Source organism: Schistocerca nitens, chromosome 11 (assembly GCF_023898315.1).
Source record: "Schistocerca nitens isolate TAMUIC-IGC-003100 chromosome 11, iqSchNite1.1, whole genome shotgun sequence".
Taxonomy (NCBI): Eukaryota; Metazoa; Arthropoda; class Insecta; order Orthoptera; family Acrididae; genus Schistocerca; species Schistocerca nitens.
In genome coordinates, this window is record NC_064624.1 from 63,326,704 (window position 1) to 63,536,122 (window position 209,419).

At 41.1% G+C, this 209,419-nt stretch overlaps 1 protein-coding gene across 1 annotated transcript; it reads left to right on the forward strand.

Moving 5' to 3' along the window:
• Positions 1 to 74,720: 74,720 nt before the first annotated feature.
• Positions 74,721 to 185,536, forward strand: LOC126212632 (zinc finger protein 99-like). Its single transcript, XM_049940059.1, has 5 exons — positions 74,721 to 74,843; positions 76,785 to 76,871; positions 97,712 to 97,801; positions 175,891 to 175,928; positions 183,887 to 185,536. The coding sequence occupies exons 2-5, from the start codon at positions 76,803 to 76,805 to the stop codon at positions 185,292 to 185,294; spliced, it is 1,605 nt and encodes a 534-aa protein (XP_049796016.1). The 5' UTR covers positions 74,721 to 74,843; positions 76,785 to 76,802; the 3' UTR covers positions 185,295 to 185,536.
• Positions 185,537 to 209,419: the final 23,883 nt, after the last annotated feature.

A 209,419-nucleotide genomic window follows, 5' to 3' on the forward strand; every position in this document is an offset into this window, starting at 1 on the left:
AGGGCTTTACATCAGGAATGAAATGGAACCCAGCATAGTTGCAATAAGGTATGTATACGAACGACTGATGTGGATAGCTTTGACAGTGTCTAGCAAGAAAATTAGGATTGTGTCAGTATATTGGCATTGTGAAGGGACTGATCAAGATAAGATGGATAGTTTTTATGAGGCACTCAGTGATGTAGTTGTTAGAGTAAAGGACAAGGACAGTGTTCTGCTCATGGGTGATTTTAACGCCAGGATTGGAAGTAGAACAGAAGGGTATGAAAAGGTTATGGGTAAATTTGGAGAGGATATGGAGGCCAACAGGAACGGGCAGCGACTCTTGGATTTCTGTGCCAGTATGGGCTTAGTAATCACAAACTCCTTTTTTAAACATAAGAACATTCACCGGTATACTTGGGAAAGCAGGGGAACCAGATCTGTCATTGACTATATAATAACAGATCAGGAATTCAGGAAGGCTGTGAGGGACACACGTGTATTCACGGGATTCTTTGATGACACTGATCATTATCTAATCTGCAGTGAAATTGGGATTACAAGGCCGAAAGTGCAGGAGGTCAGGTCCATATGTAGGAGGATAAGAGGGGAGAAACTTCAGGATAAGGAAATCAGGCACAAGTACATAACAGCGATCTCAGAAAGGTACCAGTTAGTTGAATGTAGTCAATTACAGTCATTGGAAAAGGAATGGACAAGGTACAGGGACACAGTACTAGAAGTGGCTAAAGAATGTCTTGGAACAGTAGTGTGGAAAAGTAGGAGGAAGCAAGCAGCTTGGTGGAATGACACAGTCAAGGCAGCCTGTAAAAGGAAAAAGAAGGCATATAAAAAATGGCTACATACTAGAACTCAGGTAGACAGAGAAAGTTATGTTGAAGAAAGAAACAAAGCCAAACTGATAATTGCAGCATCCAAGAAGAAATCTTGGGAAGACTTTGGAAACAGGTTGGAGACATTGGGTTAAGCTGCTGGAAAACCATTCTGGAGTGTAATTAGCAGTCTTCGAAAGGGAGGTAAGAAGGAAATGATAAGTATTTTGGACAGGTCAGGAAAACTGCTGGTGAATCCTGTGGATGCCTTGGGCAGAGGGAGGGAATATTTTGAAGAGTTGCTCAATGTAGGTGAAAATATGATCAGTAATGTTTCAGATTTCGAGGTAGAATGGGATAGGAATGATGATGGAAATAGGATCACGTTTGAGGAAGTGGAGAAAATGGTCAATAGACTGCAGTGCAATAAAGCAGCTGGGGTGGATGAAATTAAGTTGGAACTCATCAAGTACAGTGGAATGTCAGGTCTTAAATGGCTACACAGGATAATTGAAATGGCCTGGGAGTCGGGACAGGTTCCATCAGACTGGAAAAAAGCAGTAATCACACCAATCTTTAAACATGGAAACAGAAAAGATTGTAACAACTACAGAGGTATCTCTTTAATCAGCGTTGTGGGTAAAATCTTCTCAGGTATTGTTGAAAGGAAAGTGCGAGTATTAGTTGAGGAGCAATTGGATGAAAATCAGTGTGGGTTTAGGCCTCTTAGAGGTTGTCAGGACCAGATCTTTAGCTTATGACAAATAATGGAGAAGTGTTATGAGTGGAACAGGGAATTGTATCTATGCTTTATAGATCCAGAAAAGGCATATGACCGGGTACCTAGGAGGAAGTTATTGTCTGTTCTACGAGATTATGGAATAGGAGGCAAACTTTTGCAAGCAATTAAAGGTCTTTACATGGATAGTCAGACAGCAGTTAGAGTTGACAGTAAACTGAGTTCATGGGTCAGAGTAGTTTCAGGGGTAAGACAAGGCTGCAACTTGTCTCCACTGTTGTTCATATTATTTATGGATCATATGTTGAAAACAATAGACTGGCTGGGTGAGATTAAGATATGTGAACACAAAATAAGCAGTCTTTCATATGCGGATGACTTAGTTGTCATGGCAGATTCGATTGAAAGTTTGCAGAGTAATATTTCAGAGCTAGATCAGAAATGTAAGGACCATGGTATGAAGATTAGCATCTCCAAAACGAAAGTAATGTCAGTGGGAAAGAAATATAAACGGATTGAGTGCCAAATAGGAGGAACAAAGTTAGAACAGGTGGACGGTTTCAAGTACTTAGGATGCATATTCTCACAGGATGGCAACATAGTGAAAGAACTGGAAGCGAGGTGTAGCAAGGCTAATGCAGTGAGCGCTTAGCTATGATCTACTCACTTCTGCAAGAAGGAAGTCAGTACCAAGACTAAGTTATCTGTGCACTGTTCAATCTTTCGACCAACTTTGTTGTATGGGAGCGAAAGCTGGGTGGATTCAGGTTACCTTATCAGTAAGGTTGAGGTTACGGATATGAAAGTATCTAGGATGATGCAGGTACTAGTAGATGGGAACAATGGCAGGAGGGTGTCCACAATGAGGAAATCAAAGAAAAACTGGGAATGAACTCTATAGATGTAGCAGTCAGGGCGAACAGGCTTAGATGGTGGGGTCATGTTACACGCATAGGAGAAGCAAGGTTACCCAAGAGACTCATGGGTTCAGCAGTAGAGGGTAGGAGGAGTCGGGGCAGACCAAGGAGTTTTGCAGTTCAGGATCTTCATCGTTCGTGAGGCTGAAGAAGTGTCTCATTTTGGACAGTAATCGACTCAATGAGACATTATGCTTTCCTGCCGTATGGCCGTATCACCCTACCGTGAAGAGCAAACAGACTAGTACATTTTGTAATTAAGGTAGCTCATTCATATCTGAAATAGCCGTGTCTTACAATAAAAAATATAAAACGACGAAGTACTTACCAAAAGAGTGAAGCTTTGCAGTTCAGGATCTTCATCGCTTGTAAGGCTGAAGAAGTGTCTCGTTTCAGACACTAATCGATTCAATGAGACATTATGATTCCCTGCCATATGGCCGTATCACTCTGCTGTGAAGAACAAACAGATTAGTACATTTTGTAATTAAGGTAGGTCATTCATATCTGAAATAGCTGTGTATTACAATAAAAAATATATAACAAGGAAGTGCTTACCAAGAGAGAGAAGTTTTGCAGTTCGGATACTGCATCGTTTGTATGGCTGAAGAGGTGTCTCGTTTGTTACAATAATAATTTCAATGAGACATAAAGCCTTCCTGCCATATGACAATATAACCCTGATGTGAAGAGCAAAACGATTAGTACATGTTGTAATTAAGGTAAGTGATTCATATCTGAAATAGCTGTGTCTTACTATAAAATATATACAACGAGGAAGTACCTACCAAAAGAGAGAAGTTTTGCATTTCGAAAACTTCATTGTTTGTATAGCTGAAGAGGTGTCTCGTTTGTTACAATAATAAATTCAACGAAACATTAAGCCTTCCTACCATATGACCATATCACCCTGCTGTGAAGAGCAAACAGGTTAGTACATTTCGCATTTACGTAGGTCATTCAAATGTGAAATAGCTGTGTCTTTCAATAAAAAATATATGACGAGGAAGTACTTAGCAAAAGAGAGAAGTATTGCAGGTTGGGAACTTCATCGTTTGTATGGCTGAAGAGGTGTCTCGTTTGTTACAATAATAAATTCAATGAGACATTAAGCCATCCTGCCATATGACCATATCACTCTGCTATGAAGAGCCCACAGGTTAGTACATTTTGGCATTTAGGTAGGTCATTAATATGTGAAATAGCTGTGTCTTACAATAAAAAATATAAGACGAGGAAGTACTTATCAAAAGAGAGAAGTTTTGCAGTTTGGATACTGCATCGTTTGTATGGCTGAAGAGGTGTCTCGTTTGATACAATAATAAATTCAATGAGACATTAAGCCTTCCTGCCATATACCCAAATTACCCTGCTGTAAGAGCAAACAAATTAGTAAATTTTGTAATTTAGGTAGGTCATTCATATCTGAAATAGCTGTGTCTTACAATAAAAAATAAAAAATGAAGAAGTACTTACCAAAAGAGAGAAGTTATGCAGTTCGGGTACCTCATTGTTTGTGTGGCTGAAGAGGTGTCTCATTTGTTACAATAATAAATTCAATGAGACATTAAGCCTTCCTGCCATATAAGCATATCACCCTGCTGTGAAGAGCAAACAGATTATTATATTTTGTAATTAAGGTAGATAATTCATATCTGAAATAGCTGTGTCTAACAATAAAAAATATAAAACGAGGAAATACTTACCAAAACAGAGAAATTTTGCAGTTCGGATACTTCATCGTTTTTATGGTTGAAGAGGTGTCTCGTTTGTTAGAATAATAAATTCAATGAGGTTGGTTGGTTTGGGTAAGGAGACCAGACAGAGTGGTCATCGGTCTCATCGGATTAGGGAAGGATTGGGATGGAAGTCGGCCGTGCAATTTCAGAGGAACCATCCCGGCATTTGCCTGGAGTGGTTTAGAGAACTCACGGAAAATCTAAATCAGGATGGCCGGACGCAGGATTGAACGGTCGTCCTCCCGGTTGCGAGTCCAGTGTTTAACCACTGCGCCAACCCGCTCGGTAAATTCAATGAGACATAAAGCCTTCCTGCCATATGACAATATAGCCCTGCTGTAAAGAGCAAACACATTAGTACATTTTGTAATTAAGGTAGGTCATTCATATCTGAAATAGCTCTGTCTTGCAATAAAAGATATAAAACGAGGAAGTACTTACCAAAAGAGAGAAATTTTGCAGTTCGGATACTTCATCGTTTGTATGGCTGAAGAGGTGTCTCGTTTGTTACAATAATAAATTCAATGAGACATTAAGCCTTCCTGCCATATGACCATATCACTCTGCTGTGAAGAGCAAACAGGTTAGTACATTTTGTAATTAAGGTAGGTCATTCATATCTGAAATAGCTGTGTCTTACAATAAAATATATAAAACAAGTAAGTGCTTACCAAAAGTGAGAAGTTTTGCAGTTGAGAATCTTCATCGTTCCTAAGGCTGAAGAAATGTCTCATTTCCTACAGTAATCTATTCAATGAGACATTATGCTTTCCTGCCATATGACCATATCACCCTGCTGTGAAGAGCAAATTGATTAGTACATTTCTTATTTAAGGTAGATCATTCAAATCTGAACTAGCAATATCTTATAGTTAATAATAAAAACCGAAGAAGGACTTACCAAAAGAGAGAAGTTTAGCAGTTCGGATACTTCATTTTTGTATGGCTGAAGAGGTGTCCCATTTCTTACATTAATAAATTCAATGAGACATTAAGCCTTCCTGCCATATGCCCATATCAACCTGCTGTAAGAGCAGACAGATTAGTACATTTTGTAATTAAGGTAGGTCATTGATATCTGAAAGAGCTGTGACTTACAATGGGAAATATAAAATGCGGAAGTACTCACCAAAAGAGAGAAGTTTTGCAGTTCGGATAGTTCATGGTTTGTATAGCTGAAGAGTTGTGTCGTTGTTACAATAATAACTTCAACGAAACATTAAGCCTTCCTACCATATGAGCATATCACCCTGCTGTGAAGAGCAAACAGGTTAGTACATTTCGCTTTTAGGTAGGTCATTCATATGTGAAATAGCTGTGTCTTACAATAAAAAATATAAGACGAGGAAGTACTTACCAAAAGAGAGAAGTTTTGCAGTTTGGATACTTCATCGTTTGTATGGCTGAAGAGGTGTGTCGTTTGTTACAATATTAAATTCAATGAGACATAAAGCCTTCCTGACATATGACAATATAACCCTGCTGTGAAGAGCAAACAGATTAGTACATTTTGTAATTAAGGTAAGTCATTCATATCTGAAATAGCTGTGTCTTACTATAAAAAATATACAGCGAGGAAGTACTTACCAAAAGAGAGAAGTTTTGCATATCGAATACTTCATTGTTTGAATAGCTGAAGAGGTGTCTTGTTTGTTAGAATAATAAATTCAATGAGACATTAAGCCTTCCTGCCATATGACCATATCACCCTGCTGAGAAGAGCAAATAAATTAGTACATTTTGTAATTTAGGTAGGTCATTCCAATCTGAACTAGCAATATCTTACAGTTAATAATATAAAACGAAGAAGGAATTACCAAAAGAGAGAAGTTTTGCAGTTCAGAATCTTCATCATTTTCATGGCTGAGGATTTGTCTCATTTCGTACATTAATCCATTCAATGCCATACAACCATAGCAACCTTTTGGGGAGAACTAACAGTTTGGTTCATTTTGTATCTAACGTAAGTCATTCAAATCTGAAATAGCAGTATCTTACAGTTAAAAATATAAATCAATGATGGGCTTAGCAAAAGAAAGAAATTTTGCAGTTCTGAAATTTCATCGTTAGTATGGCTGACGAGGCATCTCTTTTCATATAGTAATTGATTCGGTGAGACATTAAGCATTGCTACTATACAAACAGATCACCCTGCTGGAAAGGACAAACAATTTAGTTCAGTTCGTAAATCACATTTGTCATTCATATTTGATTTTGCTATATCTAGTATCTTAAAACATAAAACACCCGAAGCAGTTACCAAAGGGAAGAAATTTTTAAATTCTGAAACTGCTTGTTTAGTACTGTGAATGATTTGTTTCCATTTGAACAATAATCCAGTCTATGATGGAATAAGCATTGCTATCATACATTGAGACCTTCATGCTGGGAAGAACTTAAAATTTACTACCCTTTGTAAGTAATGTAAGCAATCCATATCTGATTTTTCATGGTCTTACCTTTAAATAAGAAAATAGTAAGAACTTAATAAATGAAGGATTTTTTGAAGTTCTGGAATTTCATGGTTAGTCTGGTTCGTGAGGTGTCTCATTTCGAACACTAATCCAGTTGATGGAAGAATAAGCATTACTGCCTCACAACAAGATCACCCTGCTGGGAAGTAAAAACAATTTACCACATTTTGTAAATCACGTTAGTGATTACATATATGAACTTGCTGTATCTTATACTTAGAAATATAAAATGGAGAATGGATTTACTTAAAAAATGTGTTTTTATGAAGTTTTGAAATTTCATGGCTGGTACAGTGCATAAAGTGTCTCATTTTGAACAATAATCCAGTTGATGGGGGTGTAAGCACTTCTGCCACAGAACTAGACCACCTTGCTGAATACAACAAAAAATTTACTACATTTTGTAAATGATGTAGCTCATTCTTATCTTAACTTTCAGGATGTAATTTTAAAATTTGTAACTGAAGGAAGTACTTACGAAAAGAAAGAAAATGTAGTAATTTCTACACTCTCAATGTTACATACAGTGCAGGTGATGACACATTTGCTGCAGAAACTCTGTCTGGGGGGAATTAATTTTTGGAAACACATACCCATGTCAATGTGGTTATAAATATACCTTTTTGTGCTACTGAGTGCTAATATAGACAAGTGAATCATGTGACTTAGCCGGCCAGGGAGGCCGAGCAGTTCTACGTGCTACAGTCTGGAACCGCGCGACTGCTACACTCACAGGTTCGAATCCTGCCTCAGGCATGGATGTGTGTGATGTCTTTACGTTAGTTAGGATTAAATAGTTGTAAGTTCTAGGGGACTCATGACCTCAGAAGTTAAGTTCCATAGTGCTCAGAGCCATTTGAACCATGTGACTTGAAGCTTAATTATCCCTTCATTTCATTTTTCCGTGAGTGTTTTCTTTTGCCAAACTTGCTAAATAATTGGTTAACATTAAAAAGAGTAGTTGACAGTGGCTTGTTGAATAGCCTTGGAATGTAGTTGCAATTAAATAATTGGGAGTATAGTAACACTGGCAACAGTCTTACGGTTCAGCTTGTTTGTGAAAATCCAATCTTTTTTGAGTATTATGTCCTTATGATTTGTTTATAAATACTTATTGTCCATTAGCTAATCAATAAGTAATGTTGTTATGAGTGACAGGTAATAATTAACTGTTACTTACTTGTAGACAACAGTGGATCCCCATGACCTCGAAGACGAGGAAAAATGCCTCAGGGCTTCGACAGAGGAGGATACTGGCTGGTGGCCTTAAAGGAAGGCAATTGTCTAACACTGACCGAGAAGGACAGTGAGGCCTTGGGAAGATCTGCAACAATGTAGATTGTACTGATACCGGTATAGCCACCTTAGTCATATCCTTCCACATTGAACAGTTTCTTAAGAGCAGTTAGGGTGTTACCCCTACCCATGACGAACACCTTCAAACAGTAACATGCCCTCCTCTGATTTCACAGTTGTCACTTCAGGCATTTTCCAAACCCAGAGCCTTCCATCAGATTGCCACTGTCTGTAGCATTCTATATCACAGCAAATCACTCCTTTCCAATAGTTCACTGTCCAGTGGCATCTGCCCTTTACACAATCTTAAAAGTCACTTAGTACTGATAACACAAAATGTGTGGCTTATGATGCCCCGGATCTACGATATTTCAGAAATAAGTCATGGGTTTGATCTCAAGCGTTTGAGATAGGACATTAAAAATTCAAAAATATATTCATTTTGTAACATACATCTTTCTGAAGAGTTTGACATGTAAAACATATATGTTGAAGGAAATGTAAGACATGTTATTAGGTCCAAAGTGTTCCAAAGTGCATCGCCATGCTTCTTTACACAGCATTCTTCTACAGCACGTCACTGTGTTGCTCCCTATGGAACTCAGACGTATATATTTTGTAATGGAGGCCATCAAACCTATAGTGAGGACAGTGGAAATTAAAATGTTCTGCAGTGTCTCTTCTGCTCCTAGTTGGTCGATTTGACATCCTACCCCCTTAAAAGAAACTCACAATTAATACTGAGAGGGACAATACACATTTCTCCAGTCCTTTGGTTCCAGCATTCTTTTCTCTCTAATCTTGCTGCAGATTTACATGACATTCTTTTCTGTCTGTAAAAGAATCTATTACCTCATCAAAGTTCGTCAAACATTTTGCTTCATGAAAAATCAAAATGTTGTTGTCTGATACTGAAAAAGTTGTTAATACGAATAGTACCCAAGACTGGTGTGGTTTCTCAATTTCATTACATCTATTTCATCACTGTCTGCTAGATAAAATGACAGACACCTTTCTAATATTGCAGAAACTGTTACACTCACCAAATAAGCGAGACTGTTTTGGTACAAATGGTCATCTTTATCTGTCTCATCTACATAAATAATGTGACACAATATAATTCACAATCTACTAATATCAAATGCCTATTAGGCCTACCATAAGCAAAAAGTTTAATGTTAGGAAATAGTTTCGCATTTCATTCATGTGCTACAATTTCTCAAGCATGAAATGGAAAAGCAGCAGTAGTACGAAATTTTTATGTAAATCTGGAATCATATTCTTCAATATAATTTCTGTGATGTCCCCTGTTTCTTCTCGTTCTAACAAACAAGCTCATCATCACTAATCCTGTAACTATTCCTGCCACTGCAAAACTGCACTAACCCTGCCAGGATCATCAGTTTGGTATCCTGCATTTATTCTCCCATTAGGAATTACCATGTGTTCGTACAATGTGTTTTTTGTTCCATCCTGAGAACAAAATTTAAGCAGCTGCTAACCTGGGACTTTACAACTGGCCCTTAGTAATATAGCGATCAGGCAAAAATTTTCTGTGAAAATTTCATTTTCTTGGATACACCGAGAAGATAATATGTGATCTAAGCCTGTTATTCCTATTAGTCATTTACTTCCACTCTAGTAGTCTGAATCTATGGACTTTGCTAGTAATTATAACAATGCTGATCATTCACCCACCCATTCGACCACATAAACAAACAGCAATTGGCATTCACCCTTTCAGGTTTATTAGGCTCAGCTCATGTAGCTTTCCATGAGAAAGTTTTTATTTCTAAAAGTGATGACGATTTGCCTGGCAGACACATCGCGTAGGCCTACACTGTGCTTGTATTAAAAAATCAGCTTATGATTCGTTCACAAATCAACTTAGAATGTGTTGAAAATGTTTAAATCATACGAATAATCAACAGTCCAATGTGTGCTGGATGCTATGCGCTTTGTGAAATGAGGTTTTTTTCTTCAAAGTGAGGCACAGTCAACACTGGAGTGGCTCAAGGCTCGGTATTGGAACCCTAATTGTTTCTTATATTTATAAAGGACCTCCCACACTGCACCATGTCAGTGAGCAAATTCACCATATTAGCTGACGATTCTTATCTTCTAGTTGGTAACACGACAGGAAACAACCAGGAAACATCTGCGAGCAATGCATTTGATGACATTCTGAAATGGACTCTTTCTCAATATCAAAAAAACTCATTACGTACAGTTTTGGGTTCAAATGGCTCTGACCACTATGGGACTTAACTTCGGAGGTCATGAGTCCCCTAGAACTTAGAACTACTTAAACCTAACTAACCTAAGGACATCACACACAGCCATGCCCGAGGCAGGATCCGAACCTGCAACCATAGCGGTTATACGGTTCGAGACTGTAGCGCCTAGAACCGCTCGGCCACTCCGGCCGGCACGTGCAGTTTTATGTGGCATATAAAGAACTGGGGGATACAAATGTAGAATGTAATGGGCAACAAATAAAGCAAGTCGACTGTGTTCCTGGGTGTGTACATAGACTATAAACTAAATTGGTCCAGTCATATCTTAGATCTATAAAAAAGGCTACATTCTGCAAACTTTGCCTTACGAATAACTACATCATCCACACATAAGGATGCCATAAGAGCTGCTTAATTCGGATATTTCTGTGCACTTTTGTTTTACGGAATCATCTTTTGGGGTAACCAGCCCTTGGCAAAAAAAGCTTTTGTTGCTCAGAAGAGAGCTGTATGCATCATGAGTGGTGCAAAACCAAGCCACTCATGTAGGAATCTGTTTAGGAAACTACAGGTATTTACAGTGTCATCTGAGTACATATACTCCCTTGAATGTTTCATTGATAAAAACCACTCTCCCTTCAAAACCAATAGTGAATATCACGGTCACAACACACGGTCAAAAAAGGACTTCCATGGCAACCAGTCAAACTATACCCTTGTACAGAAAGGAGTAAATTATATCAGCATAAAGATTTACACTGCTCTACCCAGTATCATCAAAAGTCTTGCTCCTGAGACACCAAAGTCCAAGAGCAAACTGAACGAATACCTAATACAAAAGTCATTCTATCCAGAATGAAATTTTCACTCTACAGCGGAGTTTGCGCTGATATGAAACTTCCTGGCAGATTGAAACTGTGTGCCAGACCGAGACTCGATCTCAGGACCTTTGCCTTTCACGGGCAAGCGCTCTACCGACTGAGCTTCCCAAGCACGACTCACGCCCCGTCCTCACAGCCGTACTTCCGCCAGTACCACGGCTCCTACCTTCCAAACTTCACAGAAGCTGTGAGGACGGGGCGTGAGTTGTGCTTGGGTAGCTCAGTCGGTAGAGCGCTTGCCTGCGAAAGGCGAAGGTCCCGAGCTCGAGTCTTGGTCCGGCACACAGTTTTAATCTGCCAGGAAGTTTCATTCTATCCAGTTAGTGAATTTTTTAGTGCATGGGAGCAAGTTTAGTTTTTATTATACAACTGAGTTAGCCATTTACAGTAAGCACAAATGTAAACTATTTGTTGCTGTAGCATTATATTGTAGCTCAAATACTTTGATATTGTTAATATGAATGTGTATGCATAGGTATTAATTCTGACATCTGTAATATTGTCATGAATTAACTATATTGGGTGCTGCTGTATTGTTAACGTTGAAAAAATACTGACTTGTTTCATATGCTAGCAACTCTATTGCTATCAGTATTAACGGAACTTGCAATAAACTAAAATAATATACACTACTGGCCATTAAAACTGTTACACCAGGAAGAAATGCACATGATAACAAGGTATTCATTGGACAAATATATTATACTAGAACTGACATGTGATTACATTTGCACGCAATTTGGGTGCATAGATCCTGAGAAATCAGTACCCAGAACCACCACCTCTGGGCGTAATAATGGCCTTGATAAGACTAGGCATTGAGTCAAACAGAGCTCGGATGGTGTGTACAGGTACAGATGCCCATGCTGCTTCAACATGATACCACAGTTCATCAAGAGTAGTGACTGGCGTATTGTGACGAGCCAGTTGCTCGGCCACCATTGACCAGACGTTTTCAATTGGTGAGAGATGTGGAGAAGGTGCTGGCCAGGGCAGCAGTCGAACATTTTCTGTATCCAGAAAGGCCCGTACAGGACTTGCAACATGCAGTCCTGCATTATCCTGCTGAAATGTAGGGTTTCGCAGGGATCGAATGAAGGGTAGAGGCACAGGTCGTAACACATCTGAAATGTAACGTCCACTGTTCAAAGCGCCATCAATACGAAGAAGAGGTGACCGAGACGTGTAACCAATGGCACCCCATACCATCAAGATGGGTGATACGCCAGTATGGCGATGACGAATACACGCTTCCAATGTGCGTTCACCGCGATGTCGCCAAACACCGATGTGACCATCATGATGCTGTAAACAGAACATGGATTCATCCGAAAAGGTTTTGCCATTTGTGCACCCAGGTTCATCGTCGAGTACACCATCGCAGGCACTCCTGTCTGTGATGCAGCGTCAAGGGTAACCGCAGCCACGATCTCCGAGCTGATAGTCCGTGCTGCTGCGAACGTTGTCGAACTGTTCATTCAGATGGTTGTTGTCTTGCAAACGACCCCATCTGTTGACTTAGGGATCGAGGCTTGGCTGCACGATCCGTTACAGCCATGTGGATAAGGTGCCTGTCATCTCGACTGCTAGTGATACGAGGCCATTGGGATCCCGCACGGCGTTCCGTATTACCCTCCTGAACCCACCGATTCCATATTCTGCTAACAGTCATCGGATCTCGACCAACGCAAGCAGCAATGTCACAATACGATAAACCTCTATCGCGATAGGCTACTATCCGATCTTTATCAAAGTCGGAAATGTGATGGTACGCATTTCTCCTCCTTACATGAGGCATCACAACAACATTTCACATGGCAACGCCAGTCAACTGCTGTTTGTGTATGAGAAATCGGTTGGAAACTTTCCTCATGTCAGCACATTGTAGGTGGCGCCACCGGCGCCAACCTTGTGTGAATGCTCTGAAAGCTAATCATTTGCTTATCACAGCATCTTCTCCCTGTCGGTTAAATTTCGTGTCTGTAGCACGTCATCTTCGTGGTGTAGCAATTTTAATGACCAGTAGTGTAATAAAAATGAATTTGGCACCCCTGAAATTGTCACCCAAGGCAGATACCCCGGTTCCCCCACCCCCCTCACTTCCCGTCCCCCCTTAGATCCGGGCCCAGCTTATGAGGAGCACCTAGGCAATTACATGTCATCATTTTTCATTCTCTATGCGCAGTTGTTTTGCTATCTGGACTGCTGTCAGCACTTTGAAGCTCACGAGTGGTTCCTTTCACTGACTTCATGCGATTTTCTACAACCCCCTCCACAGTGCTCGACAGTCCCCGTCCGTCACTACGTGTGGTCTGCTCGGTCTCGGTTTAGCTGAGATCGTTCCTTCACATTTCCACTTCACAGTCGCACCACCATCAGTCGACTCAGGGTGCTTGTGAAGGGTGACATCTAATTGATTAGCCGACAATGGAAGTCAGGGAGCTCTTCCGACTGACCCACTCTGCAGTTACTGCTTCCCTACTGACAACATAATATTCTATGGCTTCTTTCGCATTGGTGGTCCCGCCTTTTGTAACATCTATTGTTTGATTCGTCATTACACTGTGTTTTCTGGATACTTCAGACGAGGTCATTTATACATGTACACTACGTGATCAAACGTATCCGGACACCTGGTTGAAAATTACTTACAAGTTCGTGGCGCCCTCCATCGGTAGTGTTGGAATTCAGTATGGTGTTGGCCCACCCTTAGCCTTGATGACAGCTTCCACTCTCTCAGGCATACGTTCAATCAGGTGCTGGAAGGTTTCTTGGGGAATTGCAGCCCATTCTTCACGGAGTGCTGCACTGAGGAGAGGTATCGATGTCGGTTCGTGAGGCCTGGCACGAACTCGGCGTTCCTAAACATTCCAGAGGTGTTCTGTAGGGTCCAGGTCAAGACTCTGTGCAAGCCAGTCCATTACAGGGATGTTATTGGCGTGGAACCACTCCGCCACAGGCCGTGCATTATGAACAGGTGCTCGATAGTGTTGAAAGGTGCAATCGCCATCCTCGAATTCCTCTTCAACAGTGGGAAGCCATGAGGTGCTTAAAACATCAATGTAGGCCTGTGCTGTGATAGTGCCATGTAAAACAACAAGGGGTGCAAATAACAAGGGGTGAAAAACATGAACATACCATAACACCATTGCCTCCTAATTTTACTGTCGGCACTACACTTGATGGCAGATGACATTCGCCATACCAACACCCTGTCATCGAATCACCACATTGTCTACTGTGATTCGTCACTTCACACATTTTTCCACTGTTCAATTGTCCAGTGTTTACGCTCCTTACACCAAGCGAGGCACTGTTTGGCATTTACCGGCGTGATGTGTGGCTTATGAGCAGCCGCTTGACCGTAAAATCCAAGTTTTCTCACCTGCCCCCTGACTGTCATAGTACTAGCAGTGGATCCTGATGCAGTTTGTAATTCCTGTGTGATGGTCCGGATAGATTTCCGCCTATAACACATTATGACCCCCTTCAACTGTCAGCGGTCTCTGTCAATCAACAGACGAGGTCGGCCTGTACGCTTTTGTGCTGTACGTGTCCTCTTCACTATCACATTGGAAACAGTGGATCTAGGCTTGTTTAGGAGATGAAAATCTCACGTACAGACATATGACACAAGTGGCAAACAATCACCTGTCACGTTTGAAGCCTGTGAGTTCCACGGAGCGCCCCATTCTGCTCTCTCACGATCTCTAATGACTATCGTGGTCGCTGATATGGAGTACCTGGCAATATGTGGCAGCACAATGCACCTAATGTGAAAAACGTCTGTTTTTGGGGGTATCCGGATACTTTTGACCACATAGTGTATACTCTATATTATATTATACCTAAATTCAATTTAGATAGTGTACAACCGATTTCAGTGTTTCCAGTTATACCTATCTTATTATTTCATTAGAGTACGAACTGTTCATAAAATACGATGCTTACGAGAATTACTCACTAGGTAATGTTATAAAATGTCCCTTGTTACTAATATTTATTACTAGGCCCAGATATCTACGCAGTGATGTTTGATGGAGTTTTCTTTTCTTTTTTTTCCAACTTTCGGAAAGCGTTTTCGGCAGCATAAAGAGAGTGACGACATTCATTAAAGGACTTGTGACGCTAACACGCCAAGTTCCTTGCATTATATTTGTTCCATGCCGGCTTAATCATATTTGGGTTTCACTGAACTTTGTTCCTGTAAGCATTATATGCAATGCTGTTTTTCTGGGGAACGCTGGGGGATGCGTACCCCTAAACATTTTCGTCGACAAAGTAATTTTTTTACGATGTTGAGAACTTGGAAGAGTGCCAAAAATTTATTTCACGGACGTAAATTTTTTATTTCTTTTTGTCGTGTTGGCAATTGCAATACGAACGATACCAGTGCAGTTTTTGGTGGGAAAATCGATGTCATTGACTATTTCAAGCATTTCGAAGCTGCGGCAACCGTTTTCGGCAGCTGAATCGCTGGCAGCCAGTTGGACAAGCACGTAGTGCCTTCGCCCGTTAATAGTGGGCGATGGTAGTGCTAAACGGATATGCGTACGCTCAAATCGCATGCTTCACTTGAGGTGATGTAAACTGAAGTGTTCGATACCACTTTCTCTTGAATGTTTCTAGGCATCGCCTGCTTCATTTGAGCTGTTATGTCAACTTAAGAGTCCGATACCAATTGTTGTTTTCGTAGTTCGACATGTTGATGATGTCATGGCTAAAAGCTGACGGTGGTATCCCATGCTTCAATTATAACTATTTTTCGCTGCATTATATCCCATGTCGGAGTACCCTCAAACTTTTATTTTTTTAAAAAAAGCACTGATTATATGTAATTCGAAATTAGTGTCGAACAGAGTTGCAATCTAGCGTATAGGTTCATCAGGTTACTAAAAATAAACTGACGGAAAAAAACTGCAACACCAAAAAATAATTAATGTAGAGTAATGAAATTTTGTGAATACACTTGTCTAGTAATATATGTAAGTGATTAAGATTGCGAGATCACACGTTAATGTAAGTGCGAGATAAGCCATTGCAATTGTGAAATGCTAGGACATTAATGACCAGTGTGTCCGCCCCGACAGTCAGCGTGACAGACTGCGATCATAAGGGGCCCTGGTTCGATTCCCGGGTGGGTCGAGGATTTCCTCCGCTCAGGGACTGGGTGTTGTGTTGTCTTCATGATCATTTCATCCCCATTCGGGACGCAGGTCGCCCAATGTGGCGTCGAATGTAATAAGACCTGCACCGAGGCGGCCGGACCTGCCCCGTAAGGGGTTTGGGGTCAGTGGGATGCACGTTACAGGGTGTCTGGCTCGGAGCTGTAATTTAAGTAACCGATTTGTAGCGGTTCACTGTGTCACTGTGGTGCCGACCGCTGCTCAGACTGCTGCAACGGATGCAGAGCGATGCGACGGAGCCACGTCTGAACGCGACGGTCTTCGCTCTCCGTAGTGCCGCGTGGGCGTCCGGAGCCCAGACTCCTTTCCACCGTACATCCGCGTGTCCGACGCTGCCCGCCGTCATGTACGATGTCTGCATTCCTGCCGAGTATTTCTGCAATGCCGTAGAAGGAACATCCGGCTTCTCGTAGCCCAATTACGCGACCTCGTTCAAATTGGTCGGTCGGCTTGCGGGATTGAAGGGACCAGACTACTAGGGCCATCGGTCCCTTTTCCCACGAAACACCCACAAAGAATAACAACAAACAATGGAGATGAAAAGAGACGACACAGGACAAGAAAGACACAGACAGAGACCAGAAAAAAGGAATTACACTACTGGCCATTAAAATTGCTACACCACGAAGATGACGTGCTACAAACGCGAAATTTACCCGACAGGAAGAAGATGTTGTGATATGCAAATGATTAACTTTGCAGGGCATTCACACAAGGTTGGCGCCGGTGGCGACACCTACAACGTGCTGACATCAGAAAAGTTTCCAACCGATTTCTCATACACAAACAGCAGTTAACCGGCGTTGCCTGGTGAAACGTTGTTGTGATGCCTCGTGTAAGCATGATAAATACGTACCATCACGTTTCCGACTTTGATAAAGGTCGGACTGTAGCCTATCGAGATTGCGGTTTATCGTATCGCGGCATTGCTGCTCGCGTTGGTCGAGATCCAATGACTGTTAGCAGAATATGGAATCGGTGGGTTCAGGAGGGTAATACGGAACGCCGTGTTGGATCCCAACGGCCTTGTAACACTAGCAGTCGAGATGACAGGCATCTTATGCGCATGGCTGTAAACGATCGTGCAGCCGAGTCTCGATACCTGAGTCAACAGATGGGGATGTTTGCAAGACAACAACCATCTGGACGAACAGTTCGATGACGTTTGCAGCAGCCCGGACTATCAGCTCGGAGACCGTGGCTGCGGTTACCCTTGACGCTGCGTCACAGTGCTGGTGTTCTCGACGACGAACTTAGGTGCACGAATGGCAAAACGTCATTTTTTCGGATGAATCCAGGTTGTGTTTACAGCATGGTCACATCGTGTTTGGCGACATCGCGGTGAACGCACATTGGAAGTGTGTATTCGTCATCGCCATACTGGCGTATCACCTGGCGTAATGGTATGGGGTGCCATTGGTTACACGTCTCAGTCACCTCTTTTTCGCATTGATGGCACTTTGAACAGTAGACTTTACATTTCAGACGTGTTACGAGCCGTGGCTCTACCCTTCATTCGATCCCTGCGAAACCCTACTTTTCAGCAGGATGATGCACGACCGCATGTTGCAGGTCCTGTACGGGCCTTTCTGCATACAGAAAATGTTCGACTGCGGCCCTGGCCAGCACATTCTCCAGATCTCTCACCAATTGAAAACATCTGGTCAATGGTGGCCGAACAACTGGCTGGTCTCAATATTCCAATCACTACTCTTGATGAACTGTGGTATTGTGTTGAAGCTGCACGGGCAGCTGTACCTGTACACGCCATCCAAACACGGTTTGACTGAGTGCCCAGGCATACCAGGGCCGCGATTACGGCCGGAGGTGGTTGTTCTGGGTACTGATTTCACAGGATCTATGCAACCAAATTGCGTCAAAATGTAATCACATGTCAGTTGTACTATAATATATTTGTCCAATGAATACCCGTTTATCATCGGCATTTCTTCTTGGTGTAGAAATTCTAATAGCCAGTAGTGTAAAATCACACTGAGTGTAACATTGGACGGAAAGGAAAAGCCAACCACCAAGTAACGCACTAAAAAACCCTGTCTAAAACCGTAGGCCAAAGGCCAGACTCGACACAAAAAAAGGGACAAACGCTTAGATCAAGCGATAAAAACCCCCTGCACGAATAAAACTCAAAACTAAATCTGCCATTGCAACATCGTCCGATAAAAGTGCAGGAAGCGCACCGGGCAGCGCAAACGTCAGCCCGAGCGGAGTTAAAAGCGGGCAGTCCGACAAGATGTGGACCACCACCGAAGCTGACCCGCAGAAGCATAAAGGCGGATCCTCGCGGTTCAATAAATAGTTGTGTGTCATCCTGGTGTGGCCAATGCAGAGCCGGCAGAGGACAACAGAGTCCTGGCGGGTCTCTCGCCTCGCACCGGTAGCCTCCTCGGTGGCCCGAAGTTTGACGGGTGAAGGAAGGGCGCGCCATTCTTCACCCCAGCTGCGAAGTACCTTCTGCCGCAAAACTGACCCGAGGTCACTCTCCAAGAGGCTGATCTCCGAGGCCGGTGCACCGACAGCCCGTTTGGCCGGCGCGTCGACACGTCCGTTTCAAGGGATGTCGACAGGACCCGGGATCCACGCAGAGACCACACAGTGGCAGCAATGGACAAGAGTATGGAGGGTCTCCTGGACAGGCATCACCAGTTGATAATGGCGTCGTTCTCGCCTTAAAGGCACTCTCGACTAACATCAACTCGTCACGTCCAATCTCAAAGGTAACCAACGCTCACGACCGTTACAGCGCGTATTTAGAGCAAACCTGATTTGCTGTCTCGTAGTGGCGCAGCTGTCGCCACTCCTATGCGACTGGCAAGAAATTGGAACATACATCATTTTTCAGATGTATGAGACAGGCGAAGTACCCTCAGCCTTCAAGAAGAATATAATAATTCCAGTCCCAAAGAAAGCAGGTGTTGACAGATGTGAAAATTACCGAACTATCAGTTTAATAAGCCACGGCTGCAAAATACTAACACGAATTCCTTACAGACGAATGGAAAAGCTGGAAGAAGCCGACCTCGGAGGAGATCAGTTTGGATTCCGTAGAAATGTTGGAACACGTGAGGCAATACTGACCCTACGACTTATATTAGGGAATAGATTAAGGAAAGGCAAGCCTACGTTTCTAGCATTTGTAGACTTAAGAGAAAGCTTTTGACAATGTTTCATATTCTGAAGGTGGCAGGGGTAAAATACAGGGAGCCAAAGGCTATTTACAATTTGTACAGAATCCAGATGGCAGTTATAAGGGTTGAGGGAAATGAAAGGGAAGCAGTCGTCGGGAAGGGAGTGAGACAAGGTTGAAGCCTGTGCCCGATGTTATTTAATCTGTGTACTGAGCAAGCAGTAAAGGAAACAAAAGAAAAATTTGGAGTAGGAATTAAAATCCATGGACAAGAAATAAAAACTTTGAGGTTCGCCAATAACATTGTAATTCTGTCAGAGACAGCAAAGGACCTGGAAGAGCAGTTGAACGGAATGGACAATGTCTTGAAAAGAGGATATAAGATGAACATCAACAAAAGCAAAACGAGAATAATGCAATGTAGTAGAATTAAATCGGGGGATTCTGAGGGTATTAGGCTAGGAAATGAGACGCTTAAAGTAGTAAAGGAGTTTTTTCTATTTGGGGAACAAAATAACTGAGGATTGTCGAAGTAGACAGGAAATAAAATGTAGACTGGCAATGGCAAGGAAAGCGTTTCTGAAGAAGAGAAATTTGTTAACATCGAGTATAGATTTAAGTGCCAGGAAGTCGTTTCTGGAAGTATTTGTATGGAGTGTAGCCAGGTATGGAAGTGAAACGTGGACGAAAAATAGTTTAGAAAAGAAGAGAATAGAAGCTTTAGAGATGTGGTGGTACAGAAGAATGCTGAAGATTAGGTGGGATATCACATAACTAATGACGAGGTATTGAATAGAATTGGGGAGAAGAGGAGTTTGTGGCACAACTTGGCTAGAAGACGGGATCAGTTGGTAGGACATATTCTGAGCATCAAGGGATCACCAATTTAGTTTTGGAGCGCAGCGTGGAGAGTAAAAATCGTAGAGGGAGACCAAGAGATGAATACACTAAACAGATTCAGAAGGATGTAGGTTGCAGTAGGTACTGGGAGATGAAGAAGCTTGCACAGGATACAGTAGCATGGAGAGCTGCATCAAACCAGTCTCTGGACTGAAGACCACAACAACAACAACCTTTTTTCAGATGTAGTGCGATTTTTTTCAGTCAGTATGTTTAGCTAGTTGAAGTTTGTGATATCGTAACTCTGTAATTTCGATCACGTATTCGTTGATTACGCAGACATTGAGTTAAGCGCCTTGGCTGCACAGAAAAGAAAAAGATGGTCTATGACCTTATCTGATGTATGTATGATCAACACAGAAACTCTGTTGCAATATTATTGCTGAATTATATTGGTGGATTAAATTGATAAATATGTCTCACTTTCGTATGAAATGCTGTAGTTTAAGGTTAATTAGTCCCTGTCATAAATTTTCCCTTTCTCAATAGGACGATGATCATAGTTAGTGATCCTGACGTTACTCGTAATGATCCTGACAGACTGCCCAAAATCTGCGTGAATTCTGACACTCAGACTTCTGGGCTGCCTTAGTCGAGGAGAAAACATGTATATGATGTTTGTGCACGAATTCAGCAATTTTGTGACTTGGAATGCACGCACATACGCTATGTCATCAAAAATATACGGACACACCCAAAACATACGTTTTTCATATTAGGTGCATTCTGCTGCCACCTACTTCCAGATACTCCATATCAGCGACCTCAGTAGTCATTAGACATCGTGAGAGACCAGAAAGGGGTGCTCTGCGGAACTCACGGACTTCGAACGTGGTCAGGTGATTGGGTGTCATTTGTGTCCTAAGTCTGTACGCGAGATCGCCACACTCCTAAACATCCATAGGTCCACTGTTTCCGATGTGATAGTGAAGTGGAAATGCGAAGGGACACATACAGCATAAAAGCGTACAGGCCGACCTCGTCTGTTGACTGACAGACACTGCCGACAGTCGAACAGTGCCGTAATGTGTAATAGGCAGCCATCTATTCAGACCATCACACAGGAATTCCAAACTCCATCAGGCTCCACTGCAAGCGCTATGACAGTTAGGCGGGAGGTGAGAAAACTTGGATTTCATGGTCGACCAGCTGCTTGTAAGCCACACATCACGCCGGTAAATACTAAACAAAGCCTCGCTTGGTGTAAGGAGTGTAAACATTGATGGATCAAACAGTGGAAAAACTTTGTGTGGAGTGACGAATCACGGTACACAATGTGGCGATCTGATGGCAGGGTGTGGGTATGGAGAATGCCCGGTGAATGACATCTGCCAGCGTGTTTACTGCCAACAGTAAAATTCGGAAGCAGTGGTGTTGTGATGAGTCGTGTTTTTCACGGAGGGGGCTTACACCCCTTGTTGTTATGCGTGGCACTATCACAGCACAGGCCTACATTGATGTTTTAAGGACCTTCTTGCTTCCCATTGTTGAAGAGAAATTTGGGGATGGTGACTGTATCTTTCAACACGATAGAACTTCTGTTCATAATGCACGCCATGTGGCGGAGTGGTTCCACGACAATAACGTCCCTGTAATGGACTGGCCTGCATAGAGTCCTGACCTGAATCCTACAGAACACCTTTGGGATGTTTTGGAACGCCGTGTCAGGTCTTTCCAAATGACATCGATACCTCTCCTCAGTACAGCACTCCGTGAAGAATGGGCTGCCATTCCCCAAGATACCTTCCAGCACCTGATTGAACGTGTGCATGCGACAGTGGAAGCTGTCATCAGGGCTAAGGGTGGGCCAACACCATATTGAATTCCAGCATTACTGATGGAGGGTGCCACGTGCTTGTAAGTCATTTTCAGCCAGGTGCCCGGATACTTTTGATCACATAGTGTACATGGTGTAGAGACGTTTCGCCCCATGGGTACTTGTAGCACAAAAGACAAAATAGGGCGGGTATTCCGTGATGACCTACACGAGACAGACGTTCGATTATCAAACGAAGTTCACTCACCGAATGCGTCGCACACCCGCCTCCTCAAAAGTGCTTGGAGGCCATACATCCATGCCCAAGGCAGGTTTCGAACCTGCGACCGTAGCGGTCGCGCGGTTCTAGACTGTAGCGCCTATAAACGCTCGGCCACACCGGCCGGCTCGACCCTTAGACAATGTGTCTAATAGTGTATTTTAAATAAGAGAGTATGCCATCTTAGGCACTGTATAACACTTAAAACACTTGATAATGGCACTTTGAAGCCGAAATTTATCTTGTAAGTGTAAATGTAACACCAGATAAACAACAGTCTAATATCGGTACTGACTTTAAAGAAAGGTTTAACAGATTTCAGCTCTTGTTTTTTTTTTTTTTTTTTACAAGCAATGGCGACTATGGCGTTTGGCAAATAGCGCACAGTACGACCTGAATGCGAAATGAATCACCTATCAGCAGCTGGAATTTGAGCGAACGCTACCACTTCATTACAAAAGAGACGAGAAGCCAAGGAAATGTGGGAGCACTAAACTGTTATTAACGATGCGAACTGCACTAGCACAAAGGCGATAAAGCACCCCCACCTTAGTTAACGACACTTAAGGGACCATACCGTGGTTCAGGTCGAAAAAAGGCGATTTTCGGTTTTCATCATATTTCGATGGATTTAGGTTTTATTTAAATAATCTGAAAAGGATTGTGCTGAAAATAATTTTTTTCGAAGATTTTCCTACCACGTGTGTTCATGCGCCACGCCCACTTTTCTGTCACCCACTTTTCTGAATTTATTTTAGATTTTTATATCCCCTACATTGCACGTTAGGATTTTTTTTTACTTCCGGTGTGTTGGCTATCCTTGGAATGCAACGGTCGCTGTTTTTTTTGTTTCTGCTGTTTGTAAACAACACACTTTCAAAAACGCGGTTAGTTTTGTTAAGTGTGATTGCGAGTAGTTGTTACAGAAAACTTGCAGGTATACTATGGGCAGGCAATTAGGAGAAATAAAGAAAATCTGTAGGCAATGAAGAGAGAAGTTTGGGCCACATTCTTCCGTAAGTCCTCTACTGATGATAGGCCATGTCATGGATTGTGTCCATCAGGAGAAAATTCGTGGTGCAAGTACAATAGGGCTCAGGCAACTGGAGAATCTTATTCTCCCCAGCATTTTCTTCCTGCTACTGTTATTACAGCAATTAAACCTATTTTCAGAGACTTGGCTCATCCTGACCTTCTAATGAAATGTCTGCAGGGGCAGACACAGAACCCAAATGAATGTTTCAATAGCATAACTTGGAACCACCTTCCTAAAACTGTATTTGTAGGCATGCATACAATGAAACTAGGAGTTCATGATGCTGTTATTACATTCAGTTAGGGTAATATTGGAAAGTGTTGAATACTGAAATAGCTGGGAATTAATGCTGGTGAAAATATGATCACTGGGCTGCAACACTGCGATAAAATGATACCCGATGCAGACAGGTCTGCATCTAATATGGCCAAGAAAGCTAGACAGACATCCAGCAAGGTGAAAAAGAAGCTGGAAGACCTGCTAGAGGCCAAAGAAGGGCCATCATATGCAGCAGGACAGTTTTAATTAACTGTAAATAACAAATTTCAAAAGTTTTTTCTTTAAAGTCAATTTTCCACAAACTAAAATTTTCAGTACATATGCCCCTTATATCTGAAACTCTCATAGATAAATGAATGAAATTTTCATAGACTCTGCATAACATAAAATGCCACCTCTGGTACTACATTCATTAATATTTCCCCATTAGAAAGTTAACAAAAAAATATTTTCTGCTGAAAAAACTTAATATTTTTTATTAATAAATTTAAAAAGTATGTCTTGAAGACAGTAAAATGGAAAAAGTAATTTTAGTACAGTTGACTCTATTAGCATCATGTAACATACAGTAAAAATATTAACGTCTTGCATCAAATAATTTATTTCAGAAATGGGTCAAATACTTGCCTAAATTAACATGGGTTAGATAGGCAGGGTGTGGTCCCCTTGAACAGAAAAACATTATCGAAAGGCATTTCGTTCCATGAACTAGACAGCTATGATTGAAATGGCAAATAAGCGTTCTGTCGAAAATAGAGGATAAATTCTCGCTTCCGTTTCCAACTGTCGGCTTCCACCAATGACGTCATACCTAAGTCAAGGTTGCTACTTACAACGTTAAGTGCCCACCGCACCCCCGTCATATTTAGTGGTAAGATGGCCCAGTGGATAGGATAGCCCGTCAAAAACTGAACACAGACCAAGCACGAAAACAGGAAGACGCTGTACTGGACTGTGGAAAAAAAAGCAAAATACAAAGAGTGAACGGTTGAAGAACAAGAAGTGAAATATAGGCCAGCCTGAAACATTGTCGGCGCCGTGCGAAGTGGTCATAGTGTATGACTGTATGGCGCGAAAACTGGCAATTCACCCTGAATAACGGAAAGTGTGACGTCATTCACATGAGTGCTAAAGGAAAACCGTTAAACTTCGGTTACACGATAGATCAGTCGAGTCCAAGGGCCGTAAATTCAACAAAATACCTAGGAATTACAATCACAAACAACTTAAATTGGAAGGAATACACACAAAATGTTGCGGGGAAGGCTAACCAAAGACTGCGTTTTATTGGCAGGACACAAAATGTAACAGATCTACTAAAGAGACTGCCTACACTACGCTTGTCCGCCGTCTTTTAGAATAGTGTTGCCCGGTGTGGGATCCTTACCAGAGAGAATTGACGGAGTACAGGTAAGTCCTAAAAGAACTAGGGACTCACGCCTCCTGAAAATGACGTAATAAAGGAACGTGGAGTCAATAATTAGAGCGACACCAACTTGAAAATTCTAAAAGAGTGCATAGCCGGAGTGTGCAATGGTTTGTTATACGATACCAGTCTTTGAACTGTAGACCACAACATCTGTTTTGGTGTTGCTTTCAGTACTACTATTGTTGCTGTAGCTGTGTACTGTCCATTCTTTGAGTATTGCCATGTATGGTATCACTCCATTTGTTGATTCCACGTTCTATTATTATTCATGATTTTTATTGGCTGTTAATTATTTCGTCAAGGGTTTAACTTTTTCGTATCGCTTGCTATGCTCTTGGAAGCACGAAAAACATTACTAACTTTGGAATCGACAACTACACTTAACCTAGCTTATTTCAGACAATAAATAAGTAAAAAATCCTAGAAGAAACAACAAACACTTTTGAAAAACCACGAAAAATAACGAACCGAGGGATGGAGAACTAGAATTAACCTATGTAACTGTCGTCTTTGGTTGCTGCCACACCTCACCCTCGGCAATCGTGGCACATTCGGAAAAAAACGGCCAAATATTTGTGAGAAGCAAGATTATAGATACAACTGAGGATCGCCTCACACGCAGCAATTTCAGTTACACTCTTTAAGTTCCTGTCCAACCCCGCCTTCGTAAATCATGGCGTATTAGGAAAAAATAGCCATATATATTTACGAGAATACGATTATAAATACGATTGCTACTTCATTGACACGCAGCAACTTAAGCTGTGCACTTAGGTTCTTGACTAACCACAACCTGGAAAATTGAGATATGTTTGTAATAAACAGCGTAGTTTACGTCAGACACAAAGACAACCACAGATAAAATTTAATAACAAGCCACTTGAACATCGTAAACTCGTGGCGTCCTTCACTCGGGATGTCATTGGTCAAAGCTGACAGGTAGAAACGGACACTAGATTTGTTTCAACATAGAACTTAATGCCTGAAATTCATTTAAAATAAGTTAGAAAGTGTTTAAAATACGTTACTTCTTACGATATTGCCCTGGAAAATGTGTGTTTCACGGCAGCACGCTGATGTACTGAACATGTCACGTTGTCTACGCGAGCGAATACAGCAAGCACTTCGCATGGGCATTTTCGTAGCACCATGTATAATTTGTAGTAAGTCCGAGCTTACTCTAATTACAAGATGTATGAAGTTAACGGTTTTCCAACACAAACTGCTTTAGACGAACCGTAATAAACAGTCCGGACGCCTGTTTTGCAAAACTAAATTACCTCGAATATAACTGCTCCGTCGAAGACAGTATTCACTCAACATACGTGATGTGAGAATTAATGTTATGCGTTCGCAGAATGGTGCAACGATTTAACGCCTGTGTTTTGGCTGCCAAGGATTGGCGGAAAACATTTGCTGGTTCAAGACTTACCAGAGACGGCTATCGTTGCCCGTACCGCTACAGCATTTCACGGTTTTTTAAGGTTTTGTTGAGCGCGGACAGGACCATTCGTGTTGCTCGCCATTCGACTCGTCTCAGACTGTTGCTAAGACACGACACGGGACGTCGAAGAGGCTCCTGTATTGTTGAAAACTGCGTCACGTCGCGATTGCTGTTGTTTACTCTAAGAGTGTATGAGGACAATTGGTTCAAATGGCTCTGAGCACTATGGGACTTAATATCTGAGGTCATCAGTCCCCCAGAACTTAGAACTACTGAAACCTAACTGACCTAAGGACATCACACACATCCATACCCAAGGCAGGATTCGAACCTGCGACCGTAGCGGTCGCGCGGTTCCAGACTGTAGCGCCTAGAACCGCTCGGCCACCCCGGCCGGCTATTAGGACAATTACCGCTGTGTAATTACAGGAGGCGTATATGGGCAATTTCGCCGAAAACAACGGCCGCACAGCCTTACTTCCTGCCTCGTCTAATACTTTCCGAACATCACAGAACCTCTCCTGCGAAACATGCAAGACCGGCAGTCCTGAAAGAAAGGACACTACGGAGACACGGCGTAGCTCCAGGCTGAAGCCAAGCAACGCTTCCGCAAATTTCTTTCTTCCAGGAGTGCCGGTCTTGCACGTTTCGCAGGAGAGCTTCTGTGAAGTTTGGAAGGTAGGAGCCGAGGTACTGGCGGAAGTACGGCTGTGAGGGCGGGGCGTGAGTCCTACTTGGGTAGTTCAGCTGGTAGACCACTCGCCCGCAAACGGGAAAGGTGCCGAGTTCGATTCTCGGTCCAGCACACAGTTTTCATCTGCCAGGAATTTCACATCAACGCTCGCTCTGCTCAGAGTAAAAATTTCATTCTGGAAAGTAGTTTATTTATTTTTTTATTTTACATGTCTTGCTCATTAGGACCAAGTCTACGAGCAAATCTCCTTGGTCATGAGTGCATGAAATTAACATCAGAAACGTTGACAACAGATAACATCTACACGATGATGAACAAAAACTAGCATAATCAACAATATAACACACGAATTTTCTTTCTTTTATCCAGGAACTCCCTGACTCACTAGAAGGAGTGAGCTGTTTTCTTCGTGGCAGCTTACCGAAAATGGATGCACCGGAGTACAGTAGTAAATGAGGTGCGGGCCAAGTGCAGACTGGATTCCTGCCTGGTATTAACCGAGCGGAAAGCTGCTGCTTCTCCGAAGTAGGCTCATGTTGTTAACAGCGAACGGAACTGAAGAAAATGCCTGTTGAGAGGCCAGTGTCAGAATTCCAGAGGTCGACAAGAGGTTCACGATCGTGTACCACGTTTTGCTCGAACTTCCCATTTCTGAGCCAAAAATACGCTTTGAGAACGGGTGGAGTTAGCCCAGAGAAAGTAATAACATATGGCATAAATGAATGAAAATAAACAAAGTAGACTAATTTCCACGTTCGACTACCACTTACTGCAGATACTGTACTAATAGTAAATACAGCAACATCACGTTTTTGAAGACGGGCTTTCCATCACAACTTATCTCTTAGGAATTTGGAGTGTTCAGATTCCCTAATCATTTGCCCATTCTGTGTAAATCAGAACGACAGTTTTGATTAAACTGAGTGATAGAAACTGTAAAATTTGAGTTTTAATGTAATTTAGCATAAATTTTATTTCTACAAGTCTTGAACTGCACCATTTTATACTTTACTTATGTTGCACTCAACAAACTTCTCTATGAAGTTAGTGTCATCAGTAAACAGAAATATCTCATAATCACCTGTCATATATAAACATATATCATTCACATAATATAAGAAACGGGAACGGTCCCAGCACCGCCCTCTCAACCCCCCCCCCCCCTCCACCACCACTTTACATAACCGTCCCCCAGTCAGAGTCCGTGTTATGCCCGTTCTTATTTACTATGGACACATCATCTTTCGCTGTATGTTCTTAAGATACGAGTGAACCAGTTGGGTTTTATTCATATTATTTCATAATGGCCCTACTTCTGTAATAACATTTTGTGACCGTCCGCCCCCGGTAGCTGAGTGGTCAGAGCGACGAAATGTCATACCTAACGGCCTGGGTTCGGTTCCCGGCTAGGTCGGAGATTTCCTCCGCTCAGGGACTGGGTGTTGTCGAAATGACTACTGGCGACTCTGTGTCAAAAGAAGAAAAGTGATAACGTATCACTACCAACGCGTTCCGCCATTTTGCCGTTTTCATCACTTTCTGCCAGAGATTAAGTGCACTGGACTCCTGAGAATTCGACCAACATTTCGTCGTCTGGCAAGTGCAGGGTGCGGAAACACAATTTGACCAGAAGTGTAGGGGCACAAGGACAGCGTCAAATGAAGGAATCTCAGTACAGAAGCTAGAGGTCGCAAATGAATACCCAAGGCTCTACGCCAGTATGAAAACGATGGTCAGTTTGAACATTTGTTATACATGACTTTGTGAATTGATTGGTGGCTCATACTCCATTTACTTTGCCCCTTTTAAGAAATATTCAAAAATGAAACATGAACATGTTATTGTCTTCATTTCTGAAAAAGTACAGTGTGGTGCGTCAGCTCATACAGATATACGTGTAAGTGATACTTGAAATTTATCTTGTTCTCATCGTGACGGTTGGTCCCGTTTATGTATACATATTCCGTATATTACCCATCATGTTGAGTAAAGTCATCTCTATGTCAGATTTGAGTTATGTTCCTGTGGCGCTGCAAGTATGCAGTTGTTTGAAACCAAATGGATTAGACAGTTACAGTATCTGTAGCTGGAATCGAGCACTTATTTTTACAACTGAAGCCCTCGTTGTGCCAGTATCACACACGTTGTAATTCAGTTAACCTAACTTTCCCAAGACTCACACTGTTAGTGCGATAATTATCCCTGTTCATTTGGCAAGGTGGAATAACAGCAAACGTTTCAAACACTGTCCCGACAATTCCATATTTTGAAGAGCGACAGAATTACAGTCATTTGCAGTCATTCCCCTATATTCTCTACGCGTCGCGGCAGGCCTCGTTTCGTGACACACAAATACTGTCGTCGTGACATGGACACTCGCGTCGTCCTCTGCAACGCCACATAATGCAGCCCCTACAATCGACAGAGCTTGGCCTTACACTCTTGTACCTAAGCTGATACGTTCAGTATTCCCAAATATTCGTCCTGTTATCTAGTTTATCTTTTTAAGGGAGTGCCTTTCTGTTCTGCTACAGCTTTAAACACTCTTAGAAAACATCAGTGGCGTACAACTAACCAATCGTTTGGCACACAGCGAGTTACAAGTGCCAAACGCACAAATTTCCGTCGCTTTATTTTCTGACCCCACAATCAAATTCCACAACCTCTGTTGCCAAAGTATTAACGTTGTAGTTCCATCATCCTGTAAGAAGTAGTGCTGTGATTTTTTACACATTCCGGACAAGTATCAAACTGGTATCATAGTTGCTTTGATAATGACAGAGAAGCGATTTGTCACTAGTAGCTTCTCGTGCGAAATTTGGCGTCCGCTCTCCGACGTGTCTGAATAGTCCATAGAAGAAATCTGTATTAGAATTTTGAGGGAATCGACTATGTACCTAATTTTTGGAAACCAATCCACAATTAGGGCAAACGAAGTTGCTAAGCTAAAGGTACTGTGTACTAGTGGCGTCTTTAATTTCTCTCTAGTAGACTGACTTTACGTAGGAAAGGCTCTCCGGTACTCAGAATATTTCTGTGAACGACGCATTCTACTTTTGTTTGGTTCAGACCGATGCTTCGATGTGAATATTGAATGTTGCAGCTGCTGGTTTGGAGACTATCCTCATACCGTTCTGGAGGCGATATTTAGCAGCTTCCAGTTTACTCAGTATTGGTAACAAATGATGCTACGTTGTTATAAGTTCGCAAGGAACTGAGCACCCTATAACACTCACTAGGACAATTATTTTTCAGTTCAAGAGGCTTTAATTAATAAAATCACTCTAGGCTCCAATGTACTTTCAGTAAGGACACTCGGTAATCAGTATAGTCCAAACGGTGAGGATCCTAAGAGGTTATGATGAGGAGAAAAGTCAAGGTAGATACACAAATTCAGATTTAAATTACCTTATATTTCAGCACATTAGCACATCCTTTAAGCTGATCCTTCACCGTACATCATAATGTCACTATGAAGCAATGATTGCGCAATGTGGTGGCAACTGCATGCAGGTAGGTGGAATTGCAGGCCGATTTCTTGATGGCGATGATAGAGACAAATTCCAGAATATTTCCAACTATTCGAGCCCTTGGAGAGAAGCATGAAAATCCTCTCTCGGAAATCAGCACAATATGCGTCTTTCCCATGGAATAGCACGGACTCGTAACTCGTGTCCGTCTGGTGGCTCGTCTCCGACGGCTTCCGTCTCCGTCTCCGTGTGCCTTCCGACTGACTTCCTCGTCTACTTCCGTGTCCGTCTCCGACCGGTGGCTACCAGTCCCACCTTTTTCCGCAAGGCCAAACACAATTTGCGCATTCTGATGCAATACCGTTCCCGTGGGGAACCACTACACCTTATGGTGCAATAATTGCTAAGATTCCTAAGTGAGGATCAGCAGTTTACATAACAACAAACAAACGCATTGGATAACACAGAACTTTTGCACATATTAACAAATAAAGAAATATACAGTTATGTGTTACCCATTTAATCACACACATTTACAGAAGTAACATTAAATAAATAAAAGCAAGATAAATCAGTAGATCATTAGAGCTATGGTGTTACAACCCATTTGTTGCGACAGGTTATGTTTAACCTTTTCTCCACGTAGAACACAACGTCATCGAAATTACGTTACTGTTGTGCCGTAGATATACATTGAGACCAGGAAAAAAATGATAGAATCACTGTAGTAACTTCGTCACATTTATTATTGTGTACGTTATTCAGCTCTCGCTGTGTGTACTGCTGTATCTGGGAAGTAAGGGCGCGCCTCTAGTTGGTAATGGCCGCAGACTTTTGCCCACGGCTGAATCTCTCTTTCCAAACCAGAGACGCTATCAAACCGTGTCGCCCTTACTTGCGAGGCGATGAAGTGATTCCACCAACTCGTCAAATGATTTGCGTTTCACTTTCATTCATCATAAAGCGGTTACTGCATCGATGATTTCAGCCGTAAATAGAAATATTAAAAAAGGTAGGAAGATTTTCCTGTTTAGCAAAAGTGACAAAAAGCAGATTTCAGAGTACCTGACGGCTCAACAGAAAAGTTTTGTCTCAAGTACAGATAGTGCTGAGGATCAGTGGACAAATTTCAAAACCATTGTACAATATGCGTTAGATGAGTATGTGCCAAGCAAGATCGTAAGATGGAATAGAGCCACCGTGGTACAACAACCGAGTTAGAAAACCGCCGCAGAAGCAAAGGGAAATTCACAGCAAACATAAACATAGCCAAAGCCTTGCACACAAACACAAATTACGCGAAGCGAAATGTAGTGTGAGGAGGGCTATGCGAGAGGCGTTCAATGAATTTGAAAGTAAAGTTCTAGGTACTGACTCGGCAGAAAATCCTAAGAAATTTTGGTTTTATCTCAAAGCGGCAGGTGGATCAAAACAAAATGTCCAGACACTTTGCGACCAAAATGGTACTGAAACAGAGGATGACAAACTAAAGGCCGAAATACTAAATGTCTTTTTCCAAAGCTGTTTCGCAGAGGAAGACTGCACTGTAGTTCCTTCTCTAGATTGTCACACAGATGACAAAATGGTAGATATCGAAATAGACGACAGAGGGATAGAGAAACAATTAAAATCGCTCAAAAGAGGAAAGGCCGCTGGACCTGATGGGATACCAGTTCGATTTTACACAGAGTACGCGATGGAACTTGGCCCCCTTCTTGCGGCGGTGTACCGTAGGTCTCTAGAAGAGCGTAGCGTTCCAAAGGATTGGAAAAGGGCACAGGTCATCCCCGTTTTCAAGAAGGGACGTCGAACAGATGTGCAGAACTATAAACTATATCTCTAACGTCGATCAGTTGTAGAATTTTGGAACACGTATTATGTTCAAATATAATGACTTTTCTGGAGACTAGAAATCTACTCTGTAGGAATCAGCATGGGTTTCGAAAAAGACGGTCGTGTGAAACCCAGCTCGCGCTATTCGTCCACGAGACTCAGAGGGCCATAGACACGGGTTCACAGGTAGATGCCGTGTTTCTTGTCTTCTGCAAGGCGTTCGATACAGTTCCCCACAGTCGTTTAATGAACAAAGTAAGAGCATATGGACTATCAGACCAATTGTGTGATTGGATTGAAGAGTTCCTAGATAACAGAACGCAGCATGTCATTCTCAATGGAGAGAAGTCTTCCGAAGTAAGAGTGATATCAGGTGTGCCGCAGGGGAGTGTTGTAGGACCGTTGCTATTCACAATATACATAAATGACCTTGTGGATGACATCGGAAGTTCACTGAGGCTTTCTGCGGATGATGCTGTGGTATATCAAGAGGTTGTAACAATGGAAAATTGTGCTGAAATGCAAGAGGATCTGCAACGAATTGCCGCATGGTGCAGGGAATGGCAATTGAATCTCAATGTAGACAAGTGTAATGTGCTACGAATACATAGAAAGAAAGATCCCTTATCATTTAGGTACAATATTGTCGCGTCCCGGCACAGGTCCCGGATACCAATATAGAGTTGGTCGAGCCTGCGTGGCGCAATCAGGACGTTGACGACAATTATGGGTTTGTGGTTCCCTTTAACTGGTCTTTATTACGGAGGTGAGAGGGAGTAGAATCTCCTGGACTGGCTAAGGGCGTGTAGGAGGTGTAGATACCTTATACAATACTTCCAATAGGTAGCGGGTACAAAGGGGAATTGTCAGCACTGAAAACACAGTAAGGTGAGATTTCTCCTTTAACTTAATTTATTAAATTAATATCACAAAGAACATGTGAGGTGTCAGACCCTTCCCCTTACTTTGTATACTTCTATAGATTCAGCCAGAATCTCCACTTTACTCTTCGTTCAAATAAAGGACCTTTATACTATCCACAGGAGACAAGCCCCAGCCAGTGACTTGTTCCTATTATTGCTGAAACTAGCTGTAGAGGCTACTTGAGACAGAGACAAACTGTCCCTGTTCAAAACTATTCCACGGTAACAACTTCTACTTAACTGACAGTTGTAGTTGATTCCACCAGAGCATCACCGTCTTCTCGTAGTTGCAGTTACTATGAACTCATTAGTAGCGGCTGCTACCTTCCCGAAGCTGCCGGGCTGCTTGTGCCCTCTTCGACTTCTGCGACGACTCTGCTTCTTGCTGCTCGTGGATGCCCTTAAATACTCATTGTGAAGGTCTGCCCTGCTCGGACGCAGCCCTCGCATCCGCTTTCTCTAACTTATTTTTCGGTCTTCTCGGACATTTCGTTGCTGTGGACCTACATTGGTTTGGATATGTCGAGCCGAGTCCCTGACGGAAAGTTCCTTCTCACCCTCCAAGGTCTGGGAGACGCGCTGTTCATCCCCTCGACGTGTTTACTAGCTCCGGCTATTTGTACTGTGTGACACTTTCCCTTCCGTGCCCGCGGTACTGCGTGGCGTCCGCGTAAGAAATACTGGCTGAACCTTTACATTATGAATAGCTATGTCATTTGGTTAATTAAATCCTCTGGGGACCTGACACCTCCCCCCAAAAGTACATTAATGCGCACTATTCAAAGTGCCGTTAATACATCAAATTATTACAATTCTTTGTTTTTCCTGAAAGAGAAACAACTTTACATCGTAATATCACAAAAATATTCCTTATATTACCCTGAAAGAAAATGACTACTTGCTAGGTTCTATCGTCTATTCTTTATGAATACTCTGTCGTCCGCATCTCGTGGATGCCTTTCATAAATTACTACTTCTTCGTCTCTCTCTCCTGGTCTTACAGGTAGTCTGGATGTTTCAGTTGCGTTAACTACCGTTGTTCTTACACAAATCGAGCGACAACAGCTCCCTCCTCCATTCTCGTCAAACAACTTCTTGTATAAGTACTTACAACAATTACACTTCGCACAACACAGAAATACAATGACTATGACAATTAAACTTATGCTGATATACGTAGTAATTGAATATGTTTGGACTTTTTTCTCTCTCTCTAATTCAATTTGTTCCTTGTCTATGAATTTACTAATTTCGTCCAGTCTTTTACCTGCTACTCTTAAATCATCTAGATTGGAAGTGACGTGCTTCAAAGGTAAATCAAATCTTATTTCCGACTCATTAATTTTCGTTTTACTCCCTCACAACAATCTAAATTAATATCTACGTCAGGTATAATATCTTTCCTAGTATAGTTGCTTTGAATCACTTTATCTGATTGAATATATATTTGTGTCCCATATCCTTTACAATTCTTTTTGAATTTTATTATTCCTCTCCCAAGAAGTTTCACGTCCTGTGGCGGATGTGAACTGCATAAGATCGTCATGTCCTCCTCCTTCGGTACTATATATAACCATTCATTGGTACTCAAACGAGTCCATAAACTACGTTCCAAGGAAATCATTTTCTTAACACAATTATTTGGGATCTGTGACTCTTGTAGTAACTTTACTTCACAGTCCTCTTGGTCTGTTTACATATTTTTCTATTCTTATCTATTTCTTTACATTCTAAATGCTCATAGGATACCTTAGCATATAACTTTTTAGAGCGATCTAACAGTAAATATTCCTTTTCCGGCTGTATGTATGTAAACTGTCCTGTGCCAGCCGTTACTTCCACTGGTAGTGGTAACATCTTATATAGATTAAATTCATTATTTTCAATTAGGGGTATATTAATAACATAACCTAATACTTCCTTGGTTACAAATACATCAAGATCCATAACTTTTAAAAGTATATACCCATATTCTTCTACTAGAGGGATGGGAAATCTTACATCTCTTAAATCGTTTTGCATTAATCTTAAATTCTGAACAATCTGTAGTGGATTCACAATATGAGGTGCAAGGATACCCTTCTGTGCATGAACTATGGCACTTACTAGTTGTTCATATTGCGTACCTATCTCATTAAACAAGCTTTGTAACTGCAGGAGCTGCTCATTGATCGTCATGAATGCTGCCATCCGTTTCAAACCGTGATCGGTTGTTTTCAACGAATACGTGATAAACTGTTCTAGCTTGGCCATTCCGTTCTTGAGCAATAGCTCATTTGAACTGATTGATTCTACCGTTCTGTTTAGACCAGTCAGCGTGGCTCTGACTACAGCCACTTGCTCTTTTGATAACTTCAATAACTGCTCGGATCTTGCTTCCATCCGATCGATATTCGTCTTATAATATGCGGCATCTGCCTCGTCCAAAGTGCCGAACAATATTTTACTGAGTTCTCCTACAAAGTTAAAAATACCTCTTTTCTGACGTCTTCCGCCTAGTTAATTGATTTATAAGTGATTTTGTTTCTTGTAACCTTTCTACACTCTGTTCGACTCCCTTACTTAATACGTTACACTCAGTTCCGCTAATATTTAAACGCGCTAATTTTTCCCTACATTGTTGCACCGCCATTGTTCCCATCCTTGCAGCAGCATAGAATTTCTCATCTAATGTTTTAAGGTTAACATATGTTACCAGTTTCCACGTTGTACTAGTAATTTCTACTTCTCCTTCATGGTGGTAGTACAGACCTGGAGATGCCTTTATCGGGTGAATTTCCACGACATTGTCCGTTTCACCAGGTGCTTGAAAACAGTATGACCACCCCATGAAGATAACAATCCAAATCCAAAATGTCGCGCGTCTGGGCACCATGCTGGGCCTGTAAGCGAAATTTCATAGCCTAATAGTATGGCTTCAGCCCGTTAGCATGTACTTTTAATTGTTGCTTCCTATGCGTTTTCAGTACTGCATTAGGCAAATCTACTTCCACTACTTCGTAGGGACCTCTAAATTGGGAATCTAGTTTCTTCGATCTCCCGCGTCTCACGGTCTCGTCATGTACCAGCACTCTGTCACCTATCTTAAAGTTTCGGGAATTCTCTGTCTTGTCATAGTAAGCCTTGTTGGTTAATTTTGCCTCTTTTATTTTCTTTCGTGCTACCCAATGTGCTTCCTGCATTCTTGTTTTGAACTGGTCTACATAACCGTCATAATTGTACCCTATTGTGGCTGTCTCTTTCTGTAAGACTCCTGGTACATTCACAATTCTCCCAAACAGTAACTCGAATGGGGTATACCCGGTGCTGCTATGAGGGGTAGTATTAAAAACAAACGTACTGTAAGGAACCCACTTATCCCAATTGCTGTGGTCCTCGTTTATAAAATGCCTCAAATATTCCACTAGCGTTCGATGCGTCCTTTCTAACGCTCCATTCGTCTGGGGGTGAAAAGCAGTGGTCTGGATCTTTTTGATTCTCAATATTTTACATAATCTCTTAAACACTTGACTCAGAAAGTTTGATCCTTGGTCCGTTAACAATACTGATGGAATTCCGTATCGTAATATAATTTCTTCGACGAATTTCTCGGCTATTGTATCTGCGTCTTGCCTCTCAACTGGAATAGCTACCGTGAACTTACTCAAATCATCCTGAAATGTTAAAATATATCTATTACCTCCTGTTGTTATGTCTAGAGGACCAACTATGTCCATGTAACACTTCTCAAACACAGTTTCTGCCGTGTCTGTAACCACTAATGGCATCTTTATCTTACTCTGTGTAAACTTATTTCGCTGACATTTATCACATGTTCTAATGTATTGCTCTACGTCACCTTTCATCCCTTTCCATGAACCGTATCTCTTTAAACGTTCTAGAGTTCGGTGAATACCTTGGTGTCCTCCTAGAGGATTATCATGTACCTCCTTCAAAATTTCGGCTTTCTGTTCCTCACTTAGCTCTGCCTCCTCTTCCTCTAACTCATTAGTCTCGGTTATCATTCGTATTGGCTCTTGGCTTTCCTTCGCCTGTGCCTCTTCGTCACTTTGTCTCATTCGGCTTAATGCATCTGCATTGGCGTTCAGTCGCCCTGGTTTATATATAACTTCGTATGAATATTCTTCTAGTTTTAGCCTCCATTTTAATAAACGCGATGATGGGTCTTTTACACTGAAAATCCAAGTTAGTGGCTTATGGTCTGTGACAATTGTAAATTTCCTCCCATATACATATGGTCTGAATTGTTTTGTTGCCCATACTAACGCTAAACACTCTAGCTCAGTTGCTGAGTAATTCCTCTCTGCTTTGTTTAATGATCTTGAAGCATATGCTATTGGCAAATCGCTTCCAATCTTCCCCTGAGATAAAACTGCTCCAATCGCTTCCCCACTAGCATCTGTGGTAATAACGAACGGTTTCTCAAAATCGGGATATTGTAATATGGGGGGATTGATTAACTTCTCTTTTAACTGTTCAAATGCCTCTTGCTGCTGTCCTCCCCATTCATAATTTTCATTTCCCTTCAGCAATTTGTGCAAGGGTGCTGCAATCTTACTGAAGTCCTTCAGGAATTTTCTATAGTAGCCGATTAATCCTAGGAATCCTTTTAACTCTTTTTTGGTTTCCGGTACTGGGAACTTCTTCACCTTTTCTACGTTCCTCTCGTCCGGCTGTACCCCTCTATCTGTGATTTTATGTCCAAGAAATACTACTTCTTTACGCAGAAATTCACACTTATCTGGCTGCAACTTTAAGCTGTGTTCCCTTAGTCGATCGAAAATTTCCCTCAATTTTTCATTGTGTTCCACCAATGAGCTTCCATAACAAATTATATCGTCTAAATACACCAAGCACTTGGTTCCTTGTAACCCCGTTAGTGCAACATTCATTAATCTCTGGAATGTACTGGGTGCTCCTTTTAATCCCATTGGCATTCTCTTGTACTCATAGTGCTGATAATTGGCACTGAAGGCTGTTTTCTCTCTGTCCTTAGGGTCCATTAATATCTGATGGTAGCCACTTGCTAAGTCTAACGTGGAAAAATACTTAGCCTTTCCTAACTGGTCCAGTATTTCCGATATGTTCGGTATAGGGAACGCTTCCCCTACTGAAATCTCATTCAACTTCCTGTAATCCGTCACCAACCTGTACTTCATTTGCCCACTAGCATCAATCTTCTTTGGAACTAACAAAACGGGTGCGTTCCAGGGACTCTGACTTTCCACAATAATATCATCATCCAGCATTTTCTCTATATGTTCCCTCAATATCTGTTTTTGTGCTTCTGGAATCCGATATGGTCGAACATTGATAACCTTGCCTTTATGCTCAGGCAGTATCGGAAGGGTATGCTTTACTGTTTCTGTAAAGGATAACCTGTCCCCCTTTAAATAAAACACATCGCAATATACACTACACAATTTCTGCAACTCATGCTTTTCTTCGTCATTTAACTGCTCCGTTCGTAAAGCTTCTCGGACCTGTAAACTGCGATCCCTATAACTTTTTGCCTGTTCCGGCGCATCTTGCACTCTTCGTATTGTGGCTTCATTGCATATCTTTTCTGCCATTAATTGTATGGAAGTTAAATCACATTCTTCCTCCCTTGTATTCAGTACACTAATGATACACTTCCCTTTTACGTTTCGTACTATCGCTTCTGGAACATAAATGCCCTGTGTTATCTCTTGTTTTGGTACAATAACCTCTTCGCCCTCTGAAATAGCTTCGTGTCCCTTGACGCAAATTCGCATAACTTTCTCCTCCCTTGGTCCGATCGTTCCACTTCTGTCGCTACTTTCGTGTTCCTGGCTGTGAATCATCCCACCTGATGGCTGTCTCGGTCCGTTACTTTCACCGACGACACTCTGGTCCTTTAAATTTTCGTGGTGCGGCCTATAACATCGTTTCTTCCTACATTTTCCATTTGTCGGGTCCTTACCCTTCTGATGCGCATTTATCTCTCTCATGCTTTGTACCTCGCTTGTTTCCCTTGTTGCTTCCTCTTCGGGCACTGCTAATAATGGCGTTGTCCACCCATTTATTTCTAACTTTCTATTTCGGTAATCAATGACTGCCCTTTGCTTTTGTAGAAAATCTCTGCCTACCAAACCATTATACGGGACATCTGTTCCCTTGCTTAACACGTGAAATGTGTGTTTCCCCAACACAGTTCCGCCTATTCTCAAAGTTAATATCACAGTACCCAGCGTACTTACTGTACCATTTGTTACCCCTTTTAACCTCCGCACTTGTGCTCTGTTAACTGGTAACCCTGGGATCATATCTTCTTCCTTAATTAGACTAATATGTGCTCCTGTATCTATTAAAAACTTCAATCTTCTACCGATTTCTTGGCAATGAGTCGTCATAACATCATTTTCTGCCTCGCAGTCTAATACCCTAACCTTGGGCCATTTGATGGTGGTAACACGAGACTGCTCCGTATCCCACCTCCTTAGGTTCCCGAAACCACTTTCTTCTTTCCTGAGGTTACTCCTACTTTTTCCCGACATTGGTATGCGGTGTGCCCGTATTTATTACATATAAAACACTTTGGGGTTCGGCATTCCGTCGCCTTATGCCCACGTCTCTGACATTTCTCACAAATTATAATTTTACTACACATAGCATCTGTATGCCCTGATTCATCACAATTATAACAAAACTTCTGGAACCTCCTAGCTTCCTCTGCCCTAGTGGGTGTCTTTACCCATCGTACTTTACTAATCATCTTTGGTTTCCGACATTCTCTAGCAATGTGGCCCTTTCTCCCACAATTATAGCATTTTTCTCCCCAGTTATTTCTAGTTTCCGTCTCTCTACGAGCCCCTTTATGAAATTGTCCCTTTTCTTTCATCGATAGCAGTGCGCTTTCCTCCTGCTGTGCTATTTCTACTGCATCCCCAAGACTTATTTCTTCCCCTCTGCTGCGCACAATCGTCTGTATTCTATCATTTACTAGCCCCTGAATAAAGCATGCACGACCTAGTGCGTAAACCAATTCTAATGCGCCTTTCAGCTGCGCCTTCTCTGTTACTCGTGTTACGGCAACTCTGAACGATTTGGATAGCTCGTCTATCCTATTACCCCAAGATGCTACAGATTCTCCCTGATATTGCCTTGCTTGGAACATGCGACATGCGTAGAAATCTATGGTTCTCTTATCCGAATAATTCTCTTCCAGTATGCTTCGAACCTCAGGCCTATCATTTGTTCGATCCCGCACTAATAGCTTCGCCCTGGCCTCCCCTGTTATTTTGGACTTTACATATTGGAACAATAACTTCTCGTCCTTACTTTTAACAACCTCGAATGCAGCATTCACATTCTCAATAAACTCTTGTAATTCCCTTCGGTTACCCTCGAAAACCTTAGGAACTAAAACTAACGCATCTTTCGCGCTTATGCCACTCTTATCAGTACTGGAGGACGTCATTGTTTACAATTACAAAGGACCTTATTACTACTTCGACGCGCTGTCTTGCCTGAGTCTGCTGCTTGATGTACTCGCTGGGCTGCTGGACTCCTCTGGTCGCTGTCTACTGTTGCGCTGCTCGTCCCGTCCGCTGGGCTCTGCTGGGCCTTCCTACTGCGGGCTCTGCTGCTCGATCTCTCGTTGGGCTGCTGGGCTCCTCTGGTCTGTCGAGTCTTGGGCACGACTCCTCGTACTGGCCTCTTCTTCTTGCGGTGATACTCGGTGGTACAACTGTCTGCTGCTACTTATCTTTCCTCCACCTTGGTATTACGGATCTACACATACACGGCACCAACACACCACCACATCTGACACCAAAAATTTTATGTCGCGTCCCGGCACAGGTCCCGGATACCAATATAGAGTTGGTCGAGCCTGCGTGGCGCAATCAGGACGTTGACGACAATTATGGGTTTGTGGTTCCCTTTAACTGGTCTTTATTACGGAGGTGAGAGGGAGTAGAATCTCCTGGACTGGCTAAGGGCGTGTAGGAGGTGTAGATACCTTATACAATACTTCCAATAGGTAGCGGGTACAAAGGGGAATTGTCAGCACTGAAAACACAGTAAGGTGAGATTTCTCCTTTAACTTAATTTATTAAATTAATATCACAAAGAACATGTGAGGTGTCAGACCCTTCCCCTTACTTTGTATACTTCTATAGATTCAGCCAGAATCTCCACTTTACTCTTCGTTCAAATAAAGGACCTTTATACTATCCACAGGAGACAAGCCCCAGCCAGTGACTTGTTCCTATTATTGCTGAAACTAGCTGTAGAGGCTACTTGAGACAGAGACAAACTGTCCCTGTTCAAAACTATTCCACGGTAACAACTTCTACTTAACTGACAGTTGTAGTTGATTCCACCAGAGCATCACCGTCTTCTCGTAGTTGCAGTTACTATGAACTCATTAGTAGCGGCTGCTACCTTCCCGAGGCTGCCGGGCTGCTTGTGCCCTCTTCGACTTCTGCGACGACTCTGCTTCTTGCTGCTCGTGGATGCCCTTAAATACTCATTGTGAAGGTCTGCCCTGCTCGGACGCAGCCCTCGCATCCGCTTTCTCTAACTTATTTTTCGGTCTTCTCGGACATTTCGTTGCTGTGGACCTACATTGGTTTCGATATGTCGAGCCGAGTCCCTGACGGAAAGTTCCTTCTCACCCTCCAAGGTCTGGGAGACGCGCTGTTCGTCCCCTCGACGTGTTTACTAGCTCCGGCTATTTGTACTGTGTGACACTTTCCCTTCCGTGCCCGCGGTACTGCGCGGCGTCCGCGTAAGAAATACTGGCTGAACCTTTACATTATGAATAGCTATGTCATTTGGTTAATTAAATCCTCTGGGGACCTGACAATATAGCAGGTCAACAACTGGAAGCAGTTGATGCCATAAATTATCTGGGAGTACGCATTAGGACTGATTTAAAATAGAATGAACATATAAAGTTGATCGTCGGTAAAGCAGATGCCAGACTGAGATTCATTGGAAGAATCCTAAGGAAATGCAATCCGAAAACAAAGGAAGTACGTTACAGTACGCTTGTTCGACCGCTGCTTGAATACTACTCAGCAGTGTGGGATCCGTACCAGATAGAGGTGATAGAAGAAATAGAGAAGATCCAACGGGGAGCAGCGCGCTTAATTACAGGATCATTTAGTAATCGCGAAAGTGTTACGGAGATGATAGATAAACTCCAGTGGAAGACTCTGCAGGAGAGACGCTCAGTAGCTCAGTACGGGCTTTTGTTGAAGTTTCGAGAACATACCTTCACCGAATAGTCAAGCAGTATATTGCTCCCTCCTACGTATATCTCGCGAAGAGACCATGAGGTTAAAATCAGAGAGATTAGAGCCCACACAGAGGCATACCGACAATCCTCCTTTCCACGAACAATACGAGACTGGAATAGAAGGAAGAACCGATAGAGGTACTCAAGGTACCCTCCCCCACACACCGTCAGGTGGCTTGCGGAGTATGGATGTAGATGTAGATGTAGATGTTCATCGCTTAGGGGAACAGACGGAAAGTGCATAGTGTTGCCTCCCTTAATCCACAGAAAAGACAATAAACTATAGCTAAGAAATGGCCTCCATCTCATCACCATCACGTTTCTTTCCAGTTCACTGCTCTGTAATTCGTCAGCATCAAATAGACCGGCAATTAAAATGACGCGGTGTTTATAAATTGCCGCGAAAACAGCTGTAGGCCGAAATTTCCGTTACAACCGGGAACGGAGTTGTTGGCGACGGCTTTCTTGCGTCAGACATTATCCGTATTCTTGCCCCCAAACTTGAGTAACAAATCAAGATAATTTCAAAAATGATCATCGCCTTTTTTTCCGGGACCCTATCAGTGGTGGCGTGCTATCACATAAGGTGTCGATGTCTGCGACGCTGTTTCCCCACATGGATACCAAATAAACTCTACCAATTGCTCTGTGGTCACTCGACGTTAAGACAATAGCCGCCGTCCAGGTTGAATTTATTGTTGCGAAATATGGTCCTCACATGACAGAAAATGTAAAGCCTCTTTATGATATAAAAAAATATCTGTATCCCTCGGTTTTGCGTTGATAACAGTAATGTAAATATTTTCGCCTAAAACACTAGTTTGAAATATTATACTTAGATAAGCCAAGTAGAAAACGACGGAAAATGTTGGAAATATGGCGAGCCTCCCAGGATTAACTGTTCACTTCGCTTCAGTATATTCTGGTCTCGGGGGACGTCTCTTGCTGATACACTATGATGACGTCATAACATCGACACTCGCGACTCATTCATTATTAACGATCCTGCACTGGCGCATATGCTACCCCTGTAATCGAATGTGTCTGCCCTGACATTCTGCTCCTTAAAGTAATACAATGACTACTCTGAAAGTTCCGTGCGTTTATGGAAAAACTTTTTTTTTTATTTTACTTTCCAGTGTGTCTCATTTTTGTTTTAATGTAGGCCCGATACATCTTGAAAAAGCAAACGGCGGAAATGTTTCCGATCGGTTTTGTTAAAAAATGTTCAGATGTGTGTGAAAACTTATCGGACTTAACTGCCAAGGTCATCAGTCCCTCAGCTTACACACTACTTAACCTGAGACCGCTCGGCTAATCCCGCGCGGCCCGATCGGTTTCAACTCTCCTGGTTACAGCTGCCAACTATACAATTATCAGTCGCTCTGTCTTCTGATTCAGCAAAAGGATCACGCGAACCCTGTAGACGACATGTTTACACTGCTGTGACAGCCGGCCACGGTGGCCGTGCGGTTCTAGGCGCTTCAGTCCGGAACCCCGTGACTGTTACGGTCGCAGGTTCGAATCCTGCCTCGAGCATGGATGTGTGTCATGTCCTTCGGTTAGTTAGGTTTCAGTACTTCTAAGTTCTAGGAGACTGATGACCTCAGATGTTAAGTCCCATAGTGCTCAGAGCCATTTTTTTGAACTGCTGTGACATTTAAATTTCCTGTACGGAAATGGTGCGGTGATCTCTTCAACAGTTCTGTCGTATGTAGCAACAGACCCAAACTCGTCTTGTTGACATTGCGAAACAAGAAAAGTTATCATTATTATAACCTCTTGTCAAGTATAATGTCGATCCTCAATCGCGTTTGATAGTCGATAGCACAAAGCCGTAACAGATAGAGGTATCTGCCATTATTTCAAAACCATGTCCCAGTAAGAGCCAAACACGTCTCTTATCCTAGAATTATTTGTTACCATTTGAATCCTTAACTTCTCAGGAAGACACTCACGTACCTAAGTGTATGTAATCCAGAAATCGTTTCTGTGAATGACGCACAGTACGATTTGTTTAGTGCGTCCTACGACGGGCCATCAAAGGCGGATTCCATAGATCTATCTCACAAAACAGCTACTTGTTGTTCATGTGGACACTGTTATATCGATTCTGGAAATGCGGTTACCGATGAAATACATCAGGTTCCACAATCGATATTTGCTCGCACAGAGACGCTCAACCGCGTTAAGAAATGCCCACATTGTCACGTTCCCTCTTGCTTCCAAAAATGTTGGTTAATGTGGACAAAGTTATTTGATGCGGTGTGAAGATGTATGACTACTGCAATGGGTGAGATATTACGAGGGTTGGAACTTAATAATGGCAACTGGTTATTCACAACCGATACAAAAGAGTTACATGTTTGCACCTGTTATTGTCCTTCAAAGTAGTCACCAGCGTTGTGTAGAACCCGTTGCCAGCGATGTGGAAGGCGTAGTATACCGTCAGCAGAGCCTCTTCTGTTGATGATGCGAGTGGAGCGGTCTACTGCCTGTCGAATCTCTGGAACAGTTCTGAAGCGAATGTCATGAAGTGGTTCCTTCATCTTCGGAATCAAATCAAAGTCACAAGGACTTAAGTCTGGGGAGTCTCATGGACCGAACAGAGCAGCCACAGCTTGCATTGTATGCGCCCGCGCATTGTCGTGCAAAATGATGTGTGGGTTGCGCAGAAAGTGTCGCCGCTTCTTTCGCAAAGCTGGTCGCAGGTGATGCTCCAAAAACGAACAATAATACCGTGCATTGACGGTCTGCCGAGGAGAAACGTAATGCGTTAGGACAACACCCTCAGAGTCGAACACGAGAATCACCATATCTTCAGTCCACTCCATTTGTACCACCAACAGAACAGGCTCTGCTACGCCTTGCACATTGCTGGCAACGGGTTCTACACACGGCTGGTGACTATTTTGGAGGACAGTAATAGGTGAAAACATGTAATTCTTTTGTATCGGTTGTGAATAAATAGTTGACTCAATTTAAGTTCCAACTCTCGTATTTATTGCATTTAACTGAAAATATTGCACTTAATTTTTATTTAATTGGAAGATACTGAAATTGTTATACTTTTGCTGCACCACAGAAATCGATCTGACACGTAGCAGTTCCGAGTCGTCCACCGCTGGCTGATTTCTAACCTGCCGCGACCACAGCCAACGCCTCACTCAGTGGCAGAGGCTCTCGTACGCATCTGGTGGCTGGTGACATCGCAGATGCCAGCCGAATGTACAGGAGTGTTTATGTGCCTCTCCTCAGTCGGAGGTTTTGCAGCGATTCGTGGACTCGGAAACCTTGCGTCGAATAATCTTCCACCAGCGACTACTTCATTTGTTTACAGAACGCTCGTAATCAGGGCGCGGTGGTGCTGTGGGGGTTAATAAGGCGGCTTCGAACGCATAGACTGATGTATTTTTTAGTTTTGGACACCCCTCTTGTGCTCCACCTCCGTAAGATTCCACTGTTGACCTACTCTCAAAAAAATTATTATGACATTACTGCAAAGTTCGATTCAACCAGGGTAAATGTCATTCAGAGACCAAGGGTGTAAAAGTAACACCAATATAAAAAAATTCATGCGTGCCTAACAAGTTTATAAAAATTTTCACCTTGCTAGTTTTGTGGATCATTTAAACTTTGTGTTTGTTTTATTGTCCACACTGGTGCCTCAATATGAACATGGAAACTTTCAGCGGGTACCTTATTAAATTCTTCTAGTTGACCTACGTTGAGACGTGAGGCAGTGTAGTTAAAACTGTAAATATATGTCATAAAGTTAGACTCTGGCCAGGAGAAATAGATGACGTGTGTTTGTTTCCGTATAGTATTATTCTTGTGCCGTAGGTATGTAAGAGGATAGCAAGAGGACTTCATGTCTCCGTATTTTTGTCTCTCTGACTCAGATTCATCTACAGGGGCGTGCTGTAAAGTAATGCCTGCGATTTTTTTGTATGGAAGTTGTTAAAAGTCTGTAAATGAAACAAACGTTATTAATATTCCACGTCTGTATTCTTCGAGTCCACGCGGTGTGTGAGAAACTGTTCAGGAAACCGGAAGCTACGACCGCAGCCACCCACCGACTCGGCGGCAGAGGCTGCCGCACACCAGCAGTGGCCGACGACACGGCGTCCCGTGACTCTGGGCACAGCAGTACGGATGGGTCCTTACTCGATCAGATGTATTCTGGCCATCCCTAAACGCCTAAAGTTTTGTTCTTACACCAGCGATCGCCTTACTCTTCTTCCCACAACGAGCGTAATTTCGGTCGCTCAATAAAGCAGCTGCCAACGCTTTAACGCACGTGGGTAATACACTCCTGGAAATTGAAATAAGAACACCGTGAATTCATTGTCCCAGGAAGGGGAAACTTTATTGACACATTCCTGGGGTCAGATACATCACATGATCACACTGACAGAACCACAGGCACATACACACAGGCAACAGAGCATGCACAATGTCGGCACTAGTACAGTGTATATCCACCTTTCGCAGCAATGCAGGCTGCTATTCTCCCATGGAGACGATCTTAGAGATGCTGGATGTAGTCCTGTGGAACGGCTTGCCATGCCATTTCCACCTGGTGCCTCAGTTGGACCAGCGTTCGTGCTGGACGTGCAGACCGCGTGAGACGACGCTTCATCCAGTCCCAAACATGCTCAATGGGGGACAGATCCGGAGATCTTGCTGGCCAGGGTAGTTGACTTACACCTTCTAGAGCACGTTGGGTGGCACGGGATACATGCGGACGTGCATTGTCCTGTTGGAACAGCAAGTTCCCTTGCCGGTCTAGGAACGGTAGAACGATGGGTTCGATGACGGTTTGGATGTACTGTGCACTATTCAGTGTCCCCTCGTCGATCACCAGTGGTGTAAGGCCAGTGTAGGAGATCGCTCCCCACACCATGATGCCGGGTGTTGGCCCTGTGTGCCTCGCTCGTATGCAGTCCTGATTGTGGCGCTCACCTGCACGGCGCCAAACACGCATACGACCATCATTGGCACCAAGGCAGAAGCGACTCTCATCGCTGAAGACGACACGTCTCCATTCGTCCCTCCATTCACGCCTGTCGCGACACCACTGGAGGCGGGCTGCACGATGTTGGGGCGTGAGCGGAAGACGGCCTAACGGTGTGCGGGACCGTAGCCCAGCTTCATGGAGACGGTTGCGAATGGTCCTCGCCGATACCCCAGGAGCAACTGTGTCCCTAATTTGCTGGGAAGTGGCGGTGCGGTCCCCTACGGCACTGCGTAGGATCCTACGGTCTTGGCGTGCATCCGTGCGTCGCTGCGGTCCGGTCCCAGGTCGACGGGCACGTGCACCTTCCGCCGACCACTGGCGACAACATCGATGTACTGTGGAGACCTCACGCCCCACGTGTTGAGCAATTCGGCGGTACGTCCACCCGGCCTCCCACATGCCCACTATACGCTCTCGCTCAAAGTCCGTCAACTGCACATACGGTTCACATCCACGCTGTCGCGGCATGCTACCAGTGTTAAAGACTGCGATGGAGCTCCGTATGCCACGGCAAACTGGCTGACACTGACGGCGGCAGTGTACAAATGCTGCGCAGCTAGCGCCATTCGACGGCCAACACCGCGGTTCCTGGTGTGTCCGCTGTGCCGTGCGTGTGATCATTGCTTGTACAGCCCTCTCGCAGTGTCCGGAGCAAGTATGGTGGGTCTGACACACCGGTGTCAATGTGTTCTTTTTTCCATTTCCATGAGTGTACTTTTGTACATCCCCTTATGTGGAACCTCATCATCATCATCATCATCATCATCATCATCATCGTTACTACTAGGGAAAGGTTCGTTGCAGCCCACTCTCCATTGTTGCCAAATTTATTCAAGATGGCGGCGCTGATGTCATCCAAGATGGCGGCATGTAGACTTCGTAACAGCCCATGACGTCATCCAAGATGGCGGATTTTGGTGGGAAAATAGGCCAATTGTGCTTTGTCCACTAACCTAACCTCCAGCAAAAAATGACGGGAAATTTGAATTTTGGCGGTAAAATAGACCAATTGTGCTATGTCCACTAACCTAAGCCTACAGAAGAAAAAATGTCGGCAAGTTTGAATTCCAACAGGATAATGCATGCAAAACCGTACTTGTCTTTATTATTATTATTGATTATTGTTTATTAACATTCATAATCATTTATTGTCATTTAACTAGACCAATTGTGCTACGTCCACTAACCTAAGCCCCCAGAAAAAATAGGCCCCAAATTCAAATTCCAACAGGAAAATGCACACAAAACCGTACTTGTCTTTATTATTATTCATTATTATTGATTATCATTCATTATCATTTATTATCATTCATTGTCATTTATTATCATTTATTGTCATTTATTATTATTTATTATTATTGACCTGCCTCCACTAGAAAATTCCCTCCAAATTCAAATTCCAACACGATAATGGCTGCAAAACCTTACTTTTGTTTATTATTATTCATTATTATTCATTATCATTTATTAACATTCGTTATCATTCACTGTCATTTATTACAATTCATTATCACTTATTATCATTTATTATTATTATTATTTATTATTACAGGACTACCTCCGCTAGAAAATTGCGCCAAATTCAAATTCCAACACTATAATGTTGAAACGGAACTTGTTGTACCGTTCCAATGTTTTATTAAATTGCTAGCACGCAGAAATTATTAGCAAGAGTTTCTTCTCTTGCAGGTAATACCTCAGCTGGTGTCCAAAAGGAGAGAATGGACTAAACAGGGTTATTTATTGAAATTTTTCTGTTGTGTACCACGTTTCCCATTTTCCTTTCCCTTGTGCGGCCTGGATGGTATAAATGAGTGAGTGGGTGAACTAGTAGAAAGCTTTAGGCACAGATTGTAACACTGCATGAATGGTCGTTCTGGGGTAGGATAGTACCAACCATCCAAAGCGTGAACAAGTTTAGCAGAGACCAAGTTTGCATGTCAGGGCAAAGATGACACGCAGGCGCGCGTATTGGCTCTGTCAGTTTGGTGCACCACCCCCACCACGTTTGTAAGCGGAACGGTTAGGCGAATTCGGTTGGAAGAGCACTTGTTCCTGGGTCGTGGTGCTGGACAGACATGGAGACGCAGCTCACGTCTTGGTAATGTTAACATAGGTATTAGATTGTCCGAAATCTGCTCTGTAATATAGTCCAGATGTTGAAATCAGGCGCGAAATAACCACTGAACCCCATAAGGGAATGGATTTTCTTAATTTACTCGAATTTCAGTAGACCTTGCATTAGTGCCTTGCTCAGGCAACGCACCATGTGCCTTAAGCTCACTGTCACGTTATTGCTCTGTGCTTAACGGAAATTCACTCATTCAATGTATTTTAATCAGCTCTTCCATTTACAGTAATATTTTGGGGATTTTTATTTATTTTCCATATGTTTTCTTTGTGAACTTGCTTTCGCGCCACGTGGTCGGTTGGAGCAACCGCCGCAGTGATAAATTATAGTTTCGGTCTGAGAATATGTTGTACACGATGTGAGCGAGTGTAAAATAGGGAAGGAATAATCGTGTGGGTCCATATTTTTCTGGGTTTCTGTTGGCTACTGAAACTTGGCCATGTGGGTTGAACAGCATTGAAGTGATGTTTCTTGTGCACCCCAATAACGAGTTGATTTGTTGGCGATGTTGTGCGTTAAGTAAAATACACGTACCACTAGGAAAAGTATCGGATTTTAATGCCCACTGATTTGATAAAGATTTGCGAAATACTCTTCCACCGTGACCTAGTTTTGCTTGTATTGTCTTTGCGGAACTTGTTCTGAGTAATCTATAGTAACTGAATGTAATAACCAAGGGTATAGGTATAATTGTGCGGTTGTATAGAACTACATTGGAGGCAGGTCTGCGCTCCTCTGTCCCATTCCATAATTACGTGGCGAAACTGAACCATGTTAGCTAGAGACCGGTTATGATGATGTACGTTGCAAGAGAAACACGACTAGTTGTTGAAATACCATCGGTACTTAATAAATATCAATTAATCTCTATCCTCGACTGATTATTTACTCCTTCCATCATAAAGAATAGGAAGCAGTTAGTACCACAGTCGAATTCTGGGTAATGAAAGCAAATAAAAGCTATATAATGCCTATTACGCCCCGTATAGGTGCCTTCTGTAGTGGTTCAATAAACGCGTTACCCGTTGCGTTCAAATTTCTACCGGTTCGTTAAAACCTTCCGCTAGAAATTACTAATACCCAGCAATAACTCGCAGTGGCCAGTAATTTCGTGGATCACACGAATTTAAGAAACCATTTACTGCAGACGGTAGCTTGCAGGAGCGGTAGGACATGTCAAAAGCGACGGTAATGTACCTACTTAGGTGGACTTATACAACCACCAGTACTGGAAGGTTACGTTGCAATTTGTACATACTTGTGTATTACTCGTACGTAAACTCATACTGGCCATTACTATGTACTTGGTTTTCATTTTAGCAATCCACTATCACCAATAAAGTGATGCATAAAAATGAATAAAAATACACACGAATGAAGAAATTCGAAAAGATGTACATAGAAACACATATGTGCTCATTAGAGAGCCACCTTCCCACTGTAAATTCATTTTATTGAATAACTTTGCTTGTAAAAAGAAAAATAGGTACCTTTGGTTTCAATAGTATGAACAATTTATAGTGCCTAAAACTGAAAAACTATATGCTTTTGTAACATGAAATTTCATGTTCTACAACTTTGATTACGTTTTCCATTTGGAGTAGGCATTTTTGAGTTACAGGAGTTGAAGACGATTTTTTAGACAAGTTGCTGAAAATGAACGAACTTTGACAACTTACTGCAGCCAGATGGCTACACCGATATTGGCATTTACGTAATAATTCGATGCAAAATTTAATGCTCCTTCATTTTGCTAGTAGTGAAATTCCGAGTAGGATGCATTGTGACCGAGCAGTAGGTGAAAACCCGAGAAAAGTACCCAAATTTTGTGGTTTTCTGTCCACAAAAATTGTCCTGAGGGTTTTGGATTCTACATGCTCTCAACTATATGCAAAAGATGAAAAAAATTAAATATTCTATCTCAGCTTTTGCAAGCAAACAAACCCCGTTACGGACTAATACAGTTGAAATTGCAGCTGAATAATGAACAATTGGATTATTAAACTAAAAACTATGTGCAAGTCAGGTCAATAGTTTGTGAAACAGCCGAGTCTCAGTATAGAAATAAACTTGTAAATACTTTACATGTACTGTTACAAAACCTACAACATTTCACAAGACATCTATGGTCCTCAATAATTACATTATTTCATTCAAAAATCCTGGAGTCGCTTGAATATCGAGGCAGACATTGAATTTTACATATTAATCATATGCCAAAACACTCTCGTGCTATCATTTGCCAAAATCTTGTTTCGATATCTCAGACCATTAATGACGTACGAGGAAATTTTGAATATGTCGTTCTAGTTTTTCACTGACACACGAGTTCGTGATGGAGCGCTTTACATACATTCTATTATCTCGAGATTGGAAACAGACAGCGATATACTTCCAAGTTTAAAGAATGATTCAATATATTATCTACATTTAATACACAGCAACATGTAATCTGACACGAACCAAACACAGATTCATAGCGGTACCTATTTTTCACTGCAAACTAAGAATTTCTTGAATAGTTTACCTACTAGCGAAATATCACAATAAATATAACAATTAACGAAATGCTAGATGGTTCATCATGAAGCTGACGAATTAAGCTATGAGATGCGCGAGAATGAGCATTTACTACCGAATAGTTTCATTAAAATCGTTTCAGAAAGATCGCAGATTGGCCGGCTTCAGCGGCAGTTAAGTGAGCCTGACTGGTTCTGCGCCGAGTAGGTCCGTACTGGCATTACACTGTGGTCACCTGCTCACCCACCCAGCACACACTGGTAAACTGCACTTCCCTCCACTCGCTCTGTAGTCAAGTGTCGAGAGTCGCCACTTATTTTAAACGCACTTAAGCTTCAGGTTACCATAGTGTAAATTTACCACAGTTTTCAGTGATTAAATTTTCATAAATGTAATAACTAAACAAAAGCGATATTTTGCCAACAAACTTTCTTGTAGACAAATTGTTTCAGGAAATTAGTCTTTGTACAGATTGTTTCGTATCCTACAAATAGAAAGAAATAAATGAGCATTTAGCGGTATAAATCATGTGTTTGGTGAAGAATCTTGTCTGTATGGTCATCACAACCCACTGTATCATATTAAAGTCGTCGGCAAACGTTTAGTTCTGAGTAATTAAATGTATAACATTATATCTGTACTTTAGATTTCTATATGTAGTGCCATAATTGCTCCATGTGCATAATGCTGTAACAGTGCAGTTCAGACAGACATATTCATGTGATGCCATATGTCATAAATTAAAACAAACAGTTTAGCCCATAATTCAGAACAGAAATAATATACACTCCTGGAAATTGAAATAAGAACACCGTGAATTCATTGTCCCGGGAAGGGGAAACTTTATTGACACATTCCTGGGGTCAGATACATCACATGATCACACTGACAGAACCACAGGCACATAGACACAGGGAACAGAGCATGCACAATGTCGGCACTAGTACAGTGTATATCCACCTTTCGCAGCAATGCAGGCTGCTATTCTCCCATGGAGACGATCGTAGAGATGCTGGATGTAGTCCTGTGGAACGGCTTGCCATGCCATTTCCACCTGGCGCCTCAGTTGGACCAGCGTTCGTGCTGGACGTGCAGACCGCGTGAGACGACGCTTCATCCAGTCGCAAACATGCTCAATGGGGGACAGATCCGGAGATCTTGCTGGCCAGGGTAGTTGACTTACACCTTCTAGAGCACGTTGGGTGGCACGGGATACATGCGGACGTGCATTGTCCTGTTGGAACAGCAAGTTCCCTTGCCGGTCTAGGAATGGTAGAACGATGGGTTCGATGACGGTTTGGATGTACCGTGCACTATTCAGTGTCCCCTCGACGATCACCAGTGGTGTACGGCCAGTGTAGGAGATCGCTCCCCACACCATGATGCCGGGTGTTGGCCCTGTGTGCCTCGGTCGTATGCAGTCCTGATTGTGGCGCTCACCTGCACGGCGCCAAACACGCATACGACCATCATTGGCACCAAGGCAGAAGCGACTCTCATCGCTGAAGACGACACGTCTCCATTCGTCCCTCCATTCACGCCTGTCGCGACACCACTGGAGGCGGGCTGCACGATGTTGGGGCGTGAGCGGAAGACGGCCTAACGGTGTGCGGGACCGTAGCCCAGCTTCATGGAGACGGTTGCGAATGGTCCTCGCCGATACCCCAGGAGCAACAGTGTCCCTAATTTGCTGGGAAGTGGCGGTGCGGTCCCCTACGGCACTGCGTAGGATCCTACGGTCTTGGCGTGCATCCGTGCGTCGCTGCGGTCCGGTCCCAGGTCGACGGGCACGTGCACCATCCGCCGACCACTGGCGACAACATCGATGTACTGTGGAGACCTCACGCCCCACGTGTTGAGCAATTCGGCGGTACGTCCACCCAGCCTCCCCCATGCCCACTATACGCCCTCGCTCAAAGTCCGTCAACTGCACATACGGTTCACGTCCACGCTGTCGCGGCATGCTACCAGTGTTAAAGACTGCGATGGAGCTCCGTATGCCACGGCAAACTGGCTGACACTGACGGCGGCGGTGCACAAATGCTGCGCAGCTAGCGCCATTCGACGGCCAACACCGCGGTTCCTGGTGTGTCCGCTGTGCCGTGCGTGTGATCATTGCTTGTACAGCCCTCGCGCAGTGTCCGGAGCAAGTATGGTGGGTCTGACACACCGGTGTCAATGTGTTCTTTTTTCCATTTCCAGGAGTGTAGTTCCATGATAGTTACATAAGAGAACAACAGTTACTTAATAAATATTAATAACAAGAAATGCAAACAATTACTTAATAAATAGAAACTTCGAGTTCTCAGACATTTTTAATTTGAATGAACACCTTTACAAGAAATCAGACAGCCCACCTCAAGATTTGCACATAATTACCATCTAGTGTGAGTGCCTGGACTTACACTAGGACTATTCTGTCTGCATCATGTAATTAAGTGACGTTAACCAGTGTGCAGTTCCAAGCATGTACGCTTGGGACTCTGCTGCATAGGCTTAGTACTACATATTAGGTACATCATGTAATACAGGCTTAAAACCATACCACCTACAGAAGACGACTTTAAGCGACTACAAGTGGAAGACATTTTCTGACAATGTTGGTTTTCAGTGATGAAGCCACATTTTGTGTGTCACAAAAGGTGAATCATCCAAACGACATTATAGAAGAATTTCGTGGTTCACTTAACATCAGCATCTTTTGAGCCATGTCCTCTTCAAAAGTTTACAGGTTACTTTTCTTCCTGGAGAAAACTGTGGTTTCATGTACCTACACACACTGCTTATGCCCTGAAGTACAGCAAGCAAGTGAAGAGTTCATTTTGCAACAAGACAATGCTCTACCTTACTTTCTTCCAGACATTTATGGTTATCTCGATGCCGAACTGCCTCAGTGTCGAAATGCATATGGTTCCCATCGTGACTCTCTTCTCCAGTGGCCCCCAGGGTCACCTCTCTTAGCTTAAGTTGATTTCTTCTTATGGGGTTAAGTCAAAGATCACCACATTCCTGCTTCCATTGCCACTTAATTTGGAAGAGTTGAAAGGAACGACTAATGTGGTCCCTGACAATGTAAAACTGCCTTGGACAGAGAAACGGCCTTGGACAGATTTAGAAGCATAGAGAACATAACATTATGGCATAAAATAGAAAATTCAGTTTCCAGTTCTTCAGAAGGATGAGAAATGCACTGAACTCTTCCTATGACTGACATGAAAGAACATGAGAAACCAATTTAAAAAATGGATTGGGCTTGTATGCTGCACAGTGATAAAAATTTCTCTTTATTCCTATCTGATAGTAAATACATGGCAGATGATGTGTATATCTGACACTGAAAAATTTCACTTGAGTACTAGTCACGAGCAGCATGACACCAGTAAATGATGTACTCGAGAACTTGACAACCTTAGGGTACTGCTAATTATTTTGAGCAGCTCGAGCTAATATGAAGAGACTAACACATTTTTATTCTTTCATTTTTTTAAAGTGCGTTTGCGGAGAAAGACGTGTTCCCCTGAGTGGCATGTGGCAGATACCAAGTGAACTAGTTGTGACATGTTTACCACAAGCAGCCAGAGATGCTAAACAGATCTATGTATTTCGAGTCAAAAGGTTCCAACATGTCCTTCACTCTTTACGTAAATGTAAACAGTGGCATAAATGTGCACTTTTTCTAAACGTTATCGATTTTAACAACTCAAAAAGCAGCCAACGAGTGCTGTGTAGACAAGTTCCACAAGGTGCATTTTAGTTGTGTATGTTTTTACTTGTGGTAAATCTATCTGCAATGAACTTTTTGTCAAGCCTCTGTGGAATGTGCAATCCGATCTCCACTCAAATGTGAATATCACATGAGTGATGAATGCACAGTGGAACATGATGTAGACCCAAACAAGTTTTTAATGATCTGAAATTGACAAACTTAGCTGTTGAAACTGGTAAATAAAAAACAGTTTAGATCGAAATCTTGCCTATAGACTATTTCGTTAAAGTACGTAGAGATCTATGATTCTCATTTCTCATTATAAGAAACTTCAGAGAAGTAATGTGCCAGTTTAAGCTTAGGGAACAGATGTATAATGAGCAGGTTGCTGGAAATATGGGGTGAAGTATCACAAAAGTGCCATCAGAAAACAAATTTTGTGAACAAACAAAACAAAAATTTTGTACACCTGCTTCATATGTATTTACATAGAAATCGATAACTGGCTGTAGTACCTTTTCAATATAAGGAAACTTTTGAAAGTGGAGTTTTCTTAATTGAAATTAACAAATTAGAATAAAAAGTGATTGACGAACTTTTGTCATAGACTTTCTTCTACCAGTATAAAGCTTACAGTAAACGCACAATTTAACAAAACACACAGACTCAGAGAGGAACAAAGCACAAACTGAGTGTGACTTTATCTTCCGGTTTCCTTCCTGGGCTTTATTTCTAAACTAATTTGAAGTGAAAATGTGAAAATGGGCAGTTAAATATTCATTTAATGCACTTTGCACATTTCTTTAACATAATTTTTTTCTTTCAACATTCTAGCGTTTCTTGTCATTGTTAGCACTTTTTTAAAAGAGGACATTTAAGCTTCATTTGTCTTCTTATTTTTTTCCTGAGGATCGCAGTTCCATGTGACTTTTCAATGTAAATACGTACATTACTTGTAACAATTATTAACAAAAGATTTACATGAAGTAATTGTATTTTGAATGCTATTAATCGCTTACTGGAGCAAAATTAAATCAATCCCAGAAAAATAATAATTACCAACAGTTGAAACTGCATACAGTTTCTGTTATTCCACTTGCTGTGACATCACATTGGTTGCAAGTCACTCCTGCACCCCACAGCAGTTAAATAGGAGCAAATATTAAAGTTACTCTATAACGAATTTGGAATTATGCTTTGTGCAGGTGCACTTAAATACACTCTAATACAATTCATTTGCATTGTTAAAAACTACACTTAATCTCTCTAATATCATTGATTTCCTTTATTAAAAAGTATACTTGATCTGAAGTTATACTGTCACCAGAAACCTCTTTACTTCCTTCCTCAAATCCACTAGGTCAGTGTCTAACGCTTTGTACTCTGTAATGGAGACATAGGGCATCTGTGTACACTCATATTTAAATCGCCATCACCTGGTGGCGAGTGTGCCACAGAGAATTGCACTCTTTGTAGAAACAATAAGGGCACTGACCAACAATTAGGATATACATTAAAACAAGAAGTGCACTTTCTTGCAAGCATATTTACATAAGCATTACAATCCAAAACTTTTCATTGTGTGATATTTTTTGAATCTCTTCAGGGTGGTCTGTTTCCACTATCATTTTACTCGAATCGTTCACAGATGAATCACTGTCATTATATAGACTATTGTCATGGAAATCGTTGTTGTTCTAGTTTTCACTTTAAGATTTCTGTAAAAGCTCTACAATCTTTACCTCAGAAAGGAATGTATATGAAGAACTAGCCATTTCACACCTACTTACTTGAACATGGTAATTACAACTTTTCTCCCAACATTGTGGCTATAGTTCGACACTGAGCTGACACAGACTTCCCTCAATAGCAAGCAATCAGGTTCGAGAATGGCGCGTGTAAGAGCTATGAAAAGCAATATTTGGAATATCGAGTGCCACTGGCCATTGGAGTGGGAAGGATTGAGAGCATTGAAGCTGCCAAACCTAAAATCCGAATTTACTGCCAGTTCTGTATTTAGTTTCACCATTTGAAGAAATGAGTGCGCTAATGTGCAACTACAAACTACATTCCATTAATTATACAATAATGCTTACTTACCCAGACAGAAATCTTAACTGTGCATCATATAATGGAACATCATAAACAGTATAAATTAACAATGACATGCCCACAACTGCAGTGGCCAAACGTTTCATTGCTAGCAACTCCAAATGTAGAAAGTGAATATTATATTGCTGTTAAAATACACACCATATAGTCACAGTCAGGGCACATGCTGTTCGGAATAAAAGCACCCATGATGTTGTCAAAGTTACTAGGTACTCACCAATAATGAAATCATACTCCACATCTCGTTTTCTTTTTTTTTTTTTTTGCTTAAATACGGGAACATTATTATTGTGATCAAACTTTCACAACTATCTCTCTGCATTTCAAAGAATATGTAGGATATTTTTCTAAATGCACATAAAATTAACTAGTACTTTCTTTAAGTAGGCTATAATATAACTTATTTGCAACTATACAGTTGCAACATAATGTTTAGAAATCAGTCCTTATAAGTGCCAGTTGGACTGGCAGACACACCACTTCCTGTGGCTGTAGCACAAGAAACAGTACTAAAACTGACACTTTTTGTAGAGATCTTTGGTATGGTGTAAAACTGAATCTGCATATTATCCGAATACACTGGTATAAATATCAAAGCTACCAATACTGCATACTAGCTTCAGAATCACTGAAACCATAATGGCAATTGCTCGATTTACTTCTGACACTAATTAGTGTGGGTGAAGGAAAGTAGTGCCAAATAGTTAAAACGACTTTGTCTTTTATGACATAGTTAAAAGTGGCTTCACTTAAGTGATGCCACAGTAATCGGGGTGCTACAATTTCTGCATAATTACACAGTTTTCTATATAGCATCAGTGTCAACTGAAATTATTGAGGCAGGTATTATGTAGTAGTATAGAGCGTGGCATTCGAATTGATTGAGTCAATAATTAATTGCACATGAAAGAATATGCAAAGGATACCAAAACAGATTTCAGACAGGAATTAAATGTAAATTACAAATTCACCTTTAAAAGTATTACCATTCAAACATGAAAACTGTTTTATAAATCATTTCTGAACTACAAAAACAAATTTTGAGTACTTCTTGAATCACGTATCAAGCTCCATTTAAAGATGAGGAACACAAATTTTGGATGCAAACCCAGTTTGCCTGAAACTGCAGGTGATAGATACTGGCATGTCAGCGTTATAGTGCATCTACAGTGTCCTCAAAAATACAGTTTTAGGGTACTTATATGAGATGAAGGATGCTGTTTACAGATGTAGCAATCATAATAAAATTTCCATCTGTGAAACAATTTCGAATAACAAGAACAAATGTTGCATAGTTGTTGAGCTGCATATTGGACACTATTTAAAAATCAGATACTCATATTAAAGATGCATTATAAGTTCGAGTGAAACTGCAACTGACACTTCGATATTTCACATGTGGCATTTACCTGTCATCTCCACAATATTTATTTCATGTCCCCAAACACAAGTTTTTGAATTCCGGCATGTTCTGTTGGATGCTGTTTACTATGACCAGAAGACACATTTGAAAGCTAATATTTTTGCATCCTTGCACCCAATGTCAGTTAAAAATGACAAAACATTAATGTTACTCTATAATAAATTTTGGAGTTATGCTTTGTTTAAGTGCACTATAATATAATCGAACATTGAATATCCATGTTGCTGTATTAAAAGCTAGAGTCAAGTTGAAAGTATATTGCCATCAGTAACCTTTGTTACTTCCTTTCTGAAATTCACTGGATAGATGCTCAAATGTATGTCGTCAGTACTATGATCTGAATACATTTTCCAATATTGCATTGATTTTCAACATTTGTAGAATTCAATGAGCTGCAGTAAAACTACAAATCGCCTCCCACTAATTACTCAATTACACATGTTTACAGACAACCAGAACCTACCCATGTACCAGAGAGCATGGATACGATACATTTCCACCACATATATTAACCATTTGTGCTCATATCTGCTATCTCAAAAACTTTGACTATGAACAGCTTCGAAAGTAGGAAATTGATATATGCTTCTATTGAAATAATTTAACTAAAAACAAACAGATCATGTAAGAATTGCAGCGTACTCACCTTGTACCCCACCTACAGAATGATACTACACTTCATATCTTCTTGTTGTCACACCGGCTAAGTAGAGTAATAACAGTATTTCTACTCAACTTTTGCCAATTATCACAACATATTTTAAAGGAAATACAGATTGTTTTTCTAACACAAAGAACAAACAAACACCATCCAAACAGGCCTTGAAGGTTCAATAGTACTGACTGGCCGCTGTGTCATTCTCAATCCTTAGGCATCGTCAGATGCAGAAATGGACAGGCATGTGGTAAATACATCATTCTCCCAGCCATTGTCAATTTCCGTGAGCAGCTTTTGTAAACACACATAAAATAAAATAACAGGTTTCTAAAGTATAATTTTTTTCATGTAGTGCCAAACATTTTCAGAAAAGAATTTTTTTAAGTGTCAGATAAATCTGTACACACGCCACTCTTCTGAGATTTTAACAATTTCTTATGTTCATTGATTTAGACATAGTGATTAATTCTTATTTTAGCTTTTGCCACAACTAAATGACAACTGTATACAGTTCCTGTGTACTTACATCTACATCCATGCTCTGTAAGGCAGCCTGAAGTCAATGGCACAGGGTATGTCCAAATACCAGTTATTAGTGTTTCTTCTCATTTCATTCCCATGGATCATGGGAAGCATGACTGTTTGAACGCCTCTGCATGTGCTGTAATTATTGTAATCTTGCCCTCAGTATACCTATGTGAACGATGCATGAGGGGTTGTAATATATTCACAGAGTCATCATTCAAAGTCGGTTCATGACACTTTGTTAGTAGCCTTTCTCAGGACAGTTTATGTCTATCTTCAAATTGTGCCGTTCAGCTTCTTCAGTATTTCTGTGAAACTCTCACAAAGTTCAAACAAACCTGTGACCATTTGTGCTACCGTTTCCTGTGTACTTTCAATATCTCCGTTTAGTCCTATCTGGTATGGGTCCCACACACTTGACCAATATGCTAGAACCAATCACATGACTGATTTGTAAGCAATTTCCTTTGTAGACTGATTGCACTTCCCCAGTATTCTACCAATAAACTGTAGTCTACCCTCTGATTTCCCAACGACTAAGCCATCTCATATCGCTACAAAGTGTTACACCCAGGTATTTTTATGGTTTGCCTTTTCTAACTGTGACTCATTGGTATTATAGTCATAGGATATTACGATTTTTCATGTAGAAGTGCACAGTTTTATGTTTCTGATCATTTAAAGCAAGTTGTCAGTTATTACGTGCCTTTGAAATCTTATGACGATCTGACTGAAAATTTACACGGCTTCTTTCAGGCAGTACTTCATTATGGATAACTGCATCATCTGCAAAAAGTCTGAAGTTACTGTTAATATTGTCTGCAAGGTCATTAATATACGCTATGAACAGCAAGATCCTAACACACTTCCCTGGGGCACATGTGGAGTTATTACTACACGTAACGACGGCTCTCCATCCAAATAACATGCGGCACGGTCCCTACCAAAACTTCCTCAATCCGGTTGCAAAATTCAATTAATACCCCATACAAACGCACTTCTGATAACAAGCACAGGTGCGGTACTGAGTCAGATGCTTTTCGAAAATCAATAAATACTGCATCTACCTGACTGCCTTGATTCAATAATTTTAGTATGTCATGTGAGAAAAGAATGAGTTGGGTTTCACATGACTGATATTTTAGGAATCGTTGCTGGCTGGCATGGAGGAGGTAATTCTGTTCGAGCTCAAAATATGTTCTAAGATTCTACAACAAATCGATGACAAGGATACTGGAGACTGTAATTTTGTGGTTCACTTCTACCACCCTCTTATAGATGGGTGTGTCCTGTGCTTTCTTCCAACTATTAAGCACCATGTTCTGTTTGAGGCATCTGCAACAGATTTTAGTTAGCTGTAAATTCGGTATAGAATCTGGCAGGGATTCCGTTGGGCCCTCGAGCTTTATTCAAGTATAACTATTTCAGTTGTTTATCAGCACCACTGACACTACTACTTATTCCTTATTATTATCTTTCCAGTGTTATGAGGAGTAAATTGGGGGATTTCTCCTTGGTTTTTCTTTGCAATGGAAAATCTGAAAACAAAGTTAAGCATTTCAGATTTTGCTTTGCTACTCTCTGTTTCAGTTCCTGTTTCATTCACTAGGGACTGGACACTAACTTTTGTGCCACTAAAAGCCTTTACATACCACCAGAATTGCTTTGGTTTTTGTGAAATATTATTTGACAACAATGTCCGGCAATTCCTGTCCATCAGTACGTGAGGTCTGCCTGGTCTATGTTCAGCTATGTTTATTCCTTCACAGCTCCACTTCAGAGTCACAGCATCGATATTCGACGTGGGCAGCTGACAGACCACTTGACAATGTTCTGCTACGGGAGCCATTGAAAGCCTCACACATTGATCTCTTGACAGACAAATGTGTTTTATTCAGCAGTTCTTTAGCTACAGCTCTATGCTTTGTTTTACATCTATTACGCAGCAGTCTCGATTTGTTTAGCAGTTTCTTTACAGTAACTGTATACTGTAGAGAGTGCCTCCTATTATGAATTGTTCTATTGGGTACATATCTATCCAGTGCATATTCAGCTATTCTTTCAAACTTGGGCCAGCGTTCCTCTACATGCTGCTGCCCTGTGCTTAAACTTTCAGTTCCTCATTGAGATATGACACTATTGACTTTTTATCTAGTTTACTGAACACACACACACACACACACACACACACACACACACACACACACACACACATATATATATATATATATATATATATATATATATATATATATATATATACACACTCCTGGAAATGGAAAAAAGAACACATTAACACCGGTGTGTCAGACCCACCATACTTGCTCCGGACACTGCGAGAGGGCTGTACAAGCAATGATCACACGCACGGCACAGCGGACACACCAGGAACCGCGGTGTTGGCCGTCGAATGGCGCTAGCTGCGCAGCATTTGTGCACCGCCGCCGTCAGTGTCAGCCAGTTTGCCGTGGCATACGGAGCTCCATCGCAGTCTTTAACACTGGTAGCATGCCACGACAGCGTGGACGTGAACCGTATGTGCAGTTGACGGACTTTGAGCGAGGGCGTATAGTGGGCATGTGGGAGGCCGGGTGGACGTACCGCCGAATTGCTCAACACGTGGGGCGTGAGGTCTCCACAGTACATCGATGTTGTCGCCAGTGGTCGGCGGAAGGTGCACGTGCCCGTCGACCTGGGACCGGACCGCAGCGACGCACGGATGCACGCCAAGACCGTAGGATCCTACGCAGTGCCGTAGGGGACCGCACCGCCACTTCCCAGCAAATTAGGGACACTGTTGCTCCTGGGGTATCGGCGAGGACCATTCGCAACCGTCTCCATGAAGCTGGGCTACGGTCCCGCACACCGTTAGGCCGTCTTCCGCTCACGCCCCAACATCGTGCAGCCCGCCTCCAGTGGTGTCGCGACAGGCGTGAATGGAGGGACGAATGGAGACGTGTCGTCTTCAGCGATGAGAGTCGCTTCTGCCTTGGTGCCAATGATGGTCGTATGCGTGTTTGGCGCCGTGCAGGTGAGCGCCACAATCAGGACTGCATACGACCGAGGCACACAGGGCCAACACCCGGCATCATGGTGTGGGGAGCGATCTCCTACACTGGCCGTACACCACTGGTGATCGTCGAGGGGACACTGAATAGTGCACGGTACATCCAAACCGTCATCGAACCCATCGTTCTACCATTCCTAGACCGGCAAGGGAACTTGCTGTTCCAACAGGACAATGCACGTCCGCATGTATCCCGTGCCACCCAACGTGCTCTAGAAGGTGTAAGTCAACTACCCTGGCCAGCAAGATCTCCGGATCTGTCCCCCATTGAGCATGTTTGCGACTGGATGAAGCGTCGTCTCACGCGGTCTGCACGTCCAGCACGAACGCTGGTCCAACTGAGGCGCCAGGTGGAAATGGCATGGCAAGCCGTTCCACAGGACTACATCCAGCATCTCTACGATCGTCTCCATGGGAGAATAGCAGCCTGCATTGCTGCGAAAGGTGGATATACACTGTACTAGTGCCGACATTGTGCATGCTCTGTTGCCTGTGTCTATGTGCCTGTGGTTCTGTCAGTGTGATCATGTGATGTATCTGACCCCAGGAATGTGTCAATAAAGTTTCCCCTTCCTGGGACAATGTATTCACGGTGTTCTTATTTCAATTTCCAGGAGTGTATATAAAAATGATGAAAGTGCTGGCAAGTCGACAGACACACAAACAAACACAAACATACACACAAAATTCTAGCTTTCGCAACCAACGGTTGCCTCGTCAGGAAAGAGGGAAGGAGAGGGAAAGACGAAAGGATTTGGGTTTTAAGGGAGAGGGTAAGGAGTCATTCCAATCCCGGGAGCGGAAAGACTTACCTTAGGGGGAAAAAAGGACGGGTATACACTCACACACACACACATATCCATCCACACATATACAGACACAAGCAGACATCTTTAAAAACAAAGGGTTTGGGCAGAGATGTCAGTCGAGGCAGAAGTGCAGAGGCAAAGATGTTGTTGAATGACAGGTGAGGTATGAGTGGCGGCAACTTGAAATTAGCGGAGATTGAGGCCTGGTGGATAACGGGAAGAGAGGATATACTGAAGAGCAAGTTCCCATCTCCGGAGTTCGGATAGGTTGGTGTTAGTGGGAAGTATCCAGATAACCCGGACGGTGTAACACTGCGCCAAGATGTGCTGGCCGTGCACCAAGGCATGTTTCGCCACAGGGTGATCCTCATTACCAACAAACACTGTCTGCCTGTGTCCATTCATGCGAATGGACAGTTTGTTGCTGGTCATTCCCACATAGAATGCGTCACAGTGTAGGCAGGTCAGTTGGTAGATCATGTGGGTGCTTTCACACGTGGCTCTGCCTTTGATCGTGTACACCTTCCGGGTTACAGGACTGGAGTAGGTGGTGGTGGGAGGGTGCATGGGACAGGTTTTACAACGGGGGCGGTTACAAGGGTAGGAGCCAGAGGGTAGGGAAGGTGGTTTGGGGATTTCATAGGGATGAACTAAGAGGTTACGAAGGTTAGGTGGACGGCGGAAAGACACTCTTGGTGGAGTGGGGAGGATTTCACGAAGGATGGATCTCATTTCAGGGCAGGATTTGAGGAAGTCGTATCCCTGCTGGAGAGCCACATTCAGAATCTGATCCAGTCCTGGAAAGTATCCTGTCACAAGTGGGGCACTTTTGTGGTTCTTCTGTGGGAGGTTCTGGGTTTGAGAGGATGATGAGGAAGTGGCTCTAGTTATTTGCTTCTGTACCAGGTCGGGAGGGTAGTTGCGGGATGCGAAAGCTGTTGTCAGGTTGTTGGTGTAATGGTTCAGGGATTCCGGACTGGAGCAGATTCGTTTGCCACGAAGACCTAGGCTGTAGGGAAGGGACCGTTTGATGTGGAATGGGTGGCAGCTGTCGTAATGGAGGTACTGTTGCTTGTTGGTGGGTTTGATGTGGACGGACGTGTGAAGCTGGCCATTGGACAGGTGGAGGTCAACATCAAGGAAAGTGGCATGGGATTTGGAGTAGGACCAGGTGAATCTGATGGAACCAAAGGAGTTGAGGTTGGAGAGGAAATTCTGGAGATCTTCTTCACTGTGAGTCCAGATCATGAAGATGTCATCAATAAATCTGTACCAAACTTTGGGTTGGCAGGCCTGGATAACCAAGAAGGCTTCCTCTAAGCGACCCATGAATAGGTTGGCGTACGAAGGGGCCATCCTGGTACCCATGGCTGTTCCCTTTAATTGTTGGTATGTGTGGCCTTCAAAAGTGAAGAAGTTGTGGGTCAGGATGAAGCTGGCTAAGGTAATGAGGAAAGAGGTTTTAGGTAGGGTGGCAGGTGATCGGCGTGAAAGGAAGTGCTCCATCGCAGCGAGGCCCTGGACGTGTGGGATATTTGTGTATAAGGAAGTGGCATCAATGGTTACAAGGATGGTTTCTGGGGGTAACGGATTGGGTAAGGATTCCAGGCGTTCGAGAAAGTGGTTGGTTTCTTTGATGAAGGATGGGAGACTGCATGTAATGGGTTGAAGGTGTTGATCTACGTAGGCAGAGATCCGTTCTGAGGGGGCTTGGTAACCAGCTACAATGGGGCGGCCGGGATGATTAGGTTTGTGAATTTTAGGAAGAAGGTAGAAGGTAGGGGTGCGGGGTGTCGGTGGGGTCAGGAGGTTGATGGAGTCAGGTGAAAGGTTTTGCAGGGGGCCTAAGGTTCTGAGGATTCCTTGAAGCTGCGCCTGGACATCAGGAATGGGATTACCTTGGCAAACTTTGTATGTGGTGTTGTCTGAAAGCTGACGCAGTCCCTCAGCCACATACTCCCGATGGTCAAGTACCACGGTCGTGGAACCCTTGTCCGCCGGAAGAATGACGATGGACCGGTCAGCCTTCAGATCACGGATAGCCTGGGCTTCAGCAGTGGTGATGTTGGGAGTAGGATTAAGGTTTTTAAGAAGGATTGAGATGCAAGGCTGGAAGTCAGAAATTCCTGGAAGGTTTGGAGAGGGTGATTTTGAGGAAGAGGAGGTGGGTCCCACTGTGACGGAGGACGGAACTGTTCCAGGCAGGGTTCAATTTGGATAGTGTCTTGGGGAGTTAGGTCATTAGGGGTAGGATTAGGATCATTTTTCTTCGTGGCAAAGTGATACTTCCAGCAGAGAGTACGAGTGTAGGACAGTAAATCTTTGACGAGGGCTGTTTGGTTGAATCTGGGAGTGGGGCTGAAGGTGAAGCCTTTAGATAGGACCGAGGTTTCGGATTGGGAGAGAGGTTTGGAGGAAAGGTTAACTACTGAATTAGGGTGTTGAGGTACCAGATTGTGTTGATTGGAATTTTGAGGTTTTGGAGGGAGTGGAGCTGGAAGTGGGAGACTGAGTAGATGGGAGAGACTGGGTTTGTGTGCAATGAGAGGTGGTTGAGGTTTGCTGGAAAGGTTGTGAAGGGTGAGTGAGTTGCCTTTCCGGAGGTGGGAAACCAGGAGATTGGATAGTTTTTTGAGGTGAAGGGTGGCATGCTGTTCTAATTTGCGGTTGGCCTGTAGGAGGATGCTCTGAATAGCCGGTGTGGATGTGGGAGAGGAAAGATTGAGGACTTTTATTAAGGAAAGGAGTTGACGGGTGTGTTTATGGTCTGAGTTGATGTGTAGGTGAAGGATTAGGTGGGTGAGGGCAATGGATTGTTCAGTTTGGAACTGGTATAGGGACTGATGGAAAGAAGGGTTGCAGCCAGAGATGGGAACTTTAAGTGTGAGGCCTTTGGGGATTATGCCAAATGTCAGACAAGCCTGGGAAAATAAAATATGCGAGCGTAATCTGGCTAGGGCGAAGGCATTTTTGCGGAGGGAATGTAAATAAAACTTAATGGGGTCGTTGTGGGGGTGTTGTGAGGGTGACATGGTATTAGAAGGTGGAAAGTGTAACATGAGGTTGAAATGAAAATGAAAGATAAAAATATATGGGGAGAGATAACGGCGAACTAGAAAGGAACTGGATATCTGGAATGAAAAAAGGCGAAAAAGTGTTGGTTAAGTTGATCCTGTGGTGAACTTGGGTTGGTAGAAGCGATGTGCACAAAGGTTAGGTGGTTGTGTTGCCGCTAAAACACGTTAAAGGATAGAGAAATTCGGGAAAATTTCGAAAAAACGTGTAAATGTATTAAAAGGAGTGGTGTTGTGGTGAAAGATTACGAAAATGGGGCTAACAATTGTCTGACGGAGAAATAATGGCGTTAAAACCTGTGGGGAGCGGCTAAAAATGATCAGTGATGTGCGAAAAACGGAAGTGGAAATAAAGTGAAAGTTATTAGAACTAGCCGGAATGCTTGTTTAATACGTGAAAGCAGCTGTTATTGAACTAGAAACGGTGGATTTTAAAGCAGCGGTAATGTTTAAAGCGGAAAATAAAAATTTTTTTGGTTATGGTTTGGAAGTGGGTTACCTATTGTTGAGTATATATAGGCGGGATAAAATCGTATTACGGTAAAAAGGGGAAGGTGAATACAAAGTGAGACTACTGTTAAAAACAGAAAGAGAAAATAAAGAGAAAATAAGACGACAGGAAAGATCTCGAAATGCAATAGCGACAATAACAAACGTAATTGTTGGGTTCAAATTAATGATATGGTTATAATAGAGGGAAACATTCCACGTAGGAAAAATTATTCTAAAAACAAAGATGATGTGACTTACCAAATGAAAGTGCTGGCAGGTCGACAGACACACAAACAAACACAAACATACACACAAAATTCTAGCTTTCGCAACCAACGGTTGCCTCGTCAGGAAAGAGGGAAGGAGAGGGAAAGACGAAAGGATTTGGGTTTTGAGGGAGAGGGTAAGGAGTCATTCCAATCCCGGGAGCGGAAAGACTTACCTTAGGGGGAAAAAAGGACGGGTATACACTCACACACACACACATATCCATCCACACATATACAGACACAAGCAGACATCTTTAAAAACAAAGGGTTTGGGCAGAGATGTCAGTCGAGGCAGAAGTGCAGAGGCAAAGATGTTGTTGAATGACAGGTGAGGTATGAGTGGCGGCAACTTGAAATTAGCGGAGATTGAGGCCTGGTGGATAACGGGAAGAGAGGATATACTGAAGAGCAAGTTCCCATCTCCGGAGTTCGGATAGGTTGGTGTTAGTGGGAAGTATCCAGATAACCTGGACGGTGTAACACTGCGCCAAGATGTGCTGGCCGTGCACCAAGGCATGTTTCGCCACAGGGTGATCCTCATTACCAACAAAAACTGTCTGCCTGTGTCCATTCATGCGAATGGACAGTTTGTTGCTGGTCATTCCCACATAGAATGCGTCACAGTGTAGGCAGGTCAGTTGGTAGATCACGTGGGTGCTTTCACACGTGGCTCTGCCTTTGATCGTGTACACCTTCCGGGTTACAGGACTGGAGTAGGTGGTGGTGGGAGGGTGCATGGGACAGGTTTTACAACGGGGGCGGTTACAAGGGTAGGAGCCAGAGGGTAGGGAAGGTGGTTTGGGGATTTCATAGGGATGAACTAAGAGGTTACGAAGGTTAGGTGGACGGCGGAAAGACACTCTTGGTGGAGTGGGGAGGATTTCACGAAGGATGGATCTCATTTCAGGGCAGGATTTGAGGAAGTCGTATCCCTGCTGGAGAGCCACGTTCAGAATCTGATCCAGTCCTGGAAAGTATCCTGTCACAAGTGGGGCACTTTTGTGGTTCATCTGTGGGAGGTTCTGGGTTTGAGAGGATGATGAGGAAGTGGCTCTAGTTATTTGCTTCTGTACCAGGTCGGGAGGGTAGTTGCGGGATGCGAAAGCTGTTGTCAGGTTGTTGGTGTAATGGTTCAGGGATTCTGGACTGGAGCAGATTCGTTTGCCACGAAGACCTAGGCTGTAGGGAAGGGACCGTTTGATGTGGAATGGGTGGCAGCTGTCGTAATGGAGGTACTGTTGCTTGTTGGTGGGTTTGATGTGGATGGACGTGTGAAGCTGGCCATTGGACAGGTGGAGGTCAACATCAAGGAAAGTGGCATGGGATTTGGAGTAGGACCAGGTGAATCTGATGGAACCAAAGGAGTTGAGGTTGGAGAGGAAATTCTGGAGTTCTTCTTCACTGTGAGTCCAGATCATGAAGATGTCATCAATAAACCTGTACCAAACTTTGGGTTGGCAGGCCTGCGTAACCAAGAAGGCTTCCTCTAAGCGACCCATGAATAGGTTGGCGTACGAAGGGGCCATCCTGGTACCCATGGCTGTTCCCTTTAATTGTTGGTATGTGTGGCCTTCAAAAGTGAAGAAGTTGTGGGTCAGGATGAAGCTGGCTAAGGTAATGAGGAAAGAGGTTTTAGGTAGGGTGGCAGGTGATCGGCGTGAAAGGAAGTGCTCCATCGCAGTGAGGCCCTGGACGTGCGGGATATTTGTGTATAAGGAAGTGGCAGCAACAGTACCTCCATTACGACAGCTGCCACCCATTCCACATCAAACGGTCCCTTCCCTACAGCCTAGGTCTTCGTGGCAAACGAATCTGCTCCAGTCCGGAATCCCTGAACCATTACACCAACAACCTGACAACAGCTTTCGCATCCCGCAACTACCCTCCCGACCTGGTACAGAAGCAAATAACTAGAGCCACTTCCTCATCATCCTCTCAAACCCAGAACCTCCCACAGAAGAACCACAATAGTGCCCCACTTGTGACAGGATACTTTCCAGGACTGGATCAGATTCTGAATGTGGCTCTCCAGCGGGGATACGACTTCCTCAAATCCTGCCCTGAAATGAGATCCATCCTTCGTGAAATCCTCCCCACTCCACCAAGAGTGTCTTTCCGCCGTCCACCTAACCTTCGTAACCTCTTAGTTCATCCCTATGAAATCCCCAAACCACCTTCCCTACCCTCTGGCTCCTACCCTTGTAACCGCCCCCGTTGTAAAACCTGTCCCATGCACCCTCCCACCACCACCTACTCCAGTCCTGTAACCCGGAAGGTGTACACGATCAAAGGCAGAGCCACGTGTGAAAGCACCCACGTGATCTACCAACTGACCTGCCTACACTGTGACGCATTCTATGTGGGAATGACCAGCAACAAACTGTCCATTCGCATGAATGGACACAGGCAGACAGTGTTTGTTGGTAATGAGGATCACCCTGTGGCGAAACATGCCTTGGTGCACGGCCAGCACATCTTGGCGCAGTGTTACACCGTCCGGGTTATCTGGATACTTCCCACTAACACCAACCTATCCGAACTCCGGAGATGGGAACTTGCTCTTCAGTATATCCTCTCTTCCCGTTATCCACCAGGCCTCAATCTCCGCTAATTTCAAGTTGCCGCCACTCATACCTCACCTGTCATTCAACAACATCTTTGCCTCTGCACTTCTGCCTCGACTGACATCTCTGCCCAAACCCTTTGTTTTTAAAGATGTCTGCTTGTGTCTGTATATGTGTGGATGGATATGTGTGTGTGTGTGAGTGTATACCCGTCCTTTTTTCCCCCTAAGGTAAGTCTTTCCGCTCCCGGGATTGGAATGACTCCTTACCCTCTCCCTTAAAACCCAAATCCTTTCGTCTTTCCCTCTCCTTCCCTCTTTCCTGACGAGGCAACCGTTGGTTGCGAAAGCTAGAATTTTGTGTGTATGTTTGTGTTTGTTTGTGTGTCTGTCGACCTGCCAGCACTTTCATTTGGTAAGTCACACCATCTTTGTTTTTAGAATAATTTTTCCTACGTGGAATGTTTCCCTCTATTATAACTATATATATATGTTTTTGTTGTTGTGGTCTTCATTCCTGAGACTGGTTTGATGCAGCTCTCCATGCTAATCTATCCTGTGCAAGCTTCTTCATCTCCCAGTACCTACTGCAACCTACATCCTTTTGAATCTGCTTAGTGTATTCATCTCTTGGTCTCCCTCTACGATTTTTACCCTCCATGGTGCCCTCCAATGCTAAATTTGTGATCCCTCGATGCCTCAGAACATGTCCTACCAACCGATCCCTTCTTCTAGTCAAGTTGTGCCACAAACTTCTCTTCTCCCCAATCCTATTAAATACCTCCTCATTAGTTACGTGATCTACCCACCTTATCTTCAGCATTCTTCTGTAGCACCACATTTCGAAAGCTTCTATTCTCTTCTTGTCCAAACTAGTTATCGTCCATATTTCACTTCCATACATGGCTACACTCCATACAAATACTTTCAGAAACGACTTCCTGACACTTAAATCTATACTCGATGTTAACAAATTTCTCTTCTTGAGAAACGCTTTCCTTGCCATTGCCAGTCTACATTTTATATCCTCTCTACTTCGACCATCATCGGTTATTTTACTCCCTAAATAGCAAAACTCATTTACTACTTTAAGTGTGTCTTTTCCTAATCTAATTCCCTCAGCATCACCCGACTTAATTTGACTACATTCCATTATCCTCGTTTTGCATTTGTTGATGTTCATTTTATATCATCCTTTCAAGACATGTCCATTCCGTTCAACTGCTCTTCCTAGTCCTTTGCTGTCTCTGACAGAATTACAATGTCATCGGCAAACCTCAAAGTTTTTATTTCTTCTCCATGTATTTTAATACCTACTCCGAATTTTTCTTTTGTTTCCTTCACTACTTGCTCAATATACAGATTGAATAACATCGGGGAGAGGCCACAACCCTGTCTCACTCCTTTCCCAACCACTGCTTCGCTTTCATGCCCCTCGACTCTTATAACTGCCCTCCCTTCAAGAATTAAGTGTTTGGTAGATGATCTCTTGTTCAAAAAACCTTAAGGCAGTTCCTATTGCAAGGATCAGTTTATACAATAGAAGATTCATTGAACTACAGTGTTTATCATTTGTTGTATTGTAAATTGCAAATGTATGCCCAAATTTGTATTTGTAATACCGAATATTTTTATTGCAATCATATATTTTGTAATATCTATTTCTCTGTAACACTTATTATTTTGTAATCTTTATCTGTCTCTAAAATGTATTTTTTTGTAGTGGGACTTAAGTTACTGTTTACTGTTTTTGTTTTGTAATCTCTGTCTATCTCTAAAATGTATTTTTTGTAGTGGGACCTAAGTTACTGTTTACTCTTTTTGTTTTGTTTTGTGTATTACTATAAATTCTGGCCAAAAGCTTATACACTTTCCATGTCCTGTGATAGTGTCACAACATGGATCACTGGAACAACAGATAAATTAAAAAATAATAATGAATAAAAAAAGTCATTGCTGTCACAACCATATCATGTTCACTGATGTGGACATCCTCAAAGAGGTCAGGTCTGTTTCTTGTTGCCATTAGAAACAATATATTTTCATCATGAGAGAGGTTCCAACCTGTCTGTTCTAGGTAGTTTTCGGAGAAGCCATTTAGTAATGTCTCACAGGGTGTCTTACCACACCCATCACTAACAAAACTGTAATTTTCCTAATTGATTGTTGAATTACTAAAGTTCCCCCAATGAGTACAGTATGATTTCGAAACTCTCGTTCAAGCGAAACATTCTCACATGCAGCTTCAATTGCCATCATGGTGGCTTTGAGTTTTTTGTCTATTGCAACGAATTTCTCGTTAGCCTATTCTTTCGATATACTCTTAAATTTTCCCCAGACATCTCAATGCCATTATTTTCAGGCTCAGCCATCTATAATTTAAGCAACCTTTATGTCTAAAGTTCTGTATTTTTGGTGATGGTTCTTGTACTTCCAGAAAAAGAACGTTCCCTACAGGTAAGGATCTGTAATAAAGCTGCTAACAACAGGTCTTTAAACGTTTTTGGTACTCCAGAACGCGCATCACACACAAGACAAATTTATGAAATGAAAACCAAATTACAGCGATGGTGCTTTGAAATTCAGTCAAAAGGACGCAGCCAAATGACGCAATTCACTGGTGGGAATGGTAAGTGCAGTCATAAAGTAGAATGGAGTTGAACTTTATGTTGCAAGATAAATGTTGCTTAATTTTTGTCATGCAACTGAAAACTGTGTCTTTACTCATTTAACTGTGGTGTCACTCCAGTATTCCATCATCTGGGGTGTCATATTAGTTGCACATGTGCACTGGGCTTAAATCATGAACGAAGATTTACTACAAACTATTTCACGTACAGCACTATTAACTTAAGAAAACTCTCAGACATCCACATTTGTTCATGTTGATATGGTCTGAAGTTAGGGATGAGGGATTCTCTGAATGCTAAAATTGTATAAAGCATTGCTTTATTTAAATTTGTTTAAAATCTGGTAGATGGTTCCTTAAGACAGTATTAAGCTGACATATCATACATTCCACATTACACTTCAAGCCATGAGAGTCTCTGTTTTCGTTAGTAGTATTATTTTTAAAATTTAGTAAGTATAGCATATATTTTTCGCAATATTGTTTTAGTTGAAGCTTTGTTATATAGCCGATTGGGTGAATATTTTTTTTTTTTAATTTATGTGACCATAGTATCCATAAATACTGTAGAATTATTTGTAGATTTCGAAACCATACTTGCAACTATGAAAAAAACTAATAAAAAACACATAGTTTCCCGTACGACTTTCATGTAACAGCGAGGTGGTGGAGTTATAGCACAATGAACTCGCATTCCGGAGGACCACGGTTCAAACCCGAGTCCAGGCTTCCTGATTGTGTTTTCAGTGACTTCCCTAAATCGCTTCACGCAAATGCCAAGACAGTTCTTTTGAAAAGGCACGGCCGACTTCCTTCAGCAACGGGACCGATGACCTCACTGTTTGGTCCTCTCCCCCAAATTAACCAACAAACGACCTTAATTTTTTTCCTAGCAGATATGCAGCTCTAATTCCAAGAACGTTAGAACGACCTACGTGGTAGGTCCTTTCTTCCGCATTGATTGACTTTGACCACACAGCAGATGACTAGAGTTTAGTATTTCGTGCCACGCCTTTGTACGGTATTGTGTTGCGTTTTCTGTGTAATATGTAAGTGATTTGATGGTGGAGACAGGAAATCACGGAAAGACACATATTGAGTGTGGTATTAAGACAATATTTAATTTTTATTATCATTACAGCTAACTGCCTCGAATGAAGTAGTTTGCCAATGCCTTGTAATGATGCTATAGTAACTGTTCGTACAATTATTGTATTAGTTTAATTTCATTTATTGGACATATTTGAACGATAAGTTTGTTCCACATTTAATTTTTGTATCATCCTTGGCGCTTCTGGTTATGGTTTGAGATAGCCTTAGAACTTCGTAAGTAATTATTTCAGGTTATGTGTATCAGAACCAAACACTTGTTATTTTCAGTGAGCTTGTGTTTCCGCATTGCGAGCAGGAGGTGACTAGCGTTTAGACAAACATATTAGCGCACATTACATACCTGTGCTGTTCGGCAATTACGAAAAATACCAGATCGACGCGTGGGTATGTAATGTGCTTGCTGTTTTCGTTCTGTCCGATAAAATTGCTAAATGTTTCCCGTGATTTAGCAAAAGAACCGCCAGATATTTTGATGTGTTGTCTGTAATTACCGGAAAAGTGTCTATATGCTGTGGTGGTTAGAGTAAGTGAAGGTCAATGTGAAATACTTTGTGATTGACGAAAAAAGACCCTCACGAAGTTCACACACACGCTGCATTCATATTGTCATATTTACTTGTGTTGTGCATGCGAAGTTCGGTAACAATATTTGTGAATGAAGGAATAGGGACAGTAAGAGTTCACTGTAATCTGATCTGTAGTTCGCCCGGGTTGTAGCGCAAGCAGTTGTACTGCCGATACATCAGATTCTTTAGCACACGTTAATACAGAGTATCAGGGATTGGTTATGTTGGTATGAAAGAGAATGCTGTAGAGGGAATTCATTGTGTAGCGTTTTCCATGGATTTTCAATGTGCTTATGTGCTCCATAGTTTAGTAAATAGTGTTAACTGCTGTTTGTAGTAATGTGCACGTTTCAATCTATGGAAGGATATGGGAAATGTAATTGACTCTGTAAGGCCTAATGGGTATGTGTAATTGCCACTGACAAAAGCCTCCAAAAACACAGAACATTGTCATGGGACGCTTATGAGAAAGTAATTTCACTAAGTCTTGTTAGAGGAATTTACTCGTTGTTAAATCTTGACAGTCAAGAATCATTTATTTTTCTATGCAACGTGCAGGCAGCAGTGTGTGTTTTTTAGGGACTGGGTAATGATTGCAGCATTGCTCTATATTGAGTTGATAATGTTGAATATAGATGACTGTATAAGGAAACAGTTGTTAAAAATACATACTAAACTGACTGAAAAAAAGAGAGTTCTGTCTGCATGGGTGGATTTTCATGTTCTGCTTTTCTGAATACCATGAGCAAATATGGGTTTATAGATTGATTGAAAATGCAGCCAGTATGATTGAGAAATAATTCTTTTCTGTTCTTGCATACGTTGCTAAGAACATAATTATAAACCTCTTACATTATTCTATATATTAAGGAATTGGCAGGATACATTGACAGGCTTCGATATAGCTCGAGACACATTTTAATCTTTTCTTCTTCTTACGTAAAATTGTCTACAGTAAATAGATTTGTCTGGTAAACTCACTTTATCTTAGTTGCTTCACATGACAGTTAGAAATTTATGTGGAAAAAGAAAGATAAGTCAGCTACCATATTCAGAAAAAGACTGATTACCACAAGCAAATGCTACTAAGTAACAGCAGTATCTGAAAGTCATTTGTTTCCATTGTGTGGGGGGTTTTTGTTTTCTCTCAAATTGAGTTGTGTTTACCATTAATGACACTGAGGCTTCAGAGTCCTCATAACCAGCAAGTTGTAAATCAGTTCATTTTGTCAGGTTCTTTGTCCCTCAGCCATTTTTAAATTTTTCATATGCATCGACTCATTTGCTGCAGCCAGAAAATACTGCCTCTGCACTATGTCGAATAATGACACTGTAAACATATCACTTTTGCTTTCTTGTTTTTCAGTGGCTTAGGAGGGCAATCATGGACTGCAAGGGAACTAGTTGGGTGAAAAAAGAGAAGAATGAAATATATGCTGAACCAGAATCCTTGGTAAATAGCTTCTTGTATTTTTTACCATTGTTTCATTAATTTCTTTGTACAATGTGTTGTGTAAACAAGCAGATTACATGTCCTGTTCGTCAGATGAAAAATATGGTATTGGCTGTTGGTTTTGCTTCTTGACCAAACGAAGTTGTGACTGTTGGCTGTGCAACATATTTGCAATGGATGGTGTCTTGTAGTATATGATGCTGCTCTCTAATATTTAATGTTTCAAATTTTCTGCAGCTTATTGTCAGTGTGATGTTGGCATCCCAGTAGTCAATGATCACATGTTTGCTGTCTACTAGGAAATTGTCAAATGCTCTTGAGTTGTGACGTTACCAATCACTTGTTACAAATTAATTTCCTGCTTTGAGATTTAGTTCGGTGTGTTGTTAATGTCTAGATTTGTTCCTTTTTTTTAGAAAGAGGTATTGTTAATGGATATGATAAAGTAATATACGAGTGGACTCCACTTGCTAGAGTGCAGATGATTTAGCTACTACTGTAGATCAGTTGTATGGTTTGCTGGACGAATTGATCATAAGCTATATTTGTGGTCAATTTTTAAGTTGACCAGAGTTGCTTTCTCAGACAAGAGGGATAAATATGTGGATTTATTGCAAAGACAATATTTGGCAGTCTATTCGTCATGGTGCCTGATGGAGAAATCTAAACTCATGACCTACAATATTTCTTTCCTGGTGTATAATTTTTGCTATTGTTCATCTAATTGGTTTTATATCCTCAAAGTTATTGTTAGCAATATTACCGTACTTGATCTGTTTTTGTTTTGTCAGTAGGTATTCAGAATTATTAAATATCGGGAAGTGGTAGGGGACCAAGAGTTGTTGATGAAATCCTTTGAGGAGCTTAAATACTATTAAATGAAAGAGCAGTTGGTAGTGTAATGTACAATCCTAAAAAGGAAATGGTGGTAATGCTGATACTAAAAGGAAAAGAGGAGTGTTACAGTTCTAACTGCAGAATGTTGGAATGTTTGCAGTGCTCTTTAACCAGTAGATCTTCACATTACCACTCTAAATATTTAGTATCAAATAAATTACTTTAATGTTAATATAATCACAGAGTTAAACTGTGTGGGCTCAAGTATGACACGTCTGTAACATACAACATACGCTTACAGGTTTGGTGATCATAAAAGAAGTAATTATAGCAGAATGTCACTGTCAGCTTCAGGCAAATTAAAACATGCTGAAGTTACTGTTAGAGCTTACTCCTTGATTCAGTTTTTCTGATATTAGCAGGATTTTGAGTTTTCCAGTGTGTGGCCATCAACATTTTATGGAAAACTCACTCCTCATCGAGCTTGTTTTGAAAATATATCCTTCATTTCTTTCTTCATCAAAGCGCTGTAATTTGTTTTATGTAGCTAGATCAAAACACTCCTGTGACACTGTAAAAATGTCATTTGCTCTGAATTGTTCATCTTGAGAGTTTCTCTAGAAGCAGTGAAAACACAAATGTACACTCGCGCTAGACAATGTCATGTTATAAAAGTAGCCTTGTCAGGTTTTTGTTAGCGTCAGCTGCCAAAGTCTGCGTCGAGTAGGACCTTCCTCCCCCTCCCCCCCCCTCCCCAAAAGAAGAAAACCTTTGTGCTTTGAATTTCTCACTTACCTTTCTTTCTATGAACTTGGTGTATGTAGTGTCGTGCTCATATTCAGGATGTTCATTCTTCTAGTGGTATTGTAGTTCGTGCATTGATATCAAAATGTCAGCAGTTGGTAAAGGCAAGTAGTTGCAGATATAGCACACATGCCTTTGCTGTACCAGTCACTTCTTTTTGGGACACCTACGGAAGTGAGGACTATATTGCACCTTCATATCATGTGTTACATCTGTATTGTAAATGTATCTGTTTTTCCATTAGCTCAAAGTTGTGTAACTGAGCAATTGCTGTTCAAGCTTTTCATGTGAGGTTGTATCTGAACTTGTCCAATGGTGACAAGCAAAACTCAGTTGCCTTAGTTGTGTTTTCCAAAGAACAGAGAAATTAAAATCAAACACGGGAAATGACAGGATAGAGTAATGGTATACAAAGCATGCATTCCAACTCAACACATTGAGGAGACCTTAGGTTGCAGGTAGGTAGAATGAATGGACTGCTAAATATTTAAGCTTTTGGACAAAGTAATTCATATGAAATACAGAACAACACTAGGCCATGAACACATCTAATGTGAGTAGAAATCTGTTGGAGTGAGAGTTGAAGAGGTGCTGTGGGGTGGGAAGTGAAGGATAGCAGGGTAGGGGTGGAGGTGATGCTGTGCTATTTGTGGTATTTGTCAAGGACATGGGGGGGGGGGAGGGGGGGACAGAATAGGGCTGCTAGGTGCAGTGTTGGGAGGCTGTGTGTGGAGGGGGGGGGGTGGAGTTGTGGGATAGGTCTGTGCAGTGCTAGAATGAGGGCAGGGTAGGGAATAGGTGGGGTGGAGCATACAGACTAGTTAACGTTGAGGCTTATGGGGATGACTGATACGTTGTACGAAGAGCTTCCATTTGCACAGTTTAGAAAAGCTTGTTATGTGTGTGCGTTTTTTTTTTTTAAATGTGCTTCCAAAGATGGAATCTTTGCTCATCTTCAACCTACCCTGCCACAAAAGACACCAATCATTTCCTTCACTGAGCCTAACAGTTCCTGCTACTTTACCATTTGGCACCCTGCTCATCATTGGCAGTGCTATCACCCTCTATGATGACATCCCCCAACACCCATGGCTTTCTGTTACTGAACAGTACCTTTCCCAGTGTCTGACTCTCTCCTAACCTACAGCCCCTTCCTGGTCGCCATGACCAATTAGATTCTAACCCACAATTCTCCATTGAAGGCACCGCCTACAAACAAATCTACAGCACATCAAAGGGCATTTGTATGGCACCATGTTCTGCCAGTTCATTCATATGCCACCTAGAGGATTCCTTTCTAACCACCCAGAATCACAAACCCTTCACCAGATCAAGATTTGTTGATGACATTTTAATGATCTTATTGGTTTGTTTATTGAACCTGATCTGATTAGGTCCATCAGGCCCTCTATTAAACTGGACCATGGTTCCACAAATACTGTACCCTTTTCGTATCATATTTTCCCGAAACTAAGTTTTAATATGACAAATAGTATTACAATGATTTGGGTGTCTCAATTAGCAATGTCAGTGAATAATACTATGAACTAAAAGTTAATACTGGTAGTACTTCTACTGCTGCAGTTGATACCACTAGTGGTGGTGATGAAAGAATTTGAAAGAGTGCAAGGTAGATTTTATTCTGATACAGTGTGTTATGGGGAAAGGAAATGTAAGGAGACTCCACCAGCTAAGAATATTGGGAAACAATGTGGTTGCAAGGAATATACTAATGGTCACACTGAGGCCTGCACAGCCTAAAATTTCCTTTCGAGCGTTTTCCCAGAAACAGATCTCCCATGCCTTGTCTTGTCAGTCACAAATACAGAAGTATCCAATTCCACCCATCTACTTTGTTCCATGACGTCACAAATATGGCAGAAGCAACCATACACTAAGACTCCAATGTGGCGCCTATGTAAACATGACCACTAACACGAAAATACAATTAAAAACCAAAACACACACACACACACACACACACACACACACACACACACACTCACTCACTCACTCACTCCCAGTGCACTTACTATTTTCGCTTTCTCTATTTCTCTCCTCCCCTTCCCCTCCCACAGTACAGCTTCCCAAAACTGCCATTAGCAACCCATACTGTCTCTGCCACATCCTTGCGTGGTGTCACAGAGAACACATTATCTTCCCCCCACCCTTCCTCCCACCTTTACATTGCTATCCTTCTCTCCTTGCCCTGTGCCGCCTCATACCGCACAACCCACCCTAACAGATTGTTGCTCATGCCAAAAGCAGATGGTCATGTCTCAGTTCTTGGAGACAGTGGCTGTGTGTGTGTGTGTGTGTGTTTGTGTTTGTTTTCTATTTCAGAAGCTGGGCTTTGTCCAGAATCTCAATTTTTAACACTCTCTCATTGTACATGTCTGAGTCAGTATAGAAAGTAAACGTGCCAAATTTCATGTTGATGGGAAAGTGAACTGGGAAAAACACAACAACCAAATCTGGAAGTAAAGGCCTCAAGATTGTTCTACCTTATGTGTAAACTGAGAGTAGTGTTTGGTTGTAACACGCTTTGTATGTCATATTTTGGTTTCTTTGTCAGATACATGTTTATTCCGCTGATATCAGTGACATAAAAAAATCTGTGGAATATGCTAGGCAGAACATATAGTGCTGCCTGTATATGTTTACCAGGCTTAGAATACTAGTAGTTTTTGATACATCTATGACTCTGCTGTTGGCATCAGGAAGAATGGTAAGGAATGTGTTGCCAGAATGCAGTTTACAAACAAGATACTGTAAGTAATGCAAACTTCCACATCCCAAGGCATGGGCTAGCAAGAACAGGAAACTCTCACAAAGTGAATGACCTCAAAAGTTTTATTTATTATTCCCCCCCCCCCCCCCCCTGCTTCATCCACATCATTTTAAAATTTCAAAATAAAACTGTGTGATTGGCTAATATAAAATCCATGTTACAATTAGTTGTATGGTGTGGGTATTGTTGATTTCAATATTAAAGATTCTGGCTGTACCCACTGATTTCACTACACTATTGTTTTTTTTTATATGATGAAGCGCATTTCGTATAAAATAGTTACCGATAAGTAAATAAAGATTATGGGAGTCGGAAGTATGATTCAAAGTAGCAGCATAGGAAAATGAAGTGCAAGATGCTAATAAATTTTCAAATTTCTTGTCACTGATCATTTATATAACTTTTAGATCACTACCGTTGAAATGCACCTTACTGACTGTCACTGAGAAGGCCACTCTGAAAAGAATGGGTCATTTATTCTTTGGAAGTGTCATACACTTAAAATATGTGATAATTTTTGTAATATATCTAAAATTGTCTTCTTCAAGGAACTCCTGGCAGATTTTTTAAATGGATGAGCAAGTGAACCAACAGGTAATTCTAGAATTGGTGTGCTGTATGAAATGAAGCAGTGTTATGTTATGACTCAATTTTGGTGAATATAATATAGATTGGCTTGATGCACTTGCCCATGCTAGAATACCCTCCACTAACCTCTTAATCTCTGATGACTTTCACCTCCTACATCCGTTTGAACTTGCTTCTTGTCTTCAAGCCATAGTATCCCTCTACACTTTTTACCTTCACATATTCCTCCATTACCAACTTGACTATCCCTAAAAGCCTCAGAATTTGTGCTATTAACAGGTTCCTTGTGTTAGTGAAATAGGTCCCTATGTTCCTCCCTCATTTGTTGTTTCATTTACCCATCAAATCTTCAGCATTCTTCTGTATGACATTTCAGATGCTTCCATTCTCATCTTGTCTGAATTGCCTATCATTTATGTTTGACTTCCATACAGGGCTGCACTGCAAATATCTTCAGAAAAGACTTCCTAACACTTAAATCTATATTAGATGTGAACAGTCCTCTTTATTAGGCACATGTTCATTGATATTGCTAGTCTTCACTTTATTTCTTTCTTACTTCGGCCATTGTCAGTTACTTTGATGCCCAATTAGCAAAAGTTATCTACTACTTTTACTGTCTCATTTTCTAGTCAAAACTCAACATTGCCTGGTTTATTTCAGCTAGATTCCATTGCTTTTATTGATGTTTGTCACACAATCTCCTTTAGTGATGATATCCAATTTTGCTCTTCTGAGTTTTACCTCCCACACATCCCTTCATTGACAGTTTCAAGATGTCTGTTTTGTGTGATAGAATTACATTGTCATTGGTAAACACACAGTTTGCTTTACTTTCTTCCAGATTTCCTTCATGTCTTCGTCGTACAGAGTGCATATCAGATGTAGGCTACAAGCCTGTCTCAGTTCCTACTCAATGCTTCCCTTTCATGTCTTTCAAGTCTTACAACTGGTGCCTGGTTTCTGTGAAAGTTGCAAGCAAACTTTTGCTTCCTGTCTATTTATTCTGCTGCTGCCCAAATTCCAAAGAGTGCAGTCAACTCCACATTCTCAAAAGCATTTCAGTAAATCTGCAAAAGCTGTAAATACAATTTTGTTTTCATTTAACTCATCTTCTAAGGTAAGCCATAGTATCAGTATTGCCTTGTGTTACATGTTCCTAGTACCCAAAGTGATCTTATGCAAGGTTAACCCTCTAAAAGCTTTTCCTTTCTTGCAAGCATGTCATATTAATCTGATAATATTCACACCTGTTAGCACCTGCCTTTCTTCAAATTTGAATTATTACATTATGGTTGATGTATGACTGTACGTCAACTATCTCATATCTTGCACAAAAGTGGAATAATTTTGTCATGGATGGCTTTCCCATGTATCCCAATAATTCTGAGGGAATGTCACCAACTGCAATGGCCTTGGTACTACTTCGCTCTTTCAGTGCTGTATCAAATTCTGGTCATGTTATGATATCTCCAGTCTTGCCTGCAACTACTTCCTTTTCCCATTTTGGAGCAAGTTTGTTCCCCTTTGCCCTACAACCATTCTTGTTTAGCCATATTGCGTCTTCTGTCAACATCATTCCAGTAATGTCTGTATTCCCTTTTGTCTGCATAAATAGCTAGATGTTTGTATTTGCTCTTTGCATCAATTAAATTCAGTATCTCATGAGTTGTGAAGGTATTCCTACTAGGCCTTACTTTTTACCTATGTTTCCTCCTGCTTCACTGTTTCATCTCAAAGCTGCCTATTCATCACCCAGTGTATACTTACCCTCTATTTATCACTTTTTGCCTAATGCTCATTTTCAAACCATCAGTGAGTTTTGGTTCATTCAAGTTTATCCAAATGCCATGTACTTAAATTCTACTTTTACCATTTCTTCCAAATTACTCTGCAGTTAATAAAAACAACTCTAGCCAGAGTCCACATCTATCACTGGAAATGTTTTGTAGTTTAGAATCCTGTTTTGAAATCTTTGTTTTTGACATTACATAATCTGTTTGAAACCTTTTGGTTTCTCCATGTTATTCCACATACACAAGCTTCTTTCATGATACTTGAAATAAGTGTTTGCAGTGACTAATTCATGCCATGTGCAAAATTCTACCAGGTGGCTTCCGCCTTTGTCATTTGTGCCATTGGATGTTCTCGTAACTATTTTGCATCCTGTTCCTACTACTGAATTTCATTACCTTCTAGAATTGGTTTTCATCTTCCTTAGATATTGAATAATTACTCATCAAACTTTTTCCTATTTTATTATTCTGCTGGTCTGGTTGCCATACAAATTTCTACCATTGTTGTATTTTATTCATGCCTATTTCAGCTATGGTAATTCAGTGACATTGCTGTTGATAATAGCTTACTCATGTTACTATTTTCTTGCTCACTACTAGGGCTCTCCCTGCGTGATCCCTATTTGATTTTTTGTTGATAATCTTGTACTGATCTGACCAGAACTCCTGTCCTTTCTGCCACTGCACTTCAGTTCGTACTACAACTGAATACAACCTATCCATTTTTGCTATTTAGTGTGTGTGTGTGGGGGGGGGGGTGGAGGGGGTTTGAGGTTTTCGGGTGCTAAACAGCGTGGTCATCAGCGCCCAACTGGTTTCGTGCCACTCTCCATACTACCCTATCCTGTGCAAGTTTCTTCATCTCAAAGTATGTACTGCAGTCTACATCCTTCTGAATCTGCTTAGTGTATTCATCTCTTGGTCTCCCTCTTTGACTTTTACCCTCCACACTGCCCTCCTATACTAAACTGGGGATCCATTGATGCCTCAGAACATGTCCTACCAACCGATCCCTTCTTCTAGTCAAGTTGTGCCACAAATTCATCATCTCCCTATTCTATTCAGTACCTCCTCATTAGTTACATGACCTACCCATCTAATCTTCAGCATTCTTCTGTAGCACCACATTTCAAAAGCTTCTGTTCTCTTACACACACACACACACACACACACACACACACACACACACACACACACACACACACACGTGCAGAGAGCTGAGACCACACTGCCAAGCTGTGGTCTCAGCTCTCTGAGACCGCAATCATGCGAGGGTGCACGTGTCTACTGCTGACAAAGGCCTTAATGGCCGAAAGCCTTAATTGTGTGAATCTTTTTATTGTGCCTATCGCGACTCAGCATCTCCGCTATATGGTGAGTAGCATCTTTCCTTCTCTGGTATTGTTACATTCCATCCTGGGTTTTCCATTGTTTGATGTTTGCTTCTATTCTATTTTTGCTTAAACTGTTAGTCGTCTGTGTTGTCCACTTCCATACAAGACTACACTCCATACAAATACTTTCAGAAATGACTTCCTGACACTTAAATCTATACTTGATGTTAACAAATTTGTCTTCTCGAGAAAAGCTTTACTTGCCATTGCCACCCTACATTTTATAATCCTGTCTACTTTGACCATCATCAGTTATTTTGCTCCTCAAATAGGAAAACTCATGTACTACTTTGTGTCTCATTTTCTAATCTAAATCCCTCAGCATCACTGATTTAACTCAACTACATTCCATTATCCTCATTTTGCTTTTGTTGATGTTCATCTTCTATTCTCCTTTCAAGACACTGTCTCTGACAAAATTACAATGTCATTGGCGAACCTCAAAGTTTTTATTTCTTCTCCATGGATTTTAATTTCTGCTTCAAATTTTTCTTTTGTTTTCTGAACTGCTTGCTCAGTATACAGATTAAATACCATCAGGGATAGGCTACAACCCTGTCTCACTCCCTTCCCAACCGCTCTTTCCCTTTCATGCCCCTTGACTCTTATAACTGCCATCAGGTTACTGTACATATTGTAAACAGTCTTTTGTTCCCTGGGTTTGACCTCTGCAACCTTCATAATTTGAGAGAGAGTATTAAAGTCAACATTATAAAAAGGTTTCCCTAAGCCTACAAATGCTAGAAATATATGTCTGCCTTTCCTTAATCTGTATTCTAAGACAAGTTGTAGGGTCAGTATTGCCTTATGTTTTCAAACATTTCTATGGAATCCAAACTGGTTTTTCCCAAGGTCAGCTTCTACCAGTTTTTCAATTCATCTGTAATGTATTCGTGTTAGTATTTTGCAGCCATGACTTACCAAACTGATGGTTTGGCAATTTTCATGTCTAGTTTGGTAATTTTTACGTCTGTCAACACCTTCTTTTTTTGGGATTGGAATTATTATATTCTTCTTGAAGTCTGAGGGTATTTCACCTATCTCCTACATCCTACTCACCACATGGTAGAGTTCTGTCAGGTCTGGCTCTTCGAAGGCTATCAGTAGTTCTAATGGAATGTTGTATACTTGCAGGGCCTTGTTTCAACTCGGGTCTTTCATGGCTTTGTCAAACTTGTCACACAGTATCATTTCTCCCATTTCATCTTCATCTACATCATGTTCTATTTCCATATATTGCACTCCAATACATCGCCCTTCTATAGACACTCTATATAATTCTTCCACATTTCTGCTTTCTCTTCTTTGCTTAGAACTGGTTTTCTGCCTGAGCTCTTGATATTCATCCAAGTGCTTCTCTTTCTCTAAAGGTCTCTCTAATTTTCCTGTAGGCAGTATCTATCTTACCCCGTAGTGATATATACTAAACCTACTAAGGTATGTAATACTCCACACTCACATATAGAGTGCCTGTCCTGCTTTTCCTGATAACATCCTCCTGTGTAGCCTCTGCCTGGAGATCTGTATGGGGGATTATTTTACCTCCAGAATATTTTGCCTAAGATAATTTTGTACAGTAGAGCTGCATGCTCTTGGGAAGAAAAAAACAAACACAGCTGCAGTTTCCCTTTGCTTTCATCCACTTGCAGTATTGGCACAGGAAGTTGGTTAATGCTACAAGGCCAGGTCAGTTGATCATACAGACCATTGCTCCTGCAACTGCTGAAAAGGCTTTTGCCTCTCTTGAGGAACCATGTGTTAGCTTGATTTCTCCTCAGATAATACGTATTTGTGTTTGCACTTACTGTTTTCAGTATCGCTCACATTCCAGGAACCCTACCTTGGCAGTGTCCATGGTTCGTTTTGGTGTGGGGGCTGTGCACTATTGTTTAAAGTGCTGTCTTGGAGCAGAAGAAATAGTTTTAGCATGTATATTTGTAGAATTACTTAGTTATCTGTATGAACATAAATAACAATTCTGTGATACTGTATTGGTACACATACAAACAAACAGATGAAAACTGTTGCTATGTCTCAGATTTGAGGCTGTAACTTCTGGTTTCAGGATCAGTTACTTTAACAATTACCCTAACCAAGCATGCCTCCAGGGCTGCCAAGGGGATGTCACTTGTGTGTCCTCATAGATTTTCATCGTAGGTTCAGGATTTTAAGGTCAGCGACCAGCCAATAGTTTTGTAAAGCTGTATGACACAGTTCTCCATAGAAGTAGAAACAAGAAATGCATTTGGCAGTTGGGTGATTTGTGTGTGCTGGTAAGTATAAAAAATTTATTATACAGTTGTCTGTAGATGAGTACATATGATAACAATATAATAATCATAAAATTGGTGGTTCAGATAACACTGATTGCTACAAGTTCTTTTAGTTTTATTTACATTCCATATGTAAAACAAATGGTAATTTTAATTCATGCTGAACCATACTTTATTAAAAAGTTATTTTTAATTATAAGTTACATAAAATGCAAGTATTGTAGAAAAATTACAATTTGGTACGAAAATGGAGAGCATCAAATTGAAAATAAAGAAATCTCGCAGAAATGTATCAAAATTTTTGTTTTAATAAGTCGAATGTTGAAAAAAATGTAATTTTTACTAAACTGTTACAATTCAGTATTTGTTAAATTTGCGAGTTGTTAGTAGACATGGAAGTTTCCAAAAATTAGTATTTCTTACTAGAAGATTCGAACCAGCAGCTTTTTCATTAAGGTACTTTTGTGCTATAGTCTCAATTACCAGCAGTTGTGTTAATAATTAGGAAATATTTTGTAGTTGACAGCACTCAGAAATCTTCTGATCTTCAATGTCAAATTTTTGTCATTGTTTGGTATCTGCATAGTGCTGGTTTAGGGATTTGATGTTCCAGCACAACTCCAAATACTCTAAATCTGAAGGAAATTAAAGAGGATGATCTGAAAGATACCCTTTTCAGTCAAGTTCTTATTCTTGCAGGGATGTGCCCATAATGATTAAGGTGATAGCCCATAAAATGCAAGAAATCCAGGTTTAACTCATCAGTGCAACCAAAATTAATTTTTACATCTGCTGTTACATAGATGATTCTCTAATATTAGGTAGTCATTGGATCAAATTGTGAATGTTTCTGATCAGCTTAAATCATCTGTTATTCAAAATTGTATTGGCTGACGGCATTACAGCAGAATTGTGAGTGAATAGAGCAACTGATTTTAATTAATCAGTGACTGTAGGATCCATTTTTATTCTTGCAGAGGAACTGCTTTCTTTCCAAAATCATATAGGAGAACAAAATCATCTGGTGTTCAGGCCTTCAGCTCCAAACATGTTTCCTGTGCCTCTTCTTACAAACTGAAATGACCTGTGCATTTTTATGTTCCCATGAAAAGCCACTGTTCCATAAAGTAACACTTCAATTGCCAGAGGTTTTTCTGCAAGATCCACTTGTTTTATTTAATCTGATGGCTGCCACTTCAGGTCTAGTGGTCTACTGTGTAAAAAAGTTTGGTTTTTCCTTCTCCCTCCTGTCCCCACCTTAGTCAATTTTGTATCTGTCATTTTAGTATCCATGCTGCAGCCAGAAATGTGAAATGCATTTTTATGTTCTTTAGTGGAGAAACTTTGTAAGGCAAAGCATTGTAATTGACTTTTGTGTTAATGTCTTCTGTTTTGCTGCCATGTGCATCATTGTCAACTTGGCTTTGTAGAGTTGTCTTTGATCCATTTTCTAACATTTTTGTTCAGAAGTTTTGGGGTTTTCATTTTTGTTTCATGTTTTGCAAGATATGATCTTGCTTGTAAATTAATGGAAGGCTGCTTATATAGGCTGTCTTGGTGGTTCTCATATGTTCAACTTCTGGTTGGCCATGGAGATTCAGAGGATTTAGCTTCATTTGTATTTGCTGTACAGATCTCTCCTGTCATGTAACTATGTAATGTTGTTAACATTTGCAGGTCCTCACTGTATTCCACAACATTCCCCATGCTGGGTGTATTGGCTGTTACATGATGTTTGATCACCTTACCAGGTTTGTTAGGCAGAAGTATGTTCCTGTCTTTCAGAATTTGTTTTTAACAGTAGCAATCTGTGATGCTTCAGTAGTCCAGTGCTCATGTTCCAGTCTCTGTATTTAGAGAATTTATTATTTTGGGCATGTTTATTGCTAACAGAATAAATATTTTCCTGTTTGTGTGTGTTTTCTAAACAGTTACACAGGCTAATTTTTGGAAAAAAAGTGTTTTGTAGTTTTTCACAGGAATTTTTGTTCACAGCTGTGCTAATGTCATAGGATGTGATTTTGAGATGAATGAGTTCAGATTGTCCTCTGGAAATTTAGATCTATGTTTTCCATGGATTCTCTAAATCTCTTCAAGGAAATGGATGGACAGCTCCTGATAAAATGGCATGGCTCATGTTGCTTATATTTGCTCAACCTCATGTCATGTTGTACTTCATTGATGTAATTTTCCTCATCTTTCTCCCCATCTGAAGGCATGCATCTTCAGTTATGTAGCTGACAAGTATATATAATCTCCTGTCTCTGCAGTATGATGGAGAAATTCGATTTGTATACAATATTTACCAGAGTATATCTTAAGAATTAATCTACTATGATGGGTGGATGTTGGAACTCAAATGTTTTTTTTTTTTTTTTTTCCACATCACATTTGACACTTTAAAATTATTTTTTCCTCTCATTTGATACTTATCTGCATGCAGATTTCAAATTTCAGTAACATGCAATGAGATAAATGCAGATTTATCTCATTGTACAGTACTGATTTGTCAAGATAATAAATGTATTACTGCCTGTGTTCTGTGGTGCATCTTTCTAATGGGTCCTCTGTATGGAATATCAGATTTTGTAGCTAATCATTTCTAGTTTTCCTTCCAGTATTGTGTGTATAATGCCACTGTTAGTTAATGAAACTCTGGATCTGGTCTTGAGTGCTTACACACTTTTCTAAGAGTAAGAGGATTGCTTCTTGAATGGGTGTGAGGCTACAAATTCAAGTGTTTTGGGTTCAGTCCCAAGCATCATCTGTCACTTTTTCACATGCAAATTGTCTATGTGGAAAATAAGTTTCCATTCCAGTGTGAAGCTCTAGGTCCTCATGTAACTTACTATGTCAGTGAGTTCAGAAGTTGGAGGAAGCCAGTGGCATACCACATCTAGTAAGACAATGCCTAATAGAGCAGTAAAATGTTAATAACTAACTCCAGGTTGTTGAAAGCTTTTTTTTACTTTGGGTTTGCATTTGTTTTTGTGACATTTGACATGTATTTTCCTCAGTACCAAAATTAGGTGACACACACTTAGATCTGCATTTACCTGCTTATTATCTTTACAGGGGGTTTTCTAACCTAAAAAATGCATTCTGCATGTAACCTGCTCAAGATATCAGCTGTGTAGAAGTGCCCTTAAGAAGACAATCTGAACCCTCATCTTTACTGCACAGGGTTAGCAAAAATAGTCTTCTGTTCTTACGTATTAATATACAGTCTTTAAGAAAGAAGTTGGAAGAATTGCAGTACTGGTTAGAAACTTCGAACTGTGGTATAATTAGTGTAAATGAGCACTGGCTATATTCATCAGAAATTGACCTCAATATTCCATTTGGTTACTCCTTAGCTAGTAGTTACTGCAGATCAACAATTGGACTTGGGGGTGTTGCAATATATATTAAGAATAGACTAAATCTAAAATACTTTGCTATTGATGTCACAGACCTGTGTATAGACACCATCTTTGAGGCTGCAGTTGTACATATACCTAAACATAATATTATTGTTGCATCTGTATATCGCACACCATCTTCTAGTGAATATGAATTTATGGCAAATTTAAAAAAACTGTTAGTCTTACTAACTAAGCCTAAATATAAATACCAAAGAATCTTAATATTTGGTGATATTAATATGGATATTAGGGTACAGAGTCATATCATATTGGAATTCTTGGATAGCCTAAGAGCTTTTGATTGTTATTGTCTAAATGATAAGCCTACAAGATATAATACATGCTTAGACAATATAATAAGTAATATCCATGAAAATAATGTTGAAATTGGAGTAGTGAAGTTAGGCCTAGCTGACCATGATGGCCTATGGATCACAATTCCAGTCAGCATTCCAGATGAACAACACAAAACTGTTAGACCTATGAATGAATGCAACATAAGAGAGTTTAGAACTAGATTAAGGTCAGGTAACTGGAATGACATCTTATACAAAGATATGTGTGTGAATAACACAAGCAAATTATTTATAGAGGAAATTGCAAGAATATTTGATGAGTGTTGTCCCAGATTAGTAAAAAGACAGAATAATAACCGAGCTCATATACCACAGAGACTAAATAATTGGTTTACGCCATACCTCAACAGCATCAGGATTATGCTTCTTATGTTTAAGGACAGATCTCATAACAGCAACGAGTACAAAGAGATGTACATTAGAATAAGAAAAATTTATAGATCTGAAATAAGTTTGGCAAAATGTAGGGCGAATGATAACTATATTCTTAAATCCAGAAACAGCTGTAAAGCTGCCTGGGAAGTAATTAAAAGTGGAAATAAATAGACCAACAACTCAACTAGCTATACCCATAGCCCCAGATATCTTAAATCACACTTTGTTAACTTCAGTTTACAACAAGATTTGTCTCCCCTCAACGCCATGCTTGATGCTAAAACTCTTTTAGGTTCAAATAAGTATGTAGTCCATAAATTCTGCTGGGCAACAGTAACTGAAAATGATGTTAGCAAAGCAATAGGCAAACTAAGTAGTCCCAGAGCAGAGGACTTCTATGGTCTGTCAAACTATGTCATAAAGAAGATATCAAGTGATCTTCTGCCCCCTCTAACCACTCTCATTAACCATATATTACAGCAAGGTATTTTCCCCAACTGTTTGAAAATAGCAGTAACTATTCCCATATTTAAGAAAGGAGATAAATCAAATCCAAGTAACTATCGCCCTATCTCATTAATCCCAATAATATCTAAAATAATCGAAGACTGTGTTCACCAACACATGAATCACTATTTTGAGAGGAATAATTTGTTAAGTAACTCAGTATGGATTCAGGTCTAAACTATCCACAGTTAAAGCAGTTGAAAATATTGTTAGTGATATATATGATGGCTTTGAAAATAAATTAATCTCATGTGCTACTCTCCTAGACCTGAGTAAAGCATTTGACACTGTATCTCATAGTACTTTGATCATGAAATTAAGACACTACGGCATGGAAGAGGACACCCTGAAATTATTAGAATCCTACTTAAGCAACAGAGTACAATTTGTTTGTGTAAATGGGCAGCTGTCAAACCCACAAACAATAAAAAGAGGTGTGCCACAGGGCTCCATACTTGCGCCCTTCCTGTTTGTAATGTATGTTAATGATGTGCCACAGTATTTACCCTGTAAAACAGTCCTGTATGCAGATGATACAACTTTTATCAATTCAGGACAGACTCTTGAATCTGTACGAGGAAAAAATAATACAATATTTGAAAAATCTGTTCATTGGTTTAGTGCAAACTCCCTATTCATAAATGAAACAAAAACTGAGGAAATATTCTTGAATTTGAAGGTATCAAACAAAGAAAATAAGTCTGTTAAACTGCTAGGAATGATGATTGACCAGAAACTTAGCTGGGATAAACATATCACATACGTCTGTTCTAAACTTGCACGTGCTATGTTCCTACTTTATAAGCTTAGGAGTAATGTCAGCCAAAACTTACTGCTGCATTAATATTTTGCTTATATCCACCCCCATCTTTCTTATGGTATTCTGCTCTGGGGAAATTCTCCCAGTTCAATATAAATTTTCAGATGGCAAAAAAAAGCTCTTCGATGTGTAGTGGGTTTATCTCCTAGGGATACATGCAGGGAACATTTCAAAAAACTTAACATCATGAGAGTTCCTTGTTTGTACATCTATTATTGCTTACTACACGTAAAATAAAACATAGCTCAATATCCCCTTAGGTCATCTGTCCACACCCACAATACAAGACGAAACCACACAATTGATCTGCCATACTCTAGACTGTCTAAGATACATAATAGTTATAAATATGTAGGCCTCGAACTGTTTAATATGCTCCCTAAAATTGTACAAACAGTATCTAAAAGTAAATTTAAGACAACATTGGGTCAATGGCTCAAAAGTAAAGCATTTTACTCAGTTGATGAATTTAAAGATTGTAATATGACAGATTTGCTGTTTTAACATTGAGAAAGGTACCTCTGCCTGTAGTAGGACCTAAATTTGTATCAATAGCTTAGGATAATGACATAGTTTTATCAACATGTATATGATAATGACATAGTGTCATCAACATGAATATTCCCTGCTTAATATAAATCTGTATAATGTTTTCCTTTTTATTGTAAAATTAATAATATATAAAATTCCAAATGTGTGCTATTGTACTACACTAAATTTCACATGATTTATATATACATTGTTAAGAGAATATAACCATCTTTATACTGTAATTGAACTTATTGACGAAGCCCATTGTATAAGAAAATACTGAACGGCTAATAAAGATTCTTATTCTTATTCCTTCTTGACCATAGTGCCCTCATGGGCTTTGCAGAGGTATCCTATCATCTTCCACTGAATAACACAGGTCAGAAAATAGGGAGCCTTCACTGTGGCACAGGCAGAGGAGAGAGAGAGAAGTTCCAACTTAGTGTCAAACCCAAGTGATCATAAATAGTGATTGACACAGGAATATAAACATTGCTTTCAGTAAAGAAAAGAATTATAGCTTGTGAGTGGAGTTCTACGAAATGGACATGAAATTTTGTGGTGCAACAAAATTGCTTCATAGGTAGGGATTTGGTGATTAGCCAGCCAAACTCACAGGAACATAATTTAGTTGCAGATGATAATCTATCAGTACGTAGAAAGATATAGAGGATCATATATAAACTAGAAATGTAGAAAAATTGGGTAATAGTGAAAAGACGTAAACTGTTATGAGATCTAATTTTGTTAGGCTCATTATTACTTGAAACATGTAGCTGAATAAAAGTACTCACTGATGATGGCAGAAAAATGCTGAAACATTTTTGGGCATTTATAAACAAAAAGTTGCCATAACAGGTGGATCATAAATTCCAGCAATTGTAGTATACATTACTCAAACTCACCATTGGAATACCACATCTCAGATGGAACCTTGGCGAATGCAAGATGTTGACATGCTTCTTATGCCCTGTACTTCTATACTCAACACATTATTTTATTTTTCTAATCTTGTTACATAAATAACTCAAGAGTTGCTAGTATCATTTGTTGGAAAGATGATGTAGGGATATGCATCACTTCTCCACAGTGGCATGTGTCACCACATTTCATCATAGTGGTGTGTATCACTACACAAGGGTGCTGTGTGTCTGAGTCTCACTCTTCTGACACTGAAGAATTTCACAGTGAAGAGCAACCCCTCACTTCTTGGTTGGATGCTGCAGTGAGGCATTCTTGAGGTCCAAATAAGTGAGTTGCATTGGTTTGGGTGTCCAATCAACAGTAATCTGCTCATCATGCAGCCAGTACCCTCCCTTTCCTTTTGACTCGAGACAAACCAGCAAGGTCAAGAACACTGGAAAGCTTATGGGCCTGTGCGATCTTGACGGGAACCAGGGGCCTCTGTCATTCCTTAGTCCTAGCCATGGAGACCTGGTAAGTTCAGGTACTTTAGATGGACATATGTTACCTTCAAATGGCTTTTGTGTGCCCCCATTAATAATAGTTCCTCAAGTCAACAACTCCTGTGGAGAGGTTTATTAGCTAAACTTCACAAACAGTGGTCCACATACTGCACTAGTTTATGGTACAAAGTAGATACTTCTAACATGTCTCTGGACCAGATTGTTGGCAGCCAATGGGAGGATATTACATCATAGACAATGAATAGCTGTTAACCAGCTCAGTCCTGCCATTAATATACAAACTAATCATTTTGTGGATGGCCTTTACTTCACAGCATGCTTTTGATACATGTTGACAATTCTGACAATGTAATATAATCATATATGTGTCTATACAGAACACATGTGCAACTTTGATTTTGAAATTTTATTAATTTTATCTGATATACAACCCTGGTTTTGGTCAGTGGTATTGTCTGCATAGTTGTATCTTCATGTTCTTCTGCTGCTTACAAGAGGTTCTTGTATTGGGGTGTAGAGCAGTGTTTCACTGCCTCTCTTCAAATAATATTAACAGCCTTCTCTCAGAGATGGATCTATGTTGTGACAGGCTTGATATATAGCCTTCTCTGAGGTTTAGGTTAGGCTCAAAACTGACACTTTTCCCTTATTTCCTGTTTTTGTCCACAGTCCTGCTGGATACAAATTAATATCGGAAAGAAAAGTGCAAAAATAATTGATGAAAACCCAGTTACTTTTTTTTGTTTGGCCACTGCAAACAGGCTTTTTCCCTGAAAATTCACTTTGATCCCACACTAACATCTGATACGTCAAGGTAGTTGTTAGATTAAACACTGTGTTTGTCTTTCCATTGAATTAAAAATATGTTATTGGCTACACAAATCGGCTGTTCAGCCGTCATAATTTCCCATTACAGGCTGCAACAGGTGTTACCAATATGCACTTAAGGGTTGGAGAGGGGATGGCCCATGAAAAAGTTGTACCAACTTATCTTGGATTGTCATATTTTCCTCCAGGGTTGCAGATGCATAACTTCATTTCCTGTCATATAAATAAAAAGAACTTTGCAAAGAACTTATATGGCTTCCATGTGCAAAATAGTAGTGAGATGCATTGAACTAGCTTGCTGCATCAGTGCCTCCACATTCACACTGGGCAAAAACAAAGTGCCATCTTCAAACTAGCAGCTGTCAAGACATGTACTTGACGCAGTCAAGACATTGTGCCATGACTCACCCCACAATACTGTCAACAGTAGTTTCCTTATTGTGGTGGTTTGTGACATTCCATGGTGTCAAAAGACCTCTGTGTCATAATTATAATGTGTCATATGAACCAAATTACGTTTCATGTAATTGAAAGTTCTGCTGTCAGCCGATTGTAATCGATACATTCAAATGCCCAAATGATATTTGGAGTTTCTCATAAATGGCCAGTTCTGTTTTCTTGCAGATTCTATTTATAATATATTGATTGAAATAGGCTGAAAGGGGGCTGGAAAGACTGGAACCACCCCAAAATAAAATTAACTTAAATTCCAGAATAAAAATCAAGAAATGCTATTGTGATGTCAAGTGATTCGATGTGAATTCCATTTTAACAAGTCATAGTTCTGACTTCCAATAAATATTATTAATATCAGGTCCAATGTCTAAAACGGAAACAAAGTGAATATTAGCATTATACAGTAAGAGCTTACACAGTAAAAGAAAGTTAAATAGCAGGGTAGAGGAATAGAATTTAAAGCTAATCAAATACTATAACAGAAAGCTTAGGTTACATAAAACTAACTTTTGTTTTGTAAAATTTTATGTTTTACTTTATAAAGGAGTTAGCATCTGAACCAGTATTTTACATGTAATAAGAGAGCTTGCAGTTGATCTTGGACTTATGAAAAGAGTGGAGAGCTCAATAGAATTGTATTACAAGCTTGAAGCCATTGACCACATAACACTTCACCAAGCATTTTGCAGACAATTGGCCAGTTTCTCCTGCTCCTGCACACTTCAAACACGAAAGATTCTCTATTTGGCTTCATTCATACAGCACACAGTTCAGTTTAGTAATGTTACTGGAGTTTCTCAGTCATGCAATTGCAAATATCGTAATAGTAATTCATGTTGGCACCTACATAAACACTGTGAGTATTCAACATCTTCCATTCATTAGCAAATACAGTGCATTCCTGTGCAGATAAATTTATTCAATTCCTCACAATAATGAATAAATGATGCATTAAAACAGTAGAAATTCTAAGGTTTGTCATAGTATAATTTGCTTAATGATACACAGAAATGTCTGCCTGCTTACGCAAATCCTGACGTGCTCAGTGCCTTGCGTCAATGCTGGTGACTGGGACCATCCCTGGCAGAGTTGCCTCAAATTAAATTACAACGGTGGCACACTATTTAAATGTTCAAATAATGCATGAAATGGGATGACAGTGGTACTGGTGAAAAGGAGAAAATTACCATGATATTTTACATGGCGTGTGTAATTTTTTCCATGAAATGAAATGGTATTACATTAGTGCAATTTTCTTTATGAGCCAACTATCCACAATAACATGTCTCCCTTGCAAAATGAGCAAAATTTTAATTGAGAAAAATAACATCGTTTGTGTGTGTGTGTGTGTGTGTGTGTGTGTGTGTGTGTGTGTGTGTGTGTGTAATAGCAGTAGCTGCTTGGCAAGGATGGAATAATTTCTGTTGTTTGGTTGATGTCTGATGTGTCTGTCTCCAAATTAGAGTCTGGGTTTCAAATGTATGGATCAATTGGAATGAAAGTAAATCTGATTTAATGTGACACATTTTCTGGTTACCAAATGCCAGTAAGTGAATACATGTGACCAATAGCTTTTGAGCCCCACATGATGTGTAACCACCAATCAAGTGCAAGGGACAGAAGCTTTGAATATGCCATTCTTTCATTTTTCAGTTTCTTGAAGGTCCGCTAAAGATTGTAACATCTAGTCTTCATATAAAGCAAGACCTAGAACTGAAACAGGAGGATGGCATTGAGCGTGATGTAAGTTTTCACATTGGTGATGCATTGTGCATGAAGTACTGTATGGATATTATGAAATGCATTGGGTGCAGTAAATTTCAGTGATCATAAATGATGAAACATTAAAACCTAGGATATTAGCACTCCTCCAGAATGTTCATAGAATTTAAATTGACTGTAGGTATATTGTTCGGTTGTGTGTAATGGTATTTGAATGAAACTTCTAGGAAACATAAGTTTATTAACTGTAACCCATGGTAATTTCATTTTAAATATAAATAATGAATGCCTCAAATTCGTTCTTGGAACAAATGTACCAAAGATGACTGCCTTGCAGCAGCTGTCAATTTATTTGTCTCTGTCAGAGTTCTATAATAGAAAAGATGTAAGAGGTAAAGCAATCGACTGTAAGCAGTATGTTATCAGATAAGTATTGTATTTGTCATACTATTTCTTTTCGCTGAAGTATTTAATGAAAAACAAATTGCATTACTGGAATTGTTTGCTCTGTGTAAAGACAATGGGTTTATCCAGTATGCATGGCATAAATTTACAGTGTAATGGAACATTGCTTATCCCAAACTGCTTGCAAAGAGAAAACATTGTGATAGCAAGAATTTTTGTGAACAGCATTAAATTTAGTAAAATTTTTGTGAACAGCATTAAATTTAGTACATTATGGTGATAGTCTGTGGAATTCCATTTTAGTTTAACTATCACCATAGTGTATTAAATTTAATGCTGATGGTTTGTCAGGTCTCCAGCCACATGGTAGCATTGATATCACATGATGTTTCAGGAAGTGTCATATTACCCATCTTCTGGCATAGTGTAAAGGTTTGTGGGGAGTGTGCTATTTATATGTGCCATCACCCCCCTCCACTAGACCTCGGGTGGCTGCGGTGGTGGGGATGGTGGCCGCATTCTGTTCTCGGTGTAAGCATTATGTCTGTGTCCACAGCAGAGGGCGTTGACGGTCATGCCCCCGATGGATTGCTGCTATCGCAGGGTTCCATGCTGCGCTGAGTTGGTATCCATCATATCTGTTCATGAGATTGTCATGAATCCTTATTTCTGTGGATTGTTTGATAATGCTTTCCCAGAAGCCAGATGCTCAGCACAGTACTTTCGTGTTTTCGAAGTTGGAGGTGTGTTCTTGATTTATGCTGTGTTCTGCTGTGGCTGATTTTTCTGTGTGGTCTAGTTGCACACATCTGATATGATCTCTGCAGCATTTAGATATACAGTGCTGTGTTTGCCCAATGTATTGTTTTCCGCATTCGCATGCTGTGCTATATATACTCCTGGTGTGTTAAGGTTCAGCGGATCTTTGGTAGAACCTAGGAGCTCCCTGGTCTTTGATGGTGGTCGGAGAGTGGTTTTGATATTGTATTTGCCCAGAAGTTAGGCAATTTTGACCAGGAGCGGAACCATGTACGGAAGGAATGCAAGACGTTCGTCTCCTTCTCCATCATCTTTTTCTGGGGTTCTCTCTGCTTCCTTCTTTTAAGTGCCCTGTTGATCTGCGTTTCACTGTAGCCATTTTGGTGGAAGACTTCCCTCAGGTGTTAATGCTCGGATGGTAGGCTGTCTTTGTCACAAATGGCATGCACCCTATGTACCAGGATGGTCAGTACTGTTTGTCTCTGTGCTGGATGGTGGCAGCTTGTTGTATGAAGGTATAGGTCTGTGTGTCTTCTTCCAATGTACTGCATGGCCTAGTGAACCATCTGCCTTCCTCTTAATTAAAATATCAAGGATGGGGAGCCAGCCATTTTCCTCCATTTTCATTGTAAATTTGATGTTCGGATGGATGTTGTTCAGGTATTCCAGAAAATCATCTAGCACCTGTTTGCCATGTCCACATATGACAGAAGTGTCATTGACATAGTGGAAGAAGTGCTTTGGTTTCTGTCTGGCAGTTTGAAGGGCCACCTCCTCGAAATGTTCCATATAGAGGTTTGCAATCACAGGAGCCTGTGGGGAGCCCATGGCCACACCATAGATCTGTTCGAAGAATTCCCCGTGGCACTGAAAGTAGGTAGTTTTTAGTGCATGTTTGAAGAGCCTGACTGTTTGTGTTCCAAAGTGCTGGGCTAAAAGTGCCAAGGAGTATTGAAGGGGCACTTTTGTGAAAAGCAATGTCACGTTGAAGCTCACGAGTAGGTCTTCCATATATAGTCACATGTCCCTGAGTATTTCTACGAATTTGGCCGAGTTTCTCACATGGTGGCTGCAGGCCCCCACAAGGGGTTTGAGCAGTGTTTCTAGGCATTTAGCAAGTCCGTAACAGTGAGAGTTGATGGAGTCTACAATTGGTCCAGAGGTACCCCTTCCTTATGGATCTTAGGGAGTCCATAGAGGCTTGGTGTTGCTGGTGGTCTGGGGTACAGGTGCTTCTTCATTGGTTCAGGTAAGTCGGATTTCTTCAGCAGAGCTATCGTCTTTCTACTTAACGTCGGGGTTGGATCCTTCTTCAGCCTCTTGTAGGCCTCATCTTGTAGCAGCAGGTTTTCTGCTGGTACTCGGAAGTGCTTAATAGCATTGTAGCATTCCCTTGGTCTGCTAGTAGAATAGTTATATCATGGTCATCTCTAAGGGAGCAAAGAGCTGCTCGTCCTTCTGCAGATATGTTTTTGGCAATTGAAATCTGTCGATTATTCTGGAAGTTTCCCATCTGACTTCCTCTTCCTTGGGAAGCCCTAGTACTGCTTCTTCCACGCCACTGATAATGTCTCATTTTGAGTTTGTTCTGGGGATGGGGGCAAAACTCAGTCCTTTCTTGAGGACTGCGATCGTGGCAGCATCTAGTTCTTTTCCAGTCAAATTGACCATGGCTCTGGTGTCATTCATCTTCTTTTTTGTCAAAAACATTGCAAGATATCAATGCTACCACCCAGCTGGAGACCCGAGAAACCTTCATGAACAGTTTACACTGGGAAAGCCAACAGTTAAATTTAATGCTATTTACAAAAATTTGTAATACTTAGTAGAAATCTATTTTTTGTAACGGTATCCAGCTCTGTGGACTAAGATCAGTTGTGGTGAGTATTAGAATTTTTACTGGGTAGACGTGATTGGAAAATGAAAAAGAACAGAACTCACACATTTCAGATGTGGGATTAGAGAATGCTGCTGAAAATTAAGTGAACTTACAAGGAATGTGGAGTCCTCAGCAGAACAGTCGAGGAAAGAAATGTACGGAACATGTTGACAAAAAGAAGGGGCAGGATGATAGGATAAGTGTTAAGACATAAGGTAGTGAACTAGTCAGATGTGTTTCCATCTCACTTGGGGAAAAATGCTACTATTACACAAATCGTATAGGAACTTTAAATGGAGTGTAGTTAATCTTTATGTTTGTTATGTAGTCAATTGTGGAACCTCATCAAGTGCTGGCAACTCTAAACTAGTAGATGAAGAAGTGCTTTTTTGATGGGTATATCTTGCAAAGTAATTTTGGCGACAAAATAGGAGGCATTAGAGCTAATATAGATGCTTCCTGGCAATTGTTCTCCCCAAACGCCACCTTCAAATAGAATAGGAAATGGTAAAGTAATGGATGTAGTGGTATCAGAAGTACCCTATGGCATGCACCATTAGGTGACTAGTCTAGTGTAGATGTAGGTGTACAAAGAATCAGATATTAATAGTCAGGGATATGGACTATAATCACACATTTATTATGAGACACATTTGGGAGAGATTATGAGAGAATAAGAAACCCATTTCTTAAAGATCACAGTACTCACAGACAATGATTGCACAGCACTGCGAGTGTGTTGAAAACCATCGTTGTCATTGTCCAAGTGCATTCAACATAATACTTGAGAAATTAACAGTGATATATTGAATGGGAGAATCTGTGCTTGGCACAGTCATGGCAAATTCCAGAGCTAAGAAGGTTGTCTGTAGCATGTATGAAAGTTAGTCTGTAGAGCATTATCCGAGGAAACAGATGTGGTGGTTCTTCCTTCCGGAGTAATGCAGTGTGTGCCACTTCATACTGAATTTCATGTTTGCCACCATTGAGAACTGTTGACACATGGGTACAAGCAACAGCTGAATGTAAACCACTATAGCATTAGTACATCAGTAACTTTGAAATTTGGAAAATGATTGTGTGTAAAATCACAATCTCCAGTAAAATTAAAACTGAGGCATGTGATGTATACTCTCCTCACAATTACTTTGGGATTGACACTAGAGCAGGAACACATGGAGATGCAAAACGAAGTTGCTTCATTCTTCCCTGACTGTTTGCATGATCTGACATTTCATTGAACACACTCAAATTTGCATACTAATCAGTGTACAAAGGTGGAAGTGGGATCAATAGATTCTGGAAGAGTTTCACTACATTCTCATTTTAGATGTGTTTGTGGCAATAAATTTTTAATTTTATATGCAGTATATTTTCGAAAATGCATTGTTCAATGTTCCTGAAAATTTGACTTACAGGGAAATTTTGTTACTGAGTTTAAATGACCAAATTGTGTTAACAAAATATTTAGAATATATCTTATTTTCAACAGCTCCAACATAAGATTAATTTAAATTAAACATTATGTGTGATGCTCTGCTCATGTGATAAGGTATCAGTCATCTGTTTTGTTGAGAGAAACACAGCACAGCATTTACGGTTAACATGACATTACATTTTCTGATCAAACATTACAAATCTTTGTGGCAAGAAAGTTACCCATTTTGGTAGAGGTATGGAAATTTAAGTATGAAAGTAAGAAGAGTAGTGATAACATCATTCACTACCATCCAATTGCAACTAATATGATGGAAACAATGAAGATTTTGTTAGTGTCATTAGTGCTGAATTCCTGAGGTGCACTTCATTTGATTGTAGTTGCCAATAACAGCCTTCTTAGTAACAATTAAAATTTATGAAAATTGTGGACGTCCTCTTCATGAGGGACAAACATGCACCCCATCACCTCAGTGCGTCAATTGTCCTGGCCTCCACTCGCCTAGATCTTTCGACTGCCCTGTCTATGAGAAGGAGAAGAAGATACAAGAATTGAAAACCTTGGACCGTCTGTCCTATTCTGAGGCCAGGAAGGAATATGACCACTTCCATCCCGTGATGTTGGCAGCGTCGTTTGCTTCGGCCGTGTCCACTCCTTCCGCAGTATCCTCACCCCACTCCATCTCCTCACCACATCCAGGGTCTATGCCTCCGCCTCCCAAATCCCTCTCTTCCAAATCGTCCTCCTTCGTGACCCCTGCCCCCTCTGCCCCAGGGGCCATCCCTCCTCCTCCTCCTCCGCCGCCGCCTGAGAAGCAATCCTCTTCTCAGGCATCCATCAGGGAAACGTTACAGACCCCGGCTTCCGACCTCCCAGGGGGTCCACAACTCTTTTGTGGATACGTGCGTGGTGAGCACAGGGCCCTGAGCTATTGCAGCCTTCTTTCTCTCCAGGGATTCATTTCCTTCCCCTTCCCCTCCTTTCCCCTCCTTGCTCCTCCTTGCTCCTCTCCTCTCCCCCTCGTGGTGTCCTTGCTTATGTTGGCCCCCGCTATCCTCCTGGTTCTGTTGGTTTTACAATTCGGCTTTGTTGCATAATCATCTCCTCCTTTTGGCATTCCCTGGTCCCCCTCTGGGGTTTGACCTCCATTACAAAATTTCTCCTCTGTAGTGTGAGCCATTTGGGGAAGAGCACCTTACCTAGTGTCTCCGACGTGCACCCTCCTAGTAAATTCCACCTTTTCTTTCACGTTGTTGTCTGATGCTAGGGTGCATAGCCAGCACGGTAGCCTGCCCATGTGGTGGGGTCACTATGTACCCTTTTGGTTGAGCCCCCTGAACACACAGGGATCACACTTCTGATACCTGAGCTGTGACCACCCCATGCATGCCTTGGAGTGCTTGCTCGTCATCCTGGAGCATCGGAACTCCCGGCAATGGCCACCGTGCCAGATGGCCCTTGCTGTGGCTAGGTGGCGCCCGTGAGGAGAGCCCCTGATCGGAGTGGGTGGTATCAGGGCGGACGCTATGCAAATGAAACGCATGTGGGTCCAGAACTCTGGCCACTCTTCTGCGGCTGTCTCTGTGTGGAACTGAGTCTTCAAGTGCTGCTTCTCTTGCCCCTTCAACCTTCCCTTCCATGGCTACCCCCTGGGAAGAGGGTCAGGCCCGTCGTCTAGGGGCAAAACCTTTCCCCCGTTATCTAGTTTGCACCATGACTGATGGAGATACTTTCACCAATACCAAACCTTTATTCTTTGTGGAACACATTGAAGACATGTTTGGTTAAGTGGACTCCCTGAGCAAGATGCAGTCAAGTTCGGTGCTGATCAAAATTGCTTCAGCTGTCCCATCTGTGGCTCTTTGTGCCTGTACCCATCTTGGCACAATTCCTATGTCCATTATCCCCCACCAGCCTCTAAATATGGTTCAAGGTGTGATTTCAAACCAATGAGGAACTTCGGGACAATCTCAGACGGCGGGGTGTTCACTTTGTTCGGCGTGTTCAGAAGGGTCCTAAATACAATCACATTGATACTGGTGCCTTTTCCTGGCCTTTGAAGGGGATACCCTCCCTGAGAAAGTTAATATTATGGTTTATCGATGTGATGTGAAGCCATACATCCCACCTCCTATGAGGTGTTTTAAGTGCTTGCGTTTTGGACACACATCTTCCTGCTGTTCTCAGGCCCCTCTGTGTGGTGACTGTGGACGTCCACTCCATGACGGGAGTCTGTGTTCCCCCTCCTGTGTGTGTAAATTGTCATGGCAGTCATTCTCCACGTTCACCAGATTGCCAAGTATATAAGAAGGAAAAGAAGATACAGGAGTATAAGTCCCTCGATCATTTAACCCACACATAGGCCTGTAAGAAGTATACACGTCTTCACCCTGTGTCCATGACATCTAGTTACGCTTCGGTTACATCTTCACCCCTTCCTCCCCCTTCCTTACCCCCATCCTGGACCCCTCTCCTCTCCCTCTCCTCCCCCCCACCCCTGCGGCTCCCACACCTTCTCCTCTGGGCGCTGCTGCCCCTCCCCAGCTGGATAAATGTCCCACTCCTTCGGCGTATGCCGTTCAAGGGCGCCTCTCCCGGGATGCCCCTTCCCGGCTCCTTCCAGGCCAAAGGTCTTCTGCCACGCGACGACCGCGAGAGGCGCGGTCCGTCGGCCCCCATGTCGCCCGGTCTCTTTCTGTTCCTGATGTTGCTGCAGCTGACTCCTTTATGCCACACAGCCCTCCTCAATCTCAGCCTGAAAAGAAGAAGAAACATAAGTCCCGGGACAAAGAGCCTCTGGTGTCACCGGAGGTCCCATCCCTGACTTCACAACCGGATTCTGCCTGCCGTTCATGGATGTCGCCCCCTCCTTGTCAGTGATGGGTGGGGACTCGGCTGTATGACTGGCTTTAGCTTGTTCAGCCCCCATTTAAATCATCGTTCTGTGGTTCCCCAATGGAATTGTAATGGATACTATCGTCACCTTCCAGAATTGAAATCCCTTCTTTCGTCTTACTCTGCAGCTTGCGTGGTTCTCCAGGAATCTCATTTTACTGATAGTCACTCACCGACCCTCTGTGGGTTCTGTGTTTTCTGTTGAAATCGGGTCGGACCCCTGCGGGCTTCTGGTGGCGTTTGTACGTTGGTCCATACAGAATTTGCTAGCACGTGGGTTCCTCTTTAAACTACATTGGAAGCGGTTGCTGTTAGGGTCCACCTAGACTCTGAGGTCACGGTTTGCAATCTTTCTCTCGCCTGACAGGACTCTTACACCTGCTGCCTTAACTGCCCTTCATCAACTTCCTCTTCCCTTCCTCCTCCTTGGGGATTTTAAAGCTCATCATCCCCTGTGGGGCAGTGCCTTTCCATCTAGATGAGGTCTTCTCATAGACCAGTTTATTGCAGACCACGACTTGTGCCTTCTTAATGATGGCTGCCCTACTCATTTCAGTGCCGGTCATGGTACCTTCTCTGCCATTGATCTTTCTCTTTCTTCTCCCTCTCTTCTCCCTTCATTACACTGGTCGCCACACGACGACCTTTGTGATAGTGACGATTCCCCATTGATTATCTCGTTCCCTTCCCGCTCCCTGATGGACAGGTTACCTCGTTGGTCTTTCCAACGCGCCGATTGGCCTCTATACACTGCACAGGTCGTTTTTTCTCCCTCTTTGTTGGGTTGTATTGATGACGTCCTACGTGACGTGTTTGACGCGATTGTTCGCGCTGCTAGCCTTGCTGTCCCACGCTCATCTGGACCATTTCGTCGCCGGCAAGTCCGGTGGTGGAGTACGGCCATTGCCATTGCCATCCATGATCGCCGTCGAGCTTTGCAACACAGAGGCACCCGTCTGTAGCCAGCCTTGCTACCTTTAAACGCCTCCGTGCTAAAGCCCGTTATTTAATCAAACAGAGCAAGCGGATATGTTGGGAACGATTCGTTTCTTCCCTTGGTTCTACTGTCCCTCTGTCACGGGTATGGGCTACACTTTGCTCTCTCCAAGGTTGCCATCGGCAGTCCACCCTCCCAGGCCTTCACCTCCGAGATGGCCTTTGTACGGACCCATTAGTTCTTGCAGAACATCTTGCGACCCATTTTGCAGTGGCATCAGCATCAGCCTCCTATCCAGCTGCTTTCCTTTACCAGAAACAGCAGGTTGAAGCTTCCACCTTATGTTTTACCCCTTGTGAGTGAGAATCTTACGACATACCTTTTACTGAGTGGGAATTTCTTTCTGCTATATCTTCTTCTCATGATATGGCCCCTGGCCCAGATTCCATTCATAACCAACTGCTTCAACATCTCAGTGCTCCACAATCTTCGGGTGTTTAACCGTATCTGGCTCCAGGGTGACTTCCTTCTCAGTGGAGGGATAGCATCGTGGTTCCTGTCCTTAAGCCTGGTAAGAACCCCCTATCTATTGACAGCTATCGGCCAATTAGTGTGACCAATGTTGTTTGTAAGTTACTTGAACGGATGGTAGCCCGTCGACTCAATTGGGTCCTCGAATCTCGGGATCTATTGTCCCCTTACCAGTGTGGCTTTCGAGAGGTCTCCAATCGCTCATTAACTTCGCTTGGAATCTGCAGTTTTCCCAGCGCCGCCATTTGGTTGCAGTGATTTTGGACCTTCGCATGGCCTATGACACGGCCTGGCGGCATCACATCTTACTTACCCTTCATCAGTGGGGTCTTTGGGGCGCACTCCCGATTTTTATCCGCCAGTTCCTGTTCCATCGGTCATTCAGAGTTAGAGTTGGTACTGTTTTTAGTACTCCACGGACCCTGGAGACGGGCATCCCACAGGGTTCTGTCTTGAGTGTCCTTTACCTCATTGCTATCGATGGACTTGTGGCCTCTGTCGGTCCTTTGGTCGCCTCTGCCCTGTATGTGGATGATTTCTGCATTTGGGTTAGTTCCTCTTCGATGGCATCTGCAGAACGGCAGCTCCAGGGAGCTATATGGCGTGCCTGTGCATGGACCCTCTCACACGGGTTTCAATTCTCTCCTTCAAAATCGGGGGTGGTCCACTTCTGTCGCCATACTACGATCCACCCTGATCCAGAGCTCTATCTCGATGCACAACGATTGCCTGTGGTCCCACAGTTTCGTTTCCTGGGTCTTCTTTTCGACAACAAGCTTACTTGACTGCCCCATATCAGACTTCTGAAGGTAGGATGTTTCCGTAAACTCAATGTCCTTCGCTTCCTTGCCCACTACTCTTGGGGTGTGGACCGTTCCCTCCTTCTCCATCTTTATCGTGCTCTAGTTCTGTCTTGCTTGGACTATGGTTGTTAAGTTTATGGTGCTCCTTCCACACTGTACGTGCTGGATCCAGTCCACCATCGTGGTATCCGTTTGGCCACTAGTGCCTTCCCTACTAGCCCTGTTGATAGTCTCCTGGTTGAAGCTGGGATCCCCCCCGCCCCCCGCCCCCTTTCTGTTCGGCGGTCCCAGCTTCTGGTGTCTTATGAACTCAATATCCGTTCCTCTCCCACTCATCCTTCCTATTCTATCCTGTTCCCAGACCATGGACGTCGCCCACCCGACTCCTGCCTTCGGGCGGGTTTACCGGTTGGGCTCCGCCGTGCGTCTCTTTGCCGTGGTTTTCAGCTACCTTCTTTGTCCTGTCTTCCTCGCTCCCCCCTCCCCCCCCCCCCTTGGTTAGTCCTCGGCCTCGAATTCGGATGGATCTCCGCCGAGGTCCGAAAGATTCCATCCCCCCGATGATGTTCCGTTCCTTTTTCCGCAAAATTTTATGGGAGTTTTGGGATGCTGTTGCTTTTTACACTGATGGCTCTGAATCTGCTGATCATGTGGGGTATGCCTTCACGTCCTCTGTTGGAATGGAAAATCATCTGCTGCCACCTACATGTGGGGTGTTTACTGCAGAATTGATGGCAATTTCCCAGGCCCTTACCTTTATTAAACAGTCCCAACACAACCGCGTTTTGTTATGTACGGACTCGATGAGTGGCCTTCTTGCTATTGACTGGTGTTTTTCGCGCCATCCCTTGGTCTCTGCCATCCATGACCATCTCACTGATATTCACCGTGCTGCTTGTTCCATTGACTTCCTTTGGGTCCCTGGCTGTGTGGGTATCCCGGGTAATGAGCTCGCTTATCGTTTGGCTGGAGGAGCAGTCACTTACCCCCGTTTTCTGTAACCCCTCCTGCAGCGGATTTACGGCTTCACATCAAATCCCACTTCGGACAGTCGTGGGCCACTTTTTGGGAGGCTACTCCCCTGTCTAATAAACTTCATGCGATTAAGGTGACAACAGGCCGTGGCGCTCTTCCTTTCACCTCTCCCGAAAGGACTCGACCACACTGTGTCGTTTCTGCATTGGCCGTCTCCGCATTGGCCATACCAGGCTGACCCATGGTTTTCTTTAGTGTGATGAGCCACCCCCACTTTGTGGTTGTGGAGCCTTCCAGTCAGTAGCCCACATTTTGGTTGACTGCCCCCTCCTTCTGGCTCTGCGTGCTAAGTACAGACTCCCCCACACTTTACCGTTGATGTTGGCTGACGATTCCCGGATGGTCTCTTTGGTTCTCGGTTTCCTCCGGGAAAGTGGTTTTTATTCTCAGTTTTAAGGTTTTTAATCTCTCTCTGGTGTTGGGGCAGGGCGGTGAGTGTTTGGGTGTCTCCCACTGTAAGCAGTGTTTGGAGATTCCCAAATCACCTCCCTGACCGAGATCCTCTTTTCTTCCCCTTTTACTCTGTTTTTGCCCCCTTTTTTTGTTTTTTAAGGATTGGTTAGTCTCCTTTTCCCATACGTACTTCTACATTCTAGCGTTTGCACCTTTTAAGTCACAGGTGGTCTTGCCTATGCTGCTTTAGCATAGTGTTTTGTTCGTTCTCTTGCTGACTTCCCTCATTTTGTTTTTACCATTGACAAAATAACTGCCCTTTTACGTTTTTCGCCTTTTCCGTTTCATTGTTCTGACTTTCCTGAGATATCACATTAGGGGAATGGACCACATTTGAAACAAGGGACTGATGACCTTGCTGTTTGGTCCCTTAAACCCCAAACAACCAACCAACCAACCCGGCTTTCAAGGTCCGGTGTTTGAAAAAGGACCCCAAGCGTGAGGACTTTCTTCAGGTCCAGCCCCCACAGCCCATCATCCCTGTGACTCATTGGTCTTCCAAGAAGGCCTCAAAGAAGAAGTCTTTGTCCCCCTTTCCACCCCAGCGCGTTTCGTCTGATGCACCATCAGACAGTCGCTGCTCCCGACCGTCCTCAGTTTCGCCGGGAAGCTCTGCTGCCAGGCGCTCGGCAGGCCCCTCCTGTGCAACCCAGGAATGTGGCTGCAGCTGGTGACGACTCGATGGAACAGGATCCGCCTCCCGACTCGTTGTAGCGATGTTCCCTCGAAACCTGGCCCTTCGCGGCCGTCGAGGTGACTAGTTCTTCCCCTGTCTCGTTCCCCCTTTCTCTGACTCACGATGGCTCTATTACTTTGGAACATAAGAGGTATTCGATCTAATCGAGAGGAATTACAACTGCTCCTCCGCCTGCACTGTCCGCTCGTCATTGGTCTCCAGGAAACGAAGTTACGCCCAACTGCTCATATTGCTTTTAGCCACTATACCTCAGAGTGATCTGATCTAACCCCTGTGGACGGTATTCCAGCTCATGGTGGGGCCATGTTGCTCGTTCGGGATAATGTCTATTACCATCCCATCCCATTGACCATCCCACTCCAAGCAATAGCTGTCCGTATTACTCTTTCTGCCTTTACTTTTTCTGTTTGTACTGTCTACACTCCATCGTCCTCCGCAGTTAGTCAGACTGAAATATGATGCACCTGTTTGCTCAGCTTCTTCCGTCATTTTTATTGTTCGGCGACTTCAATGCCCATCATCCCCTTTGGGGTTCTCCTGCATCGTGTCAGAGAGGCTCTTTCTTGGTGGATTTTTTTCAACCAAATCAATCTTGTCTGCCTCAATACTGGCACCCCGACTATCATCTTGGACTCTACTCATACCTACTCCCACTTGGACCTCTTGATCTGTTCTACCAATCTTGCCTATCGGTTCGAGTGGTATGTCCTTTCTGACACCTATTCGAGCGACCATTTCCCCTGTGTCGTTAGTCTCCTGCACCACACCCCATCTCACATCCCTCGAGCTGGAACATACCGATAGCTGACTGGGGAATTCACTCCTCCATGGCGACCTTTCTGGACCAAGAGTTTCTCAGCTGTGATAGGTCGAATACCTCACGGCTGTTATCATCAATGCTGCCAAACGTTCCATTCCTCGTACTACCTCTTCTTCACGTCGAGTTTCAGTCCCCTGGTGGAATGAGGCTTGCAGAGACGCTATCCATGCTCGACGACGTGCTTTACGCACCTTTCGCCGCCATCCTACGCTGGCGAATTGTATTAATTACAAACGGCTCCGAGTGCAATGTCGTCGAGTCATCAAAGACAGCAAAAACGCTTGTTGGGTCTCTTTCACAAGCTCCTTTAACAGTTTTACTCCCTCTTCTGTCGTCTGGGGTGGCCTGCGCCGGCTGTCGGGCATTAAGGCCCACACCTCGATACCTGGCCTGACTTCAGGTAATGAGGTACTTGTGAACCCTGTGGATGTCTCCAACGCCTTCGGCCGCTTTTTCGTGAAGGTTTCAAGCTCCGCCCATTACCACCCTGCCTTCCTTCCCAGAAAAGAGGCAGAAGAGGCTCAACGACCTTCCTTCCACTCGCTTAATCTGGAAGATTATAATGCCCCCTTTACTATGCGGGAACTCGAACGTGCACTTGCACTGTCCCGGTCCTCTGCTCCAGGGCCAGATGCATTCACGTTCAGATGCTGACACACCTTTCTCCGGCAGGTTAAATGCTTTCTTCTTCATACCTCTAACCGCATCTGGACGGAAGTTCAGGTCCCCACGCGTTGGTGTGAGGCCGTCGTCGTTCCCATACCCAAACCTGGGAAGGAAAGACACCTTCCTTCTAGTTACTGCCCCATTTCTCTTACAAGCTGTGTCTGTGAGGTGATAGAGCACATGGTTAATGCTCGGTTGGTTTGGATTCTTGAATCTCAACGGCTACTTACTAATGTTCAATGTGGCATTCGTCAACACCGCTCCGCTGTTGACCACCTTGTGACCTTCTTGACGTTCATCATGAACAACTTTTTGCGAAAGCGCCAAATGTTAGCTGTGTTCTTCGATTTGGAGAAGGCTTATTATACCTGTTGGGGAGGAGGTATCCTCCGCACTATGCAGAGGTGGGGCCTACGTGGTCGCCTGCCCCCTTTTTTTTGGATTCATTTTTAACAGATCGAATTTTTAGGGTACGTGTGGGTTCCATATTGCCCGACGTCTTCCTCCAGGAGAACGGAGTGCCTCAAGGCTCTGTTTTGAGCGTAGCCCTTTTTGTCATAGCGATCAATCCTGTTATGGATTGCATTCCACTTAACGTCTCCGACTCTCTTTTCGTCGATGACTTTGCGATCTACTGCAGTGCCCAGAGAACATGCCTCCTGGAGCGCTGCATTCAGCGTTGTCGTGACAGCCTGTACTAATGGAGTGTGGCTAATGGCTTCCGGTTCTCTGAAGAGAAGACGGTTTGCATCAACTTTTGGCGATATAAAGCATTCCCTCCTCCATCCTTACATCTCAGTCCCATTGTTCTCCCGTTTGTGGAGACAACGAAGTTTTTAGGGCTCACACTGGACAGGAAACTTTGTTGGTCTCCGCATGTCTCTTATTTGGCTGCCCATTGTGCATGTTCTCTTAATGTCCTCCATGTTCTTAGTGGTTCATCTTGGGGGCAGATCGCACTGTCCTGCTTCGCTTATATCGGTCCATAGTCCGATCAAAGCTGGATTATGGGAGCCTCGTCTGCTCGGCTATCCCTCTTACGCCATCTCGACTCCATCCATCATCGGGGATTATGTTTTGCAACTGGAACATTCTATACCAGTCCTGTCGAGAGTCTTTATGCTGAAGCTTCCGAATTACATTGACCTACCGGCGCGACGTACTGCTTTGTCAGTATGCCTGCTGGCTGTTGTCAATGCCCGACCACCCCTCTTATCAGTCCTTCTTCGACGATTCTATCGACCATCAGTATGGGTTGTATGTGTCTGCCCTGCTGCCCCCTGGAGTCCGCTTTCGTCCCCTGCTTCGACAATTGGATTTTGCCCTCCCTACCACCTTCAGAGAAGGTGAGAGCCTGACACCACCTTGGCTCCAGGCTCTGGTTCACATTCATCTTGAACTCCGCTCGCTCCCGAAGGAGGCTACTCCAGATGCAGTGTATTGCTCACGGTTTGTCAAACTTCGTGCGCAACTCGCCAATAACACCTTTATTTACACTGATGGCCCCAAAACTGACGATGGTATTGGCTGTGCCTTTGTCGTTGGGGACGTCCCCTTTAAATACCAGCTCCTCAACCAGTGTTCCAGCTTTACAGCCGAGCTTTTTCCTCTCTCTCAGGCTGTTCAGTATGTCCGCCGCCACTGCCATTCTCCGTATGTACTCTGCTCTGATTCACTCAGTGCTCTTAAGAGCATTGGAGCGCCATATCCGGTCCATCCCTTGGTGCAATGGATCCAGTAATCCCTCCATTCTTTTGCTGATGATGGCTCTCCTGTTAACTTTATGTGGGTTCCAGGCCACGTAGGAGTGCCTGGGAATGAGGCTGCTGATGCTGTGACCAAGGCTGCAGTCCTCCTACCTCGGTCAGCCTCCCTTTGTGTCCCATCGTCTGACATTAGTGGGGTTGTTTGTAAGAGGTTTGTGTCATTATGGTGGGATACTTGGTCGTCACTTCAAGAAAATAAGGTCTGGGACATAAAACCGTTCCCAACAGCTCTGACAACCTCCTCCCGACCATCTCGGCGAGAGGAGGTCATTTTGGCCAGGTTGCGGATTGGGAATTGCCGGTTTAGCCACCGCTACTAGCTATCCGGTGACTCTGCCCCACAGTGCCCTTGTGGTAATGCATTGGCAGTGCGCCATGTTTTATTGTCGTGTCCCCGTTTTAATCAATCTCGTGTTGTCCTGTCTCTGCCCTCTATCCTACAGGAAATTTTAGCTGATGACGCTCGAGCAGCTGCTCGTGTTCTCCGTTTTATTACTTTGACAGACTTATCCAAAGACATCTAACTCTATTAATTATTTTATCTGCGTCTTTGTAAGAACTTTCTTGTGTCCTCCCCCCCCCCCTTGAGTTTTACTGGATTATATGTGCACTTCAATTTGTGGCTGGGCGTTAATGACCTCAGTAGTTGAGCGCCCTAAAACCCCACAAAAAAACCCAACATACATAGAAAAGTAAGTATGAAAGTAGCATCAAACCTATGAGCTGTGGAGCCCCATTGTGATACTACAGCACTCTTACCATTGTTAATGCATTTACTGTTCTAATAGGTGGTTGGTAATTTCATCTCATGTGGTTACCATGCATGAAGTTGCTGTACAACAGCTCAACAGTGTGAGCAGCTTTACTGTAAGATAGTTGGCAGCTTAAGATACATTACCACTATTCTTCAGCCCCAATATGATGTACATCATCCACTTCTGAGGAAATTGGTTCACTGAATGAAATTTGTTTTTACACTACACCTGTGTGAACAAATTATCATGCATAAACAAGGCAACACAATTTCCAAACAGACATATCAAACAGATTTTTATGAAAATGAGGCATGTTACTGAAGTGGCAAGTGGCTTATTTTCACAAAGCATGGATTCATTTATATTGTTCTATGATTAAGTACTGCCAGAACAATCTTGTCTAAAGAACATTGCCACAGTGCCTGTCTACATTTGTGTTTTGCAGTGATTGACATGCAGATGTCTAGGGTGTTGCATGCTTTGCTTTTTACAGATACCACAGTTTTCACCGTTACGTCAACATAATTCAGTTTGTAAAACATAAATGTGGCAGTACTGTGGAATAGTCCATGACAATACTAGATCTCTCCTTTTCTCAAGGTACAAGTGCTGTAGGCACAGTACCTCAGCAGTTGGTAGCATACAAATGAGTACAGAATATGGCACCGTGTTTCCAGGTGACTGACATTGAATTGAGGATGGCAGTACTTCCAAAATGCATTGCAACTGTGGCTTTGATCTGCAGTGCGCTGCAGACAAATAAGAATTGAATATGACAGTACACAGTAAGTGGACCAAGCATTGAATGTAAGATTACAGTTATTGGTATACGTGTCATCATCTGTTGGAGATTAAACAAGATTTTGGGTTTTCGACATGAGCTGCATTTAGGGCAGATACGCATTATCACAAAGAGTATGCTTCCACAGGCAGACATCACTGTAAAGGTGACCTCAAATGTTCGATAAATTGGGACCTAGAAACGAGATATGTGGGGTGATCAACATACTACTGTGAGTCAGATGATCAACAGTTTGAATCTGAAGGCAGCAGGGCCTATTGCTATGAGAACTGTACAGACACAATTGCAATGCATAAGACTTGGCACCTAACCACATCCAATGCCTACCCATGACTCCTAGGCTACTCAGCATATATGAAGATTCCCATTTTGTAAAATTTGTAACAAAGTTGTTCTTGTTAGTGTTCAGTGTGAAATAATTGCCTTTCCAATATTGTTTGTGTTGCGGCTATCTGGTGCATGTACATACCCATGATTAATCTTCGTTCTGTTTATACATCTGTATCTGTACTCTGCTACATGTGAGTGGCAGTCTTTAAAAAAGTTGGTTCAATAATTATTTTTTGCTTTGTTTGCCGGTACATGTCTGCCTTGCTGGTACCCTTTTTATTTTCCACGTCACAGTAGGCTGTTTATGATGAAAAAAGAAAAATTATGGAAAACCTTTAGTGTAGAGTGATTTATTTCTGACAGCAGCAGGAACGGTTGAGCTGTGTCCAGCTTATCTAGATGACTGACCTAGCTGTGTGGATTGGCTCCCATAGTGAGGAGCCACTCACCCCCCCCCCTCCCCTTGGTTCTCGCCACTCTGGTAGGTTTGTGCTTCACTATGATAGGGCCCCAGACTTTGCAGCCTCTTTTTCCTTTGGTGCTGCCTGTCTGTCCTCTTGGTATTATTTTTCCGCTCCCTTCGGGAACAAGTCTGGGGTGTTTCTGGTAATGTTCCGCACTGTCCATAGCTGACATAAGAACAATCTCACACTGTTTTTCATTCCCTTTTCCTTTCTTCATTCACCTTCTCCTATCCTTCCTCCACTGGCGTTTGAGGCTCCTGGTCTTCTTCTTCCCAGTGTGCTGCTGATGGCCGGCCGATCTGTGTGACATGTAACAGGTGACTGGGTAATGCATAATTCCCAGCCCTGGTTCAACAGATAGGGTTCAGAGATACAAGCCAGGCCCACAGAGGGGAGATTGCCTGAGCTACTACCTTTCTGAATTGCTAGTTGGTCTCCCTATCAGGTGTTTGGGAGGTGTGACCTGAGGTGTAAACAATCACCTAAGGCGATTGTGCCCCCCTTGTGACCTACAGTTGAAAGGATCATGCCATTGGAGACACTTGCTGTCATTGGGGGGGGGGGGGATTTCCTCACAGTGAGCCAATCATCTTCACAATCAATGTCTGTTGTTGTGGTCTTCAGTCCAGAGACTTGTTTCGTGCAGCTCTCTATGCTAATCTATCCTGTGCAAGTTTTTCACCTCCCAGTACCTACTGCAACTTACATCCTATTCACCTCTTGGTCTCCCTCTATGATTTTTACCCACCACGCTGCCCTCAAATACTAAATCGGTGATCCCTTGATGCCTCAGAACATGTCCTACCCACTGATCTCTTCTTCTAGTCAAGTTGTGCCACAAATTTCTCTTCTCCCCATTTCTATTCAGTACATCCTCATGGGTATCTAACCTTCACCATTCTTCTGTAGCACTACATTTCAGAAGTTTCTATTCTCTTCTTGTCTACATTGTTTATTGTCGATGTTTCAGTTCCATACATGGCTACATTCCATACAAATTCATCAGAAAGGACTTCGTGACACTTAAATCTATACTTGATGTTAGCAAATTTCTCTTCTCCAGAAATGCTTGCCGTTGCGACCCTACATCTTATATTCTCCCTGCTTCGACCATCATAAGTTATTTTCCTCCCCAAATAGCAAAACTCACCTACTGCTTTGAGTGTCTCATTTACTAACCTAATTCCTCCAGTATCACCTGATTTAATTCGACTTCATTCCATTATCCTCTTTCTGCTTTTGTTGATGTTCATCTTATATCCTGCTTTCAAGACACTGTCCATTCCGTTCAGTTGCTCTTCCAGTTTCTTTTCTGTCTCTGACAGAATTACGGTGTCATCGGCAAACATCAAAGTTTTCGTTTCTTCTCCATGGATTTTAATTCTACTCCAAATTCTTTTTGTTTCCTTTCCTGGTTGCTTAATATGCAGATTCAATAACATCAGGGATAGGCTGCAACCCTGTCTCACTCCCATCCCAACCACTGCGTCCCTTTCATGCCACTCGACCCTTGTAACTGCCATCTTGTTTCTGTACAAATTGTAAATAGCTTCATTCCCTGTATTTGACCCCTGCCACCTTCAAAATTTGAAAGACAGTGTTAGTCAGCATTGTCAAAAGTTGTCTCTAAGTCTACAAGCACTACAAATGTAGGTTCACCTTTCATAAATCTATCTTCTAAGTTCAATGAACCTTCCACCAGGCACTTAAACTTGATTTGCGGAGTATCCATGTAGGTGCAGGTGATGCAGATGCAGATGCAGATGCAGATAAGTTGTAGGGTCAGTATTGCCTCATGTTTTCAAACATTTCTATGCAATCCAAACTGATTTTTCCCAAGGTCAGCTTCTACCAGTTTTTCCATTCATCTGTAATGTATTCATGTTAGTATTTTTGAGCTGTAACTTATTAAACTGACAGATTGGTAATTGTCACATCAGTCAACAACTGCTGTCTTTGGGATTGGAATTATTGTATTCTTCTTGAAGTCTGAGGGTATTTCGCCTGTCTGCCATGCTATCAGTAGTTCTAATGGAATGTTGTCTACTCTTTGTGGTTTCACTTACTGAAGATGGTCAGTCCTTCACAGCAGTAAATTTGTTTCTAATTCAGAAGGGTGTTGATGCAATTGCCGGCCCTGTGACATCCTGCTCTCATTTACAGAATGGCACTTTGCTTTTGGAGATTGCTTCTGATTCTCAAGCATGACGGCTTGCTGCTTTGCTTCTCGATGACACCCTATTTGTGTTGAGGCCCATAGAACTCTACTCTTTCTGTGGTGGTGTTTACAGTAGGCTGCTGGATGGTCTGACTGAGGTCGAAATCCAGACATACCACTCTGACCAGGGTGCCATTTCTGTCCATCGGGTGATGAAAAAGGTAGATGCATCTATATTGTGTGTGCACTCTCTCTCTCTCTCTCTCTCTCTCTCTCTCTCTCTCTCTCTCTCTCTCTCTCTCTCTCTCACCTTTGATAGAGTGGTGCTTCTGTCAAATATCAAAGCAGGCTATGAAGTTATCAAAGTCCAACCATGTATTATGAATCTGATTTTCTGCTATCAGTGTCATCGTTTCAATCAGACTAGAATGTCTTTTTGACACCCGGCCAAATGTGTAACCTGTGGTGGGGATGCACACAAGGGCAATTGTTTGCTTCCTCCCCACTGTATCAACAGCAATGGCCAGCATGGTGCTCCTCTTGAGATAGTCCCATGTATCTCGATGAGTGGGGTGTCCAGGTAATGAAAAATTTCCTAAACCTGTTCGCTCGAAAGTTACTGGCTAGTCGCAAACCCTGCATTCTACTGTCTGGTACTTAGAGTACCGTTCTTGCTAAATCTCGCTCCATGCAGACATGAGACCTTAAATTCAACTCTGAGGTTGTGAAATTGCGCAGTGCCATGGTAGCATGGGTATTCCCTCTTCCAGCTGTGCAACAAGCTATCAAACTCTGGCCACATGGGGGGAAGTCACTAGTTACACAGTGTGTCTGAAAAGTCTTTCCCTGATAACATAAATTGATAACTCAGGCTGGATGTAAGATACAGATGTGAAACTGGTGTCTAATTGTTTACAAACTATCAAAGTTTTTTTCACGGATCAGTAAACTTCCACGTGAGCACCCTTGGTAGCACGTAGCACATCTAGGCGATATTCAATTTCCGTCCACTCATTAGGCAACATCACTGGAGGGTTCGATTCAGTGACTGTGGTTGTCCGTTGCCGCAGGGATTCAAGATATGGTACACGTGTTAGATAGACCTCGTTCTTGACGTAACCCAATAAAAAGATGTCTAATGGGGTTATCTCAGGAGAGGGTGGAGACCAAACCATTGGCCCATCACGACCAATCCATCGCCCAGGAAAGGTCCTATCAAGATAGGCATGGACGTCCAAACCCCAATGAGGTGGCGCACCATCCTGCTGAAACAAGACATCGGGGTGATACTGTGGCCGGTCGAAGTGGCCGTGCGGTTAAAGGCGCTGCAGTCTGGAACCGCAAGACCGCTACGGTCGCAGGTTCGAATCCTGCCTCGGGCATGGATGTTTGTGATGTCCTTAGGTTAGTTAGGTTTAACTAGTTCTCAGTTCTAGGGGACTAATGACCTCAGCAGTTGAGTCCCATAGTGCTGAGAGACCCATTTGGGGTGATACTGAAGGTTCTTGGTCGACCAGACCTCGAAAGGTCAGCAACCGATCCTGTGGTCTTGAACTTCTCATACTTCTCATACCAGGCTTTAATCCTCTTGACATCAGATGGATTCCTTCCAAATGTTGCCTGGAAGTGTTTCTGCACTGTGATTGTTGATCGTGTCTCATGGACCACAGGACACACTGTGCCTTCTCCTGATTGGTTAACATGGCTTCTTGGGCACTGCACCTCATCCACTACTTTCGTACTGCGAACCTAAAACAGAAAAAAACTTTGACAGTTGTAAACAATTCGACACAAGTTTCGTATTTGTATCTTACTTCTAGCCTGAGTTATCAATTTATGTAATCAGGGAAAGACTTTTTCGGACACCCTGTTCAACTGGCAGGCCAGAAAGGACAGCAGGAATACTCCCATGAAGAATTCGTATGTGTCTCCTGCCAGCCGCCACCTGAGTCTTCATCTGCTAGCTGGAAAGGTCCGAAGAAGTCCAAGAAAGGCAAATGGTCTTCTCTTTTGCCAATTCAAAGATCCTCTTTGGTGATGTCACCACGTGATACCTTGGTCTGGCTGGCCTTCCTGTGGCTGGTGTGCACCACAAACCATTCCTTTGTATTGAACTCTGCAAGCTGGCTGCACAACAAAGACGACACATCTGTAGACTAAATGGAACAGGATTGACCTGGCTCTGCCCTGTAGCAGTGCGTCTTGACAGGATGGCACTCGTCAGGCTTGGAGGTGACATACATCATTATTTCCTTATCATGACTCCTCGAATGGATGTTAGCGGCCTTCAATTCAACAAAGAGAATTTATGGCTGCTTTTAGAACTGCAACATCCACTTGCACCCATCCCTCAGGAAACAAAATTGTGTCCTCATAACTGCATTGATATTTTGCATTTCTTCCTGGTCTGTTTTGACCTTCCCCCCAAGGTTGGCATTCCATGTGTTGGGGTAGTCATACTGCTCATACCGGATGATGTTCATAGTAAACCCATCTCCCTGACTACCTGTCTTCAAGCTGTGCCAGTTGGCCTTTTCCTTCCTCATTCGACCTCCCTTTGCACCACTTAAATCCCTCCATCGTTCAATGTCACCAGAGAGGACTCTCTCAGCTTATTGGGCAACTACCTCACCCATTTCTGCTGCTCATTGACTAATTGCACACCATCCCTTCTGGACCCTCCCCTCCCCTGGAAGTCCGGTGGCTAGAATAGGCATGAGGTATGCCTATCTATCATAAGAGGTGTCTAAAAGGAGTCACTCCCGATGTGGCCTTTGTGATGGTCCCCTGACAGGTTTGACCATCTTTCTAAATTTTCCCAAAGAGCGAGCCAATTGGGGAAGGGCGCCTTATATGGTGCATCATGTCCATCATGCATTGAGATCTTTAGTCCACTTTCTCATCATCGATTGCAGTCCCGCCCATTCTCCATATCTAAGGTGAGGACACCTTCCTGGGTGCATTTTCCAACATGCACTATGCAGCGTCACTTTCTGTGCCGATGATGACCATGGACTTCCCTGCACCTCATATATAGCACGGTATCCAGTCTGTTGTGGTGGTTCTGCCATGTACCCTGTTGGTTGCAACACCCTTGACAACACAGGGTTTGCTCTACTGATGTCTGCACCATTAACTCCCCACATATGCCATGGAGTAGATGTCCATCTCTCTGGAGCATCGGGACTCCCAGCAATGGCCATCCTGCCAGGTGATCCTTACTGAGGCTGGGTGGCACCTGTGGGGAGGGCTCCTGGTCAGAGTGGGTGGCATAAGGGCAGATAACACATGATGAAGTATAGTATATCATCTCTTGTTGGTGGTCTGCCGCCAGCAGTCTCTAAGTGGGCAAAGTCTAACTTCATTGCTAAGAAATATGAGCCCAAATCGTCCCCCTCCCTGGCCACACCATGGGAGGAACGCCAGGCTAAGAGTGGCAGTGAAGCTTTTTCGCCCCACTACCTCATGTGTAAAAGAGTTCATGGGGAATCTTTGATGTCCACGAAGCCTCAGTTTTTTGTGGAGGATTTGGAGGAGAAGTTTGGCGGGGTGGAGGGCTGGTGCAAAATGCGCTCTGGGCCAGTCTCGATAAAAACGGCATCCTCTGCCCAGTCACAGGCATTACTCCCTTGTGACAAGTTGGGGGATGTTTGTTCCCATCACCCCCCATAAGAACTTAAATCTGGTCCAGGGTATTATATTCCACAGGAACCTAGTTTTGCTGTCTGACGATGAGCTACATGCCAGTTTAGAATGGCGAGGTGTTTTCATTTCATCTGCCACATTTATTGGGGTCTGAGAAATAACCAGTTTGCCACCAGTGCCTTCATCTTGGCCTTTGAGGGTAACACATTGCCCGAGAAGGTGAAGGTGATGGTCTACCGCTGTGACGTCAGGCCATATATCCCTCCCCCAATGAGGCGTTTTAAGTGCTTGAAGTGGCCACATGTCTGCCTGCTGTACTTCCAGCGTCAAATGTCAAGATTATGGATGTCCATCACGTCGCAGTAATCGATGTGCCCTGCCTCCCATGTGTGTCAACTGTGGAGACGATGATTCACCTTGATCGCCAGACTGCAGGATCTTAAAGAAAGAGGAAATTCGTGGAAAATAAGACACTGGACCAACTGACCTAAACTGAAGCTAAGAGGAAATGTGAGCACTTGCATCCTTTGGCTATGGCTTCTTACACAGCCACTATGAGAACAGTTGTCATCTCTTGGAACCAGAAGACTACACATGCCCCCTTGATGGTGTGGGGTGCTTCGTGCCCTGTTGCTCCCGCACCACCTATTATGGGAGCCACACCTTCCCTCCCAACAATTGGGGATATCGATACCCACTTCTGAGCTGGAGAAGTGTAAGTCGTCTTTGGCTCCTCTTACTTGGAAGGGGTCCATTGGGTCATTACCTTCTCAGGTTTCTGCTAGTGGGAAAGATGACACCCACCAGTGGCTGAAGAGCACGAAAGCAGTTAGTCATAGTGCTTCACGCTCATCCTCAGTCCCAGAGATTGTATCAGTGAAGTTCTCCCAGTCAGGGAACCAGTGAGAGAAAAAAAAAGTCCCCAAGACCAAGGGAATTGTGGTGGAACCCAAACCACCACCACCTATAAGCTCTTCATCTGCAGATAAGGTGGAGATTCTGGTGTCCGCTGAGGACCTAGATCTCGCCAAGACCATCAGACAAAATGGATATGGACTGCTCAGGCAAAAAGTCGGTGGCAGCAGGTGACCCTGAAGCGTAAACTGCCTCACTAAATGTTCCATGCTTTGCCAGTCTCACAATGACATCATTCTCCAGTGGAATTTCTGCTTTTTCTTCCACTGCCTGGCTGAGCTACAGCAACTGTTCAGCTTTCCACCTGCTTTCTGCATTGACCTCCAGGAAACGTGGTTCCTGGCAAAGCAGATACCTGCCCTCTGTGGCTGTAAGGGATACTACAGGAACCATAGTGACTATAATAGTGTGTCAGTTGGAGTTTGTGTCTGTGTCCTGAACTCAGTATACAGTGAACCTGTGCCCCTTCAAACCCATCTTGAAACTGTGGCTGTCAGGATAGGGATGACACAGGAAATAACTATATGCAATATATATCTTCCTCCAGATAGTGCAGAATCCCTGAATGTATTAACTACACTGAGTAATCAACTCTCAAACCCTTCCTACTTTTGGGAGATTTTAACTCCCGTAACCCCATGTGGGGTTGCACAGTGCTAATTGGCTGAGGCAGAGATGTCGAAACGTTGTCTCAGTTCGAACTTTGCCTCATAAATACTGGGGCCGCCACACGTTTCAATGTGGCTCATGGCAGTTACTCGGCGATTGATTTATCAATTGGCAGCCCAGGACTTCTCCTATCTACCAACTGGAGAGCACATGACGACCTGTGCGGTAGTGACCAGTTCCCCATCTTCCTGTCACTCCCCGATGTCAGGCCCATGGACGCCTGCCCAGATGGGCTTTAAACAAGGTGGACTGGGAAACTTTCATCTCTGCTGTCACCATCGAATCTTCCCCACATGGCAACATCGATGTGATGGTTGAGAAGGTGACCACAACAATCGTTTCTGTGGCAGAAAACACGATCCCTCGCTCTTCAGGGTGCCCCAGCTAAAGGCAGTCCCTTGGTGGTCGCCGGATGTCACTGAAGCAATTGAGAAGTGTTGGCTAGCTCTTCAGTGGCATAAGTGGCACCCTTCCCTGGAGCACCTCATAGCCTTTAAATGGCTTCTTGGCCACGTTAACCAACTTAACAAACGACAGAAGCAGGAATGTTTGGTGAGATATGTCTTGACCATTGGGTGTGATACGCCACTTTCCCAAGTCTGGGCAAAGATGAAATGTGTCTCGTGAGTACCTGACTCCAACAAGTATTCCCGGTGTTAACATAAATTTTGTGTTATCTGCCAACACAAAAGTGATTGCCAGGGGCATGCTGAGCACTTTGTTCGAGCCTCTGCATCAGAGAACTACTTAACAGGCTTTTGCACTCTCAAATGGCTGGTGGAAGGAAAAGTCCTCTCGCTCACTACACTCCAAAGTGAATTCTATAACGCACCATTTAGAGAGTGTGAGATCCTCAGTGCCTTGCACATCACCCTGGCACAGCTACTGGACCAGATCAGATTCACAGTCAGATGATTAAACATCTCTCATCTGACTACAAGTGTCATCTCCTTGAAACTTCCTGGCAGATTAAAACTGTGTTCCCGACCGAGACTCGAACTCGGTTCGAGTCTCGGTCGGGAACACAGTTTTAATCTGCCAGGAAGTTTCATATCAGCGCACACTCCGCTGCAGAGTGAAAATCTCATTCTGTCATCTCCTTGTCTTCAACAGAATCTGGTGCGATGACATCTTTATATTGCAATGGCGGGAGAGCACCATCATTCCAGTGCTCAAACCCAGTAAAACCCACTTGATGTGGATAGCTGTCGCCCCATCAGCCTCACCAACGTTATTTCTTTGCTGCTGGAATGTATGGTGTGTCGGCAGTTGGGTTGGGTCCTGGAGTCAAGTGGCCTACTGGCTTCATGTCAGGGCGGCTTCCACTAGGGTCGCTCTACCACTGACAATCTTGTCCCTTGAGTCTACCATCGAAACAGACTCGTCCAGCTGCCAATACCTGGTTGCCAACTTTTTTGATTTACGAAAAGCATATGACACAACCTGGCGACATCATATCCTTGCCACATTATACGAGTGGGGTTTCCAAGGCATGCTCTCGATTTTGATCCAGAATTTCCTGTCACTTCGCACTTTCCGTGTCCAAGTTGGTGCCTGCCATAGTTTGCTCCATATCCAGGAGAATGGGGCCCCACAGGGCTCTGTATTGAGTCTCTCTTTGTTTTTAGTGGGTATTAATGGTCTAGCAGCAGCTGTAGGGTCGTCCGTCTCACCTTCTCTGTATTCAGACGACTTCTGCATTTCGTACTGCTCCACCAGTATTGGTGTTGCTGAGCGGCACCTACAGGGAGCCATTCATAAGGTGCAGTCATGGGCTCTAGCCCACAGTTTTCAGTTATTGGCCGCTAAGTCATGTGTCATGCACTTCTGTCGGCGTCGTACCCTTCATCCAGAACCAGAACTTTACCTCCATGACGATCCAATAACTGTAGTGGAGACATATCGATTCTTAGGACTGGTTTTCAACACCCGATTGACTTGACATCATCACTTTTGTCAGCTTAAGGGGAAGTGCTGGCAGCACTCCAATGCTGTCCGCTGCCTGATCAACACCAACTGCGGTGCTCATCGCTCTATGCTGCTGCTGCTGCTCTACAGAGCCCTCTTCCAATCCCTCCCTGACTATGGGGGTCTGGTTTATGGTTCGGCGGCGTGTGCAGTGTTGTGTTAACTTGGCCCGGTGCTCCACTGTGGCCTACGCCTAGTGACAGGAGCTTTTAGGACGAGTCCAGTGACCAATGCCGTTGTGGAGGCCAGAGTACCTCCATTGCAGATTAAGCATGCACAACTGCTGGCCAGTTACGTTGCGCACATTAGTAGTTCTCCTGAACATCTGAATCACTGTCTCCTTTTCCCACCTATGGCAGTTCATCTCCCACATCGGTGACCCAGATCAGGGCTATTGATAGCGGTTTGTGTGCGGTCCATTCTCCCTGAATTGGAATCCTTCCCTTTACCACCTCTACTTATGGTCCGTTCACGTACACCTCCATGGTGTACACCTCAGCTGCAGCTTTGGCTGGACCTTTCACATGGCCCTAAGGACTCCGTTAACCCTGCAGCTTTCTGCTGTCACTACTTCTCAATTATTGACATGTTCCGGGGCTCTGAAGTGGTTTACACCAATGGCTCGATGGCTGATGGTCGTGTTGGCTTTGTCTACGTTCATGGCGGCCATATTGTGAACAGCATTCCTTACCCGATGGCTGCAGTGTATTCTCTGCAGAGCTGGTGGCCATTTCTCATGCACTTCAGTATCTCTGTTCATGCCCTGAAGAGTCATTTCTTTTATGTACTGACTCCTTGAGCACTCTGAAAACTATCGACCAGTGCTACCCTCGTCATCCATTGGTAGCATTCATCCAGGATTCCATCTATGCCCTGGAATGGTCCATTCGTTCAGTGATGTTTATCTCGACCCCTGGTCATGTCAGAATCCCAGGAAATGAATTTAGTGACAGGCTGGCCAAACAGGCTACACAGAAACCACTTCTGTAGATCGGCATCCCCACAACTGAGCTGCGTTCTTTATTATGTCGCGAGGTTTTTCAGCTTTTGGAGACGGAATGGCAAAATCTCAGTATGCACAACAAATTGCGAGCCATTAAGGGGACCATGAATGTGTGGAAGTCCTCGATGAGGGCCCCTCGCAGGGACTCGGTGGTTCTCTGCCGGCTCCACATTGGCCATGCCTGGGCGGCTCACCGCTACATCATGCGCTGTGAAGACCCACCTCAGTGTCGGTGTGGCGCCCGGTTGACAGTGGCCCATATTCTTCTGCTTTGTCCTCCTTTGGCTGCCCTGTGTCTTCATCTTCAGTTGCCGGACTTATCATTGATTTTAGCAGATGACGCCTCATCAGCAGATTTGGTTTTACATTTCATCCATGAGGGTGGGTTTTATCATTCGATCTGAGTTTTAGCGCATGTCCTTTGTCTGTCCTCCACCATAGTGCTTTTTAGGGTGGAGGTTTCAATGTGTTGCAGACTGCTTCTTTGCTTTACTATCTTCTAACTGTTTCTTGCATCTATGTTCTCGTCTCTTCTTTTGTTACTTTTAGTGTTCATTGTCTTTCCTTCATTCTTGTGCTCTTTCCTTTCTTTCCGTTTAGTTTTACGTCTTGACTGTTTTATTCTCACACATGTGGCATTGTCTTATTACAAACAAGGGACTGGTGACCACGTAGGTTTGTCACTTTCCCCATCTTCTAAATCAGCCAATCTTGAGCACATCTGTTCATGCCCTGGGAGTCGTTTCTTTTGTGTACTGACTCCTTCAGCAGCCTACAAGCTGTTGACCAATGCTACCCTCACCATCCTTTGGTAGCGACCGTCCAGGAGTCCATCTATTCCCTGGAATGGTCCAGTCATTCAGTGGTGTTTGTCTGGACCCCAGGTCATATCATAATCCCTGGCAACGAACTTGCAGACAGGCTGGCCGAACAGGCTATGTGTAAACCTTTTGTGGAGATGGGCTTCTGTAAAACTGAACTGCATTCAATACTATGCCACAAGGTTTTACAGCTTTGGGAGATGAAAGGCCATAACGTCAGCATGTGTGCCATTAAGGAGAATTCGAATGTGTGGCAGTCCTCCATGCAGGCCTCTCACAGGGACTCTGTAGTTTTTTCAGCTCCACATAGGCCACACTTGAGTGATACATGCCTACCTCTTGTGCCATTATGAGCCACCTCAGTGTCAGTGCAGCCCCCAGCTGGCAGTGGCCCATATCTTGGTGAGATGTTATCCTTTGGGTGCCCTGTGACCCGACTATTCAGTTACGACTCATTGCCATTAATTATAGCTGACACCTCATTGACCAATTTAGTTGTACATTTTATACACGACTGTGGGTTTTATCATTCTATATAAGTATTAGTGCATGTTCTTTGTCCCTTTGTCTTCTCCACTCTAATGCTTTTACGGTGGATGTTTTAATGTGTCACAGAATGGATGCCTTTTCCTTTTTATTATCGTGGTCTGGCAGCCAGTCAGTCATTTACTCTCTTGTTTCTACCTGTTCTATCTGTGTCTTGCTTCTCTCTGTGGTTTTCTTTTCCTGCTTCGTCCATAGTAGTGTTGGTTGTCCTACTGTAGTTATTTTAGTTCTTCCTTTCTCCTACCATTGTGCTGTATGCCTCCTTTGTTTCCTTCTTCCCATTGTGTAATTCTTTTACCAATGACATCACAGTTTGGTCCCTTCCTCTCCCCCTCTTTTAAACCAGCCTACCATCCCTTTTGGCGTTCTCCCAGAAATTGTCAGAGAGGTGCCCACTTGGCTGACTGTAACCAACTTAACCTCTTCTGTCTTAACACAGGAACACCCATATTCCTTTCCGACTCCTCACACGCCTACTCCCATTTGGACATATACTTCTGCACTGCCCAGCTTGCCCATGGTCCCTAGCGGTCCATTCCTTCTGACACGTACTTGAGTGACCATTTCCTGTGTGCTATCCATATGCTGACTCCTACCCCACCTGCATTTACACCCAAATGGCAGCTTACTAAGGCTGACTGACTGGGGGCTTTACTCCTCCCTGGTGGCCTTCGACGAACAAGATTTCCCCAGTTCTGATGACCAGGTGGAATATCTCACAATCGTTATCTTACTCCTGCAGAATGTTCCATTCCTCACGCTTCTCCTTTATCACGCCATGTCCCAGTCTCTTGGTGGACAGAGGCATGTCACAATGCAATTAGTATGTACAGATGTACTCTACACGTTTTCAACCACCATGCTACGAAGGCATCCTACAGCGATGCATGCACAGTGTCGTCGTGTTTTTCGGAATAGCAAAAAAGCTTGTTGGATTTCATTTACAAGTTCTTTTAACAGTTCCACTCCCACTGTCATGTGGACCAACCTCTGATGGCTCTCTGTGGCTAAGATCCATTCTCCAGTTTCTGGTCTGACAGTAGCAGATGAGGCTATTGTGGACTCTATTGTGACCTCGTAACGCCTCGGGCCGTCATTTTGCGGAAATTTCGAGCTTTTCTCACTGTCGCTCTCCTTTCCTCCATCGGGAACGAGCAGAGGCAGCTCGGGCAATATCCTACTCTTCTGAAAATCGAGTTTGCTAAAATTCCGACTGTACTATGAAGGAGCTAGTTCATTCTCTCACTTCATCCCGATCCTCCACCTCAGGGTCAGATCTGTTCACATTCAGATGTTGTAGCACCTTGTCTTGCAAGCAAACACTTTCTGCTTAATATGTACAACCGGCTCTGGGCGGAGGACACGTTTCCCAGGCAGTGCTGTGAAGCCAGTCATACACATTCCTAAGCCTGGTAAGGACAATCACCTTCCTTCTAGCTACCACCTCATCTTTCTCACCAGCTGTGTTTGCAAGGTGATGTAACATATGATTCATTGCTGGCTGGTATGGTGGCTAGTCTCCTGCAGTTTGCTTATGACTGCACAGTATGGATTTCGAGTGTGCCATTCTGCAGTTAACCATCTCGTTATTTTGTTCACCAGTGTCACGAATGGTTTTCTGCAGAAATCCCAGGCTGCGGCTGTCTTTCTCGATTTGGCGAAAGCCTACATCGCATGCAGGAGGACTGTTATCATGTACATTCTCTACATGTGCGGCTTCCGTGCCCACCTGCCCGATTTCCGTGAGGGATTTTTAAAAGAGTTTTCAAGGTATGTGTGGGTTCTGCCTTGTGGGACACCTTTATCCAAGAAAATGGTGTGCCTCAGGGTTATGTCACGAGCATCGCCTTCCTTGCTGTTGCCATTAACCCTATAATGGCCTGTCTCCCTCCAGGCACCTCCAGCTCTCTTTTTGTTTATTTTTCTATCCATTGCATTTATCACGGGCCTGTTTCATTGAGTAGCATTTTCAGCGATGTCTCGATCGTCTTTTCCCATGGGGCTTCGACAGTGGCTTTCGCTTTTCCGCTCACAGAACAGTTGGTATGAATTTCTGGCATGCAGTTGATTTCTTCCACTGTCTTTACATCTTGACCTTATTGCTCTTCTGTTCATTGAAACGGTGAAATACCTGGGTCTCTTGCTCGGTAGAAAAGTTTCTTGGTCCTCCCATGTCTCACCTGCAGCCCACTGTATGTGATCCCTCTATGTTCCACACGTCCTCAATGGTACGCTACCATCCTCGGTTTGTACTGATCCCTTGTATGTTCGAAATTAGACTACTGGTGCTTTGTTCATGCATCTGCACTTTCGGCTCTAGCTCCAGCAGCTTTCCTGGTGGGTGTGAACCCTTGACAATCTTGGATTCGTGTGGCGGCCCACGTTCACCTTGGCCTTCATTTGCTTCCTAGGGACACTACTCCAGCCTTGCTCTGTTTCATTCAGTTTCATGACATTCATATGGAACGTCATGATAGTACCTTTGTGTACACTGGCGTTTCTCAGACTGACCATGGAGTCGGTATGACTTCATCATTGGCGATGTTTTTCAGAATCGGCTTCCAGCACAGTAGCTACAGCAGAGCTCCGTGCCCTGAATGAACGCTGGAGTACATCTGGTGACACAGCCTTTACAATTATCATCTGCTCACTCTGTCAGTGCCCTTCAAAGCCACTGTGCACCGTACACCGCCCATCCCATCATGCAGTGGGTCCAGGAAAACTGTCCCTTGCACACTCTTGCTGGAGCCACTGTGTCGTTTGTGTGGGTTCCTGGTCATGTCGGTATGACAGGAAACATGTCTGCTGATGCTGCTGCCAAGGCTGCATTCCTCATACCTCAGCCCACTAGTTCTTACATTCCCTCTGACGATCTGTGTGTTGCTGTCTGGCAGGAGGTGGTGTCACTTCAGCATTGTCACACGTCCTCCTTTCATGGGACTAAGCTCCAGGTTTTTAAGCATCGCCTTGGACAACCTCCTTTCGACCCTCTCGCCGCAAAGCGGTCATTTTAACTATGTTGTGTATTGGGCGCTGCCTTTTTAGTCATCAGCATTTGATAAGTGGCGCTCCCCCACCACTTTGTGCACATTCCGCCCAACTTGTAATTGTCTGTCATTTCCTGAGGGAATGCCCTTTCTATGTACCTGCTTGGATTTGCTGTCAGAGTTATTGGCCATTTGTTTCTTAGTGAATGACGTGCTGGCTGTCGACTGCATTGTACTTTTTATCCATCATAGCAATATGGCAAAGGCCATTTAATTTTTAGTTATGGACCTCTGTTTCTCTGTAATGTATTTTGTAGACATTTATCTATGTATCCGTTTTTAGCTGTCTTCTCTTCAGTCGTTTGGGATTGATATGTGGTAATTTTTATCTCCTCTTTTTCTCTGTTTCACAGTTTTTACATGGGCACATATGAACCTTGTTTTTTTTACTCCCTGAAACGAAATACTAGCAAATGTGCTTGTGAACAACAAAAATCTTATTTCACAACTTTATATTTTGGACTACTGATTAAATATTGGACTACCCCACATGTACATTATGTGATCAAATATATCCTGACACCCCGAAAACATACATTTCTCATATTCGGTGCATTGTGCTGCCAGGTACTCCATAACAGCGACCTCAGTAGTCATTAGACATCGTGAGAGGGCAGAATGGGGTGCTCAGCGGAACTCATGGACTTCGAACTTCGTCAGGTGATAATGTCACTTGTGTCATACGTCTATACACGATATTTCCACACTCATAAACATCCCTAGGTCCACTGTTTCTGATGTGATAATGAAGTGGAAAGGTGAAGGGACACATACAGCACAAAAGCGTACAGGCCAACCTCATCTGTTGACTGACACAGACTGATGACAGTTAAAGAGGGTCATAAAGGGTAGTAGGCAGACACCTATCTAGACCATCACACAAGAATTCCAAACTGCATCACGGTCCACTGCAGGTACTATGACAGTTACGTGTGAAGTGAGAAAACTAGGATTTTATGGTCAAGTGGCAGGTCATAAGTGTCAGTTAGACTGTCAGCGAGAGCAGCACTGCTAGTTCCTGCTAATAATAACGCGAGTACACCGTTCACTTGTTACATATTTTTAAAAGCTTCAAACAGGACCAATTGCAGTAATGGATAGGAACAGTGATTGTTGTGTACAGATGCGAGCTGAGTTTGCAACCCTTCACTCACAGCTCCAGGCCTCTTTGGCTTCCATCACACAGCTTGAGGCTGCTGCCAAGGGGTGTCACTGTGGGGGATCGAACGTGGGGTTGCAAGGGATGTCGAGCACGTCCCACATGTCCTCTGATTGGGCCACTGCTGTGCCTGCCCCAGGTGCTATGAGGTTGAACCCTCATCCATAGTCAAGCGGGAGATCATTCCAAAGTCCGGCAGGCAGCAAAAAACTTTTCGAGATGCCGATTGTAGCGCCTCCCTGGTTCGTTTCACAAACTGGTTTTGGGCGTTATCTGTGGCTGATGATGTCTCTGAGCCGGACGCTGTTGTCCATCCTGTTCCAGAGGAAGCTTCTCAGTCCACAAGGTCTGGACATTCACAGAGGGCGGGTTTGCTGGTAGTTGGGAGCTCCAACGTTAGGCGCATAATGGGGCCCCTTAGGAACATGGCAGCCAAGCAAGGGGAGGAAGCCAGTGTGCATTCCAGGGGGAGTCCTTCCGGATGTGGGAAGGGTGCTTCTGGATGCCATGAAGAGTACAGGGTGCTGCCAACTGCAGGTGGTGGCTGATGTTGGTACCAATGACATTTGTCTCTTTGGATCGGAGCAGATTCTGTCTGGTTGCAGGCGGCTAGCGGAAATGGTGAAGACTGAGAGTCTTGCTTCCGATATTAAGGCAGAGCTCACCATCCACATCGTTGTCGACAGAACCGACTGTGGTCCTTTGGTGCAGAGCCGAGTGGAGGGTCTGAAACAGAGGCTCAGGCGGTTCTGTGACTGTACGCTGCAGATTCCTTGACTTGCACCATCGGGTGGTGGGTTTCCGGGTTCCACTTAATAGGTCAGGAGTCCAGTACACACAGGAAGCGGGTACACGGGTATTGGGGGCTGTGTGGAAAGGACTGGGCGGTTTTTTAGGTTAGAGGGTATCAGGGAACCATAGAAGGGACGTCCATCAAAAAGTGGGCAGGTAAAACAAAGTGAGGTAGTTGTAGAAACGATTGGTATTGTAGTTGTAAATTGTCGTAGCTGTGTTGGGAAAGAACCAGAGCTCCAAGCCCTAATAGAGAGCATAGTTGTAGGTACAGAGAGCAGGCTAAAGCCGGAGATAAGTTCAGCCGATTTTTTTTCAAATGATGCAACAGTGTTGAGAAAGGATAGATTAAATACAGTTGGTGGTGGAGTATTTATTGCTGTCAGAGGTAGTTTACCTTGTAGCGAAATTGAAGTAGATAGTTCGTGTGAAACAGTATGGGTAGAGGCTATACCTGACAATCGGACTAAACTATCAATTGGATCGTTTTACCGACACTCGACTCAAAAGATATAGGTATTGAGTAGTTCAAAGAAAACTTGAGTCTCATTTCAAATAAGTACCCCGTTCATAAAATTATAGTCGGTGGTGACTTTAATCTACCCTCAATATGCTTGAAAAATCATATGTTTAAAGCCATTGGCAGGCATCAAACTTCAACCGAAATTGTACTGAAGACATTCTCAGAAAATTATTGTGAACAATTAATTCATCAGCCCACTCGAAGCGTAAATGGTTGCGAAAGCATACTTGACCTTTAGCAACAAATAATCGTTGACAAATAGTGAGTATTGTGTCGACTACAGGAATTAGCGACCACAAGGCAGTTGATGCTAGGCTTAATACCATAACACTTACAACCATCAAAAAGAAACGCAAAGTATATCTATTTGAAGAAGCTGATAAAAATACTCTTGTGTAGAAAAGTTGTGAATTGTTTTCAAAGAGATAGTATGGAGAGCCATTGAGAGATATATACCACATAAATTAATAGGTGAGGGTACTGATCCCCCATGGTACACAAAACAGCTCAGATAGTTGTTGAAGAAGCAGTGAATAAAGCATGTCAAAATAAAAAGAACGCAAAATCCCTAAGATTGACAAAGTTTTACAAAAGTTCGATATATGCCGCGTACTTCAATGTGAGATGCTTTTAATAATTTCCACGACTAAATTCTGTCTCGAAATCTGGCAGAGAACCCAAAGAGATTCTGGTCATACATAAAGCACACTAGTGGCAAGACGCAATCAATACCTTCATTCCGCGATAACAACGGTGAAGTCACTGATGACAGTACCACTAAAGCAGACTTACTAAACACGGTTTTCCGAAACTCCTTCACCAAAGAAGACGAAGTAAATATTCATGAATTCCAATCAAGAACAACTGCCCAGATGAGAAACGTAGTAGATATCCTCAGTGTAGCAAAACAGCTTAAATCAATAAAGGCAAGGCCTCTGGTCCTGATTGCATACCAGTCAGGTTCCTCCCAGAGTATGCTGATAAAATAGCTCCATATTTAGCCACTATATACAACCGCTTGCTCACAGAAATCTGTACCTAAGGACTGGAAAATTGCTAAAGTCACACCAATACCGAAAAAGGGAAGTAGGAGTAATCCGTTGAATTGCAGTCCTATATCACTAATGTTGATTTGCAGTAGGATTTTGGAACATATACAGTATACAGACACTATGAAGTACCTCGAAGAAAACGATTTATTGACACGCAGCATGGTTTCAGAAAATATTGTTCTTGTGAAACATAACTAGCTCTTTATACTCATGAAGTAATAAGTGCTATCGACAGGGGATGTATAAGGCTTTCGACACCGTTCCTCACAATCGTCTTCTAACCAAACTGCATGCCTACGGAGTATCGCCTCAGTTGTGCGACTGGATTCGTGATATCCTGTCAGAAAAGTCACAGTTCGTAGTAATAGATGGAAAGTCATTGGCGTTCCCCAAGGAAGTGTTACAGCCCTCTATTGTTCATGATCTATATTGATGACATAGGAGGCAATCTGGGTAGCAGTCTTAGATTGTTCGCAGATAATGCTGTCATTTACCTTCTTGTTAATTCATCAGATGATCAAAACAACTTGCAAAATGATTTAGGTAAGATATCTGTATGGTGCGAAAAGTCGCAATTGACCCTGAACAATGAAAAGTGTGAATTTTTCCACATGGATACTAAAAGAAATAAGCTAAATTTCGATTATGCGATAAGTCACACAAATCTGAGGGCTTTAATTGAACTAAATTCTTAGGGATTACAATTACCACTAACTTACATTGGAACGATCACATAGATAATATTGTGGGTAGAGCAAACCAGAGACTGATTCATTGGCGGAACACTTAGAAGGTACAACAGGTCTACTAAAGAGACTGCTTACACCACGCTTGTCCACCCTTTTCTGGAGTATTGCTGTGAGGTATGGGATCTGCATCAGGTGGGACTGACGGATGATATCGAAAAAGTACAAAGGAGGTCAGCTCGTTTTGTATTATCGCGAAATAGGGGAGATAGTGCCACAGACATGATATGCGCATTGGAGTGGCAGTCATTAAAACAAAGACGTTTTTCGTTGCGACGGGATATTCTCATGAAATTTCAATAACCAGTTTTCTTCTCCAATTTCGAAATTCTGTTGGCGCCCGCCTACGTAAGGAGAAATGATCATGACGATATAAGAGAAATGAGGGCTCGCACAGAAAAATTTAAGTGCTCGTTTTTTCCGCGTGCCATTCGAGAATGGAACGGTAGAGAGACAGCTTGAAGGTGGTTCATCGGAACCTCTGCCAGGCACTTTATTGTGAATAGCAGAGTAATCACGTAGATGTAGATAAGCCAGATATCATGCCAGTGAATGCCAAACGCCGCCTCGCATGGTGTAAGGAGCGTAAACATCGGACGATTGAACAGTGGAAAAACGTTGTGTGGAGCGACGACTCCGGTACGACGATCCGTTGTGGGGCGGGGGGGTTACAACGAATGCCCAGAGAATGTCATCTGCCAGAGTGTGTAGTGTCAACAGTAACATTCGGAGGTAGTAGTGTTGTGTTGTGGTCGTGTTTTTCATGATGATTGATGATTTAAGCACCTTCTTGCTTCCCACTGTTGAAGAGCAATTCGGGAATGACGATTTCATCTTTCGACACGATCGAGCACCTGTTCATAATGCACGGCCTGTGGCGGAGTGGTTACACAACAACATCCCTGTAATGGACTGGCCTGCACAGAGTGGAAGGTGTTATCATGGCTAAGGGTAAGTGAACACCATATTGAATTCCAGCATTATTGATGGAGAGCGTCACGAACTTGTAAGTCGTTTTCAGCAAGGTCTCTGGATACTTCTGATCACGTAGTGTATCTTTACTTCTGGTGTGATGCCATGCAGCTGGAGTCTCTGTAAAAGTCTTCGCCTCTTAGGTAGTTTCTCACAAGCATGAGGTCATGTTCATATCACAGCCCACATTTTGTCACTATATGCGAAATGTGGGACCCAACTACTGGAACAAATAGTGAGTTCCTACATTATGAAATACTTCAAAGAAAACGATCTATTGACACATAATCAGCGGGTATTCTGAATGTCTTTGTGAAACATGACTGGTTTCATATTCACATGTAGTGATGAATGCTAGTGATAGCGTATCTCAAGTTGATACCTTAATTTTAGATTTTTAGAAGGCTGTTAACATCATGTGTCATAAGTAGGTTCCAGTCAAATTATGTGCCTTAATTTTTGTCACAGTCATGGCACTAGATTCCTGACTTCCTGTCAGTAAGGTCACAATTCATAGGAACTGATAGAAGTCTTGTAATCGGACTGAAGTAATTACTTGGTTCACCAAGGAAGTGTTATAGGGCATCTTTCGTTCCTAATTTACATAAATGATATAGGAGACAATCTGAGTAGCTGTCTTTGTTTAAGATGTTTATTTTCTAGTAAACTCATCAGATGAATACAAATTCAAAATGATTTACACAAGATATCTATATGGTGGAAAATTAGAAAATTACCCAAACAATAAAAAAGTGTGGTCCCCTACATGAGTACTAAAAAAACTCAAATTATGACTGCACGAAATTCGCACAAATTTAAAGACTTACAGCTTGACAAAATATGTGTGCACTATATGCATTATAACTATAATATGCAAAGTGTTGGGAAGAAGGCAAACCAAAGATCACATTTCATTGGCAGAGATTTAGGAGGAGCAACATTTGTGGAGGACTGCTTACACTGTCCTCATGATGGGAACGCTCAAGGAATGGCAGCAAGCTTTGTTTTATCTCAAAGTATGGGAGCTGGAAATGATATGTTAGCTGGGGTGGCAATCAAAACAAAACAGTTCTTATTTGTAGCATGATCTCTTCCTATTATTTTAATCACCAACTTCCTCTTCCAAATTCCAGAGTATGATAAGAGAATAAAGAGCTTGCACATAAAGATAGTGTTCGTATTTCCCCCACATCGTTGTTGAGAGTAGAAGAGTAGAGAAATAGTCTGGAAGCGGTTGTGTGAACTTTTGTCAAACACTTACGTGAATTGCAGACATATCATTTAGATGCATATTTAGATGTAGGAGCACTTACGCTACTTGCTTGCTGCACCATTGGTCAAGGACTAGTTGTTAGCATGTCCATAATGCTGTCGCATGGCTCAGATTGACTAGTGTCCACTTGAGCTGCTCTTCATAGTGTATGTTCAATATCTCCTGTCAGTCCTGTTTCATACAAGTGCTGCATGCGTCTGATTTGTATTAGGATGGGTTGTAAGAGTTAGTAAGCAATTTCCTTTGAGGCTCAGTGTTTTTCCTGTAGTCCGCCACTGAACTGAAGTCTGCCATTGGCTTTACCTATAGCTAAGCCTGTGTAATTGTTGAATTTCAAATTCCTAAAAGTTGCTACATCCACATAATTGCTTGAGTGGACCATTCCCAGCTGTTACTCATTGATACTGTGGTAGTGGGATCGTACATTTCTTGTAAAGTGTTAGATTGTGAACATTTACTGCAAGTTGCCGATCTTAGCACTACGAAATCTGATGAAGATGTGACTACTTGCACAGCACTTTTCTTGTATAGATTGACAAAATGCAAACATGTTCTATTTGTAGTAGATAAGAACCCTCAAGCAACAAAGAAATTAGAGATTCCTACACTCATGTTTTATTCAGTACACGCTGCATTTCGGATCCTGTGGTCCATCTTCAGGTGTAATTCGTCCTAATACATGCTTTATTTGTTCTATTGAATGAGGGGAAATGCATAATCCCGTCACAAAAAGGTCTGATGTTAGGTTACAAATTCGTAAGTCAGATGTGGAATATACGTGCGAAATAGTGGTAAAGGTGAACAGTGTACATTTATCAAATAATCCAAGAAAAGCGTTTTTAACGTTTTAGTAACGGCATAAGTTGTTTCCTGCATCGTTTTCAAGCAAATAATTTCATTCAAGAGACACCTTCACAAACACATGTTTGCTAACACTTCACAGACGTTTTTGTACATGGCTTGGTTAAAGATGCATTTTTCATAGTGCTAAAGATTTAATTATTAAACAATTGACACATACAGGAAATAACTTCAGAACAGATATTTAAAATTATAGAAATAGCTGTGGCTTCCGAAATCTTTTCATTTAACATCGATTCTGGTTTTTTTATTTTGTGGAGGTGTATCTCCAGCTGTTTTGGCAGATCTAGGGTCTTACTATTGGCTTCATTATGTAATACTGTCAAATTGTTTTCTAGATTGTTGATGAAATGGTTCGTTTCCAACATATTTGTGCAATGACTGATTCTTCAAATTAGTTAAGCTTGAAAGCATTTACATGTTCTTCAAAACGTGTTTTGAAGTTTGTGCTTGTTCTCCGTACATAGTTGCCAGGACAACTAGGGCATGATACTTCATACACTCTACTGTTTTGGTATGTTTGTATATTTGAATTTATGTTATGGATGTATAAGTTAAGTAATTTATTATTAGTTGAGAATGAAACTTACATTTGGTTTTTTTTAAAAGGTTAGCTATTTTTTTGTGAGATTGGGCCTAGGTATGGGATACTGGTGAATATTTTATCTTCTTTCATAGTGTTGACATTCATTGTCTTGCTTTTGTATGTTTGTCTGTCTGAATTGTTAATTGTTGTGACTGTGTAGTCATTGCTTATGGCAGTGCTCTTTATTGTAACTATCTCATTCTTGAGAAGGTTCCCTTTTAGATCAAGAGAGTGTACTCAGTGTAGCATGGATCTAAATGCAGCATGTTTCTGTGTGGTGGGATGACATAATGAGTTGTCTATTGTTACATCTGTGTATGTGTTTTTTCTGTGTATGCTGAACTTAAGTCTTCGTTTATGGTTGGTGATTTTAAGAACCAGGAAATTCATGCATTTGTTGTCCTCATGTTCTATTGTGAATTTCACGTTTATGTGGAAAGAATTGAATACTGCTAGTAGTTCCTCAACCTCATTTTTTGTTCCATGAAATAGAAGCAAGGTATCATCAACTTATCTCCAGTAATATCTTATTTTACTTTTGAATCTATAGTTTCCATTAAAGAACTTACTTTCCAGATGATTGAGAATTATGTCTGCAAAAGCACTTGATAGGCTACTGCCCATGGCAAGACCCTAATTCTGTTGGTGAACTTTCCCATTGAATGTTCAGTAATTGTAAGACAATATTAAATGCAATGTGTCCTTGAATTCTGATATTTCTACAACTGACAATTTTTTATGTGTTATTAAGTTTTCAAAAAACTACATCTATTGTTTCTTCCATTGGTACTTTTATAAATAGGTTAGTTACATCAAAAGAGGCAAAATTTGAGTTGCTAATCCCTTTGTGTTCTTAAATGACTGTTTTATCAAATGTATAGTGCTGCTTCAGAATTTTGTTCAGTAATTGGGAGACACTGAAAGCACTGAATTAACAGTAGGCCTCAGTGGAACTTGGGATTTATGGGTCTTAGGTTGAGCTCTGTCTTTGGGCTGTGGGATTCATTAAAATGAAAGTTTTTGCTGCTTTTTCGGTGAAGAAGAAATTCAATTTATTAACCATTTTTCTGATTTTGTTTTGCAATTTCAGTTCGATCTTGCTTGAGCTCTGTTATGTTATTTTCAGAAAAGAAACTTTATGTTTTAGTGATGTATTCATCTTTGTTCATAATTACTACAAAATTGCTTTTGTCAGCTTTCAGACTCATGGCATTGTTGTTATATGGTTTCATGTTTATGCTGTTTCATAGCTTACTCTCCTGATAAGCTGTTTTGTGGATTTCATTATGGTTAGTTATGCTTTCCTGAATGACTTTATTTATGTTGTGTGCTAGGACAGTCTGTTCAGTTTTATTAAGATCAGCTAAATCAGTTGGTTTTGTAGTGTATATGATGAGATGTTTTAGGTTATTAGTACTTAATCTGGGTTCTACGTTGTGCTTTAGCCCTTCCTTAAGTACACATTGTTCTTTTTCATGAAGGTGATAGCAGTTTGGTTCACGACTCTTTATGAAACTGTTTTGTTGGATGGTTGGTTGTCCTGCTGCTGATTTAGTTTTAGCTACATGGCTTCTAATTTCTTTTGGTGTCTGTGTGTGATTTCAGTTCGCATTTTATTTACATTTCTTTCTACATACTCCTCTTAGTTCTAATGGTGTAATGTATTAGCTAATTTTAAATACCTGTTGCAACAGCATATAACAATATCTTCTTTCTTTTTGTACTGAGATTTTACTTGAGACTTCATCTACTTTATCTCACATTTCCTCTTGGCAATCTGGGCTGCAGCAGACTTGTCTGATCTTCACTTTGACATAATTAGGACGAAAGTCACACGCTATACGTCCTTTGATGAACTTAATACTAGCACTGGCTTTCACGAACTTTATTTTGTAATTACTGTATGAGTATACTGCTTTCAGTGCCTGGCTGGTCAAGTTAATTGTAACCATATTTTGCAGCTTCAAACGTGGTATGCTTTATTTGTCCTCTTGAATGAGATTAATGGCATATTCCTGTAATGAAAAGGTTTGATGTTAGGTTCCGAGTTTCGTAAGCCACACGTGGAAAAATGTGCGAAATAGTGATAAGATGAATAGTGTAAACTGATCCAAATAATCCAAGAAAAGCGTTTTAACCCTTTAGTAACAGCACTTTTTTTTCTGCTCTATCGTTTTCAAGCATACCATTTCATTGAAGAGGCACCTCCACAAACACATGTTTGTGAACGCTTCACAGATGTTTTGTACATCGTGAGATCAAAGGTGCATTTTCATAGTGCTAAAGATATAATCATTAAACAATTGACATGTGCAGGAAATAACTTAAGAGTAGATCTTCAAAATTACAGAAGTAACTGTGGCTTGCGAAACCTTTTTGTTCATTTAACATCAACTCTGGTTTCTTGATTTTGTGGAGGTGTATCTCCAGTTGTTCAAACAGATTTAGGGTCTTGCCATTGGCTACATTATGCAGTACTACCAAATTGTTTTCTATGTTGTTGTTGACATGTTTCGTTTCCAACATGTGTTGTGCAATGACTGAATTATCAAAGTGGCTGAGCCTGAAAGAATTTACATCTTCTTGAAAACGGGTTTTTAAGTTTCTGCTTGTTTTCCATACATAGTAGGCAGGACAACTGGGTCATAATACTTTGTACACTCAACTGTTTTTATGTGTTTGCGTATTTGATTTTATGTTATGGATGAGTAAGTTTCCTAATTTAATATTAGTTAAGAATGATACTGTTACATTTGTCTTTTCCACTATTTGGCACATATTTTCCGCGTCTGGCTTACAAAATTCGTATCGTAACATCAAACCTTTTTGTGACAGGAATATGCATTTCATCTCATTCAAGAGAACAAATAAATCGTGTATTAAGACGAATTACACCAGAAGATGCATCCACAGGTTTGATATGCATAATGTACTGAATAAAACATGATAAATTATGACTGAAGGCGTTTTTTAATTAATATCTCGAGTGTGTTGAGTACAGTCACGTTTGAAGCTGCTGAATATGGATAAAATTAAATTGAATTTACCCAGCCAGGCACTAAAAGCAGTATACTCATACAGGAATCACAAACCAGTGCTAGGGTTAAGTTCACCAACGAATGTCTAGCGTGTGATTTTCGTCCCAATTATGTCAAACTGAAGACCAAAAACAAGCCTGCTGCAGCCTATTGCCAGAAAGAAATGTGAGATAATGTGGATGAAGTCACCAGTACAATCTCAGTATATGAAGAATGAAGGTATTGTTGAGTGCTGGTATAACATGTATTTACAATTAGCTAATACACAACACCCATTAGAACTAAAAGCTGCTGATGAGTATGTAGAAAGTATTGTAAACAAAATGCAAATGGAAATGACACACAGGTGCCAAAGGAAATTAGAAGCCATGCAACGAAAACTGCATCAGCAGCAGGACAACCAAGCATCCAACACAACACTTTTATGAAAGAGTCAAAAAGCAAACTGGTATCATCTTCAGTGAAAAAGAACTTCTACTCAAGGGAGGGCTAAAGCACAACGTAGAACCCAGATTAAGTACTAATAACCTAAAGCACCTCATCATACACACTAAAAAACCAGCTGATTTAGCTGATCTTAATAACACTGAACAGACTGTCCTAGCACGCAACATAAAGTTATTCAGGAAAGCATAACTAACCATAATGAAACCCCCAAAACAGTTTATCAGGAGAGAAAGTTATTAAACAGCATAAACATGAAACTCAATAACACCAATCCCACGTTTCTGAAAGCTGACAGAAGCAATTCTGTAGTAATTATGAACTAAGATGAATAACTCACTAAAACACTAAGTTTCATTTTTGAAAATAACATAACAGAGCTCAAGCAAGATCTGACTAAAATTCCAAAACAAAATCAGAAAAATGATTGATAAATGCAATTTCCTCTTCACAGAACAAGAATCAAAAACATGCCTTTCAATGAATATCACAGCTCCAAGACTGATAGCTCAACCTAAGACCTGCAAACCTTAAGTTCCATTGAGGCCTATTGTTAATTCTGGGAATACACCTGCTTAAGAGTCTCCCAATTACTGAACAAAATTTTGAAGCAGTACTATACATTTGATAAATCATTCTCATTTAAGAACACAAAGGGATTAGCAACTAAAATTAGACATAAATATTCCTACAGTCGCTATTTTTGCCTCTTTTGATGTAACTAACCTATTTACAAAAGTACCAACTGAAGAAACAACAGACATAATTTTTGAAAACTTTATAACACGTAAAAAATTGTCAATTGTAGAAATATCAGAAGTCGAGGACATCTTACAGCTAATATTGTCTCACAATTTCTTTACATTCAATGGGAAAGTTAACAAACAGAATTAGGGTCTTGCCATGGGCAGTAGCCTATCAAGTGCTCCTGCAGACAAAATTCTCAATCATCTGGAAAGTAAGTTCTTTAATGGAAACTATAGATTCAAAAGTAAAATAAGATATTACTGGATATAAGTTGATGATACCTTGCTTCTATTTCATGGAACAAAAAATGAGGTTGAGGAACTACTAGCAGTATTCAATTCTTTCCACATAAACGTGAAATTCACAATAGAACATAAGGACAACAAATGCATGAATCTCCTGGATCTTAAAATCACCGACCATCAACAAAAACATAAGTTTATCATACACAGAAAACACAAACACAAACACAGATGTAACACTGGACAACTCATCATTTCATCCCACCACACAGAAAAACACCACATTTAGATCCATGCTATACAGAGTACACTACCTTGCCCTAGAAGGAAACACCATTAAGAATTAGATAGTTACAATAAAGAGCATTGTCATCAGCAATGGCTACACAACCGAAACTATCGACAATTTAGACAGACAAATACACAGAACCAAGACAATGAATGTCAACACTATGAAAAAAGAGAAAATATTCGCTGGTATCCCATACCTGTTTTCAATCTCACAAAAAATAGCTAACCTTTTCAAAGAAACAAATGTAAGTTTCATTTTCAACTAATAATAAATTAGGAAACCTACTCATCCATAACATAAAATGAAATATGCAAACAAACAACAGTAGGGTGTACCAGGTATCACGCCCCCAGTTCTCCCGCCTACTATGTAAGGAAAACAAGCAGGAACTTTAAAACCCAATTTCAAGAAGATCTAAACGCTTTCAGGCTCAACCAATTTGAAGAATCAGTCATTGCACAAATATGTTAGAAACGAACCATGTCATCAAAAATCTAGAAAACCATTTGGTAGTACTACATAATAAAGCCAATAGTAAGACCCTAGATCTGTCAGAACAACTGGACATACACCTCCACGAAATCAAAAAACCAGATTTGATGTTAAATGAACAGCAGATATCGCAAGCAACAGTTTCTTTTGTAATTTTAAATATCTGTTCTAAAGTTACTTCCTGCATATGTCAATTTTTTCCTGCATATGTCAATTGTTTAATAATTATATCTATAGCACTATGATAAATGCATCTTGGTCCACACCATGTAAAAAAACATCTGCGAAGTGTTTACAAACATTGTTTGCGGATGTGCCTCTTGAATGAAATGATATGCTTGAAAACGATGGAGAAGAAAACTTATGCTGTTACTAAAGCGTTAAAAACGCTTTTCGTGGATTATTTGGTAAGTTTGCACTATTCATCTTTTCCACTATTTTACACATTTTTCCGTATGTGGCCTACAAAACTCGGAACGTAACATCAAAACTTTTCATGACAGGAATATGCGTTCAATCTCTTTCAAGAGGACAAATAAACCATGGATTAAGACGACATACACCTGAAGATAGACCCACAGGGTCCGAAATGCATCGTGTATTGAATAAAACTCGATAAATTGTGACTATATGCGTATTAGATACATACTTTGAGTATATTGAGTACAGTCACGTTTGAAGCTGCAAAAATCGATAAAATTAAAAAGAAATTCCTAGTTTTATGATTGAATGATTAAACTGTGCCACACTGATTTTTCTCTGGTGGTGTTTTTTTCTGCCTTAACAAAGCATAATATAAACACGAGAACTAAATGGGAACAGTCTTGTGTTGCTCTGGGATAAGAAAATGTTTTATCCCACAGCAAGTGCAGATTTAATGTTCTGAACAAAATGAGTTTGTAAGTACTACCATTTTTCCTGCCATGTGGGCTAGAGTGACAGACAGAAAAATGAGTGAATTACATCTTAAACAGTTCGTAGGCTTATGTTTATTTCAAGATTTAAACCAATCAACCACACTATAATGAAGGCACAGTATTCTGGATCAATAAATAGAGGTAAATTTCATATTCAGCAGATGAGCACTGGATGAAAACGTCATGTCCCATCAAAATTAATGTAAAATATTTGTTATTTTGTAACAAATGGAACCTTTAATATGCTTATAAATTAGACCATTCATAAAAAATATAGGCAAAAATCTATGCAAAATGAATTTTTATCCACATGTTAAGCACAGGAAGAACAGTAAATGGATGTGCATTTAAAATGTAATCATAAATGTTCAGTATTGAAAATTTGTTAGTTTGTCATTACAAAAACCCACATGATCTCCTGGAAGTCAGGAACTGCAGTCACTGGCAACTGGCATGGCAAGTCATGTGGAAATGCCTGTACGTGGACTGGTTACACTTTGTAATTGCCACCATGTGTCAGGAAAGAATTACCTCCATTGGAATAATGAATGGGACACACCACCTGGATCACCATTCTCAAACTTATTGAGATGTTTTGATCTGACCAGCAGATCATTTTTAGATCTAACTTGGGAAAAGTAAAAATGAGGCCTAACAACACAAGTTAAGAGTGTGACACTACAAATAATACAAACAGCAGTACTGCAAATATCGTAAATATTTCTTATACTCATTCATGTCCTCAGGTGTAGTTTGTTAGTAATGACAAGAATGAACATAAAACTATGAAAACAGTACAGAAGATGAATGGGGAAAAGTTACTTAGTCATGTGATGTATATACACATCAGTGCCCAGAACATTAATAGTGTCAAGAAGAATTTTATAAAGAGAAAGTATGTTGATTGTGTACAATGGATTACATGATTCTTCCTTTCATTCTTCTCCCATCATGTGTTAGGTGATTTCACCTCTCTTGTGGTTTGTAATGAAGTATTAGTTGTGGACGTTGTTTTCAGGCATTCTGTCTACATGTTCCCACAATCTGTTTCTATTTCTTGTGCATTGAATCAACTTGCAATTCATTCATAACGTCTTCATTTCTGGGCATATGTTCCCTGCTTATATCCATATGATTCAATAATAATTCAAGAAAATGAAGAGAATCTACAGAAAGATGTCTATCATCTTGAGTTGTTATCTTCTGAATGTCACATGAAAATCTCCATTAATAAATTAAGTGTTAAGGTAGTCGAGGGAAAATCATCTATCAGATGAAAAATTGTTACAAATAATGTAATACTGGAGCAGGTTACTCACTTCCAATGTCATGGTTGTGGAATAAGATGAGATTTTTACAGTGATACTGATAACAAGATTATGAAATTTGAAACAATGTGTCTCCCGTGATAAAGATTAAACCACACATGTGAGAAACACACTTCCTGTAAATTGTATGTTTTTTATGTATGTTTATATATTTAGTGAGATAGAAAATGTACTGTTCACATGCATATCAGATTTATATTGTTCTGATGCTTCATTTCTTAAAACACATCTGGAAGAACTTACAATTTGCAGAATAAAGGAGTCTTACTTGAAAATCTGATTTAAGTAGGAAACGAAATCTGGTTATAAAATTAGCCATGTTTTAGAAAATTATTATACTATGTATTCTTATAGTTGAAAGATAACAGTGAGGGGAAACAGAATGGCCACAGGGGTGTACCACATGCCAGAGCAGGTTGTGTGCCAAGTGATACACCTGTGTGTTTACGCAGACCAGTCTGCACCAACCACTATCTTTCCATGGCTGGCACACATGAAAAAACATTCACATTGATGGGAGTAGTGAGCCACTGGAGATCGTATATTTACTGGGGAACATTGTCATAAATATAAATTGTAATAGTTCTGACACTAAATGTAACTGGGTTTTCTCTTTTGATGCTAGTCAATTGTAAGGATGAGCATTACTACAAAGGACCTTTGATTCTAAAGCATGTCAGGGTAAAAATACTAAATAAATTAATTTTTCTCTCTTAACAACCTGTGGGCAGGGTGGGTTCTTTCTTGTCTCGGGTCTGTGGTAGAATGAAACAGCATTTTTACGTAAGATAACTTTTATTGAAAGTTTTGTACAACTGTTTGCTTACTGGATATTCTGGCTCGGAGAGCGGCAGCTGTGTCGTTTGTAAAGCCTTCTGCTGCGGCAGCGGCGGCGTGTGAATACGCATGGCGGTGTGTATCTCGTGTCGCCGTCTCGCCCAGTTGACTGGAGACGAGCAGCGCGAGGTGGCCCGTTTAATTATTGAGAGCGAAGTCGTGCATCAGAGGGTAATACCTTGGATGTGGCGTCCCAGTGTTTCTCTTCTCTAAGCGGCCGCGTAAGTTGTGCGTCGGCCAGCGGAGCGGCGGGGCGGGGAAGGCCAGTGTCCTGGACTCGAACAACGGACTCCCGCTTGCCAGTCTTCGGCTGTCAGATCTTCATCCCAGCTCACAGGTGACTACTGATGTGAGGCCGTCTCCTTCCCGTCCTCACGAGTCACCCGGGTACGTAAAAATCAGACTTCAAATACCTTTTAAGCCCTGTTTTCTGGCGCCGAGGCTGCTGCTTGCTATCCTATTGTAGCGGCGGACTTTGTGCGTCTGTGTACGATGTAGTCTCTTCTTGCATGACGGTCTTCAGCACCGAAACTGACTAAAAACTACTGCTACTCCTTGTCGGATGCACTGCGTCTCACATATTTATTCACTTCACTTCACTTCACTTCACTGGAGGTGAAAGACTTCATGGTCATTGCCTCTTCGGTCACGTTGAAAAGCTTCTCGAAGAATCTTCTTAACGTCGGTCATTGGCTCTTGGAATGTAGGCGAGGGCCTTTGCTCACATGTGACAACTGAGAAACACGTGAGCCGGTCGTGCGATGCCCTGACGGCTGAATCGACAGCTTCTGCTTATGTGGGGAGGGCGATGGCTTCTGAACTTGCTGACTTCACGGGCATTGTCTCTTCTGATCTGCCCGCTGTTTGCCAGTATGTAAATCTCTAAACTATACCAAGTTTTTCATTTATTTTCTAATTTCTACTTCACTTTGATTTCACTAATTTATTTACTGTAGTACCACTCAACTTTCCTCCACCCTTCGGAGAAATTGGCCCTCGAATTTACCACTCAACATTCCTCCACTCTTCACATGGCAAAAGCGCTAACACAAACAATGAAAACTCTCGACTTAGACGATTGCACACGCGTTACATTAAGTATGTTGAAAATACTTAACACTTTACTAAAGCACTGTACACTCATGAATCACATAGTTCACACATAAATCGTTGTAATAAGTGTAACAAATCTTGATGAGAATGAATAAAAAAAAATACATTTTTCACTTAGAAAATTACGTAGCAACACCTGTTTAATCTACCCTATATTAATGCGAGAATACCTGTTCTACAGTATTGTTTGTTTTAACATGAGACTGTTTAGTAAAGACTGAAGTAAAATAAACAAAATTAATACGCTAATGCTCAAAAGTAACCACTGAGGTACACCAGTTAAGAGTGTGGTATCCAATTAATAGGGATTTGATGAAGTGGTATATTATTATTTGGCTTATTTTTTCGTCTTAAATAAAAGAAAACTGAACAAAGAGGAAACACCAACACAAAGGTTCCGGATATACCCATTCCTAGGATTATAATTTTAGTTTTGTGTTCACTTTTTAATTTTAAGACATGTTGCATCATAACATTGGCATCAAATTTGCCTTGCTGTGAGTTTATGAACATATCCAATGACTTCAGAAGGGAACTGTCAAGGGAGTTATTGAGGTAGGACAGGTTTTGTGTAGTAAATGCTTACATGTCGTTTTCTGGCTAATAAATTAGAGGGAAGGATGAATTAACATTAGTTGTACCAGTGATTGTTGCGGGTAAATGAAAATTCGCTCCTGAGATGGAACATAACGTGCCGTTAATGATTAGCTCGCTTCCATGAAGTTCAAAATGTTGCAATGTTGTAGCTACACCGTTCTCGTAACATTGCGCGAAAATATCAGTTGGATTACTAACTGCATATAATCAGTGAATTTCTACCTGCTCGAAAAAACATGACGTGGAAGTTAATATATCACGTGGGCAATTGGTGGCGTCAGATTGTTCGAAAAATAATTGAGATTCACAACTATTGGTATGTAATTCGATTGCGCGAGATGAACATATAATAACTAGTTCGGATATGCAACTATTTAATTCCGAAGTTGTCATTACCATGCTCGTATTGGTTGTTTGGGAGATTAAAAATACTTGGTGTGTTCGGAACTGTACAAATTTATTTATTTTGCCCCATTTTACCGGAAATGAGTGCACTCTGTAACAGTCATATATACCCATTTTATCTATGACAGGGAAAGATATACAAACTCGTATTCCTGCATTATGTGTGTCCACTAGTACAGTAGCTAAGTGGTAATACTGTGGTAAATGTTTCTTATCTGCAGGAAATATTAACTTGTTTTTCAATTTTAACTAATAATGAGATGAATGTAACCGGCGATAGTAACGTGGGTGACAAATGTCCCTGTACTGCATAGTGGATGGCTTCCTTCAATGCCTCCGCTGCTAGCTATGCATTTATCACTTGGTTAGTGAGTAGCCTAAGCGATCTTCCTCATGCAAGTTTCTTATCCAGAATATCGAGCCTTGTTTGTATGACTTTTAAGTCTTTATTCAGCGTAGTAGTAGTAGTAGTAGTAGCTAGAAGATAATCGTTTAATTCTTGGGTGAGGTCCCTGATGACCTTGGTAATACTAAAAACAGTTTGCTCCAATCCGTTTAATCTTGTGTGCCATTCTATAGTGCCTTTATTTAATTCCGCGGTACTCTCTATGTTCTGTAATGAATTATTTAACTGATTAATATCTTCGTTATCCACTGTACTGAAAATCGTCTTTAGTAGTTTACCTCCTGCAGCCACCCATCCACGTTTAGTTCGTTTAACGGTCTGCGGAAGTATATCTTGTAACTGACGCAACTGTCCTCTCAACTGTTCGTATGAGTAGTGTAATGTTTTAAATTCACTGGATATTTCTTCAAATATCTCTGGTGACCTTGCCCTTTCATGTAGCGTATCAAATTCTAATTCAAGGCTCTTAAGTTCATTACGTAAGGCCCATAAATTATACTTTAATGAAATAGTCCACTTGTGATTGGTCAGAATTACAATACCCTGTTTTACAAAAATTACACCACTCATTAACTGGTTGATCTGTAGTTCATTGTTCGTATTAGTCAATAATGCAATTATGATAAGCAGTACAGTCACAATGTAGTTGTCCATTATGCTAGAGGCGTTACCTGAAAAAGCAAACCACATGGTTATGGACCTACCAACCTAGTAAAAACAAAAACAAAAAAATAAAAGAAAGAATACATTGTTAACTACAAGATCTACCTGTTTCTACGTTCACTTTTTTTCTTAAAAAAGCCATGATCATTTATTAATTATTTACATTTGTATATTATCCACAGTCCACTAAGATTCCACTAGGACATTCGCACCCTTTGTCGAAGATTGTATGGTGCCATGTCTATATGTTGTGCTGGCGTGGCCACTCCTTTTCCTTTTTGGGCACTTCCTCCATCCTTCGGAAAAGCAGACAGTATTGTTGAAGGAATTACATCTGGAGCACCCTTAAAAGGTTTTAAGCGACTTGCATGGACAACAGTAGTTCGCGTGGGCAGTTGCAGTTTAACGTTGACTGGTGACGTGATCTCAATAATTTGATAAGGACCTATGTAGTTCGTTACGATTTTTTTCGTTTTTCCTTTCGCAATGTATGGAGTTGACAGCATCACCCACTGACCGACTTTGTAATTTGGATATTTAGCAAGAACATGTTCCTTCCACAGGAACCTAAAAATATTGCCCAGTTCCCTTCACACAGGTCCCACTACCTGTGTAGCCACTTCCTGTGCATAGTGGACCTCTGACCTATTGAGCAGAACCCAGAAACCCACCACCCTATGGTGCAAGTCAAGGAATCTTCAGCCTATATGGATGCAGAACCATCTGGACCCCTGATTCAAGCCATCCACTGGTCTCTGTACCCAAGGACCTCAGTCAGTTATGTATACGATGCTAGAGACGGTGATCTCTGCCTTCATCTTTCATCCGAGACTTGGTCTTTACTACTTCAGCTAGCCACTCAAAACCATAGAGAATCTCTTCCAATCCAATGCAACAAATCTTTTTAGTTACAACGTGAGCCACTACCTGCACTTGGCAGCACCCTTTGTTCTTCATGGTATTTGGACGCACCCATTCCCCATCTAGGATAATGCCTTCCAAAATTCCTCCTTATATGTGCACAGTGCACAATGGATTCCTTCCCGGCAGCCATATCCCCTAATGTTGGAACTCCCAACTACCACTAAACCCCCTCTCTGTGAATGCCCAGACCTTGTGGGCTGAGTGGCTTGCTCTGGAAAAAGAGTGCCTTCATCTGGCTCAGGGATTTTGTCAGCCACAAACAGCACCCAGAACTTGTTTGTCGTGCTATCTGGGGTGGAACTCTGATCAGCCCCTCAGAAATTCTTTTGCTGGAGCTACCTACCACTTGACTGTAGGTGATGGGTCACCTCCAGTGCAGGCAGTTCAGAGGAGGGCCACAGTAGTGGACCAATTGGGTGGATGTGTGGGACATAGTAGACGTCTAGTCTTCCATAGTGATGCCCATTGGCAACAGCCTCAAGCTGTTTGACCAAAGCCATCACCACCTGGAGCTGTTTGCTAGGAGTCACCAACTAGGCTCAAATCTGGACAGAGCAGTCAGTCCCTATTCATACAAAAGATGGAAAAACTGTACACTACCCGTTATTAGGATACTAGACTATGCCTGGTAAGTATTCAGACATGCAACAAATTAGGAAGTAAACTGTGTCCACGCAGATAACTGAAAGTAAGTCGCTCATGTTTGAGGCTTGTAAATATAATTTGCAAGCAAATGATGTACACACGTTATCTGCAGCAGTGCATCAAATGAGTGCTCTGGTGGTCCAGCCAAACTGACCCAATCAAGGCAAAGCAAAAACAAAAAAATGCCTGTATGACACAGGGATCAAGAAAAGTGTCAGTACAGGTACTCCACACCACACTGTGGAATGAACAGTTCTCATGACACAACACTAATGCTAGCCCTGTCTGGGACATGTGCCACATGGTCAGTTATAGCAATCAACTATTCCATCCAGATAGGATGCCTCCCTCTTCCAGATGCTGCACCAAGCTCACTTAAGTTTTATAATTTCGTTATCATATCCTTTAAACCATTTAATGACATTGGTCCTCTCCTCAGAGCTTACTGTGTCAGTGTGGCACTGTAATTCCTGCTCTTCACAGAAAACTGTTTCACTAACAGCCCACAGTCTCACTTGATAGCTACACTGTTCACTCATGTTATGGCTTGTCAAATGACAGCATGTATGTCATAGTGTCAGACAAACAGTGTAAAGTGTCAAATTTTGCACTCGGGTGTCCAAAGTTGGAACTGATTTTTTCCTGTGTAAACCAATTCCCCATTAATGCAGCTACCAAGTTTTGCTTTGATATGATGATCAAATTCCACATTGAACGTGTGCGAGTAGCTGCTCATTAATTACAACCACCTGGTGCTGAGGTCCCATATGTATAGCTCCCATATGTGTCTTGTCAAAATTAGATTTATTACAACTTTCATGAACACATTTAAACAGTCATTCCTTCTGCACTCCATATGTGAACAGAATGGGGAAAAGTCAGTGGGACGTTACCTCTGCCATGCACATCAGTGGTTTGCAGAATTAAGATGTGAATGTAGACAGACCTCTCCAATTTATATAATACTGTAAGTACCAGTTCATTATTTTTACCATGAAGTGCCCACCGATACCTGTCGATTCAAATGTACATAATAAACATGCTTCATACTTAGTATTAAATGCCATCGTAGATTTCTCTAACAATCCTTGTGGATCACAAAATGATTTGTTTATATCTTGTGTTATTTCCTCAATATGTAAATTAATGGTAGTGATGTATACCATCATATTTGGAATAAAAAAGACCTGACAAAGAGTTTGTAATCACTTGACTTAAATTCAATTGTCAGTAAACAGCTCTGTACCGATTGTTGCCATGAAGTCTGTGGAAAGCGGTAGTTGACACTGAACAATAGAAAGTGAGAGGTCCCCCACACCAGAACTGTAGAATTACACTAAATTTTGGTTTACATGATAAATCATACAGATTTAATGATCGTAGATTCAACAAAACACCCAGGGACTAAAATTACAAAAACCCTAACTTCACATAAAAAATGTTGTGGGGAATTTGAACTGAAGTGTTTTGTTGGCATTCCGCTTAGAAGGTGCAACAAATCTAGTAGACTACCTACACCATACTTGCGTGCTGTCTCCTGGAGTATTGCTGTACAGTATGGGATCCTTCGTAGATAGGACTATGGAAGGGACTGAGGAAGTTCAAAGGAGGAAAGCTGGTTTTGTATTACTGAAAAATGGGGGGAAAGTGTAATGTGTACGTTATGAGATGAAGTGGCAAACAGAAGAAAGGCGTTTGTCTTTGTATTGAATTCTTTCCTCAAAATTTCAATCACCAACTTTTTTCCTCTGAATGCCAAAGTATGTTTTGACACCAAACTACGTCAGGAGAAACGATGATAAAATAAGAGGAAGCAGGGTATACACAAAGGGAATTGTTAACTGATATGCGTAGATAATCTCAGCACTGCTAGGCTAGTCTCTGGCCATCCATACACACACAAGTAGTCACAAGGGGTAGAATTAGACTTTTATCTGTATGTTACTGACTACTGGCGAAGCAGTTCTTCACATGCCACTACTCAGAAGGAACGGGAAGAGAGAGAGAGAGAGAGAGAGAGAGAGAGAGAGAGAGAGAGAGTGTGTGTGTGTGTGTGTGTGTGTGTGTGTGTGTGTGAGTGAGTGATTGCAAGTAAAACAAACATCCTTTCAGTATACTCGATGTGTAGATTCTAACGCAGCTCATGATGTATTACTGTAGTTGAATGGAAGGGAAAATGGAAAAAGAGTGAAGGACATCTACATCCATGTCCTCATAAAAATCCATTTTCCAGAATCTGCTGAGAGTTATATGGCAGCCAATACATCCTACTATACCAGTAAGTAGGGCTCCTTCAATTCCATTCGCATATTGAGTGCAGGATAATTGCTGTCAAAATGACTCTTAGCATGCTGTAATTAGTCAAGTCTTGTCCTTACACTCCCTGGGGAAGTGATAGGTAATAGGACGTAGTATATTTCTAGATTCATCACTTACAGCTGGTTCTTAAATCTCTGTAAATGGGCTTTTATAGGATAGTTGGCATCTATCTTCAAGCATCTGTGTCTCATTTCTTAGCAGTTGCATGACACTGTCACATGGGTCAAACAAACTTGTGAACATTGTGCTGCTCATCTTTGTATATGTTGAGTATTCTGTGATAATCATATGTGGTGCAGGTGCCACACACCTGAGCAGGCTTGTAGTATGGATTGTATAAATGTTTTATAAGCAATCTCCTTCGTGTACTGGTAGCATTTACCCAGTATTTTACCAGCGAACTAAAGTGTGCTATATAGGTGCAGTTTTAAATAATTTCTGAACAGACCGATGACCTCAGCAGTTTGGTCACTTAGGAATTCACCGCCCCCCCCCCCCCCCCCCACCACACACACACACAAATACAAATATTTTTCTGAACATTTACAGCAAGTTGACAATCTCTGCACAACTTTGAATTCTTATCCAGGTGTGACTGACCATTCATGCAGCTTTTTCTGGTATGGGGTGACAAAATATAAACAGCATTACAAATGACTTCCAAGCAACAAATTCGAATTCCTGGCTTTTATACAATAATTGATTAAATCTGTATTTCATACCTTATGAGACAGGAAAATTCCGATTTGTTTTATATACACAGGAATGTTGTGTGGCTTTCATGTTCTGAACAAAAAGATTGAACTGCTTCAATTTTTCCTTGCATTTGGATAAAAACATGAGCTCAGTCCTAGGAACAAAAACAGAAAAGTCTGTTAATTACACCATCAACGAAAGTTATTTTATAACAAATGGAGCATAACACAGTGAGACCTTTGATTAATGTGAGAGAGGGAGAAACACGTGGTTATTTGAAAACTATTTTTAACAACACATTAATGAGAGGAAGCACAATGGGATGTGTTAGGAATGTCATAAGACATATTTAATATTGGAAAATTTTTTCAGTTCTGAAAAAAATCTCAAGTGATCATCTGAAAGTGAGAAACTTCAGTCACTGGGCAGTGGTTGCAGATCAATCAAATACTTTCTTCATAATTGTTTGCACCTCATGAATGCATTATCATGAGTGGTATAATGAATGGAAACCACCATCTGAATCACTATTTTCTGTAATATAGATGGTCCGTTCTCATGGGATGTGCAGATCAGCCCCATATCAAAGTTGGAAAAGAAAAAGTAAGAGAAGGCAATATAAATATTATGTTAGTGTAACGCTATGAAACTAGTGATTGTTACAACAAATACCATGAAATCATGGACTCTCTCATATCCAGGGCTGTAAGCTTTAGATTGTCAGTAATGACAATATTTTACAGAAAACTATTTAAAAAGTATAGAGGATACAATACATGAACCGAACATGTGTCGTGACAGAGCGAGAAATTGTGAAAACATTACGGAATTCTGTAAACTATGGTGATACACTAAGGAATGCTGTGTTCATTTGTCTAATGACTACTGAACTCTCTCTTTTCATAGCCCTGTCTGTGAAGCCCAAAGAAGTTCAATTAGGGGAAAAAATCGTGTTGCCACTAATTTTTGCACAGTGCCAAGATGGAGTGTCCTGATCAATATGCTAAAAATCCTGAGTGGTAGGGTGTGTGTCTTGGGATGGGGCAGTGATGTTGAAAGGTCACATTTTACGATTTATTTTGAGTAACTAAAAAAATTGAGTTTTGACTGAAAATGTTTCCCCATACAGAATCAAACTACATGAAATTTGCTAAAAATGTTCTTTTTGCATCTATGACCAATAGCTTCCGCATTTCAGGGAATAGAAAAAGAAATGATTATTAACAATGTTGCTTTAACTATACGAAATTATCTTTAAATGGAGGGTTTAAAAACAAATTTGTGTACCACATGTAAGTGTAGTACAGCCATATTACAGGATAAATCATGTTCTGGGAGCGCAACAGGATGATGGCGAGGTATTGGGAGTAGAAGCAAAGGACAGATAGATAGTCAGATTATGTTCATGCTCTTCCTTCTTTCACAGGTCTGCAAACTGAAGAGAAAAGTGGTGATTCCCCATTCTATCTACCCCACTATGTCACAAGAAGCCACCAAAGGTTGTCTCACAAGGTATTACATCTGTCCACAGTGTGAAGAGCGCAGTACCAGAGTCTGCAGACATGTCTGGAGGCCATTTATTTTCCACAGAATGCGTCAAGACTTAATGAAAAGATTATATCAGTTACTAATGACATTAACACAAGAAACACATACAGACAGTCTCTCTGAAAATCTTTCCAGACTGTTCTATGCTGCCAGAGGTGAAATTGATTGTGTCGTCCTGTATGGAAGCTGTAGCCTTCTTGTGGGAAGTGGAAATTCCACCAGCCTGAGTGCTGCTTGCTTTTCAATTTACACGGACTATACCTCCCCAGCATTTATTTTCCAGTTCTCTTGTGTGAGATGACAAAATAACTTCACTGAGCTCATGTTTGTACAGTGGAGTTATTTTCAGTTTATCAAGGAAGTACTTTGTTACAGTTGTTTGGTGAGATATTATGTAAAAAAATCTTAACAATGCAGCTGTGAGTGTCTCCCACACTGAAGAGCCTGTCTAAACTGTAACACTCTGTCAATACATATGTGACAATGTCAATTTCTTTGTCTTTTCTAAGCCTTTCTGGAATATTTTTTCATGGTATGAGGGATTTTAAAATGCACCTCTCTAGCTTTTGCTTGCCAAAATTTAAAGAGACTGAGTCTTAAATTTCGTTTGTCTACAACAGAGACTGGTAACCTGTTATAAAACTTCAGATGTTTCAGCATAAGAGAAGCAGTGCATTACAGCAGATTACTGTTCTAGATGGAACATGATCAGTCCCATTCCATCTGATTTATTCACACCCATCTTGGAAGACACACCATGGATGTATGTGGTAAGTGGGTCCACTCAGTGCAGCCCATTTCAGAACTGCAGTAAGTTCCACTAATTCCTGAATATGAAAGATTTATGCATCCTATCACTAACACAGTTAATAGTGAGAGACCTGCAGTACCTATCTGATAATTCATTAATTCACCAAGTGACAGCAACTTAATTACACAGCTTTACAACATGCTTTCAACAGTAGACAGCAACAGAGTGACACATTTACCAATCCAGCCTCTTTCCCACCAACACTATCACATTTATAAACTAAGTACTTCTCAGCCCTGCTTTCAGGCTTGTATTTTACACAATAGCTCACATAATACAAGCAGTGAGTATTGAATTAATAATCTGAAAATAACAACACTATATAGGGTGTCTTTTTCCACCATTTACAAACTCCAGGAATTGATTGATGAGAGGATATAAAAGAGAAAAGATCTTATGTCCAGAAATGCATGATTTCCATGCTAGAGACCATTTATTAAATCATACATTGTTTCATAGATTGTGGTCTAATATGTACTGTACCATCCAGCCACAGTTACTGTATGCATGGTTTCCTACATCATGCCATAGGATCCTCTCCTGCCATAGTAATTGGTAATGTCTCCGATTCACGTCTCTTATCGACTCACCTTGTAGTGGATGTGATACAGCATTGTACACAATCATTCGATATTCGTATTGAGAGCTTGCAAACGTGTTTCCTTACAGAAAGGCGAATGGCGACGGCTAGCAGGGTTGTATCAGGTGACCTATCCCCACCAATAACAATCACAGCATTCAATGTTTCCAACAGTGTTTCACTGTCTAAGACAGGGTTGCTTCAGGAAGCAGGAAATCATGATGGACGTACCCTAAATACGCAGACACCAGACTTAAAGGAAAATGTAGTTAACACTGTGGAAGGCCATTGCTGTGTTAGTTCCAGACAGTCGGCCTGCCACTACAGTGTAACCCAGATGACCATGTGGAACATTCTCTATGACAATTGTTGCTACCATTAACTCTTAAGACAACAGGGCTTGCTTGCTAGTGACAGATTTTCCACATCAGGAGCAGTTCCGTCTCTAGTCCCTTCACCAGACAACCACAATTCTAAGATTTGTCATCCATCCTATTCACAGATGAGGTCACCTTTATGCGCAGTGGTATCTTCAACTTTCGTAACGGTCATCTATGGGACAGTATGCAGAGCCCCCGTGGTATGGTGACAATGAATCATCATGATCAGTGGAACAAAGGATTATGTGGCTGTATATGATGGTGTTCCAGCCCACTTCACTGTTGATGCCTGGACCCATCTCAGTTGTCTCCACTGGTCAATGTATATGATTGGGGGGGGGGGGGGCAGTTGCATGACCTGCTCATTCACCAGATCTCAACCCATACAATTTCTGGTTATCTCAAAAGTATTGTACACACAGAGTCCATTCCAGATGTGGAGACATTGCAGAAACGCATTCATGCTGCCTTTGACACTGTTTAGGTGCAGCTTGCCGAAATGTGAGACAGAACATGCTGCAGCACATATTCACATGCAGTGAGCCACATGGAAACTATTTCAGTACTTATTGCAACTGTGGCAGCTTGGTACAGCACATACTAGGCCGCAGTCTCTGTAACAATGTAGATTAAATAAATGGTCTCTAGCATGGACACCATGCATTCTGGACATAAGTTCATTAGACCTTCCATGTTCTGTATCGTCTTATCAATCAATCCCTAGTGTTTGCACACAGTGGAATAAATCACCATGTATAAATGCCAGCTGAGTGAGGTTATTTTGTCTACTTACAGAAGAGGACTGCACAGGAAACGCTGGGGAGGTATAGACTGTATGTAAACTGAAAATCGAGTGACAGTTGTAGTGGGGGAAGTTGTTTTCCCTGGAAGAACATCTTAGTTGCTGTACTGGATGACACAGACAATTTCGCCCTCTACCAGTGTAGAACAGCATAGACATTCACACAGATTTTGTCCATATGTTACTTTTATTACCATTATTAATGAAGTGTTAACACATGTGGAAAAGAGACGAAACACCTTCACGCTTCTCCTCCCCCTCCATCCCCCTCCTCCTCTCCCCCTCCCCCTCCCCTATGCCCATGCCATGGGCATAACTTCACAGTGTGTCCTGCTTTTAATTTTTGTAACAGTGCTGTTATGAAAGTGGGAAATTTCCTGCTCACTATTTTGCAGACTTATGAAGGAGCAAAGTGTATGAACGCAATCCTGCAACTTACTTTCCATTGTGCTTCCACTCAACACATCCACTCTTCACCCTGTTGCATAGCCACACACCTCTGGTATATAATTTATCTGTTAATACTAGCGTATTGCACTTACATGTGGTACAAACATTTAATATTTGATTTTAACCCATTCCATTTAAGAAACAGTAAATATATACCGTTAAAACTATTTTTTAATACTTGCTTTTTCCCATCTTCTGCCATAGTATCAATATAAACCCATCCAGGCGATAACAGCGTCACCTGGCAAGGAATGGCTGCTTGTCACACATGCATTGTATGTGTAGTATCAGTGAGCATCCTCTCTGTGTAGAAGGGGGAAGGTGTGTGATCTGAGTTTGACTAAGGGCAGATTGTGATAGCCCAGAGGCTCAGCACGAGCATTTCGGAAACTTTATGACTTGTCAGATGTTTGATGAGTGCTGCAGTAAAACCAAGGTGAAACAACATCCAGACATCATGGAGCTGGGTGGCCTCCCCTCATTACAGATGTCAGATGTCATAAGCTGGGCAGACTGGTAAGAGGATGGGCAGCAAACTGTTGCAGAACTAACATCAGACTTAAATGCTGGGCAGAGAAAAGTTTGTCTGAACACACAGTGCACAGAACACTGCTGAACGGCCTCTGCTATTACCCTTGAACATGCCAATGTTAACATCACATCATCAGCAACTACGACTGAAATAGGCATGTGACCATTGGCACTGAACGTTGGCACAGTGGCAGTGTGTTGCATGGTCTGCTGAACCCCGATACCTTCATCATGCCAGTGGGAGGGTGCAGATCTCTTGTCTTCCATGGCAGCAGTTCCTTGTCTTGAAATCTGTACAATGGGACAGACACAAACTGGTGGTGGCTCCATTATGATCTGGGGACTTCTACAGGGCACAGTGATGGCCAAGGGGTATCATACCCTAATAGCAGACCACATACGCCACTTCGTAAGTTATGTTTTGTGACAGCACTGGCATTTTTCAACAAGATAATGCACCATGTTACAAGGCCATGAGTGTGATGGAGTGGTATGGAGTGGTTAGAGGAACACAGTGGTGAGTTCCAGTTGATGTGCTGACTTCCTCTCCCCCAACTCGCAAGATCTGAACCCAACTGAATACATCTGGGATGTAATTGAACATAGCTTCAGACCTCATTGGTCCCCCCTCCCCAAAAAAACCTCCCTTCAAAGACCTACCAAAGCTCATCGCTTCCACGCCATGATGCCTTGCTGCTGTTATACATGCCGAAAGTGGTCATACTGTCTTTTAGTTGTATATCTTTTAGTTGTATATCTTTTAGTTGTATATCTTTTAGTTGTATATCTTTTAGTTGTATATCTTTTAGTTGTATATCTTTTAGTTGTATATCTTTTAGTTGTATATCTTTTAGTTGTATATCTTTTAGTTGTATATCTTTTAGTTGTATATCTTTTAGTTGTATATCTTTTAGTTGTATATCTTTTAGTTGTGCGCCTCTTAGTTGTGCACCTCTTAGTTGTGCACCTCTTAGTTGTGCGCCTTTGTGTTTTTAGGAATAGTATCTAGCTTTGTAAAACAAGAACAGCTAGAATCATTACTCGCTAGCTGGAGGTGGAAAACAGAAAAAAAGATAACTGAATCATCTGAGACGTGTATTACAAAAGACTGATCAAAATTAATTGAACTGATATGACTGGGTGAAATTGGAATGAGGTTCTCCATAAAATTACCAAAAAAAGGCACTTGCAGAAAACACTGATGGGAAGGGACATTGTAATAGGATGTGTATATGAAGACAACAGAGAATAACTTTCGTGGTTCTAGTCGGAGCTGTAGAGGGCAAAAACTGTAGAGAATACACATTGGAATATACCCAACAAGTAGTTAAAGAAGGTGTATATCATTTTTACTATGAGATGAAGAGATTGGCACAGGACCACAAGTCATAACAGGCCACATCAAACCAGTCAGAAGTATCCTCCCCTCCCATGGCCAAAGAATACCAATTTTAATGTTATATATGTCAAATAGGCACTGTAAATGGCGTGTAATTCTGTGCATTTTGTGTGGTGCATAGTGGATCCAAATGAAGTAGCACAAAGGAGGCGGCTCAGAACTGGTATATTATGTGTTTTTTGAGAACTACTGGGTGATCAAAAAGTCAGTATAAATTTGAAAACTTAATAAACTATGGAATAATGTAGTTAGAGGTAAAAATTGACACACATGCTTGGAATGACATGGGGTTTTATTAGAACAAAAAGAAACAAAGTATTGCTAGACACGTGAAAGACCTCCTGCGCGCTTCGTTTGGTGATGATCGTGTGCTCAGCCGCCACTTTCATCATGTTTGGCCTCCCAGGTCCCCAGACCTCAGTCCATGCAGTTATTGGCTTTGGGGTTACCTGATGTCACAAGTGTATACCATAAATCTGGACTTGCTTTACAATGCTGTTCACAACATTATTCCTCGACTACAGCTGCTGTTAAGGAATGATGGTGAACATATTGAGCATTTCCTATAAAGATCATCTTTGCTTTGTCTTACTTTGTTATGCTAATTATTGCTATACTGATCAGATGAAGCACCATCTTTCGGACATTTTTGAGCGTTTGTATTTTTTTTGTTCTAATAAAACCCCATGTCATTCCAAGCATGTGTGTCATTTTGTACCTCTCTATCTACTTTATGCCGTGATATATGCAGTTTTCAAATTTATACTGACTTTTTGATCACCCGGTATATGCTATACATCAATCTGCACAGGACTTTGTAAGAACACTGTGACATAATGTTTATTCCAGTATCGAACAACATGACTGTAATGTTTGAGCTCAAAAATCTCATTTAGACACCTGTTTAAACAACTACTGCATTCACAAGCACCTGAACTACAAAACTGTTTTTGCAATCGTCAGATGTTTCTACAATATTGCCTCTGTGTTGTGGGTAACTGTTGAAAAATAGTTGTATTGGTATCACAAATACTCAGACACATGCTATAAAGTGGCATGCACAGTTTAACTGCAGAAGCAATTGGATGTTAGTGGGTAGCAATGTGACCTTTTAATCACATTTATGATGGCGTGTTGAAAAGTAATGTCTACAAATTTATGTGAAAACGTGTACAGATTTTTGGATAAAATTTCATAGACATTCTATATGTTTAGTCTTCATCTCTACATATTTATGTTGCAACAAACCCACATTGGCAATGAAAACATTTCTCCCAGTGAGTGATAAGTTCATTGATACTGTCACTGTAGGCTGTTCAACTCTGTTGATGGAGCCACAGCCTGACCTTCACTTGCACCACTTCATCACTATAAGACTGAATTCCTCAAAGATGTCTTTAAGTGTTGGCCTATGCAGCCGTCCACTTTGAGCTGAGGTTAGCGGCTCCGTCTGTTTCATTATGTGTGTGAACAACTGAATGTTTGGACATTACTGACGTTGATATAGTGAAAACAATGCACTGCATTCGTTCTTCTGTGGATTCAATTGAAGTCCCATTTTGACATTCACAAACTTGACTAGAACACACTATTTCTCATGCAATGACATAGTTCCATTACACACTGCAATGTTACACACTACAATTCAAAATTGCATAATAGTAGTGTTGCAAGTTGTCAGTGAAATGGGAATTCGACCATGTAATGTGCATGATAAGTAATACCTCAATTGATATTGAGAACAGAATAAAAATATTCGGCAGCATTACTTTTCAATGAGCCTCCATATTACGAGACAATGGGAGAAGTGCAAGGAATTTAACTAACACATTTCTTCAGTGTTTATAGATTTTTCCATCACAGGACAATGGTCACAGACAGAGGTTACACAACAGTGTGAGGGATTGTAGAAATCCAGAAAAGTTAGTGGATGTACTGAGGAGACAGACAGGGACAAGAGCAAAGGTACAGATATGAGAGAGATGATGACCTGTACATTTAAAATGCGTACTGATTTGGGACAAGATTCTACTTGTCACCATGAATGCTCAACATAATATTTGACAGAGTAATGGAAATAGCAAGGATCCCAACTTGATAGGGCACATGAAATAACAGTGAGGTTTGTAGTCCAAAACGCTAAGAAGCCAGATGTGTTGACTTTTCCCTCAGGAGTGGTGCAAAGTGACCCAGTGCATACTGGAAATTTGATTTACAACCCTAGAGAAGTTTTGATGTGTGGGCACAAACTTACAGCTGGATATTAAATGAGGCAGCATTGGTACATTCAAAAATCTGAAACTACGAAAATGATTGTTACTTAATGTAGTGTGTACAGCAATATTAAAATTTAGGCTTATATTAGTTACAGCCTCAGGGTTGGTTTATAAACAGAGTTCTTAAGTATTGTAAACACAACTGAGAGAAAATCTCATCTCTATCGTGTTTGGTCCATTCTGAGACTCTGATGTCTGGACAGAAAGAAAAAGCAAGGTGTTGGAAATGACGTTGTTGCAACAGTGTCATATGCCAGAAAATATTCAAACCAGAGCTGTGAGCATGAGAATGTGTTAACATTACAAATGCAAACAGGATGAAATAGTGGATTTAATTAAATATTAAGGAAAAGTCGTTCAGTGGATGCAGGAAACAACAGTGTAACTGCAGGCAAACGATAGTGAGTAGAAGAGGAAACGTGCTGACTGCCCTAGTTCAGTAGTTCTGCCGTGAGATGTTAGTTGGTCTGCTTGTGACCCACAGAAGTATGTGTTACAATGGAAAAATCAGCAGACTGACTTATATTGTGGATCTTAGATACTATATGGAATACAGAGGGTTTTTTCAAATACGTTTTCTGCTCCAAAACCCTGTATTAGTGCTTTTGTTGCAAATATCCAGCTAAAATCTGTGTTTGTATTACGTACAATGTCAACGAAAATTCACATTTATCTTCAGTTTCTGCAAGAGACAATGAAAGGTCTACAGGAATGTACTGGCAAGCAAATTGTAACTTGTCCGAGCAGAAGTAGTCTTGCTGATGGGTGACGATTTTCAACTCGGAGACGTAGAGATACCGAAATGATGCTGCTGTTGGGAGAGAAATGCAACCTCTTTTCCATAAGTATTTAGGTATTTCGAAGGTACTATTAGTGGTTACTCTTAGCGCCAGTGTGTTCTTTCAGAACAAAAGCTTTTACTGTGTAGTTAGAATGCCTCCCCATTTCATTAACTTTTTGTGAGCCTGTGCGTTTTGTGCAAAGCATCACCAAGAGAATATAAGTGTGTCCACTAAGTTATTTATCTATCTAATGAATAATCCTGTTGATTCTGGAGAACTATCTGGTCGATAATTGTAGTTGATGATGCCATCGTTAAAAAGTACATCACTTTTATCATATCAACCACTTTTTATTCAATTTATGACACGAATAGCGTACGAAAATACCCATATTCATCCGGTCTTGTCAACTGCGTTTGATGTTGAGCAAGGAACTTTAGTTTTTATGCCAGTAATTCCTAGACACTGCTGGACCTCTTTATTCAGTTGTGTACTGCGCCATAAGAAGTGAATGCAACAAGTGTCATTCTGGCTTGCTCTAGCTGGATAATTACTTGAATCAATATATGCTAGACATCACTGGGAGTGGCATTGTGACTCGAGTATACTAAAATAGGGTGAATACGATTATGCATCAAAGCAACAGATAGGAACACCAGAGCAATGATAGGCAAAGTTATTACTACAATTGTCTGAAGTATATACCCATAAATTGACCAAACAAACTTTCATCAAAGTGTTATTGAAATGTAGCTTTCCTTGTGCTTTACTTCATCAAAAATCAGCATGTCTTTGTTTTCATTTTGTCGTTTCCGAAAATAATTCTTAATTGTTCTCTTGGTTAATTTCACATGAGCAATTGAGATTATTTACTTTTGGAGATGTTTCAGAAGGTTGTTGCAACAATGTGTGCCTCAAACCATGTCTATATCCTTTGAGCTTCTAATTTTCAAGGGCATGCTATCCAGAGTAAATTCATTGTCACATCACATAGTGCATTCTCTTGCTGTTTTTAAATTGGTATTTCTTTAACATTGTGGCAAATATGATTTTCTGTTTTTACTGAGTGTACAGTGATGTAGGACATTCGACTGAGCCATCTTATGGTTTTCATGTGAGACTTGCTTCTGGAAGAGATTGATTTTGGCATTTTCTGTCCTTAATTTATCACGTAATCGGACAATTTCCAGTTCCTGGCACATCAACATTGTTTTCATGTGATTACTACTCCGTTCAGTACTGATCTGCACCCTACATTTTCCTTTAGCAGAAGAAGCACTGGCAGACATTGAAACTGCAGCTCGTTTACTGTCTTCCTTCCACAGGTTCCCTTTAGCGAGTGCTTGACGGACGATTTTCTTTTGTGTAATGTTTTCGACAGATATTTCAGTAAACTGGGAAATACATGAGGAACCACTGAGCCGCTCTGGTTTTAAAAGACTGCCCCTGTCTTACAATTTCAACTTATTTACTGACGATAAACATTTGTTGTTCCTCACTGAAATGTGAATCGCACACAAAACAACTCGGAGTCAGATTGTCTTTCCCAGGAATTGCTGTCAACCATTTTGAAAATTTTTGGAGAACTACAAAATATTTACCTTTAGTTTCTCTTCAGCCACATCGGTTCACCGGATCGAAAAACGTGGACATGTTTTGTTCATTTTCTTCTATAAATACCAGTTACTATAACTCTCAACACCTCTTTATAATCACAGCCCCGGCCGCGGTGGTCTAGCGGTTCTTCAGGAATCGCGCGACTGCTACGGTCGCAGGTTCGAATCCTGCCTCGGGCATGGATGTGTGTGATGTCCTTAGGTTAGTTAGGTTTAAGTAGTTCCAAATTCTAGGTGACTGACGACCACAGATGTTAAGTCCCATAGTGCTCAGAGCCATTTTCATAATCACAGCCTTCAACTCTTAACCATTCACTCACAAGTCCGATTACATGTCAGCTTGAGTCTCAAGTGACAGTGCTACTTGTAGTTCTTGGGTATATGAAGATGGTACCTGTTCTTTCAGACATGTCCGAAAGGGCTAACTGGCCATTTGACCATCTTCTTCTATGCGGATGCACAAACAGTGCTCGAACTCTTACGGGATTTGGCAAGAAGCCGCGAGTAATGAGTTAGTGGGTAGGGGCACTATGAATATATTAGTGGGTAGGGGCACTATGAATATAGTGTGGGACAATAGGTTGGGAATGTGGGTCTCGTGGTAGGCATGCCAGAGATAAGGCCCTGCAGTCACACTATCATCTGTGTCCTTGGTGGCACAGATGGATAGAGCATCTGCCATGTATGCAGGAGATCCTAGGTTCAAGTCCTGATTGGGGCACATATTTTCAGCTGTCCCCTTTGACTTACATCAATGCCTGTATGGAGCTAAGAGTATTCATTTCATTGTAGTTCTTGGGCTCGCCGCCTTTCCAATCCTATGTTAATGCACAGGGAGTAAGCACACCCTCCTTCTTCTTGCTACGGGCAAACTGTCAGGTTACCAAAGGAAGGATAGGGCTCAGTAAGCACCGTGAAATACGCTATGTAATGACTGATTATGTGTACAATTAGTGCAGTATGGCACAGTGTGAAATTATGGAGATACTTGTTGGCAGAATAGCTGCTCATTAAAATATATTTTTTTAAAATTTTGTGTGTATACGTGATACAAATCTCTGAAAACTTCTATCATATTTATAAAAAAAAGAAATATTGAGAGCCATGTCATAAGTACAGAAGGGTGTAAGCATTTTTAACTGAGTTTTTTCTTTCTTTCAGTGTCTTGAAGATAACTTGGGAATCTCTTATCCAAATGATTTTATCGTGGAGGATCCTGAACTAAATTTGGAGGTATGTAAAACTTAGAATACTGTAAGCATTTGCATCTCTGATTTATTGCATGTAGGGTGATAAAAACGTATTTGTGTAATTGCTTAATGTAAGGAATGCATTACTGTGTGACAGGCACAGATTATGAGTTTTCTTGAGCTAAGTGCAATTAATAATTTTACAGTACTGTTGTGCTATTCCACTTATTGTGGATTAGCAGCTGTTATTTGATTATTGTTCTGAATAGAATCTGAACAGAATTTGTAACAATGTGTTTAACCATATTTTCAGAGACCCTTCTGAATGTTTAATGTTTTGTATAAGTTTAAACCACGAGAGTGCAGATCATGTGAAAAACATTCTTCCTTTCAGTAACTTATGATTCATGCATTGCAGAAGAGTACATTGCACATGATTCATCTTTTCAGTGAATGATTAATATTTGTCAGTTTGAACCAAAAATTTTCAAAGGTGCCAAAGGTATGAAGTGAAGTGTGATACTATTTGTATGTGATAGATCACCCTTGCTACATTGTTCTTAGAATAGTTGTAGTATGGCTACCTCAGTGGTACATGCTGATTTACTTATAGATTTGTCAGTCACAGAAAAACTCTAGGACCTATGCAGATAAATCCGTGTACTACCTCACCGTAGAAGTCATAGCAGGTCCGAATAAATTATCTACAGCTTCGATAAGGTCTGCTTGTATGAAGTATAAAATTTAATCCAGTAAAATAAAATGTTTTGGTATTAATTTTGTCCACTTTGTGTAAGAGAAAGTGGATGGTTAGATTCATAAACTTCTCACAGGAATAAGACATAACTAATATTGGGAAATATAAGGTAGAGTACTGAAAAACCTAATCAGAAGACTTACTATGCAAGACACTGTACAGTGCATGGCGGTGGGTATGTTCCACCACTGTTAGTCATTTCCTTTCCTTTCCCGCTTACAAGCAGAGCGAGGGAAAGTCAACTATCTGTTGCCTCCATACAAGCCCTAAATTCTCTTGTCTTTGTGGTGTCTGTAAAGACCCTCAGGCACATTGATGTCTGGTGATTGTGCAAGCATACCAGTCAAGGAAAAAAATTATCATGCTAGGGACAGTGCATATGGTATATAAAAAAAGAGTGAATCTGGCATAACTGGTTCCTGCACCACATTTTCTCTTCCCAAATTAAGCATTTGTTTGTTAGGCTTCATTCTGTTGTAAATGTGTGGTGTAATAATAATTTTCTATGGGGCCCAGGCATAGTAGTTTTTGCATATGGTATTCACTTTAGAGAATGTGTTCAATATTGAAATCAATTCATTAAGCAAATGTGTTCCTTTACTGTCATTGCTCTGATATTTTCCCACATTACGTCAGTTCACAATAAGAGGTAGATCGACACCTTGGACTATTAACTTAGTTGTTGGCATTGTGCTTCATAAAATCTTCCATTAGTAAACGTGCCTCTGCATCATTTCAATGTTGCTGCCTTCGTGCTATTGTGGGGAAAATTAATCTGGAATGCATAAATTTTAATTCCATTTCGTCCACTATCTTTACAATCCACAATGCACCTGGAAAAAGTAGTTGTCCATGTTTACAAGTTCACCATCCATGCCTGTATACTATCCAACAGCAACCTTACATAATTGATCTCCTCCCATTGTTATGTCAAAACTCACAATTTATTATTACACATCTAAACTCTCTTCTAGAATATTACAATTACTAAATCCTATTAATAGTTTTCTGTTTCAGTATACACAAACAGATGATTTCAGAATTAACAAACGATACTAGATGAAAAAACAGTAAACAGAAAAATAAAGCTCTGTCTATCTCTGACAGTTACGGAGGATACACAAAGTTTGATGCATTATAGGCAAATATTAGTGTACAAATCAGACACACAAACTTTCATTATGTTTCCTTTACAATACACACTGATCAACATTTACATCTGCGGTATGCTTCAAATGCCAGTTCCCTAAATTTTCTAAAAAAGAACGTCATCTGCCCTCCAAGGATTCCTGTTTGAGTACCTGAACCATATCCATAACATATGTGTGCCAATGAAAGCTAATAGTAGCAAATCTAGAAGCATGCCACTGAATTTCTTCAATGTCTGACTGGTGGGATGTCCCATTGTCAAGCATGTGTATGTTCCAACAAAAAAATTTTGGGAAACAGGAGTTCAAAAGAGAATATATGAAAATGGTGAGATAAAGCTGGGAAAATGAGATCAAAATCACAACCACACAATGTAAACCTGCGAAGAAGCTACAAAAATCGAATTTTCTGAACTCCGCTTTACGTGAGTTTCAGATAGACCATGTTGTTATAACCAGTAAGGATACAAAAATTCTCAGTGTAAGAACAAGAGAGGAATTTTTTTAGTCATTTCAACGTCTCGTGCATATAAAGATTAGATTTCAACCTGTCAGGAAAGAAACATACATGAATACATCACTCATCATTAATCCATTTTTCAACAAATTATTCATTCATATACCATGAATTGTAACAAACTTGTAGACATACTGAAAACCATTATGAGATTATGCTAACCACAAAGGAAGAGAGAACACAGGTAGTGGAACATTGCCTATGATCAGGGTCTAGTAGATGCAGGGGAACAAGCATTGGGAACTTTAAATGGTAACAAACCCCAGAAAATGGCAGGAATTCTTAAAAGTATACAAAAGAATGTTCAAGGCTATAAAAAAAGTGTAAACTGGGTCACTTGAAACTAACATAAAAATAACAGTTTTTGTCTATTACTTTCACTCAGTTCACGACTGTGTGCCTCTGAAAGAACAATTAGTTTTGGAAGCAAAACAATTCTGATTAAAAATCATCTGTTGAGGAACTGAAGGAAATCAGTACTTTGCAAAATGAGTCATGTGCAGAAGACAGAAACTCATAGTAGAAGTATGGAGATATGGATACTGAGCAACAGTAATCTCACACAAGCAACTGGCAGAATTATGTTAAATATTTGTAAAAGTGAAAAAATTACTGAAGAGTGGAAATGTGCATTAATTGTTCCTCTTCATAAAAATGAGATAAAACCAGTCTGAATAATTACAGAGAATTTCACTGCATCCAGTTATGTCCAAAATTCCTTAAAAAGCCCTGTGAAGGCAACTGGACGAACAAGTAGGCCTATTAATAGGAAAGTATAAGGCACGATTTTGCAAACGCAATTGTGTAGAGAACAGATATGGGAACCAAAGTCAATTTTGCAAAGATGACGATGTGTAAATACTGTGGCAAGTTATGCCAAGTGTCAGAAAGGCTTATGATTTGACAGAAAGACTTGATTCAGTATGTCAGAGGAATTCAGAATTGACAGGAAAACAGTGGCATTTATCCAATAGACATAAATGGGTACAACACTAGACATTAAACTGATTGGAGAAATTTCAGAAGTATTTGAAATGCACAACAGTGTGCAGCCAGAGATCCATGATCCACTCCAATTTAAAATAATTCTGAAAAAGTTCTGAAGACATAGGGGAAGGAGATAAGGGAATCCAAATCGAAATTAAAAAAGAGCAGAGAATTAACATGAGGTGTATGGCTTATGTAGACACGGACTATTCTAAGATACTGTATAGAAGCCAAACTTGTCCTGGAGAAGCTTCACAAAATGTCAAAGAAAACTAGTCTACAAATCATCTGTGAGAAAACTCAGTAATGAACAGGAAGCCTACAGATAATCTCTCCATTATAACTTGGTATGAGGAAGTATCACAAGGTACATACATTAAATATCCAGGAGAGATCATCCAATCACCAAGACATTTATTTATTTATCCTATTCTGACAAGGGCCATCAGGTCTCTTTTGCATTGGACCAGGGTTTCCCACATACATCATAGTTATCTAAGAAACAACAATTTTAATATGACAAATAGTATTGAAATGATATGAGTGTCTGAAGTGGCAATGTAAGTAACAGTGACTATGAACTAATAAAATTAATAATGACAGTACTAGTAGTATTACAGCTGTTGCCACTAATGTGGTGGTGGTAACAGTAGTAATGACAACAATAATAGTGGCAGGTATAAAAAGGATTTATAAATGTACAAGATAGTTTTCTGCTATAGTGAGTTCCATGGAAAGCTAATTTAAGAAGCCTTCACCATCTAAGAATTTTGAGAAAACAGGAAGATCTGGGTGGAGTGTAATTATATGCTTCCATGTCAGTTCAAAGAGCAAGTTAAAAACAGCCAAACCTGGGTATTTCAGGACGTTTGTAGAGGACACACATTGGTGACTTTCTGTTAAGGGATGTGATCTCTCTGAACATATTCCTCTTGTTTATCTTCATGATTGTTGGATGTGTGTAAGTACATTATGTGATAAATCAGAGCATGTGTATGCCCCTACTCCACCCAGTTGTCAGTTACATCTGTTGTGTCTTAAAAAGATGTGGTCTTCTCGATTTACAGAACTTGTGGACATAGTTGGTTGGAGCCACATCTCTGACGGAAGTATCAGATGTAGGTCCGTGTCTTGAAATATGTGACAGACTTTGTTATGATGAGGTGGCAGAGATCGAACATTTGCGTGTGCAGTATGAAGTTTAGTGCATTTGGCTACAAGGCTCGTGAAGATACTAGATAGTAGTGACTTTAGGCCAGTAAGGTTATGAGAACAAAGCATACCAGAGTGCATTATGGTAGGGGAGCAGGGTTCCTTGAAGTAAAAGTGAGAGATATCCCCAGAAGGAGGGAGGTTTTGTGGCCAAGGCCACCGTGCTTTGCACTGGTCAGTGAATGGTCAACTGAAGACAGGAAGAGAAAGTTCCTGAACAGAGCTAGAATAATCTATGCACAACAACACTGAAAGTAAGATAAATGGAATGACAGACTGCTGTCTTATTATTGGTCCTAATGATGAGTAACCACAGTAATATGATGATAAATTATTAAAGTAGAAATAAGACTGTAAATTATCATCTGAATCAGAGCCTTGTGAGCATATTGAAGTAATAGTGAATTAATGAATAGTATTGGTCTTCATGGTATGAGAATTGAGCAGAAAATTAGTACTAAAAGTAATCATAGACAAACAGAGAATAATAAGAGTGGAAACTGTTGTAAATATAATATTAGTAAAACAAATTGTTTCTTTGTAAAATAAAGACCTGAAAGTAAACACAAAAAATTAGGGGCAATAAGAGTTGACAAATTTTTTAGCTTCTGACGTCCAGACACTCCAGCTCATCTGCATTGCGGACTGATCATTCCTATTTTAGTTCTTCACCATTATCCTGCCATCGTTTGTCCACAAGTTTTGCAGCTGAAGTCTTGAGAACACACTGTTCAAAATCTTCAGTCTTTCAAAAGTGAGATCCTCGCTTATTGTCAAACCTAACTTCAGGAGTTTCTGGATCAAAAGCTTGTCAGCTGATATGGAGTCATTATAACAAAAAATCTATTTTAGAACTACTACTGGAATATCTCTTTGCTTCAGAAAGTACTGTGATTCATGGTCAAACAAAAATGACTGAATGAGAAGCAGGAAAGAAAAATTCTCAGGAAAATATTTGGCCCAGTTTTCTGTGAACGAATTTGGATATGGTGTCCCTTTAGAGAGATGTATAGACTGACAGAAACAATAACTGACAGCTTTACATTTAGTAACAAAATTTTGTTGATACATCACATGATGACCGTCGACAGGCACACAAGGCAGATCTTTGAGGTAGCAAGCACTAGCAAAAGCAATTCAAAATTGGTCATAGGTACAGAAGAAGCTGGACTCTAACAAGATAACATAATAAATCGAAAAAGAGTCAAGAAAGACCATGAAACATACTTAAACAGCAACACATGGAAAACAGAAATGGATATAAATATTGGAAGACCACAAGAGAGACCACAGAGGACATACACTATGTGATGAAAAGTATCCAGACAGCTGCCTGAAAAATTGCTTAAAAATTCGTGGCACCCTCCATCAGTAATGCTGGAATTGAATATGGTGTTGGCCCATCCTTATCCATGGTGACAGGTTTCATTCTCGCAAGCATACGTTCAACCAGGTGCTGGAATGTTTCTTGGGGAATGGCAGCCGATTCTTAACAGGTGTTGCACTGAGGAGAGGTATCGATGTCAGTCGGTGATGCCTGGCATGAAGTCAGCATTCCAAAACATCACAGAGGTATTCTAAAGGATTCAGGTCAGGTCTCTGTGCAGACCAGTCCATTACAGGGATGTTATTGTCGTGTAACCACTCCGCCATTGGCCGTGCATTATGAGCAGGTGCTCGATTGTGTTGACAGCTGCAGTTGCCATCCCCAAATTGGTCTTCAACAGTGGGAAGCAAGAAGGTGCTTAAAACTCAATGTAGGCCTGTGCTGTGATAGCGCCACACAAAACAACAAGGGGTGCAAACCCCCTCCATGAAAAACATTGACACCATAACACCAGAACCACCTCCGAATTTTACTGTTGGCACTACACACACTGGCAGATGATGTTCACCAGGTATTTGCCATACCCACATCCTGCCATTAGGTCACCACGTCGTGTACTATGATTCTTCATTCCACAGAACAATTTTCCACTGTTCAATTGTGCAATGTTTTCGCTCCTTACACCAGGCGAGGCATCGTTTGGAATTTACCTGCGTCATGTGTGGCTTATGAGCAGGTGCTCGACGGTGAAATACAGGTTTTCTCACCTCCCACCTAACAATCATAATACCTGCAGTGAATAATGATGAAGTCTGGAATTCCTGTGTGATGGTCTGTATAGATGTCTGCCTGTTACACATTATGGCCCCCTTCAACAGTCAGCAGTTTCTGTAAGTCAACAAACGAGATCAGCCTGTACTCTTGTGTGCTGTATGTGTCCCTCCACGTTTCCACTTCACTATAACGTCGGAAACAGTGGACCTAAGTACGTTTAGGAGTGTGGAAATCTGGCATAAGTGATACCCAATCACCTGACCAAGTTCGAAGTCTGTGGGTTCCGCAGAGTGCCCCATTCTGCTCTCTCATGATGTCTGATGACTACCGAGTTCACTGATATGGAGTACCTGGCAGTAGGTATCAGCACACTGCACCTCATATGAAAAACTGATATTTTTCGGGGTGTCTGATCAGAAGTATCCACATTGTGTACGTAAAGAAATTGGGAAGGATGTAGGAATAGGAAGAAAATTTTAAATTTAGACACTATCTCCTAAAAGTTAATGTATGAAATAGTAATAATGATAATAATGCAATCTGGAAACATCTCCCATAATTATCAGTATGAGGAGATTAGCAATAGTCATAGGTATCTGATAGTTAGTGGACTTCACAGAAGTAATCTGCAGTAGCAGCTTCTGCTTTTTAATATGCTATGTGTCACATTCTGCAACCGTCTAGACAATATGATTTGTGAAATACAATGTGTAGATCCAAGAATGAGTGAATGAATGAATGAATGAATGCATGAATAACTAACTAACCTTCCCACCCTCTCTCTGACGAGGATATAGGCTACAGTGTGATTTCACACTGAAAGAGAAATTAAATTTATGAATGAAATAAAACAATTAAGAAATAAATTCAGCACATGAAAACAGAGTAAGATTACCCTATTTTACTGAAAGGGAAGTGATAGCTGTGGAACCAGATCGTGTGTAGGTTCCAAAAAGGTTATATCCTGGACGCGAATAAAGATACAAATTTAGGATAACTTTATGTTCAGATGTATAGCTATAAAGCTTTTATTTGCAGGGAACCATTCAATTTATCATGAGTACATCTTCAATATGCGTGCATGTGTAATAGGGTACTTTCCACAATTTGCTTTAAGTTCAGTGTTTTCATTCAGTTTTGACAAAAGTTCACTATTCCCTCAACTGGACACACAACAAACATTGAGGCAATAGACTTCTTCCATACTTATTGAAACACATTTGGAGTTCTTGTGCTCAAAGTTTTTTTTTTTTTATTTAGTGAACCTTGAGTTACTGCATGGCACGGCAAATAGATGGAGCCTTCCACAAACCCCGACAAAAAATGACATACTGTGAGATCAGACAAAATTAAAGGTCGGCAGGTGAATGTGAGATGTGTATGCCACTTATGGTTGATACATAAATAAGGCAGCTTATTTTTTAGAAGTGCTCTTTCATTCAGGTGCCAGTGTGGTGATGCTCCATCCTGGTGAAAAATGATTTTTTTTTCTCTGGATAGTTTCCTTTGCATCTATCTCAAAAACTTTTGTTATTTCTATTTATGTTAAAATTTCATGTGTTGTGAAGTTCCTTGCTGTACTGATTATATTCCTCATTAATAACATGAAAGTGTTGCTTCATTAAATTACATAATTTGAATAACAAATCATGACCACCACCAAGAAATGGTTTCTTTTTCCAATTCACAATACATTATCCTTGTCTTTGTTATTACTCATTTTCAATGCAGTTGTTTTTTAAAAATCAATTATTTGATATTGTTACCTTAATTCAACTTACTGTCAGAGATGACTCAGTCTTTCTTGTTATTGTGAAATAGTTTGTTTAATCTGACACGTTTCTCATTAGGTGATCATCTTCGGGTTTGCTGACTGAATTTCTGGATTATCCTTTATGTTAAAGGTTTTCTGCTAGGCTCCAGTAACAAACTTGTTTTAGTGCTTGCTGTCTACATTCTGATTGCTTCTTCATATTTATTCATTGTATATTGGCTCTTTATAATTGGCCACCTGAATTTATCTGCAGTTGTATTAATCCCTCCCCTGCTGTGAAATGTATGAAAGCACATTCATTCATTTGGAGAGAACACTGTCCTCATGTTGACAATGTTGTTTATTTCCTGTTTATGATACTATACAAATCTTTGTCATTTATATGACTATAAAATAAAACCACTTCATGTAATAATTCCTATCGCTTTCATGTCAAGCTGTACTCCTGAATTTCTTCTGTGGATGAAACTGATGTGACATTTAACGACTTTGATGTTCCATGCAGTGAGCTATCTCAAGAGAATGGCATAATATTGAATGCTGCAGTTGTGAAAAAAATACATTTAATAGCAGTTCAGATAGGTATTTCTTCAGTTCTTTCCATTGCCAGTTTCATCAATAAAAATCGGACGATCTTTTACATTTTTCTCTTGTACTTTGCGTAACTGTATGTGCCCGAGAGGTGAAAGGTATTTCAGGCATTTAATTTTGAAGTATAAAGTAGGAAATTTGTTTTCCAATAAATCAATGTTTCTATAGTTACTTACACAGCTAAAACCAAAGTGCTGAAATGAAGCGTTAATTTTTACCTATAGTTTTCTTCAATAACTGCTACATTTATGTAGTGTCTCTTTGATAATACTATTTCCAAGTATTGTTTGGAACATTCAGATGTTAGTGGGTGTTAATACAATTTTATTTATTTACTGTTTCATCAGTTTTAAATAACCAGTAATTCTTTGTACTATTTCAGGTGGCAGCCTCAATAAGAAATGCATCTGATAGTTTAAGGTACGTTTTTGTTCTTCACTGCGAAATTTTTTGAGCAGTATAAATTTTTAGTTACACCATGTGAAAGGAAAACAAACAATAACCCCTAGGGACCACAATACCATAACTTATTTTTAAAAAGTTCTGTTTTTGGAGTTCTATTTTTTCTATATATTAACCATTTGCGGTATATACATACAGCATATACTGACTACAGCAACATTATACTTGTTATTGCAGAAGATTAAAAAGATGCTTTCAAATATTACAAGGTACATCAGTCCCATTTATAACAGTGGTTTGCAATAACTGCACAAACAGAACAAAAAAGCCATTTATGATTAACTGTCAATCCAAGCTTTCCAATAATGAGTAGATGCAAGGTGAAGCATTAATTTTATGTTCTTAAAACATATCAGTTTCTCAGATTCACTGATCACCCAAGAATGTTGTTTACAGCTGGCCCCATGATGCCACATGTCACCTTTTGTTTTATGGGTTTGACTTGGCAGAAGTTGTAAAGAAATAATAGTTTCGTCCACATTGCTGGCATAAGATACAGCAAACTTCTCTCACTTCATCAAATTCATGCTTGCCCCTCTTCATCAACTTCATTCATTTCATTGGCTATCACTGAGCATGAAATTAGGCCTCTATTTTGGAACTTATACAGCCAACAAACAAAACAATTGAAGTCTGTTTTGAATGTCTAATTTTTTTGCAGTCTAATTTGTTGTTCACTGAATTATATTTCCACTTATAGGCACATTGGAGGTGCACATATAGCTGAAGCACTGTAAAAGTTCAGCATCTTCATATATAACACTGTGAAGTCACTTCAGTATGCACCTGGAACACAGAGCAGCAGAATTAAGAACATTTCATTTAAGTAGTGTGGATAATGTAGATTTGTTGAGTCTAAACCTTCTTCCAATTGTGCTGTTTTTCAATACACCATATTCTGCTTCCTGCAGAATTTTTAGTTTCACTTGCTTATCTGTGCTTTGTGCTTCCTACTGCATGACAACCCTTTCACTTCTTGGAACTCAGTGTTACTACTACTGGCTCTATTTAAAGAATATAAAAGCACATCTCAACATGGAATTGCACTTGTTGATAGAATCTAGTTTTTCATGCTGTTTGTGTCACAATTGTTTTCCTTGTTGATGGTGATTGTTGAGCAATGTTATGCACAAAGGTCAGCTAGAGAAACATTAGCGAAAAAGAAAAACATTGACAATTCAGGTTTAATGAAAAATGTAATGATGCTACAGACTAACACACAGTTTGTAATTCATGCTGACTGAAATTTGTTAACCAGTAAAACATTGTACAATATCATGTACAACACTGCCAGTACTGATATTCTGCTGGTGTTAATGAAGTGATCACCTTAAGTGAGTTCATGTTATCCCTGATGTTTGAAATATACATGATGGTTCATTATTATTCATAAGTAAAAATATTACAAAGCAGTTATGTTAGTAACACATTCTATAAAACAGCTGGCTTGTGTGTCTGTTATTTAATAAAAGAGTGTACTTCTTTTATACAAAAGTGCAGGTGAGGTGTCAGCAGCTGTATAGTGCTAACTATTCTAATTGAATATGACATGGAAGTCATACAAATTCAATGTGCTGGGTACAGGCTAATGTCCTACCATGTAGAACAAGTAAGAGGAAAGGGTGAGTGGTTATGTATCCAAAACCTGGAGTCAAGTTTCAGCCCCTTCAGATTAATGAATGTTGGGGGTGAACAACTCTTTGACTACTGTGTCAGCAATGTGGATTCGGAAACAAGCTTGTTGTATTCACAGTTTACAGGCCACCATCATTTTCCTAAATTTCATAAAGCAGCTGTAGTCAGCTTTAGTAAGGCCATGATGACTTAACTGGTGAGTCATCTTTTGTGATTTTGTGAGAAGCCACTTACCAAGGACACCTAGAATCCCCTATGCCTGAATATGGGAAATCTAACACAGTACAATTCCCCAAATGTAATTAGTGCACACTTTGCAAATTTGGCTGATTTGGGAGCAAAACTGATAGTGATTTATCTGGCCATGACAGTAAAATGAATATTGATCAGTTGTGCTCAGATCATTGGAGGAAACTATTGTCATCACAGAATTAGAAGGAAATTACAGGACAAATGTTATCAGTAGGTATATAAGGGGCACAGTGTGGATGGACAGTTAAACTTAGTGTTAATAATTTTCCTAGCATTCTTATTCTGTAAACCACCACAATACTGACTGGAAGTAAGAGCAAGGGATGAATAACTCCTTGGACTTAATTATCTTGTGCAAGGTAGAGAGATCTCTACCTACTTCAGAAGACAACAAACTGTGATAGTGAAATATTCTGCTATACTGTCTGTAGTGCACAATCAGATTGTCCTTTGTGTTCAGTAAAGCTCTTTTTTCCTGTCACAAGATGTTCTTATCCCAAATTGTAGCTATGCCTTTTTGGTGTTTGAACTGTAGTAGCCACTGAACCTGTTGTGTAGTAAGGCTGGACTGATGAGGTTGCAAAATCATTTTTAGGAAAAAAATCAATTCTGCATTTACTATGTATATCCATGGTAAACATTTACCATTTTTCACCTAGTAAATGCTCACAGACGAGTGTGACTGCTGTGTCTAGACCTAAACCTGTTACTTGCAAAGCACTGTGAAATGAGAGATTAATATCTCTGGTTAGGCCTATATGATAAGCATCACACACCCTTCAGCAATGTTCCGAGGTGAGTCACACAGTAGTTTTGAAAACATTGGATTTCTGCGGTATCCTAGCAATGGATTCTTTGGTATCGTAGCAATGGACTGACTGCTGTACCTACAATTGAACCAATGTGATGATTCCATTTGGCATGTCCACATATTGCTACACTCAAGAATACATGAGAGTAGTGATAGGATACTATGATTCTCCTTTTTGTGAAATACACTATTTTTAGTCATAATGTTTGAAGCTAGCTGGCAATCCTTGCACCACTTCAAAATTTTATCTAAGTACAAGCTCATACATTCTTTTAAGTTCTTTATAATTGACAGAGCTAGTAATTATATGTGCCTGTACAGTTGTGGATAGTTTTGCCTTTTATCTGTCTTGGCTATGAAACTGAGTCAACAATACTGTTCATTATAGTTTACCTACATTTCTATATTCTTATTTATAATAACTTCTACTGGTGCATTACTCTTCTCTTCTCTGCATTCACCTGACCAGAAATGTTGTTCTTCCTCCCATGCACCACACTAATTCCCACCATATCAAACTTCAACTTATCCATTTCTCATTTCATGTTCTCTGACTCACCTAATCAATCAAGGGACTTCACATTCCACACTCTGACTTGTAGCAATATTGTTTCTTTCACCTGATGATATTCACGAGTGTAGCCCCCTCCCAGAAATCTTATTGGGAGGCTATATTGCTACTGGATTATTTTACCCAATTGGATGTCATGATCATTAAACTATACAGCAGAGCAGCATGTGGTTATAACAGGTATAGTTCCCCTTGCTTTTATCTGTTCACAGTACTAACATAGCAAGGTCATGTTGGCTAATGGTACAAGACCAATTGTATAATCATCCAAACCATTCTGCATTTACATCTACATAGATACCCTGCAAGCTAGCATATGGTAGGTATGGTGGTGGCTGGTACCTTTACTGCTAGAAAGACCTGCCATCCATCTTCATTAACCACATGTTAGTGTGTGGACCCTCCCTAGATATCCTTCCATTGCAGTTTTATGTACTTTATGTGTCTGTCTGTTTTGTTAAGGCATGCATGTGACTCCACTTTGCCAAGATAAATGTTTCATATGGTAAGTGGGTGCCACACAACTGAAACATGTGAAATAATTTAGCTATTACCAAAAGGTCACAAAATTAGGAAATCTTGACATTGTGCTGTGGAGATGCTGATAGAATTTTTAATGGTACACTTAATATCATATATTCTCACTACATACTTTAGTAAGTTATTCGTTATCATAAGTCATTTTTTGGAAGTTACACAGGAATTAGGATTGGCTGGTAGAAATGAGGCAACACATACTTGAGGAAAATTATGAATAACTAAAATGGTAAGCTGCAGTTAAGAGATATAATATTAAACTCAAGTTCATAAGGGTTAACAGCATGTGTAACTGCTCATGTAATCAGCTTTGAGATGATGCCATAAGTCCCAAATATCACAAGCTTTGTTGTACTGTGTCATTTAAGGGACAAGAACTCCATGAGAAATATCAGAAAGCTGCATATGAATCAGGAACATAAGTGTTGCAACAGTTGTACCAACTTCAACCATGACTGTACAGCAATAGACTAGGATATCTGCATGTCACTCACTTTTGTTACGGGAAGGTTGTTCCAGTGAGACATATTGGTATATTCAGTGTTGGAACTTTCACTAGCAAAGTCTTCAAGAACACATTTGATGGTGACTTGTGGGTTGTGGCAGCTGACGGGGGTGTTACTTGATGTTCTACTCTATCCCAACAGAACAAGATAGAAAATACTTGAAACCTAAAGCCACCATCATTCTCATTGGAGAAAAAACATAAATGAAATAACAACTGTCAAAATATGCCATGAATCACAAGTGGACTCAGTCCCTAGATGCAAACATTGATGGTTTTGTGTTGGATCCACCAAGTTCCACAGTGAAAACCCTAAAAATGTCATCTCCCTAATCAATTGTAGTAATGACACAAAAGCTTATCATTGATTTAATTACTCCTATACTGCAATGGAACATTCATAGTTAGATAGCACATGTGAAGTAAATGAAACTTTTTATTTGTAGACGGTCACAGTATTTCACGTGAGTCACTCTGTAAATGTTTCAATACTCCCATGCTGTCAGGGCAGAGTATCTGACTGGTTGCCACTGTGGGTAAGGATTGCTGAATGGACAACCTGTGTTTTTGGTGTGTGTGAGGCATAAGTGAGGCTAAGTGAGGACTGAGATCAGACCCTAGCTGTATGAATTCTTAGGGGAGTTACTCAATGATAACAATAGATTTTGTTTTGATTTGCCAAGATCCTCTTTGCAAGAAGCATTGCTAATATTATCCTAGAATTTACTTCAGCACAGTTATTTGTTTTCTCACAACTAATCTCTAATCCTGCTTAATTATAATTGTAACCTACACACATACGCATGTCAAAAGGAGGTCACTGAGGTGGGTACCACATAGAGCAAACAGAGGATTGTTTTACCATCTGCTGATATTCAAAAATGCTTACATCTTGCCAGGCTATGATTATTGCAAGGTAGATTCACCACACTGTTGGTGCACTTGCCCTGTTGTGGAAGTGTCAACCCACAGTATTCACCATCTGCAAAGCTTGGTGATAGTTCCAATGTTGTTCGTCTACAGTGAATATTTAGCACAGAACAGCTGTCTACATCGTTTCTTTTGAGATCTGGGTCAACAAAAATATGAGTAGCAATGAGGAAGATTTATTATTGTTGTGATAGCCCATGAAACTCCTGTATCAGGCAGGAACAAACCTAAACACCAGAGGGGAGGAAAGGAGGTAGCTCAAAAAGTGTCGATGTAATGCCACAAGAAAGCTAGATGACTTATTATTTTCAAGTAGTGCTACATAACAGCTGAACTAGTAGGAAAATTTCAGCTTTATGTGAGAAAGCAATCGTGCTTCTTCTACTGAACCCAGGGGAAAATGATACATTGCACAATAATTACTGTAAGGTGGCCCTCACCAACAGTAAGCCAAATGACAAGAAAAATTCTATCAGCATGTGCCATACCTGGTCTGTAGAATCCAAGAAACTGAGCACTCACAACCAGTGTACATTTGAAGGATGTTGCTCCATCCTGAGAATGTGAATGGCTGGAATACGCTGCCTTTCCCTAATCAGATAATATGTTGGAACAGTGTGTAATTGTGGCTGTGTCCTCCTTGTATGTGTTGGAGTGTTTGGGCAAAGGCAGTGCCTGCCATCTATGTCATCTGTAAGCTTTGAAAGTGTGAGGTGTTTCCAGCCACTTTGATAATGGGCGCACCAGGCATCTACACTTATAATATGGCCTATGTGGAAGCAACTGTGTAAGTAATATACCTACATAGGGCATACCGAAAAGGTTTTTTTTTTATTTTTTAAAATTCAGCATACAGTACTGTAGTCAGTAGGATATAATATTCTACATTAGCTTAGTGTCTGGAGATTTTAGACAGAAGCCCATTTTACTGAGAGTTTCTCTTAAAGAAAGTTTTCTGGTGTATGAAATTATTGGCACAGTGTATAACTGTTCTACGCAATGTAGTGATTAACTGTAAAGGTTTTTATCAATCACATAGAAAATAACTTTTACTGTAGTCCGATTAAAACTACTTGATAGCTGATGTGTGTCACTTGACACTTCAATATTGCTACATCCACTACCAGTTACATTGCTTGGTTATAGGCAACACACAAACACAGCTGATTTTAAGTGACCTATGACTAAAATGTGGCAGATGACAGGTTTTGTAGCATTGAAACAAACTCGTGTCCTAACCTTACCACAACTATGTGATCTGCAGTATATCTGAGAAAACAGTGATCAACAACCTGCAGCACAATTGAGATCATGATCATTTTGTTCAGAGCTTTTAAGGCTAACCTGTATGACCGAACTGAAGACTGAAATATTTCTTAGTATGTTTCTTTGCACAGCCATCTTCTGCAGCAAAGTTTCAGTTTTTGATGAAAGCAAACTGTAATTTCTCACTGTCATTGGTTACTTGAAACCATATATCCATCAAAAAGCAAAACAGTTAAAAGCAGCAATCAGGACAGAATAATAGCACAGAAGTATGTGCATGCTCCTACCCACCCACAGCCATATCCACACTCAAATGACCTAATTGGGAAGCTCAAAGATGTCCATTTTCATTGTGGTGGAATGGGGTAGCTGCAGGTGGAATGACTGGACCCAGATATCACATGGATGGACCATGCACCTACTGCAATTACTTGCTCTCAGAAGACTATGGTAGGATTTGATGTACATGATTCGTGCTGATGTCACCATTGATACATTTGTTTGATTCAGTCAAGGATGTTTTGGAACTCCAGGGGACCAGATATTGAGCAGTTGTAAAGACAATTTTGAATGGGAAGCTGTAACTGCATTGGCATCCTCCCTGCCAGACAGTATGTCAATTAGAAAGGGCTACGCGTAAGCTGTGCTGCTAACAATACATATGTAATGTTGGAATAATTTGTGTGTGTCATTCACATTTGTTCATCAGTCTGGAAATTTATGTATGTGTTCCTTCATTTATTGACCTGACATTATTTCTTATATATGTACAGGTGTTGTCCACATGGTTGATGGCCATACCACCTAGCCAATAAGAAATGTGATGTTGGTGGTAGTTGGTGATTAAATTGGAGTCAAATAAAATGCCATGCTTTATTGGTTTCAGAAATAAATTGATCATTCGTGGTTTTAAGAATTTCTACCCAAAGCCTAAAGAGTTCTCTAAAACAAAGAAAAATCCGCATGGAGAGAGAGATTGGTTTTTATTTTAAAATCATAGATTACTCTTATTTTTTGTTTCCCTTTATCTTTTGGTGGATATTTTTATGTGAAAAGCTAGAGGATATTATTTCTAATAAATGTAATAATTTGGTGTTAAAGATTGTAAAACTATTTTAAAAAATAGTGCAAGACTTTTAGTAATAGAATCTACTAGAAAATAAGGGAACCTAGTCAGCATTGAATGAGACTGGGCGTTATTCAATTTCCTGTGATCATTTGCTTCATAAAAATGTTTCATATTAGGAAAAATCTATCATTCTGGTAGAATGTCATGACAATTTTAAATCATTTACTGAATAAGTTATGTGATGGCCATACATTTTTATCTTTTGGTTTATAGGCCCTGATTTTGTGGATGGTGAAATATTGTTTTGTATTGTGTTCACACCTCTTTCCTCCTTCCTCAGTTTCATTCAAAGTGCTGGTGACAGCTGTGACATTTCATATCAAGAAACATTACATCAAGGAGTAGTCAATGACAAGATGGAGATATATGCAGAGAAGTCAACAGATTTCAGTGTGTCTCACAACTTTACCAAAATACAGACTTCACAAGAAGACGGCTTATGTGGCAGAAGATTAAGTTGTAGCATCAGGGAAAAGGAATTCCATAAGTTTAACTGTAGTTTCTGCCTACAGAGCTTCTCTTCAAAATACAGACTCATAATGCATATCTTCATACACATTGATGGTGTGCAGGCACCTGCATTTGTGTGTAAGTCATGTGGTGAGGTATTGCCCACTGATGACTGCTTGAAAGAACATTTGAGAATGAGGAAGGGTGACCAAGCATTATCCGCTACCAACAGTGAGACACTTGAATGCAGTGATGATCATGAAAACAATATCTCCTTTGAGTGTGTACAAGAAGGAATTGTGGAACACACTGCGGAGCCCCCTTCAAACAAGGTACCCAGGAAAAGCTTTAAAAAATCCTTTAATGACATATGTAATACACATAATGTGAAACAAGCCGAAGAGAAACTCGAAAGATGTAATGACTGTGGAATTTCATGTACAAGTGACCATTTTCATGTCCAACCTGTGCTAAGTGCAAAGGGACATCACAAATGTGATGTTTGTGGTAAAATGTTTACTCTGTTAGGCAATCTTAAGAAACACAGAATAATACACACTGGAGAGAGACCCCATGAATGCGACGTTTGTGGAAAATCGTTTACTGAAAGGGGCAGTCTCAAGAAACACAAATTAATACACACTGGACAGAGACCACACAAATGCGATGTCTGTGGAAAATCATTTACTCAGTCGGGCAGTCTCAAGCATCATAAATTAATACACACTGGACAGAGACCACACAAATGCGATGTCTGTGGAAAATCATTTACACAGTCGGGCAATCTCAAGACCCATAAGTTAATACACACTGGAGAGAGACCCCACGAATGCGATGTTTGTGGAAAATCGTTTACTGAAAGGGGCAGTCTGAAGAAACACAAATTACTACACACTGGACAAAGATCACACAAATGCGATGTCTGTGGAAAATCATTTACTCAGTCGGGCAATCTCAAGACCCAAGTATTAATACACACTGGACAGAGACCATACCTTTGCGATGTCTGTGGGAAATCATTTACCCGGTCGGACAGTCTAAAGTCCCATTACTTAATACACACAGGAGAGACACCCCACAAATGTGATACTTGTGGTAAATTATTTAATGTATTGAGTAATCTCAAGGCCCACAAGTTAATACACAGTGGAAAGAGACCCTACAAATGTAGTATTTGTGGAAAATCTTTTACTCATTGGGGCAGTCACAGGAAACACAAATTAATACACACTACATAGAGACCACTCAAAGTATTGTTGAGGTCTGTAGACCTACACATGTTGATAGAAGACCACACGTGTTTTATGAAAATTGTTCACATGTGCTACAGAGAGGTCACAAAAAATGACAAATCCATTTCCGCAGCTTCACATTCGAAGAAGTTACATACAAAATACAACATATGAAGCACACAATTGTGATTTTTTGTTGCAAATGCTCCATCCTTTAATTGTTCGGGCTACCCAAAATTAATGCATTGAGAGGTATCTTTTGCTCGTTTGAGTAGTAGTTTTGTGCAGTTATCAGGACCCTATATTCTTCAAGAGAATGTACCAGTATGCTTCTTATTATTTGAAAGAAACTGCCATTTCAATCTTCATGAAGCTGTATCCAACTCCCAGGCGACAGCAGAAATGTGTTTAATACACATTCATAATGTAGGATATTTATCTCAAGAATGGAGAAAGATACAAAAATCTCTTGATTATGTGAACATATTATTGAGGTATACCTTCTTAATAGTATTGCTATTTGTGTGATCAATAATCTGCACACGTGTGAACTTTCTGTGCTAGTTCTCCATTAGGAAATAACTGATGGTGGCATGTATGCAGAGGTAAGGGAAAAATTATAATCATCTTCCTAGTAGCGTTTTGATTCACCTACAGACTGCAATACAACAGTGCATCTCTATGATATGGATTCATTAGTTCTTCGTTAGTTTTTCAGTTGTAAATTGGACTGTAAGTCTACACACATCTCACACCTTTCCCATGAACTGTAGGCTATCGGTTTGTTGCTGTCTAGTTGGTGTGCAATAGCATCCCAGATTCATTCCATCATGATTTAATGAGGTGAGCTGGGTGGGAAAGACAACAGTGTGAACCATCATGCTGCTCGAACCATTGCAGTGTGATTCTTACCTTGTAATTTGGTCAGTTATCCTGCTGTAAGATGTTGTCACTCTCTGTAAATACATCACTCATTAAGTGATAAGTTTGCAGTAATTTTCATGTTCTCCACATCTGTCACGGTGCTTTCAGTTATGACCAGCTGTTTTCTTGCCATCTCATATGAATATCCCCCATAGCATGACACTGCCTCCATCTTCCTGCACCAGTTGTGTGGTGCATGTATGAGACAACTATTCATCTGGATAATGACATATCTGAGCACAACCATTCACCTGGTCTGGTCTGGTCTTGTCTGATCTGGTCTTGTCTGATCTGGTCTTGTCTGATCTGGTCTTGTCTGATCTGGTCTTGTCTGATCTGGTCTTGTCTGATCTGGTCTTGTCTGATCTGGTCTTGTCTGATCTGGTCTTGTCTGATCTGGTCTTGTCTGATCTGGTCTTGTCTGATCTGGTCTTGTCTGATCTGGTCTTGTCTGATCTGGTCTTGTCTGATCTGGTCATTTATCCCAACATGTGACACTTCCTTATAGGTATGCAGTCCAATCTTGATTATCCTATTTGTATTGCTATTGTAACTGACAACATCGTTAGATCAACATGGGAATACAAAGCTGTTATATAACTTGGGGACTCATGTTCAACAGTGTCTGCTTAATAGCTTGAAACTCTCGAGCCTGCTCAACCATTGTCTTCTGTCTCCACAGATTGCCATCAATCCCATTTTACAGAGCAGCTAGGTTCTGATTTGCTTGTTCTAGATAATGGATGGGCATCCTACAACCTTTATCAACTTGTGGTTTCACCATCTTTCAACAATGTTCCATAGAGGCTCACGGTAGAAGCATCTGCACAGCCAACCACATTCGCTGCTTCTGAGATGCACTTACCTAGGCACCAGGCAAAACCATCTGCTCTTTGGCAAAGTTATTTATGCCATTTTTTTAACATACTGTCACTAGAATGATAACCACTCATTTCTGGTTGTATAGTTTCATTACTACGTGACATAGCCACAATGATGCTGGGTAGCAAACACTCCTCCTACGGAAGTGGATTTAGTGATTTGGATTAACAGTGTATCTTCACAAAAAAGGCCTTTTGGTAAATTGTGTAGTAATTCAATTTTTCTGCTTTGTTAAATTTTATGTCAATACACTATTGTCAGTTCAAGTGCCGTATTTATTGTGAAAAATTTTTGTATTACAAAGCTCTGTACATTAATTTTATGCATCAAATCTTTTAATTATTTGTCTGTTTTTAAATACCATGTAACTACTGTACAAACATCAGTGGGAAAATTGTCATCATGTAGTGTCAGATTATAATTCCGATTGTTTGTAGAAACACAAGGACAGTTGAAAGAGCTCAGTGTGATTTCTAGGTTATGAATTTAATCCAAATGCATAATTTTTATTGTAATAAGTTAATTTATCAAATGTAATTTCTTTCTAATTGCTTTGTTTTAATTTGATTTTGTAGTTGTCTTTTATCTGCTTTAAACATGATTTCATAGTGTGTATTTTCCATAATTTCTCTGAGTAAATGTGAGGTTTTCAGAAATCTTTGCTAATGCTTTGTCTTATACTTCATAATGTTTGTTTCTGGTCAGTTTTTTCCATTTACTACCAATTTCTTATTGGTGTAAGGTAGTTTGTTTATTAAGTTTTGTCATACTTTTAATAACTTGAGACAGTTGTTTTTAAGTGATAGGCATTTTTGAGTTTTGCAACACTTTGAGCTGTGGCTTTTTACCGAAATGAGAATGTATCTGTCATGATCGTTCTTGCAACATAATAGTGTGCTGCTATCTGGGCTGTAATATTGCAGTGGCTTTTAAATATTGAGGGAATGCTGATCTAGTTGCAGTGCGTGGGCTCCCAGCCTTCACACACTTGATGAGATATTTTGGTTGTGACTTGGAATGAAATTGCATGGATTTTAAATTGTGCCATTCTCTTTATAGTAATGTTGTTACACTATTCTGTCCAGCTACTTAGTTACATATTTCTACTACAGTTCCTGTTGGTACTGCGCTCTTTGTGGATGGTTTACTTTAATCATAACAGATAATATTTTGTTCTCTCAGTAACGCTTGCTGACACAAAAATCATTTCTATTATTATTAAAGTGCCGGCCAGAGTGGCCATGCGGTTCTAGGCGCTACAGTCTGGAGCCGAGCGACCGCTATGGTCGCAGGTTCGAATCCTGCCTTGGGCATGGCTGTGTGTGATGTCCTTAGGTTAGTTAGGTTTAATTAGTTCTAAGTTCTAGGCGACTGATGACCTCAGAAGTTAAGTCGCATAGTGCTCAGAGCCATTTGAACCATATTATTCAAGTAAGAACAGAGCTCTGAATTCACAAACTTACAATACTGCTACTCTCATGAAGCTTAAATCCTGACTCGAAACTGTCCTATTTTAATAGTCTCATCACTGAAAATAAGCTTGTGTTGATTCTGAAGATTCTGTACAGAAATTAAGTAAAGTAACCCACAGTGGTATGTTACAATCGGATTTCAAATGACAAAGGGAATGAGAGATATTGACAATAGTACTTTATTTTGACAAAATGCCATTAATTGTTATAATGTGGTATTTATATGATAACACCAAAACAAATGTCATTATTAGTAACTGGTTATTACTGCCATCATCATATGATGTTCCTGACCACTTTTAGACGTTTTGTGCTGAAATATATCTGGTAAATGCCATAAAGGCTCTAAGGACTATCTTCACATTATCACCATTGCTCTACCTCCGGTAGCTGAGTGGTCAGTGCAACAGACTGTCAATCCTAAGGGCCTGTGTTCGATTCCCGGCTGGGTCAGAGATTTTCCCCACTCAGGGACTGGGTGTTGTGTTGTCCTAATCATCATCATTTCATCCCCATCGACGCGCAAGTCGCAGAAGTGACTTCAAATTGAAAGACTTGCACCAGGTGAGCGGTCTACCCAACGGGAGGCCCTCGTCACATGCCATTATATTACCATTCACTTAAAGCTAATATGGGTGGCATTGGCCAACCAAAAAGTTCTACGGAAAATCATTTGATACGATAATTGTTACCTTCCACTCCTGTCCAAAATGGTTCTTTTCAAAACCTATACCGTTGGACATCTGTCAAAAGACTAACATTAGTGTTCACTTGAGGCCAAACTGAATCATAAATCAAGAAAGTATGATTCTAAATATTGTTATAAGAAGAGTTAGAGTACTTTTTGTTTGAAATTGCGTGAGTGAATGGAGGTTGTTGGAAGATGACACAGCTCTCATATAACGCAAAAAAAAGCTACTTTTCACTAAAATATATAATTGTGGAAATAGTTTGCAGATTCATGCTACTTATTTGGATTTGTGTGTGTAAGTATTTGTGCTATTAAAATTTTTTATTGTTCAAGTTTAATGTGGCTACGTTTACTAAGGGGAAGTTAAGTAGTGTGCCACATGCGACTGCAGGTGTAACTCTCTCATACATTTATACCCATAAATTTGTACAAGTTGTAGCTATGCAGTTGCACATCGACATAGTTTCATATCTTAGGTTACAGTGCATGGCACATGAGATAGATATATGTAATTCATACATTGTCTCGTAATGAACAGATTGAGACACACCAGTATCCCCCTGTGGTGGTTGCATTAGTTAACTCTATTCAGTTATACTCAGGTTAGTTGATTTTCAACAAATATTGCCATAAAGCATGTTATGGGACATTTGTTAAGTATTTGCATTACTATGAATAATTATGAGTAGACTGATCCTTTCACATCAGAAGTATTAGAGACATTGAATCAGTGGTCGTTTTTGCGCCAGTGTTGACTATAATATCCATGAATATTGACGGAATACCTCCCTGCAAGCAACAACTCTTGCAAGACGTGCCACACTAAGCACTGTGATATTTTGTGTGTTCAAGAAATACACACATACACCCAGCCGAGACGTCCTTCAGTTCCTGGAATAAAACTGGTTGCTGAAACACAACATGCACAGTATGGAAGCGCTATCCTTATAAGACCTGACCTTTAAGTCTGTAGTGTTCGTCAGTCAGATGATAACAATATTGAAATTATTATTGTTGAGTAACAGTAGAGTCACATCAGTGTATAAACCTCCAGCAACAGATTTTTTCTTCACCCCACCTGAGCATTTTATTACAGGGAAAGCTTCTATTGTGGTATGTGATTTCAACATTCACAGCCATGTTTGGGGGGTACACTCAAGAGGATCAAAATAGTGAGGCTGTCCTCCTGTGGGATGAAACTTTCCATCTCTCACTCCTTCATGACAGCAAACTACCTCAGTCTTCTTTCAGTGCACACAGGCTGTAATCCATATCTGCTTTTTGTTAGTGAAAGTATTTTTCATACCTGCACTAAATCCGTCTGTAAGCCCATACCGAATACACATCGACCTATTATGTGTCAAGTTCTCCCACAAGTAAGCCCTCAAGAAATCACTTTCACCTGAAGGTACAACTTCAAAACGGCTGATTGGCAGAAATTGTCAAAGTTATTACATGAGAAAATTGTAACTATAGCTCCTCTGATAGATCAATATAAAAATTTTGTTAACATCGTTAATGCCTCCTCCTGAGCATCAATTCTAAGGGGATGCAGAATGAACTATATCGAGGGTATAACACCTGAAACGACCACTCTTTTTTTAGGAGTACTACAGAAAGTTTGAAGAAGATCCTTTTAGTGAAGCCACATCAATTCATGTACAGAATGTCCTCTCTTCAATTTCTGAGGCAAACAGAAAAGAATGGATTCAATTAATGGCAGACTGTGACATGAGTAAAAGTAATCAAAAGGCCTGGAGGCTATTATATCGCCTCAGTAATGATAACACTCAGGTCAACATATATTTTAATATTGAACCAGACCAAATTGCTCAACAACTCCCCATTAATGGCAGATGAACTAAATCCAGAAGTATAGAGAGGAAACAATTATTCAGGCAAACAGACCAAGAGAATAGTATCTTATCTCCTTATTTCTCTGTTGAAGAAGTGAATTCAGCCCTGAATAAATGTAAATAGGGAAAAGCAGCAGGACTGGATGACATTAGAGCTGAACAAATCAAGAATTTTGGTTCCGCTAAAATGCTTTGGTTAATGCAATTTATGGGCAACTGTATTCGACAGTGCAAGAGCCCTAAATTATGACGAAAATCAAGAGTAACTGCCACACCAAAACAAGGAAAGTATAGGAAAGATCCCAAAAATTATAGACCAGTCTCTTTACTCTGTCACCTCTACAAAATACTGAAGAGGCTCAGTCTTCAGAGAATGATTAGAAAGGCGGAACCTCTTCTAATACCACAGCGAGCAGCTTTCAGATAAGGGGAGAGCTGCACATCTCAGATATTAAACTTAACACAACATATCGAAGATGGATATGAGAAATGGCACATTACAGGTGCTGTATTGATCCATCTATCCACAGTTTGTGATGCAATCATCCATCGGCTCCTTCTGAATAAAGTTTATGACCTAACTAACGACTTCACATGCATGTACAATATTAGAATTCCAGATTTTTTTGTGGAATTTTAGGGTAAGAAAAGTAGGTGGAGAACTCAAAAAAATGGGCTGCCACAAGGCAATGTGCTTGCACTGCTATTATTCAACATCTATACCAACGATCAACCTATCCCTGAAGGAGCTCGAAGCTTTATTTATGCTGATTACTGCACTATCACTACTCAGGCTGACTGTTTTGAGACTGTAGAAGATACGCCATCAAAATCTTTGGAAGAATTCACTGTTTACTATTACGGGAATTACTTGATACCTAATCCTGCCAAGACTCATATCTGCGCTTTCCACCTCAAGAATAAACAGGCAAATAGATCCTTAAATATATCCTTGGGAGGTATCGCACTCGAACATAATCCTACTCCCAAATATCTTGTAGTAACACTGGATCGCGCGCTAACATATAAAAAGCATTGCCTAAACACCAAAAAGAAAGTGGCAGCCAGAAATAAAACAGTGCGACAATTGACACATATGTCATGTGTGCTAATCCATGCACTGTGAGCTCAAGCGCGCCTGCTCTATGTTGTTCCACTGCTGAATATGCATGTTCAGTACGGTACAAATCCAGTCATGCCAGGAACGTAGATGAGGCTCTAAATGAGTCTTGCCAGATTATCATGGGTTGCTTAAGACCTATTCCCGTGGACAAACTCCATTGCCTCGCTGGCAAAGATCCTCCTGAAATGAGACGTTAGGTAGCTGCGAGATATGAGAAAAGTAAGGCCACAACGAAGAACACCCATCCACTATATGAGGCAGATATCAAGAAAGAGCTTCTTGACAACTACTGAGGCTCTCATCGAGAATCCACATGTGGCAAGGATCTCGCGATGGCGGGAGAAACGTCGGTATTTGGGAGAATGGATCGCTCCAAAGGAAGATCTTCCTCCTGGATATTCGGAGAAGTGGTCAATATGGAGGTCTCTCAATAGATTATGGTCAAACACAATGAGATGCAAGACCAATCTGCTGTGTTCCTCATCACCAACCACCTGCACCATGCAAGACCTTATGAGACATACACCAAATGCTCTTGAAGTGTCCAAGTTTTTGTCCTCTTTTGTGTAAAATTATGTCAACACTTATATATATTTTTGACATTTCGGTATTTCGAAATGACAAATAAATAAATAAATAATGTAATAAAAGTAACAGTAAGAAAAAACTGTATCATTTGTTTTTAATGTCCAGAGAAAAGAAGATTATTCATATGTTAGTGGAGGAAACATGACATGATGGCTTTTGGTTCAGTGATATTAGCAACGAAATAAATTCAGCGCTGCATTCTTTTTATGGTTAACTAGATGGAATGCCACAATCATAGCATTAACTCTCATCATTTTGCAGGTATGAAGATGCACAACCTACTTAATAGAAACACAGTTTGATATTCCTTCTGACAAGAACAGGGAAAGTAAGGATATGGTGGAAAATATTAGTTCTCAGTGTATGAAAATTTAGCTAACACTATAAGGATGATTGATAGTAGCAGCTAAGACTTGTGCTTAAACAGAAAGAGAACCGGATGAAATCCTGGCATGAAAGTGTATCAGCATCATTTTTGGGAATATAGGAGCTGCTTCAGTGCAGAACACCAGGTGGATTGTGGACAAGATAGAGTTGATAGTTGCGTGATTGATTGAGGGCCAATTAAGAGTCATGAATATAGTCAGAGAAGTATGTAGTTATTGCAGTGCTAGTTTATATTGGGCCCTCCAGGAAAGATGAAGTTGCCAGTCTCGATAGCAACAGGGATGGGTTGCCTGCTCTGTGACAGAGATAAAACACAAGTGAGGCTGTTGTAGATGCACTAACCATGTCTGCTTTAGCACAAGTAAATGAAAAAAGACTCACAAGCATATCAGACTAAATAAACTCCACTGTAATAGCATATGCACTGAGCTATGATTGAGCACAGAAGGTAGAACTGTAATGAAAAAAGAAAAGACAAAAATTATTAATATCTAGGGATCCTTGTTTGCACTAGCGCACCGAGTTGTACATTATTAACCTTTCACCCTTCTGAATAGGCCAGGGTGTAGGTGAAGGGATATTGTTAGGGACATAAAATTACAGGGCAGCAGAATTTGTTTAGATCTGAGGTTGCTTTGTATTACAGTAACGGAATAAAAAAAAACTCTATAAGAAAAGGTTTGCTGACCATTAGGTGACCCAGGGTAGTTGTCATATTCCATATCTGGCAGAACTGTTGAAGTGACATGCTCAGAAAAGGAAAATATTGGAAACACTTGGAAAATCGTAATGGAAGGAGTCTTCAGAAATACTGTAGTAATAATAATACAAATAAAAAGGCTGTGTTGATACTGAGGATAAATGTGGTAAGCAATAATTATTTTAACTGTGCAAATCAAAATTAATTAGAAGTACAAAGTGCCAATACATTTACCATGAGTATACTGATACTGTGCAAAAATTACAATATGTTTAAAAATGGTAGAAATTAGAAAATTTATTAGCCAGTTGTTAGTCCACAAGAGAATGAAATGAAAGAAGAAAATACAGTAAAGTGGACGAATTCAGAAACAAATGTATACAGTGTTTTAGAAACTAGTATTCCATATTTTGAGAGGCAGTAGTATATATCATAACAAGAAAAACTGCATAGGAGACATGGGCTCTAAAATACATACTGTACCTTAAGGGGAGATATAATGGAAAATGTAAACATTTATTTAAAAAATCATTACAGCCATATTTATTAATGTACAAATCTAAAATATTGCATGTGTAAAAAAAGGAGCTGTGTTTTAACGGAAAAATAATATAAAATATGCAGAAATATTATTTTGCCACAAATTTGAATGGTTATAATAACGTGAGAAGCCTAAAACAGAGAAAATGAGGTTCAAAAATTTTCTGCTCATACTTCTACATGTAATAAGCTTACCTCAGTTTTAAAATCGTCCATACTCATACATCCTCCAGATTTCTTTTCTCTCTTTACATTTCCCTGGCCCATATTTGCAGGTCAGACATTGATCCATTAACTTTCTTGACCAAGCTCTCGTCGATGGTGTAAAAAGCTTTTGTTTTAAACACACCAGGATCTATACCAGCTCTATTCATCACTTCAGTTCTGCCATTATTTCCGTTGCTGTAACATCAAACTGCATCATAGACACCTACTTTGAGTACTTCAAGTCCACAGAATGTCTCTGAAGATTCTGGTTACATCAGGAGATGAGTTTGGAAGGCAGTAGAGGATCCAATTACCATTTCATGTCCACCACTGATACAGAGTCTTGCCCAATCAGTCTCTCATCCAGCTTCAGTTTCTATCTCAATGGATTTCAGTTTTTGTGTACTGTGACAAATACATTGCTTACATTTCCCATTAGCCTATCCTTTCGATGTACACTTAAATTTTCCCCAAAAACCTCATTGCTATCAATTTCAGGTTTCAAATGGCTTTCAGTATTAGGGAGCCTTAATTGCTTTTCACGAGTGCTTTGAATTCTGATACTTTGTTGCGAATGCTTCAGCAGTTAACCACTAGGATTTTAATGCTCTCACCAGTGGGAGGCATTTGTTTCGATCTTACACTGATACTACTTCTGGATTTACTGCAACTCTTGTTCCCAGGATTGCACAGTAGGTCGCCTAGTCTGAAAAAAACTTTTGTTTGCTCCCACATACAATCAGCTACCTGGACAGCAGCCTCTGATGTGTAGTGCACACCTGACCCATCTAGAGGCACCCTACAGTTCTCAAAAAAATGGCGCAAGTCCAGGAAGTAGCAGTCTAGCTTGTCACAGAACTTTCGAAGTCTCTGGTACAGTGCTTCCACTCAGTGTAGAACCAATGATCCACAATCAGTTCTGGAGATAATGCTGCAAATTGTGAGCTCTGCAGAAACTCTGTGCACAAGGCTGGTCTTCTCAGCTGTATCTATCAGTTTCTGATCCCAGTATGACCTCAGAGCCCAGACAACAGGCTTAATTTATTCCAACATGTGCAACAATCTGCAGTGGTTTTCACCTCATTCCCTCAATGGCTGTTGGAATAACCTCTTCAAGATGTTGAATGAGGCCTCCAGATATACACACAGGGTGTACCTCATGCCCTTTCCTGCCCTTGCTGCCATTTCCGTAAGGGGAACAATCATTCCCTGTACAGTAGATCAAAGTTCATAGAAAAACACCTGTCAGATCCACAACATATTAATATTGGGGTCCCTCAGGGAAGTGTGCTGGGTCCGGTGTTGTTCTTGATTTATATAAATGACTTTCCACAATATATCCGACATGGAGAGAAGATATTGTTTGCCGATGACAGCAATATTATAATCACCAGTGAGACATCAGCACAAATGTTGGAAAATTGTAATGAATCACTGAAAGATGTCTACAAATGGTCTACAGAGAATAAAGTGACCTTAAATATTAAGAAAACAAATAGCATACGCTTTAGAATAAACAGAAAAAACAGTCCCCTAAAGTTAAAGCTACATAACACCTCTGTAGACGAAGTGCCCACCACAAAATTCCTAGGGTTGCATATTGACAGCCAGCTTAGGTGGAGTGAACATGTTAAAAAACTCACAAAAAATATATCTACAACGTGTTACGCACTTAGAGTTCTCTCCTCAGTATGCAGCGATGAATGTCTAAGAACTGTATATTTTAGCTAATACATTCAGTCATAAGCTATGGGATAATTTTCTGGGGAAATAATGTACTCAACTTACAAACAGTTTTTAAAGTGCAGAAGAGAGCAGTGAGAATTATAACTAAAAGCAGTAAGTGGGCTCACTGCAGAGAACTATTCAAAATACTTGGTATTCTAACTGTTCCCTGTTTATTTATGTTCCACACTATAGTATATATAAAGAAAAATATAGTGAATTATAGTACAAACAGCATTTTACACAGCTATAGCACAAGAACAAGCCACTGCCTTCATCTAGATAGGAGAAACAAGCATAAGACCCAAAAAAGTTTCTTGTATCAGGGTGTAAAATTGTATAACAAGCTGCCACAGGAAATCAAAGAAATTAACAGCATGTACTGTTTCAGAAAAACTCTTAAACTGTATTTTCAGGAACACTGTTTTTACACAGTAAGTGAATATTTAAATGTTTGAATGTAATTTAAGTGACATAATGACATTGTATTGTATATTCTGTAAATGTATAACAAGCTGCACAGGGCATCAAAGAAATTAACAACATGTACTGTTACAGAAAGCCCTTAAACTATATTTTCAAGAACACTGTTTCTAAACAATAAGTGAATATTTAATTGTTTGAATGTAATTTAAGTGATAAATGTCATTGTATTTGTATACTCTGTAAATGCATATAAAAGTGTCAATGTATCTGCAAAAATCACTGTATCCAAACTGACAACATCCATACATTGCAAAATGTCTACAGATGGCTAATCAAATAAATAAATAAATAAACTGAACCGCCAACAGATAATACACCTCTGCCCTTTTGCGTTTACCTCCTACTGACATGGGACAAAACAGGTTTCCCAAAAACAGGTGAAGTGAGTCCCACTGGCTTAGTTTCAGTTTCAATTTCAGTGAATGACAGCACCTAGAAATTGATATTTAGGGTATCAGTACAGCACCCTAAGCCTCTATGGCCCCTGTTGACACTGTGGAGTACGCCTGGATCTACCACTGAAACGCCAGTTACAGTCTAGTGCACGAGTAATGAGAGATTCCGTACTCTCTTCAGAGGAGACAGGGTCCACAGGAGAGGACAGTACTTGAGTCACCATTGATACTGGTACCACAGGTACATGACTCTCGGGAACTCTTCACCACACTGATTCACAGCAGCGGACAGTTCTTTGACAGTAGTGAAGGCGATTTCCAACTGCCTACAAAAGTCAACCAGCTGAACCCATTTTTGAGAATCGCATTCACTCCGGGACTCAATTTTGGCTGGCGCAATCTATTGCAGGAAAGTGAACAAATAACTTCAAATTAAGCCTGCTGGTTGTCTTTTATGTCCATTGAGCTAAAAAGGTACTAATTCCCGTAGGAACTGAAGCAAATATAGAAAGCGATATTTCTATTAAGACGAGAGTAAACTTTTTAAGGTTGGTTATAGCTACTTGGAAATTTGAAAATGGAGTTAATTTATGAAAAATGTAGGTAATATGTACGTTCCTTAATGGAAAATTATGTGTCTGCTACAGTACCTAAATCACAAACTATGATTTACAACAAGTTAGATTATGCACAGGACAAGCAGCTTGTGAAAATTCTCGAAATGCGCATTTATTTGCGACGATATACGGTGAAATTTGGGGTGATCTACTCTTTGGCAGTAACTGTGAATAACAAATATTGATTTTCTACAAAATAAGTTATCCAAAAACACTCTTACTGGTAACTTGCGAAAATATAGTTTTGGAAGCGATGGAAATTTCTCACAAGTAAAGTATTTCTCAAGTAATTATACAGTGCAATTAGAGAAAGATTGTTTTCAAGAGGATAGGCCTACTCTTCTCAAAATACTTATTAGAGCAAAATTGAGTTTAAGCCTAGAATTAACAATAACAGTAGGCGTTCATTGTGACACTCGTGAATGTTCAAATTTCACAATAGACCAAAATACAAACGGATATTAATACAATCAATAATAGATTATGCTTAACTGACGTGATCAGTAAAATATGTGAATCTAGAATTTGAACTCGGCACTTCAGTCTCACACAAAGGAAAATTCCGTAGTCTACTTTTACATATAAACAAACATGCTAACTGCACAGGTTTTTAAGTTATCTGTTTCTGTGCCAACTTCTACCCTAGCATGCTACAGAAGAACACTGCAGCATGTGCTAATCAGTCGAAATAAGAAAAATGTGCAGCACCAGCAAAGCACATCTTCTCCTTATTCCAGCTATCTGGAAGTGCAATATGAGTTAGGAGTTTCAAGACCAGCACAGAGGAGAAAACCTCTGGTGTGTGTGTGTGTGTGTGTGTGTGTGTGTGTGTGTGTGTGTGTGTGTGTGTGTGTAATTGCACATGAATATGGACAAAAATTTATGAAGCAATTTTCATTAATCATTTGAAGTTTGACTTCACTGGTCTGTGTGAGATACCAATGTAAGATATACTTTTATCTTATGATCATAAAATTCATTATACTCATCTTAACATCTGTAACACAATTAGTTAATTTTTTTACTATTAAAAACAGTCTTGATCACGATTTATTTATCAAGGAGACCGGTTTCGACCACTACTGTGGTCATCTTCAGACCTACAAGTTGTATACAAAGCTTTAATTAGAGGGCTACATACATTAAAGAAAATACAGAAAGTTATAAAGCTATAAAACGATGAATTACCATGGAGTAGGAACCTCTTTCTGTTGGAGAATCACTACTGGAGAAACCAATGCACGTATTACTATATATAATGGTGGCATCGTTTTATAGCTTTATAACTTTATGTATTTTCTTTAATGTATGTAGCCCTCTAATTAAAGCTTTGTATGCAACTAGTAGGTCTGAAGATGACCACAATAGTGGTCGAAACCAGTCACCTTGATAAATAAATCGTGATTAAGACTGTTTTTAACAGTAAATATTTGTAAGACATTGATCACTGCCTCTCCCATAAAGTATTCAAAAGTAATTAATTTATTGCCAAGTCAGCTATCGCGAGATTGCAAGATGTTTAGAGGGTTATGCACTAAAATAATGAAACTTAATTCCAAAATTTCTTTTAACAAACAATGCCTAATGAATCATGTGATTCCTAATTATGTAACAATTAGTTTTAATACCAGATGAAACACAGAAAAATTTTTGTGACAGAAGAGTAGCATTCTATGGATTAGATCTGAAATTAAAAATGCATATAAAGAAAAAGATGCATTAAATATTGGAATGTACAATTTACATTTAAAAATTAGCAGTCAGTTGTCACCATCAATATTTTCACACTTACTTAACTTTACAGATGACAAAATTAATGCAGTACGAGAAATTATTCTTAATAAGCATAATAAGAAAATTGCAGCCCTTGTTAGTCACCAAAATGTGTGTTCATAAGGTGTTTCACCAAATGCACATAACTTTTATCCAAGAGTAAACAATCTAACCAAAATTACTTTAACTCCTGCAGAGACAACACTTTTAAACAAAGGCCTAAAATATAATTAGGCTCCAGAATTGAGCAATGCAAATATTAAACTTGTGATTGCTGACATAAAGGTTGCTGCAAAACATGCACAATTTAGTAGGTCTGAAATATATGCATGTAAAACTAAAAATGTCGTTACTAATGAAAAAGATAAAAATAAACATAATAATGAATTAAAACTTGTAAAACAAATGAACCGGAAGTTAATAAGTAATAAAGCTATTGCAATCAGGGCAGATAAAGGGAATACTCTTGTCATTGTTAGTGAAGATGATTATGTTTTTAAGACTTTACAGTTTTTTGATGCTAATGGAATAACTGAGGTTAATAAAGACCCAACTTCAAGATTTCAAACAAATATTAAAAAGCTGATTGATGATAGTGACTCTTTACTTTCACCTAAAGATAAAATAACACTTAAAGTTATGAACCCCACGTTACCTAAGTTGAGATCACAAATCAAATTACACAAACCAAATTTACCAATTCGTCCAGTTGTTAATAATACCAACAGTCCCTCTTATAACCTAAACAAAAAGCTAAATCAAATCTTAAAATCCTTTTACATTTATGAAGAAAATTATAGTATTAAAAATAGTTTTGAATTAACAGAATTAATTTATGATGTGTATATTCCAAAAAACGCAAGGTTTGCATCGTAGGACATCACAAATCTTTACACGAATATACCTATTCAAGATACTATATTAACTTAACGTATCACAAAATCGTGAGCCCCAAAGAAATAGTAGAATTCATCGAACTGTTAAGAATTACTCTAGATTTTAATTATTTTTCATATAATAATAAAATATACATACGGGAAGATGGACTTGCAAAGGGGAATTCACTGGCTAGCACTATAGCAGATATCTCGTCAATTATGTTGAAATTCAAATTTTCAAAAATAATCCAGAAAGAACAAATAAAATTATATACTACAAAAGATGCGTTGACGATACATTGCTATTATATAACCATTCTAAGGAAGAAATTGATGCTTTCGCTAACAACTTAAATACTTTACACCCAAAACTTGTATTTACAGTAGAACACGAAAGTAACAATAGTATTAATTTACTGGACCTCACAATTACAAGCAAAAATGGAAAACATAATATTTCTATTTTTAGAAAACCCACATCAACCGACATAATAAATGCTACATCATGCCATCCATTATGATACAAAATAGCATTTTTTAAAACTATGATACATAGGATACTGAAATTACCTTTTCAACCTGATGCAATCCAGAAGGAAATTGGTACATTAAAACAGATAGCAGTCGCTAACAATTATAATTCACATCAGGTTGATCTGTTATATAAAAAATTACAAGAAACAAATGATGCTGTTATAAATTTCAAGAAGAGATTTACAGAAATGACACACATGGGACCTATTTCAGATAAAATAAATAAATTATTTAAGAACACAAGCGTGACAATAGCATTTAAAACTAATAACCCCCTGCAGAGGAAATTGAAACACACAATTGAGGACTCAAATATATACCAAAAGTCAGGTGTTTACAAAATAATATGTAATGACTGTGACAAACAGTATATTGGCCAAACTGGCTGTAACTTTCTAACACGTTTCAAAGAACATACTACTGGTACTGCACATACCAAATCAATATTTGGTCAACACCTTGATGGATACAATCACTTTGAGGTTTGCATTTCTAACAATTTCAAAATATTAAATGCTGTGCCAAAAGGACCACTGCTAAATACTTTAGAAGAAATTGAAATATTTTCACTTCACAAAAGTAATCCACTATCTGTTTTAAACGAACAACTTCGGTTCAAAGACAAACATTTCTTTGAGCTTTACTCTTCTGTCATTCGTTTTTTAAGATTATTAAGACTTTTAGGAAATGTTTTATATTTACATTGTAATTTTATTTCACCAAAAGTTATTTTATGACTGATGATCTGTTTTAGAATTTTTGCTTATATGCTTTTAGAATGTATATTGCTAATTCACATCCTTTTATTTTTGACACTAATGCTCATAATATTATAATTTTAAATTCCTTCCATTTTCATTATTTTTATTTGTTTATAAGACTGGCATATAACTTAATGAATAGCAATGCCTTTTAAAAATTGTCACATGTAATTTACATACCAACTTCATTGACAATATTTCATATACATGGACAACAACTTCGTATCGTATTTCTGCAGCATGTAGTATAAATGTCAGCTAAAGATTATTGCAGCCTACTCATTGAAAATTGTTTCAATAAAGACATGTTGCTGCTCAATAATACATCGTTTGACGTGACAGTCTTCGCCATTCCACTTTCGCAACAACTTCGTTGGAAAGAAGCCTGCTGCCACATCTTTGTACTGGCATTTGTCCTCACCATGGCAACCACTAGCTCGCCTATCGACTTTACAACAACTTCAGTGGAAAGAAGCCTGCTACCTCATCTTTGGAACGGCGTCCAACTTCACCATGGCAACCAGTGGTTCCAAATGGTTCACTAACAGGCCATGAGAGGGCTACCCATGTACTGTCAAACCGAAGTTCATTTATCCTACATGTTTAAATATTTTTAACGCTTCTTAATTGACAATTGCTGTTTAATAAGCTAAGTTTAGTGTGTATTTATTTTTAATTCTTGACAATATTCTTTTCATTACGAAATTTTAAATTTTATTTCGACTTATAACTCATTGCTTAGTAATGACATCATGCTGTCAGAAGGGGGCGGAGCCTCCATTATATATAGTAAAACGTGCACTGGTTTCTCCAGTAGTGATTCTCCAACAGAAAGAGTTTCCTACTCAATGGTAATTCATGGTTTTATAGCTTTATAACTTTATGTATTTTTTAATGTATGTAGCCCTCTAATTAAAGATTTGTATACAACTTGTAGGTCTGAAGATGACCACAGTAGTGGTCGAAACCGGTCACCTTGATAAATAAATCGTGATCAAGACTGTTTTTAATAGTAAATATTTGTAAGACATTGATCACTGCCTCTCCCATAATGTACTCAAAAGTAAATAATTCGTTAAGATATAAAAAACTTTCATTATTGTCATCAGTGTCATAATCGTCGTAAATCTCTTATGGCAACATAAATTTGTATTAAAGCTTAAAAATATCGTCAAAGTATGTATCAACATAAAACTTTCAGTGCACATCCCATTCCTCCCAATCCACAATACTCACTGTAAGAGTGACAAGAAACAACTCTGTCATGCTGCCGATTATCAGGTGTGCAATACTACTTCAGAATTTGCCCACTTACTGTCAAATGTATTTAGCCTCAATGTACACTACTGGCCATTAAAATGTCTACACCACGAAGATGACGTGCTACAGACGCGAAATTTAACCGACAGGAAGAAGATGCTGTGATATGCAAATGATTAGCTTTTCAGAGCGTTTGCACAATGTTGGCACTGGTAGCGAAACCTGCAACGTGCTGACATGAGGAAAGTTTCCAACCGATTTCTCATACACAAACAGGAGTTGACCGGCGCTGTCTGCTGAAACGTTGTTGTGATGCCTCGTGTAAGGAGGAGAAATGCGTACCGTCACGTTTCCGACTGTGATAAAGATCGGATTGTAGCCTACCGCGATTGCAGTTTATCGTATCGCGACATTGCTGCTCGCGGTGGTCGAGATCCAATGACTGTTAGCAGAATATGGAATCGGTGGGTTCCGGAGGGTAATACCGAACGCCGTGCTGGATTCCAACGGCCTCGTATCATTAGCACTCAAGATGACAGGCATCTTATCCACTTGACTGTAACGGATTGTGCAGCCACGTCTCGATCCCTGAGTCAACAGATGGGGACGTTTGCAAGACAACAACCATCTGCACTAACATTTCGACGACATTTGCAGCAGCATGGACTATCAGGTCAGAGACCATGGCTGCCCTTACCCTTGACGCTGCCTCACAGACAGGAGTGCCTGCGATGGTGTACTCAACGATGAACCGGGGTACACGTTTGGCAAAACGTCATTTTTTCGGATGAATCCAGGTTCTGTTTACAGCATTATGATGGTCGCATCTGTATTTGGCGACATCGTGATGAACGCACATTGGAAGTGTGTATTCACCATCGCCATACTCACGTCCCACCCGGCGTGATGATATGGGGTGCCATTGGTTACATGTCTCGGTCACCTCTTGTTCGCATTGACGGCACTTTGAACAGTGGACGTTACATTTCAGATGTGTTACGACCCGTGGCTCTACCCTTCATTCGATCCCTGCGAAACCCTACATTTCAGCAGGATAATGCACGACCGCATGTTGTAGGTTCTGTACGGGCCTTTCTGGATACAGAAAATGTTCGACTGCTGCCCTGGCCAGCACATTCTCCAGATCTCTCACCAATTGGAAACGTCTGTTCAATGATGGGAGAGCAGCTGTCTCGTCACAATACGCCAGTCACTACTCTTGATGAACTGTGGTATCGTGTTGAAGCTTAATGGACAGCCATCCAAGCTCTGTTTGACTCAATGCCCAGGCGTATCAAGGCCGTTATTACGGCCATAGGTGGTTGTTCTGGGTACTGATTTCTCAGGATCTATGCACCCAAATTGCATGAAAATGTAATCACATGTCAGTTCTAGTATAATATATTTGTCCAATGAATACCAGTTTATCATCTGCATTTATTCTTGGTGTAGCAATTTTAATGCCCAGTAGTGTAATTGGGCCGTGGCTGGTTCGTCTTATGCCTTGCATTAAACCTTGTTTGCTATTCTGTGCTCAGTGTCCTGCAGTTATCACAATCATGCTGCTATCCTCTCTCTCTGCAAGTGGCAGCAGCAGCGTGTATCGATATTTACACCCTTGTAGTATCTTTGGCCTCACGCTTATAGTTTAAGGCTGTGCCATGCGTGCCGTTGGTTGGTTTGCGTGGAGCAGTGAGGAAGTCTCTGTGGTGCGTGTCTGGCCGGGCCCGCTGGTGCAGTCTACATGCAGTCGGAATGTGATGGGCAGTTCCCATTGATACAGGGTCCGTGGTTCACCGATCCCAGGCACGAAAGTTGAGTCTTTACTTAATCTAACAGCCATCCTCACCTGTTCACATTGTGTCTTTGATGTCGTAGTGGGCTGTTGGGACATTACTGCAAGCAACAACGTGTGTTTTCAAGTTGGCGAAATTCTAGCCGCCCTCCTGTGTAGTTTAACTTAAATTGATTATTTTCGAATTGAAGTGCACCAGTAAAATCTTCTACCTTGTGGCCGATAACGCCCCTGTTACCTGCCCTGGCTGTTGATGTAAACTCAGGCAGTGTATTTTCCTCGTCGTGTTGTGGCTGTCCAGCATGGCGTGTAGTTTGACAGTTGAAGATGTAATTCGTTGCGGGCGCCGATACCTTCTGCGTGTTCCATTGAACTCCCAATTGTGTGCTGGTCGGGTGGAGCGGAAGTTATCCTTTCGCTAGGTCCATTGACTGCCTGCAGTTGGATTGCCGTCGGATTGAGAATTGTTGGGCCGACTGACAGTCTCACGTAAGTTGGCATTAGTGTTTGAGTTCCAGGCCGACCCCTGGAAACTTCTGAGCGCCGTTTGATGTGCTATTTTTTCTTATTTATCCTTGGTGTTTGTTTATGTATGGCTTCTAGCCGACTTTAAATTAAAGTTGTTTTGCCCTTAAGGCGTGATATTGTTTGGGCCTTCAGCCTAATTTAGAGAACAGTTTTGAGATAAGGCCGTCTGCCTTTTAAATTCAAATTTCTGTTTTTGAGTCTTAAGTTCTTGGCCTAAAGCCGATTGTTTGCTGTTAAGGCATGAGATTGTTTTGACCTTCAGCTTAATTGAGAGAAATGTTTTAAGCTGAGGCCTTCTGCTTTTTAATATTCAAATTCTTGTATTTGAGTCTTAAGTGGTTGGTCTTCAGCCGGTTTTAAATTAAAGTTGTTTTGCCCTTGAGGAGTGAGATTGAATGGCGTATTTAACCGGGAATTAAGTTCAAAAATTAATGTTGGCCTGCTCTGTTTTTAATGTTTCCTTTACTCTTGTAATGTTTGTAAAATGAATAAATTAGTATGTTCGGGTGCAACTGACAGCGACTCGTTTTGGCCCCTCTCCACAAATTAAACTATCTGTCCTCTACTGCGGGCATAGCAGGGGATCTCACTGGTAGCAGAGCATGATTTCGCTTGTGTTTGCTATTCCAGTTGCTGTCAGTCTCACTCTTGTTATGTTTTTGTGTTCTGTGGCACGATATTGTTTTGGCTGTTACTTGTTTCAGGTGTTTATCGTAATGGCAGTCAGACAGTGTCTGGGGATTCGCGTGCTCAGAAAGGACCACCTTGTTTACGAGTAGGCAATAAGGCGCCAACCGATTGAGGGCAGTGTTCCGGAGTTAGTAGCCCGTTTGCGTACTGCCGTTCTTCATCCGGTTGACGTCACGTCAGCGGTGGTGGGTGAGACAGGAGCAGCAACTGAATTTTTGTTTGAGGCTGTTAGAGGCTTTGAGCAAACTATTTGTGTTTTGGAGGTAACCCAACCTAGTGACACTTACCTGGAATGGGGGGTGCAGGCACAGTTAATGCATTTAACTAATCAGATAGCGGATTTAGGCACGTTAGCTTCGGAAGATCATCACCGGAAATTAACCGTTGGGTTTGGAACTTTGGTGAGCACATTACAGGTTAAGCTTGCGTGTTTGGAGTTGGATGGGAGGAGGATTGAAGATCGGGATTTGCGCTTTCAGGGAGAGGGTGAGAGCCAGCCCGGTGGGGTACTGTTGCATCCTCTCTTACGTTAGCTGCTGTATTTGCCAAGTTGCCTAATCCTCTGGCCTATTTCTTCTGAGATATTACTGAATTGATTGTGGAGCGACTTGATGAAGCGGAAAAATTATTATTGTTATTGGTTCGTTTAGAATAACAAATGGCTGCCTTTTGCATTCCACACCAAGTAATTTTGTCATCGTTGTACCCGTTAGCTAGAGGTGAGTTGCAGGAACTCCTCTCGCGAGCCATGGCGAAAGGGTTTTCCCTGCAGCAAGTAATGGAGCTGGTGATTAGGCAAAGGTTGACCACCGGAATTCGTGAACAGTTAGAGTGTCGTTACATTTGGGAAGTACATGGTGTGAGGAGCTGTTACATCAGTATGTCGATAGAGTACAGATAGCCTCTTTGACATTGTTAATTGATTTACCTGAACAAGAGTTGATCTCTGTTGTTCTTAGGGGAATGCGCGCGGCGGATTAGTCGCATTTTGTCTTCCACAAGCAGCCTTCAACCTGGGAAGAGCTGCGTGACTTGGTGGTAACAGCATCTGCAATACCACTTGGTAACAATGTACGTCACAAGGTTAAGGGGCAGGTCGTCAGCCCTGATTCCAGAGTATCTACATCCACTGAAGCTATCAGAAGGGAACGCTGGCGTTGTTTCAGGTGCGGCAGTATGGCGCATTTGGTGTGCTCTTGTGTTCATCGTCATGCACCCATAGCCAACAGATGACGCCGGGCTGGGCTGCGAACTCTGGATCGAGCATTCAGACCTTGGTGTACTTATGTACGTTTGTTCTCGGATAGGTGGCGAGCCGATTTGTGCTCTTTTGGATACTGGTAGTTCCTTTTCATTATTGAGCTTTGAGTGGTTTTCGGAATTTGGGCATCTTACGAAACTTTGGTCAGTCGCTTCGCTGGTGCAGAGATGTTGGATGGCCAGTGGCCAAGTGTTGCCTCTACATAATTAGTTCCGGGGGAGTATATCGGTCGGCGATTTTTCCTGGCCTATGTCTTTAGCCTTGGTTAAGGAACTGCCAGTTGCTCTAATTTTGAGATGTGATTTCATCAATAAAACTGGGTTGGTCTTGGATTGTTCTGGGCACACCTTTTCCTTTAAGTTTGCTCCTGAGGAGAAGTTTAGCCTTTGCGAATGCGCTAAACCTATTGTGCATCGTACTGTTAGCGCATTGGCTGTTGAGGTTGTAGCTAATGAGTTTCATCCGGCCCATCTATTGCCCCATCAGGCTTCTCAGTTACGCAATTTGTTGCACAGTTTTCGCCACGTCCTGAGTGATAACTTGGGTGTTACTAACGTTGTTGATTATCATATCCGTCTGTCCGACAATATTACGGTTTGGCAGTACCTATATCGCCTCTCACCCTCTAAGTTGAAGATACTCAAGGCTGAAATATCTCAGATGCTCCAACAGGGAGTGATTAGGCCTACTACATCTGCTTATGTTTCCCCAATATCCCTTGTGCCTAAAGATCAGGGGCGCGATTTCAGACCTGTGGTTGACTACCGCCGTTTAAATGCTAAGGTTGTCGTTAAATCGGTACCCTACCTCATCAGCATAAATCTTTTACTTGGTTTGCCGGCGCTAATTGGTTTACAGCCCGTGATTTGAATCAGGCCTATTATCAGATTCCCTTGGCTGAAGAATGTAAACATGTTACCGCATTTTGTACTGATTGGAACTTGTTTGAGTTTAACAGATTTCCTTTTGGGCTAGCCACTGGTACGGCTTTGCTTACTCGTTTGCTTGATAATAACCTTGGCGTCTTGAAGTTAGTCTACGTGTATAATTATTTGGATAACTTAGTTATCTATAGACGTTCGTTTCAGGACCATTTGGAACATATACAGCAAGTTAAGATTACAGGGAGCCGGACTGACCGTTAAGCCTACTAAGATGACGCTAGCCAAGCAGCAGGTATCTTTCTTAGGTCATATAGTGTCGGGTCACAGTATTCGCATTGACCAAGAGCGAACTAAAGCCTTACTGGCTTTGCCTCCGCCTACTGGTAAGTGGGGAATTGCTAAATTCATAGGCATGGCGTCGTTCCCAATTTTGCTCGGCAACACCCTTAAATCAGTTACGCTGGAAGGGTGCGCGTTTTGAATGGGGACCCGCCCAGGAGGCTGCTTGTGAGCACATTAAGGCAGCAATAACCAGTCCTCTGGTTCTTGGAGTACCCAATTTTAATAAAAGGTTTGTTATTCAAACTGACACTTCTAATACTGGTATTTCAGCCGTTCTCCTCCAGAAGTTTGAGGGGCAGAGACAGCCATTAGCCTATGTGTCTCATCGATTAACTGATAAGTGCTTTATCTACGAGTGCGAGGCTTTGGCCGTTTTATTTGCATTAGAGAAGTAGCGCTTCTACCTTGAACATCGGGCTTTCGTTAGAAAACGACAATTGGGTTTTGAGCTGGGTGTTGGCTAGGCCATGTAAAACTAGCCGTATTGCCAGGTGGGCAGTGAGTATTTCAGCATTTCAGTTTGAAGTTAAACATGTGACAGGCTCTGAAAATATCCTCACAGATGTCTTCAACTGGATGTTCGCCGAAACTACACCTAGTAAGGGAAACCAGCAGGTGGAGGGGGACAGTCTTAATTGTATGGTGTTGGGTGAAATTCCCCTTTTGTTTGATGATGTTGCTGAGCATCAGGCTCAGGACTCTGTTTGCGCCCCGATTAAGCAACGTGTGTTGGCAGGAGAGATGTCTGATAAGTATGTTGTTAAGAGTGGTATTCTCTGTAAGAGGGTGGGCGATGCTAAGGAGTGCAAGATCTGTTTGCTTGTAGCTTTGC

Bases quoted from the DNA above. Each gene is read 5' to 3' on its own strand.
- LOC126212632 (XM_049940059.1), top strand. From the start codon at position 76,803: ATGGACTGCAAGGGAACTAGTTGGGTGAAAAAAGAGAAGAATGAAATA. The intron at 97,802-175,890 runs GTAAGTTTTCAC...GTACTATTTCAG, and splicing joins AGGATGGCATTGAGCGTGAT to GTGGCAGCCTCAATAAGAAA. The intron at 175,929-183,886 runs GTACGTTTTTGT...CTCCTTCCTCAG, and splicing joins AATGCATCTGATAGTTTAAG to TTTCATTCAAAGTGCTGGTG.